Source organism: Homo sapiens, chromosome 6 (genome assembly GCF_000001405.40).
Source record: "Homo sapiens chromosome 6, GRCh38.p14 Primary Assembly".
NCBI classification, from domain to species: Eukaryota; Metazoa; Chordata; class Mammalia; order Primates; family Hominidae; genus Homo; species Homo sapiens.
The window spans coordinates 160452790-160677339 of NC_000006.12; the positions used below are offsets into that span (position 1 = coordinate 160452790).

Sequence of the window (224550 nt, forward strand, 5' to 3'; positions counted from 1 at the left end):
AGCTGGTCTTGTGTTACACATCCATGGACCGGTTCACTCCATCATATACAGCTCTCTGCTCCGTGTCCCCTGGGCTCAAGTCAAGCAGTCGGTGACAGATTTCATTCCCAATAACAGAATCGGTTTGCATGACTCCCCATACATGTTGCAGCTTTGAAAACATTCATCTCAGAGTTAGGTATAAAGACATAAAAATGTGTGTCAAGCCCTCGTTAGCTGATGAGGTAAATGCATGGACAACTTCCTAGGACTTCTCGGCTCTGCCCTCTGTGACCTTGCAGCCTGCTCAGGTCTTTGTGCTCTGTTCCTTATCAAAAACAGCACAACCCCCTCAATCTGCCCATTTAAAAATTGGTGGAGTGAACAAAGAGCATGAAAATGTTGAAGACCACAACCAAAATTTACTCAAATCAAAGTTAAGTACAGAGTTTATTTTTAACAAATGTCATAGCTATGTCACCTTACTACAGAATCCAGCAGTCAGAAAATAACACAAAAAATGCCGAGGTTTGGCGTAGCTGGTAGCTGGGGACAGTGTCTTCGTTTGATTACTGCCAGTTATTTCCAGCATGCTAAATCCCTACCCACGTTCCAGCCTCTAGGTGAGTCAGTGCGTCACTCTGTCTCCCGTCCAATTAATTATTTCTCATCACTCCCTCAATCCAAGTAACAAACCTTGAAACACGAACATAGACACCAGGCTTATTGGGGCGTGCACAGCCAAGACCCCAAGAAGTGACTCCTTGTAAAATGTATTTGTCCTTCTCAAAGCAAACCAGAGGCCCTCCACTGTCACCCTAAATAGAGGTAGGGAAAAATTCATGTGAGGGTTAGGCTGCCAGCCTTTTATTGTGGCATCCATCTATTGTCCATATGTATATTTTCCCAGTAATTGAAATTGGAAAGGAACTTATGGGCATATTACTGGAGCATCTGCAGTGCTTAAGTACTTAGCAAAATCTATTCAGCGAAACCACACCACTTAGTTTCTCCCAGGGGTAAAAAAAACCCTTGTGAATCCTGCACACATCCCTTCCTGTGTTGGTGTTTCCTTTAGACTGGCCTAGCCTGGGCATCACTGTAAAGTATGTGCAGTTGGTCTCTGTCCTGTACCCTCTACCTCCTTCCCTGTCGGAAAAGTCACCACTTTAGTCCCTGGCCACCAGCACACCCCAGGAGGGTGAGTGGCCTGAGGTAGTTACGGCACTTAAAACTCCCTTGCTACCGATCTGGAACTCAAGCCCCAAGACATCCCCTTAGATGATCTGAATACGCATTCAGGGACAGATCTAGGCAGTTTCTAAACAACACTTAGACTGGGGTCTAACGTTGACAAATCCTTCTAGAATTTGCCTCTTTGGGACTGAAGTCTAAGGGGCTGAGACCAAGAAGGGAGAGCACAAGACTAACTTTGGTCTCTTGACCTTTTCTTACCTTGCAACTGTCAGTGCCTCCAGCCAAATGCCTAGCACAGAGCTCAGTGGATTTGATTCTTCCATTCAGATACTCATAGCGATTGCACACTTTATTCTCAATCACAAGAAGCTGGGGCTTCCTTGAGAAGGCCAGCCCCAAAGGTACCTGTGTTTAAAAGATGAAAGAAATGGTTGCTGAACCCAAAACATGTTTAGGAGGAAAACCAGAAGAACAGAGCAGTGGCACTGGACCTCCTGTCTGTCCGTGAGGCTGCAGAACACAAGGCAGCTCCCAATGCCGCTGGACTCTCTGACCTTGGAGAGTGTAAACATCATATATGATTCTGTGTTCCTGAGATCTGGGTTTAACGATCTGGGCTTTGTCATGGTGTTTTACGTTCGTTGTTGTTTGTGTACTTTTTGCTTTTCTTTTGAAAGTATGAAAATGATTTTTACAATGTAAAGAGAGTCTGAGAAATGCAATTGCTATTCTTTTTATATACTTTTTCAGATTTTTTATATGCTTCTTTACTACTTACATCATAATGCACAATTTTATATACTGATTTTTTCAATCAATGTATATCATGAGTTTTTAAAATAATGCTACAATCTTCATAACTAATATTTTAATGGGGAGTGACTGCTTAATTGGCATGAGGTTTCCTTTTGAGATGAGGAAAATGTTCTGAAAATATGGTGATGGTTGCACACCATTGTGAATGTACTGAATGCCATTCAGTGGTACCCTGCAAAATAATTAAAATCCTAACTCTTATGTTGTGTATATTTTATTGCAATAAAAAGAATAGTCGTCATTTACTAAGAATTAACCTTTTCAGGCACAAGCTCTTAATGTGGTGTATCTCACTTCATCCTCACAACCGTCCTATGAAACAGGCACTTTTATCATTCCTGTTCTACAGCTGAGGAAACTGAGGTGTAAGGAGGTTGTGTAGTTCAGCTTGAGCCTGGGTCTGCGGAGTCACTGCCCAAATGCTTCCTCCCCGTGCACACTGGCCCCACTCTTGCTTCCAATCTTCCACATGTTTGTTCATAAAGTTCATTCTCGTTTCTTTTCTGAAGTCTAAGTTCCCATAATTATGTTGACATATTTCCATCTCGCGGTAACACTCCCAAATTATTTTCTAAAAGTGTGTGACAGTATAAAATGTTACTGGAAACAATTCTCCTCACCCTTGTGAGTATTCAATTTTTAAAAGATTAGCTAACATAGTAGGTGGAAATTGTCCTGATTCATTTTCTGATTTACACTTCCTTGACAATTAGGGAGAAGAAATACAACTAGGGACAATTCTCCTAGTTGTAGTTTTTCTTTTGTGAAAAACTGCTTTATTTCCTTTGCCAAATTGAAACAGAACATCTGCTAAACTGCCAGAGGGAATGCTGTTTTTCCAGATGGACACGCCAAGGATGTCTCAGTGCTCTCACAAATAATCGTTTTCCAATTTTGCAAGCCCAGCTTTGATTAGAATTTCTCAAAATATTTTGCTTTGCGAGCATGACACAGGCAAAAGCTGAGGCACTCTTTCTTTCTTCCCCCAAAGTGTTGGACTGCACTTAGATCATTGTCTCAGGTTCAGAAAACTGACACTGAATCTGGAGTTTACATGAGCAGCGTAGAAGAGGCTCTTCCCAGAGCCTGGCTCCAGAGCCCAGCTCAGCCCTAGCCGGGAAGGAGCTGCATGGAGGAAGCTCCTCCTGGCTACCAAGCATCGGGCAGGGGGTGCATGACGTGGACTGTGTAGATGGGTGAGGGAGCACCCTTTTCAAAATATTTTGCTGAAAATTAAGTTAGATATCACTGCTCTCAGATCTGCTCTCAGAGCAAGGCAAACATCCTGATCAGGAGGTAAACCCACCACTAGTTGCCAGGAAATTGACGCGGTCTGTGAGTATGTGCTGCCATCCAGTGGCCAATGTAGAGATGGCACCTCTGAGGGCGGGGGGCCACGGGTGACCTTGAGGATTGAAGCCCTCCCTGATTGGGTCCTGGGGAGAGGGCCACAAGATTAGCCCAGTGATTGTGGATGGGGCTGACACGGAAGAGCCCCTTGGCCTCAACACCTACTCTGCATTTGGAATATCCAAGTCAAGGAAGGTCTGGAAACATGAAGGGGAGAGGGGGAGAATTTCGACCTCCCTCTGAGAAGCTGAGAACACCCATTGATCTGATGTCATCAACATATAGAAAATCGATAAACAGATCTGAGTTATGTTTTGTGACTCCTCCTGGTCTAGTTAGTGTTCTGAGAATCATTTTCTCAGTGGACATGTGGGTGAGACCAGAGGAGACAGGGAGCCAGTGCAGGATGGTGGTTAGAAATGTGCAGAAGGGGGTGGGAGAGAGGACACAGCGAGTGGGCTCTGGGGTCAAGGCCCGGTTACACGCCGGTTATGTGATGTTTATTTATGATGATAGTGGTGATAGTGATGGTGATAGTAGTGATAATAGTGATGATGGTGGTGGTGATGATGGTTGTGGTAATGATAATGGTGATGGTGGTGGTGATGGTGATGATGGTGGTGGTAGTGATAATGGCAATGGTGGTGATGGTGATGGTGGTGATGGCGGTGGTAGTGGTAGTAATGATGATGATGGCGGTGGTGATGGTGATGATGGTGATGGTGGTGGAATGGTGGTGATGGTAATGGTAGTAATGATGATGACGGTGGTGGTGATGATGTTGATGGGGAGGATGATGATAAGTGGTGGACGGGGATGACGGCGATGATTAATAACCCTAATCCTCACAATGACCTTATATGTAAGTACAGATGAGAAAGCTGAGGCTAAAAGAGATTAAATAACTGCCCAACGTCACATGGAATATGGGAGAGACAGAACTCACACCCGGATCCTTATGATTTTAGCTTCATGCTTTCATCAGTTGAAGTATTGTAGAGGATCTGTTTGTTTTCTGGCTGCCCAGCAGCCTTTCACCCTACATCCCATAATTCTGGTGAGGGATCTACCTTTTGCTCCCTTCTGGGTATGAATGGGGTCCTGCCTCCACCTTCAGCATGGAACAGCTGATGCAGGTCAGAGCCAATCAGTGACGGGCTCAGGGGCAGGACCATGACCCAATTTCAGTCTCTCAGAGTGGACAGACTATTGTTCATGTAAGGGAGAGAGTGGCCTTTCTTATTCTTTCTCAACAGAGCCAGAGCCACCACAGCATCTGCAGCCACGGGAGTGTCACCTTTGTGCCCCAAATAGTGCCTACTCCATGATTGGGAGGGTCTGGGGTCTGGGGCCTAATGTGAGCCTGAAGACTTTTCAGCTCACTAAGAATTTGCCTTGTTTTGCTTAATCCAATTTGAGTTGGATTTTCTGTCACTTGCAAGAAAGAGTCATGTTAGATTCAACTCTATTCCATATTATTAGTAGGAGCTGCCATGGTGGAGTGCTTAGGATGTGCTCGGCACTTGATGCACTTTCTTATTATTTCCCTGTAACAGCCCTGCAGCCCACATCAGCTAGGAAACAATCAGCGAGAGCTCACGACTTTTCTAAGTCCCGACAGCCCATAGGCGGGAGCCAGGGTTCCAATTCAGGTTTGTCTGTACCACCCTGCACCTTCTCTGAGCCCCAGCTTCCTCAATGGTAAAATGGAAACAACAATACCTAACGCGGAGAGGTTTCTAGTATTTAAATTTTAAAATATGCAAACACCAGGAGCAGCCTGGCACACCCATAGGTGTCCCTCAAGCCAAGTTTCCTTTTATTTGGCCTCACTGCTCCCAGACTAAGCAGTGCAGAAAAAGGGAACAAGAAGTCAAGGAGGTGAGGTTTTAAATATAATAGGAAAGAGACAGAAATAGGGAACCCAGCTTTGAAATTATCTAGGCCAGTGGTTTTTAACGTTTTTTAAAAACCCAAAAGACATTTCATTAAATGAAAGCTTATACAAAAGGCTGATGTGCAAAGCACCATTTGAAAATGCTGGTTTTACAGGGATTAGAGCCAAGTGATACAAAGAGGTAACGTGTGTAGTTCAGGTCTATCTGGCTAGTGGCAGAGTCAGAACGCTTTTCCAGGGCCCCAGACTCCCTACGCCCTCACCTGCACCTCTGAGAAAGCGGAATTGAGACATTAAGAGTTTTAGTTTTCCTACTGCCAAGGGGGTAAGGCTGATGGGTATAATAATTGTCAGAGCATACTGCAAAGAGAAGGAATCCTTAAAATGTAATACAGGTGCTGACACCACATCCTGCACAAGTGTTCCCTATCTTGCTCTCACCCATCAACCAATATCAAATGCCATCCTAGATTTGGGGCCACGGGGCCTGTCTGCCTCTTCCCCAGATGTAGGTCCCCTGCCTAACACCCTCCCACACACGTTAGACATGTGGGTATTTGGGAAGAAGACTAGTTTAACTATAACTTTTGTTGTTATTGTTTTACATCATATTTAGAAACCCAGTCTGGTGAATTTCAAATGAAAAATAATCTAACACCCTTAACTTGAGATCTGGGTCAAAACCCCACTTACCTGGGAAGCAATATGAACGCTGAAATTATGATTAAGAGACTCAGTGACCTCTACTGGCTTTTTGCTTGCTTTTGGTGTAAGGGAAACATACGATCATTTAAAAAAAGATTCTGAAAGCAAAAAAAGAGAGAGACTCAAAGAAATGGCCCCCTCCCCTTGCCCACATCCCTTGAAGACTGATTATGGAGACATAGACAGGTGCCCAGGCAAAGTCAGGAGAGTTGGACAATGTTCATGGATAGGAATTTGTACAAGGATCTCTAAAATGCTCATTTTGTAACATGCACTGTAGGTCAAAAACAATTTGTTATACGGGCAATGGAATTGATCTCACCTTGGGTTTCTCCCCAGCCAGTGACATAACATTCAATCCAGGCGGTGACCACGTAATTTGGGGATGGCAGACAGGCTGGGATTACTCTGTCAGTGATGATGGCAGGCCTATAAGGGAAGTATTAGCAGTTATGTTTGACTGCCCAGCTGGGAGCTGCAGTACCTATAACTAGGCATCCTTACCTTGAGGCCCCAGAGCCCTCTGAGCTGGCACTGCCTTGCTTCAATGACACAGAGCAACGTAGAACACAGCGTTTCACCCTCACATTTGCCTGTGGTTGCCTATGGACTACACAGATGTAAGGTTTCATTTGAAAGGCATGAGTTGCATGCAAGAAGCTGAGGGTGGCCTTCACCTTTGAAAGTAGGGATGACAAAGGCGCACTTCTCATGTATATTCTGTGCACGACTGGGATCTCATGCCAAGTGTGTCCTTTCATATTAATTGAAGAGGGCATTGATGACTGGGCAGAATGTCTGGCCGAGACATCATCAAGAGGGTATAAAATTGCAAATGTGTTGTGTGCCCAGAGCAAGTTGCTCCATCTGGATCCTCCACTTCCTCCTTGTGAATGTTACTAAACCGTGGTTGTAAGAATCCAGTAAAATGCTAGACATCAAATGAAAGAGGATTGGAAATAAGCACCTTGCATGAACAAAATGGCATTGTCAAAGAACATTTATATATCTTAGAGTTCCAGGAACTCTCAAACATTAGAACTCTGGTTTTTAGACCTGATTCTACTTTAGTAAGTTCAAGGGGATAAAGGACTGGATATGAGAAATGCCCTATTCTGACAAAGAATCATCATTGCCACCAACTTTGAAGCAGACACACTTTCTGCTTCTGGGCAACAGACATCTGTGGTGCAGAAGTCCTCAGTCTACAGGTTCCCTGGTGGAGCACTCTAGGGTGTGAGGATGTGGGGTGGGAACTCTAAACTCAAAATGTATCAGCCTATCAGAGAATACCTCCAAAACTCAAAATTTCCAAATTGCTTTTTCAAGCCATCAGAACACCCTAGCTCTCTGAGGACCATGAGGAGCGGAGACCTTGTATTTGCACATTTGCTGGGATGGTGGGGAGGAGACTGGGGAGCACGAGAGAGATCAGCTACTGTTTAGGCTGAGCCAGAAAGGCCCTTCTCTCCTTCCTAGAGTGTCAGAGCATCCCAGAACATCACTTGCTTTCTAGGACTGCATAGGCAGGTGATAGCTCAGAATACTGGCGTGAGCCACTCGGAGCCAGAGTGTAATGAAGAGTACAGGTAAAAAGTGCATGTTGGCAGCACTTTGATAAATCCATGAGGACACAGACCACCACGCAGTTTAGGAAAGAATGAATCTGAAATATGTGGAAGGTGAAAGCTCTGTAAAGCAAGGAGTTTCTAACCAATAAAGTAAAGAAAAATCAAATCAACGGCAGAGTGAAATGCAATGTGATCAGGTTTGTCGATGGCATTTCATAAACCTGTGAAAAGAAGGCTCTTTAGGGGAGAACAGTAATTGAGCACAGGCACCCTGATGTAGAAGTGAGCCAAGGAAGCAAAACATGCAGGCGGTTGGGCCTGTTTCCTATGCGTGTTTCCTAAGAGATACCCAAGAAAACTGAACTTATGAAAGGCATGTTCCACTGAAACAATACCCAAAAGGTCCAGGTTCTGTGGGATTGGACTGATTACTCTTCATTTATGGGGATCATGACCTATAATTTTTTCCTGTGTTTGTGAATGGATGAGTAGCCTCGGCATTGAATTCAATGATTCACAAAAGTGTAAAAAAAAAATCGTGCCTGTGACAGACTGTAGGTAAGTTTGCTCTTGTCCTCCCTCACTGCAAAGTGTCACATTTCTAAAAACTTCCCTCTCTTTTCATCTGACAGTGAGACAATGGATATCCATAGAAACCCTCAGAGCATCTTCAATATTTTCCAGCAATATCGGAACTTGGTGCAAATCACTGCGCCTACAGATTTTGATGTAGCTACTTAGATCAAGAAAAAGATTCCAATTTTGGCCATTTTCAAAGTAGAGAACCTAAAATAATATAATTATTTTTATTTTTCTATATTTTTTCCTCCTTCAGAAAACATAGAGGCAGGTACTGATGCCTCAGCTGTGTGGGTTCTGTGTAAATGTAGAAGGATTTTGTGGGGCTTGTGTGGAAGGACAATATAGTTGGTTTCTGGGCCTGTTCTTACCTTGTTGTAAGACTGACTTGCCAGGGCCAGGAATGTGGGTGGGCCACACAACCCCCTACAATGCTTCTGGGACATTTCTTTGGCTCCACTTGAGGCTTCCCACAATCAAATGAAGAGGATGCTGTGGCACAAGGTGGGAAAGAAGTCGCATTTGAGTCCAAGTTGGCAATTTTGTCAATTAATTTAGGACAAATTCCAAGCACTGAGTTTTTGATATTTCAAAGGTGAAATTAAACAGTAAAATTATAAACAACTTTTAGATTTTTTTTCTAGGTTTCAAAAGTGGTAGTAAACAACACAGGATGCTCTCCTTTCAAGGAAATATAAGCGCTTTCTAATTATTTTGTTGGAGAAGTGATCAAAGAAATTGGTATAGTTCAGCATTAGAATGAGATCTTTTCTGAGAAGACCTTGATTGGCACAAATAGTTATTCGTCATTGTTATTCCGAACAATGTTTAGAACATGATGTCATCCTTCCCATCATCATCCTCATCACCATCCCCATCTAACCCACATAAAGTTTACAGAAAGGCATGAAGGTTTCTTTTGCATGTGAGTCTGTGTGTGCACGTGTGTGTGTGTGTGTATGTGTGTGTGTGATTGTATGTAGCAAGGATTACTGTCCTAAGTTGAAATGTTGCCTTCTCTCAGCCAGCTTCAGGACAGCTCCTCTGGGGAGCCTCCCATGACTAACTGACTGTCATTGGGGTGACTTACACACATGTGCCTTTATTTTTCTTTTACCTCCTCTCTGCCTTCTCTCTGCAGCCAGCCTGCAAGATCTCTGGAGGTAGGAACAGTGTCCCATCTTTGGTACCACCCATCAATGCCTACAACAGTGCATAGGCTACAGAGGGTGTTCAAAAATGCTTCTCTGTCTCCAGTCCTTCAAGGTCTTCAAAATTATAAACATTAATATAGTTAATAATATTCACATAATTATTAATAACAACTGCAAGAGGAATTTCCTCCCCAACCAACCAGAGATTCTACACTCCAGTGAATTTGGAACCTGAGTTTTCCAAATAACTGTCCATTTGCCATGGGCTGTTCTGAGAATCTATCTATATAAGTCTTTTTTTTTTTTAAAGAAACATTGCATGGAATGAAATCATCTTCCCTAGTGCTGAACTCAATTTCTGCTAATATGCCTTACACACAGTATACATGCATCATTGTACTAAAAGAGTAACTACAGAAATTATGGTACCTGCTCCTACTATTTAAAATAAAACTGAATGTTTCTATTTATTTTTACTTATTATTTATACTGAATGTCTTAGTGGAAATGAACTAGCTATTAAAATCATTCTCCACCAGAGTCTCTAGATTTCTCAAGCATGAGTCAAACCTGAATAAACCACATCCTTCTGCAGGAAACCAAACCCACCAACCACATCCTTCTGTAGGAAACAGTTCTGAGGATTTCCAAGTGTCTTATGGGAACCCTTCTCACAAGGCTTGGGGTTAACCTCACTTGTCTTACATCAAGGTTAGGTGGGGGACCTCACAGTCCATTGGGAAAAATCTTGCTCCCATTCTTCCTTCTTTCTCCAATCTTTAAGAACTCGATTCTCATACAACCTTTATGTGGGTGAGGACAGCAGAAATGCACCTGGGAAGCTACTGCACTTTCCTACCATAGGAGTCAAAGGTGCATGAGTCCCAGGCACAGTAGTGGGGTCTGAGGCAAGAAAGTCAGTGTGGGCTCAACTTCAAGGCAGCCTGTCAAGGATAGAGAGCCCAGGCAGTGAGAGGCAGTGGCATGTACCAGACGGGGCCAGAAGTGGAGAACTGGAACTGACCCCATCGAGGGACTTTCAGGTAGAGGAGCCACCAAGATGCTTCTGCAGAACAAACAAAAACACCCACTCAAGGAAAAGGTCAGCTATCAACTCACACTAAATCCAGAGACCACAATGCCACAATACAATAATATTGGCCAAGTAGAATCTTTACTATCACCCTAACCTCTCATTCTTCCCTCTTGCTCTCCCCAGGAGTGTCCCAAATGCGAAGCTGGGCAGTGTGGCTCCCATAATCTTCATCACTGCCCTGTACCGCCTCCCCAGGAAATCTTGGAATGGTGGTCTTCAGTGGACTTGGAGGCCAAGCTGCTTCCCCCAGCTCAAGGTTCTTCCACATGGCAGACCCAACCACAAGCAACCAAATTATACAAATGAAAAGTCCAGGACAGCTTTCTGTAACTAGGACAGACAAGTTGATTGGTCAGCAGAAAGTAAAATAGGGGACAAGTCCAAGTGGCTTTTTGTTTTTTCAGAAATACCCATGGATTTGTTATCCCAGTTGTTTAAGATCTAATGTCAACTCCACTTACCCTGATCCAAGCCTCATACTCCCAACAAGAGTCTTGGAGCAATGAAGAGGGAACCCAACAAACAGTCTCTAAGCAATGATGCTAATGTGAATCGTGAGGAATAATCTTAGGAGAAAGGCCATTTGGGGCTAAAGAGCTGCACTACCCTTCACTGAATTCCTAGGATGGCCATCTGTAGGTTTACAATGTGCACCACATGCTTAGCTGTGCCCTGCTGTTCGTATATTTTTCATACTTCTCAGCTGCAGAAGAGAAAGGTTTTTTATCCGAATGACTGTAAATTTCTTTTTCATGCATCCCATGCTAGACACTGAAGTGCTCAGTGGGACCACCCTGGGGCTGATTAGATCACCTCTAAGTGTGCTCTTTGGGAATTTTACATTTATTTTATTTATGTGTGTGTGGTGGGAGGGGCGGGTGTTTCCCTAACAAATGGGGCCAATTGTAGGGCAGGTTCAAGATGCCCATGACGAAGGGCAGGCTCTGGTGGAGAGGGCAGCCATCTCCTCCCCAGAAGCACTCAGCTCAAAAGCCATTTTCTGGTTTTTTTTTTTTTTTTTTTTTTTGCAAATCCATATGAAGGAAGCAGTTTCCTTACCAAAACAGAAGGCAACTTACCACAGAGAGGGATATCACAGTAGTCAAAAAGTTTTCTTGGATTCACTCTGTAGCACCAGGGACCATTGATGTCACCATCAGGGTTACGGCAGTACTGAAAACAAGCAGGCATGTAAGCTCCAGCTCACGTGGGGCAAGAGAGGGAGAAGGTGTTCCAAGGCACACATGTTTCACATCTATTCTTAGAGACATAAAGGAGTGTTTCTTCTTCCTTTCTTTCTATTATTATTAAGATATTTTTCGCAAACTTATTTTTTGTATGCTCTAAAGCCATCAGTCATGTGTTCCAGTTCAAAAGAAGCTATGAGGCCACACCCTGACCAAAGGGGTGGTGACCCTGAAGGGTCTTTGGAGAATGGGCCTCTTCTCCAGAAACCCGACCCAGTGGAGGTCTTAGAGCCAGAGCCCCAGAGAACAGTGGAACATCATTGATGAGCTTTGTCCCTTGGGGGCTCAGGGCTCTTCTACCTGATAAAGCCTGTTAGCTGTTGAGTCAGAAACACTTACTTCCATGCATCATGCACCCTCCACGGGCGAGACACACAAAGGCAGTGTCATCCTTCCCTTCCTGTGATACTGAGATAGAATAAGAAATGTATATTGGGTCTCTGCCCCCCAGTTCCTAACAGAGCTCCTAAATCCCTTGGAGTTTCCTGGGTGAAGGGAGCTGCAATGAAGCAACTCTTGGTGGGTTCCTGGATAGCCTCCGGGGCTGGTTGCCAAGGGAACCAACCATGTGATTTGAGTGTTGGAACCAGTCAGCCCCACCCTCCAACCTCCAGGGAGGGAAGAGGGGCTGAAGTTGAGCTGATCACCGATGGCCAATGATGTAATTAACTGTGCCTCTGTAATGAAGCCTCCACAAAAACCCAACAAGACTGCACTTGGAGAGCTTCTGGGTTGCTGAACCCTTGGGGTACCTGGGGGTGGTGCACTAGAGAGGGCACAGAAGCTCTGAGCTCCTTTCCATGTGTCTTGCCCTGTGCATCTCTTCCGTCTAGCTGTTCACCAGGATCCTTTGCAATATCTTTTACAATAAATGGGTAAATAAAAGTAACGTGTTCCCCTGAGTTCTGTGAGCCACTCCAGGAAAGTAATCAAATCCACGGAGGGTCATGTAGAAAAACAGAATTTGTCCAGTACAGGTCACAGCCTGGAACTTGGGATTGGCATCTGCAGTGGGGCGGTCTTGTGGGACTGAACCTTAACTTGTGGGATCTGACACTGTCTCCAGATAGAGTGTCAGGACTGAGTTACATTGTAGGACACCCAGCTGGTATCTGCTGGAGACTCACTTGGGGTATGAGGAGAAATCCCCCCACATCTGGTGTGAGAAGTGTTATGTTACATGGGTGTGAGAGTGGGGGAACACAGACACTTGGGTTTTTCCTATATCTCAGTCTTCCCTATACACAGGCCCCAAAGTAAACCATCCCAGAGAATGCATGAGACTAGGAGAAGTCCCACTGCCCCTTGATGGCCCATCCCAATCTTTTCTAGAAAAATCTGACTCAAGCATCATAAAGGACGTCTTTGACCACTAGAACCTAGAGCAATGGTCCCCAACCTTTTTGGCACCAGAGACTGGTTTCATACAAGGCAATTTTTCTATGGACCCAGGGTGAGGGGGCATTGGTTTCAGGATGATTCAAGAACATTCCATTTACAGTGTACTTTATTTCTATTAAAATTACATTGCAATATATACCGAAATAATTGTGCAACTCACCATAATGTAAAATCAGTGGGAGGCCTGAGCTCATTTTCCTGCAACTAGATGGTCCCATCTTGGGATGATGGGAGACAGTGACAGATCATCAGGCATTAGATTCTCATAAGGAGTGTGCAACCTAGATTCCTGGCATGTGCAGTTCACAATAGGGTTTGTGCTATGGGAATCTAATGCTGCCACTGATCTGACAGTTGGTGGAGCTCAGGTGGCTATGAGAGTGATGGGGAGCAGCAGAAAATACAGATGAAGCTTTGCTCACTTACCTGCTGCTCACCTCCTGCTGTGCAGCCCAGTTCCTAACAGACCACAGACCAGGATCGGGACCAGTACCAGTACCAGTACCAGTACTGGAGTGGGAACCCCTGGCCTAGAGGACAAGGACTAGAAATGAGAAACAGCACCCAACAATGGAAACAGTAAAGAAATGTCACAAAAGAGAAGAGGCCTGAGAATCCCCACACGCGTGGGGCTTTGCTGGCCTGTGCTGCTTACACTTTCCATGCTAAGGCCAATTACGCTTAGCCTCCTGAAGTCTTTCCAGTATTTTCCTCTGCCCATCCTCTGTTTGAAAAGATGTGTCAGCAAAGGGAAAAAGAGTCCAAATCAAAGTGGCTTACATTTTTTTTTATTATACTTTAAGTTTCAGGGTCCATGTGCACAACGTGCAGGTTTGTTACATATGTATACATGTGCCATGTTGGTGTGCTGCACCCATTAACTCGTCATTTAACATTAGGTATATCTCCTAATGCTATCCTCCCCCCTCCCCCCACCCCACAACAGGCCCTGGGTGTGATGTTCCCCTTCCTGTGTCCATGTGTTTTCGTTCAATTCCCACCTGAGTGACAACATGCGGTGTTTGGTTTTTTGTCCTTGCGATAGTTTGCTGAGGATGATGGTTTCCAGCTTCATCCATGTCCCTACATTTTTTTCCAGACCTGCCCGTGGACTTGTCCCTGGAGTGAACCTGCTGTGTCTATGGGGCTCTTGGGCAGTCCATTCTTGGCGTGGCGTCCCAGTAACAGTGGTTGCCTTCTTGCCCCGGTATCCTTTCCCATTCCCAAACATAGAGTCTGTAGAAAAAAAAAACGAAAACAAAAACAAAAAGCAGATGATATGCACAGCCACATAGACCCAGGACAATATGGAATCAATGCAGTCATGTCAGGTTTCTCTAGGACGACGGAATCAGGGGCCACATTAGTCAGAAGCCACTGCTGAAGACTGCCATGAACACTATTTTAAGAAATTACTGGAAATGTTTATTGGCTTGGAAAGAATCACATAGTTGACAGCATGTTAGAATAGGAATTTGACTGGGACACTGAAATAACCTATTTTAGAACAAGGTGAGTGGTTAAGTTGAGCACCCTGGAGGTTTTGCGCCAGTCCTAAAGTCACTACACTCGCAAGTTGTGCCAAAAATCACAGCTCTGGCTTTCCCAGGGACGGCATTGAGGCTTCCTTGGTCATGGCAGACCCTCAACCAACACTCGAGCTCCCGTGCAGCACTAAAGGCTTCTGCATCAGTGTGGTTTTTCATGTCTTTTCATCCCGTTGTCCAAGCACATAGATGTCTGGATACAGACTTTTTACTTGTTCGGAAGGAGCCTCTAGGCTTGGAACCTGGATAACAGTCGGAGGAGCGACCACAGTCCCTTCTGTCTGAGCATCGCGTCAGGTTGCAGTACTCCCACCTGACGCTGGGGTCTGTGGTAAAACACCAAGGGCCTGTATCGGCATCTGGATTCCTGCAGTAGTTCATTGTCAGGCCACTGGAAATTCCAAAGCAATACAGGTTACAGGAGGCGGAAGAATATTCAGGGGCACCCAGCACCCTCTACATTTTGTTCTAACAAAGCCTTAACAAGTGACTTTGAAATATTCCCATTAAGGGTACCATACAATTACTACAACAAAAAAGGTCCTCAATTTCTTTTCTTTTTTTAATTTTTTTTAATTTTTTTTTTTTTTTTTTTTTTGAGACAGAGTTTTGCTCTGGTTGTCCAGGCTGGAGTGCAATGGCACGATCTCGGCTCACTGCAACCTCCGCCTCCTGGGTTCAAGTGATTCTCCTGCCTCAGCCTCCCAAGTAGCTGGGATTACAGGCATGCACCACCATGCCTGGCTAATTTTATATTTTCAGTAGAGACGGGGTTTCTCCATGTTGGTCAGCCTGTTCTCGAACTACCAACCTCAGGTGATCGCTTGCCTCGGCCTCCCAAAATGCTGGGATTACAGGCGTGAGCCACTGCTCCCGGCTGGGTCCTCAATTTCTAACCCACTGCATACCCTTAAAAGATAGATTCTAATTTTTATTTTAAAATATCAAAAGTAGTATATGCTTGTATTAGTCCGCTCTCACATTGCTATGAGGAAATACCCGAGACAGACTGGGTAACTTACAAAGAAAAATGTTTTAATTGACTCACAGTTCCACATTGCTGGGGTGGCCTCTGGAAATTTACAATCATGGCAGAAGGCAAGGGAAAAGCAGGCACCTTCTTCACAGGCGGCAGGACAGAGTAAGTGGAAGCAGGGGAAATGCCAGACACTTACAAAACCATCAGACCTCAGGAGACTCTCTCACTGTCATGAGAACAGCCTGGGAGAAACTGCCCCCATGATCCAGTTACCTCCACCTGGTCCTGCCCTTGACACATGGGGATTATCAGGATTATAGAGATTACAAGTCAAGATGAGATTTTGGGTGGGGACATAGCCAAACCCTATCAATGCTCCATATAAAAACTGAGATCATATATAAATGTGCTTAAGAAAGGACCAGAATACCCTCCTTCTACCTTCTGCCAAACACATACCTCTGGAGGAACCGGTATAGATTTTGAAGTGTGTCTTATAGATTTTTTATGCACATACAAATACACCTATGTCTCTCTAGCTCTCTGTATCTCTCTCTATAGGATTGTATATTAATATGTGAGTTGGAACTAACATATATTTCTCCAAGGAGGAAATGCCATCCAAGATGATATCATTCCCAGGCCAGCCCCCTTACTCTCTGTACTCGTTGTGTAGCTAAAAGGCTCTGCATTTACAATGAAAAACAACCATGAAAATAGTATTACTGTCAATACCATTTCAGGTGGGTCAAGTGGGTTTGAGTCTACAAGACTTATAAAAGCTGAACTGGAAGACTAGCTCCCAGGCAGGATGCTGTTTCTCTAGGATGGGTTCCTGGGCAGGACCTCCTCTCTTGCTCTCAGTCCATCCTCTGCTGGCTGCAGCCACTCCGGGACTGAGGGAATGGGGGATGAGATGAAGGAACAGTGGGACCCAAGGCATAAAGGGAGATGGCTGGCTAGACTATGGGATCTGAAGAGGTCAATTGACTATGGAGGAGGCAGAAAAAAAATTGAATAAGAGGCACAGCAGGTGAGGACCCCAGGGTTGGGGGCATCTTGGAGAATGTGCTCCCCTTCGTTCCTCCCAGGAATGTTGCTTCAACCTCTCAGAATCCTCACATTCATGGCCTGTGGCTGTCTGAGAAAACTTGAAATGTATTATGTACCATGGGAATGCAACACTATCTCTGTAGAGACTCTACACATGTGACCCAGTCTCAAGCCCAGACTCCCAGCTACAGGAGGCTGGTTCTCCAAGCAACTGGATATGTTAGCAAGTGTGGTATTCGAAGGAGATTTTTTTATCTATTTTCAACTGAGGTACACTTTCATGTATAGTCAAATGCACAGATCTTAGATGTAGTTTGATGAATTTTGATGAACATGTACACTTGTGTAACTCGCAAGTTACGATCGTGACACAGAACATTTACATCACCCCAGAAACAACTTTTGTTTTACGGCAAAATCAATCTCTGCTAATTTCTTCCCATGGCCAGAGGCAAATGATACTGGTTTCCTTCAAGAGAAATTATTTTTGCCTTTCTGGAACCTTATATCAATGGACTCATATATAATGTTCATTTGTGTTATCTGACATCTTTCCTTAATGTAATATTTTTGAGCTTCATCCATGCTATTTGAGAGTATCATTAATGTGCTCCCTTTTATTGCTGAATAGTATGCCATTGTATGAATAGATCGCAAATTATTTATTCATTTTCTTATTGATTGACACTGTAGTTGCCTACAGTTTGGGGTATAAAAAATAAAGCTGCTATGAATATTCTTGTAGATCTCTTTGTGGAATTATGTTTTCATTTCTGTTGGGTAAATATTCAGGAATAGAATTGCAGATTTGTAGAGTAGATGTGTCTTTATTGAACTTTTGGAGAAATCATCAGACTGATTTCCAAAGTGGTTTTATCATTTTGCACTTCCACCAACATACGAGAGAGTTGCATATCCTTGCTCTACATCAGTGACATCAGTTACTGTGGTGTCTTCTTAATAATATCCATGTCCACTGGGTGTTTGGTGACATCTCATGATGGTTATAATTCTTTATTTTTCATGGCTGAGATATTGGACATTTTTTCAAGTGCTTATTGGTTTTGTGTGTATCCATCCCTGAGAAATGCCTATTCAATCTGTTGCCTTTTTTGATTAAGTTGTTTGTCCCCTGTTTAGCAAGTGGGAGAAATGTTTCTATACTCTGGACACAAGCCATTTGTCAGATAGATAGAAAGAGAGCATTTTTCTTCTCATGTGTTATTTGCTTATTTATTTTCTTAAAAATGACTTTTGGTGGGCATGAGTTTTCATTTTATGAAAGCCCACATCATAATTTGTTTTCTTTTATAGTTAGTGTTAATGACTCCTCTGTCAAAAAAAATTGCCTTCTCCAAGGTTGTGAAGATTTTATATTTTCTCTTGGAACTTTCATATTTCAGTTTCAGTTTTAGCTCTGACACTTAGGTGGAAGAGATATCTCAAATTAATTTGAGATGAAAAGTAAAAGTCAAGGTCTGTTTTTGTTTTCTATCATGGATATCCAAATGGTTCAGAATGATTTTTGTAAAAGATTATTGTCTCCATTTAATTGCTTTGTCATCTATATAGAAAATCAATTGACCATATGTATGTGGGTCTGGTGCTGGACCATCCCTTTTTAGTTTTGCATACTTTTTTGCCAATAACGCATATCTTTTTATTTTTTGAGATAGGGTATCATTCTGTCATCCAGGCTATAATGTAGTGGCATGATCAAGGTTCACTCATGCCTAGACCTCCTGGGTCAAGTGATCCTCTCCCCTCAGTGTCCTGAGTGGCTGGAACTACAGGTGTGACTCATCACACCCATCTAATGGTTCATTTTTTTTTGTGGAGAGAGGGTCTCGCTCTGTTGCTGAGGCTGGTCTTGAACACCTGGGCTCAAGCCATCCTCCTGCCTCAGCCTCCCAAAGTGTTGGGGTTACAAGCATGAGCCAAGGGTCCTGGCCAATACCACGTCTTGATTCTTGTACCTTTATAAGTCTTTATATTAAGGTATGTAAGTCCTCCACATTTTTTCCAAAAAAGGACTGCAGCAATAGTGTTTGGGTGAGAGTTTAATCCAAAGATCAATTTGATGAGAAGTGATATTGAGCCTTTCAATCTATAAGCATGGTGTATCTTTATTTAGATCTTTTAATTCTTTCCTTGACAACGTTTTCTAGTGCAAGCTGTATAGTCCTTGTGCATAGTTTGTTAAATTTATCATTAAATATTTTTTGGTTTTGATAACATTGTCAGTGATATTGCTTTAAAACATTTATTTTTCCAAATGATCATAGAAAGTATACAGAATACCAATTAACTGTTATACACAGAGCATGTGTATATTTTTTAGGACTGTCTGCATCCATTAATCAGGTTTTCCTTCTGGTTTTTCATTCTTTCTTTTTGTTTTCATTTTTGGGTCTTGGTGCAAAGGCTGTGACCATTGTAGTGAAGTGGTGATGAGAAGTATTGAGAGCAAACATCTTTCTTATTCCCAATCTTAAAAAACAATAATATTTCACCATTAACATGATGTTTGATGGAGGTTTTACACAGATGCCCTTTATGAGGTTAAAGGAGTACCATTCTGTTTCTAGTTTGCTGAGACATTTTATTATGAAAGAGTGTTGAATTTTCTCATATTTCCTTCTGCATCTATGGATATCATGTGATTTATCACTTTTATTCTGTTATTATGTTGGATTACATTGTTTGTTTTGCAAATGTTAAATCAACCTTGCATTCTCAAAGGGAAGCTCCAGTTTTTTTGTGATATTCATCACATTAATGATAAAAATACATTTTAATATTGCTGGATTTAATATCCCAATATTTTATTAAGTCTTTTTGTGTTTATTCACTATAGACAGTATTCTGCAGTTTTTTTTTCAATATCCTGTGTACTTTTTTAACTGGGTTTTTTTGTTCTCACAAACTGAGTTAAGAAGTATTCCCTTCATCTCTATTTTCTGTAACATACTGTGAAAAATTGGAATTATTTCTTCCATAAATAACAAAATTTCTAATGAAGCCATCTGGGCCTAGAGATTTCTCTGTGGAAGTGTTTTGATTTTTTAAAATATGTATTATTAAGGAATATAAACATACGTAGTCTTGAATAGGTATCACACTGTTTAGCAATTCAACTTATTCAGTGTCTGACCTGCATATTTGTTTTCTTCCTAAGGAATCAGTCCACATTATCTAAGGTACTGGATTTGTTAACATAAGTTGTTCTGAGTATTTTCTTATTATCTTTAATACCTGTAGCATTCTGTAGTGATAACTCCTCTTCTCTTTTATTCCTGATGGTGGTGGTTGTTCTCCCTTCTTTGTTTGTCATCAGTTTAGCCAGAGGTTTATCAATCGTAAGGATATTTTCAAGGAACCAACTTTCTGTTGCACAGATTTACTCAACTGTTTATTATTTTTACATTGAATTTCATTTTTTTAATCATTTCCTTTCTTTCACTTACCTTGGGTCTTATTTGCTTTTTATATATTGCTAGATCCAATACCTCAATATTTTATTAAGTATTTTTGTGTTTATGTTTACTATAGACAGTATTCTTCTCTAGATTTTTAAATTGCTTTCTTAGATGAACAATTCCCAATATTTTTATTTTTAGGATCACTCTGCATTCTTAAAAAGTATTGGGGATCCCAAAGAGCTTTAGTTTTTGTAATATATACAAATATGCAAATATATTGTTGCAATCGAAACCGAAACAGAGAATTTTTTGAACCATAATATAGACAATCATACATTTTCCTAGCCATTAGAGAGATGATTCCACTACACATTATGTAGCTGCTGGAAAGTTTCACTGTACCTTTGTCAGAAAATGAAAGTGAAAAGGGCCAATAAAAAATGTTTCTTAATTAAAAATATTTTATCTCCCTAGATTCTCCGAGGGGATCTCATGAGTCCCCAAGTTTCTGCTTTGAGAATTGCTATCTCAAATCATTGATTTTTAAATGTTTCTATTGTCTACTAAGAGCATTTAAAGTTGTAAATGTATAAAGACATTAACTGTTTCCCACAAGTTTGAGTATACTGAATTATTATTATTATTATTCAGGTCAAAACTTTTCCAAGTTCCTTGGAGATTTCTTCTTTGACTCATGGAACATTTAGAAATGTGTTGTTTTATTACCAAATATTCAGCAATTTCCCAATGTTTTGGTTATTTATATCTTATTTCTTTCTGTTGTGTTCAGAAAACATACTATGTATCAATGTAATTCTTGAAAATTTATTGAAACTTTTGTAAGGCCACATATATGGTATACCTTGATGCATGTTCCATGCACATTTGAATGTGTATTTTGTAGTTTGGCATAGTATTAAATAGGTTGATGTTTTACTTTAAATCTTATATATTTTTTCTGATTTTGTATGAATGTGTTCTTTTACATTTTGTTTTTGGAAGATTTATAACAATAGTAAGAGAAAAATGAAGAAATTTCCATCTCTAATTGTGGACTTATCTATTTCTCTCTTTAGTTCTGTCAAGAACTAAGTTCTAAAGTTTTGCTTCATATTTCACAATTGCTGTTATTAGGTGCAACACATTGAGCATTGTTATGTCTTCGTGACTGGACCCTTTTTCTTATGAAGTGTCCTTTTTGTTTTTGTATTATTTCTTGTCCTGAAATCAACTTTGTCTGTTATAAATATTACCACTCCAGTTTATTTATGATTCAGGTTTTCATGGTATATATCATTTTTCATATTTTGCTGTTTGTAGGTCTTTACACTGAAAGGGCATTTATTATAAAAAGAACACAATTAGGCTGCAGTTTTTATTCAATTTACAGTCTCTGCCTTTTATTTGTAGTGTTTAATCATTTTATATTTAATATACTCATAAGGTGGTCATAAGGTGGTTCAGTTTATATCTACCACAATGCCATGAATTTTCTGTGTACACCATATCATTTTTATCCTTTATTCCTCCTTTGCTTCCTTCTTTTGGACAAGTGAACTATTCCTCTTATTATCCATTCCTCTCAGTTTAAGTTTTTGTGGTTTTCCTAGGAGTTATGATATCTCACCTTAAACTATCACATTCAACCATGTATTAATATTATATAACTTCATGGGTAATGCAAAAAGCTTATAACAGTATATTTCCATTTATCTTCTACATTATTTATGCCACTTTTTTAAAATAAATTTTACTTTTACATATGTTACAATATATTCTTATTAATTCACATCACAAATTGTCCTTTAAATTAAAAAAAAGTATTTTATATTGACATTGACATTTGCCATTTCCAGGGCTGTTCATTGCTTAGTATGGATTAAAGTTTCCATCTGGTATTATTTTTCTTCTACCTAATTGGCTTTCTTTAACATCTTTTATTACAGAAGCCTGCTGTGGAAACATTCTTTTGGTTTTTGGTTGTTTCCTCTGGAGGTGGCAGAATACGTATTTACATCACATTTATTTTCAAGGTTTTTTTTTTTTTCCTGGACATGTTGTCCTAGGTTGATCTGATTTTTTTTCTTTCTAATCACTTTAAAGATGTTATTTCATTGTTTCTGAGAAGAAGGCATAAGTCATTTGCATCACTGTTCCTCTATGTAAATGATCTTTTTTCCCCTCTAGCTTATAATAAGATTACCCTGGTTATCTTTGATGTTGGACAATTTAACCATGATATACCCAAGTAAATCATAAATTTTTGCTTTTAAGAATTCTATTTCTGATTAGTTGAGCTTCTTAACTGTGAGTATATAATTTTCTTCATATTTGTAAAGTCTTCAGCCGTCATTGCTTTCATTATTTTTTTCTGTCCCAATATCTCTTTCCTGTTCTTCTGTGACTGTTTGTATGACTTTCATTGCATTATTTTCTAGTTCACTTTTTCTTCTGCAATGTATAAACTCAGAGTAAGACCACCCAGTGAATTTTTTATTAAGGACGTACTTTTTTGTAGTTCTTTACTTTCCATTTGGTTGTTTTATATGTTGCTTTTTTCTTGGTATTCTGCACTTGTTTCTCTTATGTCCATGTTTTCTTTAAATCTTTGAACACAATTATCATATATACACAGTTTGAATTTCTTTACCAATTCCATTGTCTTTATTATTTGTTGGTCTATTTGTATTGACTGATTTTTCTCCCAGTTATGGTTGCTTTTTTTGCCTATTAAATTTTAAAATTTATGTCACTCATTGTGAATGTCACATTACGGAGTACCATGATCCAGTTATTTACCTCCAGTGATGGTTGAGTTTCCTTCTGTCAGGCAGTTAATTTACTTGGAGATTATTTGGATCCTTTTAGACTTGGTTTTTAAGTTTTGCTAAGGTATTTCTGGAGTAGCCTTTATTCTAAGAAGGCATAAATCCTGCTCCTAAAGTATGACTTTCCTGGGGTCTCTACTGAATGCCCGAGATGTTCAATGAGGTGTCTCTCCTTAGGCTGATCAGAACCCCAGTATCCCCCAGTGCTACGTGAGCTCTGGCGTCACCATTGAGCTCACTGTTTCCCTGAATTTGTCCTTTCCCCAGTAGTGGTTCTCTGTCCCACTTTGTAGAATTTCTCCCTGTGCATATGCAGTTTATATTAGACTTCCATGCATATTCCTTCAGCTCCTTTTCACCACAAATTCTTTCTCATTATTACCTAGCATAGAAAATACACATTTTCTTAGCTATCCCAAACTCCAGTCTCTTTCCTCAGTTCAGCAAGACTGCTGTGGTTGGCTTTGGCTCCAATTCCTTGCCCTTCAGTCCAGGAAGGTTCTCCAGGAAGAAAGTCATAATAGTTATGGAGTTGCGCTCATTCATTTCCTTTTCTAAATTATCTCAGTCCTGTACTGTCTCTTGTCCAACATGTGGAAAGTTTTTTTGTATATCTTTTGTAGTCTTTTATGGCAGAAAGCCAGTTTTTGTCAGACCAGGTTTTTTGTCCATGTACCGGCCCGTTTTAATCTGTACATCTGTTTACTTCCTGACTGACTCTCATCTACGTTCTTGCTTTTGCTCTTCCTGTCCTGGCAACCCATATCCCTTCAGAAAACTGGAGCTTAGAACCCAGTGTGTTCACACAGGTGTATATATATAACTATATATAACTATATATATATATACACACACACACATAGTTATATTATGTGTGTGTGTGTGTGTGTGTGTGTCCTGCAGATTGTATAGCTATATAGCCTGCAGCTGTGCAGACTATAGGGTGATTGGTCATCAGTCAGGGACAGACATGAAAACCTTGCACATTTCCCTAGACCATATATGAATACTTGCCTGTATGAACACATATATGAATACCAACCTATATGAGCACATATATATGAATACTAGTCTGTATGAACACACCTGGTTCTATATATATGCACACACATGTGAATTATTTACTTGTGACCCATGACAAAAATGGCAAACCCAACCTTCACTTCAGGGAAGGGAGGTTAGAATGATAGAATTGCATGGGTGAAAGACTGCATTGATCTTTTATGAGCCTTGTAGAATGGCACTCTATTTGATCGTTTGTTCTCCTGAGCTTTATATTAAAAAGACCTCATCAGCTCCATGTAGCCTTCTGCTTCCATCAGACTATTAGAAAAGATAGCAAGCCTAAAATACCTATTCTCTCAGACTCTTTGATCAAAAGCAAAGTTGTTTGGACATTTTGACACACCTTCTGGGTCTAAGGGAAATTTGTCCTAACAAGTTAGCTTGAAGCAAGGCTCTTCTAGGAGGAACTTAAGTTGGCTGTTGCTCCTCTTACAAGTAACATCAAAGACATACTCATTTGGGTAGTTTTCTGGGGTCCTCTGATGCCGGTGTGGTGTCATGGATGACCAAGATTGACATGTCCTTCCTGTGACAGTGGTGGAGAATGTGCCTTGATAACTCTGTCCATTACCATGGTAGCACTGCCGGACCACAGGGGTTTGCTCAGTTGGTGCTGAAAATAGTCAAAATCAAGCTCAGTAATTACTAGTACGCAGAAACATGTGAAGCAATTTATGACACAAACAGGACAGTAGTTTCAGAATTATGACTGTTCTCTTCAGAATACTCGCAAGCAGAAGGACATGCTGAAGCAAAAACAATAGATTAATAGCATTCTAATATTTTAATAAGTTCTTAGAAATGTTATATTCAAAATCTGGTGGGGAAAGGACCTATCAGTGTTCTTACAATTGCAACTAAGACTCATGTGCAAGCTCTTTTGTGTGGCTCTCTACTGATTGTTCATGAGAACAACAAGGCAGGAAACCAGACAGTGATGGATTAGGCCATGCAGGCTGTTGGGTGATTGGCTGTCAGTGGGGGACAGACAGGAAAACCTTGCACATTTCCCTAGACCATTGCTCCTGAAAAGCCAAAGCCTTAAGCTTCTGGTGGACGGGGCAGTTCATGGTCCTGCATCTAGTACTTGCAGGCAAAGACACATTGCTTCTTAGAGAAGGATGGAGACTAAAATCTTATTCCCTTACAGGAGAGACAGGGAATCCTCTTGTTCCAGCACCCTGCATTGCAACAAAGCAGAAGTCTACTACCTTTCCTCTCAACACACACCAAAGATGCACGTTCCACGAGAAGAAGGCGCAAGAACACCAAGAAATTCCTGCCTTCCAAGCATAGGTGTGCAGAGCCTACCTAAGACTAAGATAAGCCAGAGAAATAATGCATTCTGTGGTTATGTAGTGTCAAATAGCCCCAGGATTAGATGGAATAAATGTCATCATATTAGGTTTCTCCAGGATGACAAACTCAGCGGCCACATACCTCAGCAACCACAATGCAATGATTGCAATGAACACTGCCCATTTTACGAAAGGCCTGGAAACACTCACTGGTGTGAAAATTGGCACAAATTTGGCCGGACGTTAGAACTGGAATTTTGTCTAGGACACCAAGATAACTCACTTAACAAGATGAGTGGTAAGTCAAGCGCCCTGGAGGGTTGCACCCTTCCTAAAGACACCATTGACTAGCATTGCACCAAAAATTACACCTCTTGCTAGAGCAGAGAGGGTGCTGAGGCTTCCTTATGCACGGCATAACCTCAACCAACCATCAAGTTTCTCAGTAGCATGGAAGGCTTCTGCATCTGTCAGATTTTAAATCTTTTCATCCCAATGTTCAAATGTGTAGATGTCTGGCCACAGACTTCTTACCTGCTTCAGAATGAGCCTCCATGCTTGGAACTGGAACAACAGTGGGAGTCTCTAGGACACTGATTCTGTTTCTGAGCATTGTGTCAGGTTGCAGTACTCCCACCTCACACACGGATCAGTTGTGTAACACCAGGGTTGTTTCCCAGAATCTGGATTCCTGCAGTAGTTCCTGGTCAGGCCACTGCAAATTCCAGAACAATACAGGTTACAAGAGATGGTAAAAAATTCAGGGGCACCCAGCACTGTCTAAATTTTGTTACAATAAAGTGTTAAAAAGTGACATTTGAATATTCCCATTTTAGGTAAAATGATATTCCCAAGGCAAAAATGGTCCTCAAGTTCTAAAGAAGAGTGTAAATTTCCAAGATAGATTATAATGTATATTTTAAAAAATCAAAAATAGTCTATGCTCCATTTAAAAACTGAGATCATGCATAAACGTACACAAGAAAAAAATTAGAGCTGGGTGCGATGGCTCACACCTGTAATCCCAGCACTTTGGGAGGCTGAGGCAGGCAGATCACCTGAGGTCGGGAGTTCGAGACCAACCTGACCAATACGGAGAAGCCCTGTCTCTAGTAAAAATACAAAATAAGCTGGGAGTGGTGGTGGGTGCCTGTATTTCCAGCTACTTGGGAGGCTGAGGCAGGAGAATCCCTTGAGCCCAGGAGGCAGAGATTGCAGTGAGCCGAGATCGCACCATTGCACTCCAGCCTGGGCAACACAAGCAAAACTCCATCTCAAAAAAAAAAAAAAAAGGGAAAAAGATCAGAATATGTTTCTCCTTCTGCCAACTGCATTCCTCCAGAAAACTGATGTGGATTTTTTAAGTGTGCATCTTAGATTTTATTAATGCACATAAAAATATATAATATATTGATATCTGTCTACTTCTTTATATCCTTCTTTAGGACTCTACAGTAACATGTAAATTGGAATCAAAATATATTTCTTCAGGGAAGAAATGGCATCCAACATGACACCATTCCCAGGCCAGCCCCCTTACTCTATGTATTCGCAGAGGAGTCAGAAAACAATGGAGTAAGAGGCAAAGGTGGTGAGTAACCCGCGATGGGTGTATCTTGGAGCATTTGCTCCCCCTTATGAATCCCAGGAACATTGCTCCAACCTCTCAGTATTCTCGCATTCATGACCTGTGGCTGTCTGTGAAAACGGGAAATGTATTATGTGCCATGGGGATCCAACACTCTCTCTCAAGAGACTACACATGTGACCTAGTCTCAAGCACAGACCCTCCATTCAAGAAGCTTGTTCTCTGAGCATTTGGATGTGCTCAGAGCCGAGCAGTTGACTTATTTTTCTTCCTTGGCTGCCTTCTTTTTGACATATGGAATATTCTTGTCATAGAATATACCTCAGTGTTCACAATTTTGTGATTACTCTAGAATTTGCAATATCTCTTTGAACCCAAATATTTCAAACTTTTATTATGTACCATCATAGGTAAGGCAAGAAACTTACAATGGTATAATTCTTTATTCCCTACACGATTTATGCTACATTTTCAAATTTTTACTTCAAATATGCTAAAATAATACATATTGCTGTCATTTTGCTTCAAGCAGTCAAATATAATTTAAGGCAATTACGAAATTTGATCAAGAAAATATTTTTGCATTTACATCTACATTTGCCATTTGCTGGGTTCTTCAATACGTGGGATGCAGAAAGTTCCCACCTTGTACTATTCTTCTTGTACGTAATTCCCTTTGGGCCACATCTTTTGTGACATAAGCCTGCTGATTCCAAATTCTCATAGCTTTCGGATTTCTTGTTTGGGGGGTGCACAAAATGCAATTATACAACATTGATGATTTTCAAGGCAGTGTATAGCTGGATGTAGCATTCTCGGTTGATCTCTTCTTTTCCCTGTTTATCATTTTAATGATATTCCTTTGCCTGCAGTTTGCCATGTTTCTGATGAGAACACATTAGCCATTTGTATCACCGTTCCTCTAGCAAGACACAGCTCTTTTTCCTACAGTTTCTCACAAGATATTTCTTGATACTATATCTTTGTCTTCTGAGAGTCAAACTGTGATGTACCAAAGTGCTTCATACAGTTTTCTTTTTGAAAATTCCCTTTCTGATCCACTGAGCCTATTGAATCTGTAATTACTTAACGTTCTTCATATTAGGAAGGTTTTCAGCCATTCTTGCTTCAGGTACTTGTTATTGTTTCAGTATCACCTTCCTCTCCTTCTGTGCCTTGCTTCTCACAGGTAGGAAACCTTTTTATATTTTCCTTTGTGTCTGTGAGGCTTGGTTGATTTCACTTTTCAGGATTTGTGGATGTGAGTGTGTTTGTGTGTGTTTGTAAGCTTGTGCATGTGTGAGTGTCTGTGTGTGTGTGTGTGCATGTGCGCGCGCACGCGTAGCTGTTTCTGTAGTTTCTATAAATTTTCTTTCAGTTAGTTTTTCTTCTGAAACTTCTAACTGGATGAGGAGGCCACCCAGTACTTTTTTGATTTAAGGCATACCTTTCACTAGAGTTCTAATTTGATATTGCTCTTTTATACTGTTACTTTCTCTTGATGTTACATCTGCTAGGTTCCATACTCATATTTTCTGAAATCCTAGAACTCAGTTAACACACTGATAGGTCCAATTTTTATGCCATTCTAATCATTCCTGTCATTTCTGGGCCTATTTGTATTGACTGATTTTTCTCCTGGTCGTGGGTCATAACCAACGCTTTCTATGTTTAGGGAGTTTTTAAATTTAGGACTCACACTGTCGATACCGCATAGCTGAGCCACTTGATTTTGCTGTTTACCTCTAAGGAGGGTTGTGTTTTCCTCTAGCAGGCAGTTAATTGACTTGGAAACCTTTTTGATGCTTAAGAGATTTGCCTTTAGGCTCAGCTAGGTTTTGTCTGGAGCTGCCTTTATTCTAGGAATATATTAATTCTACCCTTAAAGTCTGGCTTTTCTGGGGTCTCTACTGAATGCCCAAGATGTTCAGTGACTTCTCTCTCCTCTGGCTGGTTAGAACTCTAATATCCGCTAGTGCTATGTGAGCACTGTCATCTTTACTGAGCTCACTGTTTCCTTGTAGATGCTGTTTTCTCATAGTTGTCCCCTTGTAGTTGCTCAGTAGATGTCCTTGGCCCCACTCTCCTGTGGAGCCCTTTTCTGTGCACAAGCAGCTTCATGTTTAGCCAATGACTTGAGGAGACTTCTATGCATATTCCCAGAGCTCCTTTCCTCCACACATCCGCTCTCATTCTTAGCAGGCCTAGAAAAATCCTAGCTACCTGAGTAATCCCAAACTCCAGTCTCTCTCCTCCATTCAGCAAGATAGCTACAGTCCACATGTGCTCCATCTCCCTGCTCTTCAGTGCAGGAAGGGTCTCCAAGAAGACAGCCAGGGAGGGCACTTATGGAGTTGATCGCATTGTTCCCCCTCTCACAATTCTCTTGGTCCTCTACCGTCTGTTGTCTAACATGCAGAAACCATTTTTCCATGTCTTTGGTAGCCACTTACAGCAGAGAGGCTGGACACAGGGTGGTCAGACCAGGGCTTCTGACCATCTACCCACCAGGCTTAATTTTCAGCATCTGCCTCTTTGTTGACTCTCATCTGCCTTCTTGCCTTTGCTCTTCCCTTGCTGGCAACCTGTATCTTGTCAGAGCACTGGTGCTCAGGACCAAGTGTGTTTCTACCCATTGGAAAAGACGTAGATACAGAAAGAGAGACATTTGCCTCTCCATAGATATGCAAATATTTTTTTCTCTTGAACCAAGACAGAAAAGGCCAACACAACTTTCACTTCAGGAATTGGAGGTTAGAATGATAGTATTCCAAGGTGGAAAGGCTGCATTGGCCCTCAGTGGGTGGTGTGGAAAGGTACTCTAAGTGTTTGGTCGTTTGTGGTCCTGACTTTTTCCTTAATGTGATCTCCTCGCCTCCAGATATCCTCCTGCTCCATAAAACTAGGAGGAAGGAGAGCCAGCCTAATATTTCTCTTCTCTCAGACTCTTTGCTCCAAGGCAATGTTCCTGAGACATTTTGCTATGCCCTTTGCATCTGACACAAGTTGAGTCTTGAGCAGTCAGCTCGAAACATGACTCTTCTAATAGAAACTTCAGTTGGCCCTTCCTTCTCTTATGGTAAAGAACAAAGACGTATGCATTTGGGTACTTTTCTGGGGTCCTACTGTGCTGATGTGGCGTCATAGATGACCAAGCTTGGCAGGTTCTTCCTGTGACAGTGGTGAAGTATGTGCCTCGATAACTCTGTCCATTACCGTGGTAGCACTGCTGCTCCCAAGGCCTTGGCTCTGTTGGTGCTGAAATTAAAAGAGAAAAAATCAAGCTGAGTATTTCCTAGAACAGAGAAACAGGTGAAGCCATTTATGACACAAACCAGGCAGGAGTTTCTGATATTACGACCCTTCTCTTTTCTCTATTCTTAGGCAGATGGACATGAGAACATAAACAAACAAACACCAAAGCAACAGATTTCTACCATTCTAGAAGTGTAGTACATTCATAGAACTATTTCCTGTAAAAGCTCAGAGAAAAACAGCAGATCAGAATGCTTCTCATAGGAAACTGTGCTCACAGGCAAGCTGGTCTTTAGGGATCTCTACTGAATGTTCACGGGAACCATGGGGCATGAGAGAACAAAGGGCTGTGCATTTGGCGGTGTGGGCTGTAGGTGGTGATTGGCTATCAAGGGTGGAGGTGGGGACAGACATGGAAACATTGCGTATTTCCCTAAAGTGTTGATCACGGGAGCCAAGGCCTTCAGCTTCTGGGCAATCGGGCAGAAAACAGTTCTGCAACTAAGACTGCAGGCAAAAACATTTTGCCTCTTAGGGATGGTTGGAGGCCAAAATCTTATCCCCTTGGAGGAGGGATGGAATCCTCTCGTGTCCCGCATTCTGCATCGTAATAAAGCAGAAGTCTACTAATCTTTCTCTCCAGACCCCTCCCCACTATGCACACACAGGTACAAGTTCCATCAGAAGGAGGTGTCAGAACACTAAGAAATCACTCACTTCAAAGCCTAGGACTGCAGAGCCTGCCTGGGACTGAGGAAGCTCATGTACTGCTCCATAGACCCAGGGCGATATGGAATTAATGCCGCCTGTTAGGTTTCTCGAGATTCACAAGCTAGAGAGCCACATTTCCTGGAATCTGCAGTGCTGAAGATTGCAATGAACGCTGTCTACCTTAAGAAATCCCTGGACAAGTGACTCGCTTCGAAAGAGTCACACATCTGACAGCATGTGACAATAGGAATTTTGGCTAGGACACTGGCCCAACCCCTTTGACAACAAGGTGAGTGGTGAAGTCCACCAACCTGGAGGGTTCGTGCCTATCCTAAAGACACAGCCCACTCACGTTGCACCAAAAATCACTCGTCTGGCTCCCCCCCAGAGTGCCCTGAGGATTCTTCCAACATGACAGACCATCAACCAACATGTGAGCACGTGCGTAGCACTGAAGGCTTCTGCAACAATGGGAGTTTCAAAGGCTTTTCTACCCAGTGTCCAAGTGTGGAGATGTCTGGCCACAGACTTCTTACCTGGTTTGGAAGGATCCTCTAGGCTTGGAACCGGGATAACAGTCAGAGGCACGACTGCAGTCCCTTCTGTGTCTGAGCATCGTGTCAGGTTGCAGTACTCCCATCTGACTTTGGGATCCATCGTGTAACACCAAGGGCCTTCCACAGGATCTGGATTCCTGCAGTAGTTCATGATCAAGTCACTGGAAATTCCAAAAGGATATACGTCACAAGAGGTGGGACAATATGCAGGGGCACCCAGCACCCTCTCCGTTTTGCTGTAACAAGGTCATAACCAGGGCCTTTGAAATATTCCCATTAAAAGTACCATACAATTGCCACAAGCATGAATGGTTCTCAAATTCTCATCCACTCTGCACATTTCCAATAATTAATGGATTTTAACTGTTTTATTTTTGTTGTTTGCAATGCTTCTTGGAAACACTGAAATAGTACATCCATGTGGCCTGGAAGGGATCAGAATATTGTCCTTCCACCTTTGGCCAATACATCTCTCTGGAATAACTGGTATGGATTTTGACGTGTGTATTGTGGAATCATTTATGCACATACAAGAGTATCTCGATCTGTCTAGCTGTCTTTATCTCTCTCTATAGGACTTCATATAGTATTGTGAGAGGTGGAACTAACATAGAGTTCCTCAAAGAAATAATGGTATCCAGGATGATATCAATCCCAGGTCAGCTTTCTAACTCTTTGTGCTCAAAATGTAGCAAAAAGGCTCTATGTTATTATCATGGAAAACCATCATGCAAATAGTGTTACTGTCTGTCGATACCGTATCAGGTGGGTCAGAAAGGTTTGTTTCTGCAAGACTTATTAAAGCTTCCGTGCAAAACTAGCTTCCAGGCAGAATGCAGTATCTCTAGGATGGGTCCCAGTACATGACCTCCTCTCCTGCTCTCAGTCCATCTTCTACTGGCCGCAGCCACTCCGGGACTGAGGGAATGGGGGATGAGTTGAAGGAACAGTGGGTCCCAAGGCATAAACGGAGATGGATGAATAGACTATGAGATCTGAAGAGGTTAGGCAGCTATGGAGAAGTTAGTAGTTGGTCATTTGTGGTCATGACCATTTTTTTCATGTCTTTGGTAGCCACTTATGGCAGAGAGACTTGCCATTGGATGGTGGGACCCCAGCTTCTGTGCATCTATCTAACCCCCTCGCTTACTTTTCAGTCTCTGTCTCTCTCCTGAGTCTCATCTGTCTTTTTGCCTTTGTTCGTCTCTTCTTGGAAACCTGGACCTATTCAGACCACTGGTGCTCAGGACCCAGTGTGTTTCTGCTGATTGAAAGATACATAGATATTTATAGATAGAGATTTACCTCTCCATAGATATGCACATATGCTTTCTTCGAGATCCAAGATAGAAAAGGCCAACACAACCCTCACTTCAGGAAATCAAGGTTAGAATGATAGAATTTTAAGGCAAAAAGGCTGCATTGGCCCTTAGAGTGTGTTGTGGAAAGGAACTCTAAACTTTTGGTAGCTTGTGATCCTATCTTTTTCTTAATGTGATCTTCTCGCCTCCAGATATCCTCCTGCTCTATAAAGCTATAAGGAAGGAGAGTCAGCTTAACATTTCTCTTCTCTCAGACCCTTTGCTCCAAGGCAATATTCCTGAGACATTTTGCTATGCCCTCTGCATCTGAGACAAGTAGAGTCCTGAGCAGTTATCTCAAAGCAGGAGTCTTCTAAAAGAAACTTCAGTTGGCCCTTCCTTCTCTTATGGTAAAGAACAAAGACGTACGCATTTGGGTACTTTTCTGAGGTCCTACTGTGCTGGTGTGGTGTCATAGATGACCAAGCTTGGCAAGTGCTTCCTGTGACGGTGGTGAAGTATGTGCCTCGATAACTCTGTCCATTTCCATGGTAGCACTCCTACATTGAAGGCCTTGGATCAATCAGTGCTGAATTAAAACAGAAAAATTCAAGGTGAGTATTTCCTAGGACAGGGAAACAGATGAAGCTATCAATGCCACAAACCAGAAATGAGTCTTCAAGAATTACAATCATTCTCTTTTTTTTATTTGTAAGCAGATGGACATGAGAAAACAAACAAACACAAAAGCAACAGATTCCTACCATTCTGGAAATGTAGTAAGTTCTTCTAAATATTTCATATAAAAGCTTAGAGAAAAACAACAGTTCAGAGTCCTTTTCATGGGAAACTGCTCTCACGTGCAAGCTCATCTCTAGGGATCTCTACTGAATGTTCATGGAGACAATGGGGCATGAGAGTACAAAGTGTGATGGATTTGGCAGTGCAGGCTTTAGGTGGCGATAGGCTGTTGAGGTCAGAGGTGGGGACAGACATGGAAACTTTGTGTGTTTCCTTAGACCCTTGATTACCAGAGCCCAGCCCTTCCGCTTCTGGGTGATCAGGCAGAAAACGGTTCTGTGTCTAGCACTGCAGGCAAAAACACTTCACTTATTAAGGATGGGAGAAGGCTAAAAGCTTATCCCCTTGGAGGAGAGACAAAATCCTCCTGTCCATTCTCTTTTCTTTATTCATAGTCTGATGAACATTCTGCATTGCAGTAAAGCAGAAGTCTACTACTCCTTCACTCCAGACCCCCCACAGGTACAAATTTCATCAGAAGTAAGTGCAAGAACACTGAGAAATCACTCCCTTCAAACTGAGGGCTGCAGAGCATTCCCAGGACTGAGGAAGGTCTGAAAGTTAGAGCCTGGGAGCTCACGTACTGCTCTACAGACCTAGGGTGATATGTAATTAATGCAGCCCTTCTATGTTTCTCAAGATTCACAGGCTCGAGAGCCCCATTTCTTGGAATCTACAATGCTGAAGATTGCATTGAATGCTGTCTATTAGAGGAAATCCTTGGAGAAGTTACTGGCTTGGAAATAGTCACACATCTGACAGCATGTTACAATAGGAATTTTGGATTGGACACTGAGATAGCCCGTTTTACAACAAGGTGAGTGGTGAAGTCGAGCACCCTGGAGGGTTTGTGCCCATCCTAAAGACACAGCCCACTCATGCTGCACCAAAAATTACTCCTCTGGCTCCCCCAGACACGGCACTGAGGATTCCTTTAACATGGCATATCTTCAGCCATAATTCAAGCACTCGTGTAGCATGGAAGGCTTCTGCATTAGCAAGAGTTTCCATGGCTTTTCTATGCAGCATCGAAGTGTGCTGATGTCTGGCCACAGACTTCTTACCTTGTTTGGAAGTATCCTCTCGTCTTGGAACCGGGATAATAGTCAGAGGCGCGGCCACAGCCCTATTCTTGTCTGAGCATCCTGTCAGGTTGCAGTACTCCCACCTGACTTTGGGATCCGTTGTATAACACCAAGGGCCTGCCGAACAATCCGGATTCCTGCAGTAGTTGGAGATCAAGCCACTGAAAATCACAAAACAATACACGTTAACAAGAGGTGGGACAATATGCAAGAATATCCGGCACCCTCTCCATTTTGCTGTAACAAGGTCATAACCAGTGCCTTTGAAATATTCCCGTTATGGGTACCATATGATTGCCACAAGCATGAATGGCTCTCAAATTCTCATCCACTCTGCACATTTCTAATAGGTAATAGATTTTAACTGTTTTTTTTTTAAGACCTGAAGTAGCAAATTCCTTTTAGAAACACTGAAATAATACATACATGTGGCCTAGAAGGGATGAGAATATCCTCCTTCCACCTTTGGCCAATCCATCTCTCTGGAATAAACGGTACAGATTTTGATGTGTGTATTGTGGAATCACTTATACACATACAAGATTATCTCGATCTGTCTAGCTCTCTTTCTCTCTCTCTACAGGACTTCATATAGTATTGTGCAAGGTGGAACTAACATAGGGTTCCTCAACGAAATAATGGCATCCAGGATGATATCAATCCCAGGCCAGCCTTCTAACTCTATGTACTCAAAATGTAGTGAAAAGCCTCTATGTTACCCATGGAAAACCATCGTGCAAATAGTATTGCTGTCTCTCGATGCCGTATCAGGTGAGTGAAAAGGTTTGTTTCTTCAAGACTTATAAAAGCTGCCCTAGAAAACAAGTTCCCAGACATGATGCAGTACCTCTAGGATGCATCCCTGGACAGGACCTCATCTCCTGCTCTCAGTCCATCCTCTACTGGTGGCAGCCACTCTGGGACTGAAGGAATGGGGAATGAGTTGAAAGAACAGTATGACTCAAGGCATAATGGGAGATGGCTGAATAGACTATGAGATCTGAAAAGGTCAGGCAGCTACAGAGTTGTCAGCAAACAATGGCGCTAAGAGGCAAAGCAACTGAGAATCCCGTACTGGGTGTATCTTGGAGCATTTGCCTTTTGTTATGACTCCCAGGAACATTGCTCCAACCTCTCAGAATTCTTACATTCATGACCTGTGGCTGTCTGTGAAGATGAGAAATGTATTATGGGCCATGGGGATCCAACACCTCTCTCTAGAAAATCTACACATGTGAGCTAGTCTCAAGCACAGAATGTCCATTCCAGGAAGCTGATTCTCAGAGCATTTGGATGTGCTCAGAGCCAAGCAGTTGAAAGACTTCTTTTTCTTCCTTGGCTTCCCTCTTTTGGATACAAGGAGTCTTCTTGTTATAGAATATATTTCAGCCTTCAAAATTTAGGGATTGCTCTAGAATTTGCAATATCTCTCTGAAACCACATACTTCAACATTTTATTAATATTTTTAACCATCATAGATAAGGCAAGAAACTTACAATGGTATAATTCCTTTTATTTCCTATCTGATTTATGCCATGTTTTCAAATTTTTACTTCAAATATGCTAAAATAATATGTATTGCTGTCATTTTGCTTCAAGTAGTTAATGCTCATTTAAGTCAATTAAGAAATTTGATCAAGAAAATATTTTGCATTTACATCTACATTTGCCATTTGCTGCCTTCTTTATTATGTGGGATGCAGAAAGTTCCCCTCTTGCACTATTCTTCTTCTACCTGATTTCCTTTGGGTTACATCTTTTGTTACATAAGCCTGCTGATTTCAAATTCTTACAGTTTTGGGTTTGTTTCGGGGGGGTGCACAAGATGCATTTATACAACATTTATGATATTCAAGGTATTTTATTGCTTGATGTAGCATTCTCAGTATATCTCTTCTTTTTCCTGTGTATTGTTTGGACCATATTCCTTTGTATGCAGCTTGTCATGTTTCTGATGAGAACGCATTAGTCATTTGTATCACTGTTCCTCTAGCAGACACAGCTCTTTTTCCTCTAGTTTCTCATGGGATTTTTCTTGATACTGTATCTTTGTCTTCTGACAGACAAGCTGTGATGTACCAAAGTGCATCATAGAGTTTTCTTTTTGAAAATTCTCTTGCTGATCCATTGAGCTCCTTGAATCTGTAATCTTTTTATGCACCTCATTTTTGGAAGGTTTTCAGCCATCCTTGCTTCAAGTATTTGTTTCTGTTCCAATCTCTCATTCCTCTATTTCTGTGACTTCTTTCCCACATGTAGGAAATCTTTTATATTTTCCTTCATGTCTGTGAGGCTTGATTTCATTTTACAGTATCTGTGGATGTGTGTGTGTGTGTGTGTGTCTGTAACTTGTGCATCTGTGTGTGTGTGTGTGTGTAGCTGTTTCTTCAGCTTCTATGGGTTTGTTTTCAGTTAGTTTTTCTTCTTAACTTTTAACTGGATAGGGAGGCCATTCAGGAATTTTTTATTTAAGTCATACATTTCACTAGATTTTTAATTTGTTTTGACTTTTTTTTACTGTTACTTCCTCTTGATATTACATTTGTTTGGTTCCATATCCATGTTTTTTTAAATCCTAGAACTCAACTATCATACTGATATGCCCAATATTTATGCCATTCTTATCATTTCTGTCACCTCGGCCTATTTGTATTGACTGATTTTTCTCCGGGTCATGGATCACACTAAATGATTTTCAATGTGTAGGCAGATTTTAATTTTAGGACTCACACAGCTGATATCGCACAGCTGAGCCACTTGATTTTGTTGTTTACCTCTAAAGAAGGTTGAGTTTTTCTCTAGCAGGCAGTAACTTGACTTGGACACCATTTTGATGCTTGGACACCTGCCTTTCAGCCTTGCTAGGTTTTCTCTATAGCTGCCTTAATTCTAGGAATACACTAATTCTACTCCTAAAGTCTGGCTTTTCTGGGGTCTCTGCTGAATGCCCAAGATGTTCAGTGTGGTCACTCTCCTCTGGCTGGTCAGAACTCCAACCGCCCCCAGTGCTATCTCAGCTCTGTGAGCTTTATTGAGCTCACTGTTGCCTTGTAGTTGCTGTTCCTCAGTAGATGTCCTTTGCCCTAGTCTCTTGTGGAACATTTTTCTGTGCACAAAAAACTTTATGTTTAGTCAATGACTTGAAGAGATTTCTATACGTATTCCTAGAGCTCCTTTGCCCCACAAATCCGTTCTCATTCTTAGCTTGCCTAGAAAATCCTAGGTACCGGAAAATCCCAAACTCCAATCTCTCCTCCATTCAGCAAGATGGATACAGTCCACATGGGTTCCGTCTCCCTGCTCTTCCGTGCAGGAACGGTCCCAAGAAGAAAGCCAAGGAGGGCATCTGTGGAGTTGATCTCATTGTACTCCTTGTCACAATTCTCTCAGTCCTCTACCATCTGTTGTTTTACGTGTGGAAACCATTTTTCCATGTCCTTTGTAGCCACTTAGAGGAGAGAGACTGGCCATGAGTTGGTCAGACCCAGGCTTCTGTCCATCTGCCCACCCCTTTTATTTTTCAGCATCTGTCTCTTTGCTGTCTCTCATCAGCCTTCCTGCCTTTGCCCTTCTCTTTCTGGCACCTCATATCTGAGACCATTGCTGCTTGGGATCGAGTTTGTTTCTACCTATTGGAATAGACGTAGAAATAGAAAGCTTTGACTCTCCATAGATATGCACATACTCCTTCCTCGTGAGCCAAGACAGAAAGGGCCAACACAACTTTTACTTCAGGAATCAGAGGTTAGAATGATAGAATTCCAAGGTGGAAAGGCTGCATTGACTCTTACTGTGTGTTGTAGAAAACACTCTTAAGTGTTTGGTTATTTGTGGTCCTGACAGTTTTCGTAATGTGATCACCTCGCCTTCAGATAGCCTCCTGATGCATAAAGCTATGAGGAAGGAGAGCCAGATTAACATATCCTATCTCTGAGACCCTTTGCTTCAAGGCAATATTCCTGAGACATTTTGCTATGACCTCTACATCTGAAACAAGTTGAGTCCTGAGCACTTAGCTAGAAGCATGACTCTTCTAACAGAAACTTTAGTCAGCCCTTCCTTCTCTTATGGTAAAGAACAAAACGTATGCATTTGGGTACTGTTCCGGGGTCCTACTGTGCTGGTGTGGTGTCATAGATGACCAAGCTTGGCAGGTTCTTCCTGTGACAGTGGTGAAATATGTGCCTCGATAACTCTGTCCATTTCCATGGTAGCACTCCTGAACAGAAGGCCTTGGCTCTGTCGGTGCTAAAATTAAAACAGGAAAAATTAAGCTGTGTATCTCCTAGAACAGGGAAACAGTTGAAGCCATTTATGACACAAACCAGAAAGAAGTCTTGGAGAATTACGACCATTCTCTTTTTTTTATTTGTACACAGATGAACATGAGAAAACAAACAAACACCAAAAGAACAGATTCCTACCATTCTAGAAATGCAGTAAGTTCTTCCCAATATTTCATGTAAAAGCTTAGAGAAAAACAACAGTTCAGAGTGCTTCTTATGGAAAACTGCGCTCACGTGCAAACTGCTCTCTAGTGATCTCTACTGAATGTTCATGGGGATCACGGGGCATGAGAGAATAAAGGGCTACGCATTTGGCAGTGCAGACTGTAGATGGTGATTGGCTGCTGAGGGCGGAGGTGGGGACAGACATGGAAACCTCGCACGTTTCCCTAGACCATTGATCACGAGAGCCAAGGCCTTCAGCTTCTGGCTTCTGGCAGATTGGGAAGAAAACGGTTGTGCGTCTAGGACTGCAGGCAAAAATAGTTTGCTTCATAAGGATGGGTGGAGGCCAAAATCTTATCCCATTGGAAGAGAGATGGAATTTTCTCATGCCCCACATCCTGCATTGCAATAAAGCAGAAGTCTCCTACTCTTTCTCTCCAGACCCCCCACAAGTACAACTTCCATTAGAAAAAGGTGCAGGAACACTGAGAAATCACTCACTTCAAAGCCTAGGCCTGCAAATCTTGCCCAGGTCTGAGGAAGGCCTGAAAGATAGAGCCTTGGGAGCTCATGTAATGCTCCATGATGCAAGGGCAACATGGAATTAATGCAGCCCTGTTAAGTTTCTCAAGATTCACGGGCTTGAAAGCCACACATTTCTGAGAATCTGTGATGATGAAGATTGCACTGAATGTTGTCTACTTGAAGAAATCCCTGGAGAAGCTTACTGCATTGGAAAGAGACACATATCTGACAGCATGTTACAACAGGAATTTTGGACTGGACACTGAGATAACTCATTTTACAATGAAGTGAGTGGTGATGTCGAGCACCCTGGAGGGTTTGTGCCTATCCAAAGACACAGCCCACTCATGCTGCACCAAAAATTACTCCTCTGGCTCCCCCAGACACTGCACTGAGGATTCCTCCAAAATGGCAGATCCTCAATCAACATTGGAGCACCTGTGTAGAATGAAGCCTTCTGCATCAGTGGGAGTTTCCATGGCTTTTCTTCTTAGTGTCTAAGCGTGGAGATGTCTGGCCACAGACTTCTTACCTTGTATGAATGAATCCTCTAGGCTTGGAACTGGGATAACAGTCAGAGGCACGAACACAGTCCCTTCATCGTCTGAGCACCGTGTCAGGTTGCAGTACTCCCACCTGACATTGGGATCCGTCGTATAACACCAAGGGCCTGCCGAACAATCCGGATTCCTGCAGTAGTTCGAGATCAAGCCACTGAAAATCACAAAACAATACACGTTACAAGAGGTGGGACAATATGCAGGAACATCCAGCACCCTCTCCATTTTGCTGTAACAAGGTCATAACCAGTGCCTTTGAAATATTCCCATTAGAGGTACCATATGATTGCCACAAGCATGAATGGCTCTCAAATTCTCATCCACTCTGCACATTTCTAACAGGTAATAGATTTTAACTTTTTTTTTTAAGACCTAAAGTAGGAAATACCTCTTAGAAACACTGAAATAATACATACATGTGGCCTAGAAGGGATGAGAATATCCTCCTTCCATCTTTAGCCAATCCATCTCTCTGGAATACATGGTATAGATTTTGACGTGTGTATTGTGGAATCACTTATACACATACAAGAGTACCTTCATCTGTCTAGCTCTCTTTATCTGTCTCTACAGGACTTCATACAGTACTGCGAAAGGTGGAACTAACATAGAGTTCCTCAATGAAATAATGGCATCCAGGATGATATCAATCCCAGGCCAGCCTTCTAACTCTATGTACTCAAAATGTAGTGAAAAGCCTCTATGTTACCCATGGAAAACCATCGTGCAAACAGTATTGCTGTCTCTCGATGCTGTATCAGGTGAGTGAAAAGGTTTGTTTCTTCAAGACTTATAAAAGCTGCCCTAGAAAACTAGTTCCCAGACATGATGCAGTACCTCTAGGATGCATCCCTGGACAGGACCTCATCTCCTGCTCTCAGTCCATCCTCTACTGATGGCAGCCACTCTAAGGGTGACTGAGGGAATGGGGAATGAGTTGAAAGAACAGTATGACCCAAGGCATAATGGGAGATGGCTGAATAGACTATGAGATCTGAAAAGGTCTGGCAGCTACAGAGTCATTGGCAAACAATGGCGTAAGAGGCAAAGCAACCAAGAATCTCGCGCTGGGTGTATCTTGGAGCATTCATTCGCCTTTTGTTATGACTCCCAGGAACATTGCTCCAACCTCTCAGAATTCTCAGATTCACGACGTGAGGCTGTCTGTAAAGACAAGAAATGTATTATGGGCCATGGGGATCCAACTACTCTCTCTAGAAAATCTACACATGTGAGCTAGTCTCAAGCACAGAATGTCCATTCCAGGAAGCTGATTCTCAGAGCATTTGGATGTGCTCAGAGCCGAGTAGTTGAAAGACTTCTTTTTCTTCCTTGGCTTCCCTCTTGGATACATGGAGTCTTCTTGTTATAGAATATATTTCAGCCTTCGAAATTTAGGGATTGCTCTAGAATTTGCAATGTCTCTTTGAATGCACATATTTCAACCTTTTATTAATATTTTTTACCATCACAGATAAGGAAAGAAACTTACAGTGGTATAATTCCTTTTATTCCCTATCTGATTTATGCTACATTTTCAAATTTTTACTTCAAATGTGCTAAAATATATTGCTGTCATTTTGCTTCAAGTAGTTAATGCTCATTTAAGTCAATTAAGAAATTTGATCAAGAAAATATTTTGCATTTACATCTATGTGCCATTTGCTGCCTTCTTTATTATGTGGGATGCAGAAGGTTCTCCTCTCATACTATTCTTCTTCTACCTAATTTCCATTGGGTTACGTCTTTTGTTGCATAAGCCTGCTGATTCCAAATTCTTATAGTTTTTGGTTTCCTTGTTTCGGGAGTGCACAAGATGCATTTACACAACATTGATGATATTCAAGGTATTTTCTTGCTTGATGTAGCATTCTCAGTATATCTCTTCTTTTTCCTGTGTATTGTTTTAAGATATCCCTTTGTACGCAGCTTGCCATGTTTCTGATGAGAACGCATTAGTCATTTGCATCACTGTTCCTCTAGCAGACACAGCTCTTTTTCCTCTGGTTTCTCATGGGATTTTTCTTGATACTGTATCTTTGTCTTCTGACAGACAAGCTGTGAGGTAACAAAGTGCATCACAGAGTTTTCTTTTTGCAAATTCTCTTGCTGATCCATTGAGCTCCTTGAATCTGTAATCTTTTTATGTACCTCATTTTTGGAAGGTTTTCAGCCATCCTTGCTTCAAGTATTTGTTTCTGTTCCAATCTCTTATTCCGCTATTTCTGTGACTTCTTTCCCACATGTAGGAAATCTTTTTATATTTTCCTCCCTGTCTGTGAGGCTTGGTAGATTTCATTTTACAGTATTTGTGGATGTGTGTGTGTGTGTCTGTTTATAAGTTGTGTATCTGTGAGAGTGTGTGTGTGTAGCTGTTTCTTTAGCTTCTATGGATTTTTTTTTTCAGTTAGTTGTTCTTCTTAAACTTCTAACAGGATAGGGAGGCCATTTAGTAATTTTTTATTTAACACATCCTTTTCACTAGATTTTTGATTTGACTTTTTTATACTGTTAATTCCTCTTGCTATTACATCTGTTTGGTTCCATATCCATGTTTTTTTAAATCCTAGAACTCAGTTATCATACTGATATGCCCAATATTTATGCCATTCTTATCATTTCTGTCACCTGGGCCTATTCATATTGACTGATGTTTCTCCTGGTCATGGATCACACTAAATGATTTTCAGTGTGTAGGCAGATTTTAGTTTTAGGACTCACACTACTGATATTGCATAGTTGAGCCACTTGGTTTTGTTGTTTACCTGTAAAGAAGGTTGAGTTTTTCTCTAGCAGGCAGTAACTTGACTTGGACACCATTTCGATGCTTGGACACTTGCTTTTCAGCTTTGCTAGGTTTCTCTGGAGCTGCCTTAATTCCAGGAATATGCTAATTCTACTCCTAAAGTCTGGCTTTTCTGGGGTCTCTACTGAATGCCCAAGATGTTCAGTGTGATCACTCTCCTCTAGCTGGTCAGAACTCCAACCGCCCCAGTGCTATGTCAGCTTTATTGAGCTCACTGTTGTCTTGTAGTTGCTGTTCCTCAGTAGATGTCCTGTGCCCTAGTCTCTTGTGGAACATTTTTCTGTGCACAAGGAGCTTTATGTTTAGCCAATGACTTGACGAGACTTCTAAATGTATTCCTAGAGCTCCTTTGTCCCACAAATCCGTTCTCATTCTTAGCTGTCCTAGAAAATCCTAGCTGCCTGAATAATGCCAAACTCCAGTCTCTCCTCCATTCAGCAAGATGGATACAGTCTGCATGGATTCCGTCTCCCTGCTCTTCAGTGCAGGAACGGCATCCAAGAAGAAAGCCAGGGAGGGCATCTGTGGAGTTGATCTCATTGTTCTCCTTCTCGCAATTCTCTCAGTCCTCTACCATCTGTTGTTTAACGTGTGGAAACCGTTTTTCCAGGTCTTTTGTAGCTATTTAGAGCAGAGAGACTGGCCATGAGTTGGTCAGACCCGGCTTCTGTCCATGTACCCACCCCTTTTATTTTTCAGCATCTGTCTCTTTGCTGTCTCTCATCAGCCTTCCTGCCTTTGCCCTTTTCTTTCTGGCACCTCATATCTTTTCAGACCATTGATGCTTGGGATCGAGTGTGTTTCTACCCATTGGAATAGATGTAGAAATAGAAAGAGATTCGACTCTCCATAGATATGCACATACTCCTTCCTCGTGAGCCAAGACAGAAAAGGCCAACACAACTTTTACTTCGGGAATCAGAGGTTAGAATGATAGAATTCCAAGGTGGAAAGGCTGCATTGACTCTTACTGTGTGTTGTAGAAAACACTCTAAGTGTTTGGTCATTTGTGGTCCTGACAGTTTTCGTAATGTGATCACCTCGCCTTCAGATAGCCTCCTGATGCATAAAGCTATGAGGAAGGAGAGCCAGATTAACATTTCTTATCTCTGAGACCCTTTGCTTCAAGGCAATATTCCTGAGACATTTTGCTATGCCCTCTACATCTGACACAATTTGATTCCTGAGCACTTAGCTAGAAGCACGTCTCTTCTAACAGAAACTTCAGTCAGCCCTTCCTTCTCAGGTGGGATGATATGCAGGGCACCCAGCACCCAGCACCCTCTCAATTTTGCTGTAACAAAGTCATAACCAGTGCCTTTGAAATATTCCCATTAAAGGTACCATACAATTGCTACAAGCATGAATGGCTCTCAAATTCTCATCCTCTCTGCACATTTGTAATATCTAATAGATTTTAACTGTTTTTTTTTTAAGACCTAAGTAGCAAATGTTTCTTAGAAGCAAAGAAATAATACATACATGAGGGCTAGGAGGGATCCGAATACCCTCCTTTAGCCTTTGGCCAATCCATCTCTCTGGAATACCTGGTATGGATTTTGATGTGTGTATTGTGGAATTGCTTATGCACATACAAGAGTATTTTCATCCGTCTAGCCCTCTTGATCTCTCTCTATAGGACTTTATAAAGTATTGTGCAAAGTGGAACTAACATAGAGTTCTCCAAAGAAAAAATGCCATCCAGGACGATATCATTTCCAGGCCAGCCTTCCAACTCTATGTACTCAAAGTGTAGTAAAAAGCCTCAGTGTTAGCCATGGAAAACCATCGTGAAAATAGTATTACTGTCTGTAGACACTGTATCAGGTGGGTCTAGAATATTTCTTTCTGCAAGACTTATCAAAGCTGCCCTAGAAAACTGGTTCTCAGGCAGGATGCAGTATCTCTAGGATGGGTCCCTGGACACGACCTCGTCTCCTGCTCTCACTCCATTCTCTAGTGGCAGCAGCCACTCTGGGACTGAGGGCATGGGGGATGAGTTGAAAGAACAGTGGGACCCAAGGCGTAAAGGGAGATGGTTGAATGAACTATGAGATCTGAAGAGGTCGGGCAGCTACGGAGGAGTCAGCAAACAATGTAGTAAAAGGCAAAGCAGGTGAGAATTCCGTGTTTGGTGTATCTTGGAGCATTCGCTCCCCCTTATGACTCCCAGAAACATTGCTCCAACCTCTCAGAATTCTCAACATTCACGACCTGTGGCTGTTTGTGAAAATGGGAAATGTATTATGCGCCATGGGGATCCAACACTGTCTCTCTAGAGACTCTACACATGTGACCTAGTCTCAACCCCAGACCCTCCATTCCAAGAACCTGGTTCTCTGAGCATTTGGAGGTGCTCAGACCAGAGCAGTTGAAAGACTTCTTTTTCTTCTTTGGCTGTCCTCTTTTCAATACATGGAATATTCTTGTTATAGAAAATACTTTAGCATTCAAAATTTTGTGATTACTCTAGAATTTGCAATATCCCATGAACCCAAACAACTTTTTATTAATATTTGTTACCATCATTGATAAGACAAGAAACTTACAATGATATAATTCTTTTATTCCCTACATGATTTATGCTATGTTTTCAAGTTTTTACTTCTACATATGCTAAAATAATATATATTGCTGACATTTTACTTCAAGTTGTCAACTCTTATTTAAGGCAATAAAGAAATTTGAACAAGAAAATATTTTGCATTTACATCTACATTTGCCATTTGCTGGCTTCTTCATTACCTGGGATGCAGAAAGTTCCCCTCTTGTACTATTCTTCTACCTATTTTCCTATCGGTCACACTTTTTGTTACGTAAGTGTCCTGATTCCAAATTTTTATAGTTTTTGGTTTTCTTGTTTGGGGAATTGCAAAATACGCATTTATACAACATTGATGATATTGAAGGCATTTTATGGCTGGATGTAGCATTCTCAGTTGATCTCTTTTTTTTTTTCCTGTTTATCATTTTGATGATATTCCTTTGTATGTGGCTTGCCATATTTCTGATGAGAACACATTAGCCATTTGTATCACTGTTCCTCTAGAAAGACACAGCACTTTTTCCTCTGGTTTCTCTGAGATTTTTATGATACTATGTCGTTGTCTTGATAGTCGAACTGTAATGTATCAAAGTGCATCATAGAATTTTCTTTTTGAAAATTCTCTTTCTGACATATTGAGCTTCTTGTACCTGTAATTTTTAAATGTTCATTATATTTGGAAGGTTTTAAGCCACTTTTGCTTCAGGTATTTATTTCTGTTCCAGTTTCTCATTCCTCTACTTCTGTGACTTGCTTCCCACATGAAGAAAATCTTTGCATGTTTTCCTTCATGTCTGTGAGGCTTGGTTGATTCAATTTTACCGCATTTGTGGATGTGTGTGTGTGTTTGTAAGGTTGTGCATGTGTGAGTGTGTGTGTGTGTGTGTGTGTGTGTGCATGTAGCTGCTTCTTTAGCTTCTATGGATTTTTTTTTCAGTTAATTTTTTTTCTGAAACTTCTAACTGGATGAGGAGGCAATCCAGTGATTTTTTTTTTTATTTAAGACATACCTTTTACTAGATTTTTAATTTAATTTGGCTCTTTTATACTGTTACTTCCTCTTGATATTACATCTGATAGTTCCATATCCATGTTTTCTTAAATCCTAGAACTCAGTTATCATACTGATATGTCCAATTTTTATGCCACTTTTATCATTTCTGTCACCTGGGCCTATTTGTATTGACTGATGTTTCTCCTGGTCATGGATCACACTAAGTGATTTTCTATGTGTAGGTAGATTTTAAATTTTGGACTCACACTGCGGATATTGCATAGTTGAGCCACTTGATTTTGTTGTTTACCTCTAAAGAAGGTTGAGTTTTCCTCTGGCAGGCAGTTAATTGACTTGGACACCATTTTGATGCTTGGAAACTTGCTTTTCAGCTTTGCTAGGGTTTGTCTGGAGCTGCCTTTATTATAGGAATATACTAATTTTATGTCTAAAGTCTGGCTTTTCTGGGGTCTCTACTGAATGCCCAAGTTGTTCAGTGAGGTCTCTCTCCTTTGGCTGGTCAGAACTCCAGTCTCCAGCAGTGCTATGTGAGCTCTTTCATCTTTATTGAGCTCACTGTTCCCTTGTAGTTGCTGTTCCTCAGGAGATATCCTTTGCCCTACTCTCTTGTGAAACCTTTTTCTGTGCACAAGCAGCTTTATGTTTAGCCAATGACTTGAGGAGATTCTATACGTATTCCTACAGCTCCTTTCCTCCACAAATCCATTCTCATTCTTAGCTGGCCTAGATCAGCCTACCTGAGTAATCCCAAACTCCAATCCCTCTCCTTCATTAAGGAACATGGCTACAGTCCATTTGGGCTCCATCTCTCCACTCTTAGGGAAGGGTCTCCAAGAAGAAAGCCAAGAAGGGCATCTACGGAGTTGATCTCATTGTTCCCCCTCTCGCAACTCTCTCGGTCCTCTACCGTCTGTTGTCCAACATGTGGAAACCATTTTTCTATGTCTTTGGTAGCCACTTATGGCAGAGAAACTGGCAATGGGGTGGTCAGACCTGGGCTTCTGTCCATCTATCTGCCCCTTTTACTTTTCAGCATCTGTCTGTTTGCTGACTCTCATCTGCCTTCCTGCCTTTGCTCTTTTCTTCCTGGCAAACCGTATCTTTTAGATCACTGGTGCTCAGGACTGAGTGTGCTTCTACCCATTGGAATAGATGTAGATACAGAAAGAGAGAGCTTTGCCTCTCCACAGAATTGCACATATGCTATCCTTGTGAGCCAAGATAGAAAAGAACAACGCAACCTTCACTTCAAGAATCGGAGGTCAGAATGCTAGAGTTCAAAGGTGGAAAGGCTGCAGTGACCCTTAGTGTGTGTTGTGGAAGGGTACGCTAAGTGTTTGGTCATTTGTGGTCCTGATATTTTTCTTAATGTGATCTCCTCACCTCCAGATATGCTCCTGCTCTATCAAGCTAGGAGGAAGGAGAGGCAGCTTAACATTTCTCTTCTCTCAGACCCTTTGCTCCAAGGCAATGTTCCTGAGACATTTTGCTACGCCCTCTGCATCTGACACAAGTTGAGTCCTGAGCAGTCAGCTTGAAGCATGACTCTTCTAACAGAAACTTCAGTTGGCCCTTCCTTCTCTTATGGTAAAGAACAAATACATACTCATTTGGGTACTTTTCTGGGGTTCTACTGTGCTGGTGTGGCGTCATAGATGACCAAGCTTGGCAGGTTCTTCCTGTGACAGTGGTGAAGTATGTGCCTCGATAACTCTGTCCATTACTGTGGTAGCACTCCTGCACAGAAGGCCCTGTCTCAGTCGGTGCTGAAATCAAAACAGAAAAAATTAAGCTGAGTATTTCTTAGAACAGTGAAACAGGTAAAGCCATTTATAACAGAAAACAGAAAGGAGTCTCTGAAAATTATGACCGTTCTCATTTCTTTATTTGTAGGCAAATGGAAATGAGAAACAAACACCAAAACAACAGATTCCTACCATTCTAGAAGTGTAGTAAGTTCTTAGAAATATTTCACCTAAAAGTTTAGAGAAAAACAACAGATCAGAGTGATTCTCATGGGAAACTGCACTCACATGCAAACTGGTCTTTAGGGATCTCTACTGAATGTTCATGGCGACCATGGGGCATGAGAGAACAAAGGGCAATGTATTTGGTGGTGCAGGCTGTAGGTGGTGACTGGGTGTCGAGGGCAGAGGTGGGGACAGACATGGAAACCTTGCATGTTTCCCTAGACCATTGATCACAAGAGCCAAGGCCTTCAGCTTCTTGGCGATTGGGCAGAAAATGGTTCTGCATCTACTACTGCAGGCAAAAACACTATGCTTCTTAGTGGTGGGTGGAGGCCAAAAGCTTATCCCATTGGAGGAGAGATGTAACTTTCTTGTGCCCCACATCCTGCATTGCAATAAAGCAGAAGTCTCCTACTCTTTCTCTCCAGACACCCCACAGGTAAAAGTTTCATCAGAACGAGGTGCAAGAACCCTGAGAAATCACTGTCTTCAAAGCCTAGGGGTGCAGAACCTGCCTAGGACTGAGGAAGGCCTGAAATATAGAGCATTGGGAGCTCATGTACCGCTCCATAGACACAGGGCATTATGGAATTATTCCAACCTTGTTAGCTTTCTCGAGATTTATAGGCTTGAGAGTCATGTTTCTCAGAATCTGCAATGCTAAAGATTGCACTGGATGCTCTCTACTTTATGATATCTTGGAGAAGCTTACTGGCTTGGAAAAAGTCATCCATCTGACAGCATGTTTCATTAGGAATTTTGGGCTCCAAACAGCATCCCTATCTGCCACTAACATGTCAAGCACCACTGGATCTGCTGGGTCATATGGCCCAAGTGGCAGAGCAGCTTGCACAGCAGCCTGATTCTGTTGCAGAGCCTTCTCTTGTTCTCGACTTCACTCAAAACTGGCAGCCTTTCAGGTCACTAAATAAATGGGCCAGAGTAACAGACCCAAATGAGGAAGGTGTTGCCTCCAAAATCCAAGTAGGCCCACTAGGCATTGTACCTCTTTCTTGGTTGTAGGAGGGTTCAAATTCAGCAACTTATGCTTCACCTTAGAAGGAATAGCTCCATAGGCCTTACACCTCTGAACCGCTAGAAATTTTACTGAGGTAGAAGGTCCCTAAATTTTAGTCAGATTTATTTCCTATCCTCTGGCATCAAATGTCTCACCAGTAAGTACAATGTGTTTACTACTTCTTGCTCACTGGATCCAATCAGCATAATATCATCAATATAATGGACCAGTGTGATATCTTGCAGAAGTGAAAAGTGATTAAGGTCTCTCGAATAAGATTATGACACAAAGCTGGAGAGTTGTTATACCCTTGAGGTAGGACAGTAAAGGTATATTATTGGCCTTGTCAGCTGAAGGTCAATTGCTTCTGATGGGCCTTATGGACAGGAATGGAGAAAAAGGCATTTGCCAAGTCAATGGCCGCATATTAGGTACAAGAACATGTGTTAATTTGCTCAAGCAATGAAAGCACATCTGGTAGAGCAGCTGCAATTGGAGTCACCACTAGGTTAAGCTTACAATAACCCACTGTCATTCTCCAAGATCCATCTGTCCTCTGCACAGGCCAAATGGGGGAGTTGAACAGGGATGTGGTAGAATCACCACCCCCTCATCTTTCAAGTTCTTGACGGTGATGTCAATCTCTGCAATCCCTCCAAGGATATAATATTGTTTTTGATTTACTATTTTTCTAGGTAGAGGCAACTCTAATGGCTTCAATTTGGCCTTTCCCATCCATAACAGCCCTCACCCTACCAGTAAGGGAGCCAATGTGGGGTTTCTGCCAGCTGCTAAGTATGTCTATGCCAATTAGGCAGTTTGGCACTGGGGAAATGACCACAGGATAAGTCCAGGTACTAACTGGACCCAGTGTAAGTCAGACATGAACTAAAATGCCATTAATTACCTGACCTCCATATGCCCCTACTTTAACTGGAGGACCACAATGATGTTTTGTGTTTTCTGGGATCAACATCAGCTCAGAGCCAGTTTTCAGTAGTTTCCAAAACGTCTGATTATTTCCCTGTCCCCAGTGCACAGTTACCCTGGTAAAAGGCCAGAGGTGTCCTTGGGAAGGATGGGAGAAAGATAAACACCATAAATTGTTGGTAGCTTAGTAGGGTGCTTCCTTAAGGGGACCCAGCCTCCCCTTTATTCAAGGGCTTCTGGGTCTGTAAACTGGCTCGAGTCTGGAAATTAATTGAGGGGCCATGATTCTGTGTCTTAATAATTCAGATTAGTCTTTTGTCCATTCTACCTGGTAGTTTTCTGTTTATATAAATTAAGTAGGAATGCAGTAGGCTTTCTATCAATTTCACTTCTAGGAACATCGTGATTAATTAGCCAGTGCCAGAGCTCTACACGAGTCAGACTATTCTGATTGTTGCTTTGCCTCTGCTGTGCATTATGGTAGCTATACCCAGCATTCCTCTGATGGGTCAGTGTTGCCACTTGGTCCCTGGCCCTCAGGATCCAATTATTCCCATTGTATTTAAATTTTGTAGTTGAGTGACTGTGGTTCCCACTGTTAGATCTGACATACAGAGAAGAGCAATTACAGGGCTCTTGAAAAATGCAGGTGCTACCCTCACAAAACTATTTCACAAAGCATTGGTCAAGGGTATATATTCTGGACCCTCCCAGCTGGGATGAGTAGGTCTAAAGTGACTAATCCAACACCACCATCCTAATCTCCCTAAGCCTTTGGACCCCTTCCTCTACATTAAACTAAGGGAGATCAGGCATTTCCAGCTCACTCACAGCAGGCCATCTTTTAATCTATATTTCGGGTAATCAAGCAAATAAACTATTAGAACCTTTTTTAAGTCCCCAAGCTGCAACATTAAATGCAGAATCCCTACTTAGTAGGCCCACATTAATAAATTCAGCCTGATCCAACTCTATGTTACTTCCACCATTATCCCAGACCCTTAATATCCATTCCCATGCCTGTTCTCCATATTTCTGCTTATATAAATTAGAAAACTCAAGCAATTCTTTTAGAGTGTAATGCATCTCCTCATGGGTCACACTCTGAACCTCACCTCTTGGGCCCAACAGGACTTTAGTCTAGTTGTAGGTCTAGAAGCAAACAAGGGCATTGGAGATGCCTCCTAAGGAGAATCAACATTATCTTGCCTGGCAACTGCCTCACGGGAGGCCGTCACTGTTGCCTCAAGCAGCGCAGGGTTCACATCCTCAGACAAAGGTGGAAAGGCTAATGGCAGCATGGGTCAGGGAGGGGATGTTGCCAGTACTGAGGATGGGGAAGCTGTTTCTTTTCGCAAAAAAAGGTTAATCAAAGTTCATAAATTCAGTGTCCTCAGTTTCATCAGGGTCCTCTCACATGTCCCCATTCCAAGTTACAGGGTTCCATTCTTTTCTATTCAATGCCCTCACTTTAACAGTAGACACCTGGCAGGGCTGGGCATGCACCTTTCATTGCAGGTTAGCTACTCGCATAATAAGAGCTTGCATCTGTTTTACTACAATTTCAACTCTTTCTCTACAGGAGTTAAGACTCTCACTCAGGGCAATCTTAGCAGATGTGTGGCTCAGTATCTGCTTCTGAAGCCAGGAGACAGAATCCCTGAGTTTATCATTTTCTTTCATCACTTTCTCCAGTGAACTTAGGACCAACCAACTTCATTATGCTCCTTGGTTCTCCACATATAGTCAAAGGTATTATGCATAGAGTCACTAAACTCCTTCCCTCATGAGTGGTGAATCAGGAGTGTCAAATGCATTTATTTTGCCTAACTCTTTAAACAGTTCATGCCAAGGACTATCAGTGTTCTCCATACTATTAGAAGTAGAGTGCTTTGCATTTTTGGGTCTAATCATATTAAGCAGTCATATCCAGAAATCTCAAAACCAATGAAAGAACTCCATCCTTAATATTCTGTTCCTCCAGAACCACTCCTGGTTCCAAAATCTATATTACTCAGGGTTCTCTAGAGGGATAAAACTAATAGGATACACACACACACACACACACACACACACACACACACACACACACACACACAAAGGGGACCTTATTAAGTAGTATCAACTCACAAGATTACATGGTCCCATAATAGGCCATCTGCAACCTGAGAAGCAAGGAAGCCATTCTGAGTCCCAAAGCTGAAGAACTTGGAGTCCGATGTTCAAGGGTAGAAAGCATCCAGCACAAGAGAAAGACGTAGGCTGGGAAGCTAGGCCAGTCTAGCCTTTTTACATTTTTCTGTCTGCTTTGTATTCTGGCCACGCTGCCAACTGATTAGATGGTGCCCACCCAGATTAAGGGTGGGTCTGCCTTCCCAGCCCACTTACTAAATGTTAATCTCCTTTGGCAACAACCTCACAGACACACCCAGGATCAATATTTTGCATCCTTCAATCCAATCAAGTTGACAATCCGTATTAATCATCACATAAACAATAGTAATATACTCAAATATGTATCTTAAGGATGGTTGTTCTTTATACTACCTCATTGAGGTTCTCTGAATTTCCTGAGTTTGTGTGTCGACCTCTCTAGTTAGACTGGGTAAATTTTCATGGACAATATCCTCAAATATGTTTTCCTCATTGCTTGCTCTCTCTCCCTTTCAGGGACACCAATGAGTCATAGATTTGGTCTCTTTACATAATCCCATATTTCTCAGAGGCTTTGTTCATTTTTTAAAATTCTTTTTCTTTATTTTTGTCTGATTATGTTAATTTGAAGAAACAGTATTCAAGGTCTGAGATTCTTTCCTTAACTACTTTTATTATACTAATATTTCTGATTGTGCTATGACATTCAATAGTGAGGTTTTTTTTAGCTCTACAAGAGAGGGTTGGTTCTTTCTTCAAATGGCTTGTCTTTCATCTCTTGAATCATTTTACTTCATTCCTTAGATTACTTGAAAGAGGTTTCAATTTTCTCCTGAATCTCAATGCTCTTTGTTGCCACCCAGATTCTGAATTCCATGTCTGTCATTTCAGTCATTTCCTTCTGGTTAGGAGCCATTGCTGGAGAGCTAGTGTGGTCATTTGGAGATAAGGAGACAGTTTGGCTTGCAGAGTTGCCAGAATTCTTGCGCTGCTTCTTTCTCATTTGTGTGACCTGATGTTCCTTTAACTATGATATAAGTTGACTTCATTTCTGGATGTTTTCAGAGGGCCAAGGTGGTGTACAAGGTCTTTATTTGTGGTTGAATTCTTGTCCATGGTTTTACGGGGTGGTATATTAGCAAAGTATTTTGGATTTTGAAGATTTTGATTTTGCAAACTAACAGGTAGGCTCTTCTTCAGCCACATGGCTCCTCTGTATTTCCTCACAATTGCTTCTCTCCCACTTGAGTTCCAGTTGCAGATCTCAGCTTAGCATTCTTTGGCCGTGTACCGCAGCCCTGGGGCAAGCTCAGCTTTGTTTTGGCTCCATAGCTTGGGAGAAGCAGGGGCAGGGGCGTCAGGGTGCTTGCAGGGAAGACACACTAAACTTTTTTTCCATAGGGTGGCTGGGGCCTGCTGGTGTGTGAATAAAGCACTCAGGATCTTTGTTTCTTCCCCAGTCCACAGACAGCAAGGGCAGTACCACTGCAGTGGCAGTGGCAGATGGGCTTTCAGTCGCCTCTGGGAGCTCCATCCCACAGAAACACAGAGAGCTGCCAATGGAAATGTTCAGCTGAGTATGAGGTGCCTGTACTGTGTGCCCAAGCCAGGAAACCTGCCTGGTGAAGAGTAACAGGTGGGAGCTCACAGGGAAGAGAGACTGGAATTCTTTCCATATAACCCCTGCTGTGTGCTGGAGGCATCAGGGAAGTGACCAGGTCACTTTGTTCCTTCTGCAGCCCAAGGGCAGTAAGGGCGGTATTGCTGCAGCTGAAATGGCAGAGGGGCTGTGGGTTGCCTCTGGGATTTCCTCCCCAGAGAAGCACAGTGCCTTCCTGTGCTCCCCTGCCTGAACACACTGACTAAAGTGTTCAGGCAGGGCCAGGGTGGTTGTGCTCTGCCCATTGAGGAGTAGCCGGGGCAGGCACCAGTGCAGAAAACAGTGTGCCCACTTTTCCGTAAGGCAGCTATACTGTGCTGGAGGTCCGTGAGAGTCCTGAAGCTCCTCGCTCCCTCCTGAGCCTGCACTTTAATCTCAAGAGTTTGAGATACACAGTGGTAAGGAAGAAAGTAACAATGAGTACAGCTAATGAAACCCAGGAAGACAAGTCAATTCTCTTTGAGGGGTGAGGTGGGGGCCACAGGCAGATGGAGTGGATTAAAGAATGACTAGTAGAGTGGCAGCAGAAGACAAGCCTGGCTCTGAAGGCAGCAAGTCCTCCAGGGAATATGGGGTCAGGGGAGGTTCTGAAAGATGACACACTGCAGAGAGCGTGTGTTTGTATGCTGATGACAAGTATCAGTAGAAAGGCAGATGAACGGATTCTCATTCTCAGAAAGACCTGTCCTGACCTCCTGAGAGTACACAGAGCATGAGGGCAGGACAGGGAGGAGGACGCACTCTCATTGATTCATGCAAAGTCCTCGGCCAAAGTTTACCTGCTCTCCACCTCTGTGACTTTGTCCTTTCTCAATTTAAGATGCTCCAAGCTGGAAAAATGGATTATTGACCAGTAGTTGGCTGATGCAATTCTAAAGCTAATACACCAAAAAGCACTTGAGAGATGTATCAGAAGATCATAGAGAAATAGATACTTTAAGCTAATATCCATGTCTTCACCCTGCACTGTCTTCTTATTTGAACTCCCTTTTCCGGGAAGAGTTGTGCTTGGGTAAATTCTATAGCTCACAGTGTGACTTCAAAACACATAATAAATTCATAAACTGTTTCCTACAGTGAGTTATGTTAAACTTTCTGAAGAGTGTTTTTGAAATGTAGGAGAGCAGACTACAATTGATATTCAAAAAGAGGAAACTTCCTGGCCGGGCGCGGTGGCTCACGCCTGTAATCCCAGCACTTTGGGAGGCCGAGGCGGGCGGATCACGAGGTCAGGAGATCGAGACCATCCTGGCTAACACGGTGAAACCCCGTCTCTATTAAAAATACAAAAAATTAGCCGGGCGTGGTAGCGGGCGCCTGTAGTCCCAGCTACTCGGGAGGCTGAGGCAGGAGAATGGCGTGAACCCGGGAGGCGGAGCTTGCAGTGAGCCGAGATGGCGCCACTGCCCTCCAGCCTGGGCGACAGAGCAAGACTCCGTCTCAAAAAAAAAAAAAAAAAAAAAAGAGGAAACTTCCATTTATTTTCCCCTTTAACCAAGTTAACCCATAACTGTGTCGTGTTATTATGCTTCATAGCGCATCACTGCTGAGATCCCCTCTCCAGCTCATGTCGCTAGGAAATATCCCAAAACAGAATCAATTTTTTGTCTTTTTAATTTGATAATTTTTCCCCAAGGCTTTTGTTTCTTTGATTCACCTCATATGGCAAGGGGTTTTAATAGGGTTTATTTGCTGGTGAAGAAACATTAAACACATCTTTTAATAGAAAAAATACTTTTATAGGCAAATGTAGTTGTATATTGCTAGTGAAGTAACTGGATTTTATTAATGGTGTGAGAATTTCTTCCTCACTGTGGTATGTGAATGTGTATGCATATTTGCATATGTAAAAGAAATAGTAATTTGTGAAATGGAAGATGATTCTCCACTTCTCACTGAGTATGGCTGTAAAATAAACTTGCTCTCCTCGGGCACTGAAGTACACTGGAAAGATGACACATCTACAGAAAGCATTCCTCTCCAAAAGAGCTTATAAGAGAATGTGCCCCCCAGGTTGGTTAAAACGTATGTTAATCCTATGGCAGAGAAGTTTGATTTAGCCTTTGGGTGTAGCCCACTGAGTAAGTTCATAGTGATCTATGTCCCAGTTTTCATGGGCTGAAATATAATACTCATCCCCCTGCCCCCATCTACACACACACACACACACACACACACACGTAGACACCAATTTCCCCCCAAAACCTCTTTGCTTAATCTTCTCCTGCTTTGTATTTTCTTTGATACTTTGTTGAATGGCTTCCACTAAGTTCAAATGTATTTTACTCTAAAGTCAATTTGTAAAATTTTATCTGGTAATTTATATATTAAATTGAAAGCATCTACACATTGCTTATATGAAGAACTACCATGAAAACGTATGGTTCCATTTATATGAAGTGTCCAAAATAGGCAAATCTATAAAAGCAGAAAAATACATTTGTGGTTGCCAGAAGCTGCAGACGCAGGGCAACAGCTAAGGAGAGTGGAGTCCCTTTTTGGTGTATGAAAATATTTTAACATTTATTGTGATGATGGCTGCACAACTCTGAATATATTTACATCCATTGGCTTGCATGCCGTAAATGGATGAATTAGACCTCAATAAAGCTGTTTAAGAAAAACCTATTAGTGAGACCAAGGACCCCCATTTTTCTAAGAGATGGTTTAATTTTTTGTGTGTTTTTTGTCTCCCCAGCTCCCCACTTTATACTTGGCCCTTTAGAATTGCAAATATGGCTTTTTACCTCCCCTTCATCTGAATCTCCCTACAGGGCAAGTCATCTAACTATGTGCTTCAAGATGGAACTCCTGAGTTCACAGTTGATTTATAAACCAAAGAATGTCCACTACAAAACTCTCACCCTCCAGAGACTTGTCTCAAGCGACAACATCCTGTTCACAAGGGCACCAGCAGGCACCAGCTGGTGGATAAGGTGCCAAAGCTAGCATGGACCCCTGAACCATTGCTTGCTTCCTCCCCTGCCTTTTAAAAGTACCACTTTCTGCTCCAAAAGTGAAGTGGTAAAACAGGACTCTTGTATTTCTTCCCCTAAGCTAGCGTTGGAAGTACATCACTTTCTTTACACCAGACTTCTCTCTTCTTAATTAGATTCTGCAAGTGGCAAATAACTAACCTGCTCTTCCGTTACACTGGGATGTGTTTAGATTAGTTTTTCAAAGGTTAGAACAAAGTTGAAAAAGTGAGAAGAGCCCTAGATTTTTTTTCTTGGAAATCTGGCTTAAATCCTGGTTCCTTTATTTCCTTGATTTGGGAATTTGGTCTCTGGGCAAATAACATCATTTTCCTAAGTCTAGATTTCCTTGTTTATAAAATTGGGATGAATATGCTATGCTATCTACACCATGAGCTCAATAAGCTACTGTCTGTAAAGAAATCACACTCACACTGACATGTACACACAGATATGTATGTACGTATACAAATGTGAGGACCTAACCCAAGCACTGAGTGAGTATTTGCTGAGTCACTATCTGCATACAGCATCTGGCAAATGGATGTGTGTAATTTCTCCAGGGATAAGAAGCAAACGTATACCTATGGAAAGCCTTATTCAGGCCATAACAAGGAGAGAAATGCTGAGTCCCACTCCATGAATGGGTCAAGGAGCAGAATATATTCAAAGAGATATTTCATTGTTTCAACTTGAAAGTGAGGGGAGCATGGCACCTGAACAGAGATGATATAAATTAATGAAACTGAGAACCAGGTGAAGAGCTTGACCATCCTTTGCGTAGTTAGCTACATTGCCTATTTTTTTCTTTCAACTAGACTGGCCATGATGTAGGCACACTCTTTTAGATTAGAAACACCACCCATTATGCCCATTCATTCCAGCACCCTGACAGTCTTCATGTGGAAATTAAACTTAGTTTTTTAAGAATTCCTCAATCTTATACAAGATTTTGAACTGGCGATTTTATGAATCAAAAATTAAATTAAATGAATTGCACATAAAGATATGGCATATGTATTTTTACTACATTGTGGGAGAAAAAATAATTATTACACAAAAAAAACTATGTCTTACCTGATTTCAGAAATAACAGAAGTAGAAGAACCACTTCCTTATGTTCCATTTTGGGACTGGCCAGCAGTGCCCAGAAAGTGTGTCCCAATCCCAGGATGTTGTTGACTTACATGAGAGTAAACGCATCCACAAACCAGATAGTCAAATTAAGTTAATGATTCTCTCAGAGACCCATGCCACTGGCTCAGCAGAGTTCAAACATTACCTGAATTTTTAGAAGCCCTTTTCTGAATCCAACCATCCCTCAGTCCCCTAAGAGTGGCCAGAGAAGAAGGACTCCACTGAGCTGACATTCCAGTTCAGTAAGTTGTAGGGACAGTTTTTTAAAAGAATCTGTAGGTAGGGGAGCACCAACCCATAACATACTGTAAGCCTGCAGGGTTCTCCAGCCCAGTCCCTTCTAGAACCCTTCCCTGTCCACAACCAGTGACGGATTATTCCAAACGTTGTTCAGTTTCATTTGACCTAGTTTGAAAACCAAGTTCCAATAATGAATAACTATGGGAGCTTGGGTTGCTGTATTCGGTCTCTGAGTAGCTTTTCCACCTACCCAGGCCACAATCAATAATAATCACCATTGAACATCCTTGAAGCAATTCTTTTGAAATTACTTTGCATCAAAGATTGCACAAGAACTGCTTTAAGTAGAAGGACTGATGTCAGCAATCAAGGGTCCCACCGAGGGCTGCAGATAGTTCTTGACCTTCACATGGGAAGGCGTCATTGAGTTCTGACACTCTGGCAATCCTCTAGGACTCAACTTTCTGATAAGCTAATAAATGGAAAGGTGAAATTAGATAAAGACATTATTACCTCATGGGACAACTAAGCATTAGAGGTTAGTCTAAACATGCTCTTTTAGAATCTTTACTACACTACTAGCTACCATTTATTGTAGGTTTGTCTATCTGTGCCAGATACAAACAACACTATGAATTACCCATACCATGCTATAATCACCAGATTTTTCTCTGTTATTCCCATTACCATTTTATAGATCAGGACATTGAAATTTGCTTGCCCATAGTTATATCAAAGGAAATTGGGAAAGCCAGGTTCCAATGCAAATATCTCAAATGATTACTTTTTTTTTTTTGAGTCAGTCTCACTCTGTCTCCCACTGTGGAATATAGTGGCACAATCTCAGCTCACTGCAACCTTCATCTATGGGTTTCAAGCGATTCTCCCGCTTCGGCTTTCCAAGTAGGTGGGATTACAGGTGTGGACCACCACGCCTAGCTATTTTTTTGTATTTTTAGTAGAGATGGGGTTTCACCATCTTGGCCAAGCTGGTCTCAAACTCCTGATTTCAAGCAATCCCCCCACCTCAGCCTCCCAAACTGTGGGGATTATAGGCATGAGCCACCATGCCTGGCCTCAAGTGATTACTTTCAACCACTGCACTACAATTTACTACTGGGAGGAAAGAATAATAATAATAGTAATGGCTATAATTTATTGATTAATGGCTATATGCTTGGCATTGTACTCACTTTTGAAGTTTTAATTTATAATTGACACATAGTAATTGTACGTATTTATGGGGTACAGTGTGATGTTTCAATGCATGGATACACTGTATAAGGATCAAATCAGGGTGATTAGCATACTCCTCACTTCAAACATTTTTTCTTTGTGGTGAGAAGATTCAAAATTCTCTCTTCTAGTTATCTTGAAATACACAACACATAATCATGAACTATAGTCACCCTAGTGTATAATAGAACACCAGAACTTATTCTTTCTATCTAACTAGAAATTTGTACACATTGACCAACCCCTTTTCATTCTCCTCTCCCTGACTACCCTGCTCACCCTCTGGTAACCACTATTCTACTGTCTAATTCTGTGAAATCAAGATTTTACTAAGTTTTATTGATAAATAATAATTGCATATGTTCATGGAGTACACAGATATATTTCAATACAAATGATGTACAGAGATCAAAGAGGGGTAGTTAGCATATCAATCAATCACCTCAAACATTTATCACTCATTTGTTTTGGAAACACTCAATATCCTCTTTCTAGTTGCTTGAAACTATACAATATAATATTGTTAGCTAGACTCATCCTACAGCGGCATAAAACACTAGAACATATTTCTGATACCTAGGTGTAATTTTGTAGCCTTTAACAAATCTCTCCCTATTCCCCCTTTCCCCACTCTTCCAGACCTGGAACATCCTCCATATTACTTTTTACTTCTTTGATATAAGCTTTTTTAGCTGCCACATATTGTTACTGGCAGCAAATCCATATGGGTCTGCAGCAACCTCAATTGTTGCTTCCTTGGACGAAAGATTTTAAGAGGCAGGAGGCAAAAGGACAGCAGGAGTGACAGTTTATTTAAAAGCTTTAGAGCAGGAATGACAGGAAGAAAAGCACACTCGGAAGAGGGCCAGGCAGGTGACGAAAGGCAAGTGGGGTGGCTGGCAAAATGGCCGAATAGGAACAGCTCCATTCTGCAGCTCCCAGCGAGATCAACACAGAAGGCAGATGATTTCTTCATTTCCAACTGAGGTACCCGGCTTATCTCACTGTGACTAGTTAGACAGTGGGTGCACCTCATGGAGGGTTAGCAGAAGCAGGCTGGGACATCGCCTCACCTGGGAAGTGCAAGGGGTCAGAGAACTCCCTCCCCTAGCCAAGGGAATCCATGAGGGTCTGTGCCGTGAGGAATGGTGCACTCTGGCACAGATACTATGCATTTCCCATGGTCTTCACAACCCACAGACCAGGAGATTCCCTTGGGTGCCTATGCCACCAGGGCCCTGGGTTTCAAGCACAAAACTGGATAGCCATTTGGGTAGACACTGAGCTAGCTGCAGGAGCTTTTTTTCCATACCCCAGTGGTGCCTGGGATGCCAGTGAGACAGAACTGTTCACTCCCCTGGAAAGGGGACTGAAGCCAGGGAGCCGAGGGGTCCAGCTCAGTGGATCCCACCCCCATGGAGCCAAGCACCCTAAGATCTACTGGCTTGGAATTCTTGCTGCCAGCACAGCAGTCTGAGGTTGAACTGGGATGCTCCAGCTTGGTTGGGGGAGGGGTGTCCACTATTACTAAGCCTTGAGTAGGCGGTTTTCCCTTCACAGTGTAAACAATGCCCCTGGGAAGTTCCAAATGCCCCAATTAAAAGACACAGACTGTCAAAGTGGATAAAGAGTCAAGACCCATTGTGTGTTGTATTCAGGAGACCCATCTCATGTGCAAAGACGCATGTAGGCTCAAAATAAAGGGATGGAGGAATATTTACCAAGCAAATAGAAAGCAAAAAAGAAAAAAAAAAGGGGGGTGGGTGGGTTGCAATCCTAGTCTCTGATAAAACAAACTTTAAATGAACAAAGATCAAAAGAGACAAAGAAAGGCATTACATGATGGTAAAGGGATCAATGCAACAAGAAGAGCTGACTATCCTAAATATATATGCAATACAGTAGCTCCCAGGTTCATAAAGCAAGTTCATGGAGACCTACAAAGAGACTTAGACTCCCACACAAAAAATAGTGGGAGACTTTAATACCCCACTGTCAATATTAGACAGATCAATGAGACAGAAAATTAACAAGGATATTCAGGACTTGAACTCAGCTCTGGACCAAGCCAACCTAATAGACATCTACAGAACTCTCCACCCCAAATCAACAGAATATATATTCTTCTCAGCACCACATTGCACTTATTCTGAAATAGACCAGATAATTGGAAGTAAAACACTCCTCAGCAAATGCAAAAGAATGGAAATCATAACAGTCTCTCAGACCACAGTGCAATCAAATTAGAACTCAGGATTAAGAAATTCACTCAAAACAGCACAACTACATAGAAACTGAACAACCTGCTCCTGAAAGACTACTGCGTAAATATTGCAATTAAGGGAGAAATAAATAAGTTCTTTGAAACCAATGAGAACAAAGACACAACATACCAGAATCTCTGGGACACAGCTAAAGCAGTGTTTAGGGGGAAATTTATAGCACTAAATGCCCACAAGATAAAGAAAGAGGATCTAAAGTCGACACCCTAACATCACAATTAAAAGAACTAGAGAAGCAAGAGCAAACAAATACAAAAGCTAGCAGAAGATAAGAAATAACTAAGATCAGAGCAGAACTGAAGAAGATAGAGACAGGAAAAACCCTTCAAAAAATCAATGAATCCAGGAGTTGTTTTTTTGAAAAGATCAACAAAATAGATAGACCAGTAGCCAAACTAATGAAGAAAAGAGAAAAGAATCCGATAGACACAATAAAGAATGATAAAGGAGATATCACCACTGATCCCACAGAAATACAAACTACCATCAAGGAATACTATCAACACCTCTATGCAAATAATCTAGAAAATCTAGAAGAAATAGATAAATTCCTAGACAGATACACCCTCCCAAGTCTAAACCATGAAGAAGCTGAATTCCCTGAACTTGAATAACAAGTTCTGAAATTGAGGCAGCAATTAATAGTAACCAAAAAAAGTCCAGGACCAGATGGATTCAGAGACGAATTATATCAGAGGTACAAAGAGAAGCTGGTACCATTCCTCCTGAAATTCTTCCAAACAATAGAAAAAGAGGGACTCCTCCCTAACTCATTTTATGAGGCCAGCATCATTCTGATACCAAAACCTGGCAGAGACGCAACATAAAGAAAATTTCAGGCCAATATCCCTGATGAACATCTATGCAAAAATCCTCAATAAAATACTGGCAAACCTAATCCAGTAGCACATCAAAAAGCTTATCTACCATGATCAAGTCGGCTTCATCTCTGGGATGCAAGGCTGGTTCAACATACACAAATCAATAAGGGTAATTCATCACATAAACAGAACCAATGACAAAAACCACATGATTATCTCAATAGATATAGAAAAGGCCTTCAATAAAATTAAATAGCCCTTCATGCTAAAAACTCTCAATAATCTTGGTATTGATGGAACATACCTCAAAATAATAAGAGCTATTTATGACAAACCCATAGCCAATATCATACTGAATGTGCAAAAGCTGGAAGCATTCCCTTTGAAAACCAGCACAAGACAAGGATGCCTTCTCTCACCACTCCTATTCAACATAGTATTAGAAATTCTGGCCAGGGCAATCAGGCAAGAGAAAGAAATAAAGGGTATCAGATGGAAAAAGATGAAGTCAAATTGTCTCTGTTTGCAGATGACATGATTGTATATTTAGAAAACCCCATCATCTCAGCCCAAAATCTCCTTAAGCTGATAAGAAACTTCAGCAAAGTCTCAGGATACAAAATCAATGTGCAAAAATCACAAGCATTCCTATACACCAATAATAGACAAAGAGCCAAATCATGAGTGAATTCCCATTCACAATTGCTACAAAGAGAATAAAATACCTAGGAATACAACTTAAAGGGATGTTAAAGACCTCTTCAAGGAGAACTACAAACCACTGCTCAAGGAAATAAGAGAGGACACAAACAAATGGAAAAAAATTCCATGCTCATAGACAGGAAGAATCATGAAAATGGCCATATTCCCCAAAGTAATTTATAGAGTCAATGTTATCCCCATCAAGCTACCATTGACTTTCTTCACATAATTAGAAAAAACTACTTTAAATTTCATATGGAACCAAAAAGATCCCATATAGCCAAGACAAGCCTAAGCAAAAAAAAAAAACAAAAACAAAAACAAAAAAAAAACAAAGCTGGAGGCATCACGCTTCCCAACTTCAAACTATACCACAAGGCTACAGTAACCAAAACAGCATGGTACTGGTACCAAAACAGATATATACACCAATGAAACAGAACAGAGCCCTCAGAAATAACACCAAACATCTACAACCATCTGATCTTTGACAAACGTGACAAAAACAAGCAATGGAGAAAGGATTCCCTATTTAATAAATGGTGTTGGGAAAACTAGTTAGCCATATGCAGAAAACGGAAACTGGACCCCTTCCTTACACCTTATACAAAAATTAACTCAAGATGGATTAACGACTTAAACATAAAACATAAAAACATAAAAACCCTAGAAGAAAACCTAGACAATATGATTCAGGACATAGGCATGGGAGAAGACTTTATGACTAAAACACCAAAAGCAATAGCAACAAAAGCCAAAATTGACAAATGGGATCTAATTAAGCTAAAGAGCTTCTGCACAGCAAAAGAAACTATCATCAGAGTGAATAGGCAACCTACATAATGGGAGAAAATTTTTGCAATCTATCCATCTGACAAAGGGCTAATATCCAGAATCTACAAAGAACTTGAACAAATTTACAAGAAAAAAACAACTCCATCAAAAAGTGGGCAGTAAGAACAGACACTTCTCAAAAGAAGACATTTATGCAGCCAATACACATATGAAAAAAAGCTCATCATCACTGGTCATTAGAGAAATGCAAATGAAAATCACAATGAGATACCATCTCATGCCAGTTAGAATGGTGATCCTTAGGAGGTCAGGAAACAACAGATGTTGAAGAGGATGTGGAGAAATAGGAACACTTTTACACTGTTGGTGGGAGTATCAATTAGTTCAACCACTGTGGAAGACAGTGTGGCAATTCCTCAAGGATCTAGAACTAGAAATACCATTTGACCCAGCAATTCCATTGCTAGGTATATACCCAAAGGATTATAAATCATTCTACTATAAAGACACACACACACGTATGTTTACTGCGGCACTGTTCACAATAGCAAATACTTGGAACCAACCCAAATGCCCATCAGTGATAGACTGGATAAAGAAAACATGGCACATATACACCATGGAATACTATGCAGCCATAAAAAGGTTGAGTTCACGTCCTTTGCAGGGACATGGCTGAAGCTGGAAACCATCATTCTCAGCCAACTAACGTAAGAACAGAAAACCAAACACTGCATATTTTCACTGATAAGCGTGAGTTGAACAATGAGAACACATGGACATGGGGAAGGGAACATCACACACTGGGGCCTGTCAGGGGTTGAGGGGTTAGGGGAGGGATAGTATTAGGAGAAATACCTAATGTAGATGACAAGTTGATGGGTGCAGCAAACCACCATGGCACATGGATATCTATGTAACAAACCTGCATGTTCTGCACATGTATCCCAGAACTTAAAGTATAATAATTTTTAAAAAAATTTTTTAAAAAGAAAGTCAAGTGTGTGCTTTGACCTTTTGACTTGGGGTTTTATATACTGGCATGCTTCCGGGGTCTTGTATCCCTTCTCCCCACTCACCCAACTCCTGAGAGCTTATCCAGAAGCTGTTTCAGGTGTTTTCTATCTATTGGGAGATGGCTTTTCACTGGTGCCAGCTGTGACCAATTATTACTTTACAAAGACAGTTAAAAACTGCCTGACCATCACCTAATGGTTGACAACACTCCAGGTGTGTGTTTGGGGCGGTGGTAGGGGAAGGCACTGTTCTGCCCTGCTCATACCTTACTAGCTACCTACTGTAACACTGAGTGAGAACACTCACTGTTTACCTTTCTGTTCCTGGCTTACTTAACAAACCTTCCTTTAGTTTCATCCATGTTGCTGCAAAAGATAGGATCTCATTTTTTTAATGGTTGAATAGTATTTTATGGTATGTATATATCACATTTTCTTTATCCATTCATGTGTAGTCAGACAACTAGATTGATTACATGTCTTTGTTATTATGAATAGTGCTGCAGTAAACCTGAGGATGCAGAGGTCTCTTTGATATTTAACGATTTCCATTGCTTTGGATAAATGCTTAGCAGTGAGATTGCTGGATTATATGGTACTTCTATCTGTATTTTTTTGAGGAACCTCCATACTGTTCTTCAGACCAATTGCACTAGTTTAAATTCCCACCAACTGTTTTTAAAATTCCCTTTTTTTCCTGCATCCTCACCAGCATTTTTTATTTTTTGTCTTTTTGATAATAGCCCTACTAACTGGGGTGAGACAATAGCTCGTTGTGGTTTAGATTTGCATTTTCCTGATTAGTGATGTTGAGCACATTTTCATACATTTGTTGGCCATTTGTATGTCTTCTTTCAAGAAATGTCTGTTCAGATCATTTGCCCTTTTTTTTTAATTGGGTTGGTTTTTTGCTGTTGAGATGTTCGAGATCCTTGTATATTCTAATACTAGCCCCCTGTCCGATGAATAGTTTACACATATATGAGGCACCACGAGATCCTTTACACAGGTTAGTTCACTTACTCCTCACTCCAACCCTATGAGGGAGGCGCTATTACTACCACTCTTATTTTACCCATAGAGAGTTCAGCAGAGGTTCATAACTTCCCCCAAAGTCACACAGCTAGTGTGGCAGATGGAGCAGGGTTGGATGCCAGAGCCAGGCCCTCCAGCCCCACGCCTCGTTGCTGCAGGAGCCCTCCAATCTGCAGTCACTGCCACAGGCATCAATGGCACTACCCAGAATAAGGATTTATTGAGCACCTACTGTATTCACAGAACTCTAATCAGTCTGAAAGTCCAAGCAATGAAGCAAACAAAGCCAAGGAATGGCAGAAATGGCAGAGTTCAAACCAGAGTCTAGGGCCTGAAGTGCACCGCATGGGCCAGGTTAAAGTGAATGAAACATTCCTATTTTGATCCTTTTCATTATTTATCATTCATACCCCTAACTACCTTTAATGCGATTAGTTTTAGATGTAAAAACAACAAATACGCTACAAATCAGCTCTTCCAACATTTTCTTCTCGTGAAAAAGGCTCTTTGAAAGCCCTGTTTTGCAGAAACTTGCTCCTTTTGCATGAATGGTAAATCATAGGAGACCTGGTAGATTACGCTACATACTTAATGTGAAAGGTTGCTTCATTCAAGAGCCTGGAGTTTTCAGACATTGTCCTGAAACTTCCCTGCCTAGGGTAGGGTAATGCCAGCGACGGCAGGAAATAGCTCTGACGCACTTAAGAGTTAAATACAACCTACAGAAGTTCTGGCTGGGTGGGGAAAACCTATTGCTAAAGAGAAGAGCTACTTTTTTTCTTTTCTGGAATTTGCAAACAGCATTTATTCTCAGCCTTACCTTCCACAAGCTCCACCTGGAACATTGCTGGGCAGCGTGGAAACAGAAGCAAACATCAGCCAGGCCGGCAGGGGGCAGCAGACCCCACATTTTGCCCTCGCCTCCCGTGGGAGGGAGTGCCCGGCTCCCAAAATCCTGTGGCGGGTTTTGTCCCAAGCGACTTCAGCCAGCAGATAGTTCGTGTCCTTCTGAGGCCGCAAAATTTGGGGTGGAAGAAGTGGGGCGTGAGGCTGAGAGTGAGGAGAGCAATCCAGGGTCGCCAGGGTGGGAGCCGCAGCGGGCCCTAGGCCTCCGGGAGGACACTGATGCTTCCGGACCGCGCGAGGCGCGCCGGCAATGCCGGCAATGGACGTGCGACAGCGGCACGAGGCGGGGCACCGGGAGGGGATGCGGGGGGAGGGGGGACTCGGGCATGGCGGGCTTCAGGTTCCGAGCCCTATCCCTGCGGGGAGGCGGCTGAGGCCCAGCGAGAATTCGAGCGCGGTGCGGGCGGGCCGGCAGTGCTGGGGGGACCCGGCGCACCCTCTGCAGCTGCTGGCCCGGGTGCTAAGCCCCTCACTGCCAGGAGCCTGCGGCGCCTGCTGGCTGCTTTGAGTGCGGGGCCCGCTGAGTCCGCGCACACCCGGAACTCGCGCTGGCCCGCGAGCGCCGCTCGCAGCACCGGCTCCCGCCCGCGCCTCTCGCTCCACACCTCCCCGCAAGCAGAGGGAGCCGGCTTCCGCCTCGGCCAGCCCAGAGAGGGGCCCGCCACAGCGCAGTGGTGGGCTGAAGGGCTCTTAGAGCATGGCCAGAGTGGACGCCAAGGCCGAGGAGGCGCCCAGAGTGAGCGAGGGCTGCTAGCACTTTGTCACCTCTCAATTTGACGTTGTAAGCTTCCTTCCACAGAGTGACCTTTTTCATGCAATCGATGTGCTCCTGTGTCAGCTATGCAAAATAATTTTTGTTTACTGAATCTGGTTTAAAAGGCAAGAAGTTGCTTCCCATTGGGCACTTTGATCCTGGTGAAACGGGATGTGTATGCCTGGAAACATGGACAGTCACATGCACTGCTTGGTTTTGTGTGGAACTAACATGAGATGATCTTTTCACTGATTTTCAGAATTGTGGAGAATTCACTTAGGAAAATAAGCATGTGTATCAATGCATGACCAATATGGGCGTTTACTTTAACTGATTTCACAGAAGCAGTGCTCCTAATATTTTGAGCCACACAGATTTTATCTGGTGCCTCTTTATGATATGATCAATTAGCTGCTTACTTCATAAGTTATGTGGAGTGGGGAAGATACTCCTATTTTCTCTTTAAATGTCTTTTCTCTGATTTAAAGAAGTAATAAAGGAGAAATCTTTTTGCTATATTTTACTTTTATCCTCCACTATTCTGAAGTTTAAGCTTCAATAATTAATATAAGTACAGTAAAATTAATATTTTAAAGGTAGCTGATATGCTTGATAACCAGAAAATATTTCATTTTTTAAAAATTCTATTTCATCTACTAATTTGATCCATATGATCCATATGCAAGGGTATGTAAAAGTCTATATATAGTCATATGACAAAGGTATATGGTGTATTGAATTTATACTTTTATTGTTCATCACTAAGACCCTTTTTTACTTTAAAAGTGGGTTATATAGACCTGTGAAACATGCAACAAAAATGAAAACACTGCACCTTTTTGTGGTTCTGTAAACACACAAGAAAAGTGGAGGTCAGGATCCATGCTGTTGGCCAGGTATTAAGTTGGCGTTATCAGCAATCACTGTAGTCTCTGTGAGTGCTGATGAATCTGAATGTCATGCCTTGGGAATTGCTTTTTTGACTAGATTACTGGTTTGAGGTTGTTGCCGTTGTGTTTTTTGTAAGAGTAGAAATTCACAAGTGCACAACGTTGGATTTAGGTAAGTGGAAATTTAATGCAATCACAGCAGTGCCTCATACAAAGAAAGTGATCAACAAATGTAGCCATGATAAGGGTCACTCGCTAGGCCAGTTGTCACCTACCCCTCTGCTGGATGACAGCCCTTCTGCATCTGCACTCAGCTCCCGCGTTTCCGGAGCTTCTCTTCTCAGACCATGCAGTGCCCAGAGCTTCAGATCTGTCCATATCCTTCATCAACACCTCCTGAAAGTATGAGACCTTGCAGAGGCCCATGTCTTCCAGGTGTTGCCAAGACAGCTGAGACAGAGCCCTGGAGTCCTTTCTTATCATCCCTTGATCAGGGTGTCTTATATCTGTTAATTCTACAAATAGCCATTTTTTTAAATGTCATTTATTTTAAACCAGTAGCTCAGCTGTCCTGTGCCAGCTCCACACCCTCAACTCTACAGCTGATTACACAGTTCATTATTATGCTAATTTAAGAAATGTTAAATATATGCAAACCTACAGAGGGAACAAACACTGTAGCAACTTACCAACTTTCCCACAACCTGCAGTTAACAATTGTGAACAGTTTGTCATTTTAACTTTTCCCCAGTCCCTGGAATTTCCTCATCTCTAACCCAGTCTCCCTCAACCACTCATGATGAAGTGTGTACCCATCCAATCTGTTTTGGAACATTTTAAAATTATTTTACTTGGTTTTTTTTAAATCAGCTTTATATATGCACATAGTTTAAAGAGTCAAAAAGTTCTGTCCAGGCATGGTGGCTCACACCTGTAATCATAGCAATTTGGAAGGCCGAGGCAGGAGGATCATGAGTCCAGGAGCTTGAGACCAGATTGGCCAACATGGTGAAACTTCATCTCTAATAAAAATAAAAAAAAATTAGCTGGATATAGCAGCCCATATCTGTAATCCTAGCTACTTGGGAGGCTGAGGCACGGGAATTGCTTGAACCCAAGAGGCAGAGGTTGCGGTGAGCCAAGACTGCACCACTGCACTCCAGCCTGGGTGACAGAAGGAGACTCTGTCTCAAAAAAAAAAAAAAAAAGAAAAAAAGTAAAAAGTTCTGTTTTTACAGAATTACTGCGTTTCCTTCTCTCCAGAGGCAAACACTTCCAATTCTTTATTTCATTTATTTTTGAGATGGAGTTTTGCTCTGTCACCCAGGCTGGAGTGCAGTGGCACGATCTCGGTTCACTGCAACCTTCACCTCCCTGGTTCAAGCGATTCTCCTGCCTCAGCCTCTTGAGTAGCTGGGACTACGGCGTCCACCACCAGGCCTGGCTAATTTTTGTATTTTTAGTAGAGACTGGGTTTCACCATGTTGGCCAGGCTGGTCTCAAACTCCTGACCTCAGGGCGATCCACCCACCTCCGCCTCCCAAAGTGCTGGGATTACAGGCCTGAGCCACCGCACCCGGCCACCTCCAATTCTTTCAACTGATCCTATTGGCATTTACCTTCAGCTCTCTAAATAACTTTCTGACTGTGGTACTTCTTTTTTCAGTTTTAGTCATTACCTATTGATATGGTTTCGATCTGTGTTCATGCCCAAATTTCAAGTCAAATTGTAATCCTTAGTGTGGAGGCGGGGTCTGATGGGAGGTGATTGGCTCATAGGGCAGTAACTCATGAATGGTTTAGCACCTTCTCCAGGTGCTGTTCTCCTGATAGTGAGTTCTCAGGAGATCTGGTTGTTTAAGTGTGTGTGGTACCTCCCCCACCCTTGCTCCTGCTCCTGCCATATGAGAAGTGTTTTCCATTTTTAAAATTATAGACATTTAAATTATAGACATTTTAATGGATATGAAGTCTTATTTCATTGTGATTTTATTGGCATACACAGCATACACATACCGTCCACATACCACACACATACACTTCACACACCGTACATACTACATACACCCACACATCCTTTTGCCATATGTACCTAAAATAATTATGTAATTATATTGTAATTTTGGTTAAGTAAATATTCAGTGTTTATGTAACTGAGGCCTGTAGTATCCTTTTATATTTCTCCCTAGAATTCATTATTTTCTTTTCTGTAAGCTTTTATGTCTGTTTCCTAATTCCACTCCAAATTCTCAGTTATATACCTTTTCAATATGCCCCCAAACCAATCAGGCCATCTAGCGTTTTTCTTCCAGAGAGCTCCTCGGGAACCACCGGCTCTGCTCTGGTGTGGCCTGGGTGCACAGCCGGCCTGCTGTGCAGTTGTGGGATCTCCATGGACTGTCATCCAGAAGACCCCCTTTCCTCTCTGATATTTGATCCCGTTTCATGGATCCCACATCTTCCTTTTTAAAAAAAGTTACTTCCTCATTTTGCCAAAGCAAATATTCTAGTATCATCCTTAGAAAGGATACATGGAAGGTATTTTTTAATTGAAGTGAAATTCTCATAAGAAAAGTAGCAGTCTTATAGTGAACAATGCGTTGTATTTAGTATGTTCACATTGGCAACCACCACCTCCATCCAGTTCCAAAACATTTTCATGACCCCAAAGCACAATGCAGTACCCAATAAGCTGGTACTTTCCATGACCCCATCCCAGCCCTTGCTTTCAAGTTTCAGCCATGTAGCGGATACCAGTACTTCATTCCTTTTTGTAGCTGTATAAACCACAATTTGTTTATCCCCTCATCTATTGATTGACATTTGGGTGTGGCTGTTGTAACAGTGCTGCTATGAACATTCTCATGCAAGGTATCTGTTTGGGCACTTGTTTTCAATTCTTGTATATATACACCTAAGAGTAAAATTGTTAGATCACATGGTAATTCTATGTTTAGCATTTTAAGGAACTGTCAAATTGTTTTCCACAGTGGCCAAACCATTTTCCCTGTACATTCCCACCAGCAATATACAGGATTCTAATTTCTCCACATCCTCACAAATGCTTGTTATTTTCCATTTTTTAAATTATAGACATTTTAATGGATATGAAGTCTTATTTCATTGTGATTTTATTGGCATTTTCTTAATGACTAATGATGTTGACCATCATTTCATGTACTTATTGCCTATTTGTATATCTTTTTTGGAAAAAATGTCTATTCACGTTCTTGTTTTTCTTTTTATTGTTGAGTTGTAAGAGTTCTTTTTTTTTTTTTTAACTCATTTCCCATTTGCCCCAAGAATACTATGCAGGCAGCAAGCTACATATTTTCTTTTTCTAAATAAGAAGTGGGTTAAGAGATGGCAGTCTCACTCTGTCACGCAGCCTGGAGGGCAGTGGCCCAATCATAGCTCACTGCAGTGTCGAACTCCCAGGCTCAAGTGATCCTCCCACCTTGGCCTCCCCAAGTGCTGGGATTACAGGTGTGAGCCACTGCTCCCAGCCTAGAGATCTTAATATATTCTGGACACCAGGCCTTTGTCAATAGGTTTGCTTCATCAGTAGGTTGCTTTTCACTTTCTTGATAATGTCATTTGACACATAATAGCTTTTAATTTTTTTCATTACTTTTCAATTATTTTTTCCAGTTTTATTGAGGTACACTTCACAAATAAAAATTATATATATTTAAGATGTACAATGTAATGCCTTAATATAGATGTACACTGTGAAATTATTATCATAAGCTAATTAAAATATTCACCACCTCACATAATACTTTTGTGTATATGGTGAGGACACTTAAGATCAACTCTTTTAGCAAATTTCAAGTATGCAATACAGTATTATTAACTCTAGTCACCATTCTGCACATTAGATCTCCAGAACCTATTTATCTTGCAAAGCTATACAGTTGTATCCTTTGATCAACATCTCTCCATTTCCCCCTTCCACGGCTCTGGCAATCACTAAGCTACTCTCTATTTCTAGGAATTTGACTTTCTTAGATTCCATATGTAAGCGAGATCACACAGTATTTGCCTTTCTGTGTCTGGCTTATTTCACTTATTATAATGTCCTCCAGGTTGATGCAAAGGCAGGATTTTCTTCTTCATTAAGGCTGAATAATATTCCTCTGTGTGTGTGTGTGTGTGTGTGTGTGTGTGTGTGTATAAAACATATATATATAGATACACATTTTTATCATCCATCCTTTCATTTATTTATTTGTGTAAGTTGAACTATTCTTGCATTCGTGAAACAAATCGCACTTGATCATGGTGAATGATCTTTTTAAAGTGCTACTGGATTCAGTTTTCTAGTATTTTGTTGCGGATTTTTGCACATATGTTTATCAGGGATATTGCCTGTAATGTTCTTTTATTAGCGTATTATTTTTCTGTGTTTAGTATCAGTGTAATGCTATCCTCATAAAATGAATGTGAAAGCATTCCTTCTTTTTAGTTTTTAAGAAGAGTTTGAGGAGGGTTGATATTAGTCTTTGTAATGTTTGGTATGCTTCAGCAGTGAAGCCATTAGGTCCTGGCCTTTTCATTGATGGGAGACTTGTTATTACTGATACAATCATGTACACATTATTGGTCTGTTCAGATTTTCTATTTCTTTCTGAGTCAGTCTTTGTAGGTTTTTTGCTCTAGGAATTCATCCATTTCTTCTAAGTTATCCAATTTGTTGGCATGTAATTATTCATAGTAGTCTCTTATGATCGTTTGTACTTCTGTAGTATCTATTGTAATGTCTCCTCTTTCTGGTTTTATTTGAGTATTCTCTGTTTTTCTTAATCTAGCTAAAAGTTGGTCAATTTTGTTATTTTATTGAAAACCAACTAGTAGTTTTATTTCTTTTTGGTATCAGTTTTTTAGTCTTTACTATTTCTGATGTGATCTTTATTATTTCTTTCCTTCTACTAACTTTTGGGTTAGTTAGTTCTTTGTCTAGTTTGTTGAGGTGTAATCTTAGGTTGCTTATTTGAGATCTTCTTTTTTAATGGAAGTGTTTATTGGTAAAAGCTTCCCTCTTAAAACCACTTTTGCTGCATACTATAAATTATTGGTATGTTAGTGTGTCCATTTTCCTTTGTCTTGAGTTGTTTTTGTTTTCAATTCAAAATCATATTTATTATGTTTTAAAGCAAGTGACTTATTTTAGTATAGGATAGATTAACTCATTCCAAATGATAGCTTTCTCCAATTAAAGCTACATTGTTAAAACTTGAAAAAATTATCCAGAATTTATCTTTCATGGTGATACTTAATTTCAGTAGGGCTTTTCACATTTTGTCTGATTGGCATATAAATCAAAAACAAATATTTCTTTTTTTATTATTATACTTTAAGTTCTGGGGTACATGTGCACAACGTGCAGGTTTGTTACATAGGTATACATGTGCCGTGTTGGTTTGCTGCACCCATCAACTCGTCATTTACATTAGATATTTCTCCTAATGCTATCCCTTCACCAGCTTCCCACCCCCTGACAAGCCCTGGTGTGTGATGTTCCCCGCCCTGTGGCCAAGTGTTCTCATTGTTCAATTCCTACCTATGAGTGAGAACATGCGGTGTTTGGATTTCTGTCCTTATGATAGTTTGCTGAGAATGATGGTTTCCAGCTTCATTCATGTCCCTGCAAAGGACATGAACTCATGTCTTGATTTTTTAAAATTTCCTCTTTTAATATCTTCTTCGACTCATTGATTGTTCAGGAGCATATTGATTAATTTCTATCTATTTGTGGATTTTCCAATATTCCCCCATTATTGATTTCTAGTTTCATACGATTATGATCTAAAAAAAAAACCTGATATGATTTCAATCTTCTTACATTTTTTGACTAGTTTTGTGACCTAACATATGATCTATTCTGGAGAATATTCCCTGTGCACTTGAGAATAATGTGTATTCTACTGCTGTTGGATGGAATGTTCTATATATTTCTGTTAGGTCTACTTGGCTAAAGTGTAGTTTAAGTCTCGTGTTTCCATATTGATTCTCTGTCTGGATGATCTGTCCATTAGTGAAAGTGGAGCTATTCAAGTGTGCTACTATGATTATATTACAGTGTAGCTCTCCTGTGAGATCTATTAATGTTTGTTTTAGTTACTATATGTAGGTACTACAATTTTGGGTATATATATTAATATATATTTATAATTGCTATATATTTGTAATGAACTGATCTCCTTATTATTACATTCTTCTTCGTCTCTTTTTACAGTTTTTGACTTAAAGTCTGCTTTACCTCATGTTGAGTTGAGTTTCCCTTATCCAAAATGCCTGAAACCAGAAATGTTTTGAATTTTGAATTGTTTTTGCAATGTTTGCATTATGATATGGTTTGGCTGTGTCCCACCCAAATCTCATCGTGAATTGTAACCCTCATGATCCCCATGTGTCAAGGGAGGAGCCCAGTGGGAGGGGATTGGATCATGGGGGCGGTTTTCCCTATGCTGTTCTTGTGAGAGTGAGTGAGTTCCCACAAGATCTGATGGTTTTATAAGTGTTTGACAGTTCCTCCTTCACACACTCACACTCCGTCCTGCCACCTTGTGAAGAAGGTGCCTGCTTCTCCTTCATCTTCCGCCATGATTATAAGTTTCCTGTGGCCTCCTTAGCCATGCTTCCTGTTAAGCCTGTGGAACTCTGAGTTAATTAAACATCTTTCCTTTATAATTACTCAGTCTCTTTGTAGTATTCTTTATAGCAGTGTGAGAATGGACTAATACAAATTATATATTTACTGTTTTTGCATCCCTAAACACAAAAATCCAAAATGCTCCGAAGAACATTTCCTTTGAACATCATGTTGGCACTTAAACATTTTTAATTTTGGAGTATTTCAGATTTCAGATGTTTGGATTAGTGATACTCAATCTGTATAACTACCCCTCTATCTTCTTGTTTCCATTTGCATAGAATATTTTTTCCATCCCTTTACTTTCAGTCTGTTTGAGTCCTTACAGGTGAAGTGAGTGTGTTATAGGCATCATATAGTTGGATCTTATTTTTTAATCTATTTGGCCACTGTATGTCTTTTTATTGGAAAATTTAATCCATTTCCATTCAAGATAATTATTTATAGGTAAGATCTGCTATCACCATTTTGTTAATTGCTTTCTGGTTGTTTTGTAGACCCTTCGTTCCTTTATTCCACTCTTCGTATCTTTATTTGTGATTAAGTGATTTTCTCTAGTGGTATGCTTTGATTCCTTTTTATCTTTTGTATATCTACTTTAGGTTTTTGCTTTGTGGTTACGATGGTGCTTACAAAAAAATCTTATAGTTATATCAGGCTATTATATAAGGTGTATAATAACAAAATCCTCCGAGCTAAAGCAGCATGTTCTAACCCAATGCAAAGAAGCTAAGAACCTTGAAAAAAGGTTACATGAATTGCTAAGTAGAATAACCAGTTTAGAGAAGAACATAAATGACCTGATCTGACTGAAAAACACAGCATAAGAACTTTGTGAAGCATATACAAGTATCAATAGCCAAATCGATCAAGCAAAAGAAAGGATATCAGAGATTGAAGATCAACTTAATGAAATAAAGCAAGAAGACAAGAATAGAGGATAAAGAATGAAAAGGAATAAACAAAGGCTCCAAGAAATATGGGACTATGTGAAAAGACCAAATCTACATTTGATTGATGTACCTGAAAGTGATGGGGAGAATAGAACCAAGTTGGAAAACACTCTTCAGGATATTATCAAGGAGAGCTTCCCCAACCTAGCAAGACAGACCAACATTCAAATTCAGGAAATACAGAGAACACCACAAAGATACTCCTCGAGAAGAGCCACCTCAAGACATAATCGTCAGATTCACCAAGGTTGAAATGAAGGAAAAATTTCTAAGGGCAGCCAGAGAGAAAGGTTGGGTTACCCGGAAAGGGAAGCCAATCAGACTAACAGTGGATCTCTCTGCAGAAACCCAACAAGCCCGAAGAGAGTGGGGGCCAATATTCAACATTCTAAAAGAAAATAATTTTCAACCCAGAATTTCATACCCAGCGAAACTAAGCTTCATAAGCAAAGGAGAAATAAAATCCTTTACAGACAAGCAAATGCTGAAAGATTTTGTCACCACAAGGCCTGCCTCACAAGAGCTCCTGAACGAAGCACTAAACATGGAAAGGAACAATTGGTACCAGCCACTGCAAAAACTACCAAATTGTAAAGGCCATCCACACTATGAAGAAACTGCATCAACTAATGGGCAAAATAACCCGCTAGCATCATAATGACAGGATCAAATTCACACATAACAATATTAACCTTAAATGTAAATGGACTAAATGCCCCCAATTAAAAGACACAGACTGGCAAATTGAATAAAGAGTCAAGACCCATTGGTGTGCTGTATTCAGGAAACCTATCTCATGTGCAGACATACATAGGCTCAAAATAAAGGGATGGAAGAATATTTACCAAGCAAAAGGAAAGCAAAAAGAAAAAAAAAAGCAGGGATTGCAATTCTAGTCTCTGATAAAATATACTTTAAGCCAACAAAGATCAAAAGAGACAAAGAAGGGCATTACTTATACAAAAATTAACTCAAGATGGATTAAAGACTTAAATGCAAAACCTAAAACCATAAAAACCCTGGAAGAAAACTTAGGCAATACCATTCAGGACATAGCATGGGAGAAGACTTCATGACTAAAACACTAAAAGCAATGGTAACAAAAGCCAAAATAGACAAATGAGATCTAATTAAACCAAAGAGCTTCTGCACAGCAAAAGAAACTATCATCGGAGTGAACAGGCAACCTACATAATAGGATAAAATTTTTGCCATCTATCCATCTGACAAAAGGCTAATATCCAGAATCTACAAAGAACTTAAACAAATTTACCAGAAAAAAACAACACCATCAAAAAGTGGGCAAAGGATATGAACAGATGCTTCTCCAAAAAAGGCATTTATGCAGCCAACAAACATATGAGAAAAGCTCATCATCACTGATCATTAGAGAAATGCAAATCAAAACCACAATGAGATACCATCTCATGCCAGTTAGAATGGCGATCATTAAAAAGTCAGGAAACAACAGATGCTGGAGAGGATGTGGAGAAATAGGAATGCCTTGATATTGTTGGTGGGAGCATAAATTAGTTCAACCATTGTGGAAGACAGTGTGGTGATTCCTCAAAGATCTAGCACCAGAAACACCATTTGACCCTGCAATCCCATTACTGGGTATATACCCAGAGGATTATAAATCATTCTGCTATGAAAACACATGCACACGTATGTTTATTGTGGCACTATTCACAATAGCAAAGAGTTGGAACCAACCCAATTGCCCATCAATGTTAGATTGGATAAAATGTGGCACATATACACCATGGAATTCTATGCAGCCATAAAAAAGGATGAGTTCATGTCCTTTGCAGGGACATGGATGAAGCTGGAAACTATCATTCTCAGCAAACTAACACAAGAACAGAAAAACAAACACGGCATGTTCTCACTCATAAGTGTGAGTTGAACAATGAGAACACATGGACACAGGGAGGGCAACATCACACACCTGGGCCTGTCAAGGGGTGGAGGGCTAGGGGAGGGATAGAACTAAAAGAAATACCGAATTAGATGACAGGTTGATGGGTGCAGCAAACTACCATGGCACGTGTACATCTATGTAACAAACCTGCACATTCTGCACATGTACCCCAGGACGTAAAGTCTAAAAAATAAAAATAAAAATAGATGGGATGAAAAGAGCATGAAAATTTTGAAGACCAAAACCAAAATTAATTCAAATCAAAATAAGTGCAGAGTTTATTTTTAACAAATGTCATAGCTATGACACCTTAATACAGAATTTGTCAGTCAGACCTTAAAAGCTTATACACAAAAATACCAAAAATGCCAAGGTTTGGCATAGCTGGTAGCTGGGAACAGTGTCTTCGTTTGATTGCTGTCTATTATTTCCAGCATGCTAAATCCTTACCCACGTTTCAGCTTCTAAGTAGGTTGATGCTTCACTCTGTCTCCCGTCCAATTAATTATTTCTCATCATTCCCTCAATCCAAGTAACAAACCTTGAAACACGAGCATAGACACCAGGCTTATTGGGGCGTGCACAGCCAAGACCCCAAGAAGTGACTCCTTGTAAAATGTATTTGTCCTTCTCGAAGCAAACCAGAGGCCCTCCACTGTCACCCTAAACAGAGGTAGGGGAAAATTCATGTGAGCTTTAAGCTGCCAACCTTTTAATATGGGATGCCATCCTTCTCTTATCCATATGTACATTTTCCCAGTAATTCAAATCAGAAAGGAACTTATGAGCATATTACTCAAGCATCTGCAGTGCTTAAGTACTTAGCAAAGTCTATTCAACAAAACCACATCACTTAGTTTTTTCCTGGGAAAAAAAATAATCCCTTGTGAATCCTGCATGCATTGCTTCCTAACTTGGTGTTTCCTTTAGACTGGGCTAGCCTGGACATCATTGTTAAGTGTGTGTAATTTGTCTCGGTCCTGTACCCTCTACCTTCCTCTCTACTGGAAAAGCCACCACTTCAGTCACTGGTGACCAGCACACACCAGGAAGGTGAGTGGCCTGAGGTAGTTATGGCACTTACGGCTCCCTTGCTATGGATCTGGAACTCAAGCCCCAAGACGTCTCCTTAGATGATCTGAATATGCATTCAGGGACAGATCTGGGGAGTTTCTGAGCAACACTTAGACTGGGGTCTTCCACTGACAAAACCTTCCTGAATTTGCCACTTTGGGACTGACGTCTAAGGGACTGAGACTGAGACGGGAGAGCACAAGACTTTGATCTATTGATCTTTTCTTACCTGGCAACTGTCAGTGCCTCTGGCCAAATGCTCAGCACAAATATACTTATAGTGATTGCACACTTCATTCTCAATAACAAGGAGCTGGGCTTCCTTGAGAAGGCCAGTCCCAAAGGTACCTGTGTTTAAAAAGATGAAAGAAATGGTTACTGAGGCCAAAGCTTGTTCACGAGGAAATTCCAGAAGAACAGAGCAGTGGAGCTGGACCTCCTGTCTGTCCGTGAGGCTGCAGAACACAAGGCAGCTCCCAATGCCACTGGACTCTCTGACCCATTAAAGTGCAAATGTCATATAAGATTTTATGTTCCCAAGACCTGGATTCAACAATCTGGGCTTTGTCATGCTGCTTTGGGGTTGGTTGTTGTTTGTGTACTTTTTGCTTTTCTTTTGAAGCTATCAAAATGATTTTTACAATGTAAAGAGAGTCTGAGAAATACAATTGCTATTCTTTTTATATACTTTTTTCAGATTTTTATATGCTTCTTTTACTATTACATCATAATGCACAATTTCCTATACTGATTTTTTCAATCAATGTTATATCATGAGTTTTTAAAAAAATGCTACAGTCTTCATAACTAATATTTTAATGAGGAGTGACTGCTTAATGGGCATGAGGTTTCCTTTGGGGATGAGAAAAATGTCCTGGAAATATGGTGACGGTTGCACACCATTGTGAATGTACTGAATGCCACTCAGTGGTACCTGCAAAAATGGTTAAAATAGTAACTCTATGTTGTATAAATTTTATTGCAATAAAAAAGAATAGTCATCATTTACTAAGAATCAACCTTTCCAGGCACAAGCTCATAATGTGGTATATCTCACTTAATCCTCACAACGGTCCTATGAAACAGGCACTTGTCATTCCTGTTCTTCAGTTGAGGAAACTGAGGCGTAAGGAGGTTGTATAGCTCAGCTTGAGTCTGGGTCTGCGGAGTCGCTGCCCAAATGCTTCCTCCCCATGCGTGTTGGCCCCACTCTTGCTTCCAACCTTCCACATGTTTGTTCATAAATTTCATTCTTATTCCTTATTACTTTCTGAAGTCTCAGTTCCCATAATTATATAGACATATTTCTATCTCACAGTAACATTGCCAAATTATTCTCTAAAAGGGTGTGACAGTGGAAAATGTCACTGGAAAACAATTACTTTGCCTCACCCTTGTGATATTCAATTTTTAAAATATTAGCTAACATAGTAGGTGGAAATTGTCCTGATTCATTTTCTAATTTACACTTCCTTGACAATTAGGGAGAAGAAATACTAGGGACAATTCTCCTCGTTGTAGTTCTTCTTTTGTGAAAAACTGCTTAATTTCCTTCGCCAAATTGAAACAGAACCTCTGCTAAAGTGCCAGAGGAAATGCTGTTTTTCCAGATGGACATGCCCAGGGATTTCTCAGTGCTCTCACAAATAATCCAAGTTTCCAATGTTGCAAGCCCAGCTCTCATTAGAATTTTGCAAAACTTTGCAAGCATGGCACAGGCTAGAACTGAGGCACTCTCTCCTGCTTTCCCCAAAGCCCTTGACTGCACTTAGATCATTGTCTTCGGTGTCAGAAAACTGACACCGAATCTGGAGTTTACATGAGCAGCGTGGAAGAGTCTCTTCCGCAGAGCTGCATGGAGGAAGCTCCTCCTGACTACCGAGCATTGGGCATGGGATGCATCACCTGGACTGCACAGATGTGTAAAGGGGCACCCTTCTCAAAATATTTTGCTGAAAGTTAAGTTAGGTGTCACTGCTCTCAGATTTGCTCTCTGAGCAAGGCAAACATCCTGATAAGAGGGAAAACCCACCAGGAGTTGCTGGGAAATTAATGCAGTCTATGAGTATGTGCTGCCATCTCGTGGCCAATGTAGAGATGGCACCTCTGAGGGCAGGGTGGGCCACAGGTAACCTGAGGATTGAAGCCCTCTCTGATGGCGCCCTGGAGACAGGGCCACGGGATCAGCCCAGTGATTGCAGATGAGACTTACATGGATGAGCCCCTTGGCCTCAACACCACTCTGCACTTGGTACATCCAAATCCGGGAAGGTCTGGACACATGAAGGGGAGAGGGGGAGAATTTTGACCTCCTTCTGAGAAGCTGAGAACACCCATTGATCTGATGTCATTATTAACATGTAGAAAGTTGATAAGCAGGCCTGAGTTATGTATGTGGCTCCTCCTGGTCTAGTTGGTGTTCTGAAAATCCTTTTCTCAGTGGACATGTGGGTGAGACCAGAGGAGACTGGGAGCCCAGTGCAGGATGGTGGTTAGAAATGTGTGGATGGGGGTGGGAGAGAGGAAACAGTGAGTGGGCTCTGGGGTCAACACCCAGCTACACCCTGGTTATGTGATGTTTATTTATGATGATGGTGGTGATGATTAAACCAATGGTGATAGTGATGGTGTTAATGATGGTGATGGTGATGGTGGTGCTGGTGATGATGGTGGTGCTGGTGATGATGATGGTGGTGATAATGGTGATGGTAATGATAATGGTGATGGTGGTGGAGTAGTGGTGATGGTGGTGGGTAGTAATGATGGTTACAGTGATCATTGTGATGATGGTGATAGTGATCATGGTGGTGGTGATGATGGTTACAGTGATGGTGGTATTGGAGATGGTGTTGATGGTGATTATGATGGTGACGATGGTGGTGATAGTGATGGTGGTAGTAATGATAATACAGATGAGGAAATATAGAGGATAGTGATGATGGTGGCAGTGATAATGGCAGTGGTGATGATGGTGGTGATGGTGATAGTGATGATGGTGGTGGTAATGTTAATGGTGATGGCAGTAGAATTGTGGTGATGGTGATGTTGGTAGTAGCGGTGGTAATGATGATGGTGGTGGTGATGGTGATGTCATGCTGATAGTAGTGGGACAGTGGTGATGGTGATGGTGGTAGTAGTGGTAGTGGTAGTAATGATGATGATGGTGGTGGTGATGGTGATGGTGATGATGTTGAGAGTGATGATATTGGTGATGGTGGTGGAATGGTGGTGATGGTGATGGTGGTAGTAGTGGTAGTGGTAGTAATGATGATGGTGGTGGTGATGGTGATGGTGGTAATGATGTTGACAGTGATGATATTGGTGATGGTGGTGGAATGGTGGTGATGGTGATGGTAGTGCCAGTAAGAATGATGATAGTGGTGGCGATGATGTTGATGGGGATGATGGTGGTAGTGGTGGACGGTGATGATGATGATTATGTGTAATCTTAATCCTCACAATTATCTCATATGTAAGATGAGAAAGCGGAGGCTAAAAGAGATTAAATAACTGCCCAATGTCACATGGAAGATGGGAGAGCCAGAACTCACACCCAGATCCTTATGATTTTAGCTTCATGCTTTCATCAGTTGAGGTATCATAGAGGCTCTGTTTGCTTTCTGGCTGCCCAGCAGCTTTTTGCCCTACCTCCCATAATCCTCTTGAAGGATCTATCTAACTTTTGCCCCTTATGGGTATTAGTGGGGTCTTGCCTTCACCTCCAACATGGAACAATTGGTGCAGGTCAGAGCCAGTCAGTGATGGGTTCAGGGGCAGGACTGTGACCCAAGTTTGACTTCTCAGAGTGGGCAGACTATTGTTCACATAATTGGGAGAGTGGCCTTTCTTATTCTTTCCCGGTACAGCCACAGCACCACAGCATCTGCAGCCATGGGAATGTCACCTTTGTGCCCCCAAATAGTGCCTACTCCATGATTGGGAGGACCTGGGATTTGGGGCCATCATGTGAGCCTGAAAACTTTGCAGCTCACTAAGAATTTCCCTTGTTTTGCTTAATCCAATTTGAGTTGGATTTTCTGTCACTTGCAAGAAAGAATCATGTTAGATATAATTCTATTCTTTATTAGTAGTAGGAGCTGCCATGATGGAGTGCTTAGGATGTGCTCAGCACTTGATGCACTTTCTTATTATTTCCCCCATAACAGCCCTGCAGCCCACATCAGCTGAGGAAACAATCAGCGAGAGCTCACGACTTTTCTAAGTCCTGACAGCCCATAGGCAGGAGCCAGGGTTCCAATTCAGGTTTGTCTGTACCACCCTCCACCTTCTCTGAGCCCCAGCTTCCTCAATGGTAAAATAGGAACAATAATACCTAACTCACAGTGGTTTGTAGCATTTAAATTTTAAAATATGCAAACACCAGGAGCAGCCTCCCACACCCATAGGTGCCCCTCATTTGCCAAGTTTCCTTTTACCTGGCCTCAGTGCTCCCAGACTCAGCAGTGCAGAAAAAGGGAACAAGGAGTCAAGGAGGTGAGGTTTTAAAAATAATAGGAAAATGACAGAAAAAGGGAAGCCTACTTTGAAATTATCTAAACCTGTGGTTTTTAATCTTTTTAAAAACACAAAAAACATTTTATCAAATCAAAGCTTATGCAAAAGGCTGATGTGCAAAGCACCATTTGAAAATGCTGGTTTTACAGATAAGGGATTAGAGCCAAGTGGTACAAAGAGGTAACGTGTCTAGTTCAGGTCTATCTGGCAAGTGGCAGAGTCAGAACAGTTTTCCAGGGCCCCAGACTCCCAGTGCCCTTGCCTGCACCTCTGAGAAAGTAGAGCTGAGACTTTAAGACAGTTTCAGTTTTCCTACTGCCAAGGGGGTAAGGCTGACGGATATAATTATTGTCAGGGCATACCGCAAAGAGAAGAAGGAATCCATAAAATGTAGTACAGGTGCTGATACCACATCATGCACAAAAATATTCCCTCTCTTGCTCTCACCCATCAACCAATACCAAATGCCATCCTAGACTTGGGGCCATGGGAACTGTCTGCCTCTCCCCCAGCTTCAGGTCCCCTGCCTAACACCCTCACACACACATTAGACATGTGGGTATTTGGGAAGAAGAATAGTTTAATTACAACTTTTGTCGTTACTGTTTTGCACCATGTTTAGAAACGCAGTCTGTCTAATTTCACATGAAAAATAATCTAACACCCTTAACTTGAGGGCTGGGTCAAAACCCCACTTACCTGGGGAAGCAATATGAATGCTGAAATTATGATTAAGAGACTCAAAGACCTCTACTGGTGTTTGTTTTTGTTGTAAGGGAAACATACAATCATTACAAAAAAAATTAAAAGATTCTGAAAACAAAAAAGAGAGAGACTCAAGGAAATGGCACCGCTCCCCTTGCCCAAGTCCCTTGAAGACTGATTATGGAGACATAGACAGGTGTCCAGGCAAAGTCAGGAGTGGGTAGACCACATTCATGGGTAGGAATTTGTACAACTATCTCCAAAATGCTCATTTTGTAACATGCACTGAAGGTCAAAAACAATTTGTTACGTGGGCAATGGAATTGATCTCACCTTGGGTTTCTCCCCAGCCAGTGATGTAACATTCAGTCCTGGCGGTGACCATGTAGTCTGGGGATGGCAGACAAGCTGGCATTACTTTGTCAGTGATGACGGCAGGCCTGTAAGGAAAGTATTAGCAGTTATGTTTCACTGCCCAGCTGGAAGTGGCAGTACCTACAACCAGGCATCCCTGCCTTGAAGCCCCAGAGCCCTCTGAGCTGGCACTGCCTTGCTTCACTGACACAGAACAATGTAGAACACAGCGTTTCACCCTCACATTTGCCTGTGGTTGCCTATGGACTACACAGATGTAAGGTTTCATTTGAAAGGCATCAGTTGCATGCAAGAAACTGAGGGTGGCCTTAGCCTTTGAAAGTAGGGATGACAAAGGCACACTTCTCATGTATATTCTGTGCACGATTGGAATCTCATGCCAAGTGTGTCCTTTCATATTAATTGAAGAGGGCATTGATGACTGGGCAGAATGTCTGGCTGAGACATCATCAAGAGGGTATAAAATTGCAAATGCCTTGTGTGCCCAGAGCAAGTTGCTCCATCTGGATCCTCCACTTCCTCCTCGTGAATGTTACTAAACCGTGGTGGTAAGAATGCAGTAAAATGCTAGACATCAAATGAAAGAGGATGGGAAATAAGCACCTTGCATGAACTAAATGGTATTGTTTTCCAAGGACATTCATATACCTTAGAATCCCAGGGACTCTTAAAGATTAGAACTCTGGTTTTTAGACCTGATTCTACTTTAGTAAGTTCAAGGGGATAAAGGAATGGAAATGAGAAATGCCGTATTCTGACCAAAAATCATCATTAGCACCAACTTTGAAGCAGACACACTTTCTGCTTCTGGACACTAGAAGGCCCAGCCTGTGATGCAGATGTCCTCACTCTACAGGTTCCCTCATGGAGCACTAAATGCCCTAGACTCTAGGGGTGTGGGGATGTGCGGTGGGAACTCTAAACTCAAAACGTATCAGCCTATCAGAGAATGCCTCCAAAACCCCACATTTCCTAAGTGACTTGTTCAAGCCATCAGAACACCCCAGCTCTCTGAGGACCATGAGGAGCAGAGATCTTGTATTTGCACATTTGCTGGGATGGTGGGGAGGACCCTGGGGAGCAAGAGGGAGATCAGCTACTGTTTATAAAGGCTGAGCCAGAAAGGCCCTTCTCTCCTTCCTAGAGTGTCAGAGGATTCCAGGACATCACCCCTCAGTTCACAGACCCAGAGAAGCTGCCATGGGCTTGTGACCAGGCCCAGGAGAGCAGCTCAGGCTCCTGCCTGCCCCATGCCTTCCCAACCAGGCCATGCTCATCCCTGTCTGCATTGACACCCTGCCTTCCAGAGCCACCAGCACAGCGAGCACCCCACATGCCTTGTCACCTGTCCCAAACCTGCCTCTCCTACAAATACTGTTTCTTAGCTGATTGTACTGTCACCTAGGTCCAAATAGACTAACTTTAAGTGATGTAAGCAAAGGTATCACTTTGTCAGGCTTAATAAAACAAAATTTCACCAGGAAAGAGAAAATCAAAGAAGACAACAATAATATTATTATTTGCATTTGTAAATTGTATGTTGTGTGGGTTTTTTTTTTTTTTGACATTGTGGAATATTTCTGTTCATTTGTTTTGTTTTCTTTTCTTTTGTTGAGACAGGGTCTTGATCTGTCACCCAGCCTGGAGTGCAGTGGCACAATCATAGCTGCCTACAGCCTTGAAGTCCTGGGCTCAAGCAATTCTTCCTCGTCAGCCTCCTGAATAGCAGTGATTAGAGGCGCCCACACTAAGCATGGCTCGATATGGTGGTTTTTCAAGCGCTTTGAAATGCAATCTCATTTGATTCTCTCCAGCATATTATTATGAAAGGAGAATAGTTAGCCTGGAATAACAACCTTTCCCTGATCATGAATGTGGATGAACTGGTGAACATTAAGTAAGTTTTACGGGTAACAGGGTATCTCTTTTTCCACGTGAGGAAACGAATCCTTCTGCCTTTTTAAAGAGCACAACTAACATGTGGCAGGGCTGGGGTTGAAGATTGATGCTGTCCCCAAAGCCCTTGAGCCTTTCATGTGATAGACAGTTCCTCCCCACTGCCATGCAGTGGCCATGGCCCATAAAACCCAGACATAAAGCAAATATCTTCACCAGCGTGGGGTGAAGACCACAGGTGAGCGAGTACCTGCTTAGCTTTAGCAAGGCAATATCTGCTTGTGTGGGCTCCAAGAACAGCCTAGACACTTCTATTTCCTGAACATGAGATTCGAGGTTCACTTCTTGGTGTGCACCCAGGATGACCTTGTAGGATGAAGGCCTTGAGGACCTAGAAAAGATGAGGATGTCAAGAGAAAAATATGGTCCAGCCCCTTCAGGTATCCTCTGTGCCATGAACTTGGCGCTGTCCCTCTGACACCCTCGGCCACCCAGAATCAGTGACTTATGAGTGGCAAGAAACAAAATTCACAATTTGCTGGAAACTGACAGTTAAGGTCTGTTCTCAATCTGTTTCATCAGAGACTGTGATATAGTTTGTATATTTGTCCCCACCTAAATCTCGTGTTCAACTGTAGTCCCCAGTGATGGAGCTATGGCCTGTGAAAGGGGTTTGGATCATAGAGGTGCATCCCTCTTGAATGGCTTGGGCCACATCTTCATGGTGATCAGTGAGCTCTCACTCTTAGTTCTTGCAAAGTCTGGTCATTTGGTATTGTGCAGCACCCCCACCCCATCTCTCTCTGTCTCTTGCTCCTGCTCTGGCCATGTGACATGCCTGCTCCCACTTTGCCCTCCACCATGATTGTAATCTTCCTTAGGCCCACACAGAAGCAGAGGAGATGACAGCATCCTGCTTCCTGTAAAGCCTGCAGAAACATGTGCCAATTAAACTCTTTTCTTTATAAATTATTCAGCCTCAGATATTGCTCTAGAGCAATGCAATACAGATTGATGCCTCTGGTAGTGAACAGCTCTGTCCTGCGGTTTATACAGGTCCAAAAAATCACTTGCACTGGGTCTTCCCTCTGCAGATTCCCTCTAGAAACACTTCCCTCCTCTCTCATCCAATTGCCCTGGAAATTCTGCCTCAGGATTCTGCATGCATTCCCTGGTTCCTAGTGTTCCTTCCAGAAAAGGAAGAGAGGTGGGGAGGAAGGAAGGGGAGGGTGGGAAGAAAGAAGGGATGGAGGAAGAGAGGGAGGAAAAAAGTCTTGAAGATAAGACCCCATGTCAGTTTTCCCTTAAACGTACTTCTTCAAGCAGTGAGCAGCAGTCAGCACCCACTCTGGGGATATTAAGGTGCCTCCACAGAAGTGCTTTCCAAACCTAGAAAGAAAACATGCCAAGGCTTTGGTCAAATTGGATGGTTTGTTCTACTTCATTGTACAGAAAGCCAGGAAGACAAGTTCACTCAGTTTTGATCATGTTCATATTCCCAAAGCAAAGGACTACCGCCCAACGTCAGGATAGTAGAAACTTCGAGCTGTGCTCCAGTAGTGAGATTTTTCAGAAGGGCCCATCTGTGCCACTTTTTTTGATGCCTGAGGCAAGAATAGGCACAGCCTGTCCCCAGGAGAGCAAAGCTAAGTGACTCCAGAATGAAGCTCTATAGCTGTGGCTTTCACCCCACAGCCCTGGACTCTGACAAAAGTGACCAGCCCAAGACCTTCCCAAGGTCTCTTTCATTTTTTATGACAAGATCTATGCAAGGTCACTCTTCAAGGAGCCAGATACGATCCTGAGCAGCAGTGACTCATGAGGGTCTTCTGATCTTACCTGAAAAGTTTACTTTTGGGGGATGTTTCTTGACTCACTTACTTTCTAGGACTGTGTAGGCAGTTGATAGATCAGAATAATGGTGTGAGCCACTTGGAGCCAGATTGCAACGAAGAGGAATAGAGATAGGAAGTGCATGATGGCAGTATGTTGATAGTCAGTGAGGACATAGACCACCACACAGTTTAGGAAAGAATGAATCTGAAATATGTGGAAGGTGAAAGCTCTGTAGAGCAAGAAGTTACAAACGATAAAGTAAAGAAAAATCAACTCAACAGCAGAGTGAAATGCGATGCGATCAGGTTTGTCGATGGCATTTCACAAACTTACAGAAGGAAGTCTCTTTAGAGGAGAACAGCAATTGAGCACAGGTGCCCTGGTGTAGAAAGGAGATGAGGAAGCAAAACATGCAGGCAGATGGGTCTGTGTCCTATGTGTTCTTCCTAAGAGACACCCAAGCAAACTGAACTTACGAATTGCATGTTCCACTGAAACGATACCCAAAATGTCCAGGTTCTGTGGGTTCGGACTGATTACTCTTCATTTATGGGGATCACAACCCATAATTTGTTCATGTGTTTGTGAATAGATGAATAGCCTCGGCATTGAATTCAATGATTCACAAAAGTGTAAAAAAAAATCTGTGCCTGTGATAGACTGTAGGTAAGTTTGCTCTTGTCCTCCCTCACTGCAAAGTGTCACATTTCTAAAAACTTCCCTTTCTTTTCATCTGACAGTGAGACAATGGATATCCATAGAAACCCTCAGAGCATCTTCAATATTTTCCAAAAGTATTGGAACTTGGTGCAAATCACTGTGCCTACAGATTTTGATGGAACTGCCCAGATCAAGAAAAAGATTTGTATTTTGGCTATTTTCCAAGTAGAGAACCTATAATAATATAACTTTTTTTAATTTTTCTATATTTTTTCCTCCTTCAGAAAACAGAGAGGCAGGTATTGATGCATCAGCTGTGTGGGTTCTGTGTAAATGTAGAAGGGTTTTGTGGGGCTTACATGGAAGGACAGTATAGATGGTTTCTGGGCCTGTTCTTACCTTGTTCTGAGACTGACTTGCCAGGGCCAGGAATGTGGGTGGGCCACACACCCCCCTACAATGCTTCCAGGACATTTCTTCGGCTCCACTTGAGGCTTCCCACAATCAAATGAAGAGGATGCTGTGGCACAAGGTGGGAAAAGAAGTCGCATTTGAGTCCAAGTTAGCAATTGTGTCGTTTAATTCAGGACGAATTCCAAGCACTAGTTTTTCACATCTCAAAGGTGAAATTAAATGGTAAAATCATAAACACTCTTTAGATTTTTCTTTCTAAGTTTAAAAAGTGGTAGTAAACAACAAAGGACACTCTCCTTTCAAGGAAATATAAGTTCTTTCTAAACCATGTAAAGTTTACTGAAAGGCACAAAGGATTCTTTTGCATGTGAGTCTCTGTGTGTGGACATATGTGCATGTGTGTATGTGATTTTATGTAGCAAGGATAACTGTCCTATGTTGAAATGTTGCCTTCTCTCAGCCAGCTTCAGGACAGTTCTTCTGGGGAGCCTCCCATGACTAACTGACTGCTGTGGGGGTAATTTACACACATGTGCCTCTATTCTTCTTTTCCTCCTCCCTGCCTTCTCTCTGCAGCAAGCCCACAAGGTCTCTGGAGGTAGGGAAAGTGTCCCATCTTTGGTACCACCCATCAATGCCTACAACAGTGCAGGGGCTACAGAGGGTGTTCAAAAATGCTTCTCTGTTGTCTCCAGCCCTTCAAGGTCTTCAAAACTATAAATATTAATATAGTTAATAATTATTCATATAATTATTAATAACAACTGCAAGAGGAAATTCCTCCCCAACCAACCAGAGATTCTACACTCCAGTGAATCTGGAACCTGAGTTTTCCAAATAACTTTTCATTTGCTGTGGGTTGTTTTGAGAATCTATCTATAGAAGTCTTTTGTAAAAAAGAAGCATGGCATGGAATGCAATCATCTTTTCTAGTGCTGAGCTCAATTTCTGCTAGTATGCCTTACATACAGTAAACATGCATCATTGTACTAAAAGAGTAACTACAGAAATTATACCCTACTCCTACTATTCAAAATAAAACTGAATGTTTCTATTTATTTTTACTTATTTATTATTCGTACTGAATGTGTTGGTGGAAATGAAATAGTTATTAAACTCTTTCTCCAACCAGAGGCTCTAACTTTCTCAATCATGAGTCAAACCTGAATATCCCACCAACCACATCCTTCTGCAGGAAACAGTCCTCAGGATTTCCAAGTGTCTGATGGGAACCCTCCTCACCAGGCTTGGGGTTAACCTCACTTGTCTTACATCAAAGTAAGGTGGGGAACCTCACAGTCCATTGGAAGAAATCTTGTTCCCATTCTTCCTTCTTTCTCCAATCTCTAAGAACCTGATTCTCATACATCCTCAATGTGGGTGAGGACAGCAGAATTGCACCTGGGAAGCTACTGCACTTCCCTTCCATGGGAGTCAAAGGTGCATGAGTCCCAGGCACTACTGTGGGTGTTTGAGGCAGGTAAGTCAGACTGGGCTTAAATTCAAGGCAGCCTGTCAAGGATAGAGAGCCCAGGCAGTGAGAGGCAGTGGCGTGTACTAGATGGGGCCAGAAGCGGAGAACTGGAACTGACCCCATCAAGAGACTTTGAGGTAGAGGAACCACCAAGATGCTTCTGCAATAGCACCGACAAAATAGAACAAAAGCACCCACTCGAGAAAAAAGTCAGCTATCAACTCACACTAAATCCAGAGACCACAATGCCACATTATAATAATATTGGCCAAGTAGAATCTTTCCTATCACCCTAACCTCTCCTTCTTCCCTCTTGCTCTCCCCAGGAGTGGCCCAAATGTGACGATGGGCAGTGTGGCTCCCATGATCTTCATCACTGCCCTGTACCACCTCCCCAGGCAATCTCAGGATGCTGGTCTTCAGTGGACTTGGAGGCCAACCTTCTTCCCCCAGCTCAAGGTCCCTTCACATGGCAGACCCAACCACAAGCAACCAAATTACACAAAAGAAAAGTCCAGGGTGGTGTTCTGTAACTCGGACAGACAAGTTGATTGGTCAGCAGGAAGAAAATAGGGAACAAGTACAAGTGGCTTTTTTTCCCCCATGGATTTGTTACCCCAATCATTTAAGATCTAATGTCAATTCCCCTTCCCCTGATCCAAGCCTCATACTCCCAATAAGAGTCTCAGAGCAATGAGGAAGGAACCTAACAAGCAGTCTCTAAGCAATGTCGCTAATGGGACTCATGAGTAGTAATCTTACGAGAAAGGCCATCTGGGGCTAAAGAGCTGCACTACCCTTCATTGATTTCCTAGGATGGCCATCTGAGGTTTACAATGTGCATTACATGCTTAGCTGTTTCCTGCTGCTCGTATTTTTTTTTTCTTCTCAGCTGCAGAAGAGGACAGTTTTTCATCATAATGACTCTAAATTTGTTTTTCATGCATCCCACGCTAGACAAAGAAGGGTTCGGTGGGACTATCCCGGGCTGATTAGATCACCTCTAAGTTTGCCCTTTGGGAATTTGACATTTATTTTATTTATGTGTGTGTGGTGGGAGGGGCGGGTGTTTTCCTAACAAATGGGGCCAATAGTAGGGCAGGTTCAAGGTGGCCATGATGAAAAGCAGGCTCTGGTGGAGAGGGCAGCCATCTCCTCCCCAGAAGCACTCAGCTCAAAAGCCATTTTCTGTTTTTTTTGCTTTTTTTTTTCCAAATCCATATTAAGGAAGCAGTTTCCTTACCAAAACAGAAGGCAACTTACCACAGAGAGGGATATCACAGTAGTCAAAAAGTTTTCTTGGATTCATTGTGTAGCACCAGGGACCATTGATGTCACCATCAGGGTTACGGCAGTACTGAAAACAAGCAGGCATGTAAGCTCCAGCTCACGTGGAGCAGGAGAGGGAGAAGATATTCTAAGGCACACACATTTCACATCTATTCTTAGAAGACAAAAGGGAGCGTTCCTTCTTCCTTTCTATCATTATTATATTTTTTGACAAAGTTATTTCTTTCTATGCTGTAAGCCATCAGTCATAGTCAAAAGGAGTTATGAGGCCACACCCTTAACCAGGGTGTGGTGACCCTGAAGGGTCTTTGGAGAATGTGCCACTTCTCCAGGAGCTTGACCCACTGGAGGTCTTAGAGCTAGAGCCTCAGAGGACAGTGGGACATCATTGATGAGCTTTGTCCCTGGGGCGCTGAGGGGTCTTCTACCTGATAAAGCCTGTTTGCTGTTGATTCAGAAATGCTTACTTCCATGCATTATGCACCATCCACAGCCAAGACACACAAAGGCAGTATCATCCTTAGCTTCCTGTGATATTGTGATAGAATAAGAAATGTATATTGGGTCTCTGCCCCCCAGTTCTTAACACAGAGCTCCTAAATCCCTTGGAGTTTCCTGGGTGAAGGGAGCTGCAATGAAGCAACTCTTGGTGGGTTCCTGGATAGCCCCAGGGGCTGGTTGCCAAGGGAACCAACCATGTGACTTGAGGGTTGGAACTGTTCAGCCCCACCCTCCAACCTCCAGGGAGGGAAGAGGGGCCGAAGGTGAGCCGATCACCGATGGCCAATGATGTAATCAACTGTGCCTCTGTAATGAAGCCTCCATAAAAACCCAACAAGACTGCACTTGGAGAGCTTCTGGGTTGCTGAACACTTAGGGTACTGGGGACTGGTGCACTGGAGAGGGCATAGAGGCTCTGAGCCCCTTCCCACGTGCCTTGCCCTGTGCATCTCTTCCACCTGGCTGTTCACCAGGATCCTTTTTAATATCTTTTATAATAAATGGGTAAATAAAAGTAACGTGTTTCCCTGAGTTCTGTGAGCCACTCTAGCAAAGTAATCAAACCCATGGAGGGTCATATAGAAAAACAGATCTTTATCCAGCTGGGCAGAAGTACAGGTCACAGCCTGCAACTTGGGATTGGCATCTGCAGTGGGGCAGTCTTGTAGGACTGAGCCTTAACTTGTGGGATCTGACACTGTCTCCAGATAGAGTGTCAGGACCGAGTTACATTGTAGGACACCCAGCTGGTATCTGCTGGAGACTCGCTTGGGGTGTGAGGAGAAATCCCCCCATATCTGGTGTGAGAAGTGTTATGTTACATGGGTGTGAGAGTGGGGGAACACAGACACTTTGGTTTTTCCTATATCTCAGTCTTCCCTATTCATAGGCCCCAAAGTAAACCATCACAGAGAATGCATGAGGCTAAGGGAAGTCTCATGGTGACCTGATGGCCCATCCAAATCTTTTCTAGAAAAATCTGACTTAAGCCTCATAGAGGGCATCTCTGACTACTAGAACCCAGAGCAGTGTGGTTCCCCAACTTTTTTGGCACCAGAGACCAGTTTCATAAAAGGCAATTTTTCTGTGCACCTGGGGTGAGGGGGCGATGGTTAAAGGATGACTCAAGTACCTTCCATTTATCGTGCACTTTATTTCAATTATTATTACATTGTAATATATAATGAAATAAATGTGCATCTCACCATAAGGTAAAATCAGTGGGAGCCCTGAGCTAATTTTCCTGCAAGTAGGTGGTCCCATCTGGGGGTGATGGAAGCATGACAGATCATCAGGCATTAGATTCTCATAAGGAGCATGCAATCTAGATTCCTCACATGTGCAGTTCACAATAGGGTTTGTGCTATGATAATCTAATGCTGCCTCTGATCTGACAGCTGGCAGAGCTCAGGCAGCTATGAGAGTGATGGGAAGCAGCAGAAAATACAGATGAAGCTTTGTTTGCTCCCCCGAAGCTCACCTCCTGCTGTGCAGCCCAGTTCCTAACAGGCCACAGATAATTACCAGTTCCAGTACCAGTACCAGTACCAGTACTGGAGTGGGGACCCCTGGCTTAGAGGACAAGCACTAGAAACGAGAAACAGCACCCAACAATGGAAACAGTAAAGAAATGTCAAAAGAGAAGAGGCCTGAGAACCCCCACACGCGTGGGGCTTTGCTGGCCTGTGCTGCTTGCACTTTCCATGCTAAGGCTAATTACGCTTAGCCTCCTGAAGTCTTTCCAGTATTTTCCTCTGCCCCTCTTCTGTTTGAAAAGATTTGTCAGCAAAGGGAAAAAGAGTCCAAATCAAAGTGGCTTACATTTTTTTCCAGACCTGCCCATTTATTTGTCCCTGGAATGAACGTGCTGTGTCTATGGGGCTCCTGGGCAGCCCATTCCTGGCATGGCGTCCCAGTAACAGTGGTTGCCTTCTTGCCCCGGTATCCTTTCCCATTCCCAAACATACAGTCTGTAGAAAAAAATAAAAATAAAACAGATGATTACAGACAGCCAGGCAGCCACATAGACCCAGGACGATACAGAATCAATGCAGTCATGTCAGGCTTCTCTAGGACGACAGAATCAGGGGCCACATCCCTCAGGAGCCACAACGCTGAAGACTGCAATGAACACTATTTTAAGAAATTACTGGAAATGCTTATTGGCTTGGAAATAATCACACAGTTGACAGCATGTTAGAATAGGAATTTGACTGGGACACTGAAATAACCCATTTTAGAATAAGGTGAGTGGTTAAGTTGAGCACCCTGGAGGTTTTGCGCCAGTCCTAAAGTCACTACTCCCACAAGTTGTGCCAAAAATCACAGCTCTGGCTTTCCCAGGGACGGCACTGAGACTTCCTTGGTCATGGCAGAACCTCAACCAACACTCGAGCTCCCGTGTAGCACTAAAGGCTTCTGCATCAGTGTGGTTTTTCATGTCTTTTCATCCCGTTGTCCAAGCACATAGAGAGGTATGTGCTAGACAAGGTAAGACACAGACTTCTTACCTTGTTCAGAAGGAGGCCCTAGGCTTGGAACCTGGATGACAGTCGGAGGAGCGACCACAGTCCCTTCTGTGTCTGAGCATCGCGTCAGGTTGCAGTACTCCCACCTGATGCTGGGGTCCATGGTAAAACACCAAGGGCCTGTATCGGCATCTGGATTCCTGCAGTAGTTCATTGTCAGGCCACTGGAAATTCCAAAGCAATACAAGTTACAGGAGGCGGAAGAATATTCAGGGACATCCAGCACCCTCTACATTTTGTTCTAACAAAGTCTTAACAAGTGTCTTTGAAATATTCCCATTAAAGGTATCATACAATTGCCACAACACAAATGTTCCTCAACTTCCCATTTGTGCATGCCTTTCAAAGATAGATGATAATTTTTATTTTAAAATATCAAAAGTAGTATATGCTTGTATTAGCCCGTTCTCACATTGCTATGAGGAAATACCCGAGACAGACTGGGTAAGTTACAAAGAAAAGAGTTTTAATTGACTCACAGTTCCACATTGCTGGGGAGGCCTCTGGAAATTTACAGTCATGGCAGAAGGCAAGGGAGAAACAGGCACCTTCTTCACAGGCGGCAGGACAGAGTAAGTGCAAGTAGGGGAAATGCCAGACACTTACAAAACCATCAGATCTCAGGAGACTCTCTCACTGTCATGAGAACAGCCTGGGAGAAACTGCCCCCATGATCCAGTTACCTCCACCTGGTCCTGCCCTTGACACATGGGGATTATCAGGATTATAGAGATTACAAGTCAAGATGAGATTTTGGGTGGGGACATAGCCAAACCCTATCAATGCTCCATATAAAAACTGAGATCATACATAAATGTGCAAAAGAAAGGAACCAGAATACCCTCCTTCTACCTTCTGCCAAGCACATACCCCTAGAGGAACCGGTATACGGATTTTGATGTGTGTCTTATAGATTGTTATGCATATACAAATGCGTCTATACCTGTCTAACTCTCTGTATCTCTTTCTACAGGACTGTATAGTAACATGTGAGTTGGAACTAACATATATTTCTCCAAGGAGGAAATGCCATCCAAGATGATATCATTCCCAGGCCAGCCTCCCTTACTCTCTGTACTAGTCGTGTAGCTAAAAGGCTCTGCATTTACAGTGAAAAACAACCATGAAAATAGCATTATTGTCAATACCACTTCAGGTGGGTCAAGTGAGTTTGAGTCTAAAAGACTTATAAAAGCTGACCTGGAAGACTAGGTCCCAGGCAGGATGCTGTTTCTCTAGGATGGGTTCCTGGGCAGAACCTCCTCTCCTACTCTCAGTCCATCCTCTACTGGCCACAGCCACTGCGGGACTGACAGAAGGGGGATGAGATGAAGGAACAGTGGGACCCAAGGCATAAAGTGAGAGGGCTGGCTAGACTATGGGATCTGAAAAGGTCCACCAGCTATGGAGGGTTCAGAAAAACAATTGAGTAAGTGAGAGGCACAGGCTGGGTGCTTTGGCTCACGCCTGTAATCCCAGCACTTTGGGAAGCCAAGGCGGGTGGATCACGAGGTCAACAGAGCGAGACCATCTTGGCCAACATGGCAAAACCCCGTCTCTACTAAAAATACAAAAATTAGCTGGGCGCAGTGGCGCACATCTGTAGTCCCAGCTACTCATGAAGCTGAGGCAGGAGAATCTCTTGAACCCTGGAGTTGGAGGCTGCAATCAGCCGAGATTGGGCCATTACACTCCTGCCTGGCGACAGAGCGAGACTCTGTCAAGAAAAAAAAAAAAAAAAGCACAGCCGGTGAGGACCCCGGTGGTGGGGGATCTTGGAGAATGTGCTCCCCTTCGTTCCTCCCAGGAATGTTGCTCCAACCTCTCAGAATCCTCACATTCATGACATGTGGCTGTCTGAGAAACCTTGAAATGTATTATGTACCGTGGGAATGCAACATTGTCTCTGTAGAGACTCTATACATGTGACCCAGTCTCAAGCCCAGATTCTCCATTCCAGCAAGCTGGTTCTCCAAGCAGCTGGCTGTGTTAGCAAGTATAGTATATGAGGGAGGTTATTGATCTATTTTCAACTGAGGTATATTTTCATGTATAGTCAAATGCACAGATCTTAGATGTAGTTTGATGACTTCTGATGAACATGTACACTTGTGTAACTCACACTTCAATCACAATACAGGACATTTACATCACCCCAGAAAAAAACTTCGTTTTACTGCTCAATCAATCTCTGCTACTCTCTTCCCATGGCCAGAGGCAAATGATATTGGTTTCTTTCACCAGAAATTAGTTTTACCTTTCTGGAACCTTACATCAATAGACTCATACATAATGTTCATTTTTGTTATCTGGCATCTTTCTTTAATGTAATATTTTTGAGCATCTTCCATACTATTTGAGAGTATCAAAAACATGCTCCCTTTTATTGCTGAACAGTATGCCATTGTATGACTAGTTCACAAATTATTTATTCATTTTCTTATTGATTGACATTGAAATTGTCTACAGTTTGGGGTTATAAAAAATAAAGCTGCTATGAATATTCTTGGAGATGTCTTCGTGGACTTATGTTTCCATTTCTGTGGGGTAAATATTCACAAACAGGATTGCAGGTTTGTAGGGTAAAAGTGCATTTATTGAACTTTTGGAGAAACTATCAGACTGATTTCAAAAGTGGTTGTATCATTTTGCACTTTCACCAGCATATGAGAGAGTTTCACATCCTTGCTCTACATCAGTGACATCAGTTACTGTGGTGTCTTCTTAATAATATCCATGTCCATTGGGTGTTTGGTGACATCTCATGATGATTATAACTCTTTATTTTTCATGGCTGAGATACTGGACATTTTTTCAGGTGCTTATTGGCTATGTGTACATCTATCTATCCCCAAGAAATGCCTATTCAATCTGTTGCCCATTAGTTGTTTGTCCTCTGTTTAGTGAGTGGGAGAAATGTTCCTATATTCTGGACACAAGCCATTTGTCAGATATATGGACAGAGAGCATTTTTCTTCTCATGTGTTACTTGCCTATTTATTTTCTTAACAATGACTTTTGGTAAGCATGAGTTTTCATGAAAGCCCACATTATAATTTGTTTTATTTTATAGTGAGTGTTTACAGACTCCTGCCTCAAAAAAGTTTGCCTTCTCCAAGGTTGTGAAGATTTTATATTTTTTCATGGAACTTTCATATTTCAGGTTCAGTTTTAGCTCTGACACTTAGGTGGAAGAGATATCAAAATAATTTGAGATGAAAAGCAAAAGTCAAGTTCTGCTTTTGTTTTGTATCATGGATATCCAAATGGTTCAGAATGATTTTGTAAAACATTTTTGTCTCCATTGAATTGCTTTGCCATCTATACGGAAAATCCATTTACCATATATGTATGTGGGTCTGGTGGTGGGCCATCCCTTTTTAGGTTTGCATACTTTTTTGGCCAATAACACATATCCTTTTTTTTTTTTTTTTTTGAGACAGTGTCTCATTCCATCATCCAGGCTGGAATGCAGAGGCATGATCAATGCTCACTCATGGCTAGACCTCCTGAGTCAAGCAATCCTCTCACCTCAGCATTCCGAGTAGCTGAAACTACATGTGCAAGTCATCACATCGATCTAATTGTTTATTTTTTGTAGAGAGAGGGTCTCACTCTGTTGCTAAGGCTGGTCTTGAACATCTGGGCTCAAGCCATCCTCCAGACTCAGCCTCCCAAAATGTTGGGGTAACAGGCATGAGCCAAGGGGCCAGGCCAATACCACATGTCTTGATTCCTGTACTTTTATAAGTCTTTATATTAAGGTATATAAGTCCTCCAATTTTTTTTTCCAAAAAAGGACTGTTGCAATAGTGCTTGGGTGTGGGTTTCATCCAAAGATCAATTTCACGAGAACTGATATGGAGTCTTTTAATCTATAAGCATGGTGTATATTTAGATCTTTTAATTCTTTCCTCAACATTGTTTTCTAGTGCAAGGTGTATAGTCCTTGAGCATAGTGTGTGAAATTTATCACTAAATATTTTTTGGTTTTGATACTATTGTCAGTGATATTGCTTTAAAACTTTAATTTTCCAAAGGATCATAGCATGTATACAGAAAAAGTTTTTGCACATTGAGCACGTATATACTTTTGTTTCTTCAATTTGACCACATTCACTTATTAGTCTTTAGGAGTGCCTGCATCCATTAATCACCACTCCAGCTTATTTATGATTCAGGTTTTCATGGTATATATCCTTTTTCATATTTTGGTGTTTAAAGTAGATCTTTACACTTAAAGAGTATTTATTCTAAAAAGAACACACTTAGCTGTGGTTTTTATTCAATTTACAATCTCTGCCTTTTATTTGTAATGCTTAATCCTTTTATATTTAATATACTCATAAGGTAGTTCAGTTTGTGTCTACAATAATGCTATGTATTTTCTGTTTACACCATATCTTTTATATTCTTTATTCCTCTTTTTCTTCCTTCTTTTGCATAAAAGGACTATTCCTCTTACTATCCATTCCTCTCAGTTTAAATTTTTTTGGTTGTCCTAGGATTTATAATATCCCACCTTAAACTATCACATTCAACCATCTATTAATATTATATAACTTCATGGATAATGCAAAAAACTCATTAACAGTATACTTCCAGTTATCATCTGCATTATTTGTGCTACTGTTTTTATGAATTTTACTACTACATACGTTGAAACAACAATATATTCCTATTATTTTAATTAATATCACAAATTGTCCTTTAAATACATTTAAAAATTAGATAAATAAGAGTATTTTATATTGACATTGCCATTTGCCATTTCCAGGGCTCTTCATTACTTAGTATGGATTAAAGTTCCCATCTGGTATTATTTTTCTTCTACCTGAATAACTTTCCTTAAAATCTTTTAATACAGAAGCCTGCCTTGGAAACATTCTTTTGTTTTTTTGCTTGTTTCCTCTGGAGGTGGCAGAATACGTATTTACATCACGTTTATTTTAAAGGGTTTTTTTGTTTATTTGTTTGTTTTGGCTGGACATGTCGTCCTAGGTTGATCTGTTTTTATTTCTCTTTATCACTTTAAAGATGTTATGCCATTGTTTCCAAGGAGAAGGCATCGGTCACTTTCATTACTGTCCCTCTATGTAAATGATATTGTTTTCCTCTGGCTTATAAGATTATCCTTGTTATCTTTGATGTTGGACGATTTATCTATAATGTACCCAAGTAAATCATAGAGTTTTGCTTTTAAAAATACTATTTCTGATTCATTGAGCTTCTTGACTGTGAGTTTATCATTTTCTTCATACGTGTAAAGTCTTCAGCCATCATTGCTTTGAGTATTTTTTTCTGTCCCAATATCTCCTTCCCGTCCTTCTGTGACTTGCTTTACCCATATATTAAATCTTTTGCTATTTTCACTGATATCCTTAAGGTTCTATTTATTTTTTTCAGCCTTTCTCTCTCTCTCTTTCTCTCTCTCTCTCTCTCTGTGTGTGTGTGTGTGTGCGCGCGCGCGCGTGTGCGTGTGTGTGTGTCTTACAGATTGTATGGCTTTCATTGAGTTATCTTCTGGTTCACTTTTTCTTCTGTAATGTATAAACTAATATTAAGGCCATCCAGTGAGTATTTTATTAAGGTTATACTTTTTTGTAGTTCTTTAATTTCCATTTGGTTGTTTTACGCATTTGCTTTTTTTTATATTCTGCATTTGTTTCCCTCATGTTCATGTTTTCTTTAAATCTTTGAACACAATTATCATATATACAGTTTTAATTTCTTTGTCAATTCCATCGTTTCTACTATTTCTTGGTCTATTTGTATTGACTGGTTTTTCTCCTAGTTATGGATCACACTAATTGCTTTTTCCTGCCTCATAAATTTTTAAATGATGTCACTCCTTGTGAATGCAACATTACAGAGCACTGTAATCATGTTATTTACCTCCAGTGATGGTTGAGTTTTCTTCTGTCAGGCAGTTAATTTACTTGGAGATCATTTGGGTCCTTTTAGACTTGGTTTTTAAGCTTTACTAGGGTGTTTCTGGGGTAGTCTTTATTCTAAGAAGGCATAAATCCTACTCCTAAAGTATGACTTTTCTGGGGTCTCTACTGAATGCCCGAGATGTTCAATGAGGTGTCTCTCCTCGGGCTGATCAGAACCCCGGTATCCCCCAGTGCTACGTGAGCTCTGGCGTCACCATTGAGCTCACTGTTTCCCTGAATTTGTCCTTTCCCCAGTAGTGGTTCTCTGTCCCACTTTGTAGAATTTCTCCCTGTGCATATGCAGTTTATATTAGACTTCCATGCATATTCCTTCAGCTCCTTTTCACCACAAATTCTTTCTCATTATTACCTAGCATAGAAAATACACATTTTCTTAGCTATCCCAAACTCCAGTCTCTTTCCTCAGTTCAGCAAGACTGCTGTGGTTGGCTTTGGCTCCAATTCCTTGCCCTTCAGTCCAGGAAGGTTCTCCAGGAAGAAAGTCATAATAGTTACGGAGTTGCGCTCATTCATTTCCTTTTCTAAATTATCTCAGTCCTGTACTGTCTCTTGTCCAACATGTGGAAAGTGTTTTTTAATATCTTTTATAGTCATTTATGGCAGAAAGCCAGTTTTTGTCAGACCTGGTTTTTTGTCCATGTACCTGCCCATTTTAATCTCCATATCTGTTTACTTCCTAATTCTCATCTACATTCTTGCTTTTGCTCTTCCTCTCCTGGCAACCCATATCCCTTCAGAAAACTGGAGCTTAGAACCCAGTGTGTTCACACAGGTTTATATATATTAATTATATTATATTATATTATATTATATTATATTATATTATATTATATTATATGTTAGTGTGTGTGTGTGTGTGTGTGTGTGTGTATGTGTGTGTGTCCTGCAAATTGTATGGCTATACAGCTTGCAGCTGTGCAGGCTATAGGGTATTTGGTCATCAGTCAGGGACAGACATAAAAACCTTGCATGTTTCCCTAGAACATATATATATATATATATATGTGTGTGTATATATATATGTATATATATATGAATACTAGTCTGTATGAACATATATATATGAACATATATATGAATACTAACTTATATGAACATATATATGTATATATATACATACTAGTCTGAATAAACACACCTGGTTATATATATACTCATATACATGTGAATTATTTACTTGTGACCCATGACAAAAATGGCAAAAAGCCTTCATTTCAGAGAAGGGAGGTTAGAATGATAGAATTGCATGGGTGAAAGAGTGCATTGATCTTTTATGAGCCTTGTAGAATGGCACTCTAAGTATTTGATCATTTGATCTCTTGAGCTTTATATTAAAAAGACCTCATCAGCTCCATGTAGCCTTCTGCTTCCATCAGACTATTAGAAAAGATAGCAAGCCTAAAATACCTATTCTCTCAGACTCTTTGATCAAAAGCAAAGTTGTCTGGACATTTTGACACACCTTCTGGGTCTAAGGGAAATTTGTCCTAACAAGTTAGCTTGAAGCAAGGCTCTTCTAGGAGGAACTTAAGTTGGCTGTTGCTCCTCTTACAAGTAACATCAAAGACATACTCATTTGGGTAGTTTTCTGGGGTCCTCTGATGCCGGTGTGGTGTCATGGATGACCAAGATTGACATGTCCTTCCTGTGACAGTGGTGGAGAATGTGCCTCGATAACTCTGGCCATTACCATGGTAGCACTGCCGGACCACAGGGGTTTGCTCAGTTGGTGCTGAAAATAGACAAAATCAAGCTGAGTAACTACTAGTATGCAGAAACATGTGAAGCAATTTATGACACAAACAGGACAGTAGTTTCAGAATTATGACTGTTCTCTTTAGTATACTCACAAGCAGAAGGACATGCTGAAGCAAAAACAATAGATTAATAACATTCTAATATTTTAATAAGTTCTTAGAAATTTTATATTCAAAACCTGGTGGGAAAAGGACCTATCAGTGCTCTTACAATTGGAACAAAGACTCATGTGCAAGCTCTTTCGTATGGCTCTCTACTGGTTGTTCATGAAAACAATGAGGCAGGAAACCAGACGATGATGGATTAGGTTATGCAGGCTGTATGGTGATTGGCTGTCAGTAGGGGACAGACATGAAAACCCTGCACAGTTCCCTAGATGATTGCTCCTGAAAAGCCAAAGCCTTAAGCTTCTGGTGGACGGGGCAGTTCATGGTCCTGCATCTAGTACTTGGAGGCAAAGACACATTGCTTCTTAGAGAAGGATGGAGGCTAAAATCTTATTCCCTTACAGTAGAGACAGGGAATCCTCTTGTTCCAGCATCCTGCATTGCAACAAAGCAGAAGTCTACTACCCTTCCTCTCAACACACACCAAAGATGCACGTTCCATGAGAAGAAGGCACAAGAACACCAAGAAATTCCTGCCTTCCAAGCATAGGTGTGCAGAGCCTACCTAAGACTGAAATAAGCCAGAGAAATAGTGTATTCTGTGGTATTTACTGCCAAATAGCCCCAGGATTAGATGGAATAAATATCATCATATTAGGTTTCCCCAGGATGACAAACTCAGCGGCCACATACCTCAGCAACTGCAATGCTGAAGATTGCAATGAACACTGTCCATTTTAATAAATGCCTGGAAACACTCACTAGTGTGAAATTTGGCACAAATTTGGCCTGATGTTAGAATTGGAATTTTGTCTGGAACACCGAGATAACCCCTTTCATAACAAAGTGAGTGGTAAGTCAAGTGCCCAGGTGGGTTTGCACCATTCCTGAAGTCACCGCCCACGCACGTTGCGCCAAAAATTGCTCCACCAGAGAGAGTGCTGAGGCTTCTTTCCACCTGCCATACCCTCAAGTTTCTGTGTAGCATGGAAGGCTTCTGCATCAGTCAGATTTTCCATCTCTTTTCATCCCAATGTTCAAATGTGTAGATATCTGGCCACAGACTTCTTACCTGCTTCAGAATGAGCCTCCATGCTTGGAACTGGAACAACAGTGGGAGTCTCTAGGACACCTGATTCTGTTTCTGAGCATTGTGTCAGATTGCAGTACTCCCACCTCACACACGGATCGGTTGTGTAACACCAGGGTTGTTTCCCAGAATCTGGATTCCTGCAGTAGTTCTCGGTCAGGCCACTGCAAATTCCAAAACAACACAGGTCACAAGAGGCGGGAAAAAATTCAGGGGCACCCAGCGCTGTCTAAACTTTGTTATAACAAAGTGTTAAAAAGTGACGTTGTAATATTCCCATTTTAGGTACAATAATATTCCGAAAAGCAAAAACGGTCCTCAAGTTCTAAAGAACCATGTAAATTTCCAAGATAGATTATAATTTTTATTTTAAAATATCAAAATTGGTCTATGATCCATAAAAAAACTGAGATCATACATAAATGTATACAAGAAAAATTCGGAATATCTTCCTCCTTCTGCCAACTGCATTCCTCCAGAATAAATGACATAGATTTTGAAGAGTGCATTTTAGATTTTTTTTTTTTTTTGTGACGGAGTCTCGCTCTGTCGCCCAGACTGGAGTGCAGTGGCGCAATCTCGGCTCACTGCAAGGTCTGCCTCCTGGGTTCAAGCCATTCTCCTGCCTCAGTCTCCTGAGTAGCTGGGACTACAGGCGCCCGCCACCACGCCTGGCTAATTTTTTGTATTTTTAGTAGAGACAGGGTTTCACCGTGTTAGCCAGGATGGTCTCAATCTCCTGACCTCGTGATCCACCCACCTCGGCCTCCCAAAGTGCTGGGATTACAGGTGTGAGCCACTGCGCCTGGCCTTAGATTTTTTTAATGCACATAAAAATGTATTGGTATCTGTCTCATTCTCTGTGTCTCTCTCTAGGACTCTGCAGTAACATGTAAATTGTAACTGATATATATTACTTCAGGGAAGAAACAACATCCAACATGATACCATTCCCAGGCCAGCCCCTTTATTTACTCACAGTGTAGCTAAAAGGCTCTACTTTTAGAGTGAAAAGCAATTATGAAAATAGTATTACTGTAAATAACATACCAGGTAGATCAAGTGTGTCTGGCTTTACAAGACTTATAAAACCTGCCCTAAAAAACTAGCTCCCAGACAGGATGCCATTTCTCTAGGATGGGTTCCTGGGCAGGACCACCTCTCCTGCTCTCAGTCCATCCTCTGCTAGCGGCAGCCACTCCGAAACTGAGGGAATGGAGGATGAGATGAAAGAACAGTGGGACCCAAGTCATAAAGGGCGATGGCTGGGTAGACAATGGGATCTGAAGAGGTCGAGTGGCTACAGAGGAGTCAGAAAACAATGGAGTAAGAGGCACAGAAAGCAAGGACCCTGGGGTGGAGGGATCTTAGAGAATGCACTCCCATTCATGCCTCCTAGGAACGTTGACCCAACTTGTCAGAATCCTCAGATTACTAACCTGCAGCTCTCTGAGAAAACCTGAAACGTATTATGTGCCATGGGAAAGTTTAGAGACTCTATGCCTGTGACCTAGTCTCCAGCCTAGACCCCCATTTGAGTAAGCTGGTTCTCCAAGCAACTGGATGTGCTAAAAGGCTGAGCGTTTAAAAGCAATTTCTGCCCTTTTTACAGTTGAGATATACTTTCCCACAGAGTGAGATGCACAGATCTGCAATGTTGTTTTTTTGATGATTTTGGATCAACACCTATACCTGTGGAGCCCAAACTCCCATCACCACACGGAACATTTCTGTGACCCCAGAAACTCTCTTGAGTCCCTACCCAATTAATCTGTGCTACCCCCTTACCACTGCCAGAGGCAAATACATTGGTTTCTTTCAACAGAAATTAGTTTTTCCTCTTTTGGAGGAAATGTAAATGATCTCATGTAAATGAACTCATACAGAATATACATGGCTTCTTTCCTGAGTATATTTTTGAGCTCCATCCATGCTATTTAAGATACTCAGTGCTGAATAGTATTCAAGTGTACCAGTAGGTTGCAAATTATTTTTTCATTTTGTTATTGATGAACATTGAAATTATTTTTACAGTTTGAATTATAATAAATAAAGCTCCTATAAATATTCATATAGAACTCTTTGTGGACTTACTTTTTCATTTCCTTGGGATAAAGATTCAGGAATAGAATTGCAGGTTTGTAAGATAGAGGCATATTGATGGAACTTTTTAAGAAACCATCTGACTGATTTTTTAATTCGTTTTATCATTTTGATCTTCCACCAGCATATGATAAGAGTTTTATAATCTACCTCCACATCAGTGACACCACTTATTATTATTTCCACCCATTTACTTTAAGTTTATGTGAGTCCTTATGTCTTAAATGAGTCTCCTGAAGGCAGCAGATGGTTGGTGAGTTCTTATTCATTCTGCAGTTCTGTATCTTATTATTATTATACTTTAAGTTCTGAGATACATGTGTAGAATGTGTGGGTTTGTTACATAGGTATACACGTGTCATGGTGGTTTGCTGCACCCAGCAACCCATCATCTACATTAGGTATTTCTCCTAATCCAATCCCTCCCCTAGCCTCAACTCCCCAACAGGCCCCTGTGTGTGATGTTCCCCTTCCTGTGTCCATGTGTTCTCATTGTTCAACTCACACTTATGAGTGAGAACATATGGTGTTTGGTTTTCTGTTCTTGTGTTAGTTTGCTGAGAATGATGGTTTCCAGCTTCATCCATGTCCCTGCAAAAGACATGAACTCATCCTGTTTTATGGCTGCATAGTATTCCACAGTGTATATGTGCCACATTTTCTTTATCCAGTCTATCATTGATGGGCATTTCAGTTGGTTCCAAGTCTTTGCTATTGTGAATAGTGCTACAATAAACATACGTGTGCATGTGTCTTTATTGTAGAATGATTTATAATCCTTTGGGTATATACCCAGTAATGGGATTGCTGGGTCAAATGGTACTTCTGGTTCTAGATCCTTGAGGAATCACCGCACTGTCTTCCACAATGGTTGAACTAATTTACACTCCCACCAACAGTGTAAATGTGTTCCTCTTTCTCCACACATCCTCTTCAGCATCTGTTGTTTCCTGACTTTTTAATGATCGCCATTCTAACGGGCATGAGATGGTATCTCATTGTGGTTTCGATTTGCATTTCTCTAATTAACAGTGATGATGAGCTTTTTTCATGTTTGTCAGCCACATAAAGGTCTTCCTGTCAGAAGTGTCTGTTCATATCCTTTGCCCACTTTTTGATGGGGTTGTTTTTTTTTTCTTGTACATTTGTTTAAGTTGCTTGTACATTCTAAACATTAGCCCTTTGTCAGATGGCTAGACCACAGAATTTTTCTCCATAGGTTGCTTTTTCACTCTGATGAGAGTTTTTTGCTGTGCAGAAGCTCTTTATTTTAATTAGATCTGATTTGTAAATTTTGGCTTTTGTTGCCATTGGTTTTGCTGTTTTAGTCATGAAGTCTTCTCCCATGCCTATGTCCTGAATGGTATTGCCTATGTTTTCTTCTAGGGTTTGATTTTTTGTTTTTGTTTTTGTTTTTTTGATGGAGTCTCACTCTGTTGCCCAGGCTGGAGTGCAGTGGCACAATCTTGGCTTGCTGCAAGCTCAACCTCCTCAGCTCATGCCATTCTCCTGCCTCAGCCTCCCAAGTAGCTGGGACTACAGGTGCCCACGACCACACCCAGCTAATTTTTTGTATTTTTAGTAGAGATGGGCTTTCACTGTGTTAGCCAAGATGGTCTCGATCTCCTGACCTCGTGATCCATCCACCTCGGCCTCCCAAAGTGTCTTCTAGGGTTTTTATGGTTTTAGGTCTTACATTTAATTCTTTAATCTATCTTGAGTTAATTTGTGTATAAGGTGTAAGGAAGGGATCCAGTTTCAGTTTTCTGCATATGGCTAGCCAGTTTTCCCAACACCATTTATTAAATAGGGAATCCTTTCCCCATTGCTTATTTTTGTCCAGTTTGTCAAAGATCCAATAGTTGTAGATGTGTGGTGTTATTTCTGAGGCCTCTGTTCTGTTCTATTGGTCTATATATCTGTTTTGGTACCAGTACCATACCATGCTGTTTTTGTTACTGTAGCCTTGTAGTATATTTTGAAGTCAGATAGCATGATGCCTCCAGCTTTGTTCTTTTTGCTTAGGTTGTCTTGGATATACAGGCCCTTTTTCTATTCCATATGAAATTGAAAGTAGTTTTTTCTAATTATGTGAAGAAATCAATGGTAGCTTGATGGGGATAACATTGAATCTATAAATCACTTTGGGCAGTATGGCAATTTTCACAATATTGATTCTTCCAATCCATTAGCATGGAATGTTTTTCCATTTGTTTGTGTCCTATCTTATTTCCTTGAGCAGTGGTTTGTAGTTCTCCTTGAAGAGGTCCTTCACATCCCTTGTAAGTTGGATTCCTAGGTATATTTTATTCTCTTTGTAGCAATTGTGAATGGGAATTCACTCAGGATTTGGCTCTGTGTCTCTTATTGGTGTATAGGAATGCTTGTGATTTTTGCACATTGATTTTGTATCCTGAGACTTTGCTGAAGTTGCTTATCAGCTTAAGGAGATTTTGGGCTGAGATGATAGAGTTTTCTAAATATACAATCATGTCATCTGCAAAGAGAAATAATTTGACTCCCTCTCTTCCCACTTGAATACCTTTATTTCTTTCTCTTGCCTGATTGCCCTGGACAGAATTTCCAATACTATGTTGAATAGGAGTGGTGAGAGAGGGCATCCTTGTCTTGTGCTGGTTTTCAAAGGGAATGCTTCCAGCTTCTGCTCATTCAGTATGATATTGGCTATGCATTTGTCATAAGTAGCTCTTATTATTTTGAGACATGCTCCATCAATACCTAGTTTATTAAGAGTTTTTAGCATGATTGGGTATTGAATTTTATCAAAGGCCTTTTCTGCGTCTATTGCGATAATCATACGGTTTTTGTCATTGGTTCTGTTTATGTGATGGATTATGTTTATTGATTTGAATATGTTGAACCAGCCTTGCATCCCAGGGATGAAGCCAACTTGATCATGGTGGATAAGCTTTTTGATGTGCTGCTGGATTCAGTTTGCCAGTATTTTATTGAGGATTTTCACATTGATGTTCATCAGGGATGTTGGCCTGAAATTTTCTTTTCTTGTTGTGTCTCTGCCAGGTTTTGGTATCAGAATGATGCTGGCCTCATAAAATGAGTTAGGCAGGAGTCCCTCTTTTTCTATTGTGTGGAATAGTTTCAGAAGGAATAGTACTAGCTCTTCTTTGTACCTCTGTTAGGATTTGACTGTTAATCCCTCTGGTCTGGGCTTTTTTTGGTTGGTAAGCTATTAATTACTGCCTCGATTTCAGAACTTGTTATTGGTCTATTCAGGGATTTGACTTCTTCCTGGTTTAGTCTTGGGAGGGTGTATGTGTCCAGGAATTTATCCATTTCTTTTAGATTTTCTATTTTATTTGCATAGAGGTGTTTAAAGTATTCTCTGATGGTAGTTTGTATTTCTGTGGCATCATTGGTGATATCCCCTTTATTATTCTTTATTGTGTCTATTTGATTCTTCTCTATTTTCTTCTTTATTAGTCTGGCTAGGCTTCTATGTATTTTGTTAATCTTTTCAAAAAACCAGCTCTTGGATTTATTAATTTTTTAAAGGGTTTTCGTGTCTTTATCCCCTTCAGTTCTGCTCTGATCTTAGTTATTTCTTGTCTTCTGCTAGCTTTTGTATTTGTTTGCTCTTGCTTCTCTGGTTCTTTGAATTGTGATGTTAGGGTGTTGATTTTAGATCTTTCCCGCTTTCTCCTGTGGGCATTTAGTGCTATAAATTTCCCTCTAAACATGGCTTTAGCTGTGTACCAGAGATTCTGGCACATTGTGTCTTTGTTCTCTTTGGTTTCTAAGAACTTATCTACTTCTGCCTTAATTTTGTTATTTACCCAGTAGTAATTCAGGAGCAGGTTGTTCAGTTTCCATATAGTTGTGTGGTTTTGAGTGAGTTTATTAATCCTGAGTTCTAGTTTGATTGCACTTTGGTCTGAGAGACTGTTTGTTATGATTTCCATTCTACGGCATTTGCTGAGAAGTGTTTTACTTCCAATTATGTGGTCAATTTTAGAATAAGTGCAATGTGGTGCTGAGAAGAATGTATATTCTGTTGATTTGTGGTGTCGAGTTCTGTAGATGTCTATTAGGTCAGCTTGGTCCAGAGCTGAATTCACGTCCTGAATATCCTTGTTAATTTTCTGTCACGTCGATCTAATATTGGCTGTGGGGTGTTAAAGTCTCCCACTATTTTTGTGTGGAAGTCTAAGTCTCTTTGTAGGTCTCTAAGAACTTGCTTTATTAATCTGGGTGCTCCTGTATTGGGTGCATATATAAGTAGGACAGTCAGATCTTCTTGTTGCATTGATACTTTTACCATTAGGTAATGCCCTCCTTTGTCTCTTTTGATCTTTGATGGTTTAAAGTCTGTTTCATCAAAGACTAAGATTGCAACCGCTGCTTTTTTTTTCTTTCCATTTGCTTGGTAAATATTCCTTCATTTCTTTATTTTGAGCCCATGTATGTCTTTTCACCCTGAGATGGGTCTTCTGAACACAGCAAACCAATGGGTCTTGACTCTTTATTCAATTTCCCAGTCTGTGTCTTTTAATTGGGGCATTTAGCCCATTTACATTTAAGGTTAATATTGTTATGTGTGAATTTGATCCTGTCATTATGATGCTAGCTGGCTATTTTGCCCATTAGTTGATGCAGTTTCTTTATAGTGTTGATGGTGTTTACAATTTGGTATGTTTTTGCAGTAGCTGTTACTGGTTTTTCCTTTCCATATTTAGTGTTTTCTTCAGGACCTCTTGTAAGGCAGGCCTGGTGTTGACAAAATTCCTCAGCATTTGCTTGTTTGTAAAGGATTTTACTTCTCCTTTGTTATAAAGCTTAGTTTGGCTGGATATGAAATTCTAGGTTGAAAATTATTTTCTTTAAGAATGTTGAATATTCTACATCTTTCTTTGGCACTGGATGTTTCCTGCCCTTGAACATCAGACTCCAATTTCTTCAGTTTTGGAATTCAGACTGGCTTTTCTTGCTCCTCAGCCTGCAGACGGCCTATTGTGGGACCTTGTGATCGTGAGAGAGGGGAGGTTTCAAGATGGCCGAATAGGAACAGCTCCAGTCCACAGTTCCCAGCATGAGCAAAGCAGAAGATGGGTGGTTTCTGCATTTCCAGCTGAGGTACTGGGTTCATCTCACCGGGGCTTGTCAGACAGTGGGTGCAGCCCACGGAGAGTGAGCCGAAGCAAGGCGGGATATTGCCTCACCCGGGAAGTGTAAGGGGTCAGGGAATTCCCTTTCCTAGCCAAGGGAAGCCATGACAGATGTACCCGGAAAATCGGGACACTCCCACCCTAATATTGCACTTTTCCAATGGTCTTAGCAAACGGCACACCAGGAGATTATATCCTGCACATGGCTCAGAGGGTCCCATGCCCACAGAGCCTTGCTCACTGCTAGTACAGCAGTCTGAGATTGAACTGCTAGCACAGTAGTCTGAGACCGAACTGCAAGGCGGCAGCAAAGCTGGGGGAGGGGCGTCTGCCATTGCTGAGACTTGAGTAGGTAAACAAAGCGACCAGGAAGCTCAAACTGGGTGGAGCCCACCACAGCTCAAGGAGACCTGCCTGCCTCTGTAGACTCCACCTCTGGGGGCAGGGCATAGCTGAACAAAAGGCAGCAGAAACTTCTGCAGACTTAAACATCCCTGTCTGACAGCTTTGAAGAGAGTAGTGGTTCTCCCAGCAGAGAGTTTGAGATCTGAGAATGGACAGACTGCCTCCTCAAGTGGGTCCGTGACCCCCGAGTAGCCTAACTGGGGGACACCTCCCAGTAGGGGCCAACTGACACCTCATACAGCTGGGTGCCCCTCTGAGATGAAGCTTCCAGAGGAAGAATCAGGCAGCAACATTTGCTGTTCTGTAATATTTGCTGTTCTGCAGCCTCCACTGGTAATACCCAGGCAAACAGGGACTGGAGTGGACCTCCAGCAAACTCCAACAGACCTGCAGCTGAGGGTCCTGACTGTTAGAAGGAAAACTAACAAACAGAAAAGACATCCACACCAAAACCCCATCTGTACATCACCATCATCAAGAACCAAAGGTAGATAAACCACAAAGATGGGGAGAAACCAGAGCAGAACAGCTGAAAATTCTAAAAATCAGGGTGCCTCTTCTCCTCCGAAGGAACGCAGCTCCTCACGAGCAACAGAACAAAGCTGGACAGAGAATGACTTTGATGAGTTGAGAGAAGAAGGCTTCAGACGATCTGTAATAACAAATTTCTCCGAGCTAAAGAAGGATGTTCGAACCCATTGCAAAGAAGCTAAAAACCTTGAAAAAGTTTAGATGAATGGCAGACTAAAATAAACAGCATAGAGAAGACCTTAAATGATCTAATGGAGCTGAAAACCATGGCACGAGAACTACGTGACACATGAACAAGTTTCAGTAGTTGATTCAATCAAGTGGAAGAAAGGGTATCAGTGATTAAAGATCAAATGAATGAAATGAAGCGAGAAGAGAAGTTTAGAGAAAAAAAGGAGTAAAAAGAAATGAACAAAGCCTCCAATAAATATGGGACTATGTGAAAAGACCAAATCTACATCTGCTTGGTGTACCTGAAAGTGACGAGGAGAATGGAACCAAGTTGGAAAACACTCTTCAGGATATTATCCAGGAGAACTTCCCCAACCTACAAAGGCAGGCCAACATTCAAATTCAGGAAATACAGAGAATGCCACAAAAATACTCCTCGAGAAGAGTAACTCCAAGACACATAATTGTCAGATTCACCAGAAAGGTCGGGTTACCCACAAAGGGAAGCCCATCAGACTAACAGCAGATCTCTCAGCAGAAACTCTACAAGCCAGAAGAGAGTGGCAGCCAATATTCAACATTCTTAAAGAAAAGAATTTTCAACTGAGAATATCATATCCAGCCAAACTAAGCTTCATAAGTGAAGGAGAAATAAAATCCTTTACAGACAAGCAAATGCTGAGAGATTTTGTCACCACCAGGCCTGCCTTACAAGAGCTCCTGAAGGAAGCACTAAACATGGAAAGAAACAATCGGTATCAGCCACTGCACAAACATGCCAAATTGTAAAAACCATCGATGCTAGGAAGAAACTGCATCAACTAATGAGCAAAATAACCAGCGAACATCATGATGACAGGATCAAATTCACACATAAAAATATTAACCTTAAATGTAAATGGGCTAAATGCTCCAATTAAAAGACACAGACTGGAAAATTGGATAAAGAGTCAAGATCCATCAGTGTGCTGTATTCTGAAGACACATCTCACGTGCAGAGACACACATAGGCTCAAAATAAAGGGATGGAGGAAGATCTACCAAGCAAATGGAAAACAACAAAAAAAGCAGGGGTTGCAATCCTAGTCTCTGATAAAACAGACTTTAAACTAACAAAGATCAAAAGAGACAAAGAAGGCCATTACATAATGGTAAAGGGACCAATTTAACAAGAAGAGCTAACTATCCTAAATATATATGCACCCAATACAGGAGCACCTAGATTCATAAAGCAAGTCCTTAGAGACCTACAAAGAGACTTAGACTCCCACACAATAATAATGGGAGACTTTAACACCCCACTGTCAACATTAGACAGATCAATGAGACAGAAAGTTAACATGGATATCCAGGAATTGAACTCAGCTCTGCACCAAGCAGACCTAATAGACATCTACAGAACTCTCCACCCCAAATCAACAGAATATACATTCTTCTCAGCACCACATCGCACTTATTCTGAAATTGACCAGATAGTTGGAAGTGAGGCATTCCTCAGCAAATGTAAAAGAACAGAAATTATAACAAACTGTCTCTCAGACCACAGTGCAATCAAACTAGGACTCAGGATTAAGAAACTCATTAAAAACTGCTCAACTATATGGAAACTGAACAACCTGCACCTGAGTGACTACTGGGTATGTAACGAAATGAAGGCAGAAATAAAGATATTCTTTGAAACCAATGACAACAAAGACACAACATACCAGAATCTCTGGGACACATTTAAAGCAGTGTGTAGGGGGAGATTTACAGCACTAAATGCCCACAAGAGAAAGCAGGAAAGATCTAAAATTGACACCCTAACATCACCATTAAAAGAACTAGAGAAGCAAGAGCAAACACATTAAAAAGCTAGCAGAAGGCAAGAAATAACTAAGACCAGAGCAGAACTGAAGGAGATAGAGACACAAAAAAACCTTCAAAACATCAATGAATCCAGGAGCTGGTTTTTTGAAAAGATCAACAAAATTGATAGACCACTAGCAAGACTAATAAAGAAGAAAAGAGAGAAGAATCAAATAGATGCAATAAAAAATGATAAAGGGGATATCACTACCAATCCCACAGAAATACAAACTACCATCAGAGAATATTATAAACACCTCTGTGCAAATAAACTAGAAAATCTAGAAGAAATGGAAAAATTCCTGGACACATACACCCTACCAAGACTAAACCAGAAAGAAATTGAATCCTTGAATAGACCAATAACAGGCTCTGAAATTGAGGCAATAATTAAGAGCCTACCAACCAAAAAAAGTCCAGGAGAGATTCATAGCCGAATTCTACCACAGATACAAAGAGGAGCTGGTACCAATTCTTCTGAAACTATTCCAATCATAGAAAAAGAGGGAATCCTCCCTAACTCATTTTATGAGGCCAGCATCATCCTGATACCAAATCCTGGCAGAGACACAACAAAAATGAGAATTTTAGACCAACATCCATGATGAACATTGATGCAAAAATCCTCAATAAAATACTGGCAAACCGAATCCAGCAGCACATCAAAAAGCTTATCCACCATGATCAAGTTGGCTTTATCCCTGGGATGCAAGGCTGGTTCAACATATGCAAATCAATAAATGTAATCCATCATATAAACAGAACCAAAGACAAAAACCACATGATTATCTCAATAGATGCAGAAAAGGCCTTTGACAAAATTCAACAGCTCTCCATGCTGAACTCTCAATAAACTATGTATTGATGGGACATATCTCAAAATAATAAGAGCTATTTATGACAAACCCATAGCCAATATCATACTGAATGGGCAAAAACTGGAAGCATTCCCTTTGAAAACTGGCACAAGACAGGGATGCCCTCTCTCACCACTCCTATTCAACATAGTGTTGGAAGTTCTGGCCAGGGCAATTAGGCAGGAGAAGGAAATAAAGGGTATTCAGTTAGGAAAAGAGGAAGTTAAATTGTCCCTGTTTGCAGATGACATGATTGTATATTTAGAAAACCCCATCTTCTCAGACCAAAATCTCCTTAAGCTGATAAGCAACTTCAGCAAAGTCTCAAGATACAAAATCAATGTGCAAAAATCACAAGCATTCCCATACATGACTTCATGTCCTTTGTAGGGACATGGATGAACTCCCATTCACAATTGCTTCAAAGAGAATAAAATACCTAGGAATCCAACTTACAAGGGATGGGAAGGACCTCTTCAAGGAGAACTACAAACCACTGCTTAATGAAATAAAAGAGGACACAAACAAATGGAAGAACATTCCATGCTCATGGATAGGAAGAATCAATATTGTGAAAATGGCCATACTGCCTAAGGTAATTTATAGATTCAATGCCATCCCCATCAAGCTACCAATGACTTTCTTCACAGAATTGGAAAAAACTACTTTAAAGTTCATATGGAACAAAAAAGAGCATGCATTGCCAAGACAATCCTAAGCCAAAAAAGCAAAGCTGGAGGCATCACTCTGCCTGACTTCAAACTACATTACAAGGCTACAGTAACCAAAACAGCATGGTACTGGTACCAAAACAGAGATATAGACCAATGGAACAGAACAGAGCCCTCAGAAATAATACCACACATCTACAACCATCTGATCTATGACAAACCTGACAAAAACAAGAAATAGGGAAAGGTTTCCCTATTTAATACATGGTGCTGGGAAAACTGCCTAGCCATATGTAGAAAGCTGAAACTGGATCCCTTCCTTACACCTTATATAAAAATTAATTCAAGATGGATTAAAGACTTAAATGTTAGACCTAAAACCATATAAACCCTAGAAGAAAACCTAAGCAATACCATTCAGGACATAGGCATGGGCAAGGACTTCATGACTAAATCACCAAAAGCAATAGCAACAAAAGCCAAAATTGACCAATGGGATCTAATTAAACTAAAGAGCTTCTGCACAGCAAAAGAAACTACCCTCAGAATGAACAGGCAAGCTACAGAATGGGAGAAAATTTTTACAATCTACCCATCTGACAAAGGGCTAATATCCAGAATCTACAAAGAACATAAACAAATTTACAAGAAAAAAAATCAAACAACCCCATCAAAAAGTTGGCAAAGGATATTAACAGACAATTCTCAAAAGAAAACTTTTATGCAGTCAAGAGACACATGAAAAAGTGCTCACCATCACTGGCCATCAGAGAAATGCAAATCAAAACCACAATGAGATACCATCTCATACCAGTTAGAATGGTGATCATTAAAAAGTCAGGAAACAACAGATGCTAGAGAGGATGTGGAGAAATAGGAACATTTTTACACTGGTGGTGGGACTGTAAACTAGTTCAACCATTGTGGAAGACAGTGCGGTGATTCCTCAAGGATTTAGAACTAGAAATACCATTTGACACAGCCATACAATTACTGGATATATATCTAAAGGATTATAAATCATGCTGCTATAAAGACACATGCACACATATGTTTATTGCGGCACTATTCACAATAGCAAAGACTTGGAACCAACACAAACGTCCATCAATGGTAGACTGGATTAAGAAAATGTGGCACATATACACCATGGAATACTATGCAGCCATAAAGAAGGATGACTTCATGTCCTTTGTAGGGATGTGGATGAAGCTGGAAACCATCATTCTCAGCAAACTATCACAAGGACAGAAATCCAAACACCGAATGTTCTCACTCATAGGTGGGAATTGAACAATGAGAGTACATGGACACAGAGTGGGGAACATCACACACCGGGGCCTGTCATGGGATGGGGGGAGTGGGGAGGGATAGTATTAGGAGATATACCTAATGTAAATGAAGAGTTAATGGGTGCAGCACACCAACATGGCACATGTATACATATGTAACAAACCTGCACCTTGTGCACATGTACCCTAGAACTTAAAGTATAATAATAGTAAAAAAGAATGTTGAATATTGGCCTCCCACTCTCTTCTGGCTTGTAGAGTTTCTGCAGGAAGATCCACTGTTAGTCTGATGGGGTTCCCTTTGTGGGTAACCCAAACTTTCTCTCTGGCTGCCCTCAACATTTTTTTCCTTCATTTCAACCTTGGTGAATCTGACGATTATGTGTCTTCAGGTTGCTCTTCTTGAGGAGTATCTTTGTGGTGTTCTCTGTATTTCCTGAATTTGAATGTGGTATTCTCTGTATTTCCTTAATTTGAATGTTGGCCTGTCTTGCTAGGTTGGGGAAGTTCTCCTGGATAATATCCTGAAGAGTGTTTTCCAACTTGGTTCCATTCTCCCATCACTTTCAGGTACACCAATCAAACGTAGGTTCAATCTTTTCACATAGTCCCATACTTGGAGGATTTGTTCATTCCTTTTCATTCTTTATTCCTTAATCTTGTTTTCACGCTTTACTTCATTAAGTTGATTTTCAATCTCTGATATCCTTTCTTCCACTTGATCGATTTTGCTATTGATACTTGTGTATGTGTCATGAAGTTCTCGTGCTGTGTTTTTCAGCTCCCTAAGGTCATTTATGTTCTTCTCTAAACTGCTTACTGTAGTTAGCAATTCCTCTGACCTTTTTCAAGGTTCTTAGCTTCCTTGCATTGTGTTAGAACATGCTCCTTTAGCTCAGAGGAGTTTCTTATTATCTTCTGAAACCAGGACCCACTTGAGGAGGCAGTCTGTCCCTTATCAGAGCTCTAGTGCTGTGTTGGGGGATCTGGTGCTCTTTTCAGAGCTGGCAGGCAGGAAACTAAGTCTGCTGGAGCTGCACTCACAGCCACCCCTTCCTCCAGTTGCTCTGTCCCAGGGAGATGGGAGTTTTATCTATAAGCTTCTGACTGGGGCTGCTGCCTTTCTTTCAGAGATGCCCTGCCCAGAGAGGAGGAATCTAGAGAGGCACTCTTGCTACAATGGCTTTGCCAAGCTGCAGTGCACCCTGCCCAGTTCAAACTTCCTAGCGGTTTTGCTTACACTGTGAGGGGAAAACCTCCTACTCAAGCCCCAGTATTTGTGGATACCCCTCCTCCCACCAAGCTTGAGCGTCCCAGGTCAACTTCAGACTGCTGTGCTGGCAGCAAGAATTTCAAGCCAGTGGAGCTTAGCTTGCTGGGCTCCATGGGGGTGGGATCCACTGAGAAAGACCACTTAGCTCCCTGGCTTCAGCCCTTTCTTCACGGGGGTGAATGGTTCTGTCTTGCTGGCATTCCAGGGACCACTGGGGTATGAAAAAAAACTCCTGCAGCTAGCTTAGTGTCTGCCCAAATGCCAGCCCAGTTTTGGGCTTGAAATCCAGGGCCCTGGTGGTGTAGGCACCCAAGGGAATCTCCTGGTCTTCAGGTTGCAAAGACCGTGGGAAAAGCATAGTATTTGTGCCAGAATGCACTGGTCTTCACGGCACAGTCCCTCACGGCTTCCTTTGGCTAGGGGAGGGAGTTCCCTGACCCCTTCCACTTCCCAGGTGAGGTGACACCCCACCCTGCTTCAGGTCACCCTCTGTGGGCTGCACCCACTGTCTAACCAGTCCCAATGAGATGAGCCGGGTACCTTGGTTGGAAATGCAGAAATGACCCACCCTATGTGTTGATCTCACGGGGAGCGGCAGACTGGAGCTGTTCCTATTCAGCCATCTTGCCAGCCACCAACTCTTTTTGTATCCTTTAAGTGGAGCATTTAGGCCATTTAGATTCAATTTTAGCATTGAAATGTGAGGTGCCACTGCATTCATCATATTCTTTATTGCCTCCGTACTTTGGTTTTGTTTTTTGTTTTTGTTTTTTAACTTGTACTTTTGTTTTATAGGTCCTGTGTGATTTATGCTTTAAAGAGATTCTGTTTTCATGTGTTTCTAGGATTTGTTTCAAGATTTAGAGCTCCTTTTAGCAGTTCTTCTAGTGGTGACTTGGTAATGGTGAATTCTCTTAGCATTTGTTTGTCCAAAAACGACTGTATCTTTCCTTCATATATGATGCTTACTTTCGCTGGATACAAAATTCTTGACTGATAATTGTTTTGTTTGAGGAGGCTATGATAGGGCTCCAATCCTTTATAGCTTGTACAGTTCCTGCTGAAAAACTGGCTGTTAATCTGATAGGGTTTCCTTTATACATTACCTGGTGCTTCTGTCTCACAGCTCTTAAGATTCTTGCCTTCGTCTTAACTTTGCATAACCTGATGAGAATGTGCCTAGGCTAAGATCTTTTTGTGATGAATTTCCCAGGTGTTCTTTGTGCTGCTTGTATTTACATGTTCTTTGTGTTTCTTGTATTTGCATGTCTAGGTGTCCAGCAAGGCCAGGTAAGTTTTCCCCAGTTATTCCCCCAAATATGTTTTCCAAGCTTTTAGTATTGTCTTTTTCCTCAGGAGCCACGATTATTCTTATATTTGGTCATTTAACATAATCCCAGACATCTTGAAGGCTTTGTTCATATTTTCTTATCCTTTATTCTTTGTCTTTGTTGGATTGGGTTAATTTGAAGTCCTTGTCTTTGAGCTCTGAATTTATTTTTTCTACTTGTTCAGTTCTATTGCTGAGACTTTCCAGAGCATGTCACATTTCCAAAGGTGTGTCCAAAGTCTACTGAATTTTTTATTGTTTTTTTATTAAGCTATCTATTTTGTTGAATATTTCACCTTTTACTTCTTATACCTTTTTTTTTTTGGATTTCCTTGCATTGGGCTTTGCCTTTCTCTGGTCCCTCCCTGATTAGCTTAATAACTAACCTCCTGAATTCTCTTTCAGGTAAATCAGGGATTTCTTCTTGGTTTGGATCCATTGCTGGTGAACTGGGAGTGTGATGAGCCTTGTTTTGTCATATTACCAGGGTTGGTTTTCTGGTTCCTTCTCATTTGGGTAGACTGTGTCAGAGGGAAGGTAGGGCTGAAGGCTGTTGTTCAGATGTTTTTATCCCATGGGGTGTTCCCTTGATGTAGTACTCTCCCTCTTTTCCTATGGATGTGGCTTCCTGTGAGCTGAACTGCAGTGATTATTGCCTGTCTTCTGGGTCTTGCCACCTAGCAAGTCTACCCAGCTCTGGGCTGGTACTGGGGACTGTCTGTACAGAGTCCTGTGATGTGAACCATCTATGGGTCTCTCAGCTGTGGATACCAGTGCCTGTTCTGGTGGAGGTGGAGGAGGGTGCAATGGACTCCATAGGGGTTCCTAGCTTTGGTGGTTTAATGCTCTATTTTTGTGCTGGTTGGCCTCCTGCATCAGCTATACTAGTGTGGAGAGGGACTAGAGGTGGGTGGGCCCTAGAACTCCAAAGATTATATGCTCTTTGTCTTCTGCTACCAGGGTGGGTAGGGAAGGACCATCAGTTGGGGGTGGGACTAGGCGTGTCTGAGCTCAGACTTTCCTTGGGCACGTCTTACTGAAGCTTCTGTATGGTGTGGGGGTGAAGTTCCCAGGTCACTGGAGTTGTGTACCTAGGAGGATTATGGCTGCCTCTGCTGAGTCATCTGAGTTGTCGGGGAAGTGGAGGGAAGCTGTCAGTCACAGGCCTCACCCAGCACCCATGCAAACTGAAGGGCTGGTCTTACTCCCACCATGCCCCCAACCCCGCAACAGCTCCAAGTCTGTTTCCAGGTGGGGGGAAAGTCAGGCTTGAAAACTTGCCTGAGGCTTTCCACCTCCCAGCTGTGAAAGAAAAGGGCTTTAGTCCTTCCCCCACCTGTGAAGTCTGCAAACCAGATTCATGCCCTCCCCCAAGTTCTGGCCAGGAGGCTTCTCCCCCTGTTCAAATTGTTAGAAAGTTCAGGTAGAGCAGTCCTCCATGTGGAGTTTTACCCTCTGTTCCTTTGGCCACACTTCTGATGGATCTCTGTGGTGCCAGGCAGGAATGAGCTGCTTGGGGATCCAGCAAGCTCTGAGGTCTTCTCTGCTGCTTCCTCTACCCCTATATTTTGCTTGGCTCAGCTCTCTAAATTTACTGAGGCCCAGGTAAAGTTGGGAACTTCTCCTGCAAACAGACTTTCAGCTTCTCCAGTTGTGGGGTGTGTTTGAGGGAGTAAGGCCTCCCTTTTCCACTTCTGCAGTTGGGGAACTCACAGTATTTGGGGTGTCTCCCTTATCCTGCAGGAGCAGTCTGCTTCCTTCACACGGTCTGTGGGTCCTCTCAGGATTGCTGGTCTGTTCTTGCAGTCAATATGGGGCTAAAATTCACAATATGAGCCTCTGCATGCTGCTCTGTCCAGAGCTGCAATCTAGTCCTGCCTCCTGTCTGCCACGATCCCTCACCTCTTGGGTTTTTCTTCTATTACTTTAAAGATGTTACTTTATTGTTTCTGACTTTCATTGTTTCTGATGAGAAGGCATCAGTCATTTGTGTAACTGTTCCTTTATATAAACAATCTTTTTTCCTCTGGCTTATAAAATTTTCCTAGCTTTCTTTGATTTTAGACAATTTAACCAAGAAGATTTGCCAAAGTAAATCATACATTTTTACTTTTCAAAATCATATTTCTGATTGATTAGTTTTCTTGAATCTGTGAGCTTTTTTTTCTTCATATTTGGAAAGTTTTCAGCCATCATTGCTTCAGGCATTTTTTCTGTTCAAGTATCTCTTTCTTCTCTTGTGATATCTGATCACAAGATCAAATGATCATATGTATATTTTAAATGTTTTTGCTAATTCTATCATTTCTGTCATTTCTGGGTCTATTTGTATTGAATGATTTTTCTCCTGGTTATGGATCACACTAAATGCTTCTTGTATGTCTAGTAAATTTTTAAATTTATGTCACATATTGTGGATGCCAGATAACTGAGCAATTTGATTTTATTGTTTACCTATGAAGAGGTTAAGCTTTCTTCTGATGGGCAACTAATTTATGTTGAGAGGATTTTGGTCTTTCTGACTTGCTTTTCAATTTTGCTAGGATTTTTGTGGAGTAGATTTTGCTCTTAAAATACATCAACTCTGTTTCCAAAGAGTGGCTTTTCTGGGGTCTCTACTGAATGCCCAAGATTTGCAATGAGGTCTCTTTTCTAGCTGGTAAGAACTCAAATATCCCCCAGTGCTTTGTGAGCTCTGCCATCTCCATTGAACTCATTGTTCCCTTGTAGTTATTCTTTCCCCAGTAGCTGTTCTTTGTCCTACTTTCATTGTGGAATCACTCCCTGTGCATATGCAGATTTATATTACACTGAGGTGACTTCTAGGTACATGACTGTAGCTCTTTATCTCCACAAATTCTTTCTCATTATTACCAAGTGTAGAAAATCCCAGCTGCCTTTGTAATCCCAAACTCTGGTGTCTCTCAGTTCATCAAGACTGCTGTGGTCTTCTTGGGCTCCATCTCTTTTTCCTTCAATCCATGATGAAATACAGCACACTTATGGGGTTGATCACATTTGTTTTCTGTTCTAAATTATCTCAATACACTACTATCTGTTGTGCAACTTGTGAAAACAGTATTTTCATATATTTTATAGTCATTTACTTCCAAAAGGCTGTTATGCTTATACCTGCTTTTTGTCCATGTACTTGTCCATTTTACTTTTCAGCGTTTGTGTACCTCCTGACTCTCATCCGCCTTCCTGCTTTTGCTCTTCAAGTCCTGGCAACACATGTCCTTTCAGACCACTGGTGCTTCAGGCCCAGTGTGTTTATACCTGTATGTATGTGTGTGTGTGTGTGTGTGTATATATATATATATATATATATATACATATATATATATATATATATATGTATATATATATATATATATATATATGGGTATATATATATATACACACATGCACACATATATTTGTGTGTGTAAATGAATATTCAGTTACATACCTGAATATTTATATATAAATATTTAAAATGTTATATTAAAATATATAAAAATACTCAGACATACATAGTGAAACAATATAATTTTTAATGAAATATTAAAAATATATAAATTTATGCAAAAATTTAAATATAAGTTTTATACACAAGTATATAAATATTCAGACATATATATAAATATTCAGATGTTTGTGTGTGTGTGTGTGTGTGTATATATATATATATATATATATATATACACATCTTAATTTTTTTTTTTTTACTTATTACCCATGACAAAAATGGCAAACAAACCTTCGGGAATTGAAATTTAGAATGACAGAATTGCACGAGTGAAAGATGACATTGATTTTTAGTGGGCATTGTGGAATGGTGCTGTGTTTAAGCTTTGGTCATTTATCTTCTGAGCTTTACATTAATATGACTTCGCCACTTCCGTATATTCTACTCCTTCCATAAAACTATTAGGAAAAATAGCAGGCCTAAAATTTCTCTTCTCTTAGACTCTTTGCTCAAAAGCAAAGGTCCTGAGACATTTTGCCAAAATGTGAGTCTAAGAGAAATTTGTCCCTAGGAAGTGAGCTTAAAGCATGGGTCTTCTAACCAATATTTGAGTTGGCTGTTGCTCCTCTTATGGTTTTAATCAAATACATACGCATTTGGGTAGTTTTCTGGGGTCCTCTGATGCCAGTGTGGTATCATAGATGACCAAGATTGACAGGTCCTTCCTGTGACAGTGGTGGAGGATATGCCTCGATAACTCCGTCCATCACCATGGTAGCAATCCTGGACCACAGGGCTTTTCTCAGGTGGTGCTGAAATTAAAATAAAATAAATCATACTCAGTAATTGCATGAGCAGAGAAACATGGGAGACAATTTATGTCACATACTGGACAGTAGCCTCTGAAAATTATTACTATTCTTTTTTCTACTAGTAGCAAAAGGATGTGAAAAGACCCAGTAGATTCATAGTATTCTAGAATTTTAATAAGTTCATAGAAACATTATTTTTAAATCTAAAGATAAAGAACAGAGGAGAATGCTGGACATTGGAAATTACATTCATGTGCAGCTCCATCATATGAATCTCTGCTGGTTTTCATGAGAACCACAGGGCAGAAGACCAGAATGCAATGCATTCCTTGGTGCAGGCTGTAGGAGGTGACTGGTGGTCAGTCAGGGGCCGACACAAGACCCTTGCGCATTTCCCTAGACCATTGCTCATACCAAGGCAAAAGGCTTAATCTTTTGAAAATTTGGGCAGGAAATCATCCTACATTTAGGAGTGCAGGCAAAGACTCATTGTTTCTCAAGGAGGGTTAGAGACAAACAACTTATTCCCTTGGAGGAGAGATAGGGAATCTTCTAGTGCCCAGAGTCCTGAATTGTAACAAAGCAGAATTCTCTTCCTCTTCTTCTGTAGACTCACTGCCAATGCAGGTTTCATGAGAAGAAGAGGCAAGAACACCTAGAAATTTCTAACTTCAAAGCTGAGGTGAACAGAGCCTGTGAAAGACTGAGATAGGCCAGGGAGAGACAGCATTCGTTGGTTACCTCCTGCTATGCAGCCCCAGGACAATAGAAAAATAATGCAGTCTCCTTAGGTTTCTCTAGGATATCATACTCAAAGGCCATGTTCTTAAGAAACTGCAAACTGTAGATTGCAATGAAAAAAGTCTACTTTAAATCACTGGAAAGGCTTATTGGCTTGGAAATCTTCACATATTTGGCAGGCTGTTAGAATATCCATTTTGGCTAGGACACTGAAATGACCCATTTAATAACCAGGGGAGTGGTAAGTCCAGTGCCCTGGCGGGTCTGTGCCCTTCCTAAAGACACCGTGCCCTTCCTAAAGACACTGCCTCCTCACAGCGTGCCAAAAATCACAGTTCTGGATCCCCCAGAGAGGGCGCTGAGGCTTTCCTCCACATTGCAGACCCTCAACCAACCCTCCAGTGTACCACTGAAGGCTTCTGCATCAGTAAGATTTTCCATGGTTTTTCATCCCAGTATATAGATGTCTAACCACAAATTTCTTACCTTGTTCAGAAGGAGCCTCTGTGCTTGGAACCGGGGCCACTGTGGGAGTTGTGAGGACACTCGATTCTGTCACTGGACATCGTGTCAGGTTGCAGTACTCCCACCTGACACTGGGATCCATGGTGTAACACCAAGGGCGAATCTCAGCATCTGGATTCCTGCAGTAGTTCCTGGTCAGGCCACTGCAAATTTCAAAACAACACAGGTCACCAGAGATGGGAGAATATTCAAGGGCACTTAGCGCCCTCTACATTTTGCTGTAACAAAGTGTTAACAAGTGCCTTTGAAATATTCCCATTATACCACAATAATATTGCCACAAGCACAAATGGTCTTCAGCTTCAACTTTTAAACAACTGTGGACACATCACAGATTATAATTTTTGTTTTAAAACATCAAAAGTAGTATATGCTCTCTATGAAAACTGAGATAATACATGTCTGTACAAGAAAGGATCAGAATATCTTCCTTTCACCTTCTGCCAAATACTTTCCTCCAGAATAAATGACACAGATTTTGAAATATGTATCTTAGATTTTTTAATGCACATACAAAGATATCTCTGTCTGTCTAGCTCTTTGTCTCTCTCTCTATAAGACTATATAGTAATATGTAAGTTGGAACTCAAATACATTTCCCCAAGGAAGAAGTGGCATCCAAGATTATATAATTCCCATGCCAGCCCCCTTACTCTATTTACTCATAGTGTAGCATAAATGCTCTACATTTGCAATATAAAATAATCATGAAAATAGTATTACTATAAATACTGTATCTGGTAGAGCAAGTGGGTTTGGGTCTACAGGACTTATAAAAGCTTCCCTGGAAAACTAGCTCCCAGGCAGGATGCTGCTTCTCTAGGATGGGTTCATGGGCACGACCTCCTCTCCTGCTCTCAGTCCATCCTCTGCTGGCTGCAGCCACTCTGGGACTGAAGGAATGGGTGATGAGTTGAAAGAACAGCGGGACCCAAGGCATAAAGGGAGACGGCTAGGTAGACTATGGGATCTGAAGGGGTCAAGTGGCTATGGATGAGTCAGAAAACAATGCAGTAAGAGGCACAGCAGGTGAAGACCCCAGGCTGGAGGAATCTTGGAGAATGCCTTCCCCATTATGCCTCCCAAGAACGTTGCTCCAACCTCTCAGAATCCTCACATTCATGACCTGTGGCTGTCTGAGAAAACTTGGAACGTATTATGGAGCATGGGAATCCAACACGGTCTCTGTAGAGACTCTACACATGTGACCTAGTCTCAAGCCCAGATCCCCCATTTGAGGATGTTAGGCAGTGGTTTTTAACACAACTGGACGTATCAAGTGATGTAGCACCTGAAACAGATACCTGCTCTGTTTTTCAGTTGAGTATATTTTCACATAGAGTGAGATGCACAGATCTTAAATGTAGCTGGATGAGATTTGATAAATACATATACTTGTGTAGCCCACACTGCCCTCACAATGCAGAACATTTTCACCACCCCAGAAACTCCCTTGTGTGGCTGCTCAATCAATCTCTGCTACCCTCTTCCCACGGCCAGTGTCAAATGCTATTGGTTTCTTTCACCATAAATTGTGTTTTCTATAAACTCACATGAATGGACTCATACAGACTATACACTTTGACGTCTGGCTTCTTTCCTTAATATATTTTTGAGGTTTGTTCATGCTTCTGAGACTATCAGTAACTTGTTCCTTGTTGATGAATAGTATTCCTTTGTATAAATATACTGGAAATTCTTTTTTCATTTTCTTTTGATGAAACCATTTAAATAGTTTTCATTTTCTTTTGATGAAAACATTGAAATAGTTTTTATTTTGAGTTTATAAAACATAAAGCTGCTATGAATATTTATATAGATTTTTGTGGACTTATGTTTTCATTTTGGGGGGTAAATATTCAAGAATAGAATTACAGGTTTGTAGGATAGATGCATATTTATCGAACTTTATAAGAAAGCATCAGACTGATTTTTTAATTTGTTGTATGATTTTGAACTTCCACCAGCATATGAGAGAGTGGCACATTCTAGCTCCAAATCGGTGACACCACTTATTATTGTGTCTTCTTAATGATATCCATGTACACTGGATGTTCAGTGTCATCTTATGAGGGTTATAACTCTTGATTTTTGATGGCTAAGATGTTGTGCACTTTTTCAGGTGATTGTTGGCTCTGTGTGCATCTTCTCCTAAGAAATGACTATTCAAGCCTGTTGCCCATTTTGATTAGGTTGTTTGTCCTCTGATTAGTGAGTGGGAGAAATGTTTCTATACTCTGGATACAGGCCATTTGTCAGATATATGGATGAGAGTGTTTTTCTTCCAGTGTGTTACTTACTTATTTATTTTCTTAACAGTCATATTTGGTGAGCATAAGTTTTTATTCAATGAATGTCCACATTATCATTTGTTTTCTTTTACAGTTAGTGTTTTCTGGTTCTTCCCTCAAAAAATTTTTCCTTCTCCAAGGTTATAAGATACTATACTTTTTCATAGCAGTCTTATATTTCAGCCTCAGAATTAGCTGTTACATTGAGGTCTAAGAGCTATCTCAAATTAATTTAATTTGAGTCATACAGTAGGATTCAAGCGTCACATTTGTTATAGTTTTTTTCTATGGCTATCCAGTTGTTTCAGACCAATTTTGGAAAAAAATTTCCTCATTAAATTGCTTTGCTACCTGTATTGAAAATAAATTGACCATATATGTAAATTTATGCTGACCCTTTTCTGTTTTTGTTTGCATATGTTTTGCCCAATACTATGTATTTTTTGTTTGTTTGTTTGAGAGAGAGAGGGAAGGTTTTAATCTGTCTCCCAGGCTAAAGTTCAGTAGCACAATCATGGCTCATTTCAGCCTCCACCTCATGGGCTCCAGTGATCCTCCCACCTCAGCTTCCTGAATAGCTGGGACTACAGGCACATGGCACCAAACCTGGCTAATTTTTTTAAATATTTGTAGAGATGAGGGTCTTGCTATGTTGCCCAGGCTTGTCTGCAACTCCTCATCTCAGGCAATCCTCTCATCTTGGCCTCCCAAAGTGTTAGGATTACAGCCAAGCGTCCCAGCCAATACCACATGTCTTGATTACTGTGTCTTTATGAGAATTTCCATATTACCATATGCATCTATCCCACAAACTTGTGATTTTATTCCAAGTTTTTTATTCTTTTTAAAGATTGTCTTGGTGATTCTAGCATATACATTCTGTTAGGTTTTCAAGAAAAGACTGCAGGAATTCTGCTTGGGTGTGGGTTGAAACTAAAGATCAGTTTTGTGAAAAGTGACATTGGATTTTTTAATCTATAAGCATGATGTGTCTTTATTTAGATCTTCTAATTTTCTTCTCACCAATGTTATGTAGTATACATGGTATAGTTCTTTTGCATATTGTGTTAAATTTATCAATAAAGTTTTTTTGTTTTGATAGTATTTTGTGGTTTTGATGCCAATTCCCATATGGTATTATTTTTCTTCTACTTACATAGCATTCTTTCACATCTTTTATTACATAATCCTGCTGATGAAACATTCTTTTATTTGTTCTTTGTTTTTAGGAGGACAGAATATGTACTTACGTAACATTCATTTTCAGTGGAATTGTTTGCTGTGCATAGCGTTTAAGCTTGCTGGGTTTTTTTCCTTCTTTTCACTCTAAAGGTGTTATTCCATTGTTTCTGACTTGATCTTTTTTTTTCTTCTTAGCATATTATTCCATTTTTTCTGACCTGATCTTTTCTTCTTCTTACTACTCTAAAGGTGTTATTTCATTGTTTCTGATTTTATCTTGTTTTCCTTCTTACCACTCTGAAGGCGTTATTCTGTTGTTCCTGATTTGATCTTTTTTTCTTTCTTACACTCTAAAGGTGTTATTCCATTGTTTCTGATTTGATCTTGTTTTCCTCCTTACCACTCTAAACGTGTTATTTTGTTGTTTCTGATTTGATCTTTTTTTCTTCTTACCACTCTAAAGGTGTTATTCTATTGTTTCTGATTTGTGTTGTTTCTGATGAGAAGGCATCAGTCATTTGTGTCACTGTTACTCTATGTAAAGGTATGTTTTTTCCCTTGGGCTTCAAATAAGATTTTACTTTCTATCTTTGATTATGGACAATTTAATTATGATGTGTCCAAATAAATCATACAGCTTTACTTTTTAAAATCCTATATCTGATCCATTGAGCTTCTTGACTATGTGAGTTTATCATTTTTTCCATATTTAGAAAGTCATCAGCCATCACTGCTTCAAGTATTTTTTCTGTTCCAATATCTCTTTCCCTTCCTCTGTGACTTGCTTTAAACAAATATTAAATATTTTGATATTTTCATAGATGTCCTTGAGGCTCTGTTTATCTTCTCAGGCTTTGTATAAGCGTGCTATGGTTTGCACCACCCTAATATTTTCTAGTTAGCTTTATCATCTGTACTATCTAATATGATTATAAGGCCATGTAGTGATTTTCTCATTAAAGAGATGTCTTTTTTTTCAGTTCTTGACTCTCCATTTGGTCCTTTTACAATTTTTCTTTCTGTTGATATTATCCATTTATTTATTTCTTGTCCACGCTTTCTTTAAATCCTTGAACACAATTATGATACATACATTTTAAATCTCCTTGCCAATTCTGTTATTTTTATCATTTTTGGGTCTATTTGTATTGACTGATTTTTCTCCTGGTTATGGGTCACACTAAATGCTTTTTGTATGTTTAGCAAATTTTTAAATGTATGCCACACATTGTGCATACTATATAATTGAGCAATTTAATTTTGTTGTTTACCTCTGAAGAGGTTGTTTTCTTCTGACAGGCAATTAATTTACTTGGAGATCATTTGGATCTTTTTAGACTTGGTTTCTAAGCTTTTCTAGGGTGTTTCTGGAGTAGACTTTATTCTAGGAATGCATTAATTCTACTCCTGAAGTATGGTTTTTTGGGGTCTTTGCTGAATGCCCAAGATGTTCAATGAAGTGTCTCTCCTCAGGCTGGTCAGAGCTCAAATACCTCCCAGTGCTATGTGAGCTCTGGCATCTTCATTGAGCTCACTGTTCCCCAGCAGTTGTTCTTTCCCCAGTAGCTGTTCTTTGTTCTCCTTTCTCTCTGGAAACTCTTTCTGTGCATACACAGCTTTCTGTTCAGCCAGAGACTTGAAGAGACTTCTGTGTGTATTCCTGGAGCTCCTTTTCTCCACAAATACTTTCTCATTATTACCTAACCTAGAAAATCTCGGTTTTATTAGTAAACAAAACTCCAGTCTCTCTCCCCAGTTTAGCAAGACTGCTGTGGAATGCTTTGGTTAAAACTCTTTGCCCTTAAGTCTAGGAAGGGTAATTATGGGGTTGATCTTATTTGTTTCCCTTTCTAAACTATCTCAGGTTGTACTGTCTGCTGTTCAACATGTGCAAACAGTTTTTCCATATTATTCATACTCACTTATGGCAAGAGGCCAGTTTTTGTCAGACATGCATTTTTTTGTCCATGTACCTGCCCATTTTAATCACCACATCTGTTTACTTCCTGACTCTCATCTGCATTCCTGCTTTTACTCTGCCTGACAACCCATATCCCTTCAGAAAACTGGTGCTTAGAACCCAGTGTGTTCATACAGGCTAGTACTCATATATAAATATATGCACTCATTTCTATTTTCTTCTTCTTCTTCTTCTTCTTCTTCTTCTTCTTCTTCTTCTTCTTCTTCTTCTTCTTCTTCTTCTTCCTCCTCCTCCTCCTCCTCCTCTTCCTCTTCCTCTTCTTCTTCTTCTTCTTCTTCCTCTTCTTCTTCTTCCTCTTCTTCTTTTCTTCTTCTTCTTCTTTTTTTTTTTTTTTGAGATTGAGTCTTGCTCTGTCACCCAGGCTGGAGTGCAGTGGCATGTTCTCGGCTCACAGCAAACTCTGAATCCCAGGCTCAAGTGTTTCTCCTGCCTCAGCCTCCCAAGTAGTTGGAATTACAGGTACCCACCACCATGACCGGCTAATTTTTTAATTTTTCGTAGAGATGGGGTTTTGCCATGTTAGCCAGGCTGGTCTTGAACTCCTGACCTCTGGTGATCTGCCCGTCTTGTCCTCCCAAAGTGTTGGGATCACAGGCCTGAGCCACTGCACCCAGCCTGAATTTGTTACTTCTGATTCGTGTCAAAAATGGCAAACACAAATTTCACTTCAGGGAATGGAGGATAGAATGATAGAATTGCATGGTTGAAAGACTGCATGGACCTTTAGTGGGCATTGTGGAATGATACTTTGTCTCAGCATTTGGTCATTTGATCTCCTTAGCTTTACATTAATGAGACTTCACCACCTCCATATATCCTGCTGCTTCCATCAAATTGTTATGAAAGATAGCAATCCTAAAACTTCTCTTCATTCAGACCTTTTGCTCAAAAGTAAGTTTCCTGAGACATTTTGCTACAAACTCTGAGTCTATGAGAAATTTGGACCTAGGAAGTGAGCTTGTAGCATGGGCCAGCTAAGAGAAATTTTAGTTGACTATTGTTCCTTTTATGGCTAACATGATAGACATACGCATTTGGATAGTATAATGGGATCCTCCGATGCCAATGTGGTGTCATAGACGACCAAGACTGACATGTTCTTCCTGTGATAGTGGTGGAGAGTGTGCCTCGATAACTCTGTCCATCACCTCGGTAGCAGTCCTGGACCCCAGTGCTGTTTTCAGTTGGTGCTGAAATTAAAAGAGAAAATCAAGCTCAGTATTGCCTAGAAAAGGGAAATGTGAAAAAAATTATGACACACAAAGTGGAATAATCTGAGGATTAACAATTTACACTCTTCTATATTAGCATGCAAATTGAAATGTAGAATAAAAATACAAATAGACTTATAGGATTCTAGAAATTTAATAAGTAGTCATAAATATTTTAATTCAACCCTGGAAAACAAACAAACAAAGAAACAAACAAAAAACAGATCAGAGTGCCTATACTTCAAAATTACACTCATGTGAATGGTCTTTTGCTTACACCTCTTCTGGGTGTTCATGAGAACAAGGCAGGAGACCAGGGTGCCATGCATCAAGCTGTTCAGGCTATAGGTGGTGATTGGCTGTTAGTGGGGGGTATACATGAAACCCTTGCACACTAGACCACTGCTCCTCCAAAGCAAAAGCCTTCAGATTCTGGGGTGTGGGGCAGAAAAGGATCTTGCATCTAGGACTTGTAGGTAAAGACACATTGCCTCTCAGGGAGAAGGAGTACAGGCCAAAATTTTATAGCCTAGGAGGGGAGACAGGGAATCTTGGGCCCAGGATCCCTCATTACAAGAAAGCTGACATCCACTACTCTTCTTCTCAAAAAACAACGGAGATAAATGTTCCATGAGAAGCAGGGATGAGAACACTGAGAAATCCCTTCCCTCAAATCCTAGGTGTGGAAGGCATGCCCAAGATGAAGGTAGGCTGGGGAGATAAACAATTTGGTGGCTATGTACTGCTTCAAAGTCTCAGGACAATACGGATCTAATGAAGACATGTTAGGTTTCTCAAGAACAACAGCCTCAAAAATGGCATTCCTTCAAAATGGTAAAGCTGAAGACTGCAATAAACACTGCCTACTTGAAGAAAGGGCTGGACAGGCTTAGGAGCTTGGTATATCTTCACAAGTTTGGCAGGATGTTAGAATATCCATCTTGGCTAGGACACTAATATGATTCGTTTGATAACAGGGAAGTGATAAATCCAGTGTCCTAGAGGGTCTGTGCCCCTTTTAAAGACACCATCCCTCACAAGGCACTCAACATCCCAGCTCTGGTCCCCCCAGAGAAGGCACTGAAGCTTCCTTCCCATTGGCTGTCCATGACTTCACCTTCGACTTCCTGTGCAGCATGGAAGTTTTCTGCATCACAAAGATTTTGCAAATCTTTTTATCCCAATGTCCGAGGGTATGGTTGTCTGACTGCAGGCTTCTTACCTTCTTCAGAAGGAAGCTCTGTGCTTGGAACTGGGACCACCGTGGGAGTTGTGAGGAGAGTTGATTCCATCACTGGACATTGCGTCAGGTTGCAGTACTCCCATCTGACACTGGGATCCATGGTATAACACCAAGGGCGAATCTCAGCATCTGGATTCCTGCAGTAGTTCCTGGTCAGGCCACTGCAAATTCCAAAACAATACAGGTCACCAGAGATTGGAGAAGATACAGCACCACCTGGCACCCTCTATGTTTTCTTGTAACAAAGTGTAAACAAGCAAATTTGAAATATTCTCACTAAAGTCCCATAACACTCACAAATGGTCCTCAACTTCTAAACAACTGTCAACATTTCAAAGACAGCTTATGATTCTTATTGTAACACATTCAAAGTAATCTATGCTTTATAAGAAAACTGAGAGAAAACATCAATGTGTACCAGAAAGGATCAGAATACCCTCCTTCTACCTTCTGCCAAATACATTCCTTTGGATTAACCGAGAGGGATTTTGAAGTGTGTCTTGGAGATTGTTTCACGTACATACAAATGTTTATCTGTCAGGCTGTCTGTAAGTCTCTATAAAACTGCATGATCTATTCAGTGTTTGATTTGCTGATTTGTTATTTACCTAAGCAATCCATCCACATGATCTACATTCATGAATTTATTTACATACAGTTGATCTCAATATCTACTTCTCAGCTTTCACACCTGGAGGATGCTATAGCAATGGCATCTCTCTCCTGTTACTCATGATGGTGATGGATATGCTCCCTCCTTGGTCTGTCATCTGTTTAGCCAGACTTTGGCCAATCATATAGACTTTTCAAAGAACCTAACTTTCTGTTTCATGGATTTACTCCTTTGTTGGTCTATTTTCTTTTCCACTGAATGTCATTGGTTTGGACTATTTCCTTCCATCCTCTTTCCTTGTGCCTTATTTGCTTTTCCTTGCCTAGATATTTAAGCTGTGGTCTTAGATCAACAGCTGTCAAAGCTGTTGTTCATAGGAACCCCCTTTTTTTCTTTTTAGCTTTGAATTGAGGCAACTTAACTATGATATATCCCAGTAAATCATAGAGTTTTGCTCTTTAAAATTCTATACCTGAGTCATTTAGCTTCTTGACTATGAGTTTCTTGTTTTCTGTATATTTGGCGTGTTGCGAGCCATCATCGCTTCAAGTATAATGTCTGTCATGATATCTTTTTCTTCTCCTTCTGTGACTTGCCTAACACATATATTAAATGTGTGGATTTTTCCTAGATGCCCTTGAGGCTCTGTTGATTAATAGGTTCAGTCTTTGTGTGTGTGTGTGTGTGTGTGTGTGTGTGTGTGTGTGTGTGTGTGTGTTTCTGTCTGTTGGTCTGTCTGTCTGTCCTGTGATTTGTGTAGCTCCTATTGAATTATTTTCTAGGTCACCTTTCCTACCGTAATGTCTAAAGTGATGATAAGGCCATCCAGTGAGTTCTTCATTAGAGATGTACCTTTTCTCAGTTCTTTAATTTTCATTTGGCTCTCCGGTTCTTTTCTTTTCTCTTGCTATTCTGCTTTTGTTTCTCTCATGGTCAGCTTTTGCTGACATTTTCCTGAAACACAGTTCTCAGAGGTGCATTTTAAATGTTCTCACCAATGTCATCAATTCTATAATTTCTGGGCCTGTTTGTGTTGAGTGATTTTTTCTCCCAGTTATGTATCACAGTGAAAGCTTCTTGTGTCTCTATTAAATTTTTAAATAGAAGTAACGCAATAGGAATGCCATATAACTGAGCAACTTGTATTTGTCCCTTGCCTCTAAGGGGGGTTGAGTTTTTTTTTTCTTGTGGAATGCAGTTAATTTACTTGGAGATCATTTGGATCCTTTTAGACTGGCTTGGAAGAAGGGTTGTTGGAGTTTTTCTGGAGTCACCTTGATTCTAGGAATAAGATGATCCCAATCCCAAAATACAGCTTTCTTTGGTCTCTACTGAATGCCCAAAATGTAGTGAGGTGTTTCTCCTCTGAGTGGTCAGAATTCAAATATCCCCCAGTGCTATGTGAGCTCTGGCATCTCCATTGAGCTTACTGTTCCCCTGCAGTTGTTCTTTCCCAAGTAGCTTTTCTTTGTTGTTCTTTCTTTATGAAAACTCTCCCTGTGCATACGCAGCTTTGTATTTAGCCAAAGCCTTGAGGAGACTTCTGTGTGTATTCCTGGAGCTCCTTTCTTCCACAAATCCCTTCTCATTCTTAGCCAGCCTAGAACACATCAGCTGCCTGAGGCATCGCAGACTCCAGTCTCTCTCCTCAGTTAAGCAAGACTGCTGTGGTCAGCTGGGCTCCATCTGCTTGTCCTTCAATCCAACACTGTGTCCAGGAAGGAAGACAGGTTAATGATGAAGTTGATCTCCTTTGATTCCCTTTCTCAGTTCTCTCAAGCCTACCATATCTGTTGTCCAACCTGTGAAAACTGTTTTCTCATGTATTTGATAGTCCTTCATGGCAGAAAGGCTGGCATAGCCAGACATGGGTTTCTGTCCATCTTCCTGAATGTGTAACTCTTCAGCATCTCTATACTTCCTGACTCTCAGCTGCCTTCCTCCTTTTGCCCCTCATGGGCTGGCAACACATAGCTTTTCAGACACCTTGTTCTCAGAACCCAATGTGTTTATACAGGTTAGAGGAGAAAGTGATCGGAAGATCTCGAAGTCAATATAGATATCCTTCACTTGTTACCCAAGACAAACATGGCAAACACAACCTTCACTCCAGGGCTTGGAGATTAGAATGACAGAATTCCCTGGTTGAACTATTTCACTGGTCTTTAGTGGGCATTGTGGAATGGTGCTATTTCTAAGCACATGGTCATATGTTCTTCTGAGCTTTCTATTCATGAGACCTCACCACCTCCAAGTATCCTCCTACTTCTATCAACTATGAGAAAAGAGAGCTGGCCTGACATTTCTCTCCTCTCAGACCCTGTGCCCAAAGCAAGAAGCCTGAGACATTCTGTCCAACATTCTGGGTCTGAGAGAAATTGGGTCATAAGAAGTTAGCTGGAAGCATGGCTCTTCCAGGAGAAATTTAAGTGGGTGGCTGTTTCTCTTGGGAGAAAACTCAAAGACATACCCATTTGGGTAGTATTCTGTGGTTCTCTGATGCCAGTGTGGTGTCATAGAGGACCAAGACTGACATGTCCTTCCTGTAACAGTGGTGGAGAATGAGCCTCGATAACTCTGTCCATCACCATGGTAGCAGTCCTGGACTGTGGGGCTTTGCTCCGTTGGTGCTGAAATTCAAAGAGGAGAAAACAAACTGAGTAATTTCCAGAACACAGAAGCATGAGAAAAAAAATCCATGATAGAAACAGGACATCATCTCTGAAAATGACGACCATGCTCTGTTCTACATTAGTAGGCAGATGGACATGCCAATAACAAAGCTCAAAGATTCATAGCATTCTGGAACTTCAATGAGTTTTTAGAAAGATTTTCTTTAAAACCTGGGCACCAAAGGACAGATCAGAGTGCCTATCAGTCAAAATTGCACTCATGTGCCTGTTCTTTGGCAAAGATCTCTTTTGGGTGTTCCTGAGAACAAGGCAGGAGACCAGAGTGCCATGCATCAGGCGGTGCAGGCTGTAGGTGGTGGTTGTCAGTGGGGGCAGACATGAAACCGTCACACATTTCTCCAGAGCACTGATCCTCCAAAGCCAAAGCCTTAAGTTTCTGGAAGATGGGGCAGGAAGTGGTCCTCCATCTAGGACTTCCAGGCAAAGACACATTGTCTCTCAGAGAGGGGTACTGGCCAAAATTTTATTCCCTTGGAGGGACGGCGGGAAATCTTGGGCCCAGGATCCTGCATTGCAACAAAGTAGACATCCACTACTCTTCTTCACAAACAGCAACACAGATACGTGTTCCATGAGAAGGAGGGGCAAGAACACTAAGAAATCCCTTCCATCAAAGCCTAGGTGTGCAGCACCTGCCTAAGATTAAGGTAGACAGGGAGATAGAGCATTTGCTGGCTATGTACTGTTACCTAGACCCAGGAGGATATGGAACTAAGTAAAGTCATATCAGGTTTCTCAAGGATGACAGACTCAAAAACCACATTCCTCTGAAACTGTAAAGCTGAAGTTTGCAATGAGTACTGTCTACTTGAAGAAATACCAGGAAAGGCTCATGATGAGCTTGGTAAATCATCACAAATTTGGCAGGATGTTAGAATATCCATTTTCACTAGGACACTGAAATAATCTATTGAATAACCAGGGGAGTGGTAAATCCAGTGCCCTAGAAGGTCTGCACGCTTCCTAAAGACACCACCCTGTCACGGGGTGCCAAAAATCTCAGCCCTGGTTCCCCCAGAGAAGGCGCTGAGGCTTCCTTCCCATTGGCTGACCCTGAGTCCACATTCAGATTCCCGTGCAGCATGGAAGGCTTCTGTATCACTAAGATTTTGCAACTCTTTTTATCCCAACGTCCAAGGGTGTGGTTGTCTGGCCAGAGACTTCTTACCTTGTTCAGAAACAGCCGTGGACGTCGCAAGGACACTTGATTCTGTCACTGGACATTGTGTCAGGTTGCAGTACTCCCATCTGACATTGGGATCCATGGTATAACACCAAGGACTAATCTCAGCATCTGGATTCCTGCAGTAGTTCCTGGTCAGGCCACTGCAAATTACAAAACAATACAGTTCACCAGAGATGGGAGAAGATACAAGGGCACCAGACATCCTCTACATTTTGTTGTAACAAAGTGGTAAAAAGTGACTTTGAAATATTCTCACTAAAGGTCCTGTAACAATCACAAATCGTCCTCAACTTCTAAACAACTGTGAACATTTCAAAGACAGATTATCATTCTTATTGTAACACATCCAAACTCGTCTATACTCCATAAGAAAACCGAGAGAAAACATCAATGTGTACAAGAAAGGATCAGAATACCCTCCTTCCACCTTCTGCCAAATATGTTACTTTGGATTAACTGAGAGATTTTGAAGTGAGTCTTGTAGATTGTTTTATGCACGTACAAATGTTTCTCTGTCTGGCTATCTGTATGTCTTTCTATAGGAGTACCCAATCTATTCAGTATCTGGTTTGCTGATTTGTTGTTTACCTAAGGAATTGATCCACATGATCTACATTCATGAATTTATTCACATACAGTTTTTCTTGATATCTTCTTGTCAGCTTTCAGACCTGGAGTATGGTATAGCAATGGCTCCTCTCCCCTGTTACTTCAAATGGTGATGGTTGTACTCCCTCCTTGGTCTGTCATCTGTTCAGCCAGACTGTGGTCAATCACATGAATCTTTTCAAAGAACCAACTTTCTGTTTCATGGATTTACTCCTTTGTTGGTCTATTTTCTTGTTCACTGAATGTCATTGGTTTGGACTATTTCCATCCATCCCCTTTCCTTGTGTCTTATTTGCTTTTCCTTGCCTAGATATTTAAGCTGTGGTCTTAGATCAACTGTCAAAATGTTTGTTCATAGGAACCCCCTTTTTTTCTTCTTAGCTTTGAAATCAGACAATTTAACTATGATGTACCCCAGTAAATCAGAGTTTTGCTCTTTAAAAATCTATACCTGAGTCATTGAGCTTCATGACTATGAATTTCTCATTTTCTGTATGTTTGGAAATTTGTCAGCCGTCATGGCTTCAAGTATAACTTCTGTCACATTATCTTTTTCCTCTCTTTCTGTGACTTGCCTAACACATATATTAAATGTGTGGATGTTTTCCTAGATGTCCTTGAGGCTCTGTTGATTAATTGGTTCAGTCATTGTGTGTATGTGTATTTGTGTCTGTCTGTCTGTCTTGTGGTTTGTCTAGCTTTAATTGAATCATTTTCTCGTTCACCTTTTCCTACCATAATATCTAAACTGGTTATAAGGCCATCCAGTGAATTCCTCATTACAGATATAACTTTTCTCAGTTTTTAAATTTCCATTTGGCTCTTCAATTCTTTTCTTTTCTGATATTATGCATTCATTTCTCTCATGGTCAGCTTTTGCTGACATTTTCCTGAAACACAGTTCTCAGAGGTGCATTTTAAATGTTCTTGCCAATGCCATAATTTCTATTATTTCTGGGCCTATTTGTGTTGAGTGATTTTTCTCCCAGTTATGGATCACAGTGAAAACTTCTTTTGTGTCTAGTAAATTTTTAAATGCAAGTTGCACTCTGGGGATGTCATATAACTGAGAAACTTGTATTCGTTCCTTACCTCTAAGGAGGGTTGAGTTTACTTTTTTCTGGAAGGCAGTTAATTTACTTGGAAATCATTTGGATCCTTTTAGACTGGCTTGGAAGAAGGGTTGCTGGAGTGTTTCTGGAGTCACCTTATTTCTAGGAATCCGAAGATCCTACTCCCAAATTATGGCTTTCTTTGACCTCTACTGAATGCCCAAGATGTTCAGTGAGGTGTCTCTCCTCTGAGTGGTCAGAACTCAAATATCCCCCAGTGCTATGTGAGCTCTAGCATCTCCATTGAGCTCACTGTTCCCTTGCAGTTGTTCTTTCCCCAGTAGCTTTTCTTTATTGTTCTTTCTTTGTGAAAACTCTCCTTGTGCATACGCAGCTTTGTATTTAGCCAAAGCCTTGAGAAGACTTCGGTGTGTATTCTTGGAGCTCCTTTCCTCCACAAATCCCCTCTCATTCTTAGCCAGCCTAGAATACGTCAGATGCCTGAGGCATCACAAACTCCAGTCTCTCTCCTCAGTTAAGCAAGACTGCTGTGGTCAGCTGGGCTCCATCTGCTTGCCCTTCAAGGGTCTCAAGGAAGGATGCCAGGGACATGATAAGGTTGATCTCCTTTGATTCCCTTTCTGAATTTTCTCAGGCCTGTCATGTCTGTTGTCCAACCTATGAAAACACTTTTCCTATGTATTTGATAGTCCTTCATGGCAGAAACGCTGACGTGGTCTGAACTGGGTTTCTGTCCATCTTCCTGCATGTGTAACTCTTCAGAATCTTTATACTTCCTGACTCTCAGCTGCCTTCCTACTTTTGCCCCTCATGTGCTGGCAACACATAGCTCTTCAGATACCTTGTTCTCAGAACCCAGGTACAGGTTAGAGGAGAAAGTGATTGGAAGATCTGGATGTCAACATAGATATCCTTTATTTGTTGCCCAAGATGAACATGGCTAATACAACCTTCACTTCAGGACTTGGAGATTAGAATGACAGAAATCCCTGGTTGAACTATTGCATTGGTCTTTAGTGGGCATTGTGGAATGGTGCTATTTCTAAGCACGTGGCCATGTGTCCTGAGCTTTCTATTCATGAGAACTCACCACCTTCAAATATCCTCCTGCTTCTGTCAACTATGAGAAAAGAGAGCTGGCCTGACATTTCTCTCCTTTCAGACACTGTGCCTGAAGAAAGAAGCCTGAGACATTCTACCCAACATTCCAGATCTGAGATAAATTTGTCATAAGAAGTTAGTTGGAAGCATGGCCCTTCCAAGAGAAATGTAAGGGGGCTGCTGTCTGTCTTTGAAGAAAACTCAAGGTTGTACCCATTTGGATAATATTCTGTTGTCCTCTGATGCCAGTGTGGTGTCATAGAGGACCAAGACTGACATGTCCTTCCTGTGACAGTGGTAGAGAATGAGCCTCGATAACTCTGTCCATCACCATGGTAGCAATCCTGGACCCCGGGGCTTTGCTCCGTTGGTGCTGAAATTCAAAGAGGAGAAATCAAGCTGAGTAATTTCTAGAACACAGAAGCATCAGAAGAAATCTGTGACTGAAACAGGATCATTGTCTCTGAGAAAGACTACCATGCTCTGTTCTGTACTAGCAGGCAGATGGACATACCAATAATAAAACCCAAAGATTCATAGCATTCTAGAACTTTAACGAGTTCTTAGAAAGATTTCCTTTAAAACACAGGCACCAAAGGAAAGATCAGAGTGCCTATCAGTCAAAATTGCACTCATGTGCATGCTCTTTAATATAGACATCTTCTGGGTGTTCCTGAGAATAAGGCAGGAAACTAGACTGCTATGCATCAGGCTGTGCAGGTTGTAGGTGGTGATTGACTGTCAGTGGGGACAGACATGAAACCGTCACACATTTCCCTAGACTGCTGATCCTCCAAAGCCAAAGCCTTCAGCTTCTTGAAGATGGGGCAGGAAGCGGTCCTGCATCTAGGACTCGTAGGCAAAGACAAATTGTCTCTCAGAGAGGGCTACTGGCCAAAATTTTATTCCCTTGGAGGGATGGCTGGTATCTTTGGCCCAGGATTCTGCATTGCAACAAAGTAGATATCCACTACTCTTCTTCTCAGAGACCAACACAGATATATGTTCCATGAGAAGGAGGGGCAAGAACACTGAGAGATCCCTCCCATCAAAGCCTAGTTGTGCAGGACTGGCTTAAGATGGAGATAGGCCAGAACGATGGAGCATTTGTTGGCTATGTACTGCTACCTGGACCCAGAAGTATATGGAACTAAGAAAAGTCATATTAGGTTTCTCAAGGATGACAGACTCAAAAACCGCATTCCTCCGAAACCGCAAAGCCAAAGATGCAATGAACACTGACTACTTGAAGAAATACCATGAAAGGCTTATCATGAGCTTGGTAAATCTTCACAAATTTGGCAAAATGTTAGAATATTCTTCTGGCTAAGACACTAAAATGATCCTTTGAATAACCAGGGGAGTGGTAAGTCCAGTGCCCTAGAGGGTCTGCACCCTTCCTATAGATACCACCCTTTCACAGGGTACCAAACATCACAGCTCTGGTTCTCCCAGAGAAGGCGCTGAGTGTTCCTTCCCAGTGGCTGACCCTGAGTCCACATTCTACTTGGAATTGTGTGAGCATGGAAGGCTTCTATATCACTAAGATTTTGCAACTCTTTTCATCCCAACGTCCTAGGGTGTGGTTGTCTGGCCATAGACTTCCTACCTTCTTCAGAAGAAGCCTCTGTGCTTGGATCTGGGACCACCGTGAGAGTTGCAAGGACACTTGATTCTGTCACCAGGCATTGTGTCAGGTTGCAGTACTCCCACCTGACACTGGGATCCATGGTGTAACACCAAGGGCGAATCTCAGCATCTGGATTCCTGCAGTAGTTCCTGGTCAGGCCACTGCAAATTTCAAAACAACACAGGTCACCAGAGATGGGAGAAGATTCAAGGGCACTTAGCGCCCTCTACATTTTGCTGTAACAAAGTGTAAAAAGAGACTTTGAAATATTTTCACTAAAGGTCCCATAATATGCACAAATGGTCCTCAACTTCTAAACAACTGCGAACATCTCAAAGACAAATTATCATTCATATTGTAACACATCCAAAGTCATCTGTGCTCCATAAGAAAATTGAGAGTAAACATCAATGTTTACTCTGTACATTGTGCAAGTTGCACTTGTACTTGTACAACTTCAATTGTACTTGTACAATTATACTCTGTACATTGTACAATGTTGTACAATGTACAAGAGGATCAGAATACCCTCCTTCCACCTTCTGTGAAATATGTTCCTCCAGATTAACTGAGATTGATTTTGAAGTGTGTCTTGTAGATTGTTTTATGCACATACAAATATTTCTCTGTCAGCCTCTCTGTATGTCTCTCTACAGGACTACACTAACTATTCAGCATCTGGTTTGCTGATTTGTTGTCTTCCTCAGGAATTGGCCCACATGATTAACATTCCTGAATTTATTCACATACAATTGTTCTCAAAATCTTCTTTTCAGCTTTCAGAACTGGAAGATGCTATAGTAATGGCACCTCTCCTCTGTTACTCCAGATGGTGATGGTTGTGCACCCTCATTGGTCTGTCATTTGTTTAGCCAGACTGTGTTCAATCATATGGATCTTTTCAAAGAATCAACTTTCTGTTTCAAGAGTTTACTCCCTTGTTGGTCTCTTTTCTTGTTCACTGAATGTCACTGGTTTGGACTACTTCCTTCCATCTGCTTTCCTTGGCTCTTATTTGCTTTTTTTTTTTTTCTTGTGTAGATATTTAAGCTGTGGTCTTAGATCAACAACTGTCAAAGTCTTTGTTCATAGGGGATTCCAAAGAGCTTTTCTTTTTCAAAACACAAGATGAATATTTATAGTATAAGAAACCAACACTGAGAATTTTTTTAACACACAAAGTCAACAATTGCCCATTTTCTTAGCCATCAGAGACATGATGCCATTACATATTATGTAACTGCTGGAAAACTCCCCTCTTCTCTTGTTGGAAAATGAAAGTAAAAAGGGCCAATAGCATCTTACTTTTCACGTAGCAAAGTCCTTTAACCTCATGGACTGTCTCTGAAGGTACTCAAAGGTCCTCAGGTTTCTCTAGACTACACTTTGAGAATTGCAGTTTGAAATCTTGATTATTACATGCTTCTGTTTTTCCCTAAGAGCATCTAAAATTATGTAAAAGCCTAAAGACATTCACTGCATCTCCTAAGTTTGGATAAATTGTGTTATATTCTTACTCAGTTCAAAACTTTTCTAAATTCCTTAGTGATGTTTTCTTTGTCCCAAAGAGTATTTTGAAATGCACCGTATGACTCCCAAATATTTGAGAAGCTGGCAAACTTCTCATTATTCATATCTCACTTTATTCTGGGAGAATAAAGTGACACACTCTGTATGACTTTAATTCTTTTAAATCTATGGAGACTTGCTGGAAGGTCATGTGTAGAGTACACCTCAGTGAATGCTCCATGCACACTTTAATGTGTACTCGGTAGTTCGGTATAATGTTAAATAGGTCGACGTTTTTATTGAGAACAAAGATACTATGTCTAATTTTCTGCATATTTGTTCTAGCCTGTTGTGTTTGGGAAAGATTTATAACCATAGTGAGAGAATCAAGGAAATCTCTAACTCAGAGTGTGGGCTTATCTATTTCTCTCTTCAGTTGTGTCAGTTTTTCAATCATACATCACAAAAGCTCTTATTAGGGTAAAACACATTGAGCATTGCTACATATTCCTCAATGAACAATTTTTACTTCTCTATGTTTCAATGCTCGTGTGGCTCTAGGATTCACACCTGTGTGGGTGTGGGTGTGTGCACGTGTGCCATTGTGTGTATATATGTGCAGCTATTTCTGTAGATTCTATTGAATTATTTTTCAGTTAATTTTTTCCCTGGAAACAACTAACCTGATTGGGAGACCATCCAGTGAATTTTTCATTTAAGATATACCTTTTAATAGTCCTTTAATTTGATTTGACTCTTTTATCCTTTTACTTTCCCTTGATATGATATCTGTTACGTTCCATGTTTATGTTTTCTTAAATCCAGCAATGCAGTTATGATACTAATATGTCAAATTCTCATGCCATTTAAATCATTTCTATCATTCCTGGTTCTATTTTTATTGACTGATTATTTTCCTGGTTATGGTTCACACTAAATGCTTTTTTATGTGTAGTAAAGTTATAAATTTAGGACTCACACTGTGGATATTGCATAGCTCAGCAACTTAACTTTGTTGTTCACCTGTAAAGAGTGTTGAGTTTTCTTCTAGAAGGCAGTTAATTGACTAGGACACCATTTTAATGCTTGGAGATTTGCTTTTCAGCTTTGCTAGGTTTTTTCTGGAGCTGCCTTTATTCTAGGAATATACAAAGTCTACTCATAAAGTCTGACTTTTCTGAGGTCTCTACTGAATGCCCAAGATTTTCAATGAGGTCTCTTCTCTCTAGCTGGTCAAAACTCCAATATTCCAGAGCACTATGTGAGCTCTGTCACCTTTATTAAGCTCACTGTTCCCTTGTAGTTGTTGTTCCTCAATATATGGTGTTTTTTTGCCATATTTTCTTGTGGAAAATCTTCTATGCAAGTGCTGCTTTATGTTTAGACTAACACTTGAGGAGACTTCTATGCCTGGAGCTCCTATCCTCCACAAGTCCATTCTTACTCTTAGCATGGCTAGAAAATCCTAACTACCTGAGTAATCCCAAAGTCCAATCACTCTCCTCTGTTCAGCAACATGGCTACAGTCAGCTTGGGCTCCATCTCCTTGCTCTTCAGTGCAGGAAGGGTCTCCTTGAAGAAAGCCAAGGCATTGATGGGTTGATCTCATTTTCTCCCTCTTGCAATACTCTTGGTCCTCTAGCATCTGTTGTTCAACATGTGGAAACCGTTTTGCCGTGTCTTTGGTAGTCACTTATGGCCGAAAGACTGGCCATAGAATGGCCAGATCATGGCTTCTGTCCATCTACCCGCCCCTTTTACTTTTCAGCATCGCCCCTTTGCTGACTCTCATCTGCTTTCCTGCCTTTGTTCTTCTCCTCTGGGCAGACCGTATCTCTTCAGACCACTGGTGCTCAGGACCAAGTGTGTTTGTACCCATTGAAAAAGAAGTAGATAGAAAAAGATTTGCCTCTCCATAGATGTGCAAGTATCAATTCCCTGTGACCCAAGATGCAAAAGGCCAACACAACATTCACTTCAGGGACTAGAGCTTAGAATGATAGAATTCCAAGGTGAAAAGGTTGTATTAACCCTCAGCCGATGTTGTAGAAGGATACTCTAACTCTTTGGTCATTTGTCATCCCGGCTGTTTTATTAATAAGATCTTCTCAACTCCATATATCCTTCTGCTTCCATAAAACTAGGAGGAAGGAGAGCCAGCTTAAAAAATGTCTTCTCAGCCAGGCACGGTGGCTCACGCCTGTAATCCCAGCACTTTGGGAGGCTGAGGCAGGCGGATCACGAGGTCAGGAGACCAAGACCATCCTGGCTAGAACAGTGAAACCCTGTCTCTACTAAAAATACAAAAAATTAGCCGGGTGTGGTGGTGGGTGCCTGTAGTCCCAGCTGCTAGAGAGGCTGAAGCAGGAGAATGGTGTGAACCCGGGAGGCGGAGCTTGCAGTGAGCCGAGATCATGCCACTGCACTCCAGCCTGGGCAACAAAGCAAGACTCTGTCTCAAAAAAACAAAGTCTTCTCTAAGAACTTTTGCTCACAGGAAATGTTCCTCTGCATCTGAGCCAAGTTGAGTCCTGAGCAGTCACCTTGAAGCATGACTCTTCTAACAGAAACTTCCATTGGCCCTTCCTTCGCTTATGGTAAAGAACAAAGACGTACGCATTTGGGTAGTTTTCTGGGGTCCGACTATGCTGGTGTGGTGTCATAGATGACCAAGCTTGGCAAGTTCTTCCTGTGACAGTGGTGGAGTATGTGCCTCGGTAACTCTGTCCATAATGGTAGTAGCAGTCCTGTACCCCGGGGGTTTCCTCAGTCAGTGCTGAAATTAAAACAGAAGACATCAAGCTTATTATTTCCTAGAACAGAAAAATACAGGAAGCCATTTATGACATAAACCAAAAAAGAGTCACTGAGATTTACAACCATTCTCTATTCTTTATTAATAGGCAAATGGACATGAGAAAACACACAAACAAACACGAAAGTAAGAGATGCCTACCATTCTAGAACTGTAGTAAGTTCTTAGAAATATTTCATGTAAAACTTAGTGGAAAAGAAATATCAGATTGCTTCTCATCGGAAACTCCACTAACATGGAAGCTCATTTCTAGGAATCTCTACAGAGTGTTCATGACGACATGGAACAGCATAGAAGAAAGGGTGATGCATTTGGCAAAGCTGAAAAGCAAGTCTCCAAGCATTAAAATGGTTTTTTGGGGAGGAGGCAAGGACATATAAAAACCTTGCATGTGTCCCTAGATGATTGCTCAAAAAAGAAAGCATTAAACTCCTGGTGATGGGGCAGACAACAGTCCTGCAGCTAAAACTGTAGGCAACAACACTTCACTTCTCAGGGATGAGTGGAGGCCAAAAGCTTATCACCTACAATAAGATAGGGAATCCTCTCGTGCCCAGCATAATGCATTGCAATAAAGCAAAAGTCTACTACTCTTTTTCTCCAGACCCCCCGCAGGTACAAGTTCCATCAGAAAGAGGCAAAAGCACACGAAAAAATCACTCCCTTCAAAGCTAAGAACTGCACAACCTGCCTCGGACTGAAAAAGACCTGAGAGATAGAGCTTCGGGAGCTCATGTACTACTCCACAGACCCAGGGAGATATGGAATTAATGCAACCCAGTTAGGTTTCTCAAGGATAACAGGATCTAGAGCCACATTTCTCGGAATCTGCAATGCTGAAGATTGCACTGAATGCTGTCTACTTGAAGAAATCCCTGGAAAAGTTTACTGGCTTGGAAAGACACACACATCTGACAGCATATTACAATAAGAATTTTGTCTAGGACAATGAGATAGCCCCTTTTACAATGAGGGGAGTGGTGAAGTCGAGCACCCAGAATGGTTTCCGCCCATCCTAAAGACACAGCTCGCACAGGTTGCACCAAAAATCACACCTCTGGCTCCCCCAGAGAGTGCGCTAAGGCTTCCTCCCACATGGCAGACCCAGAACCAACACACGAGAACCAGTGTAGCACTGAAGGGTTGTGCGTCAGTGGGGGTATCCATGGCTTTTCATCCCAGCATCCAAGCAGGTAAATGTCTGGCACAACTTCTTACCTTGTTCAAAAAAAGCCTCTAGGCTTGGAGCCAGAATAACATTCGGAGGGACGAAGGCAGTCCATTCTGCATCTGAGCATCGTGTCAGGTTGCAGTACTCCCACCTGACACTGGGATCTGTTGTATAACACCAAGGGGCTGCCACAGGATCTGGATTTCGGCAGTAGTTCTTGATCAAGCCACTGGAAATTCCAAAAGAATACACATCACAAAAAATGGGTACATATGCAGGAACACTGTATATTTTGCTACAACAAGGTCATTACTGGTGCCTTTGAAATATTCCCAAAAGAGATACCATACAATTGCCACAATGACAAATGGCTCTCAATCTCTAATCCTCTCTGCACATTTCTCATACTTAATATATTATCACTTTTTTTAAAGAAAAAAAATCTAATGCAGCACACACTTCCTAGAAACACTGAGATTATACATACATGTGGCCAAAAAGGGATCAGAATATCCTCCTTCTGCCTTCTGCCCAATCCATCTCTCTGGAATAACTGGTATGGATTTTGACGTGTGTATTGTGGAATTGGTTATGCACATACAAAAGTATCTCTATCTGTCTAGCTCTCCGTATCTCTCTGTGTAGGACTTCATATAGTAATGTGCGAGTTGGAACTAACACATAGTTCTCCAGAGAAAAAAATGGCATCCAGCATGATATCCTTCCCAGGCCAGCAGTCTCATTCAATGTACTCAAAATGTAGCCAAAAGGCTCTATGTTCAGCATGTAAAACCATTGCACAAAAAGTATTCCTGTCTGTCGATACCGTATCAGGTGGGTCAAGTGGGTTTCTTTCTGCAAGACTTCTCAAAGCTGCCCTGGAAACCTAGCTTTCAGGCAGGATGCAGTATCTCTAGGATGGGTTCCTGGTCAGGACTTCCTCTCCTGCTCTCAGTCCATCCTCTGCTGGCCACAGCAATTCCGGGACTGAGGGAATGGGGGATGAGTTGAAAGAACAGTGGCACTCATGGCATAAAGGGAGACAGCTGGGCAGACTATGAGGTCTGAAGAGGTCGGGCAGCTATGGAGGACCTCAGGCTGGGGAAATCTCAGAGCATTCACTCCTCCTTATGCCTCCTAAGAACATTGCTCCAACCTCTCAGAATCCTCCCATTCGTGACCTGTGGCTGCCTGGGAAAACGGGAAATGTATTATGGGCCATGGGGATCCAACACTGTCTCTCTAGAGACTCTACACATGTGACCTAGTCTCAAGCCCAGACCCTCCATTCCAGGAAGCTGGTTCAATGAGCAACTGGATGTGCTCAGAGCTTGAGTACTTGAAAGACTTCTTTTTCTTCCTTGGCTTCCCTCTTTTGGATACATGGAAAATTCTTATTATATAATATCCCTCAGAATTCAAAATTTTATGATTGCTTTAGGATTTACAATATCCCTTTGGACCCACAAATTCAACCTTTCATTAATATTACATACCATCGTGGATAAGGTAAGAAACTTACAATGGTACACTTCCAATTATTCCCCACATGATTTAGTCTATATGTTCAAATTTTTACCTCTACATATGCTAAAGTTAAATATATTGCTATCATTTTGCTTCAAGTAGTCAACTCTCATTTAAAAAGATATAGAAATTTGATCAAGAAAATATTTTGCATTTACATCTACATTTGCCATTTGCTGGGTTCTTCATTACGTGGGCTGCAGAAAGTTCTCCTCTTGAACTATTCTTCTTCTAGCTAATTTTCTTTGGGCAACATCTCTTGTTACACAAGCCTGCTGATTCCAAATTATTAGTTTTTGGTTTATTTATTTGGGGCAGTGCACAATATGCATTTATCCAACATGGATGATCTTCAAGGCATTTTATTGCTGGATGTAGCATTCTCATTTGATCTCTTTTTTTTCTAGTTTATCATTTTAATGATATCCCCTGTTAACTGGGTTCCAGTGTTTCTGATGAGAATGCATTAGCAATTTGTATCACTGTTCTTCTAGCAAGACACAGCTCTTTTTCCTCCAGTTTCTCATGAGATGTTTCTTGTTATTATATCTTTGCCTTCTGACTGTTGAACGGTGATGTACAAAAGTGAATCATACAGTTTTTTTTTTTTTTTTTTTGGAAATTCCCTGTCTGATTCATTCAGCTTCTTGAATCTGTGGTTTTTAATATTCTTCTTATTTGAAAAGTTTTTAGCTATCCTTGCTTCCAGTATTTGTTCCTGTAGCAATCTCTCCTTCCTCTCCTTCTGTGACTTCCTACCCACATGCAGGAAATCTTTTTATATTTTCCCGCCTGTCTGTGAGGATCAGTGGATTTCATTTTTTAGTATTTGTGGAGGTGTGTGTGTGTGTGTGTGTGTGTGTGCGTGCATGTTTCTAAGCCTGTGCATGTGTGAGTATGTGTGTATATGTGTGTGTCATTTGTGTATGTGTAGCTGGTTCTGTAGGTGGTATAAAATTGTTTTTCAGTTAGTTTTTACTTCTGAAACATCTCACTCCATTGGGAATACATCCAGTAATTTTTTCATTTAAGACATACCTTCTTATACTAGTTCTTTAATTTAATTTGGCTCTTCTATACTGTTACTGTCTCTTGATATGGTATCTGCTTCATTCCGTATTCATGTTTTCTTAAAACCTAAAACTCAGTTGACATATTGATATGTCAAATTTTTTGCCATTCTAATCATTTCTGTCATTTCTAGGTCTATTTGTATTGACTGATTTTTCACCTGGTCATGGTTCATACTAAAAGCTTCTCTATGTGTAGTCAAGTTTTAAATTTAGAACTCACACTGTGAACACCACATAGCTGAGCCACTTGACTTTGTTGTTTACCTCTAAAGAGGGTTTTCCTCTCCCAGGCAGTTAATTGACTTGGAAATGATTTTAATGCTTGGAGACTTGCTTTTCAGTTTTGCCAGGGTTTGTCTAGAGCTGCCTTTTTTTCTAGAAATTTACTAATTCTACTCCTAAAGTATGACTTTTCTGGAGTCTCTACTGTATTCCCAAGAGGTTCAGTGAGGTCTCTCCTCCAGCTGGTCAGAACTCCAGTATCCCAGAATGCTATGAGGGCTCTGTCCTCTTTATTGAGCTCACTGTTCAATCGCAGTTGCTATTCCTCAGGATATATTCTTTTCTCTACTTTCTTGTGGAACCTTTTTCTGGGCACATGCAACGTCATGTTTAGCCAAAGATTCGAGGAGACTACTATGCGTGCCCCTGGAGCTCCTTTCATCCACAAATCCATTCTCATTCTCAGCAGGCCTATAAAATCCTAGCTACCACAGTAGTCCCAAATTCCAATCTCTCTCCTGCATTCAGGAAGATGGCTACAGTCCATCTGGGCTCCATCACCTTGCTCTTCAGTGCAAGAAGGGCCTCCAGGAAGAAAGCCAAGGTATCTATGGAGTTGATCTCATTGTTCCCCCTGTCACTATTCTTTTGGTCCACTACTGTCTGTTGTCCAACATGTAGAAACCATTTTTCCATGTCTTTGGTGTCACTTATGGCCTAAAGCCTGGCCATGGGCTGGTCAGACCTGGGCTTCTGTCCATCTATCCACCCTTTTACTTTACAGGATCTCTCTCTTTGCTGACTCTCATCTGCCTTCCTGCCATTTTTATTCTCTAACAACCAGTATCCCTTCAGACCACTGGTGGTCAGAACCGACTGTGTTTCTACATATTGGAATAGACGTAGATATAGAAAGAGATAGATTTGCCTCTCCATAGATATACATATATACTTTCCTTGTAAGCCAAAACAGAAAACCCCAACAGAACCTTCACTTCAGGAATTGGAGTTTAGTTTAATAGAATTCCAAGGAGAAAAGGCTGCATTGAACCTTAGTGGGTGTTGTGGAAGGGTACTCTAAGAGTTTCATCATTTGTCATCTTGACTTGTTTCTTAATGTGATATCCTTGCCTCCAGATACCTTTCTGCTCCATTAAACTAGGAGGAAGGAGAGCCAGATTAACATTTGTCTTCTCTTAGACTCTTTGCTCAAAGACAATGTTCCTGAGACATTTTGCTATGCACTGTTCATCTGAGACAACTTGAGTCCTGAACACTCAGCTTGAAGCATGACTCTACTAACAGAAATTTCCACTGACCCTTCCTTCACTTATGGTAAAGAAAATAGACATACGCATTTGGGTAGTATGCTGGGGTCCGACTATGCGAGTGTGGTGTCATAGATGACCAAGCTTGGCAGGTTCTTCCTGTGACAGTAATGAAGTATGTGCCTTGATAACTCTGTCCATTTCCGTGGTAGCACTCCTGCACCCCAGGCCTTTGCTCAGTTGGTGCTGAAATGAAAAGAAAAGAAATCAAACTGAGTGTTTCCAAGAAGAGACAAACATGTGAAGCCACTTATGGCACAAACCAGAAAAAAGTCTCTGAGAATTATGACCTCAGGAGAATATGACAAGTAACATTCTTGTTTCTTTATTTGTAGGCAGATGGACTTGAGAAAAGCAACAACCAACCAACAAACAAAAACACCAAAGAAACAAATTCCTAACACTTTAGAACTGTAGTAAGTTCTTAGAAATATTTCACATAAAAGCTTAGAAAAAAAGGACAAATGAGAGGGCTTCTCAATGGAAACTGTGCTCACGTGCAAGCACATTTATGGGAATTTCTACTGAATGTTCATGAGGACTATGGGGCAGCAAACAGCAAAGCACGATGCATTTGGGGGTACAGGCCATACATGGTGATTGGGTGTTAGGGGCAGAGAAACGGACAGACATGAAAACAATGAACGTTTCATAACAAAAGGCAAGGTCTTCAGCTTCTGGGCCATGGGAGAGACAACAGTCCTTCGTCTAGGACTGCAGACAAAGACACTTCAGTTATCAGGGATGGGTGGAGGCGAACAGCTTACTCCCCTGCAGGAGAGATGAAATCCTCTCATGACCCACATCCTGAGTTGCAATAATACAGAAGTCTCCGACTCTTTCTATCCAGACCGCTCACAGGTACAACTGCCACCAGAACACGGGGCAGTCACTCACTTAAAAACCTAGGGCTGCAGAGCCCACCTATGACTGAGGAAGTCCTGAAACATAGATCATTGGGAGTTCATGTACTGCTCCATAGAACCAGGGTGATTTGGAATTAATGCAACCCTGTTAGCCCTGTTTCTCAAGGGTGACAGGCTCCAGAGCCACATTTCTCTGAATCTGCAATGCTGAAGATTGCACTGAATGCTGGCTAATTGAAGAAGTCCCAGGAAAAGCTTACTGGCTTGGAAAGAGTCACACATCTGACAGCATGTTACAATAAAAATTTTGGCTAAGACACTGAGATAGCCCATTTTTCAACGAGGTGAGTTGTGAAGTCGATCACCCTGGAGGGTTTGTGCCAATTCTAAAGACACAGCCCACCCAACGTTGTACCAGAAATCAATCCGCTGGCTCCCCCAGAGAGTGCACGGAGGCTTCCTCCTACATGACAGAACTCAGTCAACACTCGAGCATCCGTTTACCATTGGAGGCTGCTGCATCAGTGGGAATTTCCATGGCTTTTCATCCCAGCATCGAAACGTGTAGGTTTCTGGCCACAGGCTCCTTACCTTGTTCAGAAGGAGCCTCTAGGCTTGGAATCGGGGTAATAGTTGGAGGCGCGACGGCAGTCCCTTCTGCGTCTGAGCATTGTGTCAGGTTGCAGTACTCCCACCTGACACTGGGATCCCTCGTATAACAATAAGGGGCTGCCACAGGATCTGGATTCCTGCAGTAGTTCATGATCAAGCCACTGGAAATTCCAAAACGATACACGTCACAAGAGGTGGGACAATATGCAGGGGCACCCCACACCCTCTCCTTTGTGCTGCAACAAGGTCATTACCAGTGCCTTTCTAATATTCCCATAAAAGTACCATATGATTGCCACAAGCACAAATGGCTCTCAATCACTAATCCTGTCTGCACATTTCTCATACTTAAAAGATTATTATTATAAAAAAAAATCTAAAGTAGCAAACGCTTCTTAGAAACACTGAGATAATACATACACGTGGGCAAAAAACGATCAGAGTATTCTCCTTCTGCCTTCTGCCCAATCCATCTCTCTGGAATAACTGGTATGGATTTTGATGTGTGTATTGTGGAATCGTTTATTCACATACAAAAGTATCTGTATTTATCTAGTTCTCCGTATCTCTCTCGGTAGGACTTCATATTCTAATGTGCAAGTTGCAACTAACAGGTAGTTCTTCAGAAAAAACATGGGATCCAGGAGGATAACCTTTCCAGGTCAACCTTCACTCTCTATGTACTCAAAACCTCGCGAAAAGGCTCTACTTTTCCCATGGAAAAGCACTGTGCAAATTGTATTACTTTCTGTCATTCCCATATCATGTGGGTCAAATAGGTTTGTTTCTGCAAGACTTCTCAAAGCTGCCCTGGAAAACTTGCTCCCAGGCAGAATGCAGCATCTCTAGAATGGGTTCCTGGGCAGGACCTTCTCTCCTGCTCTCAGTCTACCCTCTGCTGGCCGCAGCTACTCTGCACTGAGGGAAAGGGGGATGAGTTGAAAGAACAGTGGGACCCATGGCATAAAGGAAGATGGCAGGGTAGACTAAGAGATCTGAAGAGGTCGGACAGCTACGGAGGAACACTGCATTAGGGGGCAAAGCAGGTAGGAGTTTGGGCTGCGGGGATCTTGAAGCATTTGCTCTTCCTTATGCCTCCCAAGAACGTTGCTCCAACCTCTCTCTATCCTCACATTCATGACCTGTGGCTGCCTGAGAAAATGGGAAATGTATTACGGGCCATGGGGATGAAACACTGTCTCTCTAGAGACTCTATACATGTGGCCTAGTGTCAATCCCAGACCCTCCATTCCAGGAAGCTGGTTCAATGAGCTACAGGATGTACTAAGAGCCCAAACTCGTGACAAATTTCTTTCTTCCTTGGCTTCTCTCTTTTGAATACATGGAATATTCTTATTATACAATATACCTCAGAGTTCAAAACTTTGTGATTGCTCTAGGATTTGCAATATCTCCTTGAACCCACACAGTAACATTTTATTAATATTACATACCATTGTGCATGAGGTAAGAAACTTACAATGGTACACTTCTAATTATTCCCTACATGATTTACGCTACTTGTTCAAATTCTTACCTCTACATATGCTAAAATTAAATATATTGCTATCATTTTGTTTCCAGTAGTCAACGCTCATTTAAAAATATATAGAAATTTGGTCAAGAAAATATTTTGCATTTACATCTACATTTGCCAATTGCTGGGTTCTTCATTACATGGGCTGCAGAAAGTTCCCTTCTTGTACTATTCTTCTTCTACCTAATTCCTTTGGGTCACCTCTCTTGTTACATCAGCCTGCTGATTCCAAATTCTTACAGTTTCCGGTTTCTTTGTTTGGGGCAGTGCACAACATACATTTATGCAGCATGGATGATCTTCAAGGCATTTTATTGCTGGATTTAGCATTCTTGGTTGATCTCTTCTTGTTCCTGTTTACCACATTAATAACATTCCCGGTATCTGGCTTCCAGTGTTTTTGACGAGAATGCATTAGCAATTTGTATCACTGTTCTTCTAGCAAGAAACAGCTTGTTTTTCCCCAGTTTCTCATAAGAAGTTTCTTGTTATTATATCTTTGTCTTCTTACCGTGAAAATGTGAAGTACAAAAGTGCATCATACCAGATTTTTTCTTTTTTTCGAAACGCCTATTTGATGCATTGAATTTCGTGTTTTTGCGATTTTGTTAATATTCTTGATCAATGAAAAGTTTTCGGCCATCCTTGATTCCGGTATTTGTTTCTGTTTCCAATCTCCCGTTCTCTTTTCTGTGACTTGCTTCCCATATGCAGGAAATCTTTTCCTATTTTGCAACATGTCTGTGAGGTTCGGTTGGTTTTCTATTTCACTATTTCTTGAGGGTTGTGTGTGTGTGTGTGTGTGTGTGAACTTGTGAGTTTTTGCGTGGGTGTGTATGGGTGTGTTGTATGTGTATATATGTGTGTAGTTGGTTCTGTAGAATTGATTTTTGGTTAGTTTCCTATTCAGAAATGTCTAAATTGATCAGGCAGCCATCCAGTAATTTTTTCTTTTAAGACATAGCTTTTTACACTAAGTCTTTAATTTGATTTGGCTAGTCAATACTGTTACTTTCTTTTGATATTTTATCTGTTTTATTACATATTCATCTTTTTTTAAATATTTGAAATAGTTATCTTAGTCATATGTCAAATTTTCATGCAATTCTTCTATTCTTCTTATACCTAATTCTTTCGGGTCACCTCTGTTGCTACATAAGCCTGCTGATTCCAAAGTCTTACACTTTCCAGTTTCTTTGTTTTGGGCAGTGCACAATATGCATTTATCCAACATGGATGATCTTCAAGGCATTTTATTGCTGGATTCAGCATTCTCGGTTGATCTCTTCTTGTTCCTCATTATCATTTTAATAATATTCCCTGGTATCTGGCTTCCAGTGTTTCTGAGGTGAACGCATTAGCAATTTGTATCACTGTACTCTAGGAAGACACAGCTCTTTTTTCTCCAGTTTCTCGTGAGATGTTTCTTCTTCTTATATCCTTGCCTTGTTACCTTTGAACTGTGATGTAGAGAAGTGCATCATGTAGTTTTTTTTCTCGAAATTTCCTATTTGATCCCTTTAGTTTCATGAATCTGTGATTTTTCTAACGTTCTTCATAATTGAAAAGTTATCAGCCATCCGTGATTCCGGTATTTGTATCTACTCCAAACTCCCTTGCTCTTTACTGTGACTTGCTTCCCACATGCAGGAAATCTTCTTATATTTTCCTGCATGTCTCTGAGGGTCGGTTAATTTTATATTTCCCTATTTCTTTAGGGATGTGCATGTGTGTGTGTGTTTGTGTGTGTGTTAGAACTTGTGAGTTTTTGCATGTGTGTGTGTATGGGTGTGTTTTGAATGTGTGTGTGTGTGGCTCATTCTGTAGGTTCTGCAGAATTGTTTTTGGTTAATTTTTTCTTCTGAAACATCTAAATTTTTCAGGCGGACATACAGTAATTTCTTCATTTAAGACATACTTTTTGTATAATAGTTCTTTAATTTGATTTGGCTATTCTATACTATTAATTTGTCTTGATATGATACCTGCTTTGTTGCACTTTTTTTAAATATCTGAAATCAGTTATCATACTGATATGTCAAATTTTCATGCAATTCTAATTATCGATGTCATTTCTGAGCCTGTTTGTATTGCCTGATTTATTTTCTGGTCATGGATCACACGAAATTCTTTTCTACACGTAGTCAAATTTTTAATTTAGGACTCACTCTGGGGATACCGCATAGCTGAGGCAATTGACTTTGTTGTTTACTTCTGAAGAGAGTTGAGATTTCCTCTCACAGGCACTTCATTGATTGGAAACCCATTTGATGCTTGGACACTTGCTTTTCAGCTGTGCAAGGGGTTGTCTGCAGCTGCCTTTATTCTAGTAATATACTAATTGTACTTTGAAATTATGGCTGTTCTGGGGTCTCCACTGAATTGGCAATGTGTTCCGTGAGCACTCTCTCATCTAGCTGGTAAGAACTCCAATAACACAGAGTGCTATGTGATCTCTATCTTCTTAATTGAGCTTGCTGTTCTCTTGTAGTTGCTGTTTCTCAGTAAATGTTCTTTGCCACACTTTCTGTAGAACCATTTTCTGTGCACATGCAGTGTCATGTGAGGCCAACTACTGGAGGAGACTTCTATGCGTATTTGTAGAGCTCCTTTCCTCCACAAACCAGTTCTTATTTGTAGCGGACCTAGAAAATACCAGAGTCATCCCAAACTCCAATCCCTCTCCTCTGCTCAGCTAGATGGCTACAGGCTGCTTGAGCTCCATCTCCTTGCTATTCAGTGCAGGAAGGGTATCCAGGAAGAAAGCCAAGGCATCTATGGAGTTGAGCTCATCATTGGCCCTCTCTCAATTCTCTAGGTCCTCTACCATCTGTTGTCCCACATGTAGAAACCATTTTTCCATGTCTTTGGTTGTTGATTATGGCCAAATGATTGGCCATGGGGTGGTCAGACCAGGGCTTCTATCCATCTACCCATCCCTTTTACTTTTCAGCATCCCTCTCTGTGCTGACTCTCATCTGCCTTCCTTCCTTGGATCTTCTCTTGCTGGGAACCTCTATCCTTTCAGGCCACTGGTACTTAGGACCAAGAGATTTTCTCCCTATTGGAATACAGGTAGAAATAGAAACAGATCAATTCACCTGTCCATAAGTAAGCACATAAACTTTCCTCATGAGCCCAGACAGAAAAGGCAAACACAATCTTCCCTTCAGGAATTGGAAGTCAGAATAACGGAATTCCAACTGGAAAGTCTTCATTGACGCTTAGTGGGTGTTGGGCAAGGGTAATCTAAGTGTTTGGTGGTTCGTCATTCTGACTTTCTTCATAAGGTGATCTCCTCGCCTCCTCATTTCCCTTCTGCTCCACAAAACTAGGAGGAAGGTGAGGCAGCTTAACATTTCTCTTCTCTCAGACCCTTAGCTCCAAGGAAATCATCCTGAGACATTTTGCTACACCATCTGAATCTGACACAAGTTGAGTTCGGAGAACTCAGCTTGAAGCATGTCTCTTGTCACAGAAACTTCAGTTGGCCCTTTATTCTCTTATGGTAAAGAACAAAGACATACGCATTTGGGTAGTATTCTGGGGTCCGACTATGCGAGTGTGGTGTCATAGATGACCAAGCTTGGCAGGTTCTTCCAGTGACAGTGGTGGAGTATGTGCCTCGATAACTCTGTCCATTACCGTGGTAGCACTCCTGCACCCCAGGCCTCTGCTCAGTCGGTGCTGAAATGAAAACACAAGAAATAAACTGAGTATCTCTGAGAATAACGAAATATGTGAAGCCATTTATGACACAACCAGAAAGGAGTCTATGAGAATTATGAACGTTATCTTTCCCTTACCTGTAGGCAGATGGATGGGAGAAAACCAACCAAAAAACATACAGCAAACCTACAGATTCCTACCAATCTAGAACTGTAGTAAGTTCTAGGAAATATTTCACCTGAAATCCTTAGAAAAACAGAACAGAACAGACTCCTTCTCACTGCAAAGTGCGCTCACGAAGTAGCACCTTTCTATGAAACTCTACTGAATGTTCATACAAAGGGCACTGCATTTGGCAATGCAGGATGCAGGTGGTAATTGGCTGTCGAGGGCAGAGGAGGGGAAAGACATGGAAATTTTGCATGTTTCCCTAGATCGTTGATCATGAAAGCCAAGGCCTCTGGCTTCCAGGCCATGGGGCAGAAAACGATCCTATATATCTGACTGAAGGCAAAGACACTTTGCTTCTCAAGGATGTGTGCACGCCAAAACCTTCTTCCCTTGGAGGAGGGAGGGAATCTTCTCATGCCCTGCATCCTGAATTGCAGTAAAGGAGAAGTCTACTAACCTTTCTCTCTAGACCCCTCACAGGTACAAGTGCCATCAGAAAGAGGTTTAAGAACACTGAGAAATCACTCCCTTCAAAGCCTAGGACTGAAGAGCCTTAGAGCATTGGGAGCTCATATACTGCTCCATAGACCCAGGACCATATGGAATTAATGCAGCCCTGTTAGGTTTCTCGAGGATGACAGGCTCCAGAGCCACATTTCTCAGAATCTGCAATGCTGAAGATTGCTCTGAATGCTGGCTACTTGAAGAAATCCCCGGAAAAGCTTACTGGCTTGGAAAGAGTGACACACCTGACAGCATGTTACAATAAAAATTTTGGCTGGGACACTGAGGTAGCCCGTTTTACAACAAGGTGAATTTTGAAGTCGATCCCCCTGGAGGGTTTGTGCCCATCCTAAAGACAAAGCCCAACCACGTTGCACCAGAAATCACTCCGCTGGCTCCCCCAGAGAGTGCACGGAGGCTTCCTCCTACATGGTAGAACTCAGGCAACACTCGAGCATCCGTTTACCATTGAAGGCGGCTGCATCAGTGGGAATTTCCATGGCTTTTCATCCCAGCATCGAAGCGTGTAGATGTCTGGCCACAGACTCCTTACCTTGTTCGGAAGGAGCCTCTAGGCTTGGAACCGGGGTAACAGTCGGAGGCGCGACGGCAGTCCCTTCTGCGTCTGAGCATTGCGTCAGGTTGCAGTACTCCCACCTGACACCGGGATCCCTCGTATAACAATAAGGAGCTGCCACAGCATCTGGATTCCTGCAGTAGTTCATGATCAAGCCACTGGAAATTCCAAAACGATACACGTCACAAGAGGTGGGACAACATGCAGGGGCACCCCACACTCTCTCCTTTGTGCTGCAACAAGGTCATTACCGGTGCCTTTCTAATATTCCCATTAAAAGTACCATATGATTGCCACCAGCAAAAATGGCTCTCGATCACTAATCGTCTCTGCACATCTCTCATACTTAATAGATTATTACTATTTTTTTTAAATAAAAAATCTAAAGTAGCAAACGCTTCTTAGAAACACTGAGATAACACACACACGTGGCCGAAAAACGATCAGAGTATTCTCCTTCTGCCTTCTGCCCAATCCATCTCTCTGGAATAACTGGTATGGGTTTTGACGTCTGTATTGTGGGATTGTGTATTCACATGCAAATGCATCTGTATCTGTCTAGTCTCCGTATCTCTCTCGGTAGGACTTCATATTCTAATGTGGGAGTTGCAACGAACATGTAGTTCTTCAGAAAACGCACGTCATCCAGGAGGATAGCCGTTCCAGGTCAACCCTCACACTCTATGTACTCAATACGTAGTGAAAAGGCTCTACCTTTCCCACAGAAAAGCATTGTGCAAATAGTATTACTGTCTGTCAGGTTTAGTAGGTTTGTTTCTCCAAGACTTCTCAAAGCTGCCCTGGAAAACTTGCTCCCAGGCAGGATGCAGTATCTCTAGAAGGGGTTCCTAGGCAGGTCCTTCTCTCCTGCTCTCAGTCTACCCTCTGCTGGCCGCAGCTACTCCGGGACTGAGGGAAAGGGGGATGAGTTGAAAGAACAGTGGGACCCATGGCATAAAGGAAGACGGCAGGGTGGACTAAGAGATCTGAAGAGGTCGGACAGCTACGGAGCAGCAGAGAAAAATGCATTAGGGGGCAAAGCAGGCGAGTAGTTTGGGCTGCGGGGATCTTGAAGCATTCGCTCTTCCTTATGCCTCCCAAGAACGTTGCTCCAACCTCCCAGTATCCTCACATTCATGACCTCTGGCTGCCTGAGAAAATGGGAAATGTATTATGGGCCATGGGGTTCCAACACTGTCTCTCTAGAGACTCTAGACTTGTGGCCTAGTCTCAACCCCAGACCCTCCATTCCAGGAAGCTGGTTCAATGAGCAACTGGATGTATAAGAGCCTGAGCTCTTGAAAGACTTCTAGTTCTTCCTTGGCTTCCCTCTTTTGAATGCATGGACTATTCTTATTATACCAAAAACCTCAGAGTTCAAACCTTTGTGATTGCTCTAGGATTTGCAATATCCCTTCGAACCCGCACAGTACCCTTTTATTAATATGACACACCATCGTGCATGAGGTAAAGAAACTTACAACGGTACACTTCGAATTAATCCCTTCGTGATTTATGCTACCATTTCAAATTCTTACCTCTACATATGCTGAAGTTAAATATCTTGCTATCATTTTGTTTCAAGTAGTCAACTCTCATTTACAAAGATATAGAAATTTGATCAAGAAAATATTTTGCATTTACATCTATCTACATTTGCCAATTGCTGGATTCTTCATTACGTGGGCTGCAGAAAGTTCCTTTCTTGTTCAATTCTTCTTCTACCTAATTCCTTCGGGTCACCTCTCTTGTTACATAAGCCTGCTGATTTCCAATTCTTACAGTTTCCGGTTTCTTTCTTTGGGGCAGTGCACAATATGCATTTATCCGACATGGATGACCTTCAAGGCATTTTATTGCTGGATTCAGCATTCCCGGTTGATCTCTTTTTGTTCCTGATTATCATTTTAACAATATTCCCTGGTATCTGGCTTCCAGTGTTTCTGAGGTGAACACATTGGCAATTTGTATCAGTGTACTTGTAGGAAGACACAGCTCTTTTTCCTCCAGTTTCTCGTGACAGGTTTCTTCTTATTACATCTTTGCCTTGTTACCTTCGAACTGTGATGTACAAAAGTACATCATACAGGTTGGGTTTTTTTTCCGAAATTCCCTATATGATCCCTTGAGTTTCACGATTCTGTGATTTTTTTTAATGTTCTTCGTAATTGAAAAGTTATCAGCCATCCTTGATTCTGGTATTTGTTTCTATTATAAACTCCCTTGCTCTTTACTGTGACTTGCTTCCCACATGCAGGAAATCTTTTCATATTTTCCTACATGTCTGTGAGGCTCGCTTAATTTTATATTTCACTGTTTCTTCAGGGGTGCGCGTGTCTGTGTGTGTTAGAACTTGTGAGTTTCTGCGTGTGTGTGAGTATGGGTGTGTTTTCAGTTTGTGTGTGTGTGTGTGTGTGTGTGTGTGTGTGTAGCTCATTCTGTAGGTTCTCTAAAATTGTGTGTTGGGTAATGTTTTCCTCTGAAACGTCTAATTTGATCAGCCGGCCATACAGTAATTTTTTTCAATTAAGACATACTTTTTTTATACTAGCTCTTTAATTTAATTTGGCTATTCTGTACTGTTAATTTCTCTTGATATGATATCTGCTTTCTTGCATGTTGTTTTTTTAAATATTTGAAATCAGTTATCATACTGATATGTCAAATTTTCACGCAATTCTAATCATTTCTCTCATTCCTGAGCCTGTTTGTATTACCCGATTTATTTCCTGGTCATGGGTCACACGAAACGCTTTTCTACATGTAGTCAGATTTTAAATTTAGGACTCACTCTGCGGATACCGCATAGCTGAGGCAATCGACTTTGTTGTTTACTTCTAAAGAGAGTTGAGATTTCCTCTCACAGGCACTTCATTGATTGGAAACCGATTTGATGCTTGGACACTTGCTTTCCAGCTGTGCAAGGGGTTGTCTGCAGCTGACTTTATTCTAGTAATATTCTAAGTGTACCTTTAAATTACGGCTGTTCTGGGGTCTCCACTGAATTGGCAATGTGCTCCGTGAGGACTCTCTGGTCTAGCTGGGAAGAACTCCAGTATCCCAGAGTGCTATGTGATCTCTCTCTTCTTTATTGAGCTTCCTGTGCTCTTGTACTTGCTGTTTCTCAGTAAATGTTCTTTGCCACACTTTCTCGTGGAACCATTTCCTGTGCACAGGCAGCGTCATGTCAGGCCAACGACTGGAGGAGACTTCTATGCGTATTTGTAGAGCTCTTTTCCTCCACACAAACCAGTTCTTATTTCTAGCAGACCTAGAAAAATTTCAGCTACCACAGTCATCCCAAACTCCAATCCCTCTCCTCCATTCAGCAAGATGGCTACAGTCTGCTTGGGCTCCATCTCCTTGCTATTCAGTGCAGGAAGGGTATCCAGGAAGAAAGCCAAGGCATCTGCGGAGTGGAGCCCATCATTGCCCCTCTCTCAATTCTCTAGGTCCTCTACCATCTGTTGTCCCACATGTAGAAACCATTTTTCCATGTCTCTGGTAGTCGCTTGTGGCCAAAATATTGGCCATTGGGTGGTCAGACCCGGGCTTCTCTCCATCCACCCATCCCTTTTACTTTTCAGCATCCCTCTCTGTGCTGACTCTCATCTGCCTTCCTTCCTTGGATCTTCTCTTGCTGGGAACCTGTATCCCTTCAGGCCACTGGTACTTAGGAACGAGTGTTTTTCTGACAATCGGAATATACGTAGATATAGAAACAGATCAATTCACCTGTCCATAAATAAGCACCTATTCTTTCCTCTTGAACCCAGAGAGAAAAGGCAAACGCAACCTTCCCTTCAGGAAGTGGAAGCCAGAATAACGGAATTCCAACTGGAAAGTCTCCATTGACGTTTAGTTGGTGTTGTGGAAGGGTAATCTAAGTGTCTGGTCCTTTGTCATTCTGACTTTCTTCATAATGTGATCTCCTCACCTCCAGATTTCCCTTCTGCTCAATAGAACTAGGAGGAAGGAGAGGGAGCTTAACATTTCCCTTCTCTCAGACCCTTAGCTCCAAGGCAATCATCCTGAGACATTTTGCTACGCCATCTGCATCTGTCACAAGTTGAGTTCGGAGAACTCAGCTTGAGACACATCTCTTGTAACAGAAACTTCACTTGGCCCTTTCTTCTCTTATGGTAAAGAACAAAGACATACGCATTTGGGTAGTATTCTGGGGTCCGACTATGCGAGTGTGGTGTCATAGATGACCAAGCTTGGCAGGTTCTTCCTGTGACAGTGGTGGAGTATGTGCCTCGATAACTCTGTCCATTACCATGGTAGCACTCCTGCACCCCAGGCCTTTGCTCAGTCGGTGCTGAAATGAAAACACGGGAAATCAAGCTGAGTATCTCTGAGCATAGAGAAACATGTGAAGCCATTTGTGACACAACCAGAAAGGAGTCTATGAGAATTACGACCGTTCTCTTTTCCTTATCCATAGGCAGATGGATGTGAGAAAACCGACCAACAAACAAACACCAAAGCAACAGATTCCTCCCATTCTAGAACTGTAGTAAGTTCTTGGAAATATTTCACCTGACACCTTAGAGAAACACAACAGATCAGATTCCTCATTGGAAAGTGAGCTCACGAGGTAGCACCTTTCTAGGAAACTCTACTGAATCTTCATGCAAACGGCACCGCATTTGGCAATGCGGGCTGCAGGTGGTAATTGGCTGTCGGGGGCAGAGTTTGGGACAGACATGGAAATTTTGCATGTTTCCCTAGACCGTTGATCATGAAAGCCAAGGCCTTTGGCTTCCGGGCCATGGGGCAGAAAACGGTCCTATGTATCTGACTGAAGACAAAGACACTTTGCTTCTCAGGGATGTGTGCACGCCAAAAGCTTCTTCCCTTGGAGGAGAGAGGGAATCCTCTCATGCCCTGCATCCTGAATTGTAGTAAAGTAGGAGTCTACTACTCTTTCTCTCTAGACCCCTCACAGGTACAAGTGTCATCAGAAAGAGGTTTAAGAATACTGAGAAATCACTCCCTTCAAAGCCTAGGGCTGAAGAGCCTTAGAGCACTGGGAGCTCATGTACTGCTCCATAGACCCAGGGCCACATGGAATCAATGCAGCCCTCTTAGGTTTCTCGAGGGTGACAGGCTCCAGAGCCACATTTCTCAGAATCTGCAATGCTGAAGATTGCTCTGAATGCTGGCTACTTGAAGAAATCCCCGGAAAAGCTTACTGGCTTGGAAAGAGTGACACACCTGACAGCATGTTACAATAAAAATTTTGGCTGGGACACTGAGGTAGCCCGTTTTACAACAAGGTGAATTTTGAAGTCGATCCCCCTGGAGGGTTTGTGCCCATCCTAAAGACAAAGCCCAACCACGTTGCACCAGAAATCACTCCGCTGGCTCCCCCAGAGAGTGCACGGAGGCTTCCTCCTACATGGTAGAACTCAGGCAACACTCGAGCATCCGTTTACCATTGAAGGCGGCTGCATCAGTGGGAATTTCCATGGCTTTTCATCCCAGCATCGAAGCGTGTAGATGTCTGGCCACAGACTCCTTACCTTGTTCGGAAGGAGCCTCTAGGCTTGGAACCGGGGTAACAGTCGGAGGCGCGACGGCAGTCCCTTCTGCGTCTGAGCATTGCGTCAGGTTGCAGTACTCCCACCTGACACCGGGATCCCTCGTATAACAATAAGGAGCTGCCACAGCATCTGGATTCCTGCAGTAGTTCATGATCAAGCCACTGGAAATTCCAAAACGATACACGTCACAAGAGGTGGGACAACATGCAGGGGCACCCCACACTCTCTCCTTTGTGCTGCAACAAGGTCATTACCGGTGCCTTTCTAATATTCCCATTAAAAGTACCATATGATTGCCACCAGCAAAAATGGCTCTCGATCACTAATCCTCTCTGCACATCTCTCATACTTAATAGATTATTACTATTTTTTTTAAATAAAAAATCTAAAGTAGCAAACGCTTCTTAGAAACACTGAGATAACACACACACGTGGCCGAAAAACGATCAGAGTATTCTCCTTCTGCCTTCTGCCCAATCCATCTCTCTGGAATAACTGGTATGGGTTTTGACGTCTGTATTGTGGGATTGTGTATTCACATGCAAATGCATCTGTATCTGTCTAGTCTCCGTATCTCTCTCGGTAGGACTTCATATTCTAATGTGGGAGTTGCAACGAACATGTAGTTCTTCAGAAAACGCACGTCATCCAGGAGGATAGCCGTTCCAGGTCAACCCTCACACTCTATGTACTCAATACGTAGTGAAAAGGCTCTACCTTTCCCACAGAAAAGCATTGTGCAAATAGTATTACTGTCTGTCAGGTTTAGTAGGTTTGTTTCTCCAAGACTTCTCAAAGCTGCCCTGGAAAACTTGCTCCCAGGCAGGATGCAGTATCTCTAGAAGGGGTTCCTAGGCAGGTCCTTCTCTCCTGCTCTCAGTCTACCCTCTGCTGGCCGCAGCTACTCCGGGACTGAGGGAAAGGGGGATGAGTTGAAAGAACAGTGGGACCCATGGCATAAAGGAAGACGGCAGGGTGGACTAAGAGATCTGAAGAGGTCGGACAGCTACGGAGCAGCAGAGAAAAATGCATTAGGGGGCAAAGCAGGCGAGTAGTTTGGGCTGCGGGGATCTTGAAGCATTCGCTCTTCCTTATGCCTCCCAAGAACGTTGCTCCAACCTCCCAGTATCCTCACATTCATGACCTCTGGCTGCCTGAGAAAATGGGAAATGTATTATGGGCCATGGGGTTCCAACACTGTCTCTCTAGAGACTCTAGACTTGTGGCCTAGTCTCAACCCCAGACCCTCCATTCCAGGAAGCTGGTTCAATGAGCAACTGGATGTATAAGAGCCTGAGCTCTTGAAAGACTTCTAGTTCTTCCTTGGCTTCCCTCTTTTGAATGCATGGACTATTCTTATTATACCAAAAACCTCAGAGTTCAAACCTTTGTGATTGCTCTAGGATTTGCAATATCCCTTCGAACCCGCACAGTACCCTTTTATTAATATGACACACCATCGTGCATGAGGTAAAGAAACTTACAACGGTACACTTCGAATTAATCCCTTCGTGATTTATGCTACCATTTCAAATTCTTACCTCTACATATGCTGAAGTTAAATATCTTGCTATCATTTTGTTTCAAGTAGTCAACTCTCATTTACAAAGATATAGAAATTTGATCAAGAAAATATTTTGCATTTACATCTATCTACATTTGCCAATTGCTGGATTCTTCATTACGTGGGCTGCAGAAAGTTCCTTTCTTGTTCAATTCTTCTTCTACCTAATTCCTTCGGGTCACCTCTCTTGTTACATAAGCCTGCTGATTTCCAATTCTTACAGTTTCCGGTTTCTTTCTTTGGGGCAGTGCACAATATGCATTTATCCGACATGGATGACCTTCAAGGCATTTTATTGCTGGATTCAGCATTCCCGGTTGATCTCTTTTTGTTCCTGATTATCATTTTAACAATATTCCCTGGTATCTGGCTTCCAGTGTTTCTGAGGTGAACACATTGGCAATTTGTATCAGTGTACTTGTAGGAAGACACAGCTCTTTTTCCTCCAGTTTCTCGTGACAGGTTTCTTCTTATTATATCTTTGCCTTGTTACCTTCGAACTGTGATGTACAAAAGTACATCATACAGGTTGGGTTTTTTTTCCGAAATTCCCTATGTGATCCCTTGAGTTTCACGATTCTGTGATTTTTTTTAATGTTCTTCGTAATTGAAAAGTTATCAGCCATCCTTGATTCCGGTATTTGTTTCTATTCCAAACTCCCTTGCTCTTTACTGTGACTTGCTTCCCACATGCAGGAAATCTTTTCATATTTTCCTACATGTCTGTGAGGCTCGCTTAATTTTATATTTCACTGTTTCTTCAGGGGTGCGCGTGTCTGTGTGTGTTAGAACTTGTGAGTTTCTGCGTGTGTGTGAGTATGGGTGTGTTTTCAGTTTGTGTGTGTGTGTGTGTGTGTGTGTGTAGCTCATTCTGTAGGTTCTCTAGAATTGTGTGTTGGGTAATGTTTTCCTCTGAAACGTCTAAATTGATCAGCCGGCCATACAGTAATTTTTTTCAATTAAGACATACTTTTTTTATACTACCTCTTTAATTTAATTTGGCTATTCTGTACTGTTAATTTCTCTTGATATGATATCTGCTTTCTTGCATGTTGTTTTTTTAAATATTTGAAATCAGTTATCATACTGATATGTCAAATTTTCACGCAATTCTAATCATTTCTCTCATTCCTGAGCCTGTTTGTATTACCCGATTTATTTCCTGGTCATGGGTCACACGAAACGCTTTTCTACATGTAGTCAGATTTTAAATTTAGGACTCACTCTGCGGATACCGCATAGCTGAGGCAATCGACTTTGTTGTTTACTTCTAAAGAGAGTTGAGATTTCCTCTCACAGGCACTTCATTGATTGGAAACCGATTTGATGCTTGGACACTTGCTTTCCAGCTGTGCAAGGGGTTGTCTGCAGCTGACTTTATTCTAGTAATATACTAAGTGTACCTTTAAATTACGGCTGTTCTGGGGTCTCCACTGAATTGGCAATGTGCTCCGTGAGGACTCTCTGGTCTAGCTGGGAAGAACTCCAGTATCCCAGAGTGCTATGTGATCTCTCTCTTCTTTATTGAGCTTCCTGTGCTCTTGTACTTGCTGTTTCTCAGTAAATGTTCTTTGCCACACTTTCTCGTGGAACCATTTCCTGTGCACAGGCAGCGTCATGTCAGGCCAACGACTGGAGGAGACTTCTATGCGTATTTGTAGAGCTCTTTTCCTCCACACAAACCAGTTCTTATTTCTAGCAGACCTAGAAAAATTTCAGCTACCACAGTCATCCCAAACTCCAATCCCTCTCCTCCATTCAGCAAGATGGCTACAGTCTGCTTGGGCTCCATCTCCTTGCTATTCAGTGCAGGAAGGGTATCCAGGAAGAAAGCCAAGGCATCTGCGGAGTGGAGCCCATCATTGCCCCTCTCTCAATTCTCTAGGTCCTCTACCATCTGTTGTCCCACATGTAGAAACCATTTTTCCATGTCTCTGGTAGTCGCTTGTGGCCAAAATATTGGCCATTGGGTGGTCAGACCCGGGCTTCTCTCCATCCACCCATCCCTTTTACTTTTCAGCATCCCTCTCTGTGCTGACTCTCATCTGCCTTCCTTCCTTGGATCTTCTCTTGCTGGGAACCTGTATCCCTTCAGGCCACTGGTACTTAGGAACGAGTGTTTTTCTGACAATCGGAATATACGTAGATATAGAAACAGATCAATTCACCTGTCCATAAATAAGCACCTATTCTTTCCTCTTGAACCCAGAGAGAAAAGGCAAACGCAACCTTCCCTTCAGGAAGTGGAAGCCAGAATAACGGAATTCCAACTGGAAAGTCTCCATTGACGTTTAGTTGGTGTTGTGGAAGGGTAATCTAAGTGTCTGGTCCTTTGTCATTCTGACTTTCTTCATAATGTGATCTTCTCACCTCCAGATTTCCCTTCTGCTCAATAGAACTAGGAGGAAGGAGAGGGAGCTTAACATTTCCCTTCTCTCAGACCCTTAGCTCCAAGGCAATCATCCTGAGACATTTTGCTACGCCATCTGCATCTGTCACAAGTTGAGTTCGGAGAACTCAGCTTGAGACACATCTCTTGTAACAGAAACTTCACTTGGCCCTTTCTTCTCTTATGGTAAAGAACAAAGACATACGCATTTGGGTAGTATTCTGGGGTCCGACTATGCGAGTGTGGTGTCATAGATGACCAAGCTTGGCAGGTTCTTCCTGTGACAGTGGTGGAGTATGTGCCTCGATAACTCTGTCCATTACCATGGTAGCACTCCTGCACCCCAGGCCTTTGCTCAGTCGGTGCTGAAATGAAAACACGGGAAATCAAGCTGAGTATCTCTGAGCATAGAGAAACATGTGAAGCCATTTGTGACACAACCAGAAAGGAGTCTATGAGAATTACGACCGTTCTCTTTTCCTTATCCATAGGCAGATGGATGTGAGAAAACCGACCAACAAACAAACACCAAAGCAACAGATTCCTCCCATTCTAGAACTGTAGTAAGTTCTTGGAAATATTTCACCTGACACCTTAGAGAAACACAACAGATCAGATTCCTCATTGGAAAGTGAGCTCACGAGGTAGCACCTTTCTAGGAAACTCTACTGAATCTTCATGCAAACGGCACCGCATTTGGCAATGCGGGCTGCAGGTGGTAATTGGCTGTCGGGGGAAGAGTTTGGGACAGACATGGAAATTTTGCATGTTTCCCTAGACCGTTGATCATGAAAGCCAAGGCCTTTGGCTTCCGGGCCATGGGGCAGAAAACGGTCCTATGTATCTGACTGAAGACAAAGACACTTTGCTTCTCAGGGATGTGTGCACGCCAAAAGCTTCTTCCCTTGGAGGAGAGAGGGAATCCTCTCATGCCCTGCATCCTGAATTGTAGTAAAGTAGGAGTCTACTACTCTTTCTCTCTAGACCCCTCACAGGTACAAGTGTCATCAGAAAGAGGTTTAAGAATACTGAGAAATCACTCCCTTCAAAGCCTAGGGCTGAAGAGCCTTAGAGCACTGGGAGCTCATGTACTGCTCCATAGACCCAGGGCCACATGGAATCAATGCAGCCCTCTTAGGTTTCTCGAGGGTGACAGGCTCCAGAGCCACATTTCTCAGAATCTGCAATGCTGAAGATTGCTCTGAATGCTGGCTACTTGAAGAAATCCCCGGAAAAGCTTACTGGCTTGGAAAGAGTGACACACCTGACAGCATGTTACAATAAAAATTTTGGCTGGGACACTGAGGTAGCCCGTTTTACAACAAGGTGAATTTTGAAGTCGATCCCCCTGGAGGGTTTGTGCCCATCCTAAAGACAAAGCCCAACCACGTTGCACCAGAAATCACTCCGCTGGCTCCCCCAGAGAGTGCACGGAGGCTTCCTCCTACATGGTAGAACTCAGGCAACACTCGAGCATCCGTTTACCATTGAAGGCGGCTGCATCAGTGGGAATTTCCATGGCTTTTCATCCCAGCATCGAAGCGTGTAGATGTCTGGCCACAGACTCCTTACCTTGTTCGGAAGGAGCCTCTAGGCTTGGAACCGGGGTAACAGTCGGAGGCGCGACGGCAGTCCCTTCTGCGTCTGAGCATTGCGTCAGGTTGCAGTACTCCCACCTGACACCGGGATCCCTCGTATAACAATAAGGAGCTGCCACAGCATCTGGATTCCTGCAGTAGTTCATGATCAAGCCACTGGAAATTCCAAAACGATACACGTCACAAGAGGTGGGACAACATGCAGGGGCACCCCACACTCTCTCCTTTGTGCTGCAACAAGGTCATTACCGGTGCCTTTCTAATATTCCCATTAAAAGTACCATATGATTGCCACCAGCAAAAATGGCTCTCGATCACTAATCCTCTCTGCACATCTCTCATACTTAATAGATTATTACTATTTTTTTTAAATAAAAAATCTAAAGTAGCAAACGCTTCTTAGAAACACTGAGATAACACACACACGTGGCCGAAAAACGATCAGAGTATTCTCCTTCTGCCTTCTGCCCAATCCATCTCTCTGGAATAACTGGTATGGGTTTTGACGTCTGTATTGTGGGATTGTGTATTCACATGCAAATGCATCTGTATCTGTCTAGTCTCCGTATCTCTCTCGGTAGGACTTCATATTCTAATGTGGGAGTTGCAACGAACATGTAGTTCTTCAGAAAACACACGTCATCCAGGAGGATAGCCGTTCCAGGTCAACCCTCACACTCTATGTACTCAATACGTAGTGAAAAGGCTCTACCTTTCCCACAGAAAAGCATTGTGCAAATAGTATTACTGTCTGTCAGGTTTAGTAGGTTTGTTTCTCCAAGACTTCTCAAAGCTGCCCTGGAAAACTTGCTCCCAGGCAGGATGCAGTATCTCTAGAAGGGGTTCCTAGGCAGGTCCTTCTCTCCTGCTCTCAGTCTACCCTCTGCTGGCCGCAGCTACTCCGGGACTGAGGGAAAGGGGGATGAGTTGAAAGAACAGTGGGACCCATGGCATAAAGGAAGACGGCAGGGTGGACTAAGAGATCTGAAGAGGTCGGACAGCTACGGAGCAGCAGAGAAAAATGCATTAGGGGGCAAAGCAGGCGAGTAGTTTGGGCTGCGGGGATCTTGAAGCATTCGCTCTTCCTTATGCCTCCCAAGAACGTTGCTCCAACCTCCCAGTATCCTCACATTCATGACCTCTGGCTGCCTGAGAAAATGGGAAATGTATTATGGGCCATGGGGTTCCAACACTGTCTCTCTAGAGACTCTAGACTTGTGGCCTAGTCTCAACCCCAGACCCTCCATTCCAGGAAGCTGGTTCAATGAGCAACTGGATGTATAAGAGCCTGAGCTCTTGAAAGACTTCTAGTTCTTCCTTGGCTTCCCTCTTTTGAATGCATGGACTATTCTTATTATACCAAAAACCTCAGAGTTCAAACCTTTGTGATTGCTCTAGGATTTGCAATATCCCTTCGAACCCGCACAGTACCCTTTTATTAATATGACACACCATCGTGCATGAGGTAAAGAAACTTACAACGGTACACTTCGAATTAATCCCTTCGTGATTTATGCTACCATTTCAAATTCTTACCTCTACATATGCTGAAGTTAAATATCTTGCTATCATTTTGTTTCAAGTAGTCAACTCTCATTTACAAAGATATAGAAATTTGATCAAGAAAATATTTTGCATTTACATCTATCTACATTTGCCAATTGCTGGATTCTTCATTACGTGGGCTGCAGAAAGTTCCTTTCTTGTTCAATTCTTCTTCTACCTAATTCCTTCGGGTCACCTCTCTTGTTACATAAGCCTGCTGATTTCCAATTCTTACAGTTTCCGGTTTCTTTCTTTGGGGCAGTGCACAATATGCATTTATCCGACATGGATGATCTTCAAGGCATTTTATTGCTGGATTCAGCATTCCCGGTTGATCTCTTTTTGTTCCTGATTATCATTTTAACAATATTCCCTGGTATCTGGCTTCCAGTGTTTCTGAGGTGAACACATTGGCAATTTGTATCAGTGTACTTGTAGGAAGACACAGCTCTTTTTCCTCCAGTTTCTCGTGACAGGTTTCTTCTTATTATATCTTTGCCTTGTTACCTTCGAACTGTGATGTACAAAAGTACATCATACAGGTTGGGTTTTTTTTCCGAAATTCCCTATGTGATCCCTTGAGTTTCACGATTCTGTGATTTTTTTTAATGTTCTTCGTAATTGAAAAGTTATCAGCCATCCTTGATTCTGGTATTTGTTTCTATTCCAAACTCCCTTGCTCTTTACTGTGACTTGCTTCCCACATGCAGGAAATCTTTTCATATTTTCCTACATGTCTGTGAGGCTCGCTTAATTTTATATTTCACTGTTTCTTCAGGGGTGCGCGTGTCTGTGTGTGTTAGAACTTGTGAGTTTCTGCGTGTGTGTGAGTATGGGTGTGTTTTCAGTTTGTGTGTGTGTGTGTGTGTGTGTGTGTAGCTCATTCTGTAGGTTCTCTAGAATTGTGTGTTGGGTAATGTTTTCCTCTGAAACGTCTAAATTGATCAGCCGGCCATACAGTAATTTTTTTCAATTAAGACATACTTTTTTTATACTAGCTCTTTAATTTAATTTGGCTATTCTGTACTGTTAATTTCTCTTGATATGATATCTGCTTTCTTGCATGTTGTTTTTTTAAATATTTGAAATCAGTTATCATACTGATATTTCAAATTTTCACGCAATTCTAATCATTTCTCTCATTCCTGAGCCTGTTTGTATTACCCGATTTATTTCCTGGTCATGGGTCACACGAAACGCTTTTCTACATGTAGTCAGATTTTAAATTTAGGACTCACTCTGCGGATACCGCATAGCTGAGGCAATCGACTTTGTTGTTTACTTCTAAAGAGAGTTGAGATTTCCTCTCACAGGCACTTCATTGATTGGAAACCGATTTGATGCTTGGACACTTGCTTTCCAGCTGTGCAAGGGGTTGTCTGCAGCTGACTTTATTCTAGTAATATACTAAGTGTACCTTTAAATTACGGCTGTTCTGGGGTCTCCACTGAATTGGCAATGTGCTCCGTGAGGACTCTCTGGTCTAGCTGGGAAGAACTCCAGTATCCCAGAGTGCTATGTGATCTCTCTCTTCTTTATTGAGCTTCCTGTGCTCTTGTACTTGCTGTTTCTCAGTAAATGTTCTTTGCCACACTTTCTCGTGGAACCATTTCCTGTGCACAGGCAGCGTCATGTCAGGCCAACGACTGGAGGAGACTTCTATGCGTATTTGTAGAGCTCTTTTCCTCCACAAACCAGTTCTTATTTCTAGCAGACCTAGAAAAATTTCAGCTACCACAGTCATCCCAAACTCCAATCCCTCTCCTCCATTCAGCAAGATGGCTACAGTCTGCTTGGGCTCCATCTCCTTGCTATTCAGTGCAGGAAGGGTATCCAGGAAGAAAGCCAAGGCATCTGCGGAGTGGAGCCCATCATTGCCCCTCTCTCAATTCTCTAGGTCCTCTACCATCTGTTGTCCCACATGTAGAAACCATTTTTCCATGTCTCTGGTAGTCGCTTGTGGCCAAAATATTGGCCATTGGGTGGTCAGACCCGGGCTTCTCTCCATCCACCCATCCCTTTTACTTTTCAGCATCCCTCTCTGTGCTGACTCTCATCTGCCTTCCTTCCTTGGATCTTCTCTTGCTGGGAACCTGTATCCCTTCAGGCCACTGGTACTTAGGAACGAGTGTTTTTCTGACAATCGGAATATACGTAGATATAGAAACAGATCAATTCACCTGTCCATAAATAAGCACCTATTCTTTCCTCTTGAACCCAGAGAGAAAAGGCAAACGCAACCTTCCCTTCAGGAAGTGGAAGCCAGAATAACGGAATTCCAACTGGAAAGTCTCCATTGACGTTTAGTTGGTGTTGTGGAAGGGTAATCTAAGTGTCTGGTCCTTTGTCATTCTGACTTTCTTCATAATGTGATCTCCTCACCTCCAGATTTCCCTTCTGCTCAATAGAACTAGGAGGAAGGAGAGGGAGCTTAACATTTCCCTTCTCTCAGACCCTTAGCTCCAAGGCAATCATCCTGAGACATTTTGCTACGCCATCTGCATCTGTCACAAGTTGAGTTCGGAGAACTCAGCTTGAGACACATCTCTTGTAACAGAAACTTCACTTGGCCCTTTCTTCTCTTATGGTAAAGAACAAAGACATACGCATTTGGGTAGTATTCTGGGGTCCGACTATGCGAGTGTGGTGTCATAGATGACCAAGCTTGGCAGGTTCTTCCTGTGACAGTGGTGGAGTATGTGCCTCGATAACTCTGTCCATTACCATGGTAGCACTCCTGCACCCCAGGCCTTTGCTCAGTCGGTGCTGAAATGAAAACACGGGAAATCAAGCTGAGTATCTCTGAGCATAGAGAAACATGTGAAGCCATTTGTGACACAACCAGAAAGGAGTCTATGAGAATTACGACCGTTCTCTTTTCCTTATCCATAGGCAGATGGATGTGAGAAAACCGACCAACAAACAAACACCAAAGCAACAGATTCCTCCCATTCTAGAACTGTAGTAAGTTCTTGGAAATATTTCACCTGACACCTTAGAGAAACACAACAGATCAGATTCCTCATTGGAAAGTGAGCTCACGAGGTAGCACCTTTCTAGGAAACTCTACTGAATCTTCATGCAAACGGCACCGCATTTGGCAATGCGGGCTGCAGGTGGTAATTGGCTGTCGGGGGCAGAGTTTGGGACAGACATGGAAATTTTGCATGTTTCCCTAGACCGTTGATCATGAAAGCCAAGGCCTTTGGCTTCCGGGCCATGGGGCAGAAAACGGTCCTATGTATCTGACTGAAGACAAAGACACTTTGCTTCTCAGGGATGTGTGCACGCCAAAAGCTTCTTCCCTTGGAGGAGAGAGGGAATCCTCTCATGCCCTGCATCCTGAATTGTAGTAAAGTAGGAGTCTACTACTCTTTCTCTCTAGACCCCTCACAGGTACAAGTGTCATCAGAAAGAGGTTTAAGAATACTGAGAAATCACTCCCTTCAAAGCCTAGGGCTGAAGAGCCTTAGAGCACTGGGAGCTCATGTACTGCTCCATAGACCCAGGGCCACATGGAATCAATGCAGCCCTCTTAGGTTTCTCGAGGGTGACAGGCTCCAGAGCCACATTTCTCAGAATCTGCAATGCTGAAGATTGCTCTGAATGCTGGCTACTTGAAGAAATCCCCGGAAAAGCTTACTGGCTTGGAAAGAGTGACACACCTGACAGCATGTTACAATAAAAATTTTGGCTGGGACACTGAGGTAGCCCGTTTTACAACAAGGTGAATTTTGAAGTCGATCCCCCTGGAGGGTTTGTGCCCATCCTAAAGACAAAGCCCAACCACGTTGCACCAGAAATCACTCCGCTGGCTCCCCCAGAGAGTGCACGGAGGCTTCCTCCTACATGGTAGAACTCAGGCAACACTCGAGCATCCGTTTACCATTGAAGGCGGCTGCATCAGTGGGAATTTCCATGGCTTTTCATCCCAGCATCGAAGCGTGTAGATGTCTGGCCACAGACTCCTTACCTTGTTCGGAAGGAGCCTCTAGGCTTGGAACCGGGGTAACAGTCGGAGGCGCGACGGCAGTCCCTTCTGCGTCTGAGCATTGCGTCAGGTTGCAGTACTCCCACCTGACACCGGGATCCCTCGTATAACAATAAGGAGCTGCCACAGCATCTGGATTCCTGCAGTAGTTCATGATCAAGCCACTGGAAATTCCAAAACGATACACGTCACAAGAGGTGGGACAACATGCAGGGGCACCCCACACTCTCTCCTTTGTGCTGCAACAAGGTCATTACCGGTGCCTTTCTAATATTCCCATTAAAAGTACCATATGATTGCCACCAGCAAAAATGGCTCTCGATCACTAATCCTCTCTGCACATCTCTCATACTTAATAGATTATTACTATTTTTTTTAAATAAAAAATCTAAAGTAGCAAACGCTTCTTAGAAACACTGAGATAACACACACACGTGGCCGAAAAACGATCAGAGTATTCTCCTTCTGCCTTCTGCCCAATCCATCTCTCTGGAATAACTGGTATGGGTTTTGACGTCTGTATTGTGGGATTGTGTATTCACATGCAAATGCATCTGTATCTGTCTAGTCTCCGTATCTCTCTCGGTAGGACTTCATATTCTAATGTGGGAGTTGCAACGAACATGTAGTTCTTCAGAAAACGCACGTCATCCAGGAGGATAGCCGTTCCAGGTCAACCCTCACACTCTATGTACTCAATACGTAGTGAAAAGGCTCTACCTTTCCCACAGAAAAGCATTGTGCAAATAGTATTACTGTCTGTCAGGTTTAGTAGGTTTGTTTCTCCAAGACTTCTCAAAGCTGCCCTGGAAAACTTGCTCCCAGGCAGGATGCAGTATCTCTAGAAGGGGTTCCTAGGCAGGTCCTTCTCTCCTGCTCTCAGTCTACCCTCTGCTGGCCGCAGCTACTCCGGGACTGAGGGAAAGGGGGATGAGTTGAAAGAACAATGGGACCCATGGCATAAAGGAAGACGGCAGGGTGGACTAAGAGATCTGAAGAGGTCGGACAGCTACGGAGCAGCAGAGAAAAATGCATTAGGGGGCAAAGCAGGCGAGTAGTTTGGGCTGCGGGGATCTTGAAGCATTCGCTCTTCCTTATGCCTCCCAAGAACGTTGCTCCAACCTCCCAGTATCCTCACATTCATGACCTCTGGCTGCCTGAGAAAATGGGAAATGTATTATGGGCCATGGGGTTCCAACACTGTCTCTCTAGAGACTCTAGACTTGTGGCCTAGTCTCAACCCCAGACCCTCCATTCCAGGAAGCTGGTTCAATGAGCAACTGGATGTATAAGAGCCTGAGCTCTTGAAAGACTTCTAGTTCTTCCTTGGCTTCCCTCTTTTGAATGCATGGACTATTCTTATTATACCAAAAACCTCAGAGTTCAAACCTTTGTGATTGCTCTAGGATTTGCAATATCCCTTCGAACCCGCACAGTACCCTTTTATTAATATGACACACCATCGTGCATGAGGTAAAGAAACTTACAACGGTACACTTCGAATTAATCCCTTCGTGATTTATGCTACCATTTCAAATTCTTACCTCTACATATGCTGAAGTTAAATATCTTGCTATCATTTTGTTTCAAGTAGTCAACTCTCATTTACAAAGATATAGAAATTTGATCAAGAAAATATTTTGCATTTACATCTATCTACATTTGCCAATTGCTGGATTCTTCATTACGTGGGCTGCAGAAAGTTCCTTTCTTGTTCAATTCTTCTTCTACCTAATTCCTTCGGGTCACCTCTCTTGTTACATAAGCCTGCTGATTTCCAATTCTGACAGTTTCCGGTTTCTTTCTTTGGGGCAGTGCACAATATGCATTTATCCGACATGGATGATCTTCAAGGCATTTTATTGCTGGATTCAGCATTCCCGGTTGATCTCTTTTTGTTCCTGATTATCATTTTAACAATATTCCCTGGTATCTGGCTTCCAGTGTTTCTGAGGTGAACACATTGGCAATTTGTATCAGTGTACTTGTAGGAAGACACAGCTCTTTTTCCTCCAGTTTCTCGTGACAGGTTTCTTCTTATTATATCTTTGCCTTGTTACCTTCGAACTGTGATGTACAAAAGTACATCATACAGGTTGGGTTTTTTTTCCGAAATTCCCTATATGATCCCTTGAGTTTCACGATTCTGTGATTTTTTTTAATGTTCTTCGTAATTGAAAAGTTATCAGCCATCCTTGATTCCGGTATTTGTTTCTATTCCAAACTCCCTTGCTCTTTACTGTGACTTGCTTCCCACATGCAGGAAATCTTTTCATATTTTCCTACATGTCTGTGAGGCTCGCTTAATTTTATATTTCACTGTTTCTTCAGGGGTGCGCGTGTCTGTGTGTGTTAGAACTTGTGAGTTTCTGCGTGTGTGTGAGTATGGGTGTGTTTTCAGTGTGTGTGTGTGTGTGTGTGTGTGTGTGTGTAGCTCATTCTGTAGGTTCTCTAGAATTGTGTGTTGGGTAATGTTTTCCTCTGAAACGTCTAATTTGATCAGCCGGCCATACAGTAATTTTTTTCAATTAAGACATACTTTTTTTATACTAGCTCTTTAATTTAATTTGGCTATTCTGTACTGTTAATTTCTCTTGATATGATATCTGCTTTCTTGCATGTTGTTTTTTTAAATATTTGAAATCAGTTATCATACTGATATGTCAAATTTTCACGCAATTCTAATCATTTCTCTCATTCCTGAGCCTGTTTGTATTACCCGATTTATTTCCTGGTCATGGGTCACACGAAACGCTTTTCTACATGTAGTCAGATTTTAAATTTAGGACTCACTCTGCGGATACCGCATAGCTGAGGCAATCGACTTTGTTGTTTACTTCTAAAGAGAGTTGAGATTTCCTCCCACAGGCACTTCATTGATTGGAAACCGATTTGATGCTTGGACACTTGCTTTCCAGCTGTGCAAGGGGTTGTCTGCAGCTGACTTTATTCTAGTAATATACTAAGTGTACCTTTAAATTACGGCTGTTCTGGGGTCTCCACTGAATTGGCAATGTGCTCCGTGAGGACTCTCTGGTCTAGCTGGGAAGAACTCCAGTATCCCAGAGTGCTATGTGATCTCTCTCTTCTTTATTGAGCTTCCTGTGCTCTTGTACTTGCTGTTTCTCAGTAAATGTTCTTTGCCACACTTTCTCGTGGAACCATTTCCTGTGCACAGGCAGCGTCATGTCAGGCCAACGACTGGAGGAGACTTCTATGCGTATTTGTAGAGCTCTTTTCCTCCACAAACCAGTTCTTATTTCTAGCAGACCTAGAAAAATTTCAGCTACCACAGTCATCCCAAACTCCAATCCCTCTCCTCCATTCAGCAAGATGGCTACAGTCTGCTTGGGCTCCATCTCCTTGCTATTCAGTGCAGGAAGGGTATCCAGGAAGAAAGCCAAGGCATCTGCGGAGTGGAGCCCATCATTGCCCCTCTCTCAATTCTCTAGGTCCTCTACCATCTGTTGTCCCACATGTAGAAACCATTTTTCCATGTCTCTGGTAGTCGCTTGTGGCCAAAATATTGGCCATTGGGTGGTCAGACCCGGGCTTCTCTCCATCCACCCATCCCTTTTACTTTTCAGCATCCCTCTCTGTGCTGGCTCTCATCTGCCTTCCTTCCTTGGATCTTCTCTTGCTGGGAACCTGTATCCCTTCAGGCCACTGGTACTTAGGAACGAGTGTTTTTCTGACAATCGGAATATACGTAGATATAGAAACAGATCAATTCACCTGTCCATAAATAAGCACCTATTCTTTCCTCTTGAACCCAGAGAGAAAAGGCAAACGCAACCTTCCCTTCAGGAAGTGGAAGCCAGAATAACGGAATTCCAACTGGAAAGTCTCCATTGACGTTTAGTTGGTGTTGTGGAAGGGTAATCTAAGTGTCTGGTCCTTTGTCATTCTGACTTTCTTCATAATGTGATCTCCTCACCTCCAGATTTCCCTTCTGCTCAATAGAACTAGGAGGAAGGAGAGGGAGCTTAACATTTCCCTTCTCTCAGACCCTTAGCTCCAAGGCAATCATCCTGAGACATTTTGCTACGCCATCTGCATCTGTCACAAGTTGAGTTCGGAGAACTCAGCTTGAGACACATCTCTTGTAACAGAAACTTCACTTGGCCCTTTCTTCTCTTATGGTAAAGAACAAAGACATACGCATTTGGGTAGTATTCTGGGGTCCGACTATGCGAGTGTGGTGTCATAGATGACCAAGCTTGGCAGGTTCTTCCAGTGACAGTGGTGGAGTATGTGCCTCGATAACTCTGTCCATTACCGTGGTAGCACTCCTGCACCCCAGGCCTCTGCTCAGTCGGTGCTGAAATGAAAACACAAGAAATAAACTGAGTATCTCTGAGAATAACGAAATATGTGAAGCCATTTATGACACAACCAGAAAGGAGTCTATGAGAATTACGAACGTTATCTTTCCCTTACCTGTAGGCAGATGGATGGGAGAAAACCAACCAAAAAACATACAGCAAACCTACAGATTCCTACCAATCTAGAACTGTAGTAAGTTCTAGGAAATATTTCACCTGAAATCCTTAGAAAAACAGAACAGAACAGACTCCTTCTCACTGCAAAGTGCGCTCACGAAGTAGCACCTTTCTATGAAACTCTACTGAATGTTCATACAAAGGGCACTGCATTTGGCAATGCAGGATGCAGGTGGTAATTGGCTGTCGAGGGCAGAGGAGGGGAAAGACATGGAAATTTTGCATGTTTCCCTAGATCGTTGATCATGAAAGCCAAGGCCTCTGGCTTCCAGGCCATGGGGCAGAAAACGATCCTATATATCTGACTGAAGGCAAAGACACTTTGCTTCTCAAGGATGTGTGCACGCCAAAACCTTCTTCCCTTGGAGGAGGGAGGGAATCTTCTCATGCCCTGCATCCTGAATTGCAGTAAAGGAGAAGTCTACTAACCTTTCTCTCTAGACCCCTCACAGGTACAAGTGCCATCAGAAAGAGGTTTAAGAACACTGAGAAATCACTCCCTTCAAAGCCTAGGACTGAAGAGCCTTAGAGCATTGGGAGCTCATATACTGCTCCATAGACCCAGGACCATATGGAATTAATGCAGCCCTGTTAGGTTTCTCGAGGATGACAGGCTCCAGAGCCACATTTTTTGAAATCTGCAATGCTGAAGATTGCACTGACTGCTGGCTACTTGAAGAAATCCCCAGAAAAGCTTACTGCGACAGAAAGAATCACACACCTGACAGCACGTTACAATAAAAATTTTGGCTAAGACACTGAGATAGCCCATTTTAGAAGGAGGTGAGTTGTGAAGCCCATCACCCTGGAAGGTTTGTGCCCATTCTAAAGACAAAGCCCACCCAAGTTGCACCAGAAATCACTCCGCTGGCTCCCCCAGAGAGTACACGGAGGCTTCCCCCAACATGGCAGAACTCCGGCAACACTCGAGCATCCGTTTACCATTGAAGGCGGCTGCATCAGTGGGAATTTCCATGGCTTTTCATCCCAGCATCGAAGCGTGTAGATGTCTGGCCACAGACTCCTTACCTTGTTCGGAAGGAGCCTCTAGGCTTGGAACCGGGGTAACAGTCGGAGGCGCGACGGCAGTCCCTTCTGCGTCTGAGCATTGCGTCAGGTTGCAGTACTCCCACCTGACACCGGGATCCCTCGTATAACAATAAGGAGCTGCCACAGCATCTGGATTCCTGCAGTAGTTCATGATCAAGCCACTGGAAATTCCAAAACGATACACGTCACAAGAGGTGGGACAACATGCAGGGGCACCCCACACTCTCTCCTTTGTGCTGCAACAAGGTCATTACCGGTGCCTTTCTAATATTCCCATTAAAAGTACCATATGATTGCCACCAGCAAAAATGGCTCTCGATCACTAATCCTCTCTGCACATCTCTCATACTTAATAGATTATTACTATTTTTTTTAAATAAAAAATCTAAAGTAGCAAACGCTTCTTAGAAACACTGAGATAACACACACACGTGGCCGAAAAACGATCAGAGTATTCTCCTTCTGCCTCCTACCCAATCCATCTCTCTGGAATAACTGGTATGGGTTTTGACGTCTGTATTGTGGGATTGTGTATTCACATGCAAATGCATCTGTATCTGTCTAGTCTCCGTATCTCTCTCGGTAGGACTTCATATTCTAATGTGGGAGTTGCAACGAACATGTAGTTCTTCAGAAAACACACGTCATCCAGGAGGATAGCCGTTCCAGGTCAACCCTCACACTCTATGTACTCAATACGTAGTGAAAAGGCTCTACCTTTCCCACAGAAAAGCATTGTGCAAATAGTATTACTGTCTGTCAGGTTTAGTAGGTTTGTTTCTCCAAGACTTCTCAAAGCTGCCCTGGAAAACTTGCTCCCAGGCAGGATGCAGTATCTCTAGAAGGGGTTCCTAGGCAGGTCCTTCTCTCCTGCTCTCAGTCTACCCTCTGCTGGCCGCAGCTACTCCGGGACTGAGGGAAAGGGGGATGAGTTGAAAGAACAGTGGGACCCATGGCATAAAGGAAGACGGCAGGGTGGACTAAGAGATCTGAAGAGGTCGGACAGCTACGGAGCAGCAGAGAAAAATGCATTAGGGGGCAAAGCAGGCGAGTAGTTTGGGCTGCGGGGATCTTGAAGCATTCGCTCTTCCTTATGCCTCCCAAGAACGTTGCTCCAACCTCCCAGTATCCTCACATTCATGACCTCTGGCTGCCTGAGAAAATGGGAAATGTATTATGGGCCATGGGGTTCCAACACTGTCTCTCTAGAGACTCTAGACTTGTGGCCTAGTCTCAACCCCAGACCCTCCATTCCAGGAAGCTGGTTCAATGAGCAACTGGATGTATAAGAGCCTGAGCTCTTGAAAGACTTCTAGTTCTTCCTTGGCTTCCCTCTTTTGAATGCATGGACTATTCTTATTATACCAAAAACCTCAGAGTTCAAACCTTTGTGATTGCTCTAGGATTTGCAATATCCCTTCGAACCCGCACAGTACCCTTTTATTAATATGACACACCATCGTGCATGAGGTAAAGAAACTTACAACGGTACACTTCGAATTAATCCCTTCGTGATTTATGCTACCATTTCAAATTCTTACCTCTACATATGCTGAAGTTAAATATCTTGCTATCATTTTGTTTCAAGTAGTCAACTCTCATTTACAAAGATATAGAAATTTGATCAAGAAAATATTTTGCATTTACATCTATCTACATTTGCCAATTGCTGGATTCTTCATTACGTGGGCTGCAGAAAGTTCCTTTCTTGTTCAATTCTTCTTCTACCTAATTCCTTCGGGTCACCTCTCTTGTTACATAAGCCTGCTGATTTCCAATTCTTACAGTTTCCGGTTTCTTTCTTTGGGGCAGTGCACAATATGCATTTATCCGACATGGATGATCTTCAAGGCATTTTATTGCTGGATTCAGCATTCCCGGTTGATCTCTTTTTGTTCCTGATTATCATTTTAACAATATTCCCTGGTATCTGGCTTCCAGTGTTTCTGAGGTGAACACATTGGCAATTTGTATCAGTGTACTTGTAGGAAGACACAGCTCTTTTTCCTCCAGTTTCTCGTGACAGGTTTCTTCTTATTATATCTTTGCCTTGTTACCTTCGAACTGTGATGTACAAAAGTACATCATACAGGTTGGGTTTTTTTTCCGAAATTCCCTATGTGATCCCTTGAGTTTCACGATTCTGTGATTTTTTTTAATGTTCTTCGTAATTGAAAAGTTATCAGCCATCCTTGATTCCGGTATTTGTTTCTATTCCAAACTCCCTTGCTCTTTACTGTGACTTGCTTCCCACATGCAGGAAATCTTTTCATATTTTCCTACATGTCTGTGAGGCTCGCTTAATTTTATATTTCACTGTTTCTTCAGGGGTGCGCGTGTCTGTGTGTGTTAGAACTTGTGAGTTTCTGCGTGTGTGTGAGTATGGGTGTGTTTTCAGTTTGTGTGTGTGTGTGTGTGTGTGTGTGTAGCTCATTCTGTAGGTTCTCTAGAATTGTGTGTTGGGTAATGTTTTCCTCTGAAACGTCTAAATTGATCAGCCGGCCATACAGTAATTTTTTTCAATTAAGACATACTTTTTTTATACTAGCTCTTTAATTTAATTTGGCTATTCTGTACTGTTAATTTCTCTTGATATGATATCTGCTTTCTTGCATGTTGTTTTTTTAAATATTTGAAATCAGTTATCATACTGATATGTCAAATTTTCACGCAATTCTAATCATTTCTCTCATTCCTGAGCCTGTTTGTATTACCCGATTTATTTCCTGGTCATGGGTCACACGAAACGCTTTTCTACATGTAGTCAGATTTTAAATTTAGGACTCACTCTGCGGATACCGCATAGCTGAGGCAATCGACTTTGTTGTTTACTTCTAAAGAGAGTTGAGATTTCCTCTCACAGGCACTTCATTGATTGGAAACCGATTTGATGCTTGGACACTTGCTTTCCAGCTGTGCAAGGGGTTGTCTGCAGCTGACTTTATTCTAGTAATATACTAAGTGTACCTTTAAATTACGGCTGTTCTGGGGTCTCCACTGAATTGGCAATGTGCTCCGTGAGGACTCTCTGGTCTAGCTGGGAAGAACTCCAGTATCCCAGAGTGCTATGTGATCTCTCTCTTCTTTATTGAGCTTCCTGTGCTCTTGTACTTGCTGTTTCTCAGTAAATGTTCTTTGCCACACTTTCTCGTGGAACCATTTCCTGTGCACAGGCAGCGTCATGTCAGGCCAACGACTGGAGGAGACTTCTATGCGTATTTGTAGAGCTCTTTTCCTCCACAAACCAGTTCTTATTTCTAGCAGACCTAGAAAAATTTCAGCTACCACAGTCATCCCAAACTCCAATCCCTCTCCTCCATTCAGCAAGATGGCTACAGTCTGCTTGGGCTCCATCTCCTTGCTATTCAGTGCAGGAAGGGTATCCAGGAAGAAAGCCAAGGCATCTGCGGAGTGGAGCCCATCATTGCCCCTCTCTCAATTCTCTAGGTCCTCTACCATCTGTTGTCCCACATGTAGAAACCATTTTTCCATGTCTCTGGTAGTCGCTTGTGGCCAAAATATTGGCCATTGGGTGGTCAGACCCGGGCTTCTCTCCATCCACCCATCCCTTTTACTTTTCAGCATCCCTCTCTGTGCTGACTCTCATCTGCCTTCCTTCCTTGGATCTTCTCTTGCTGGGAACCTGTATCCCTTCAGGCCACTGGTACTTAGGAACGAGTGTTTTTCTGACAATCGGAATATACGTAGATATAGAAACAGATCAATTCACCTGTCCATAAATAAGCACCTATTCTTTCCTCTTGAACCCAGAGAGAAAAGGCAAACGCAACCTTCCCTTCAGGAAGTGGAAGCCAGAATAACGGAATTCCAACTGGAAAGTCTCCATTGACGTTTAGTTGGTGTTGTGGAAGGGTAATCTAAGTGTCTGGTCCTTTGTCATTCTGACTTTCTTCATAATGTGATCTCCTCACCTCCAGATTTCCCTTCTGCTCAATAGAACTAGGAGGAAGGAGAGGGAGCTTAACATTTCCCTTCTCTCAGACCCTTAGCTCCAAGGCAATCATCCTGAGACATTTTGCTACGCCATCTGCATCTGTCACAAGTTGAGTTCGGAGAACTCAGCTTGAGACACATCTCTTGTAACAGAAACTTCACTTGGCCCTTTCTTCTCTTATGGTAAAGAACAAAGACATACGCATTTGGGTAGTATTCTGGGGTCCGACTATGCGAGTGTGGTGTCATAGATGACCAAGCTTGGCAGGTTCTTCCTGTGACAGTGGTGGAGTATGTGCCTCGATAACTCTGTCCATTACCATGGTAGCACTCCTGCACCCCAGGCCTTTGCTCAGTCGGTGCTGAAATGAAAACACGGGAAATCAAGCTGAGTATCTCTGAGCATAGAGAAACATGTGAAGCCATTTGTGACACAACCAGAAAGGAGTCTATGAGAATTACGACCGTTCTCTTTTCCTTATCCATAGGCAGATGGATGTGAGAAAACCGACCAACAAACAAACACCAAAGCAACAGATTCCTCCCATTCTAGAACTGTAGTAAGTTCTTGGAAATATTTCACCTGACACCTTAGAGAAACACAACAGATCAGATTCCTCATTGGAAAGTGAGCTCACGAGGTAGCACCTTTCTAGGAAACTCTACTGAATCTTCATGCAAACGGCACCGCATTTGGCAATGCGGGCTGCAGGTGGTAATTGGCTGTCGGGGGCAGAGTTTGGGACAGACATGGAAATTTTGCATGTTTCCCTAGACCGTTGATCATGAAAGCCAAGGCCTTTGGCTTCCGGGCCATGGGGCAGAAAACGGTCCTATGTATCTGACTGAAGACAAAGACACTTTGCTTCTCAGGGATGTGTGCACGCCAAAAGCTTCTTCCCTTGGAGGAGAGAGGGAATCCTCTCATGCCCTGCATCCTGAATTGTAGTAAAGTAGGAGTCTACTACTCTTTCTCTCTAGACCCCTCACAGGTACAAGTGTCATCAGAAAGAGGTTTAAGAATACTGAGAAATCACTCCCTTCAAAGCCTAGGGCTGAAGAGCCTTAGAGCACTGGGAGCTCATGTACTGCTCCATAGACCCAGGGCCACATGGAATCAATGCAGCCCTCTTAGGTTTCTCGAGGGTGACAGGCTCCAGAGCCACATTTCTCAGAATCTGCAATGCTGAAGATTGCTCTGAATGCTGGCTACTTGAAGAAATCCCCGGAAAAGCTTACTGGCTTGGAAAGAGTGACACACCTGACAGCATGTTACAATAAAAATTTTGGCTGGGACACTGAGGTAGCCCGTTTTACAACAAGGTGAATTTTGAAGTCGATCCCCCTGGAGGGTTTGTGCCCATCCTAAAGACAAAGCCCAACCACGTTGCACCAGAAATCACTCCGCTGGCTCCCCCAGAGAGTGCACGGAGGCTTCCTCCTACATGGTAGAACTCAGGCAACACTCGAGCATCCGTTTACCATTGAAGGCGGCTGCATCAGTGGGAATTTCCATGGCTTTTCATCCCAGCATCGAAGCGTGTAGATGTCTGGCCACAGACTCCTTACCTTGTTCGGAAGGAGCCTCTAGGCTTGGAACCGGGGTAACAGTCGGAGGCGCGACGGCAGTCCCTTCTGCGTCTGAGCATTGCGTCAGGTTGCAGTACTCCCACCTGACACCGGGATCCCTCGTATAACAATAAGGAGCTGCCACAGCATCTGGATTCCTGCAGTAGTTCATGATCAAGCCACTGGAAATTCCAAAACGATACACGTCACAAGAGGTGGGACAACATGCAGGGGCACCCCACACTCTCTCCTTTGTGCTGCAACAAGGTCATTACCGGTGCCTTTCTAATATTCCCATTAAAAGTACCATATGATTGCCACCAGCAAAAATGGCTCTCGATCACTAATCCTCTCTGCACATCTCTCATACTTAATAGATTATTACTATTTTTTTAAATAAAAAATCTAAAGTAGCAAACGCTTCTTAGAAACACTGAGATAACACACACACGTGGCCGAAAAACGATCAGAGTATTCTCCTTCTGCCTTCTGCCCAATCCATCTCTCTGGAATAACTGGTATGGGTTTTGACGTCTGTATTGTGGGATTGTGTATTCACATGCAAATGCATCTGTATCTGTCTAGTCTCCGTATCTCTCTCGGTAGGACTTCATATTCTAATGTGGGAGTTGCAACGAACATGTAGTTCTTCAGAAAACACACGTCATCCAGGAGGATAGCCGTTCCAGGTCAACCCTCACACTCTATGTACTCAATACGTAGTGAAAAGGCTCTACCTTTCCCACAGAAAAGCATTGTGCAAATAGTATTACTGTCTGTCAGGTTTAGTAGGTTTGTTTCTCCAAGACTTCTCAAAGCTGCCCTGGAAAACTTGCTCCCAGGCAGGATGCAGTATCTCTAGAAGGGGTTCCTAGGCAGGTCCTTCTCTCCTGCTCTCAGTCTACCCTCTGCTGGCCGCAGCTACTCCGGGACTGAGGGAAAGGGGGATGAGTTGAAAGAACAGTGGGACCCATGGCATAAAGGAAGACGGCAGGGTGGACTAAGAGATCTGAAGAGGTCGGACAGCTACGGAGCAGCAGAGAAAAATGCATTAGGGGGCAAAGCAGGCGAGTAGTTTGGGCTGCGGGGATCTTGAAGCATTCGCTCTTCCTTATGCCTCCCAAGAACGTTGCTCCAACCTCCCAGTATCCTCACATTCATGACCTCTGGCTGCCTGAGAAAATGGGAAATGTATTATGGGCCATGGGGTTCCAACACTGTCTCTCTAGAGACTCTAGACTTGTGGCCTAGTCTCAACCCCAGACCCTCCATTCCAGGAAGCTGGTTCAATGAGCAACTGGATGTATAAGAGCCTGAGCTCTTGAAAGACTTCTAGTTCTTCCTTGGCTTCCCTCTTTTGAATGCATGGACTATTCTTATTATACCAAAAACCTCAGAGTTCAAACCTTTGTGATTGCTCTAGGATTTGCAATATCCCTTCGAACCCGCACAGTACCCTTTTATTAATATGACACACCATCGTGCATGAGGTAAAGAAACTTACAACGGTACACTTCGAATTAATCCCTTCGTGATTTATGCTACCATTTCAAATTCTTACCTCTACATATGCTGAAGTTAAATATCTTGCTATCATTTTGTTTCAAGTAGTCAACTCTCATTTACAAAGATATAGAAATTTGATCAAGAAAATATTTTGCATTTACATCTATCTACATTTGCCAATTGCTGGATTCTTCATTACGTGGGCTGCAGAAAGTTCCTTTCTTGTTCAATTCTTCTTCTACCTAATTCCTTCGGGTCACCTCTCTTGTTACATAAGCCTGCTGATTTCCAATTCTTACAGTTTCCGGTTTCTTTCTTTGGGGCAGTGCACAATATGCATTTATCCGACATGGATGACCTTCAAGGCATTTTATTGCTGGATTCAGCATTCCCGGTTGATCTCTTTTTGTTCCTGATTATCATTTTAACAATATTCCCTGGTATCTGGCTTCCAGTGTTTCTGAGGTGAACACATTGGCAATTTGTATCAGTGTACTTGTAGGAAGACACAGCTCTTTTTCCTCCAGTTTCTCGTGACAGGTTTCTTCTTATTACATCTTTGCCTTGTTACCTTCGAACTGTGATGTACAAAAGTACATCATACAGGTTGGGTTTTTTTTCCGAAATTCCCTATATGATCCCTTGAGTTTCACGATTCTGTGATTTTTTTTAATGTTCTTCGTAATTGAAAAGTTATCAGCCATCCTTGATTCTGGTATTTGTTTCTATTATAAACTCCCTTGCTCTTTACTGTGACTTGCTTCCCACATGCAGGAAATCTTTTCATATTTTCCTACATGTCTGTGAGGCTCGCTTAATTTTATATTTCACTGTTTCTTCAGGGGTGCGCGTGTCTGTGTGTGTTAGAACTTGTGAGTTTCTGCGTGTGTGTGAGTATGGGTGTGTTTTCAGTGTGTGTGTGTGTGTGTGTGTGTGTGTGTGTAGCTCATTCTGTAGGTTCTCTAGAATTGTGTGTTGGGTAATGTTTTCCTCTGAAACGTCTAAATTGATCAGCCGGCCATACAGTAATTTTTTTCAATTAAGACATACTTTTTTTATACTACCTCTTTAATTTAATTTGGCTATTCTGTACTGTTAATTTCTCTTGATATGATATCTGCTTTCTTGCATGTTGTTTTTTTAAATATTTGAAATCAGTTATCATACTGATATGTCAAATTTTCACGCAATTCTAATCATTTCTCTCATTCCTGAGCCTGTTTGTATTACCCGATTTATTTCCTGGTCATGGGTCACACGAAACGCTTTTCTACATGTAGTCAGATTTTAAATTTAGGACTCACTCTGCGGATACCGCATAGCTGAGGCAATCGACTTTGTTGTTTACTTCTAAAGAGAGTTGAGATTTCCTCTCACAGGCACTTCATTGATTGGAAACCGATTTGATGCTTGGACACTTGCTTTCCAGCTGTGCAAGGGGTTGTCTGCAGCTGACTTTATTCTAGTAATATACTAAGTGTACCTTTAAATTACGGCTGTTCTGGGGTCTCCACTGAATTGGCAATGTGCTCCGTGAGGACTCTCTGGTCTAGCTGGGAAGAACTCCAGTATCCCAGAGTGCTATGTGATCTCTCTCTTCTTTATTGAGCTTCCTGTGCTCTTGTACTTGCTGTTTCTCAGTAAATGTTCTTTGCCACACTTTCTCGTGGAACCATTTCCTGTGCACAGGCAGCGTCATGTCAGGCCAACGACTGGAGGAGACTTCTATGCGTATTTGTAGAGCTCTTTTCCTCCACACAAACCAGTTCTTATTTCTAGCAGACCTAGAAAAATTTCAGCTACCACAGTCATCCCAAACTCCAATCCCTCTCCTCCATTCAGCAAGATGGCTACAGTCTGCTTGGGCTCCATCTCCTTGCTATTCAGTGCAGGAAGGGTATCCAGGAAGAAAGCCAAGGCATCTGCGGAGTGGAGCCCATCATTGCCCCTCTCTCAATTCTCTAGGTCCTCTACCATCTGTTGTCCCACATGTAGAAACCATTTTTCCATGTCTCTGGTAGTCGCTTGTGGCCAAAATATTGGCCATTGGGTGGTCAGACCCGGGCTTCTCTCCATCCACCCATCCCTTTTACTTTTCAGCATCCCTCTCTGTGCTGACTCTCATCTGCCTTCCTTCCTTGGATCTTCTCTTGCTGGGAACCTGTATCCCTTCAGGCCACTGGTACTTAGGAACGAGTGTTTTTCTGACAATCGGAATATACGTAGATATAGAAACAGATCAATTCACCTGTCCATAAATAAGCACCTATTCTTTCCTCTTGAACCCAGAGAGAAAAGGCAAACGCAACCTTCCCTTCAGGAAGTGGAAGCCAGAATAACGGAATTCCAACTGGAAAGTCTCCATTGACGTTTAGTTGGTGTTGTGGAAGGGTAATCTAAGTGTCTGGTCCTTTGTCATTCTGACTTTCTTCATAATGTGATCTCCTCACCTCCAGATTTCCCTTCTGCTCAATAGAACTAGGAGGAAGGAGAGGGAGCTTAACATTTCCCTTCTCTCAGACCCTTAGCTCCAAGGCAATCATCCTGAGACATTTTGCTACGCCATCTGCATCTGTCACAAGTTGAGTTCGGAGAACTCAGCTTGAGACACATCTCTTGTAACAGAAACTTCACTTGGCCCTTTCTTCTCTTATGGTAAAGAACAAAGACATACGCATTTGGGTAGTATTCTGGGGTCCGACTATGCGAGTGTGGTGTCATAGATGACCAAGCTTGGCAGGTTCTTCCTGTGACAGTGGTGGAGTATGTGCCTCGATAACTCTGTCCATTACCATGGTAGCACTCCTGCACCCCAGGCCTTTGCTCAGTCGGTGCTGAAATGAAAACACGGGAAATCAAGCTGAGTATCTCTGAGCATAGAGAAACATGTGAAGCCATTTGTGACACAACCAGAAAGGAGTCTATGAGAATTACGACCGTTCTCTTTTCCTTATCCATAGGCAGATGGATGTGAGAAAACCGACCAACAAACAAACACCAAAGCAACAGATTCCTCCCATTCTAGAACTGTAGTAAGTTCTTGGAAATATTTCACCTGACACCTTAGAGAAACACAACAGATCAGATTCCTCATTGGAAAGTGAGCTCACGAGGTAGCACCTTTCTAGGAAACTCTACTGAATCTTCATGCAAACGGCACCGCATTTGGCAATGCGGGCTGCAGGTGGTAATTGGCTGTCGGGGGCAGAGTTTGGGACAGACATGGAAATTTTGCATGTTTCCCTAGACCGTTGATCATGAAAGCCAAGGCCTTTGGCTTCCGGGCCATGGGGCAGAAAACGGTCCTATGTATCTGACTGAAGACAAAGACACTTTGCTTCTCAGGGATGTGTGCACGCCAAAAGCTTCTTCCCTTGGAGGAGAGAGGGAATCCTCTCATGCCCTGCATCCTGAATTGTAGTAAAGTAGGAGTCTACTACTCTTTCTCTCTAGACCCCTCACAGGTACAAGTGTCATCAGAAAGAGGTTTAAGAATACTGAGAAATCACTCCCTTCAAAGCCTAGGGCTGAAGAGCCTTAGAGCACTGGGAGCTCATGTACTGCTCCATAGACCCAGGGCCACATGGAATCAATGCAGCCCTCTTAGGTTTCTCGAGGGTGACAGGCTCCAGAGCCACATTTCTCAGAATCTGCAATGCTGAAGATTGCTCTGAATGCTGGCTACTTGAAGAAATCCCCGGAAAAGCTTACTGGCTTGGAAAGAGTGACACACCTGACAGCATGTTACAATAAAAATTTTGGCTGGGACACTGAGGTAGCCCGTTTTACAACAAGGTGAATTTTGAAGTCGATCCCCCTGGAGGGTTTGTGCCCATCCTAAAGACAAAGCCCAACCACGTTGCACCAGAAATCACTCCGCTGGCTCCCCCAGAGAGTGCACGGAGGCTTCCTCCTACATGGTAGAACTCAGGCAACACTCGAGCATCCGTTTACCATTGAAGGCGGCTGCATCAGTGGGAATTTCCATGGCTTTTCATCCCAGCATCGAAGCGTGTAGATGTCTGGCCACAGACTCCTTACCTTGTTCGGAAGGAGCCTCTAGGCTTGGAACCGGGGTAACAGTCGGAGGCGCGACGGCAGTCCCTTCTGCGTCTGAGCATTGCGTCAGGTTGCAGTACTCCCACCTGACACCGGGATCCCTCGTATAACAATAAGGAGCTGCCACAGCATCTGGATTCCTGCAGTAGTTCATGATCAAGCCACTGGAAATTCCAAAACGATACACGTCACAAGAGGTGGGACAACATGCAGGGGCACCCCACACTCTCTCCTTTGTGCTGCAACAAGGTCATTACCGGTGCCTTTCTAATATTCCCATTAAAAGTACCATATGATTGCCACCAGCAAAAATGGCTCTCGATCACTAATCCTCTCTGCACATCTCTCATACTTAATAGATTATTACTATTTTTTTTAAATAAAAAATCTAAAGTAGCAAACGCTTCTTAGAAACACTGAGATAACACACACACGTGGCCGAAAAACGATCAGAGTATTCTCCTTCTGCCTTCTGCCCAATCCATCTCTCTGGAATAACTGGTATGGGTTTTGACGTCTGTATTGTGGGATTGTGTATTCACATGCAAATGCATCTGTATCTGTCTAGTCTCCGTATCTCTCTCGGTAGGACTTCATATTCTAATGTGGGAGTTGCAACGAACATGTAGTTCTTCAGAGAAAACATGGCATCAAGGAGGATAACCTTTCCAGGTCAACTCTCACACTCCATGTACTCAAAACCTAGTGAAAAGGCTCTACCTTTCCCATGGAAAAGCATTGTGCAAATAGTATTACTGTCTGTCATTCCCATATCATGTCGGTCAAGTAGGTTTGTTTCTGCAAGACTTCTCAAAGCTGCCCTGGAAAACTTGCTCCCAGGCAGAATGCAGTATCTCTAGAATGGGTTCCTGGGCAGGACCTTCTCTCCTGCTCTCAGTCTATCCTCTGCTGTCCACAGCCACTCCAGAACTGGGGGATGAGTTGAAAGAACAGTGGGTCCCATGGCATAAAGGAAGATGGCAGGAAGACTAAGAGATCTGAAGAGGTCGGACAGCTATGGAGGAGCAAAAAACAATGAATTAGGAGGCAAAGCAGCTGAGGAGTTTGGGCTGCGGGGATCTTGAAGCATTCGCTCTTCCTTATGCCTCCCAAGAACGTTGCTCCAACCTCTCAGTATCCTCACATTCATGACCTGTGGCTGCCTGAGAAAATGGGAAATGTATTATGGGCCATGGGGATCCAACATTGTGTCTCTAGTGGCTCTACACATGTGGCCTAGTCTCAGTCCCAGACCCTCCATTCCAGGAAGCTCATTCAATGAGCAACTGGATGTACTAAGAGCCAGAGCTCTTTAAAGACTTTTTTTTCTTCCTTGGCTTCCCTCTTTTGAATACATAAAATATTGTTATTATACAACAAACCTCAGAGTTAAAAACTTTGTGATTGCTCTAGGATTTGCAATATCCCTTTGAACCCACACATTAACCTTTTATTAGTATTACATACTATCGTGCATGAGGTAAGAAACTTACAGTGGTACACTTCCAATTAATCCCTACATGATTTATGCTACATGTTCAAATTTTTACTTCTACATATGGTAAAGTTAAATATATTGGTATCATTTTGCTTCAACTCGTCAACTCTCATTTAAAAAGATATAAACGTTTGATCAAGAAAACATGTAGCATTTTCATCTACATTTGCCAATTGCTAGGTTCTTCATTATATAGGCTGCAGAAAGTTCCCTTCTTGTTCTATTCTTCTTCTCCTTAATTCCTTAGGGTCACCTCTTTTGTTACATAAGCCTGCTGATTCCAAAGTCTTACAGTTTCCGGTTTCTTTGTTTAGGGGAGTGCACAATGTGCATTCCTCCAACATGGATGAACTTCAAGGCATTTTATTGCTGGATGTAGCCTTCTCAGTTGAGCTCTTCTTTCTTACGTTTATTACTTTAATGTTATTCTTTTGTGTCCAGGTTGCAGTGTTTCTGATGGGAACACATTAGTCACTTGTATCACTGTTCCTCTAGCAAGACACAGCTTTTTGTTTTTCCCGTTCCTTACGAGATTTTTCTGTGTATTATGTCTTTGCCCTCTGACAGTTGAACTGCTATGTACCCAGTGGCATCCTATAATTGTCATTTTAGAAATTATTTTTCTGATCCATTGAGCTTCTTGAGTCCGTGATTTTTTAATCTTCTTTATATTTGGAAAATTTTCAGCCATCCTTGCTTTCAGTATATATTTCTGTTCCAATCTCCTTCCCCCTTTCTGTGACTTGCTTCCCACATGTAGGAAATCTTTTTATGTTTTCCTTTATGTCTGTGTGGCTCGGTTGATTTCATTTTTCAGCATTTGTGGATGTGTGTGTGTGTTTGTAAGCTTATACATGTTTGAGTGTGTGTGTATGCATGCGTGTGTTTTGTATGTGTGTATCTGGTTCTGTAGGTTCTATGCAATTATTTTTCATTTGGTATTTTCTTCTGAAATGTCTAACTAGATGGGGAGGCCATCTAGTAATTTTTTCATTTAAGACATATCTCTTAGTAGTTCTTCGATTTGGCTCTTTATACTCTTACTGTCTCTGGATAAGGTGTCTGTTGCATTCTATATTCATGTTTTCTTAAATCCTAGAACTCAATTATTATATAGTGATATGTCAAATTTTTATGCCATTCTAATCATTTCTGTCTCTTCTGGGTCTGTTTGTATTGGCTGATTTTCCTCCTGCTTGTGGGTCACACTAAAAGGTTTCTATGTGTAGTCAAGTTTTATATTTAGGCCTCACACTGTGGATACTGCATAGCTGAGCCACTTGACTTTGATGTTTACCTCTAAAGATGGTTGAGTTTTCCTCTCAGAGGCAGTTCATTGACTTGGACATCATTCTGATGCTTGGAGACTTCCTTTTCAGTTTTGCTATTGTTTGTGTGGAGCTGCCTTTATTCTAAGAATATACTAATTCTACTCCTAAAGTATGGCTTTTCCTGGGTCTCTACTGAATGCCCAAGATGTTCAGTGAAGTCTCTCTCCTCTGTGTGGTCCAAACTCCAATATCCCTTAGTGCTATTTGAGCTCTGTCATGTTTATTGAGCTCACTGTTCCATTGTAGTTGCTGCTCTTCCGTAGATGTTCTTTGCCCTACTTTCTTGTGGATCTATTTTCTGTGTACATGCAGCTTCATGTTTAGCCAATGACTCGAGGAGATTTCTATGCATATTTCTAGAACTCCTTTCCTCCACAAATCTGTTCTCATTGTTAGCAGGCCTAGAAAATCCTAGCCACCTGAATAATCCCAAACTCCAATGTCCCTCCTCTGTTCAGCAAGATGGCTACAGTTTTTTTTGGGCTCCATCTCCTGCCCTTCAGTGCAGGAAGGGTCTCCAGGAAGAAAACCAGTGCATCTGTTGAGTTGATCTCATTGTTCTCTCTCTCGCAATTCCCTTGGTCCTCTACCATCTATTGTCCAACAAGCGGAAATCATTTTTTCTTGTCTTTGGTAGTCACTTATGTGTGAAAGACTGGCCATGGTGTGGTCAGACCCCAGCTTCTGTCTATCTTCCCGCACTTTTTATTGTTTAGCATCTGTCTCATTTCTTACTTTCATCTGCCTTCCTGCCTTTGCTTCTCTCTTCCTGGCAACCCGTATTCCTTCAGACCACTGGTGCTCAGGACCCAGGGTGTTTCTACCCGTTGGAATAGACATAGATATAGAAAAAGATAGATTCGCCTTTCCATAGATATGCACATATCATTTACTTGTGAGCCAAGACAGAAAAGGCCAACACAACCTTCACTTCAGGAATTGGAGATTAGAATTATAGAATTTCAAGGGGTAAAGATCACATTGACCTTTAGTGAGTGTTGTTGAAGCTGACTCTGTCTAAACATTCTGATTTTCCATTATTGTGGCCTCACCACCGCCAGATATTCTCCTGATTTTATCAAACTCTCAGGAAAGAGAGCCAGCTTAACATTTCTCTTCTATCATACTCTTTGCTCAAAGTAATGTTTCTCAGACATTTTGCCATGCATTCTATGTGTGAGAAAAATTTAATCATAAGAAGTTAGCTTGACGCACACCTTTTCTAAGACAAATTTTACTTGGACCTTGTTTTGCTTACTGTAAGATTAATGACATACGCATTTGGGTAGTTTTCTGTGGTCCTATTATGTTGATGTGGTGTCATAGATGACCAAGCTTGGCAGGTCCTTCCTGTGACAGTGGTGGAGTACGTGCCTCGATAACTCTGTCCATCACCATGGTAGCAATCCTGGACCACATGGCTTTGCTCAGGTGCTGCTAAAATTAAAACAGAAGAAATCAAGCTGAATAGTTCTTAGAACAGAAAAAAATGTGAAGTCATTTATGACACAAACAGGAAAAAGTCTCTGAGAATTACGACCATTCTCTTCTCTTGATTAGCAGGCAGACAGACGTGCAAAAAACCAAAGGAATAGATTCATATCATTCTAGAACTTTATTTAATTCTTAGAAATATTTTATTTAAAAGTTTAGAGGAAGTTAACATATCAGAATTCTTCTCACCAGAAACTATGCTCATGTGCAAGCTCTTTTTTAGAAATCTCTTCTTAATGTTCATGAGGACCACAGGACAGGAGAGATCAGAGGGAGATACATTTGGCACTGCAAGCTGTAGGTGGTGATGGGCTGTCAGGGTCAAATATGAAAACCTTGCACAATTCCCTAGACCACTGCTCAGAAAAGCCAAAGCCTTAAGTTTCTGGGCAATGGGGGGAGAAAAATGGTTTTGCATCTAGCACCGCAGGCAAAGCCCTTCACTTCTCAGGGATAGGTAGATGATCAAATCTTATTTCCTTGGAGGAGAGACTGGAAATTTTCTTGTGCCCAGCATCCTGCATTGCAACATAGCAGACGTCTGCTACTCTTTCTCTCCAAACCCACCACAGGTTCAAGTTCCATCCAAATAAGGCACAAGAATACTGAGAATGCATTCCCTTCAAAGCCCTGCAGAACCTGACTAAGACTGAAGTGGCTCCAGGAGATACAGCATTTGTTTATTTCCACCAAAGATTGAGCATTCATTAAGAAGAAACAGCAGTTTCAATGGGGTTAGATTATGTGTATGAAGATATCCCCTCTGTAGTGCAGGCATGCAGTGACTGCTAAAATCTAATAATAGATAGGAACACTGAGAAAATTCTTCCACACCCCAGGCCCCACTCTAAGCAAAAGATAGCAGCAACCCATCACTGGAGGAATTTAAACCTGTGGTGCATTTAAGATAAAAGCAACAAGCACAAATGCCAAATTCAGTTCAACCAGTTACTAGGTTGACTCAATTGACCACAAAACATATTTTCAACAGAAGATGGGTGCCCATTTCAAAGCATAAATAATATTTACTGCAATCTCTACTGTTCCTCCATTTATGATACCCAGTGTTTGATTAAACAATTACAAGACACACCAAAAGCTGAAGAGGGAAGATAAGTCACTGTTAAATAATAAAGCAATCAAGACAGACAGACTCAGAAAAGACACCATCTGGAAACTATCAGTTTGGGTTTGTATGATACCTATGTTAATATGTTAAAGAATCTTGTGGTAAAGGTGGACAATATCCATGGATAGGGGGAGAATTTCAGCAAAGAGATGGAAACTATAGAAAAGAGTAACATGAAAATGCTAGGAAGAGATTTATAATATCAGAGATGAAGAATTCTCTGAATGCACTGAGGAGTCAATTAGACACAACTAACAAAATAATCCATAAACTTGAACATAGTCTACTAGAACTTATCCAAACCAACACAGATACAAAAAAAGAGTTCCTGACAAAAAAAAAAAAGCAGAAGAAGCATATAAGGTTTATGAAGCAATATGAATGATCTAACATTTGAATACTTACAGTCCAAAAAGAAGAATACAGAGAGAGAGAAGTGAAAAAAAAAACAAAACAGTAGAATAGATAATGGCTATGAATTTTACAAAAACAATAAAAATCAACAATCTGCAAATCCAAGGAGCTCAGGAAACCTCAAGCAGAATAAATACAAAAAGTTAATAATAAACAAATTATAGTCAAACTGTTGAAAAACAAAGATGAGAATATCTTAAAGGCAGTCAGAGAAAAAGGAACTATTGAATACAAAGAAACAAAGATCAGATTTCTAGTCAGAAACTATTCAAAACGGAATATAATGGAACATCATTGTTAAAATGATACAAGGAATGAAACTCTCAACCCAGTATCTATACTCAGCAAAATCACTTTTAAAAACTGAAGGCAAAATAAAGACTTCTTCAGACAAAGAAAAGCTGAAAGACAACAGCAACAGCAGTCCCGTGCTATAAGAAATGCTAAAGGTTGTTTTTCACAGAAAGAATGTGACTCCAGATGGAAATTGGGATCTACTGTAAAAGATAAGGAGCACCAGAAATGGTAAAATAAAGAAATTATTCAAAATATTTGTAGTCATAATCACTTTAAAAAACAACTGATTATTCAGGGTAAAAATAGTGTCAATGTATTATGAGAGCTATAACATAATAGAAGTAAGCCTCTATTACAAAGAGCAATAGCACAACATTTTGAGAGGGAGGAAGGAGAAGTGCAATGATGTAAGATTTCTATATATCCAGTATAATTCTGTCATTTGAAGGTGGAATGTGAAAAAATCAAAGTATATATTATAAACATTGTGGAAAATACTAAAACCATTAAAAATTAATTTAATAAGTAAGTCGTGGAGATAAACTCAATATAAATGAAGGCAGAAAAATATGAAAAAAGGAACAAAGTTTAAATGGGACAAAGAGAAATAACCAACTTAATGGTAGATTTAAATTTAATCCTATTAACAACTACTTTAATGCAAATGGTCTGAACATCTCAATTTAAAAGCTGAGAAAAAGATATACAAATACTAGTGAAAATAGAGCTGTGAAGGCTGTATTCATATCAGCACAAATAGACTTCAGAACAACGAATACTTCCAGAGATAAGAAGAAACATTACATAATGATAAAGGTCATCATCAAGAAGACCTAACAATCCAAATACACATGCCTAACAACAGAGCTTCAAAATATATAAAACAGAGTTACAATCTAAAAGAGAAATAGACTAATCTAGAGTTAAAGTTGGACACATCACCATTAATCCTCAGTAGTCAATAAAAAAAGAGAAAGACAAGCAGTAAGGATACAGAAGAACACCAGCAACCACCTTCACCTAAACGACCTTGAGAGAACACCCCGCTCAACAACAGAAGAAGACAGTCTTTTGAAGAGTACATGAAAGTGAGTTTTAGAACTCAATAATGAGTAATGAGTTCTGAAGTTGAATCAGTAATTAAAAACCTACACCAGAAAAACCCCTGGACCAGAGAGATTCCTAGCCAAAGTATACCAGTCATATAAAGAAGAGCTGATATCAAGCCTCCTGAAACAATTCCAAAAGATAAAAGAGGACAGACTAACTCATTCTATGAGGTCGTCATCATTCTGATATGGAACAACAAAAAAAGAAAACTTCAAGCCAATATCCTTGATGAACACAGATGCAAAAATTCTCAATAAAATACCAGCAATTGAATCCAAGAGTACATCAAAAAGCTAATCCACCACAATCAAGTAGGTTTTATTCCTGGGATATAAGGTTGGTTCAATGTATACAAATCAATAAATGAGATTAATGACATAAATTGTATTAGTCAGGGTTCTCTAGAGGGACAGAACTAATAGGATATATATATATTTTATATATATTATATATAATATATATTATATATAATATATAATATATAATATATATTATATATAATATATATTATATATAATATATAATATATATTATATATAATATATAATATATTATATATATTATATATAATATATATTATATATATTATATATAATATAATATATTATATGTATATAAAGGGGATCTTATTAAGTAGTATTAACTCAGCGGATCACAAGGTTCCACAACAGGCCCTCTGCAAGCTGAGGAGCAAGAAAGCCAGTCCAACTCCCAACGCTGAAGAACTTGGAGTCCGATGTTCAAGAGCAGGAAGCATTTGGCACAGGAGAAAGATGTAGGCTGGGAAGCTAATTCAGTCTAGTCTTTTCACATTTTTCTCCCTGCTTTACAATCTGGCCACACTGGAACTTGATTAGATGGTGTGTACCCAGATTAAGGGTGGGTCTGCCTTCCCAGCCCACTGACTCAAATGTTAATCTCCTTTTGCCACACCCTCACAGACATAACCGAGATTAATACTTTGCATCTTTCAATCCAATCAAGTTGACAGTATTAACCATCACAAGTCCAACTCCTTGTCAACTTGAACCCATACACACATCCTGAAATCATACATAATCTTCAAATAAAGACAATAATAAGGTCATAATTATGCCTAATATAATACAACTATCCTCATACAACCAGAAACGCACCAATCCCCAAACCAAAAGTTATTACATAAGGTTAACAATATTTAAATGCTGATATGAACAACACTTAAATGCTTAAATGCTGATGTGAAGTCCATAAATCTAAGGTCACATGATAAAGGAAAAATAAAGGAAATAAAATAAAGATATTTTCTTAGCACAAGTGTACACATGCATTTAGAAAGTGGATATAGTGCTGCAGCTGTCCACTTTCGGGTGGTGCCTGCATATCGTGCAGAACCATCTATGAACCAGTCCTTAGTCTTCCCTTCCTCTGTCAACTGATCATAGGGAACTCCCCATGAGGCCATTGGTGCAGGCTGGGGGAGGGAAGGCAGGGTGGCATGAGTGGAGAACATGGGCATTTGAGCCACTTCCTTATGTAACTTACTTGTGCCTTCAGGACCTGCTCAAGCCCGATCACATACACACCACTTCAATTTGATGATGAAATGCCGCTGTGCTGACCCACTTCATGGCTAGATGGGTCAGAAAGCAACCAGTTCATGATAGGCAGGTTCAGGTAGCATGGTGACTTTATGACCCACAGTCAAACGTTCAGTTACCACCAAAGCCCAATAACAGACCAATAGCTGTCTCTCAAAAGGAGAGTAGTTATCTGCAGAAGTGGCAGGGCCTTGCTCCAAAATCCTAGAGGTCTCCACTGTGATTCACCTATGGGGGCCTGCCAAAGGCTCCAAACAGCATCCCTATCTGCCACTGACACCTCAAGCACCATTGGATCTGCGGGGTCATGTGGCCCAAATGGCAGAGCAGCTTTCACAGCAGCCTGGACCTGTTTCAGAGCCTTCTTTTGTTCTAGACTGCACTTAAATCTGGCAGCCTTTCAGGTCACTCGATAAATGGGCCAGAGTAACACACCCAAACGAGGAATGTGTTGCCTCCAAAATCCAAATAGGCCCACCAGGCATTGTGCCTCTTTCTTGGTTGTAAGAGGGGCCAAACGCAGCAAGTTATGCTTCACCTTAGAAGGAATATCTCCATAGGTCTCATGCCACTGGAACCCTAGAAATTTTACCGAGGTAGAAAGTCCCTAAATTTTAGCTGGATTTATTTCCCATCCTCTGGCATACAAATGTCTCACCAATAAGTTCAGTGTGTTTGCTACTTCTTGCTCACTGTATCCAATCATCATAATGTCATGAATGTAATGGACCAGTGTTATATCTCGTGGAAGTGAAAAGCGAGCAAGGTCTCTCCAAATAAGATTATGACACAAAGCTGGAGAGTTGATACACCCCTGAGGTAGGGTGGTAAAGGTATAATGCTGGCCTTGTCAGCTGAAGGCAAATTGCTTCTGGTGGGTCTTATGGACAGGAATGGAGAAAAAGCCACTTGCCAAGCCAATGGCTGCATACCAGGCACCAGGAGATGTGTTAATTTGCTCAAGCAACAAAACCACAACTGGTAGAGCAGCTGCAATTGGAGTCACCACTTGGTTAAGCTTAAAATAATCCACCATCATTTTCCAAGATCCATCTGTCCTCTGCACAGGTCAAATGGGAGAGTTGAACAGGGATGTGGTGGGAATCACCACCCCTGCGTCTTTCAAGTCCTTGATGGTGACACTAATCACTTCAGTCCCTCCAGGGATGGGATATTGTTTTTGATTTTTTTATTTTTCTAGGTAGAGACAGCTCTAATGGCTTCTGTTTGGCCTTTCCCACCATAATAGCCCTCATCCTACCAGTCAGGGAGCCAATGTGGCATTTCTGCCAGCTAATAAGTATGTCTATACAAATTATGCATTTTGGCACTGGGAAAATGACCAGAGGATAAGTCCAGGGACCCACTGGAACCACTGTAAGTCAGAAATGAGCTAAAACTCCATTAATTACCTAACCTCCATAAGCCCCTACTTTAACTGGGGAACCACAATAACGTTTTGGGTACCCTGGAATCAACGTCAGCTCAGAGCCAGTGTCCAGTACTTTCTGAAATGTCTCATTACTTCCCTTTCTCCAGTACACACAGTTACCCTGGTAAAAGGCCAGAGGTCTCCTTAGGGAAGGATGGGAGAAAGAGTAACAGCATAAGTTGTCAGTAGCCTAGTGGTGTCCTTCCTCAAGGGGATCCAGCCTCCCCTTCATTCAGTGGGTTCTGGAACTGTAACAGGTTCGAGTCTGGAAATTGATTGAGGGCCCATGATTCTCTGTTTTTATAATTCAGATTAGTCTTTAGTCCATTCTACCTGGCAGTTTTTTGTTTATATAAATCAAGTAGGAATACAGTAGGTTTCCCATCAATTTCACTTCTAGGAACACCATGATTAATTAGCCAATGCCAGAGCTCTACATGAGTCAGACTATTCTGATGGCTGCTTTGCCTCTGCTGTCTATTATGGTAGTTATGCCCACCTTGCCTTTGATGGTTCAGTGCCAACACTTGGCCCCTGCCACCTCAGGATCCAATTATTCCCATTGTATTTAAATTTTGTAGTTGAGTGACTGTGGTTCCTACTGTTAGATCTGACATACAGAGAAGAGCAATTACGGGCTCTTCAAAAATACAGGTGCTGCTCTCACAAATCTATTTCACAAAGCTTCGGCCAAGGGTGTATCTTCTGGACCCTCCCAGCTGGGATGAGTAGGTCTAAAGTGACTAATCCACTCCACCATCCTAATCTCCCTAAGCCTTTGGATCACTTCCTCTACATTAAACCAAGGCATTTCCAGCTCACTAACATTGGACCATCTTTTAATCCATATTTCAGCTAACCAAGCAAATAAACTATTATAACTTTTTTTTTTTTTTTTTTGGAAATGGAGTCTTGCTCTGTTACCAGGCTGGAATGCAGTGGGGCGATCTTGGCTCACTGCAATCTCTGCCTCACAGGTTCAAGCAGTTCTCTTGCCTCAGCCTCCCAAGTAGATGAGATTACAGTTACGCATCACCATGCCCAGCTAATTTTTGTATTTTTAGCAGAGATGGGGTTTCACCATTTTAGCCAGAATTGTCTCAATCTCCTGATCTCGTGATCTGCCCGCCCCCGCCTCCCAAGGTGCTGGGATTACAGGCGTGAGCCACTGCTCCCGGCCCTATCAGAACCTTTTCTAAGTCCCCGAGCTGCAACATTAAATGCAGAATCCCTACTTAGTAGGGCCAAACCAATAAATTCAGCTTGATCCAACTCTATGTCCCTTCCACCATTATCCCTTACCCTTAATATCCATTCCCATGCCTGTTCTCCAGATTTCTGCCAATATAAATTAGAAAGCTTAAGCAGTTCTTTTAGAGTATAATGCACCTCCTCATGGGTCACACTCTGAACCTCACCTCTGGGGCCCGCAAGGAATTTAGCCTAGTTATAGGTCTAGAAGCATTCAGGGGCATTAGGGGTGCCTCTTGAGGAGAATCAACATTATCTTGCCTGGCAGCTGCCTCAGGGAAGGCCATCACTGTTGCCTCAAGCAGTGCAGGGTTTACATCCTCAGACAAAGGTGGAAAGGCTAATGGCAGCACGGGTCAGGGAGGGGATGTTACCACTACTGGGGATGGGGAAACTGTTTCTTCTGGCAAAAAAGTTTCATCAGAGTTCACAAACTCAGTGTCCTCAGCTTCATCAGGGTTCTCCCACACATCCCCACTCCAAGTTCCAGGGTCCCATTTTTTTCCAGTCAATGCCCTCACTTTAACAGTAAACACCTGGCAAGGCTGTGCATGCACCTCTTGTTGCAGATCAGCTACTCGCATGATAACAGCTTGTCTCTGTTTTTTCACAATTTCAACTCTTTCTCTACAGGAGTTAAAACTCTCATTCAGGGCAATCTTAGCAGATTTGTGGCTCAGTATCTGCTTCTGAAGGTGGGAGACAGATCCCCTGAGATCATCATTTTCTTTCATCTCTTTCTCCAGAGAACTTAGGAGCAATCAACCAACTTCATTATGTTCCTTGGTTCTCCACATATAGTCAAAGGTATTATGTATAGAGTCACTAAACTCCTTGCCTCTCATAAGTGATGAATCAGTAGTGTCAAATGCATTTATTTTGCATAACTCTCTAAACAATTCAGGCCAAGTACTATCAGTGTTCTCCATACTATTAGAAGTAGAGTCCTTAGCATTTTTTGGTCTAATCATATTAATCAGCCAACACCAGAAGTCCCAAAACCAATGAAAGAATTCCATCCTTAATATTCTGTTCCTCAAGAACCACTTCTGGTATGAAAATCTGTATTAGTCGGGGTTCTCTAGAGGGACAGAACTAATAGGAGATTATATATATATATATATGAGAGAGAGAGAGAGAGAGTATATGTATATATGTGTATATATAGTGAGTATACCTATATCTATCTATAGATATAGATATACTCACACAAAGGGGAGCTTATTAAGTGGTATTAACTCACAAGATTACAAGGTCCCATAATAGGCCACCTGCAATCTGAGGAGCAAGGAAGACAGTCCAAGTCCCACAGCTGAAGAACTTGGAGTCCGATGTTCAAGAGCAGGAAGGATCCAGCACAGGAGAAAGATGTAGGCTGGGAGGCTAAGCCAGTCTAGCCTTTTTACATTTTTCTGCCAGCTTTATATTCTGGCTCTACAGCTTGGGGGCAGCAGGGGCAGGGGCCTCAGGGTGCTTGCAGGGATGACACACTGGCCTCTTTTCCATAGGGTGGCTGGGGCACACTGGGGTGTGAGTAAAGCACTCAGGATCTTTTTTCCTTCCCTAGTCCAAGTACAGCAAGGGCAGTATGACTGCAGTGTTAGTGGCAGAAGGACTTTCAGTCACCTCTGGGAGCTTCACCCCACAAAAACACAGAGTGCAGCCAGTGGAAATGTTCAACTGAGTTCGAGGTGCCTGCACTGTGGGCCCAAGCCAGGAGCCTTGCCTGGTGAAGAGTAGCAGGTGAAAGCTCACAAGAAAGAGAAACTGGAATTCTTTCCCTGCTGTGTGCTGGAGGTGTCAGGGAAGTGGCCAGGTCCCTTCTTTCTCAAGCCCAAGGGCATTAACGGTGGTACTGCTGCAGCTGAAATGGCAGAGGGGCTGTGGGTTGTCTCTTGGATTTCCTCCCCAGAGAAGCACAGAGCCAACACTGACTAAAATGTTCAGGCAGGGCCAGGGTGGCTGTGCTCTGCCCAGTGAGGAATAGTAGGGGCAGGGACCAGTGCAGAAAACAGTGTGGCCACTTTTCCATAAGGCAGCTACACTGTGCTGGAGGTCCGTGAGAGTCCTGAAGCTCCTCGCTCCCTCCTGAGCCCATACTTTAATCTCAAGAGTTTGAGATAAACAGTGGTAAGGAAGAAAGTACAACGGGTACGGCTAATGAAACCCAGGAAGATAAGTCAATGCGTAGAAGTAATTCCAACCTAAAGAAATACTTTTTAAAAATCATATTTATAGAGGTTTGCAGTGATACTAAAGACAATATTGCAAATCATTATTAAGAATACAAGAAGTACAATGTTTCTTGTTTCTTTAACACCTGTGATACAGGTGTTTGATATGAATTCTACGTAATGGCTGCATTGCTTCTTGCCACCACCCAAAGAAGGTTGTATAGCACTCAGATGTATACTAACTGCAACCGTGTATCTCTTAGGAATTTCTCCTTTGCCCTCTTCCCTCCCTATCAGCATGTATCTAGCAGCATTCTGAAAAGTTAACTGCACAGTGAGCGACTGCTGGGCATCTTAAGGGGCATTCTTTTCTACCTAGGTATTCCCCCTCCTCCACTCATGTCTAGCATGCAGGACTTGGGTAATCTCTGGGGTTTCAGATTCTCCAGACCTCCATTCTCTCAGGGGCTTCCACCTCCTGCTCATATCTAGCTATCTGCCTAGTCTAACCATAAAATCTTAAATAAGAATAAATCATGTTTGCTCTTGATTGCCATGTCATGATAAAAAAAATAAGACACCATCAGTGGCAACTGTGTTGCCAAGATTGATGTTGATCTGCTAATCCCTGTGTAGAAATGAACCTTGGAGGCCATTGTTTGATTTCTTACAATATGTGCATTGGTTGTAACACTGTCACTTTGACAGTTGATAAGCATCTTCTGAATGGTCCCTCCTTTAGTTACAAAAATGTTGGTGCATGGATGATGTTGGGAATAAATAAAAAGTGAACTAAATTATGTTCTCATCTTGGGCAAAAATTAAGCAAAAAAAAAATGGAGGATATGAAGCTCCTCCACAAAGAAGGCCATTTTTGTACTAGGCTTACTACAGTGACACACCACTATTAGTTGGGGAGAATTCAGTTTTTCCAAGGTGTTGATAGGCATCCAGATTTCAGAGGAAATTGTAAAAAAGCAGAACCTGGGACCAATACTGCCCACGATTTTTCTTTGAGATCAAATCTGAGGCAACAAATCTGTTCAAAAGCTGCTTTCTGCCTGGTTGTGGCAAAGGGTGGCCAAGTGGGGCTCAGCTGTGTTCCCATTGCAAGGCTACTGAGCATCCCCTGTCCTGAGGCTCCTTAGGACACCTGGCTGAGCTTCAGCAGCCCTCTTCCAAGCCTGGAGATGCCAGCTCCATCTCTGGCACAAAATGTAGTGATTTTCACAGGGTGAGAGGCCAAAAGAGGCTAATAAAATGAAGATAGCCAAGCTTCCATGGAATTAAGCAACAGGACAACCTTGACCACTTTGAGGGGTGTGGTGGGGGCCACATGCAGATGGAGTGGGTTAAAGAGTGACTAGAAGAGCAGTGGGGGTGGCAGCAGGAGAGAAGCCTGGCTCTGAAAGCAGCGAGACTTCTAGGGAATACAGGGTCAGGGGAGGTTCTGAAAGATGACACACTGCAGAGAACATGTGTTTGTATGCCGATGACAAGTATCCAGTAGAAAGGCAGATGAACAGATTCTCATTCTCAGAAAGGCCTGTCCTGACCTCCTGAGAGTACACAGACCATGAGGGCAGGGCAAGGAGGAGGATGCACGCTCACTGTTTCATGCAAAGTCCTTGGCCACAGTCCACCTGCTCCCCACCTCTGTGACTTTGTCCTTCCTCAATTTAATATGCTCTATGCTGGAAAACTGGATTATTGAACAGGCATTGGCTGATGCATTCTGAACCTAATCCACTAAAAAGCACTTGATAGATATATCAAAATATCATTGAGAAATAGATATTTTAGGCCCATATCCATGTCTTCACCCCGCACTGTTTCTCATTTGAACTCTCTTTTCCAGGAAGAGTTGTGCTTGGGTAAATTCTATAGCTCACAGTGTGACTTCAAAACACACAATAAATTAATAAGGTGCTTCCTACAGTGAGTTCAGTTAAACATTTTGAAGAGTGTTTTTGAAATGTAGCAGAGCAGGCTACAATTGATATTCAAAAAGAGGAAACTTCCATTTATTTCCCCCTTTAACTAAGTTACCTGTAACTGTGTCATTTTATTATGCTTCATAGAGCATCACTGCTGAGATCCCCTCCCCAGCTCATGTTGCTAGGAAATATCCCAAAACAGAATCAATTTTTCTTTTTTTAACCTGATGATTTTTCCACAATCCTTTTGTTTCTCTGATTCACCTCCAGGGCTCATATGGCAATGGGGATTTAATAGGGTTTATTTGTTGGTGAAGAAACATTAAACAAATCTTTTAATAGGAAAAATACTTTTATATTATAGGCAAAATGTAGATGTATATTGCTACTGAAGTAAATGTATTTTATTAATGGTGTGAGAATTTCTTCCTCACTGTGGTGTGTGAATGTGTATGCATATTTGCATGTGTAAAAGACTTAGCAATTTGTGAATAGAAGATGTTTCTCCGCTTCTCACTGAGCATGGCTGTAAAAGAAACTTTTTCCTCTCCCCGGGCATTCCAGCACACATTGGAAAGATAACACGTCCACAGAAAGCCTGGCTTTCCAAAAGAGCTTATCAGAGAATGTGCCCCCCAGGTCGATTAAAACATATGTTAATCCTGTGGCAGAGAAGTTTGTTCTAGCCTTTGGGTGTAGCCTGCTGAATAAGTTCACAGTGATCTACATCCTAGTTTCCATGGGCTGAAATAGAATATTCATATCCCCTGCACTCCCTACACACACAGACATAGACACCAATTTCCCCAAAAAACTCTTTGCTTAATCTTCTCCTGCTCTGTATTTTCTTTGATATTTTCTTGAATGGCTTCCACTAAATTCAAATGTGTTTGACTTTAAAGTCAACTTGTAAAATTTTATCTGGTAATTTATAGATTAAATTGCAAGCATCTACCTCCCTTTCATCAGACTCTCCCTGCAGGGCAAGTTCATCTAACTATGTATGTGCTTCAAGATGGAACTCCTGAGTTCACAGGTGATTTATAAACCAAAGCATGCCCACTACAAAACTCTCACCCTCCAGAGATTTGCCTCAAGGGACAACACCCTGCTCACAAAGGCACCAGCAGGCAACTGCTCAACTACCTGGTGGATAAGGTGCCCAAGCTAGCATGGACCCCTGAATCCTTGCTCGCCTCCTCTGTTGCCTTTTAAAAGTGCCACTTTCTGCTCCTAAAGTGAAGTAGTACGGCAGGACTGCTGCATTTCTTCCCCTAAGCTAGCTTTGGAAGCAAATCACTTTCTTTATACCAGACTTCTCTCTTCTTAATTGGATTCTGCAAGTGGCAAACAATTAACCTGCTCTTCAGTTACATTGGAATGTGTTTAGATTTATTTTTTCAAATGTTGGAACAAAGATGAAAAAGTGAGAAGAGCCCTAGATTTTTTCTTGGAAATCTGGCTTAAATCCAGGTTTCTTTATTTCCTTGATTTGGGAATTTGGTCACGAGACAAATAACATGATTTTCCTAAGTCTAGATTTCTTTGTTTATAAAATGGGGATGACTATGCTACCCTACCTATACCATGAGCTAAATAAGCTAGTATTTGTAAAGGACACACACTTACATTCACAATCACACACGGTGTGTATGTGTGTATGTATGTATAAAAATGTGGGGACCTAACCCACTCAACAAATACCCTGAGTATTTGTTGAATCATTATATGCGTATATCATCTGGCAAATGGATGTGTATAATTTCTCCAGGGATAAGAAGCAAATGTATACCGATGGAAAGCCTTACTCAGGCCATAACAAAGAGAGAAATGCTGAGTCCCACTCCATGAACAGGTCAAGGAACCAAACATATTCAAAGAGTTATTTCATTGTTTCAACTTGCTAGTGAGGGGAGCATGGCACCTGAACAGAGATGATATAAATTAATGAAACTGAGAACCAAGCGAAGAGCTTAGCCATCCTTTGCATAGTTAGCTACAATGGCTATTTATTTTTCAGCCAGACTGGCCATCATGTAGGCACACTCTTTTAGATTAGAAAAATCAACCATTATTTTTTCTGCCCATTCATTCCAGCACCGTGACAGTCTTCACGGGGAAATTAAACTTATTTTTTTAAGAATTTTTCAATCATATACAAGATTTTGAACTGGGAATTTCATGAATCAAAAATTAAATGAATTGCACATAAAGCCATGGCATATGTATTTTTACTACATTGTGGGAGAAAAAATAATTCTTATAATTTAAAAAAACTATGTCTTACCTGATTTCAGAAATAAAAGAAGTAGAAGAACCACTTCCTTATGTTCCATTTTGGGACTGGCCAGCAGTGCCCAGAAAGTGTGTCCCAATCCCAGGACATTGTTGACTTACATGAGAGTAAACGCACCCACAAACCAGATAGTCAAATTAAGTTAATGATTCTCTCAGAGACCCATGCCACTGGCTCAGCAGGGTTCAAACATTACCTTGAATATAGAGTCTTATAAAATATTTGAGAGTGCAATGTCAATAGATGCTGGGAAGTGGTGAAAGCCATTTCCCCCCTCAGCTGCTCCACATTGCCTTTATGTCTCCTTACTCCTTCCCTCACCCCTAGACCTTCATCTTTCCTGATTAGTCTTGTTTCCTCCCCTCTTCTTTCATTCTCTTTCTTTTGGATAAAATAAAATCATAAAAGTAGCTCATATTTGCTGGTAACTTCCATGACCAGACCCTCTGCCAAGTGCTGCACATCCATAGCCTCCCTCAAGCTTTCCAACAGGCAGTGCTGTACGAGGAGGGGGCTGAGGCCTTCCCGAGGTTGTGTCGCTACCCAGGGGTGCAGCTGATAGACACAACCCTTTCAGGTCTTAGTTTACGAGCAAGCTAGGTATAAATGTTAACATCTCCACATCCTATACCAAACTGTGCCGAAATGACAACATAAGTGAAAATCTTTTATTATCTTCAAAATTTATTTATTCCTAGTGAACTCACATGTTTTCTGTAATTATAAATTATGTTATAAGATATCAATCCTTCCAGGAGGGGGTGGTGGCTCATGCCTATAATCCCAGCATTTTGGGAGGCCACGGCAGATGGATCACCTGAGGCCAGGAGTTTGAGACAAGCCTGGGCAACATGCCAAAACCCTGTCTCTACAAAAAATACAAAAATTAGCTGGGTGTGGAGGCACATGCCAGTCATCCCAGCTACTAAGTAGGCTGAGGCACTAGAATTGCTTGAACACAGGAGATGGAGGTTGCAGTGAGCCAAGAATGTGCCACTGCACTCCAGCCTGGGTGACAGAGCAAGAATGTCTCAGGAAAGAAAAAAAAATAATAAATACCAAATAAAATTAATAAAATATCAATCCTTCCTATTCTAGTAGTTGTGGCTTAAATAAATAAATAAATATTTTTAAAAATAAAACATAGGGTCGAGTGCGGTGGCTCAACTCTGTAATCCCAGCACTTTGGGAGGCCAAGACAGGTGGATCACAAGGTCAGGAGTTTGAGACCAGCCAGGCCAATGTGGTGAAACCCCATCTCTACTAAAAATACAAAAATTAGCCAGGCGTGGTGGTGGGCACCTGTAATCCCAGCTACTAGGGAGGCTGGAGTATTCACTTGAACCCAGGAGGTGGAAGTTGCAGTGAGCCAAAATCACGTCAGTGCACTTCAACCGGGGTGAGAGTCTCAATAAAATAAAATAAAATAAAATAAAATAAAATAAAATAAAATAAAAGCATAGTATCAATCTTTCCGCAAATGAATTCATGGTGCAATCTTACATTTTCGTTCTCATGAAGTAAAGCAAGAGTGGTAGAATTAAGTGGAAAGAGTCTATCTCTAGTGTAGTCACGTCAGTGGTTGTGTCAAGATGGTTAGGAGGCTCCTCCCGTTTAAAACAGTATCCAAGCCCCAGTTGTAAATCAATTGGGGAGACACGCCAACTCTGATCATCAGCAATATCTGAGCTCCAGTCTCAGATATTGTGTGCAGTTAGTCTCTGTCCTGTACCCTCTACCTCCTTCCCTACCAGAAAAATCACCACTTTAGTCCCTGGCCACCGGGACACCCCAGGAGGGTGAGTGGTCTGAGGTAGTTATGGCACTTATGGCTCCCTTGCTGCTGATCTGGAACTCAAGCCCCAAGAAGTCCCCTTGGATGATCTGAATATACATTTGGGACAGATCTAGGGAGTTTCTGAGCAACACTTAGACTGGGGTCTTCCATTGATTAAATCCTACTTGAATTCGCTACTTTGGGACTCAAGTCTAAGGGACTGAGACTGAGACAGGAGAGCACAAGACTAACTTTGGTCTCTTGATCTTTTCTTACCTTGCAACTGTCAATGCCTCCAGCCAAATGCCCAGCACAGAGCTCAGTGGATTTGACTCTTCCATTCAGAAACTCATAGCGATTGCACACTTCATTCTCAATCACAGGGAGCTGGGCTTCCTTGAGAAAGCCAGCCCCAAAGGTACCTGTGTTTAAAAAGATGAAAGAAATGGTAACTACGTCCACAACATGTTCACAAGGAAACTCCAGAAGAACAGAGCAGTGGTGATGGACCTCCTGTCTGTCCGTGAGGCTGTAGAACACAAGGCAGCTCCCAATGCTGCCAGACTCTCTGAACCCTGGAGAGTGTAAACGTCATATAAGAGTCTATGTTCCAAAAACCTGGATTTAACAATCTGAGCTTTGTCATGGTGCTTTGCGGTTGGTTGTTGTTTCTTTACCTTTTTCTTTGCTTTTAAAACCATAAAGAATAATGTTTAAATGTAGAGTCTGAGAAATGCAATTGCTATTGTTTTTATATTTTCAGACTTTTTGTATGCTTCTTTCACTAATTACATCATATCACAAAATTTCACACCCTGATTTTTTCACTCAACATTACATAATGAGTTTTGTATAGTGCTATGATCTTCATAACTAATATTTTAAAGGAGAGCTACTGATTAATGAGCATGAGGTTTCCTTTGGGGATGAGGAAAATATTCTGGAAATATGATGATGGTTGCACACCACTGTGAATGTACTAAATGCCACTTGGTGGTACCCTGCAAAAATGGTTAAAATAGTAACTCTTACGCTGTGTACATTTTATTGCAATAAAAAAGAATAGTCATCATTTACTAAGCATTATCCTTTCCAGGCACAAGCTTATAATGTGGTGTATCTCACTTCATCCTCACAACAGTCCTATGAAACAGGCAGTTCCATCACTCCTGCTCTACAGTTAAGGAAACTGAGGTGTAAGGAGGTTGTCTAGTTCAACCTGAGCCTGGGTCTGCGGAGTCACTGCCCAAATGCTTCCTCCCCGTGCGCGTTGGCCCCCCTCTTGCTTCCAACCCTCCACATCTTTGTTCATAAAGTTCATTCTTATTCCTTAATATTTTCTGAGCCTAAGTTCCCATAAATTATATAGACATATTTCTGTCTCCCAATAACACTGCCAATTTATTTTCTAGAAGGTTATGACAGTGTAAAATGTCACTAGAAAACAATCACTTCACCACACTTGTATGAGTGTTCAATTTTTAAATATTAGCTAATCTAACAGGTTGAAATTGTCCTGATTCATTTTCTAATTTATACTTCTTTGACAATTTGGGAGAGTGAAGATTCTCCTGGTTGTGTTTATTCTTTTGTGAAAAACTGCTTTATTTTCTTTGCCAAATTCAAATAGAACGGTTGCAAAATTGCCAGAGGAAATGCTGTTTTTCCAGATGGACACACCCAGGGATGTTTCAGTGTTCTCACAAATAATCCAGTTTTCTAATTTTGCAAGCCCAGCTTTCATTAGAATTTTGCAAAAATCCTTGCTTTGCGAGCATGGCACAGGCAAGAGATGAGGCACTCTCTCTTTCTTCCCCCAGAGCCTTTGACTGCACTTAGATCATTGACTTTGGTTCAGAAACCTGACTGCATCTGGAGTTGACATGAGCAGCATGGAAGATGTTTGTCCCAGCACCTCACTCCAGAGGCCAGCTCAGCTCAATCTGGGCAGAGCTGCATGATGGAAGTTTCTGACTACCAAGCATCGGGCAGAGGGTGCATCACCTGGACTACATAGTTGTGTGAGGGAGCACCGTTCTCTAGAATCTGCTATTTGAGCAAGGCAAACATCCTGATAATGGTGAAAACCTACCGCAAGTTGCCAGGAAAGTTGATGTGGTCTGCGAGTAGGTGCTGCCATCCAGTGGCCGACATAGAGATGTCATCTCTGAGGGCAGGTAGGCCACAGGTGACAAGAGGATTGAAGCCCTCCCTGATGGGGCCTTGGGGAGAGGGCAGCAGGGTAAGTCCAGCGGCAGGATCAGTCCATTGATTGTGGATGACGACTGACCTGGAAAATCCCCTTGGCCTCAACACCTCCAAACTCTGCATTTGATCCAAGTCAGGGAACACCTGGAAACATGAAGGGGAGAGCAGGAAAACTTTGACCTCCCTCTCAGAGGCTGAGAACGCCAATTGACCTGATGTCATTATTGACATGTAGAAAATTGATGAACAGGCCTGAGTTATGTTTTGTGGCACCTCATGGTCTAGTTAGTGTTCTGAGAATCATTTTCTCAGTGGACCTGCAGGTGAGACCAGGCGAGGCAGAAGCCTAGTGGGGGATGGTGGTTAGAAATGTGTGGATGGTTGTGGGGCAGAAGAAACAGCAAGTAGGCTCTGGGCCAGCTACAAACTGGTTATATGATGTCTACTGATGATGATAGTGATGGTGGTGGTGGTGGTGATGGTGGTGGTGGTAATAATTGTGATGGTGGTGGAATGATGATGATGGTGGTGGTGGGTAGTAATGATGGTGTTGGTGATGGTGGTAGTGGTCGTGGTGATGGTGATAGTGATAGTGATGGTGGTGGTAATGATAATGCTAATGGTGGTGGTAATGATAATGATTATCATGATGATAGCGGTGGTGATGGTGATGGTGATGATAATGGTGATGGTGGTAGAATGATGATGATGGTGATGGTGGTGGTGGTGGTAGTAATGATGATGGTGGTGGTGATGATGTTGAGGGTGATGATAATAGTGACAGTGGTGGTGGTAATGATAATGGTGATGGTGGAATGATGGTGATGGTGGTGGAATGATGATGGTGGTGCTGAGTAGTAATGATGGTGATGGTGGTGGTGGCTGTGGTGATGATGGTGGTGGTAGTGGTAGTAACGATGATGGTGGTGGTGATGATAGTGATGATGGTGATGATGTTGAGGGTGATGATAATAGTGATAGCGGTGGTGGTAATGATAATGGTGATGGTGGCGGTGGTGATGATGTTGATGAAGATGATAATGGGAGTGGTGGTGGCAATGTGGATGGTGATGATGATGTTGACGATGATGATGCTCATCACAATCACCTTATATGTTAGTACAGGTAAGAAAGCCAAGGCTAAAAGAGATTAAATAACTGCCCAATGTCACATGGAAGATGGTAGAGCCAGAATTCACACCCAGATCCTTATGATTTTAGCTTGGTGCTTTCATCAGTTGAGGTATTGGAGAGGATCTGTTTGCTTTCTGGCTGCCCAGCAGTCTATCACCCTACATCCCATAATCCTGTTGAGGGATCCACCCTTTGCCCTTCTGGGTATGAGTGGGGTCCTGCCTCCACCTCTAGCATGTAATAGCTGATGCAGGTTGGAGCCAATCAGTGATGGGTTCAGGGACAGGCCTGTGACCCAAGTTCAACCTCTCAGACCTGGCCAACTATTGTTCACTTAATGGGGACAGTGGCCTTCCTCAGTCTTTCCTGGCAAAGCAAGAGCTGCCACAGCATCTGCCACCACAAGAATCTCACCTTTGTGCCCAAGGATGATGCCTACTGCATGGCTGGACAGGGCCTGGGCCCTGGGGCCATCATGTGAGCCTAAAGACTTTTCAGCTCAACAAGAATTCCCCTTTTTTGCTTAATCCATCTTAAGTTGGATTTTCTGTCACTTGCAAGAAAGAGTCATGTTAGATACAACTCTATTCTGTATATTAGTAGGAGCTGCCATGATGGAGTGCGTAGCACGTGCTCGACACTTGATGCACATTCTTATTGTTTCTCCCCCGACAACCCTGCAGCCCCCATTTCATATAAGAAAACAATCAATGAGAGTTCATGACTTTTCTAAGTCCCGACAGCCAGTAAGTGGGAACCAGGGTTCCAATTCAGGTCTCCCTGTGCCATCCTGCACCTTCTCTGAGCCTCAGGTTCCTCACTTGTAAAATAGGAACAATAATATCTAAGTCTTAGAGGTTTGCAGCATTTAAATTTTTATAAGTGCAAAACACTGGGAGCAGCCTGGCACACCCAAAGGTGTTCCTCTTTTGCCAAGTTTCCTTTTAGTTGGCCTCAGTGTTCCCAGACTCAGGAGTGCAGAAAGGGGGATCAAGAAACCAAGGAGGATGACATTTTAAAAATAGTAGAAAAAGCACAGAAAAAGGAAAGCAAACTTTGCAATTATCTAGACCAGTGGTTTTTAACCTTTTTGTTAAACAAAAAACAAACAAACAAAAACCTTTCTTCAAATGACAGCTTATGCAAAAGGCTGATGTGGAAAACACCACTTGAAAATGCTGGTTTTACAAATGAGGGGTTGGAGTCAAGTCATACAAAGAGTTAACGTGCCTAGTCCAGGTCTGTCTGGCTAGTGGCAGAGTCAGAACGCTTTTCTAGGGCTCCAGACTCATAATGTCCTCACCAGCACCTCTGAGAAAGTCAGCAGAGTCAGAACGCTTTTCTAGGTTCCAGACTCATAATGTCCTCACCAGCACCTCTGAGAAAGTCAGGCAGAGATCCCAAAACAGTCTTAGTGTTCCAGTGGTCAAGGGGGTAAGTCTGATAGATATAATTATTGTCAGGGCATACTGAAAAATGAAGAAGGAATCCCTAAGATGTAGTCCAGGTGCTGATACCACATCCTGCACAGATGTTCCCTCTCTTTCTCTCACCCATCAACCAATACCAAATACTATCCTAGATTTGGGGCCATGGGGCCTGTCTGCCTCTCCCTTAGCTGCAGGTCCCCTGCCTAACACCCTCCCACACACATTAGACATGTGGATTTGGTAAGAAGGCTAGTTTATTATAACTTTTGTCATTATTGTTTTACATCATGTTTAGAAATACAATCTGGCTAATTTCACATAAAAAATAATCTAACACCCTTAAGGGCTGGGTGAAAACCCCACTTACCTGAGGAAGCAATATGAATGCTGGAGTTATGAATTCAGAGACTCAAAGACCTTTACTGGTTTTCTGCTTGTTTTAGGTATAAAGGAAATACACAATCATTAAAATAAAAAATGGATCACACCCCAAAACTTCAACAGCAAAACTATTTTGCTAACATGCCCCACTATGAAACCAAAGACAAGAAGTCAGCTACAAATAAAGACCCTGTACAAGGCCTTGGCCCTGTGAAAACCTCCAAAGAAGAAGTCTATTGGCTGTACTCAATCTACACTGCAGTTAAAGAAACACCCACACAGAGACATGAGAAAGAACCAACGTAAGAACTCCAATAAATCAAATGGCCAGAAGGTCATATGTCCTCCAAACAACTGCACCAGTTTTCCAACAAGGGTTCTTAACAAGACTGAGCTAACTCAAATGACAGAAATATAATTCAGACTACGGATACAAATGAAGATCATCAAGATTTAGCACAATGGCAAAATCCAATTCAAGGAAATTAAAAATCACAATAAAATAATATAGAGGCTGAAAGATTAAATTGCTGGTATAAAAAAAGAACCTAACGGATCTGACAGAGCTGAGAGCTGAGAAACAAACTATAAGAATTTCACAATGCAATCCAAGTATTAATAGGAGAATAGACCAAGCTGAGGAAAGGATCTCAGAAATGGAAGACTAGCTCTCTGCAATCAGACAGTTGACAAAAATGAAGAAAAAAGAAGGAAAATGAATGAACAAAACCTACAAGAAATATGGGGAAAAAAGGCCAAATCTACAAATCATTGGCATCTCTGAAAGGGATGGGGAGAAAGCTAACAATCTGGAAAACAATTTAGGATACCAACCATGAAAACTTCCCCAATCTTGCTAGAGAGGCCAACAGTCAAATTCAGAAAATACAGAGAATCCCTGCCAGATTCTACACAAGAAGATCATCCCAAGACACATAATCATCAGCTTTTCCAAGGTCAAAATGAAAGACAGAATGTTAAAGGCAACTAGAGAGAAAGGGCAGGTCATCTACAAAGGGAACCCCATCAACCTAACAGCATACCTCTCAGCTGAACCTCTGCAAGCCAGAAGAGATTGTGGGCCTATATTCAACATTTTAAAATATATATATATTCAGCCAAAAATTTCATATCCAACCAAACTAAGCTTCCTAAGCAACAGAGAAATAAGATCCCTTTTAGATAAGCAAATGTTGAGGGAGTTTGTTACCACCAGACCTGCCTTACAAGAGATCTTGAAAAGAGCACCAACTATAGAAAGGAAAGAGGGCTACTAGCCAATACAAAAATACAATTAAATTCACAAACCAGTGACACTATAAAGCCACCACACAAACAAGCCAGCATAAAAACACAATCAGAGCATCAAATTCACACATACCAATACTTGCCTTGAATGTAAATGGGCTAAATGCCCAACTTAAGAGGCACAGAGTGGCAAGCTCGATAAAAAAGCAAGACCCAATTGTATGCTGTTGTCAAGAGAACCATCTCACATGTAATGACACCCAAAGGCTCAAAATAAAGAGATGGAGGAGAATCTACCACGCAAATGGAAATCAGAAAAAAGCAGGGGTGGCAATCCTAATTTCAGACAAAACAGACTTTAAACCAACAAAGACCAAAAAAGACAAAGAAGGGCATTACATAATGGTAAAGGGTTCAATTCAACAAGACCAACTATCCTAAATATATATGCATCCAACACAAGAGCACCCAGCTTCATAAAGAAAGTTCTTAGAGACCTACAAAGAGACTGAGATGCCCACACAATAATAGTGGGAGACTTCAGCAGTTCACTGACAGTATTAGACAGATCATTGAGGCAGAAAACTTACAAAGATATTCAGGACCTGAACTCAACATTGGATCAAATGGATCTGATAGACCTCCACAGAACTCTCTACCCCCAAACAATAGAATATATATTATTCTCATAATCACATGGCACATTCTCTAAAAATCAACCACATAATTGGACATAAAACAATCCTCAGCAAATGCAAAAGAACCAAAATTATACCAAAAACACCCTCAGACGACAGCTCAATAAAAATAGAAGCCAAGACTAAGAAAATTACTCAAAACCATGCAATTACATGGGAATTAAACAACATGCTCCTGAATGACTTGGGGGTAAATAATAAAACTAAGGCAGAAATCAAGAAGTTCTTTGAAACTAAAGAGAATTAAGAAACAACATACTGGAATCTCTGGGACACAGCTAAGGTAGTGTTAAGAGGGAAATTCATAGCATTAAAAGCTCACATCAAAAAGAAAGATCCCAAAGTAAGAACCTAACATCACAACTTGAAGAATTAGAGAAACAAGAGCAAATCAACTCCAAAACTAGCAGCAGGCAAGGAAAACCAAAATCAGAGTTGAAATGAAGAAAGTCAAGACATGAAAAAACATTCAAAAGATCAACAAATCCAAGAGTTGGTTTTTTGAAAACATTAATAAGACAGATAGTTTGCTACCTGGCTAATAAAGAAGAAAAGAGAGAGAAGACCCAAAGTAACACAATTACAAATGACAAGGGGGATGTTAGCACTGACCCCACAAAAATAAAAATAACCATCAGAAACTACTACAGACAGCTCTATGCACACAAACTAGAAAATCTAGAAGAGATGGATAAATTACTGGACACATACACCCTCCCAAGACAGAACCAGGAAGAAATTGATTCCTTGAACAGAACCACAATGATCTCCAAAATTGAATCAGTAATGAATAGCCTACTAAGAAACAAAAGGCCAGGACCAGATAGATTCACAGCTGAATTCTACCAGATGTGCAAAGAAGAGCTAGTACCATTCCTACTGAAACGTCAAAAAAAATTGAGGAAGAGGGACTGCTTCCCATTTTATTCTATGAGGCCAGCATCATCCTGATACCAAAACCTGAAAGAGACACAACAACAATAAAAACTTCAGGCTGATATCCTTGATGAACACTGATACAAAAATCCTCAACAAAATACTTGCAAACCTAATCCAGCAGGACATCAAAAAGCTAATCCATCATGATCAAATAGTCTTCATCCCTGGGATGTAAGATTGGTTCAACATATGTAAATCAATAAAATGTGACTCATCACATAAATGTGACTAAAGACAAAACCCACATGATTATCTTGATAGATGCAGAAAAGGCTTTTGAAAAAATGTACCACCGTTCATGTTGAAAACTCTCAATAAACTAGGTATTGAAGGAATATATCTCAAAATAATAAGAGACATCTATGACAAACCCACAGCCAGCATCATACTGAATGGGCAAAAGCTGGATGCATTCCCCTTGAAAACCAGCACAAGGTAAGGATGCCCTCTCTCATCAGTCCTATTCAACACAGTATTGGAAGTCCTGGCCAGAGCAGTCAAGCAAGGGAAAGAAATAAAGAGCATCCATACGGGAAGAGAGGAAATCAAACTATCCCTGTTTGCAGATGACATGATTCTGTATCTAGAAAACCCCATAGTCTCAGCCCAAAAGCTCCTTCTCTGTTAATCAACTTCAGCAAAGTTTCAGAATACAAAATCAAAATACAAAAATCACTAGCATCCCTATACACCAAGAGCCAAGCCGAGAGCCAAATCAGGAACACAATCCCATTCACAATTGCCACAAAAAATAAAATACCTAAGAATACAGCCAACCAGGGCGGTGACAGATCTCTACATTGAGAATTACAAAATGCTGCTCAAAGAAATCAGGGATGACACAAGTGAATGGAAAAACATTCCATGCTCATGGATCGGAAGAATCAATATCATTAAAATGGCCATATGGCCCAAAGTAATTTACAGATTCATTGCTATTCCTATCAAACTGCCAATGACATTCTTCACAGCACTGTTAAAAAACTATTTTAAAATTTATATAGAACCAAAAAGGAGCCAGAATACCCATGGTAATCCTAAACAAAAAGAACAAAGGTGGAGGCATCACATTACCTGTCTTCAAACTACACTTCAGGGCCATAGTAACCAAAACAACATGGTACTGGTGAAAACAAAACAAAACAAAACAAACAAACAAACAAACAGACACATAGACCAACGGGACAGAATAGAGAGCCCAGAAATAAGGCCAAACCTACAACCATCTGATCTTTGACAAAGCTGACAAAAATCAAGGTCTAATATCCAGCATCTATAAGAAACTTAAACAAATTTACAAGAAACAAAACAACTCCATTAAAAAGTATGCAAGAGACATGACCAAACACTTTTCTAAAGGAAACATACAGGCAGCCCACAAGCATATGAAAAAATGCTCAATATCACTGATAGTTAGAGAAATGTAAATCAAAACCACAACGAGAAACCATCTCATCTCAGCCAGAATGGCTATTATTTTTAAAAAAGTCAAAAAATAACAGATGCTGGAAAGGTTGTGGAGAAAAGGGAGCACTTACACACTGTTGGTGGGACTGTAAATTAGTTCATCTATTGTAGAAAGCAGTCCAGTGATTCCTCAAAGAGCTAAAAACAGACCTAACACTCAACCCAGCAATCCTATTACCGGGTATATACCCAGAGGAATATAAATTACTCTATCATAAAGACAGATGAATGTGAATGTTCATTGCAGCACTATTCATAAGAGCAAAGACTTGGAATCACCTATATGCCTATCGATGACAGATTGGATAAAGAAAATGTGGTACATATACACCATGAAATACTATGTGGCCATAAAAAAGAATGAGATAATGCCTTTTACAGGAACACGAATGGAGCTGGAGGCCATTATCCTTAGAAAACTAACACAGGAACAGAAAACCAAATACCACATGTTCACACTTACAAGTGGGAGCTAAATGATGACAACTCATGGACACAAAAATGGGAGCAACAGACACTGGGGCCTACCTGAAGGAGAAGAGCGGGAGGAGAGAGAGGAGCAGGAAATACTAAGTATTGGGTACTAGGCTTAGGACCTAGGTGACAAAATAATCTGTACAACTAACCCACGAGACACAAATTTACTTATGCAAAAAACCTGCACATGTAACCCTGAACCTAAAATAAAAGTTAAAATTAATTAAAATAGAATGAAAAAGGTTCTGAAAAAAAAAAAAAAAAAGAGAGAGACTCAAAGAAACAGTCTTCCACCCCTTGCCCATGTGCCTTCAAGACCCATTATGCAGAAATACACAGCTGCCCCGGCAAAATCAGGAGTGGGTGGACCACATTCATGGATAGGAATTTGCACAGCTTTCTCCAAAATGATCATTTTGTCACATGGACTGTAGGTCAAAACCAATTCGTTATGTGGGCAATGGAATTTATCTCACCTTGGGTTTCTCCCCAGTCAGTGATGTAACATTCAGTCTGGTCGGCGACCACATAATTTGGGGATGGCAGACAAGCTGGGATTACTTTGTCAGTGATGACGGCAGGACTGAAAGAAAAGCATCAGCAGTTATGTTTGACTGCTCTGCTAGCAGCTGCAGCACCCACAACCAGGCATCCCTGCCTTGAAGCTCCAGAGCCCTCTGAGCTGGCACTGCCTTGCTTCACTGGCACAGAGCAATGTAGAACATAGAGTTTCACCCTCACATTTGCCTGTGGTTGCCTATGGACTACGCAGATATAAGGTTTCATTTGAAAGGCATCAGTTGCATATAAGAAACTGCTGGTGGCCTTCACCTTTGAAAGTAGGGATGACAAAGGCGCACTTCTCATGTATATTCTGTGCACAACTGGAATCTCACGCCGAGTGCATCCTTTTACATTAATTGAACAGGGCATTGATCAGTGCACAGAATGTCTGACTGAGGCGCCACGAAGAGGCTGTAAAATTGCAAACACGTTGTGTGCCCAGAGCAACTTGTTCCATCCTTGCTTGGATCCTCCACTTCTTCCTCAGTGAATGTTACTACACCATGGTTGTAAGAATCTAGTGAAATACTTGATACCAAATGAAAGTGTGAACATTGAGATGAATGTTTTCAAAGCTGCAACATGTATGGGGAGTCATGCGAACTGGTTCTCTTATTGGGAATGAAGTCTGTCACTGACTGCTTGACTTGAGCCCAGCCCATGGGACACGGAGCAGAAGGGTGTATATCATGGAGTGAACTGGGCCATGGACATGTAACAGAAGACCAGCTGAGAGTCTGAATGTTATTCTGGGGCACATGTGAGTCTAGGATTGGTGCCAAGAGCATGTAAATGAACAACAAGCAAATATTGAAGGTGGACCATTTGTTTTTCCTTGCTAA

At 41.7% G+C, this 224550-nt stretch overlaps 1 protein-coding gene, 1 long non-coding RNA gene and 1 pseudogene across 4 annotated transcripts, besides 6 other annotated features; 1 reads left to right on the top strand and 2 right to left on the bottom strand.

The window, feature by feature from the left end:
* Positions 10149 to 10198: an enhancer, noted in NCBI's record as "active region_25402". NCBI's record gives its function as "activates an Ori minimal core promoter by ATAC-STARR-seq in GM12878 lymphoblastoid cells {active_cell/tissue: GM12878}" and the evidence as "EXISTENCE:reporter gene assay evidence [ECO:0000049][PMID:35858748]".
* On the bottom strand, positions 13766 to 58335 carry LPAL2 (lipoprotein(a) like 2 (pseudogene); annotated as a pseudogene). Of its 2 annotated transcripts, none has more exons than NR_028093.1 (10): positions 58170 to 58335; positions 47992 to 48151; positions 39992 to 40173; positions 34462 to 34643; positions 33026 to 33185; positions 31275 to 31456; positions 29899 to 30030; positions 25719 to 25899; positions 24340 to 24499; positions 13766 to 14228 (listed from the first exon to the last, which is right to left on the bottom strand). The product of NR_028093.1 is annotated as a lipoprotein(a) like 2 (pseudogene), transcript variant 2 (transcript). The 2 variants fall into 2 exon arrangements; NR_028092.1 differs by lacking the exon at positions 13766 to 14228 and adding an exon at positions 14395 to 14930.
* Positions 33511 to 34710: an enhancer, noted in NCBI's record as "CDK7 strongly-dependent group 2 enhancer chr6:160907332-160908531 (GRCh37/hg19 assembly coordinates)". NCBI's record gives its function as "activates an origin of replication core promoter dependent on BRD2, BRD4, P300/CBP, MED14 and CDK7 cofactors, with strong dependence on CDK7, by STARR-seq in HCT116 cells {active_cell/tissue: HCT116}" and the evidence as "EXISTENCE:reporter gene assay evidence [ECO:0000049][PMID:35650434]".
* Positions 67525 to 67654: a silencer, noted in NCBI's record as "silent region_17759". NCBI's record gives its function as "represses an Ori minimal core promoter by ATAC-STARR-seq in GM12878 lymphoblastoid cells {active_cell/tissue: GM12878}" and the evidence as "EXISTENCE:reporter gene assay evidence [ECO:0000049][PMID:35858748]".
* LOC124901454 (uncharacterized) lies at positions 67561 to 87975 on the top strand. Its single transcript, XR_007059844.1, has 2 exons — positions 67561 to 68043; positions 86728 to 87975. It is a non-coding gene; the product is annotated as an uncharacterized LOC124901454 (long non-coding RNA).
* Positions 67695 to 67774: a silencer, noted in NCBI's record as "silent region_17760". NCBI's record gives its function as "represses an Ori minimal core promoter by ATAC-STARR-seq in GM12878 lymphoblastoid cells {active_cell/tissue: GM12878}" and the evidence as "EXISTENCE:reporter gene assay evidence [ECO:0000049][PMID:35858748]".
* Positions 67845 to 67954: a silencer, noted in NCBI's record as "silent region_17761". NCBI's record gives its function as "represses an Ori minimal core promoter by ATAC-STARR-seq in GM12878 lymphoblastoid cells {active_cell/tissue: GM12878}" and the evidence as "EXISTENCE:reporter gene assay evidence [ECO:0000049][PMID:35858748]".
* LPA (lipoprotein(a)) lies at positions 78693 to 211486 on the bottom strand. The gene is made up of 39 exons (NM_005577.4): positions 211377 to 211486; positions 197549 to 197708; positions 193425 to 193606; positions 192058 to 192217; positions 187878 to 188059; positions 186511 to 186670; positions 182334 to 182515; positions 180964 to 181123; positions 176785 to 176966; positions 175418 to 175577; positions 171241 to 171422; positions 169874 to 170033; positions 165695 to 165876; positions 164328 to 164487; positions 160143 to 160324; positions 158773 to 158932; positions 153688 to 153869; positions 152257 to 152416; positions 148128 to 148309; positions 146711 to 146870; positions 142565 to 142746; positions 141169 to 141328; positions 138155 to 138312; positions 136764 to 136923; positions 133660 to 133841; positions 132257 to 132416; positions 125734 to 125915; positions 124347 to 124506; positions 104601 to 104782; positions 103236 to 103395; positions 95689 to 95870; positions 95000 to 95148; positions 92651 to 92744; positions 89899 to 90019; positions 88318 to 88392; positions 87254 to 87394; positions 85066 to 85172; positions 79742 to 79860; positions 78693 to 79101 (listed from the first exon to the last, which is right to left on the bottom strand). The coding sequence occupies exons 1-39, from the start codon at positions 211423 to 211425 to the stop codon at positions 78940 to 78942; spliced, it is 6123 nt and encodes a 2040-aa protein (NP_005568.2). The 5' UTR covers positions 211426 to 211486; the 3' UTR covers positions 78693 to 78939.
* Positions 152171 to 153370: an enhancer, noted in NCBI's record as "CDK7 strongly-dependent group 2 enhancer chr6:161025992-161027191 (GRCh37/hg19 assembly coordinates)". NCBI's record gives its function as "activates an origin of replication core promoter dependent on BRD2, BRD4, P300/CBP, MED14 and CDK7 cofactors, with strong dependence on CDK7, by STARR-seq in HCT116 cells {active_cell/tissue: HCT116}" and the evidence as "EXISTENCE:reporter gene assay evidence [ECO:0000049][PMID:35650434]".

Coding starts and splice junctions, on each gene's coding strand:
- LPA (NM_005577.4), bottom strand. CDS start 211,425: ATGGAACATAAGGAAGTGGTTCTTCTACTTCTTTTATTTCTGAAATCA. Junction 192,218..193,424: donor AGAGGCTCCTTCCGAACAAG/GTAAGGAGTCTG, acceptor TTTTCATTTCAG/CACCGACTGAGCAAAGGCCT. Junction 104,783..124,346: donor CCAGAAAACTACCCAAATGC/GTATGTATTTGA, acceptor TGGAATTTGCAG/TGGCCTGACCGAGAACTACT.